Raw genomic sequence first — 288,358 nt, 5'->3', positions numbered from 1 at the left:
AACATTATGATGCCCTAAAATGGGAGGACTGTGTATAAAACATGCTGTAATTTCTACATAGTGAAACCAAAATGTATTTAAAAAAAAAAAAAAAAAAAAACCTTTAATAAAAGCTGTGAATCTGTTTGATTACAAATCTGAAATTGTGGAGTACAGAGCCAAAACATTTTTGTTAAATGTCCCAAACATGAAGCTCACTGTATACATGTGCATGTACATGCACATAAACATTTTAGAATATTTTCAAATGTGAATAGTTTTTGCAATACATATTTCCTGACAATATGTGTTCCTTTAAGCAGCTCCATGTTACAAAGGTCAGTTATTCCCCTTTATTAAAATGACAGGCGGCAGAAGAAATCTGTTAATGTTACTTCGAGAGATTCTTCAACCTTCAGTCATGACAAAATTCAACTTTTGTAATCTATTAATTTTTCTGCCTTATGGTGCATTTTTATACACAAACAACTCAAGACAACAAACTGGTAAGAACTTCTTGAAATGACCATGCACATTTAAATATTGGTGTGCATTTGACTAATTTGTCTTTAACATAGACTCACAATAAAAATCAAACAATGCAGTTTTTCTTCACTGACACAGTTTGCTCGTTGAGTTTTCACCAAAATGAAGTCATCATAGTGAAACAGTGAAGAATAAAAGAACACATTATTTTAAGTCAAAGTTAGGGTAAATCGTTGATTGATCCTAGCCTCTGTGGACAACAGTCCTGAAATTCGGAAAGTTAAAGGTGTGACTGAATGTGTTCAGCTCAAGCGACACCTTGTTCACTCAGAATGTGAGAACTGTGTCATTACACCACAGGGCCTTTAAGCTCTCTCAAACATCTGTCACTTAAAAAACCATTTCTGTTCAGTAAGCGATAGTGCAGATAGTGCAGATGGATCCGACGGAGTTCCCAAACTTTTTCAATCCATGACCCACTTGTGAATACATTTTTATTTAAAGGTCTGCATTTATCATTATAGTACAAGATTAAATGCAGCCCTTAAATGCATCACATCATAAGGAAATGTTGAAATCTATAATATTCCCCTGGTGTATCACATTATGGTGGGGCACTTATAAAAAGCCAAACATATGTGAATCTGGATTTTAAGTGGCTGTTCACAAGTGCCTTGTCTGCAACATAACATTTAAATAAAATTGAAGATGTAGTCACAAGGAAATTTGGGATTCTGCTATTTCCTTATAGTTTGATACATGTAGTGCTTGCATTCATCATATCAGTATCCAGTTTTCTGAACACTAAGGGAGCATTTGGAAATGATAATTGGAATTCATTTTACATTGAACAGCAGGGAAAATGTGAGATTGTCACAAGCCACATATTTATATACAGAGCCTGCCATGAAAGACGAGTCATCTTAAAGGAAATGAGAATGAAGGGAGTATTTCTCCCTTCCAAGCCCAACAGGCATACAACACGTATGCAGACACAAACACATACACACGCACACACACACACACACACACACACACACACCTGTCAGTAAAAGAGTCATATTCCCGTAGTTGGTGGTGGAGCCTTCAATAATTAGTGCATCTGTTGCAAGTGTCCTTATCAGTTTTTGTAAAGAGAAGCATGCATTGTGCAGATGTAATGTGGTGTGTATGTGTGTGTGTGTTGTGAGTATTGTGAAAGAGAGAGAGAGAGAGTATTGTGAGAAATACAGTATATTCAGCAAATTTATCATTATGAATAAATCATTGCCATTGTAATTTTCATTACAGAATGATATATTTGTACAAAAATGCATGCACTATGATCATTATACTATAATGTTGCTTGTAAAAAAGCATTTTTCTTGAAAAGCATTTTTGCAGAAAATAAAAATCTTACATACTGTATTTTTCACAGAAAAATACATTATGTTGTGCTATAAATAGAGAGAGTATAATCAAAGGGTTTTTTATTTTTAGAATAAAAAATAAAGTGCAATTAGGCTTATAAATTCTTAAACTGTCTGTCACAACCTATATTTTTGATATCTGTTTTAGTTTATGTTTTCAATTGGCCCAGACATTTTTTATGTGCACATATTTGTGTGTGTGTGTGTGTGTGTGTGTACATATTTAGAGACATTTTTGAAGACCTTCCAGCTTTACAGTGGCTGGTATAGGGGCATTTATGGTGACATGTAAAGAAAATACACTTAACTCCAAAGCAGCTTGTAGCGTGACATTTTTTGTATTACTTTTGTGAAAACGTGACCCATTGTTGAGATTTCCATCTGCATTGGGGATTTTCTCCAAGATGAACAAACGCTAAATAAATAAAATACATGAACGAAAGAATAAAAATACCAAATGATATTATTATGTCCGCCAAATGCAATGGAATCTTCCACAGCAGTTCAACACTGCATTATACCAGCACACCACTTGACAGTTCAAGACAGAACTTTAAGAAATGGCTGCCACAAAAGTCTGAGCTAGAGCAGGAAGTTGAACTTTTTTCTTTTTTTCTGACCTATATACAGCAGTTGTAGGGTTTGCTGACTTTATCTAGTTCACGCTTCACTTCGGAGTCCAAACCGCTTTATTCAAACATTATTCACGAGGCAGACTCACAATTGTTTTCCATGCTGTTATGTTACCTTTGGTGTACTCTTAAGGGACTTGAGGAAAGAAAATCATGCACCCCTCCCCCCATTCTGTCTTTGAAACACCTTCAAATTCCTCTGAGAAAATACTCTAGAATATTCTTATTCTCTCCTTGATCAAGTCAACCCCCTGCTTTGAAACACCTTTGACAGATACCTTATAATGGAGGTGACATATAAAAGTTACTGTGAAGCCATTATGTGAAAACTGCTAAATTATTCACTTTTCAACATATTTTCTGTTTCCGATGAAAAAAAATGACCCCATGCTGCATTGACTGCCATATGTACTTCATAGGTTTGAGACAGGGCAAACTGTCAGACAGTCATATGGCCTCCTTTATGGGAGCTAATGAACTGAGATGGCTGCTCAGGCCGGCACACAGAGCCCGATTCCTCCGTTCATCAGTCACACTGGTTTGCACGCTCCTTCTGTTTCAGCAGTCATTGTCTGCTGTAAATTCTGGGGCCTCATTTATAAAATGGACTTTAATTTTCAATTTTGATCTTAAGTATGACTTACGCATAAAACCACGTATAAGTAGTTATTTATAAAACCTTACTTTGACGTGAAAATGATCTTATCTCTAAGCAAAGTCTAGACTGGTTGTAAGTAATTTTCCTGCTGGTTATGTAGGGCTATTTTTTTCAGTTTAAGGTCAGACCATTTCTTTTTCAGATCAGCCACAGTTCTGTCTTGCTGCCCCATCTCGTTCACTGCAGTGGCGACACACTCCCAAGCTACCTGTTTGGCTTTGTTTGTCAACCCACTATTTAGTCCACTGAATAATACGCGTTGCCTGTCTTCAATCTCCTCTACCATCGCCGTGATCTCGTCTTCCAAAAAGTTTGCTTTTCTCTTTTGGTCCATGGTTATTCCTGACTAAACCCTCATTTGTGCTAGCATTATATAAGGGGAAATCGCTGATTGTAAGGCACGTTCAGGTGCCGTCAATTTTAAGTTAATTTGAGATTTATAGATCACAGGTGCGTAAGTTACAAATGGGCTTCTTAGAACCTGCGTAAGCAAGGTTTTTTATGCTCAGTATCTTTTATGAATCGAACGTAAGCACACCGTCGGAAATGATCTTAAGACTGAATTCAAGTATAAATCTAAGAACATTTTTATAAATGAGGCCCCTGGATCCCACCTCATCTTCCTTATCTTCCTTTCCTTCAGGTTTTTCAGTCCATCTCAGAAGGAGGTCAACATCTCATCTGTGTTCCCACAGATCATCAACGCAAGATTCTAGTTCTTCACCTGTGCCATAGACACTGGTCATTTCATGACTAAAATTTGTTGTTGGCCTGCATGGGGAAAAAACGCCTGCTAAAAATGGTAAGATGGTACTGTATGCAGATGAAGAAGACACAGTTTGAGGAAATTAATTTTTTGTTTCTCATTAAATGTATGCTTAATGCACTTAATGTACAATATGATAATTTCATCAAGAAAAGATGCCATGTTTAACTGGATAATAAGCATATTAAACCTCAGTCTGCCTGCATTTTAAAAATTATTATTGGTTAAGTGAAAAATGAAACATGAAAAATTATAGTATAACAAATGACACAATGCCTTTAAGAACACAATGTAACCAAAAAAGGACATGTTGCGAAGAAACATTTTATTTAGCATTTTATTAGCATTAATGTTATGCATTATGATTTTTAGAATGTTTATACAGCAAAGCTAATAGTGCTGCTGTGATACATTGTGATGTCATATCATTCAAAAAAGCCATTAAAGAAAAGAAACATGTTTGTAGGTGTGGTACAGTTAGTCACATTTGTACGAATTTTCAAGGATCTCACTTCTCCCAAGGGACTGCATAGAGATCTCTTGAGTGACAGATGTACAGTATGATGGTGCATTTCCAAAATGTGTGCCAGCTCTTTCTCTAACAGATTTGAGATGTTGTGAAAACCATGGCAGTAGCTAAATGTGAGATAACCTGTTGTCATTCATGTTGCACTGCAAGATGCGCTCCAATTCACATCACACATGAAACAGCATCTGCTTTCTGAGTGGAGGTAATGTTCATCAATCCATCAATTTACTGGTTGTTTCATTAGGGAGTGGGCTCTCAGCACCACAGTTCTGTGCCAAGACTCTCTGTGTCTTCTGTATTCTGTACAAACACACTTTAATGCTATAAACCACCACCCTGGTCAGCAGAACACATCAATAAAACAGGGTAAATGAGGCGTGAACATTTTACAACATTAGGAGATGTTATATTACTTTACATTCATTTAGCAGACGCATTCTTATCCAGAGTGAATTACAGTATAGGAGAAACATTAGTGTAGTCTGGGGGTGTTTTGACTCCTGTATGTCAGTGAAGCATGGGGGCACAGTGACTCCTGTATGAGTCAGTGCAGTGTGGGGAGACAATGTGTCCTGTATGAGTCAGTGCAGTGTAGGGACACAGTGTGTCCTGTATGAGTCAGTGCAGCGTGGGGACACAGTGTGTCCTGTATGAGTCAGTGCAGCGTAGGGACACAGTGACTCCTGTATGAGTCAGTGCAGCATAGGGAAACAGTGACTCCTGTATGAGCCAGTGCATCGTAGGGACACAGTGACTCCTGTATGAGTCAGTGCAGCATAGGGACACAGTGAGTCCTGTATGAGTCAGTGCAGTGTAGGGACACAGTGAGTCCTATATGAGTCAGTGCAACGTAGGGACAGAGTGTGTCCTGCATGAGTCAGTGCAGCGTGGGGACACAGTGTGTCCTGTATGAGTCAGTGCAGCATTGGAACATAGTGACTCCTGTATGAGTCAGTGCAGCGCAGGGACACAGTGAGTCCTGTATGAGTCAGTGCAGTGTAGGGACACAGTGAGTCCTATATGAGTCAGTGCAGCATGGGGACACAGTTAGTCCTATATGAGTCAATGCAGCGTGGGGACACAGTCAGTCCTGTATGAGTCAGTGCAGCGTAGGGACACAGTGTGTCCTGTATGAGTCAGTGCAGCGTGGGGACACAGTGAGTCCTGTATGAGTTGGTGCAGCGTGGGGACACAGTCCTGCATGAGTCAGTGCAGCGTAGGGACACAGTGAGTCCTGTATGAGTCAGTGCAGCGTAGGGACACAGTGTTTCCTGTATGAGTCAGTGAAGCGTAGGGACACAGTGTGCCCTGTATGAGTCAGTGCAGCGTAGGGACACAGTGACTCCTATATGAGTCAGTGCAGCGTAGGGACACAGTGAGTCCTTCATGACTCAGCACAGCCTGGTGGTGCAGTGACGCCTTTATGAGTCAATGCAGCGTGGGGGCATAGTGATTGCTTTATGAGTCAGTGCAGTGTACAGGCACAGTGACTGTTTTATGAGTCAGTGCTGCATGGAGGCGCTGTGACTCTTTTACGAGTCAGTGCAGCATGGGGGCGCTGTGTGTCCCATACGAGTCAGCGCAGCATGGGGGCGCTGTGACTCCTGTACAAGACTGTCAGCACAGTTGCTGACAGAGTCTGCCTCTCGGCACTCCGCCCACCCTGATACCCCAGTCGCGTTGATCACATTTCCCCTAATTAGCCAGCATCTGCTTTCCTGTGTTCAGTTCCACTGAACGGCATCTCCTGACAACTGGGTCCCTGACTCCCGGCCATCCCGGGGGGACATGCTATCTACTGCGACAAATCCACCCCCGCGCAGAGGGGAGAATTCGCTACGGTATGAACATGCGGCAGTAAACAAATCACATTTGATATTTTTCTGCAAGAGGAACAAAAAGCCTGGTGGCAAGGGAGGGGGGGTGGGGGCAGAAGTTTGTGTTGAGTTCACCGTAGGGACTCGTCCTAAAGATTGATGGCAAAGGATTGGGATGGCAACCAGCTAGCAAAAATCTCATGTGATTGTGTTTTTTTTTTTTTTTTTTTTTTTTTTTTTTTGTGGGGGGGGGGGGGGGGGGGCGGTGGAATCAAAACGCACCATGCCTCATGCTCTGTTATTTCCCTGGAGGCTCTTGATTTTCGCTTTTAATTTATGTGTTTGTATGTATGTATATGTGCCAGTGTGTGTGTGTGTTTGCAAGTGTGTGTAAAAATGTGTTTGTGTGGGGGTACATGTGTTTAATGAGGGTGTATGAGCAAAAGTATGCTAAAATATTTCTGTGTGCAAGTGTGGGTGCATGAGCATGTGTATTCATATGTATGCATGTGAGTGTGGCAGTGTTCTGAGACACGCCACTACAGCACCTGAAATATCACCAGATGGCAGATGCAAAGGTGTTCTCTGATTTAAAACGTGTCTAATGATACCAGCATTTCTAAATCTAAATCAAAATTTTCCATTGCATTTCTGCATTTTTTTTTTTTTTTTTTTAGTACGAAGAAACAGGATTGGAGAAGCTTGAAAAAAGGTAAACTGTGCTCACTTGGAGAATGGTATCTGCAGAGTTAATAATGATAAATGAACAAATAAACTGCAAACCTTAATAATGAAACTATGTAAATGTAAATACACTTCAGGAAATTATTGCTTTTGCTCAATGTGAGAATATTCAGTATGTGCATGTTCCCTCTATCAATGAGAGGATAGGGGTGCATCAGCATGGCATCAGCACAGGATGAGGTATACTTTTTCTTTTTTTTTACAGAATATGCCAAACATAAGGGTCTGTACTGTTTTCTTAACCAACAAAATGAACCCACTCACTTTCAGTGGCAAGAAGTAAATCCAAGAACACTTGTTCAATTTGTTTCACAGCCCAGGAAAAAGCAACTTGGTGGGGATTCAGATTCATTAAAACAGAATTAATATGCATCATTATGTAAATGAGGTTTCAGTTAATGAGTTTTTAAAAGAAGCCTTCCTTAATTAGTTCACTTTTAATGGCATCATCATTTATCTTTTTACTTTGAAGCAGAATGATGTGCAGAAATAGCCGTTCACCAAAGTGTCATTTCTCCCTCTTTTTATAGATTATTTGTATTTCACTGAATTTTACACAATTAATAATGGATTGGAACATTAAAAGTACACATTTATTTACATCTGAAATGTACATACTCCCCTGATTCATTTAAAAGAGGCTTTTAAATAAGTTTTTCCTAAGATGGAGGATGTTCATAAGAAGGAGGTCCTGCTTTGCATGGGCACTATCACCAGTTTCTCATTATTGTAATTTCTGTAGAACTTTGTGCCTTCTGAATAACATCACACACACAAAAAATCATTGACTTATTCCGTCTTTCTATGTGCATAGCCTATTTGCTATTGAGTAAAAATTATCAACAACTGTTTTTTTTTGTGTTCTTGCAGTTTTTTTCTCTTTTCCTAATGGCAGTTTTGAGGTGTTAACGGAGCTGTCAAGACTGTAGGAGTTTTCCCTCATATCTCTGAGAAATGCAAAACACATGTCCCACGCGTTTCCTTTGAGAGCCAGCATTTCATTTCCTCATTTGGAAACCTTTCAGCAGAACTTAAGAACCTTTTGCATTTTATGTTCCTGAGATGTGCCACTTACACACCTCTCCTGATATATCTGTCTCTCCCACATCTGTCTTACCTGTTTGTTTATTTCCATTTGAATCATCGATGCATCTGTTTCTTTCTATAAGGCACAGGCAGAATGTTTGAAGGAGGATTTTTAATTAAGGAACGATATCTCTGCAGGTAGCGCCACTATAATCACTATATATACTGTACATCATTCTTAGATAAGACACACACACAAGTGTTACTAAGATGAATTTAATTTCATTTTATTTATTTTGATTAAATGTCTCAGTATATTTTAGGTATTTCATCTCTATACCCCAGTGGAAATACATTTATTGAAATTTTTGTTAATTAAAAAGTGTTTTTGTTCTTGAATTGATACAGTATGTCTTGTGTTTACTTCCTTTTAAAGATGGTATCATTAGTTAATTAGCTATGAACTGAAGATTGCTTAAGAAATATTTTACATTTTACAGGCTACTCTGTTCTTTGACTAAAAGTTATTTTCTTTCATCAGTTTTTCCTCACAACATGAAACCAGCAAAGCAGTTAAATGCCATTTCTGCCATTTGACATTTTACCTTGATGAATAGAGAGGCGGTGTTCATGTGTGACTCTCACAATATCTCCTTCAAGGGTTCATCCACCCACAAAACATTAAAATGTATTACACACTCACAGTACATCCAGCACGGACAGTTAGAGCGGCCATATTCTACTTCTATGTCAGACAATTAGGGGGATTAGAGTGCAGAAATTCTTAGAATTTTCATTAATGACTGTTCCATTCTGTTCCTTACGACAGAAGTGAAGCACTAAATCAATATTCTCCATCATCTCCTTATATATGTACAATAGTTGGGAAGATGTGTGGCACAGTCCATAAGGTGGCTGATTCTTATATGAATTGGTTATCTTATGTGCTTTCTCCCTGTCTCCTAAACAGGGGACTGAATGTTTACAGCGCCAAATCTGTTATTTTGAATTATATCTTAGTTTCTTTATAATAACCAGCACAGTTCCTCTAAGAGTAGGTGTTTCTAAGAAAAGATACAGTGCTCTAGTAATGACATGCTAATGTGATGTTTCTCTCCTGTGGTTTTATTGTTGCTGACACTGGCATGCAATTATACATGTTACTCTTATAGATTTCATATTTGAGTTACATTTGCCTTTTGCCACTCATATGGAGTTCATCAAAAAATGGAAATAATGATAAGGTGAAAGTGTTAAGTGGATTAAAATGGTTTCACATTTAGCAGTTGAGCTTGCAAATACATCGTACAGACAAATAGGTCCATTTACTTTAGGTGTGACCATATTGTAAAATTTTGTGTTCCAGGGTATAACTGTCATCATTTGAATTTAACAGAAGGAGACACCTACACAATGTGTCATGTTAATTTCACAGTATATTCTTGCTGAAAAACATCTGTTTCAGTCAACGGAGCTTCCCATAACTTATATTAGTTGCAAGGTTCTTCCTTATAAAGCAATCACCAAGGTTTAGACAATCTATCACGCAGTGCATGGTGACATCAAAAATTAAATTAAGTGGACCACAAATTCTACACTTTTTCTATCAATCAAAATGACTTCAAAAATAATTCAATTACAGCATAATGAATATGTGGGCCATGATCACTTCTACAGTCAATAACATCCTCATAATTGGTTGCACACACAGGAAAGTGTTACAATATTCATGTAAATAGTTTCAAAGATCTTGAAAAGAGTTGTATGACAATGCACTGCATGTTTTGGCCTGGGAACATATTACATGTATTTGATTTCAAATTGCTGCAAATTATTTTCATACCCAATAAAAATAATCAAATGAAAAAGCAATCAATTTCAAAAATGTCAATGCTTACTTCAAGGAGTCTGGGGGGATGTTTTGCCAATGTATTTACAGTCGTGTATTTACAGTGGCACTTACATGTATGGCTACCACAGGTATGGTCTCACATGTCTTCATAGATGATATAACTGCTGATAGTTTTTCAACGCCAAGAACCTGAAAAATTCAAGACTGGCCAAGTCATTCACCCGATCTGAATCCAATTGAACATACGTTACGTAAGCTGAAGAGAAAACCGAAGGCAATCTAGCCCCCGAAACAAGCAGGAGTTGAAGATGGCTGCAGGACACGCCTGGCAGTGCATCACCAAAGAAGATACTCAGCACCTGTTTATGTCTATGGGTGACAGATTTCAAGCAGTCATTGCATGCAAAGTATATGCAACAACATGCGATAAACCATGACTGCTTTAATTTACATAACACTAATATTTGTATAAAAAGTGCTTTGTATAAAAAGTGCCATTATTTCTACATGGTGAAACCAAAATGTATTAAAATACCCAGTGGCATCAGTAGGTTTGTCCAGCATAACAGTGCCCAGCGATTTCATAAAGTAATTTCATAAAGAATACAAAACCATATGTTACAAAACTATTTTTTTTAAATAAAAGATGCAACTGAATCAATTTCAGCATTTGTATTTATTAATTATAGTGGGTTTGTTATAAAGGCTGAGGGAAAAATGTATCAAGGCATATTGCATGCACACTGGCAAAAGTGCTAAATTGTGCAAAATAAGAACACAAAATGGAAAAGGGAATTAAAGAAATACAGAGTGCATTTAAAAAAAAAGATATTTCAATTGTCATAACAAATTCAACACACATCTCCTGACCCCTGCTCCAGCTATTTGCAGTGCACTTTCACACACCATCTCTCTCCTCCTGCTCATCAGTTACACAGAGAACACACAGCTTTGGTGGCTTGTGTAAGCAGGACCCACACACAAGTCGGTTACATTCCATGAAGTTGTTGTGCAGTTTATTGAGTTTACTCATAGTCTTAGTTTCAGTGAAAAACGTTGGAGCCGTTAAACATTAGACACTATATGGATAAATCATTTCTATAACTACAACGCCCACACTAATTCATCCCCACCCTTTAGAAACTTCATCACGTGATTGCGATGAATGAATATTGCGTGATAATATGTGTGAAATTAGTTTCGATAGCAATTCTTATCAAAGTGTCGATCATTTGGTTGCTGAACAGCATGCCAGAGGTGAACATGACACAATCACACCAGCACTTGCTGCCTATAGTCTGGCTGGGAATTTTTGTGAAGAAAATGGCACAAACTGCGTGTATTTCTTTTTTGACATAACCCCCACACACCCAGGGCTTCAAACTTACATTGCCTGAACTGTACGACAGGCAGCAATGTGCAGCACTAGACATTTTAACTGTGATGTTCAATCTGCAACCAACAGTAGGATATCAGCATTGTGTATAACTTATGATTAAAATATCTAAGCCTTTGTTCACGCTAACCCACTCCCACCACCGGTACCAAACACTACCAAGCGAAGAAATTGCAGAAATCTTGTTCGAAATTTGAATCTCGTAGCAAAAAATGCAGGACCTACGGGGCGGTGCTAAAACTACCCCCATTCCTACCTGTCACATATTTTCCCACATTGAAACATCACTGTCCTGGTGACAACCTACTGAGGATCAATGACTATTGATGCCATGGCCAAGCTAGACGCCTTCTTACTTATCACACTGAGTCAATTTTTATTTTATCTTAAAAACATGGCTATTTTAAGCCCAAACATTTAGGAAAAGCCATGGAAGGCCATGAATAGTGTTGGAGTAATTTTGATTTTAAAGCCTAAATGCCCAATAGTATCGCCTCTGGCCTTTCTAATGTTAACAGGATGGGAAAATCCCATAAATTAAAGTTTTCAGCATGAAATTTTATGACTGTTCCTGGAGTAATCCTACCATTAGAAAAAGTTTAGCATTAACTTTTTTATATTTTATAAAAGTGGTACGCCATCAGGGTACAAAGATTGTCTCATGAGTCTTTTTAACCCTACAGTTATGAAATCAGATGTCCTACTTCCAAGTTAAGGGCCACACATATCTCACTGCAAAAAAAAAAATCAATAGTGATGTGTTTTGTAGTAAATATGAGTGGTGTAGACTGAATACAATTTTTCTGGACTGTGTAGTAGGAAAACAGTTATAAACATTATTCATTGGTGAGGGACAAGATGTTTCTACATAAATAATGCTGATATAGAGTTTTAAATTCAATGAAGAGGTTTTATAATAGGGGTCCTGCCAGTGTGGGTCATTTTTGACCCTGTGGACATGGGGTACATGCATACACTGTATTTTAGGTGCGAAAACCGTAAAAGCTCACAGAGTCATTTTTCCCAACAAAGAACTCTTGAATTAGCTTGGTTTCCTCTGCGGAGACACAGAAGAGCCTTTTGAAACCCTTTCTTTGGAATGTGTAATATGAGGACAAAATGTGGGTTAGGAAACTCAAAGCACATTTGTGGTTGGTGTGAACATGTCAATATGGTGTTGTTTAGTGCTTCTTGTGTGTTACATCAGACTGACTACGTCATTGATTGGCCTCAAAAGTTTCAGATTAACATGAGAAAATATAATCTTTCCTTTTTGAAACAGTTAAAAATGCAACAAAAATGACACAAAATACTATCAGTTAAAACATTCTAAACATACAATTTATGCCAATTGCAACAGCAGCTGACAGATGAAGTAATGCATGTCTACGCTCTGAGTAAGCTCTTAAATTCTACGTAATTTCAGAGAGAGAAATTAAGGCAGATGCACGTATGTGTCTCTTCACTAAGTGCCGGAACAGCATTACGTACCTTTTTCTTTTTCAAGCATTAAGGTTCTGCTGTATAAATAGGATTAATTCTTGCTTTTTGAAAACATAAATTATGGTTGTACAAGTATTTTGCATTAACAATTAGCAATACATCATCCCTACAATAGGTTTTGTGGATGCAAATAGGAGAGTAAAGACACTGATGTCATTGATGTGCACATGTACTGTAGAAACAGTAAGTTTGCATACAAGGTTGTTTGCTTTTTGTGTGAAGATTTTATCTGCATTTGAATGCAGTGATGGGAACTGATTTTACACTCGATAGAATTCACATAAAATATCCTGCCTTCTGACTGAAAAGTTCACATAAACCATAACAGGTTGTTTATTGTAAGGGAGTAAAATGTTAAAGTAAGATACAGTTAAAGGTTTCAGGAAACACACACACACACTCACATACTTTTTATTTATTTTATTATTGCTTCCTTAAATTTGCTGATAATCAGGAGTACTATTTAAAAATTCAAGTGAGATCTTGTGAGAATTATAAAATTGAATACATTTTAAAATTGTATCTGTGCAGACATTTAAATATGTTTTGCCCCATTTCATTGTCAGTGTTATTTCAGAGACTATTTTTACAAACTGGACACACAAAGAGAGAGAGAGAGAGAGAGAGAGAGAGAGAGAGAGAGATTAGGTACATGTGTTTATGTCCTTTCAGAATAATAGAATAAATACTAGCATGTATCACAGAATACTAAAATTAAAGATTTTTACAGATTTTGTAAATTACATTTTTTGATTTCATGGAAATAATTTATTAATTAATTTTGAATCTCTTGGTATGAAATAACTATTTTAGTTTTTGATACTTTTTAACAGAAAGGGTAAATGGTGGTGTAATAAATATAATAGCAGTTGTTTCTGTTGTGTTCGTGAGCCCTTTTCATTGCTAATATTATTATTGGCATGTTCATTGTTATTTGCAATTCTTAACTTTCTTAATTCAAGCATTGTTTTTGTTCATTATTTAGACATGCATTGCAATAGAATCAATTCTCATAGACGCATATAAATTATTTCTTAAGGAAATGGCACACAGCATAAATTATTCAAAACAAGGGGGAATACAATATGAGATCAAATCACAGGACACAAAGACTTCTCTCTGCTGGAGGCAGAACGTTCACATGCCGTCAGATCTTAGCTTGCTGCTAAATAAAGTGAGATCCACACAATCTGCTTATGCAAAAATAATTGGAAACTTACATGTGTAGTGCACTGTTATTCAAATCCAGCCTTTGTTGATTTTGTTTACAGATTATTAATTGGAACACTGTCATCCACACATTGGACTCCCAGTTTCCCAATTCACAGAAACATTATTTTTACCCAAACTATTTTCCCAGATTTTAGTAAAGTTATTAACTTTGTAAACTTAAAGTTTCAACCCATGCATGGAAAGCCCTGTAATAGATATATCCAACTGTGCTGTCATAACTTGCTTATTTTTAATTGTATTTTATTGAAGATTATTTGAATTCTTTCAAAATATCAAATATTTGAATTAATTTATCTGAAATATTGGTTGTTTCATTTTATGAGGTCATTTAAAATACTTTCCATAGTTTACCACAGTGTTGTCTATGTGAGGATTGTAAATGATATTGGGAAAATTGGTTTGAATCTATACTACAATATTATTTTAAATATTTTTATCTACAATAATGGGTGGGAGATGGGGTCTATTATTTAAAAATTGTTTTAATTGTCAAATCTTGTCTGACTACAGAAATGAAGCATTATCTATGATAAGGTTGTATTCAAACTATGAAAATGTTAAATGACTCATTTTTATCAATACTGTCTGAACTCACCCCTCAGCTATCAATTCTATATACTTCCCTCTTGTCTCCAAAATTGTGATATATTCATACCCATGGCTCTTATCCTTGTGAATTCAGAGACAGAGGTGAATATGACAATGACATTAATGTTCTCGGTTCACCTTGAATGAATTACAGGGGCTTTGTACAAAACATTTGACTTGATTTATGTCTAAGTTGGGTTATTCAGATTTTTTTCTGTTACATTAATACACATGCTCTTTTATTTATTTTAACTATCTCAACCATACCTAGAAGGCCACTGAACAGCCGTGTTAACTGGGTTAGGTATATCCACAGGATCAGTGCACAGTCATTGGTTTCTTTCGGCTTTGAGCATTGTATTGCTGTATCATGATTTTTTCACATTTTAGCAGGCAAATACAAAACAGCCTTCCAATGACAAACACTCCACACTGGTACACCCAATCAGGCTATTTATGTAGCTGTAGTAATTGCCTGATTAGTCCCAGGTGTGTTCAATTACCAGGCCTGCTATGCCATCCACTGACAGAGGGTGGAGCCCACAAAGTTGCAGACTCTAAAGAATGGGTTCAGAGTCAGACAATCAATACACATAGAAAAGAGGTAATGGCCAGTTTGGAGACAATTTCCTATTTCATGAAATATATTTAAATTGTCATTTGAAATATTATTGATAAAGTATTTGAAATAATTATACAGAACAATTTGAATATTTTAATTTTGTATCAATTTCCTTAAAATTATTTGAATAATTAAAAAATATATATATATTAAAATACTTTCATCTGAATAATTTAAATTATTTCAAATGAAAGTATTGGTTCTAATTACAAATTATATACAAATACCTTAAATAAAAGGAATTTGTTTTCTCTGGTTTATTTGCAAATAACTGAAATAGATATAACACATATTTTAAATGAAAATTATTTTATTAGTAGCAGTATTTGACACAGATCTGGTATATACATAAACAGTGCCTTCCATAATGTTTTTCTTGATTTGGCTCTGCACTCCGCAATCAAACAATGCACACATGATTAATGCAGATCCTCAGAATTTATTATACAGTACTGTTATAAATTTTGGTTTCACCATGTAGAAACTACATCACTATTATTCATAGCAACCCCATATCAGGGCACCATAATATGTGGGACAAATGGCTTCATAGGTGTTTCTGATTGGTCAGGTGTTTGGTTGCTTCTATAGTGCAGGTATAAGAGAGGTTTTAGCACGTAATCCTGATTCTAGGTTTTGATTGCCTTTTGGGCTTCTTAATGGCATTTGCCAATGAGAGTCAAAGAAGCCACTGTGAGGCTAAGAAATAATAAATAAATAAATAAATAAATAAAAAAAATAAATAAAAAAAAAAAAAAATAAATAAATAAATAAATAAAAACAGGTGGGGACAGGCTTATCAAAATCAACTGTTTTGGAACATCATTGAGAAGAAACAGAGCGCTGGTGGGCCTGGTAGGCCAAGAAAGACCTCTAAAGCTCATGACCAAAGAATACTCACCATAATGACGAAAAAACCACAAACACCTGTCTGACAGATCAAAAACACTCTTCAGGGGTGCAGGTGTGGATGTGTCAGTGACTAATGTCTGCAGACGGTTTCACAAATATATTCAGAGTGATGGCAAGTGCCAAAAGGAACTGCCCAAGATCCAAGGCATTCCAGCTCATTTGTGAAACATGGTGGTGTGGGTGTTATGGTTTGGGCATGTATGACTCCCACAGGTACTGGCTCACTTGTCTTCACTAACGATGTACTGGTTGATAGCAGAGGAATGAATTCTGAAGTTTACAGAAGCATCTTATCTGCTCAAGTTCAAGCAAATACCCCCAAACTCACTGGACAGTGTTTCACCATACAGAAAGACAATGATCTCAAACATACTGCTAAAACAACAAAGTTCAAAAAAGTTCAAAAAGTCAAAAACTGGAAAATTGTTGACTGGCCAAATGAATTGAGACTTAAGGCAACTAACCCCCAAAAAAGCAGGAGCTGAAGATGGCTGCGGTACAGATCTGGTAGAGCGTCAGCAGAGAAGATGCTCAGCATCTGGTGATGTTTATGGGTCACAGACTTCAAGCAATCATTACTTGCAAAGTACAGGTATATGCCGAACAGTACTAAACATGGCTTTTTCATTTACATAACATTAATGTGTCCCAAACAAACAAAAAAATGCTTTAATAAAAGCTACAAATATGCACTTTAACCACATGTAACTTGTATGACTGCATATCTAAAATTGTGTACAGAGTACAGAGCCAAATCAAGAAAAATATGTCTTTGTCCCCAGCATTATAGAGGGCACTGTTGTCAATATATTGTAGCATTTATAACACAATACAACCAGCTTTTATATCCTATGTTTCTTTAAAAGGATTTTAATTAAACCCTACCTGAAACTGCACTGAAAAACTGTTTAATAAGATAAATCTAAAATTTTTGCTTCAGTTTGTTATACTTATATTTAAGTATTTAAATGAATGAGAATTAAAATGAAAATGAATTTTAATGAACCTAAATACATTTTTGAATACAATACAGGCGGTATTTCAGTAAAACATTTGGTTTTGTGCAAGATTGCTGTTGAGTAATTATTTTGCAGTTTAACCCACTGATACCACTTTTTAACTCTGTGCTATTCTGGTGCTCTTGCCAATGTGCGCATAATGAACATTGAGCATACAGGGCCAACAAGCAATCGTGTAAGACTTTGAAAATGTTATGCAGGATCTTCAGGCTTGCTGTTGTCCTGTGTTTACAATAAAAAAAACTGTCCTCAACACTGCCCACTTACCTCTGTTTTTCTATTTTATATCCATTTTATACCATTTTGGTGGCACAGTGGTGCAGTGCACTGTTGCCTCACAGCAATAAGGTCCTGGGTTCAAATACTGGGCCTTTCTTCGTGGAGTTTGGATGTTCTCCCCATGTCCACATGGGTTTCCTGCATGTACTCCAGTTTCCTCCTACAGTCAAAATATATGCAGGTAGGCTAATTGACTCTAAATTCAATGCAATGGCAGGGCACACACAATTGGCAACCTGTCCAGGGTGTATTCCCGCCTCTCGCTCAATGCACGCTGGGATATGCTCTAGCACCTTCCACGAACCTGTCCAGAAGAAGTGGGTTCCAATACTGAATGTATGGATGGATTTATACCTTTTTTATTTTCACATCTCAACAGCAATTCAAAGGCTGACTCTGGTTTTGGAACGAGCCCTGTCAGTTTGCCATTTCACTTTGCTGTACTTGTGCTTCTTCACCTCCACTTTTACGGTAATTAGCTAGCTGCAAACGCTCTACTGCAATGTGATACCAACACACAGGCTCTGTAGCCACACCCACCCCTCCCCACATAGAAAACAGGGTCACACCCAGAAATGCCCTGAACACATTTTTGAAGAAGAAATACAGGCACAGGAGCACGGATTCAGACAGAGAATGCCAGTACAACATAGACATGACTGAGCATGGTTCTGAGCATGGTTATTTCATATTTTCAAGGTAAAAATCCTATGTAGTAAACTTTCTCTTTAAGAGAGACCATCATTACACGAGCCATAGGATATGTATTTGTTAAATAAATCATATGTATGTGAAATAGAACCACTAAGTCATAGAAATTAAGGTTTTTCTGAACTAATGTTTCTATGGTAACATGCCATTTTAAAGAATTCAAATATTTTCCTCATAATTGTCACTTTCATTACTGTTACTTTATTTCTAAATAAGCTATCCTTATTTTGTAGTCATAGACCTTCCAATAATCAAACTAGCTGTAATTGGGAGTTCATTAAACCATTTGTTTTAAACATTTTTCAAACATTCCAAAAATGTCATTGTAAAATCACACCTTCAATGCTTTAATATCTCAATAGCAATGCCAGTGATAATATAAGGTTAAAAATAATCCGTAACCATGCTAGATAGGTGCTGCTAATCAACGCTGCACCAATTTTGCAATAATACATAGTGATCAAATATTTTTGTTCTTTGAACATTTGGCTTTTTTTAATGCTTCTTGCAACATGCTTTATATGAAAACTTATTTTTCAAATGGTATTCTTTAGCAATAGAGCTGAGATACAGTCCCCTCCAAAAGTATTGGAACAGCAAGGCCAATTTTTTTGTTTTTGCAATACACTGAATACATTTGGGGTTGAGATGAAAAGATGAACATGAGACAAGAGTTCAGAATTTCAGCTTTTATTTCCTGGTATTTACACCTAGATGTGTTGAAGTACTTGGAACATAGCACCTTTTTGTATCAGACCACCCAATTTTTAGGTGAGCAAAAGTATTGGAACAGAGTTTGTCAGGACGTCTGCCTGAGTTTCCGTTGCGTTCCTTTTTTTTTGTTTTTTTGTATGTGTGCGCATGGTGTTTGGTTTTGTTCCAGGTTCCTGGTTCCCACCCACGCTCCGCCCCCATTCCTGCCTGTCCGCCTCAGCCGAATTATTCAATCAAGCCTCAGCCGAATTATTCAATCAAGCCTCAGCCGAATTATTCAATCAAGCCTCTGCCGCCGTCTCCACCTGAAACTCATCTTTTACTCATTTTCTCTAGCTATATATTCTGTTAGCTCGGTTAGTCTGTGCCAGATCGTGCCTTTGTGTAACTTAGTGCCGTTCAAGCCTTTTTCTATGCCTAGTAATACTTCCCGGTTTTTGACTTTTGCCCATGTTCGCCATTTATGCATTTATCCTGACTCCTGATTACTGTTGCTTCGGTTTTTTGAATTCTTGCCTGTCTTGCTGTTCTTGCCTCAGTACCAGTTGTGTGCCTTTGCCTGCCTGGAAATTTTTGACTGTTTTTGGATTTTTGACCTTCGCCTGGATTGTGGTTTCCGAGACTGTTCGCAGATTCTGTTGCTTCGTTGTTTGATAATAAACTGCCAAGTTTCTCAGATTTTTTGGGTCTGCCTTTGAGTCCCACCCTGGAGCCTGACAGTATTTAAGTAAATGAAAGTAAATAACACTTAATATTTGGTAGCATATCCCTTGCTTGCAATAACTGCATCAAGCCTGCGACCCATTGACATCACCAAACTGTTGCATTCTTCTTTTGTGATGCTTTTCCAGGCTTTTACTGCAGCCTCTTTCAGTTGTTGTTTGTTTCGGGGGGGTTTTCCCTTCAATCTCCTCTTCAGGAGGTGAAATGCATGCTCAATTGGGTTAAGGTCTGGTGATTGACTTGGCCAGTCTAAAACCTTCCACTTTTTCTCACTAATGAAGTCCTTTGTGTTGGCAGTGTGTTTTGGGTCATTGTCTTGCTGCATGATGAAGTTCCTCCCAATTAGTTTGGACGCATTTTCCGTAAGTTGGCAGACAGAATGTTTTTGTAGACTTCTCAATACATCCTGCTGCTACCATCATGAGTTACATCATCAATAAAGATTAGTGAGCCCACTCCGGAAGCAGCCGTGCAAGCCCAAGCCATGACACTTCCTCCACCGTGCTTCACAGATGAGCTTGTATGTTTTGGATCATGAGCAGATCCCTTCTTTCTTCACACTTTGGCCTTTCCATCACTTTGGTAGAGGTTAATCTTGGTCTCATCAGTCCATAAAACTTTGTTCCAGAACTGTGGCTCATCTCTGTACTTCTTTGCAAATTGTAATCTAGCCTTCCGATTCTTACTACTGAGTGGTTTGCATCTTGTGGTATAGCCTCTATTGCTGCTCTCTAAGTCTTCTTCGAACGGTTGATTGAGATACCTTCACCCCTGTCCTGTGGAGATTGCTTGTGATGCCACTGACTGATGTTTTGGGGTTTTTCTTCACCGCTTTCACAATGTTTGTCATCAACTGCTGTTTTCCTTGGTCAACCTGTTCAATGTCTGTTGCTCAGTACGCCAGCGGTTTCTTTCTTTTTCAGGACATTCCAAGTTGTTGTACAAGCTATCCTCAATGCTTGTGCAATGGCTCTGGTCGATTTCCCCTCTTTTCTAAGTTTCAAAATTGCTTGCTTTTCTCCCAAAGACAGTTCTCTGGTCTTCATGTTAGTTTATCTTTTATAACACAAATGCAGTCTTCACAGGCAAACCCCCAAGGCTAAAACCAAGAGTAGACATTCAGAACTATTTATTGTATAACCAATCAAACAGGACACATCTGGGCAACAAGAAACCCCTGTCAGTCACATGTTACAATAATTTTGCTCACCTAAAAATTGGGTTGTCTGACAGAACACATCACCTTTTCTAAGTTGTTTAATACATCTAGATAAAAATACCAGGAAATAAAAGCTGATATTAGAATCTGTCATCTCATGTACATCTTTTGACCTCAAACTCAATTGTCTTCAGTGTACAGCAAAAACAAAGGAATTGACCTTGCTGTTCCAATACTTTCAGAGGGGACTGTACACCTTTTTGTCAAAATTGATTTTTTAATCAATTGAAGTGATTAATTTCAGTTCACCAGTCTAATGCTTATGTATCAGTGTTATTAATACCAGCTTGATATTAATAAGGCATAACTGCATATACTAATTTGGTGTTCTTACAAAGTCAGTTGACTGGGATGAAGCTGTTGGCTCTGTTGGCTCCGCAAAACTCAAAAAGTACTAGCCTATATACAAGTTTTACTTCTATGAATTATAAAACAAAACAAAAAAGGCCAAATAATAAATCAATAAATCAATAGGCAGTGAATGTGAAGATACACAAACTAGACAACTAATGCATACCACTTCTTCCTGGGGCTTAGTTCCTCATTTGCGTGAGTAGACTTTTTTAGGTTCCATAAATCTCCCAGAAAGTGTATCAGACATGACAAAACTGCCGATTCACTATGGCCTTGATGTAACGGTTATAAAGGAAAAGGGAAGTGGCCAATCTGATTGGCCATAATGAAACCGGTAATGTCCATCCATCCATCCATTATCTATACTCTCTTATCCTGAGCAGGGTCACAGGGGGTGCTGGAGCCTATCCCAGCGTGCATTGGGCGAGAGGCAAGAATACATCCTGGACAGGCCGCCAATCTATCACAGGGCACACACACCATTCACTCGCACTCATACCTATGAGCAATTTAGGATCTCCAATCGGCCTACCTGCATGTCTTATGACTGTGGGAGGAAACTGGAGTACCCGGAGGACACCCACGTGGACAGGGGGAGAACATGCAAACTCCACACAAAAAGGCCCCAAGCCGAGATTCGAACGCACAACCTCCTTGCTGTGAGGCGACAGTGCTAGACATGCTCTGATATCTGGGGTTTCTGCTATAGTTTGACAGTTGCAGCTTGACTGGGAATAAAAGAGCCAATAGCTCCATCATGCACTTTTTTCAACAGATCCACAGATTTGTTAGACAGTTTCTCTGATACTGCAGCTCATTGCTTAATATGCATTCAAATATATTTGGGTTAATGAGTATAGCATTATGTAACAATTCAAAATCAAGTGAGTTTCCCAGGCAACCTGTGACCAGAGACACAAAGGTATGATTCATAAGGTGTAGTGTGGTTGGGGCTTTGAGAGTAAGGGAAGTAGAGACGATGTGTGGCTTTGTCTGTTGCTCCTTTGTGCCAGCTGTATGTAGGGCACTGTATGTGTGTGCATGTGTGTGTGACGGTGGTGCAGTGACTTCCTGACACCTCTGTGTACCCGTGGGCCTTATCGCCATGCAGGTGGGCACGCCCCTGCACCCCTCGGAGCGCGGGAGACGACAGGAGGGCAGGTAGGCGGGCAGGAAGCCACGCGGCGGCTCATGGGGTCACAGCTGAACACTTGCCTCCCACACAGCCATGGTGCACAATGCCACCAACAGCCAACCCCAGCACTGTGGCCCAATTAAGAACAGCTTCTGAAAGAGTGGTTGTGGGGTTGGGGAGGTTTACTGGAGCTTGAGGGGAATGGAGTGGGGGGCAGGGGGGTTGGTTACAGGGAGTGGCTCTGCTTAGTTGGCACCCATGCTGAGAGCTTTTCCCAGCATGCCCTCTGATATTGAACACCGAAGCACCCTGGGCACAGTCTGCCCTGCCCTCAAGAAACCACAAAGCCACCACTGCCTGCAGAAAGTACACATGCCTCAGATGGGACGGAACTCTTTTGTCTGCACATAAGACAAGAACTGCGTCGGCTTGTTTTATTTGTTTCACTTACTGCGTCTCTCTTACTTGTTTCACTTACTACCTCTCCCTCATCCTTCTCCATATATTTATTTAATACATGCCAAGTAACCTTGAGGTTATTTTTTCAAAATATGTGTCTCTTTCTCAAGGCTTCTGGGTAGCTCATTTGGTTAAGACACCGCACCATGGTTCATGGATAAGCCTCATAGTCTCAGGTCGAATCTGGACCATGCCATTGCCAACTGTGGCCAGTAGCTCCAGAGAGAGATGAGCACTAGCAGTTGCATCACCCAGGGCTGGTTCAGCATCTACATTTCATTGCTATCTGGGCACTCATGGAGTGCATACTAAAGCCACATGGTCTTCCTCCGAATCTGCTCTTTGCAAGCTTAGCTGTGGTCCTTGGTGCTAAAAATAAGCAGCTGGTGACACCACGTGTTTCAGAAGAGAACCGCGGATGTGTACACTCTCCTTAATTGACAGTGGGGTTCGCACATGAACACGGCTGCAGTTAAAGATAATTGGTCAATCAAAGTTAGGGTGAGAATAGGATATGGGTGCCATTTTTAAAAATAAAATAATATAAGTAATAATAAACCTAAAGTATGCATCTCTCTGTGTATGTATGCATGTGTATGTGTGTGTGTTTGAGAGAGAGATGTACAGTACGATAAATAATGTTATATTCACTGTTTCACCAATACATTTACACATGACATTACACAAGCTAACATACCCAAATACCACACACACACACACACACACACACACACATATGTTTATTCTGTTTTTTGTACTCATCCTCGGGCAATATATGTGTACATATACATATACATATATATATATATATATATGTATATATATATATGTATATATATACACATCATGCCAATAAAGCTCATTTGAATAATTTAAATCATTTGAGAGAGAGAGATTTTCATTGCCTGTTGCACCAAAGGATAATTTTCTATTAAATAATTTATTCCTACTGCATTTTTTTGCAGTCACCAAAAACACCGACATTTACAAGCATCCTTTGAACCCTATCATTATTGTCTTTTAAACACATTTATAATGAGAGAGCACAGCTAGTTCAGTACATGGTAGATTAGTTATTGTGTGTGACTGCTTGGAACATTACATTTTAATTAGTTAATTATAAAGTGCATAACTGTACATTTAAATTGCTGGATGCTTTTTTCCTCGACAATTAAATAGTCCATGTTTGTCAAAAAAGATGAAATTTAAATTTTGTATATATGATAAAATGCATGTTTTGGTTGTTGAATCTCCAAGTATTTAAACACTACATCATGAATATTGAATATGCATTTGGATTTCTCATTGTCAGTCTGCCAGTTCCTGTGAATCATCTGCCTCAGGTTTATCCCAGAACCTAAAAATATATGCAGATGTGCTCTACAATGTTATCACTCATACCAGAATACTAGTATCCAGCAAACATAATGACATTTTACATTTTAACATGTGCTTTGTTTATCAATTTCATTTAGTGATTTACTGCTTCACAAGCGAACACAGAAGCAACATCAGACAAAGTGGTGAGAGAAACCCAATAGTGGCCTGTTTTAAACAGGCAGGGCATAATGCTCATGCTCTCAGATATATTGGCATTGAGAAAGTGGACAGATCTGACAGAGGTGGTGATCATGAGAGTTTTGCTTCAGCGTGAAACATATTAGATCTACATCCATAACGCCATGTCTCCTAGGGGCCTCAATGAGGATTTCCACATCAAGCCTTGCCTTTGAATATCTGTAGTTTATTTCCATGTTTATTTCCTTGTTGGCTCCCCCTAATGTCCGGGCCAGATTTATACACATTGGTGATCATGCGTCTCTTCCTTCATTTATTAGACAATTCATACATGTGTGTCCATCGCACATACATAATACACCATTTACATGTTTTTGTTTCAATAAAAAATTTTCTTTGAACTAAGACCTACATTAAGGCCTAAATACTATTAAGTTTGTTGTGCTTAGGGTGTTAATGTATGCATACGTGTGTGTCTCTGTACCAGTCTGTGTCTGTGTATACTTCCCACTTCCTTCACGTGATTGTATGCCTGAAGAAGACCCCTTGAGTCGAAACGTTGCATTGTGAATAAAAAGGGAGCATTTGCTGGTGTGTAGGTATTCTTTATTTTCTCAATGTCCATTTCACTAGAATGTTATGTCCATTTTATGTTCAAAAACACAAATTGCATTTTTTAATGGTGCCAATTTGAAAATGTTATGATCATTAGAATAAGGGGTTATATGTTGCTGTAGTATTTTCCCTAGTATTTGCAATAGAAATCACCAGAAACTATAAATGTATGTGCTCTAACAACATTAGCATAGTCAATTAGCCCTGTCGGGCTTATCTCCATCTTTTGGTTGGTTTAATTGCTTAATTCACTTTCTAGTGGGATAAATGAGACATGGCTATGGTTCTATAGTAACTTATACAACTACTGCATCACATACCAAAGAAAGATGAAGGGGGAGGAGGCAGCGAAACAAATCATTAAAGCTTGCTCTGACATGGCTGAAACAATCCAATTACAAGGCTTATCAAACTTCACATGTCAAAGCCCCTAATTACACGACAGAGATTGACACTATAAAAGCAGCTGGGAACCACAACAGAAGAACAAACAAAAAAAACTGATCAAGGGGATGGAATACATCATCTCTGTGTCGTCATCTGCATTAAAACTGAAGTTTGATCATTAATTGGACCCATCGTTTTTTTTTTTTTCACACAGCAAGAATGACACAGTTTGGACACCCTGTTTAAAAACCACTGCTAATTAGACAAAAAATAGATTTAACGACACATTGAATTGTTTTGTTTCGTTTTCATGCGTAAGTTTTCGGAAAATAAAAGCTGAAGTCTGGACATTATGCTAATTGCATCTGCGGACAATGCAGGCTTGAGCAGCAGTTTTGTAGCACGTGCATATTGCCATTGAAATTTGCCCATTTTCCTGTAGAATTAGCACTTGAGACAGTGAATCCACTCTCTATGATGAAGTCTAAATTATCGGCTAATCACTGGATAAAGTCTCAAACTAAGATCAATCAGTCAATCAAAATGTATTCATGTAGCACATTTTGCAAATAATTTGTCACAATATGCTTTAGAGCATACCAAGGCCAACCCCCCCCCCCCCCCCCAAAAAAAAACAAGCCACAGCTGACAGTGCCAAGGGAAACTCCTTAGACAATATATAGGAAGAAACCAGATTAACCAGGCGCAGCCGGGGGTGTAGTTTCACAGGGACCAGCTTGGCAGGGAAGACCAAAGAATTTTAATGCTTTACCCATCATGTAAAGTCTTTGGACAATTAAACATAGTGAATATTGGGGCATCTAAAACCATCAGAAATTATTAATATTTTTCACACATTTTAACAAATAAAAGAGCTTGCGAACCAAATTGACTTCTTATAGCCTAAATAGGCACAGCACTGTCCTGCTGTTTAGTGTTATTATTTCATATCTTTGTTTTAGAAATGCCTGCTCTATGTGCTGGGCAGAACCAGCTTAGCTTAGAACATCAGCCTATTTTTACATTGATTCTCCTCTCTATCTGCATGTGTGTTTCAGAACTGGGTGTCAACAATCACCCTTTCATTTCCTGTGATTTCACTTTACCAGGGGGTGCTACTGAATCACTCCCCCTGCTGGCAGTTTTGGTCATCCCCAGGCCTTGTAAGGCATTGTAAAATGGTCATCCAGCAGGCCCGAAAATGATATTATTTCCCTCCATGTCCAGGTCACACGCTTCAAATGTTCTTAAAGGTCAATGCAATTTTGTCACTATTATAAATATGCTCACAACCAAAAAACTATTATCTGTTTATTACCTGTGTATAATCTCTTTATTAACCACTGGTTGATGGTAAATAAAGTATTTTCAAAAAGCATAAACAGGCCATTTAAAGCAATAATAGGGCAAGAAATTAGGTTTACACCTAGTCACACAGATTAGGCCAAACCTGGCTGAGAAACCAGTAGTAACAACTTCCATTTTTGTCTTAATGAAATATTGTTGTCATATTGTGGCAGGCTCATGTGGTCTATGACACTGTGGGAAATATGCCTCCTGTTTCTTGGCATGAGTGAGCAATCGTTTTGTACCCCACTCAGACATGCACAGTCAATTTTAAATGTCTGGCACAAACATTGTCAAGACTTACTATTCTGGCCCAGAGTCAAAGCTGTTGATATCTGTTTCTGGGGAGGTAAGAAATCATTCATATACAGATTGTACAGCACATTGAATGCATATTTGCAGGAGCAATATATTTGTAAAAGCATAATTCCCTGCATATATAATTGTTCCATTTATTTATATATATAATTTTCTCAGCATGAAGGTTTTTCTTTGAGCTTCTCATCATTTATTTTAATTAATAATTAGAAATGTATGTACTTCAGTCCTCCAAGGTGGAGCTTCTCTAACAGGATGGAGTCTTTAAACCATTTCAAACAATTGTTCAGCTGATTGTGATCATTTCAGTAAATCATTCAATTACCATGTCAGTCACACCAGAGGAATGACATTGTGATGTTTTTGTTTGTTGACATTCGTCAAATGTTGGACTCAAGAGTATTGCATTCGACAATGTGGCAACAAGTCCACCAGGAACATTTCAATTTGTTTTTCTTTGAGGAGCCGAAAATTTTGACTTAAAATGAGAAAACTGCTCAGAGAAAAAATAAGTAAAATAAAACAAGCTGTTCACAGCAGGGGCATGAAAATCAAAATGGGCAGCTGTTGCACCTTTTAGTGTGAGATGGTCCTGTGTTCTAAATTGTGTTGTGAAATCCAGTCATCATTGTGAGTTTTCTGTCTCCTCTTTCGTGTATCAACATGGTTCTGCGTAAATCTGACCACAAAAAGTTATACTTCTCTTGGTATTAACAGAATTGTTTAACAACTGACAAGTAGTACTTGGCCTTCCATGTTAACCTGGCAAATAGTTTTTAACTGTGTCCCATTGTCATGTTCCTGTAGATATGTTTCATCTGTCATTGGTATTTAAATCGTATTTTTGTCCATGTCTCACTCCCTTGCACTTATTTTAAATAATTTGTAATGAGGAAAACCTCATAATTATTATCTAATGGCTTAATTAGTCACATGTCTGTGCTGATTGTGAAAGGGCTGCTGAACTCACAATGCCTGTCACAAAGTCAGTTTGACAGCCCAGATGCCCTTGCACTCATTTTTTCTGGGTCCAAATTACATTTGATCTGCATCCTTCATCCTGTATACCCATTCAAGCTTTAACATTGTGTTCAGGTGCACAGCGGAATTAGCAAAATTCCCCATGTTGCACCTGTCGGACAAGCAAGGATTAATTAAGAGTATGTTTATCTTCTGAATCCAGCGGTTCCAACAGTCAATGCCCTTGCTAAAATGTTCAGCACTCTGAATACTGAACCAAGCGATATTGCATGCTAGAACCCCTCACTTAACCTACATGTAAAATATATTTTATTTGATTTAATTTAATAATTATGTTTAAAATTAGAATTATCAATTAAATCACCAAATTCATTGATAGGTCAGTCTACAGTGCACTGGTGGAATCAACCAACAAGTCAAAACAAGCTCTATACCAGGTTTTAAGATTAAATAATTGAATTCAATAAGAAGCAGTCAATTATATTAATTAATTGAAAACATACATTCTTTATTGAATGCAGGCACTCTACTTCTAAATTACACAACAGAAGACATATAGCTAAACATTAAACAACTAACCTAGAAATACCAGAAAATAGAGAGAGAGACAGATAGGAGAGAGAGACAGAGAAAAGGATCAGCCAGACCTTGCCAAAGTATCACCCACTTCCAGTATATGCGCCACAAGGAAACCAGCTAAAAGCACACAACCAAGGAACCACCACCAAAATAAAAAGAGGAAAACTTCTTCTTCAAGGCTCCGACACCAACACAACCCAACTTCCTGTGGCAATCTTAAATACCTTACCCAGCATGACTTGAGGGTGTTTGCCCTGATTGGGTGATGCTGGGTTAAGGTTTAGGAGAGAAGGGAAGGGGGGTCAGACGAATATATAGCAAGGACTGGCCTACCTAAAGATTGCATTCAAACTAAAAGTAATGGGAAAGGGAAATGTTAGGCATGTAGGGTCTCCGACCCCCGATATGGTGTGTCATCTAGTTTGTCTCTTCTGAGGAGCTGAGACCCATAGATTTTCAGCCTAGATTAGGGTATCAGTGGAATTTCAAATTGCCCCAATCACATTTGCTTTGATGCTTGTGATGGGGAGGCCAGGCCACATTCTTATTTACTGTTTCCCTCTCTAATGCCAACATCTAAACACTACATATCCTACACATTCAATTGGCAAATTTTCCTTCACAAATTGATGTTATAACAGTTTATACGGTGTGGCATAGTTTGATGTAATTTCTGGATTTGGGGGTCCTTCAGAGCTTAGAGCAGAGTGGCTGTGATCTTGATGAGGGCTTTTCTCAGCACTAAATGCCTGGCATCTTGCCACCTCCTTTGGGTTATTCTTCTGGCAGTCTAATAATGCCTCTTTCCAAAACTCAAAAATGTAATATCCGCTGTTTTAAATGAGGGAGACTTCAACCATTTACACAGGTTTCCATTTAAAACATCAGTTACACAGCATGAAGAGGTGTTTCAGGCACAGGTATGTGGAGATAATTCACTGTCTTCCTGACAAGGAACATCACAATGGGCATTTGATATGCAGATGTGCCACGGAACCTGTAGGATCCAATTAAATGTGCTGGATGCCAACACCATTTACATCACCTCTCTATTCCAATGTACCTGTTTAGTGTCAGCATTCCTGAGAGACGTACCCCTTACAAAAAAATTGCCTTTTCACGTCAAAATTGCGTTGTTTATAACTCATTAAAATATTCACATGTGAAAAGAAAATGATTGGTTTTTTTCACGTGAATTAAAATTTCCACACGCAAAAACAAAACATGGAATCGTGTGAAATTCCACATTTTGACATGTAACTGAATTTTTGAAATGTGAAGTGAAATCTTCACGTGTGTTTCACCGCAGAGAACGGTCTGGCTCAACCCATTATCATTCCGGTATAGGGGGGAAAAACGCTCTGGCTTGTTTGTATTTCTTTAAACCAATCACAATAGTCTTGGGCGGCGCTAAGACCAGGATGCAGCGACGGTGCCCTTGCAAAAACGGTAACACGCAGATAGTGGAAAGGGAGAAGAATTCCGACTGAAATAGTCGGCCAATGGCAGACTTATACCCACAGTCTATATCCTGTGAGCTGTAGAGCAACCGCCTCATAACAGAATTTCAACGCCAACCCAGAGATTGCTCCATCATGAGCGACATATTTTCAGTATGACCAAATTCTTGACACTCTTTGTGAATCTCCTTTTTCTTTGCCACAAATCCCTACATCAAAAGCAATTAATACAAGCACTTAACCATTCTCCACACAAAATGCAAACATTCCTGACATCAAATCCCCTTGAAAATTCCTTTATCAGTTCACACCTCACCAAAATTAAAAGCTCAAGAATGCCAGACCTTCACAATAAATTCTACATTCACATAGTCCATAGAAACACAGTACCACTAAGCAACCAAAACCAAGTAAATCACACAACTTTACACATAGCCACTCTCATGGCCAAACTTGCCAGGCTCAATCAGCTAAATAAAACAATTTACAGCACTACTGTATGGTGTGATTGATTATACCCTAACCTACTGCAAAATTACATATAGCCTATCATTTACAGCCTACCTAACAGTGGAGCTTTTTCAATCCGGAGTGTGTTAAAATGCTATGTTCTGACATGTTTAACCACATTACCACATGTTATTCTCTTGTTAATTTTCTAATAAAGCTATACAGATATTCATGTCTGTTCCCTGAATAAGGTGATCCAAGGATTTTATTGGGAAGGGGGTTCTGAATTTGTTATTAATAAACCTATATATGTGTATGTTGCCAGTCAGTAGGGGGCTGTAGTAGCTCATTCTATAACCACAGGTTCATCTGGAGGCATGTAGAAAGATTCACTTTGGCCCACATTCAGAAATGGGCACATTAAATTACTTAAATTCTACTAGTCCAAGATATTGGAGGTCCACCGAGATTGGATTTTGAGCAGTCTGTAGTAAACTATATCAATTGCACTATGCGGTTTGAAATTAAGTCTTGAAATATTAAGCTATAAACAGAAATGGATCAGTTGCAAAGGAGAGAAATGAGGGAGCTGCAAGCCTATGCTGCTGATTCCAAATTTAAAGGAGAGGATTGCCCTGAGTGTGTTGTTTTTAAGAGAAGGCAGGAGTCATTCTGTTTGGACTATCTAGGTCTCGTTAGTCAATAAATGACCTCAATAGGACACATTTTGGAATACTGTATTCCATTGCCATGGAGTGTAATTCACCTAGTAGATCAATATGTTTGTGTATTTTTGCTGTCAGACTGATGAATTACATAGGCACACACCCTTGGTCCCCATCGACTCCATTGGTCACCATGGACTCCATTGCATGCAAGTGCAAAAGTCAAGAGACCAGGATAGTCCCCTTTACTTCCCATGGGATTCTGGCTTTTAAATCGTGATGCATCTGTTTTACCAGTGGGGGTAAACATAGCTCAGGAGGTAAGACCAATTGTCTGGCAGTCGGAGGGTTGCCGGTTCAAACCCCGCCCTTGGCATGTTGAAGTGTCCTTGAGCAAGACACCTAACCCCTAACTGCTCTGGCGAAAGAGAGGCATCAATTGTAAAGCGCTTTGGATAAAAGCGCTATATAAATGCAGTCCATTTACCATTTACCATGACATCATCAATGCCATAAGAAAGGCCCATACGCACTCCCTAGGGGACAACAACCAGCCCAGAGAAACCTGTGCACCCCAGGAGGCAAAGTCAACCCCTGCAAACTAACCTACTCCCATAGCTTCAAGGAGCAGGTTTTATTTCCATCCCTACCCCTCTGCGCAGTGACTGTTGGAGTGGAGAGAGTGAGCTCAGAGGAGTTGACGAGCTGGGATATTGACAGGGACACTACCCCCGACAACACTGGTCCTCAACTGCATCTGGGAATCCGCACAGCAGGGCTCTGAGAGAGAGAAGGCTCTTGATAAAGCCTCACCCGCTGTGAGAATGTCAAAGGAGTCCCGACTGAGACAAAATAGGAAGCCAACTCCTGGCCATTTTATAACCCCATGGGCCCACACTCCCCCTGCCAGCATTTTCCCTGTCCTCCAAAGTAAGGTAAACAGAGCACAGTCTGAGCCCCAGATTTCCACACACTGGCCACCACACCCCCCAGTCACACCTCCAAACTTCACCCACGCATGTCTAAGGAATGTGGAAGAGCCATTTTCCAATGTGATGGGATAGTGACGGACTGGGTATCTTCCAGGAACCATCAGCTTCTCTGCCCGTTGAGTTAGCCAATGTTATTACAGGGTTTTACCTGGGACAGAGATAAGATGGGCATGGTTAATAGGAATTCATGTCCAGAAGAAGCAAGATGAGAGAACACCAGCTGTCACCTTTCAAGTCTGCTGATGTCTATCCCCCAACGCTGCCAAAGGACTGCCAGTAACCAAACTGGTGTTCTCAGAGGTAAAGTTGTCAGCTTTCCTCCATATCCTAACCACCACTTTTAAACATGGGACCATGCCCGGTAAAGTCCCTTTCTTTGAGTGTAGGTTCCCCTCCAAGGCTGTTACGTAAACCTACGGACATGTCTAGCATGTGGACTGACAGAAATTACCAGATGCATTGGCAACTACCCCCTTTTCGCATGTCACTGTTCTTCCATCTCCTGAAGGGCCCCCACCCACAGATGCAAGTGCCAATGGATCCATGCCCTACCACTGGGAGCTGGCATGCTGTCAGCAGTCACACCTGAGTGAAGGCCAGCTAAGAGATCTCAACCGTACCTTCTTACCTCTGGGTCATCTGGCTTCCTGTCACCAGAGACAGAGCCCTCGAGCACTGTGCAGGATTTAGCAGGGACATGGTAATGAGCTGCCTTTCAGTTCACGTAGGCATGAACTGAATATTGCAATATTAACCGGGAAAACACAGGGCATGTTATTCAAGGAAGTCCAAGGAACCTCTATTTCCTTGTCAGTCCACATATCATGACAGAGGAGAAGGAAATAACTGGTAACAGGGTGTCACAACCACAGCAACACAGAAGTGTGTCTTGGAGAAATGTTTTACGTTCCTCAACTATGCCTTATTATTCTGGGACTTAAATCAGAATGTCCATATATATTCTGGCTAGCAGGTCACAATGGGACTATTCAACTCAAACATGGACTGTATGTTTTTTTTAAAAATGGATGGTGAATTGTACAATTGTTTTGTTGCCATTTATCTGCACCACAAATGTTAAAATGCGTAGTTTTATTATAGCGATATCCTGAATGATATATCATATTTTTTTGTGGTGATGGAAAAAAAAGCTTTTAGCTGGTGCATTGTCTTTGGGGGAATGTTGGATATGAGGCTGCGTCCGAATAGTCAAAAAAAATTACGTCTTATGTCTTTTCCTAACCACTTTTCCTTGACCTCGATGGAAAATGTCATGAGGTTAAGGAAAGATGTGAAGGAGAATTCAAAAGGACTTAGGAAAAGACAACCGCGGTGCTAAGAGAATCCGACTACACTAGGCTACGTAATTATGCGATGGCGGATGCTATTGAGGTGGGTCTGCAGTGGTGAAACTACAATGTTCTGAAGATGGACTACTAAAAGCGTATCTTAGATACCTCCCCCCGTGCGTTCTTACCGTGTTGTTTCATGCAGGCTATATAAACATGGACAACCCGGTGAAAAATATTACTTAATTACCAAGGTTGTAATTGAAATACAAAAGGAATATAAGCTACCAGTCAGAAAAGTGGAACGAAATGGTTGTCACATTGAGAATGGTTGCTCACGCTCACCCTCCTGTCCACTCATATTTATCGACATGAATCCCAATTAGTATGATTGTATGACAATAATTCATTAAATTTAATGCAAGATAGGCATAACATGTTAGGACTACAAATTTACTACTGTACATATCATCATTCATAAGTTTCAAACATGTTGAATTAAAAACTTAATCTGGCTAAAAACATCTCATATCCCTTTTTCTTGAAAGACAGACTTCTGTGTTATGGTTAATATGCTGATTATGATCTGATTATAAGCCTAGGCATATAATATCTTAAGAACCACAACACAACTCAGTGCTGGTGCTTCGCTTTAAATGTTGCTGCTGTAAGGAATTGTGGGACGACATTATCTCCTTTCCTTTCGTAAAGGACGGTCCAGTGAGCCCTAGCTAAAGGAGATAAGATAGGAAGCATTGAAGCACCTTTCCTTAGCATTTAGAGAATTTGAACAGCTCGTATCATGGCTGCCACTTAGATACTTCCGGGTCATTTCACTCAGTTAGGAACCTTCCTAAGCAAAAAAGACTATTTGGATGCAGCCCTAGTTTTTAGATTACCCTCTTTGAGACTGGAAATATGATTTGACCTGGCGAACTTTCTCTATCTATCCATGATCCTCCCTCTACAAACATCAATGGAAACATCCTTGAGTCACGCTGATGGTCTGTTTTTCTCCACCTTCCCTGAACGTGCATAAATTCTTTTTGGTTTCTCCTTTCTCTGAGCATCTAACTACCCCATATGAAACACAAAACATAAAGCTATATATTGGGCCAGAGGCCCAGCGTGGCTGTGGAGAGCAAAAAGATCATGTTCCTTTTAATATTAATAGTTTTGAATCCAATCTGTAAGAGTCTAAAGACTCAAAATTGGTGGATTTCTGTCAAACTGTCAAAAATGAGCTCTGACCATCAAAAACCTGACTGGTTTAAATATGTGGAACACTGAAAACACATAATGGTTCAGAGTTCACAAAGCCTCATTCTACCATCACTGGTTCATGATGCACAATCTGAATCCAGGCAGTGTTTTCCTCTGATGGAACTGCAGTTCTGTAAAGAAAGGTGGTGTCAATGAACAATTTTTGGAGGTGGGATGTGCCAAAGATATACACTCTGGTCAGGAAAAGGACCGCCATCCCATTTGTACTCAGACAAGGAAATGCTACATCTTTTCAAAAAGATTATTTTCTACCATTCCCATTGGCATATAATCAGACTACTATGCATGATAATTCATTATTATAGATCACTCTACATATCTGTCTCTTCTCCCTCCCTATTTTTATCCAGTTTTTATTTGTGCTTAACTAGAAAAACAAAGCAGTGTTGCCAAAGCAGAGCTATCCTATTATTATTGGGTCCGATATTGTTGTTAAAAACACCTGCATCACTATATATAAAGAATATTATACTATAACTTTTTGTTTCCATGCCAATTGTTGCTACAAGTTCTCACACAGTGGAATGCTCTCTCTAAAGCATTGCAGTACTCAGACTTAAATTACGTCACTGTGAAGACCCTGGCATCGAGAACAATTTCTACTGCGCTAGCAATGCAAAGAGATGACTACTTTTTGTAACTATACAAACCACACCGGAGACTTATACGCTCAGAAGAACTACCAAGGTCATGGACAAGATCGAGAGTGGTCGGAGAAGACATCACCTCAACCCAGAACTATTACAAGGTGATGCATTTTTCTGTAATGGGCAAAACTATGGAAGAGATCCGCAGGCAGTTTCAAGAAAACAACATGGAAACCTTGATTTCCCTGAACAACATTCTTAGCTTCAGAGAGCATTCTGAAGAGGACTTAAATTTAATTAGCCTATGCTATGGAATCCTCAAAAATGATATTCAAGCTGAGTTGTCAGTCTTTCACGGTGATGTTACTGGATAAATAACCAGCTTCAGTCAACGGTTGGCAGTTTAACTATTCCTGATTCTTCCAATGAGTACTGTATCATTCTTGCTTGCACCATCTGAAGTCTACAGAATGACCAGTTATTTTGCAAAATAACCGCATGGCTGGTTATTCCACATAATGACCGATTTCTCACATTGATCGTGACATAATTCCTGGGACAAATGGATTCACAGGTGTTTTTGATTAGTCAGGGGTTTTCAATGGCTTCCTTTGTGCAGACATAAGACAGCTTTCAGCATCACATCTTGATTTTACTCCGTTTTATTGCCTGAGTCACTTATCAGCGTTTGTCAACATGCGGACCAGAGTTGTGCCAATGAAAGTCATGGAAGCCATTATCAGGTTGAGAAATAAGACAAAAACAATCAGAGGTATCGGCCAAACCTTAAGCTTACCAAAATCAACTGTTTGGAAAATCACTGAGAAGAAAGCACTGGTGAGCTCATTAATCAAGAGGTCCTGGTAGGCTAAGGAAGACCTCTACAGTTGATGACCAAAGAATTCTCACCATAATGATGTAGAAATCCAAACGCCTGTAAGATAGACCAGAAACACTCTTCAGGAGCCAGGCATGAATGTGACTACAGTCCCCAGAAGACTGTGAACAGAAATACAGAGGCTGCACTGCAAGATGTAGTGCAACCACTAGTCAGCTGCAAAAAAAGGATGGCCAGGTTACAGTTTAATAAGTACTTGAAAGACCCTGCAGAGTTCTGGAAAAAAGAGCTGGGAATAGATGAGACCAGGATTCACTTGTATCAAAGTGATGGCAAAAGCAAAGTGTGGAGGCCAAAAGGAACACCCCAAGATCCAAAGCATTCGTCTCATCTGTGAAACATGGTGGCAGGGGTGTTACAGTTTTGGCATGTGTGGCTGCGACATGTACTTGCTCACAGGTCTTCATTGATGATATAACTGTAACAGCAAAATGAATTCTGATGTGTACAAAAGCATCTTATCTGCTAATGTTCTAGCAAATGACTCCAAACTTATTGGATGGCGCATCATCCTACAGCAAGATTGTGATCCCAAACATACTGCTAAAGCAACAACTGAGTTTTTCAATGCCATAAACTGGGAAATCTTGACTGGCTAAGCCATTCACCTAATCTTAATCCAATGAGGTAGAGAAAATCTAAGGCAACTAGCCCCCAAAACAAGCAAGAGCTGAAGATGGCTGCACTACAGGCCTAGCAAAGCATCGCCAGAGAAGATACTCAGCACCTGTTGATATCTATGGGATTTCAAGCAGCCATTTCATGCAAAGGATATGCAACAAAGTACTAAACATGACTACTTTCATTTACATAACATTAACATTAATTGCAGGAGTACAGTGCCAAATTAAAGAAATTATGTATTTGTCCCAAGAATTATGGAGGATGTAAATCTAAAAAATGTATGTATCTATTACATTTAAGAGAAATTTAATGCAGCAGAGAGTAATTTTGTCTGAACCTTCAGGTTAGAAATATAAGCCGGTAGCAGGTAATCACTGAAATGTTGAGATGTTATTGTTGTGTATGCTCATTCCAACACAAGCCATTGAAAGACATCAACTGTCTTCAATTTGGGAGTGGTAAAACATTTCTGCATTCTGAACTGTTCCCAAGCTCTGAGATTCCTCCCAACCACAAAAGTTACACAAGCCTGACCTGGGGAACAGTTTAGACTGTGAACACTTGTGGAGTGTGGTATATGTCTGATTCTTTGAATAGGTCATGGGATCTATTGTGAAAAGCTAGAAGATTTTTTGTTTTGTATTTGTCTTAATCAAAAAGACTGATTTTCACTTTTTTGCGGTTTAGTCACCCAAATGATAAGATATTCTGTGCTGTGGAGGCAGAGGATGGATGTAGAAATTTTACACGCTTATTTGGTCGATTTTGGGGCTTCCAGTCAGTGTCTCTATTTTCAGACAGGATATAAGAGATTTAACTTGTGGAAGCAACTCCAGAAATAACCAATTTCCAATTAAGTGCTCTTAATTTAAGTAGTGGAGGAAGTGTGAGCACAAGAAAAGTTTAAGAAACGGAGTTCAGAAATAATCCACACAGACATCCTTGTAGAAATGACAGTGCAAGATTCAATGCGTGCAATACCAACTAGCTTACTGACAGGTTGGCTCTGTTGGAAACCTTTATATGTCAGATAGGAAGAGAGGAATTGCCCATCAGAACCTGTACTTTCAGTAAGGAAATTAACTAGTTTCATAGCAGCCAAAATTGTTTTCATGTTAATTATTTAGTTCGTCACAAACTAAATTTGCTTCTAAGATGAAAATTATTCATAACAAAATAGAAAGCAAAACTCATTAGGACCTTAATTAATGAAACCACAGAGGAAAGCAAGGACGGTTACTGCATCTTCAAAAAGCCCAAAGGAAGTAGTAACTAATTGACTAATAACTAATCAGCACAATCAAAGAAAGAAAGAGAGAGAGATTTTCTTTTCACATTTCTCAAATATGACTGATTTGATTTAAGCCACCAGAGCCCAAATAGTCATCCTATATGTAGCCACATTTCACCACCTGGGGGTGGGTGTTGTGGGGGGGGGCGTAGACATTGGAGAGTGCAAGGGAATCTGCAGCCAATTAGATGTAAAGGTGAAAATTATTCCATCTTTAATAACCACAGCGAATCATGGCCTTGGTCTTATTCCAAAAATTCTACTTTCTATAACACAGCTATTCAAACATAAACATCAGACTTGGACAAAATGAAAGTCATTGTTATTCATAAAAATAAATTTTCATACAGTAGTCAGATCAGATCCGTACAATAGTCAAGGGTCAGAGTTTCAGAGGTAAGCCTGAGGACCATTTTACATGAAGAAACTATACTGAAGAAATAAGCCAGTTAAGGGGCAAATTCCATCTGTACCATTGTACTGGTTTGGATGGAAATGATCAAGTGCCTCGTACTAGCCTGACAGAACCTCTTCTAGCTGCAACTTAGATTTGTAGGAATCTCCCACTCAAGTCCTAACAAAGCCCAGCTTATTTTAGAATATGAAACTATATATATATATATATATATATATATATATATATATATATATATAATATACCCTATACAGTGGGCTCCATAATGACACATATAATGCCATGTCTTACAGATATGGTATATAATACTTTTAATATGGGAGTCTATCCAAAAGTCTGCTATGAGCAGTTACATCATCAATGAATGCCATACATGTCCAAACAATACCCCTAATGGTATGTTTCACATAAAATTGGGGGTGCTTTGCATCTTGGGCAGTTCATTTTGTCATCCACACTTTTCTCTTGCCATCATTCTTATACAAGTGAATCTTAAGTCTCATCTGTCCACATGACCTTTTTCCAGTACTCTGCAGGCTCTTTTAGGCAGTTCTTAGCAACATGTAACCTGGTCATCCGGTTTCTGCAGCTGACTAGTGTCTTGTATCTTGCAATGTAGACTCCATAGCTCTGTTTGACAAGTCTTTTGCAGACAGTTGTCACTGGTACATCCACACCTGCCTCCTGAAGAGTATTTCTGATCTGTCAGACAGGTGTTTGGGGGTTTTTCATCATTATGGTGAGAATTTTCCAGTCAAAAATTGTAGAGGTCTTCCTTAGCTTAACAGATCATTTGTGTTTATTGAGCTCACCAGTGATCTATTTCTTCTTAATGATGTTCCAAACAGTTGATTTTAGTAAGCCTCATAATGGCTTTCTAAGACTTTCATTGGCACAACTCTGGTCCTCATTTTGAATAATAGACTCCAAAAGCAATCAAAAACCTAGAACCAAGACTATATAATGAAAGCTCTCTTATACCTGCACAAAGGAAGCCACTGAACACACCTGACTAAACAGAAACACTGATGAAGCCATCTGTCCCCAACATTATGGTGCACTGAAACAGGGAGACTATGTAGACAAAGTGCAGTAATTTCTATTAGGTGAAACCAAAATGTAATTTTGTAACTTTAACCACATGTGCATTGCTTGATTACAAATCTAGAATTTGTCCTTTCACGCAAGCCAAACAAACTATACACCACTGAAAATGTAATTTCTTAAGCTAAAATGCATTTCAGTTGCCACTATAATATCTTGCTGGCTGTGTACAGTAGATGTACAGTCCAGCTCTTTCTTTCTTTCTTATTTCTACAGTAGATGTACAGTCCAGCTCGAGTCGCTGCTGGTGCATGGTGGGTCTCTATGGAAAGCTGTTTTAGCTTTAATTCATTTCTAGAAGATATTGCAAACTAGTTAGAATGCACATTCTTGATATCAGAAATTCAATTGTAACTAGTTATAATTCAAGCGTTTTCCCCATTTATTTCAATGGGACCTTTCATTTTTGATATCAAGAATTAAATTTTAACTAGTTAAAATTGGACATTCTAATTATAACTAGTAACAATTCTATTCCTGATATCAAGAATTCTAATTTTAACTAGTTAAAATTGAATTCATGATATCAGAAATAGATAACTACTTCAAATTATATTGTTGATATCAGTAATTGATTTTATGATATCAGACATTGGCATTTTAACTAGATCAAATTCCAACTCCCATTGAAATGAATGAGAAAAACGTTTTCAATCTGACTAGTTAAAATAGAATTTCCGATATCAAGAATTGGCATTTTAACTAGTTAAAATTTAATTTCCGATATCAATAATATGCATTTTAACTAGTTAAAATCGAATTTCTGATATCAGAAATACACATTATAACTAGTTACAATTGAATTTCTGATATCAAGAATTTGCATTCTAACTAGTTAGAATTTGAATTTGCGATATCCTTTAGAAATGAATTAAAGCTAAAACAGCTTGCCATAGGTCCCATCGGCTGTACTGTGGGACTGCTTAGCCAGTCCTCGACAAATAAGCTTTTAGGTGGACTCATCTTGTTTCAGAGAGCCTAACCGAACCAGAGATAATAACAATCATATGCACACAATAATATCAGCATGTTTACAATGTTGAAATGGACAACAATACTTCCTCAGAATTACAATGTAAATAATGGACATTCTATCAATGCTTCTTTGACTTTACAGTGATTGATGTTGTCTGTGGATTTCCAAAATGCAAGGGGAACAAGCTTCAAAATAGTATGTTGTGTGACCAGACTAATAGAAAATTTAACCATAGAAAACATGAATGAATGCAAATGATGCTACCTAGGCCCAAAAAAAGAGCTAGTGTTACTTAAGGGGTTAAATTCAATGATAATTCATTATTTTCAACAGTATTACCATGCTGTGACATTAGGCTATAAATACCTTTAAGAAATAATCATAATAACTATGAACATTCTTCATTTACATGAAATACATGAAACTAATCCTCAATACACAGTCGACATAACCTTAGCTAGTACTGTCAATTTCAACCTTGTGTCGTTACTGTGCACCAGAACCAGCAACTGACCCCATGTAAATCAAGCAGGCTGTGCAAAAAATGGACAGTCACAGTTAGCATATAATGCTACTTTTAGCTTGTTGAGAAAGTACAGCTGAGACTGACAAAGGTATAGCTAAGACTGATAGAAGTATAGCTAAAGCTGATGGATGTTGAGCTAAGTCTGACAAGCTGAGGTTGACATTTCATCACAGATCCACCGAATGCTTGACTCTATTAGGGCTGGATGTTAGCACATCATAGTGATATTTCTGTACCAGATGTTCTCTGTAATAGCAGTGGAGGTTAGCTATTTCACTCCAACATGTTTTCTTCTGAAAAACGAAACTTGTCTTAAGCTGGTTTGGAGAAACGAGTGAGAGAGAGATTTTGATTTTCCAAAAAGTCCTACCCTGCATGCTGCCTGTTATCTGAGTACTGTAGAGAGGACAAGCGTGTTGAGCTAACACGAATTAAACATGCTGTATCTGCTACCCAAAGTTTCCTAAATTATTTAAAATAACTTGCCACTGTTTTTTTCTTATTACCATCTGAAGAGAATGTGGGCATTGAAAGCATATGTCTCACATGAAACTGTCAAATAGCAATCATTTATAGTGGGAATAATGTTTCTGAACAATTTCAGCAGTTTTACAGCATTTTATTTTTAATTTTGAAATGACTACACAATATGTTTGAAAAATTGTCTGCATCCAGTGCTTTGGGTGTATGAGAAGCACATGTTGAATTGTTTTGTTTAGAAAATTCTATTCAGAAATAAGATATTTTATTATTTTACATTGTAGAAGAAATTATACTATTGTATTTATTTGGCAAAACGTCATTTGAATATCTATAGTACATTACTGGGGCAAACATGTCTGGATAGGTTTGTAAGATTCAATATTTATACGTATGGATGTATGTATGTACAGTATTTAGAGTATTTTACAATCACAAATGTTGCTAATTTTGAAGAGATTGTAAATTTTGTAAAATTAACTTGACAAGCAAGTATAAACATACACATTCTGGTTGTGTAAGTATTCATCAAGTGTTTGAAACATTCATTTAAATATGTTCTTCCATGCGGCCATTTTTTATGTGATACTGTGATGTGACACAAAGTTTGAATGACCACAAGGTGTTCAGATGGTAAGAAGAAAAAGCACATGGCCAAGTTGAAATAATTTAGGAAACATTGGGTAGCAGTATTGCTTTGGAATACAGCCAGTGGAATGTCCAGACTTTTTTGACTGGGGTGGCCCAAGTGGGGCACTGGCTTATGCATGGGGTGGCATGAAGTACGAACACGCACGCATGCACACGTCAGAATAGTATTAATTTACCATTTTTGTCTCCACTACACACTACCCATATCTACTTTAATTACTAACATTACAGTGTCTTACATTACTGCGTTTAAAGTTTAATTTAAAAGATAAATAGACCTACCAATCACAACATAACACAACAGAGTGGCACCATACAAACGTCATATATAAAGCTTCCTTCAATACTTTATTTTTAAAGAAATTGTACCTCCAAAAGTAGGCTACATGCACATTGAAAAGTAGACACAGGATAAAAATGCAGTGTATAAAGTGCCAACAAAATGAAAATAAAATAAATAAAATTAAAATATTTACTTGACAAGTGCAAAACGTTGTGCAAAACTGTGCTGTACTGTTGTTTCAACCTGTCTTTTATATACATATACTGATATGGCACTATATTTAAAATATTCCTTACTTCTTATCTTGTGTAAAGAGGTGGATTATATTAATGTGAACATAAAAAAAAAAAAAACTATATAGTAAAACACAGACCCAGAGTACTCAAATGTTTCCTGGCCCCATGCTAATGCTTTTGCCAACGATAAAATTGGTAGGCTATACTTCTGAAAGTGATGTAAATGGTAGAGCCCGACCGATGTCAGATTTTTGGGTCCAATGCCGATCCAGATTTTGGAGAGTCCTAGCCCACCGATTACCGATGTTTTGACCGATATTTATATGAGAACATTTAACTTACAAGCAAACAAATAAATTAATATAAACACACAAATAACTTTTTGATAGATAAAAAAATGTAAAAGATGATATTAAATTAAATATATATATTAACACCATCTTCAAGTGGTGTGAATTCAAAATAACTCCACACGTTGCTTTTACTCCTTTCTTTTCCAGCCATTTATTAAAAAAAATTAATTAAAAAAAATCAGTTTTCCAGTTTCAAACATGTATTTTTATGAATATTATTATTATTGTTATTAATTTGTTATTATTATTTCTTAGTATCTATTCTCAGTAAATGAATTATATTTTCTTACTCTTTGAGATCATGTAGTAGGAATAGAATAAGACTTTATCGAGAGAGGTTCCCTGTCCATAAGAATTCGGTGGTGAAAAAAACTACAATGCGCTCTGACGCGTGACTAAATGACACACACTCACTTGCAATAAGGCATTAGCTGTTGACATAGCCTCATTATTTCTTATTATTTATTCTCAGTAAGTTAAATGAATTATATTTTCTTATTTTATTCCTACTACATGATCTCAAAGATTAAGACTTTATCTAGCGGAGCTAATGAGTGAATCAAGTGTAATGCTAGATGAAATTAAATTGACTGGATGAAATACGTGAAAAAAACTACAATGCACTTTCGTGCAGGTTACCCGCGTTAACTGTTGGTTGATTCACTTCTCCAACAGCAATCCTTCTCTCGTGTTATCACGACAAAGCTAGATAACATGGCTTAAAATGATCCGCATTAGAAGTGTTTTGTCGGCGTTTTTACTGTCTGGTTAGCTTGATACGATGACGCGTGACGAGATGAAACTCGCTTGCAATAACGCGTTGGCTATTGACACAGCATCATATAGTAGCTAATATCATTATCTCATCTATAAAAATTATCTTATCTATAAAAAAACAAATGTGTGATGCATTCAATCACCATTTTATTTTGGCTGGTTATTTATTTGAGCGATGTCCTCTGGAAATGTAGATCATACGCTGCTTATGTGCTCACTGCCACTTCATAAAGGCTTGCTACCCAGCTAGCTTGCTAAAGTGAACCAAATATGTTAGCTAGCTCGCTCGCTAATGGGGATTGATAAACACAGTGGTCGTATAAACGCATTTAATTAAAAACTTTCACTAAATATACATATGTATTGCGGCAATCGAATCTGTGCAGACAAGTCTTGCAGTGGAGAATAATGGATGAGGCACGAGTGACAAACGTCTTATTACGGAAGTAGCGTGTCAGCTGCTGCAGTTCACACTTGTATTAGAGCTCCCTCTACTGGATAATTCTAGTAAATAGCAATTACAACGTTCGAACAGACAAGTACAGATAAATAATCAATGTTTTTTTTTTTGTTTATTATACTTATGTAAAAATCGGGACACATCGGCTGCATAACTGCCGATCCCGATGTCGTCAAAAAAGTCAAATAATGGCCGATATGTCGGCTAAACCGATATATCGGTCGCGCTCTAGTAAATGGTGTGGTTGGACCCAACAACAGGTGGCACTGAGGCCAATCACACTGTGATTACAATATCTTTGTTGCAACTTGCCATCTCAGAATACTGTTTTGATAAAACAATGCTTCCAGCACTATTAAACTTCTGTCTTGATATGTACTCTGTTTGCTACAAAAAATACTAGCTGCCTCTTGCAACACAGCCCAGGATACATTTAAAACAGTATAATTTGCCTGTTCTTGTGTTGGCTTGCAAACACTTTTATAAAGTCATCCATGTTCAATGCCTGCTTGACTCAATGCTTAGCACACCTAAATGGCTTAGCCTGCTATCTACCATGGTTGTCCGCAAATGATCTTTAATGAGCTTTAGAGTTGAAAAGCTCCGCTCACAGGCAGCACTGCTGACTGGAAGGGCTACAACTATTTTGCACAGCCTGAAGAGCACATGAAACATGTCTTGGTACGGTTCTAAATACACAGTCAAGTCTAGAATGCTTGTCAATTGCGCCGCCCCACTCTCAGCCTTCCTTTTCAAAATTCTCCTAGCTTGGTGAAGCTCATGAGTAAGATCTTCATGATCGCAACCATACATTTCACCCAAGCAAAATACCTGGTCGTCCTGAAGGAACTTACTGCTTTTAGGGTTTAGGGCCTGAATACCTTTCATTAATGAACAGGTAAGTTTCGAGAAACTTCTTTCCATTTCACCCATTATGGAGTCAAGGATGGAGTAGTAGAGTAGTCTCTGTCTGAATGTATCTGTGTCACCATTACCCTTGTGCAGGCCTATAGTACGTTACATAAGACTCACCAAGTTTGGAGCTAACTTTTTCTTCTTTTCACCAGTCAACAGCTATATTGCACTGTTTGGCTGTCTCTACTATGTCATGCCACAGTTGATCACAAAATTTCTCAGTCTTGTACTCCTGAAATGTATCGTGAAGTGACTCCACCATGCCTACTGCCATAGCTAAATCAACTGAGGGTGACTGCAGCAGGTCAGAAAGCAGCTTTGTGTTTCCGAACAGTTTTCGGAAGGTTGCAAGGAGGCCTATGAAGGTGAGGTCAATCTGTGCAAGCAAACCTCGAGCATCAATGGATCTGTCTCTATGATTTTCTGTGTTTACATTTTGAAGAACACACAACACAGCTGGTAACTAGGGGTGTAACGATACGTTTTAACAGCGATACGATACGCATCACAATACATGGTTGGCGAACGATACAAGGACGATATTGGTTCATTTAGAGCGATACGATACAATGAATTGAAATCGATACAGTAACTTATTTAGCCAAAAATTCAATCTGTGTGAAATAAATACCTGGATAGTGCAGGATTCCTCCAAGTTTTTCTTATAAGGGATAAATTAATTATGGATACAAGTAAACAACGATTCAATGGCAAATATAGACATTTTATTTGACCACATATGGACAAACTCGCACCTGGTCTACTCAAAAAAAAAAAAAAAAAAAAAACCATTGTAAATGTAAATTGGACCAATTGTTACATTCCGTGCTTGGCAAGACCCAAAATTCAGGACTCAGATGGCAGAGTTATGGAATTCAGAAAGAGAAGTTTATTGATTACACAGCAGGGGGCGGTAGGAACCAGGGCAGACTTGAAACAGGGACCATGAGGGTTGGTGAGGAGGTGGTCTGGGATCCGGCTTGGCGTGGCGCTGGAAGGAATTCCTCTGGTTTCGGCGGCAGAGCTGGACTGGGGACTGGGAGGCCGGCGAAGGACAGGCTGGACCGGGAGGTTGGAGCTGGGGAGGTAAACCGGGGAGAAAGAGAGAACACAAAACGAGACGCGACGAGGACAAACACGTAGACTCGACAGACAGGGGAACACTGACATGGTGAGGAACACAAAAGCACAAGGAACATAAATAACAGGAACACGAGGAAATACAAATGACAACCGAAACACGAGGGCATAACACCAATTTTTTGTTGTTATTAAACATCCATTTGTTCAACATTTTTGTTTTCAGTTTTAACACAAAAGATACAATGAAAATATTTATAACAAATAATTAAGTGCAACTTCAGGTTGAACAGTGGTTTAGCTCGCTTCAGTTCTCAAAGGAAAAAATCAAGACTGGAGATAAGTGCATCCGCAAATTCAATCTCAAAATCACCTAAACAAAATTCATTGCTGACTCCTTCAGATTTTTTTGCAAAAAAATCAACTGGTCCACATGATCTGACCGCAGAACACTTCTCTGTTCTCTTCTCATTCAGTATGTCACCAGCAGTACTAAAAACTCGCTCTGATGGCACACTGGTGCCTGGGATGCACAGGCATCGTTTGGCTAGAGTTGAAAGTAGTGGTAGCTCTTTCTTGTTTGATCTCCACCAATTCATGGCGTTTTCAGTCAAAGGCAATGCATCTTTCGCTCGGTACCTCGTCACTTGTTCTCTGGCCGACTCCCTGGAGGACTTCCTTTGTCTTTGGATGAAGGAATCCCCAAACAGTGCATCCAAGGCTGTCTTTTTTGAAGGAGGTGACTCATATGGAGCTGCATTATTTGACAAGAAGTGTATTTCAATATTGTCATGTTTCTCAGTTCTGATTAACACAAAACAACGACCTTTTCTTCACACCACTTAATATTTATTTTAAAAGCACACCTGTGGTCTCTTCCTTGGTTCCTGACAACTCTGAACTTCCCTCTTCTGCCTCCTGCCTTTCCCCTGGCATCTATGTATATAAGAATGTGTAAACTCTGTTAGATGTCTGAAGTGTAACACTGCACACACAAATTGTAATACCAATAAACTGTTAAAAATAAATACTATCCCTTTCAGCTCAACGTGAAGGAAATAGGGTTCAACTTTAGTAGTGAATGTAGAGAACGCATTTTAATTACATTAAAATTACATATGCCACTTATCATTTTACAAATTAGCTCTCCATAGATAATGTTACCAGATATAAAATGAAAATGATAATCTAATAGGTGATATGGGGGGCTAAACTTGCCTCATTATTTATTACCGGCGGGCACTCTGCAGCCTCGAGAGCAAGTTTTGTGTATACACATTCTCGGTCCTCTTTTTCCAGGAAGGGCAGTTCTTTAAAACGCGGATCTAACGCGGATGCTGTTTAAAGAACAAGAGTATCGTATTCGTTATTAATCGTGTAATAACCTAAAACATTAACCAACACTGATTTTAACACACACACAAAATGATCAAATTAATGTTCAGAGCGTCACGGGTGCCAATGTAGCGTGCGGAGAGGTCATCGCTCATCACACTCTTCATCTCTGTAACCAGGGGCGAGTCGTCTTCGCATGCCTGTAAGTGTTTCAGCAGTTTTGCTTGAAGAGGAGCAATGACTGAGATGGTTGGCTGGTCTTCCTCGCACATCACCGTTGTTGCTATTTTGACAGGACCCATCAATTTAACAATGTCCTCCACACTGGTGATATCACTCTCGCTCAGCGTGTTTACATCCGTGGCCCCCTTTCGCAGATCCTTTGCCATCAGAGTTGCCATTATAGCTGCCTGTTGTTCCAAAAAACGGTCAAGCATCTCATATGAACTATTCCACCTGGTGATCACGTCTTGGGTCAATTTGTGTTGTGGCAAGTCCAACAGCTTTTGTTTATCCCGTAGGACATTACATGCTGTGGGGCTGCGGTGGAAAAATGATACAATTCTTTGCACTCTCCCCAACAACCGTGAAGCATTACTCACCCAAAACCATTATGTGAGGTTATGTTGAGAGTATGTGCGAAGCACGTAATGTGAGGAGTGAACTGAGCTTCTACACCGGCTATGATCATGTTCCTGGCGTTATCCGTGACGAGAGCAGGATTTTTGTCGGAGATGCTCCATTCTGAGCAGGCGTCACGCAGTAATGCGCCGATGTTTTTACCAGTATGCGCTTCGTTCAAAACTCTGGTTTGCAAAACAAAGCTTTCCATATTCCATTCCCGATCGATGTGATGGGAGGTAATTGTCACATACCCCTGTGTTGAGCATGACGTCCAGCCATCCGTCATGATCGCCACTCGTTCAGCTTGGGAAAGCAACAGCTGCACATCCATCTTCACCTTTTCGTACAATGCAGGAATGTATTTTTCGGAGAAGTTGCGAACGGCTAGGTAAGTTGTATCTTGGCTCTAAGGTTTGGATCATTTCATGGAATCCTGGATTTTCATCCACACTGTACGGTCGCATATCTTTACAGATAAATCTGGCAATGGATGCCGTGATGGCTTTAGCCCTAGGGGAGTTCTGGCCAAATTTCTGAATAAAAATGTTGGCGAGGCTTGAGGCTTGTTCGAAGCTGGCTGGCACTGCTGCTGCGGGAACGACGCTAGTGCTAGTTTTTTGCGTTCAGTGCTAGCAATACCATGGTGCCTTAATAGGTGCATGGAAAGATTGGTTGTGTTGCCGTTATATTTTATCTCGGCTTTGCATACTCTGCAAACAGCGAGCGATTTATCAAGGGCGTCTCCCTTTTTACAAAAGACAAAATGTGTCCACACTTTGGCCTTCAAAAGCAGCTTGAAAACGTTCTCTCTCTTCCCTGCTATCAGCCATTATCGTCTCGTCTTCGCTCTGAAATTGGCGCATGCATAGTAGAATGAACATCACGGAATGAGAGCATGAGATAGGGCCTAATGAACTGGAGTAAAGTTCACATTTTCTTTACCATTAGAAGTGCGAAAAATACATCCACATAACCAATGTTTGTCGTGCTAAATACAAGGCGCAATGTCTTAGTATCGATACAATCCATTCTTTGCATTGCAAACTGATTTTAGATCGATACAAGTCACACTAGAAGGATCAGTTGCTGTTTACATATCGATGTAGTTGGATCGTTGGAATTCAAATCGATGCATCGATGCAATAGATGAATCGTTACACCCCTACTGGTAACCTATCCATCAAGTTCCTGCAAGCCAACGCTCTACATGCCCATCTTGTGTCACTAAGTTTTTTTAACTCCCTAGGCTGGCCACCATACATCTCCTTTTGAACATCCAGCCATTTCTGGTGCACATGAGATCCTGACATGTACACATAGAGCTTTTCAAGCACTGAGAAGAAGCAATCAGCCTCAGGAACTGACTTCACAGTGTCAACTAAGATCGGGTTCAGACAGTGCGCATTACAGTGGACGTAAAACACATTTTTAGCCTCTGACTTAATTCTGGCTGCCACACCTGAGTGTTTGCCACTCATCACTGAGGCCCCATCATAACCTTGTCCAACAAGATTTGCTTTGTACTGAAGGCCATAGCTTTCTAAACACTGGATGATCATTTCGCCGAGCCCCTTTGCATCTAGATGTTGGGCATGTTGGAAATCAAGAAAGCTTTCATGCACAGCCCCGTTGTAGTAATACCTAACTACTAATGACAGCTGCTCCTTCTTTTGCAGTACTTTGCTTTCATCAGCAATAAGAGAGTATACCTCACTCTCCTTCACTTCCTTCACAATGGAATCACGCACCATACTTGCTAAGCACTGCAGAATTTCATTCTCTATGGTATTGCTTGTGTATTTTGCATTGCCTTGTACCTTCATTTTTTTGGCTACCATAGGATTGTGTTTAGCGATCATTTCTAGAATTTCTAAGAAATTCCCTTTGTTGTCAGATTCTTCAGATTCATGGTGACCTCTTTGTGCTATGTTCTGTGTTGCTGTCAAAAGAAGTACATTTGCAACTGTTTTAATGTAACTGCGATTCTCTTCAACTTTCTTTCTGTACTCTTTGTTAAGTATGTCTAATATAGAAGAATCTGTAAGCGCTACCCTCTTGTGCTCATTCCAAGTAAACATGGCATTAATGTGAGACTCAGATTCCTCATGCAAATTAAAGCCACCATCTTTGAACATTGCTTTTTTCCTATTTGAAAAGCCTGATTCTGAGGTGAAAACAGATCCTGAAGCATTAGGCAGGGAGAAGTGTCTGTATGCGTAACAGTAGGCTGAATCTTTTCTTTGGGAGTATTCAAGCCATGAACACTGGTTGTACCACAAATGGTTGAACAACCTCCTCTTCTCACCTTGGATGGTTTTTGGAAAGACCTTCAGGCGAGGTTGAGTGGGATCTGCTGCTTTTGACTGAAATATCTGAAAGTGACAAAAGCATGAGAATCAGATCCTGCATTAAGTGTCATGTAAGTCACAGATGTGACTGATTGGGACAGAAGTGCTTATTGGGGCATTAATACAGATGAAATAATTGAATGAAGTACAATATATTTCATATAAAAAATGAAATATAAAGGCATACCATGAGGTCCAGGTAGGGCAACAAGGGCTGCCACATCACCATCCCCCATAGCCTGCAGGTACTGCTGGATGGTACTGGACAGGTACTGCTGGATGGAGGGTTCTCTGAGAGTGGCTGACTTGACACACCTGAACCAATACAGTGATTTTAACAGTTGTATCAATTTATTTGTATGTCAAATTAGTCATATTTAGCTTTTTCACACTTGTATTGATAAAAATTGGGCTTTGCCATGAATGACAGTATAAGCCACTATATATAAGTATAGCAAAAGTGAAACATCCCCATCCTAAGTCAAATCAGATAAAGAAGGCAAATGCATACGTACCCTGATGTGCAGGTGAAGCTGAAAGGCCTTCATCGCCACTAGTATCCTTGTCTGAGTCTACAAAAACACATAAGTTGTCATTAGAATGATAATAAAATCAGCCTTTTTCTAAGTAGGCTAAGTGGTATGTTACCCACGACTATTGCACTTCTACACATATAATTGACAAGTTTCAACTTTAGTTTCAATGTCTGGCAATTAACCACAATGTCCTTGATATTATCAAGACAATCAAATAAGTGCTTACTAAAGAGAAATCCGGATCTATCAGGATTTTACAGTACATACCCATGTATACAGCTGAAGCTGGAGGCTCCTGCTGTACATCCCTGCTGTTAAGCTGGCTCTCATCCTCTGACTGTGACTGACTAGGAGGACTGCTGGCTGCTCTGTCCTCCTGCTCTGCAGTTTTTGATTTCCTTCGTTTGAAGAAATCCACAATGTCCAGATTTCTTTTCATACTGTAATAGTCACATGACGCATGTCACTTTATATTTTGCACAATACATTTAATTATGTATGCATGAATGAATGTGACATGCTCACATCAGGCCTACAGGCCTGCAAAGTTACACAAGATTTACATAGCTAGCATTAGCATTGTTGACAATAACCAAACAATGACGACAGGTTTGCTAACGTTAGCAACTAGCAAGCAGAGATGACGACAGACCTGCACCACATTATCACGTAGCACACATGTCGATAGGTTTACTGTCTTTCAGAGGCTGTAGCGGGCTTACCCAGAGGGATGTTTCTGGTGTCATATGAAACTAGATGACCTAAGGCATTCATTGGTACCAACCATGTCATGCTAGCTTGTAGGGAAGGGGGCTAAATAACGCTCCAAAGTTAGGCAAAATTTTGGCGAGGGTGCATTTGCCGAAAGTGAAAATCTCCCTCTTTTTCACAGCCTAATGTTGGCAGGTATATTATCATGAAACCCGAAAAAGACAGGGGAAACTCTTAGCTTACTACAGCTAAAACTTTTTTAACCACTGGCACAGTATGTGTATCAAAAAGTCTACTCACATCTTTCAGGAGCGACATGCGCCAAGTAGCGAGACAGCCGAGAATTCGACGAGGAGACTACTTCATGAGACACACACGTGTGTAATTGGCTGCTGCTCAGCTGTTGCTCCGCTCCAAAGCAATACAAGATCTTCTTCTCTGGGTTTTTGGCAGGCTAGACACTACTCTAACGCATTACTGCCTCTCAGGTTTAAGACTGAGTTGCGCCTATACACGGAAGTTTGGTTTACTTGTCAAACAGTTCAAATCAAGCGGCCAAAACCAGACTTCATTTTTTAAGCTCATTTCCTGGTGTTGTAGTTCCTGGTTGCTCACTAGCGCCACTACGGATGGCTCCAGTATAGGTGTTTTCATATCCGGTTTCCATGTAAGTCTACGGTACAAATGCGATCAAAATACAAAGCCAATAATTTTTTCTCACAAGAACAAATAGTCATAATAGGTGTATTTTATTCATCTTATGACTGTCCATGGGTAGATTTCATGATTTATTGCGTCATTTGGGCACAGTGCCAATATTTGTTCTGGACCAATGAGGTACAGCTTGCGTCACTTCCGGATTACTGCGGCGGACTGAGCTACAGTAGGGGCTACAGTCTATGGTCACTGGGGTGGGCGGTGGCGCCTCTTGGCCTTGACATTGTGGCTCTGGCCACGGTCCGCCTGTGCTAAGTCTGAAAATGCAGGCATCCCATTTCGTGGTGATTTCATTATGGCGTGTGCTATTTACAGCTGCACTAGACGACCATAAAATAATCCTCCTCTTAAGTTTTTCGGTAGCCGAGTCATTTTTACTATTTCCTTTAGTTTACTTAACCAGATAATTAGTTGGCAGAAAGCGTAATCAGCTTGCTATATTTCGTAGTCCAGTAGTAGCCTATGCTAAAACAGTTCGCAACTTCGGCTACCAAGCCATTTGACTAGCTAGCTAACCTTAACCGGCAAACATTCAATCTGTCAGACGTGTTTGACGGCTTGTCAGTCGTGTACATTCCGTAAATGTCTACCTGGGCCATGCTTCACGCATGTGACAAAGCTACTATAATCCCGATTTTGGGATAAACACTTTTTCAGTTTCACGAAGCGAATTAAGAGTCTCAAGGTTCATTTGCTGAATATACAACACACGATGAAATCACACACACAGAATTTAACGAAATTAACCATCTTGGCATTTAGAAAGGAACATGTTTTTAGCATTTAAGAGACCGACAAGCTAGGCATTTAAGACAGTGGTTCTCAGAATCGGTTCTGGGGGCTCCTTGCGTATATTGGCTTTTCTCCATTGGTTTTGATGATTTACAAGAAAAAAATAATAGCCTAATATAATAATAATTCGAAATTCAATGTAGGCTACATCATTTTTGTCTTCATGCACCAGGTGGAAAACTTGCTGTACAAAGTACGTTGTCATATTTACACGCCTGCAGATCAGTTATTAAAATACTTGGTAGATTTGTTAATCACCGCTGACAGTGTTAATTTTTATTCGGTAGAAAGTGATTTGCGAACGATCGGTCAGCTAGCGTCACCCAGCAAGTGAACACCACAAACGGCGATGGAGTAGCTAGTAGCAGTTACTGGCTCTTTAACTGACTGTGGCGAAAACCTACGACGATAACTTGCTCGGTTAACAGCAGATCAGTTATGCGAAAATTAGCCTAGTCAAATCACCAGTAGCCTACACATCTCTGATTGATTGACCTTCAGTGTAGTCAATGTTCTTCCCCTGTGGTTCATATTGCTAATGTGTGAGCTAACCACGGATAGCCTACCTAGCTCACTGGCAAGCTGATATGCTAGCTAAGCATATTCGTTTTGCTGAGAAACATAAATTGAACATAACGGAACATAGCCTAATTGTATTTTTAATGTCATACATATAACGGGATTACATGACACAGTACAATCACGGATGGAAATTAAACTCCGTAAACATCTGATAATATATTTTAAAACATAACGGCAGACAGTCAGCTAGCCTCGTTCAGGTTGATGGGCTTTTCCGCACCGGACTGTCAATCAAATTGTAAAAATCACAAGACCGCTTAACTCTATGGTTTTGGCTCCAAATCGAGAAAATGGCCCGCCATTGAACTTCAAAACGTGTTTTAGAGACCCACGGAGAGTCAATGGGTGACGTCACAGTAGCTTTGTCCATATTTTTTACAGTCTCTGGTTCAAACTAAGTCCTGCCTGACTGGGCAGATAGCCAATCATAGTTTAGGATAATGGGGTGGCACCTGGGGTGGCTAATCAGATTCCAGGGGTGGCCCGTGCTACCCCAGGCCACTCCCTGGACACGCCCCTGAATACAGCATGTTTAATTTGTGTTAGCTAAGACAGCCAATATTGTTTATTGTAACTTGGCCTAATTTTGATATCAGTGCTTTTAATGACGGGCCTAGATTTTTGCATGTCTTGATAGTGCTTTGTATGTGAGTAACTTTCAATTTTTATACATTGAAAATGTGTTTTCCTACAGAGGTCATTTCTTTGTGCTCTGTGTTTGTTATGAGAAACTGATAACAGTAATGCATATAAATGTATAGTATGAGAGGTATGCATACACATACATGAATGCAAACACACATATATCATAGCCAGTCCCGGATCTAGATTGTTGTGACTGGGAGGCAGACTGAGATTTGGGGGGTGCAAACTTTATCACATAATTTGTGATGAGGAGCACAGTGGACCTGGGTGTAAAAATGTGAACTAACCCTTTAAAAAATGCTTGTGGATTATGGTTATCATGTGAATTTTTGCAGTCTGATCAATGTTTACTGTTTAGCACTGGCGCTTTGCTATATATATAAAACAATTGTTGAGACAAATAGCACGGTGGTACCCCATACCAAAAAGAAATATATTGACATATATTTCCTTATATCCATAATATATGTCAGTATATGTTAATTCCTGTACAAATATATTTCTTATATTCAGAATATACAGAACATATATTTGAATATATGCTTAAAATATTGTCACAGTATATTTTTGTTAGAAATATATGGACAAGAATATATGCATATATATATATATATATATATATATATATATATATATATGTCACAGTACATTTTGGCTAAGAAATATATGGACAAAAAAATGCAAAGGTATACAATTAGCCTACACTCCTAGCTATGAAATGTACACTAAAATGAATGTATGTGGCATGTTTAGGCCAAGTACTTGTGCTTGAATAGCTATTGTCTATTTGATTCTGTGGGCCAAGGAAACCCCAGACATCCTTGTGGAAATTAGGTCCCCTGCAAATGAGGAATAGTTAAGTTTCACTAATTTATCGCAATGGCAGACAATTAAGAATCCATTCTAATCATAGGTTTCACTACCCACCTTCATACAGTTATAATCATATCTAATTAAAATTTCCCCTGGGACAAAATCCCAAGCCTTGACATGAAATATTTTTTTATGATCGATATACAACGTGGTTTAAAAAGAAATTCTATAAAGATTGTCTTCACAATCATTATAATAGTCAGAAAACATATATGGAAATATATTTAAACAAAATATATTTCATGTGCCAATTCTTAATATTTACATATACACTCACCGGCCACTTCATTAGGTACAACTGTTCAACTGCTCGTTAATGCAAATATCTAATCAGCCAATCACATGGCAGCAACTCAATGCATTTAGGCATGTAGACATGGTCAAGACGATCTGCTGAAGTTCAAACCAAGCATCAGAATGGGGAAGAAAGGTGATTTAAGTGACTTTGAATGTGGCATGGTTGTTGATGCCAGACGGGCTGATATGAGTATTTCAGAAACTGCTGATCTACTGGGATTTTCACGCACAACCATCTCTAGGGTTTACAGAGAATGGTCTGAAAAAGAGAAAATATCCAGTGAGTTGCAGTTCTCTGGGTGAAAATGCCTTGTCGATGGCAGAGGTCAGAGGAGAATGGCCAGACTGGTTCAAGCTGATAGAAAGGCAACAGTAACTCAAATAACTACTCGTTACAACCGAGGTATACAGAAGAGCATCTCTGAATACACAACACATCGAACCTTGAAGCAGATAGACTACAGTAGCAGAAGACCACACCCGGTACTAGTAAGTACCTACTGTAGTGGCCAGTGAGTGTATTGTTAAAATATATGTTAAAAATATATGTTACATATATTTCTTTTCAGTACGGGGCAATTGAAAATATAAAAGGCTGGTACCATCAGAAACCAAACAGAAATCTCTTTGAAAAAGCACCGTAGCCTATGTACTCAATGATTTGACAGGCATCCAATGATCTACAATATTATCACCAATCGCCTTGAATATCAGTTCCCGAGCTCGCAACTTATGTAGCCTTCTGTCCTGCTCCATTTATAAGTTTTAAGCTATAAGGCATTTTGATACACTTAGCTGTATTACATATTTCCCAGCAGTCTTTGCGTATCAGAGACAGTAGTACCAAAGAAATTACCACAGATAATTTTAATTGAATAGTTTAAACGTTTTCGGCAGAATGGGCATATGGGTTAAATTTCACATGATCACAGATTATTGTACAAAGAACATGTACTAACCATGACAGAGATAAGTTTGCTTATTGAATCATATATATAACATACAGCACCTAATATAAACTGTGTTTTGAGATGTGCAACGGGTGACTCCAATGTAGTTCTGAGCTAGTGCAGAAATTTCATTTTATCACGTAAATTACTGCTAGGTATGAAAGTGTTTATCATGTTTATAAATGCAAGTGTTTTACTGGGGTGTAGACATGTCAGATGTAATTGTTTGTACTGTATGTTGGTAGAGAATAGGGCTAGCAAACATGAATTTAGAAACCTGGCATTTGCGGGTATAACATTATAGCTGCAGTAACTGAAATACATAAGCAATAAATAATTAGTTAAGCTGTTAAGCAGCAGAAATGCCACAGTCAGCTCTTTTTAACTTTTGAAGAAAATCAATATGTCTTACGTCAATGTCAATATTGCATAAGGGAATGAAGTTATAAACACCTACTTAGTTAAATGGCCATGAACGGCTTTGCAATAAGATGTTCTTTAATTCCATCATTTTCTCATGCTTTTAAAGAAAGCAGCCCAGTAAGCACAATTCAGTTCCGGATTTATTCCATGTGGCCTGGCTATATCCTAGCCGGGTAGAAAACTAACCAAACCAAATGTAGCCGGTTAACCGAACGGCTAGATGGTATGTCATAATATATGTTCGATGAAAGACCGGCAAGATTTGGTCCATAAGGCTCCAGAAGAATTGTACAGTTGCAAAAGCAATATTTTAAAAGTAATAGTCAATTATTAGTTAGCAAATAAGCGTGCATAAGAAATAAAAGTTTGGCCTAAGCCTTAGGTGGTATTTCATCCTGAGCCTCTGCAGTCCCAAAGCAACGGCATTACCAGTGAGCCACCAACAAAATAGCCGTATTGGATGTGAATTTTCTTGGTGAGAAATATATATGCCCATTTTGCGTGTGATGTTTTGATTGGCTGGCATAGCTAAATGCCCAATGGGAAGACACATTGTTTGCGGGCTTGGAGCATTTGTGATGATGTAATCAGGCAGGAAAAAATAAGGAGGAGAAAATGTTAAATCCCCTAAGTTTGGGGCTTTATTGTGCGGACGAGGGGAGTTATTTGTGAATTCTGTCGAAATTGGGTCAGAAGGTAGAGAAATTAATATTTTTAATTAAGGGCTGAGAGTCTGTGGTCACTGTGGTTATTTCTGTGGGAAACCCTGAAAAGTGTCAAATTCTTGGTGCTGTATAGGTATGGGGTGTGCCGCCCCGCCAAGCCATAACTTGGCGGTATGGCATACCTGCCATCCCAATTATAGGTAAACAAAAGGGAACACAACAGAAAAACTACAATATTTACCTTGTGTTTAAAAATCCACCACTACATGTTATATTATGAAGCACAGAGGAAAATCCAGTCAGTTATTACATTATTATTTGTTATAGGGTGTTCAACTTTTCAACATTTAGCAGATGCTCTTATCCAGAGTAACTTTCCGAGATCACATTTCTTTTTTTAAACTTTCAACATTCATTTATTCAGCTTGATGCATTTTCTGAAGTACCTTGCTGATGGGTATACATGGCAGTGCCCCAGTTGAGAATAAAATTAATCAACATTTCTAAATTACAAACACCATTCTCTAACCATTGCATTTAAGGCTCCCTTCCATAACCATTATGCCGAAAGCTCACTTGCATATCCATTATGCTGTTCTGCTGGCTACAACTTGGTGCTGGCTGATTATTAGGGTCATTTGCAGAACTGACATCTTTTTCCAATTAGTGATGATAAAATAGCCATTGTCACAATGTTTACCATTCACTGATTTTTTGTAAAGTAAAGATGTGTTCAAGATCTACGTTTTTTTTTAAAAAAAGACAACAACAACAAAAGCTTTGTAAAAATATTCACACAACATTACTTTCTAATTTAGCAGATCAATAAGTACAATCAATCATCTCTCAGTCGGCCTGTCTTTTGGTTCAGTGTCTACCAGTTCTCACACAACTTACCTTCCCACCTGTTCACATAAAAATACAAGATATGTCAGATTTGAATGATATATTAAAATTCACTTAGGAATTGTGGGGGGTTCACTTTTTCTGTGAGGAAAAAACAATGCTTCATTCAGAATTCATGTAATCTTAGTGAAATACCTGCTCTTTCCTTTCCTCAACTAATCAGCAGAGTTCATTAGTTCATTCATAAGCACCCAGTTTGAAAGCCAGTCCTAAGAGATCCAAGCCAGTTAAACTGTTGGAATACACCCCAATCCGCTGCAAGCCCCATAGATTCTACCCTTTGCTTGTAGGGGAAAAGGCCCACTGTAAGGTGATTGTAATGCTGAGATTTATTTATTTATTTATTTTTAAAGAAAAGCTTGATCTGAAGCACTTACGTATGTCATTCACCTGATTCTAATTGTGTCTCTCTTTCTGAGCCTCTGCCAACTCATTTTGTACATTAATATTCGGTCAGGGATGAAAGGATTCCATTTTCATGGTTGGCAATGCAGAACCAGTGAGCGAACACAATTACAGGCCCTTGAGTAAACCCTTCGAATGTCAATGCTATGTCAATGATGATGCACCAACCATTCCCTCTGTTCATTCTGAGGTGTGTGTGTGTGTGTGTGTGTGTGAGTAAGTATTTATACAGCACAGTATTTGGAGTGCAGACACTTTTTGTTGTTTTGGCTCTTACTCCAGCACATTGCAATTGAAATGAAATAAAGAATATGAGGCTAAAGTGCAGACTGTCAGCTTAATATAAGGGTAGTTACGTCCATATCCAATGATCCAAATAGGAATCACAGCCCTTTTTAGACATTGTCTGCCCATTTTAGGGGACCCAAAGTAATTGGACAAATTTGCCTAATCTGAAATAAAGTCATCATATCTAGTACTTTGTTGCAAATCCTTTGCTTTCAGGGACTGCCTGAAGTCTGCAACCCGTAGACATCAACAGATGCTGGGTATGTTCCCTGGTGATGCTCTGCCAGGCCTATCCTGCAGCCATCTTCATTTCCTGTTTGTTTCAGGGGAGAATTTTTTGTCTTCAGCAAGTGAAACACATGTTAAATTGGATTCAGGAAAGGTGACTGACTTGACCAGTCATGAACATTCCACTTTTTGGCCCCGAAAAACTCCTTGGTTGCTTTAGCAATGTGTTTGGGTTCATCGTCCCGCTGGTGAAAGGTGAAGCGTCATTGAGATATTTGGTTGGATCTGAGAAGATAAGATCTGTCTGTACACTTTAGAATTAATCTTGCCTGTTGCTGTCAGCAGTCAAATCATCAGGAAAGACAAGTGAGCCAGTTCCAGTATTAGCCATACATGCCCAAGCCATAACACTACCTCCACCATGTTTCACAGATGAGGGGGATGTGTTGGATCATGAGCACTTCCTTCCTTTCACACTACTTTTCTCTTATCATTTTGGTACAGGTTAATACTCATCTGATCTTTCCAGAAGAGTTTGTTCCAGAACTCAACTTTGTTTTTTTGGATTACCAGTGGCTTGCATCTGGCAGTGAACCCACTGAGGTTATGCTGGTGTAGTATTCGCTTTATTGTAGTCTTTGACACATCTATACCTACATCCTGAAGAGTGTTCTTGATCTCTTTGACAGTTGAAAAAAAAATTTCTTCACTATTTAAAGTGTTCTTTGGTCACCACAGCCTTCCATGGTCTGCCAGGTTGTTTGCTATTATTGAGCTTACCTGAGCATTCCAGCTTGCCAACAATGTTCCATACAACATCAACAATGTATGCAGTTGATTCTGACACACCCAAGGATTTGAGTATGTCACTATTCATTTTATTCAGATTTTTCAGCCTCATAGTGGCCTGGTTTACTGCCATTGACATTTACTGCCATTTAGTTCTCATGACGACAGACAACAGCAACAGACTCTAAATCCAATTGCAACACCTGGAGTTAACTTTAGACCATTTGTTAGCTTTCTTGTGCATACAACAATATACATTTGGCCAGGAAACAGCTGAGCAGCCAACTGTGCAATTACTTTTTGTACTCTAAAATGGAGGGAAACTGTATTTAAAAAGGCTGTAATTCCTACATGGATTACCCAATATGGATGTGCAGTAAAAACCAATTATCAAATTAGAGTTGACAGACTGCACATTAACTTTATATTCATCGTTTCATTTCATTTATATATGTATGTATATCCCATAGGTGTTCAATTGGGTTGAGATCTGGTGACTGCAAAGGCCATAGCATATGATTCACATCATTTTAATACTCATAAAACCATTCAGTGACCCTCATGGTCTGTGGATGGGGGCATTGTCCTCCTGGAAGAAACCACTCCCATCAGGATAGAAATGTTTCATCATAGGATAAAGGTGAAGCTGTTCTGAGGGCTTGTGGTGGCACAACACCTTACTATGACTTACTTATATGTTGTTTTTCTTTTGATTGGTCATATATACTGTGAATATATATATACACTCACCGGCCACTTCATTAGGTACTTGCTAGTGCCGGGTGTGGTCTTCTGCTGCTGTAGCCCATCTGCTTCAAGGTTTGATGTGGTGTGCGTTCAGAGATGCTCTTCTGCATACCTTGATTGTAACGAGTGGTTATTTGAGTTACTGTTGCCTTTCTATCAGCTCAAACCAGTCTGGCCATTATCCTCTGACCTCTGCCATCAACAAGGCATTTGCACCCAGAGAACTGCAGCTCACTGGATATTTTCTCTTTTTCGGACCATTCTCTGTAAACCCTAGAGATGGTTGTGCGTGAAAATTCCAGTAGATCACCAGTTTCTGAAATACTCAAACCAGCCCGTCTGGCACCAACAACCATGCCACATTCAAAGTCAGTTAAATCAGCTTTCTCCCCCATTCTGATGCTTGGTTTGAACTTCAGCAGATCGTCTTAACCATGTCTACATGCCTAAATGCATTGAGTGGCTGCCACGTGATTGGCTGATTAGATATGTGTGTTAACGGGTGCAGTTTGCAGTTGAACAGGTGTACTTAATGAAGTGGCTGGTGAGTGTATATATATATGTGTGTGTGCGTGCATGTGCGTGTGTGTGTACAAACGTATGAATTTTTGTTGTGGTGCCACTTGCCTCCTGCCATTTAGACATCCCCCTGAATAAAATTAGACTTTTCGAGGATTCTCTCCTTACCGTTTTTGTCTAAGAGATGTATTGTCAAACTTAAGTCTCCATTCCAGAGTAGATTAGACTGAGTGGGATAAACCTTGAGTTTCCTTTTCATATAATCATTTAGTTTCATGGTTTCTTCTGTCTGTACTGAGCTTTTGGGATTTAAAGGATTTCTGTCATCAGTCTACTATGACTGACAAATCACAAGGATGGGACACAAATGGTTAGTAATAATGTAATAATGATTTTTCCTTTCCACTACTGTACTTCTCTCTGTATAAGAACATCTGCTAAGTGATTTTAATGTAATGTAATGCAATAATAATAGATTGCATTTATCATGCATTTCATCTCATGATTGCAAAGCACTTCCCAGTAAAGGGGGAAACTCACCACTACCAACAAGAAGGCCCACCTGGGTGATGTGTAGTGACAATTTTATGGCAAATCAGCCACAGTTTATTAGCTTTGGTGGAGAGGGAGAAAATATCTGTGCTAATTAAACTGCTGGATGATTAGGTGACCTGGTCGAGAATGACAGTTCAGGAAGTTAACTTGTTGCGATAAGTGCTATAAGAACTTCAATGATCACAGTGGGTCAGGATCTCAGTTTAACATCTTATCCAAATGCTGGCATCTTCCACAACATAGTGCCCCAGCTCTGCAGTGGGGCATTTGGAAAACCGCCTCCTACTGGCCTACTAACACCACTTCCAGCAGCAAATTGCCCAGATTGGCTCTGATCCGAGTACTCACCAAGCCCACACATTTTTAGCTTCAGCCATTTGGCAAGAGCAGCTACTGTATATGGTGGCAAGGCTCCTGACGGGTTATGACCAAACATGGTAGGGTGTGCTTTTTTGGCCAGGGTTCCGCAGGTTACTGCTGTACAGGGTTAGAGCTACTCCACAGGCACCTATGAGTCACAAATTATCAGTGAGTCAGCCAACTATACAATGCATGTCATGCATGAGCAGTATTTGCCTCTGACAATCATGCCCATGTAGTATGTGCCTCTGCCCATCACATGCATGTAGTATGTTCCTTTGACATCATACATGTGGAATTTTTCCCTCTGATACATGTGGAGTATTTGTCTCATGCCCATTTTCAGAAAATTGAGACAGCAACTGATGGGGCCAGTGCCACAATGTTCAGAAGGACCAGAAGATTAACCAGAAGTGGTTTCATCAGGAAGCAAACAAGACAAAAATAAAATCATAATTCATCATCACAGTCAGCCAGATTCAACCCGGCCCAGCCTCGCCCCTGTGAGAGACATCACACGGGAAAAACAAGAAGCCCAGCCTGCTGCCGCCGGGCCAAATTAACATGCAAATGTATGCGAGAAATTAAAAAGCAGAATTACACAGGCAAATGAGGTGGCTGCACTTGAATTGTTAGGATTATGAATAATTACCACAAATTTCCTGCTCCTAATATAACTTGTTGTTTTGATAAACAAAGACTTAATTACGGAGATGCGCGGTGCTCATTAATCTCGCGGAGGAAGCCCGCCCCCGGTGGCCGGCGGTAATGAGGAAAAGCGTGACCTGAATCAGGGGGAGCAGGGCTACCGGAGGTGGCGGAAACAGCAGACCACTGCGCTGCCATGTCTCGCTTGCCCATGCCTCAGAGCCTTAAAAAGACTTCAGCAAGATATCAAAGGGACTCCTGATGGCAGCTGAACTGTGATTCTGATATTACAGAACCCTCAAGGCGTGACACAGGAGGCGGTCCATTGACTGGCTGGCCCCCAAGGGGTTGCAGGAAAAAAGCATCCGCAAGGGTGCCACAGGGGTCTCCTGCTGAACCAGAGATGCGGGGAGATTCAGGGACACTTTTCAGCAGTACAGCCAAGATAAATAGGGACATAAGGTACAGATGGCCGTAATCAGAAGCCTGAAGCCTCCATTGTCTCTTACCTCACCTCACAATCTTTAAAATAAGACAGGACTGAGAAAGGAGACTGGCTTGCTCAAGCTCTGTAGAAAGCAAATTGAAGAAATACACAAAGTCAAAGGTTTCTTTTTCTGCAGATTGGCCATGTGACCTCTTCTTAGTGTGAATCCTGTGTTGGCCTGCGCGGCTGTTTCTGGGAATTCAGCTCCGCACTGAGTATCCAGGAGATTAGTGGAAGGGCTTTTGCCTACCAAAGGATTAGAGAGTGATTCCATATAGGACATGCAAGCCAAGATATAAAAAAGCAAACAAAAAAACAAATTAGTTCTACTGATATACTGATCAGAGAGGTCTTTGATGGCAGGCTCTATCATCCTTAAATTTAAGAGTTTATTATTTTGTGCGAGACTGCACAAAACTTCAAAAAGAAGAGCATACCATGCACAACTGGATGATACATTCACTGAGGACATGCTCAAAACAGACATGTCTGCTCCTGGGGGTCAGAGTTTTGGAGCTATGCTTCATGCGCTTGCACTTTGACATGATAAACATTATTAGTGATATTGTCTAAAAGGGGGTAATGTAAGTGATCAAATCTAGTTTGGACAATTTTCAGAAAATGTAATGAGACAATACTCAAGTGTACTGATGAACACACAGTCTAGGCTCCCAGAGGTTGACCCAAACCTTTGCGTATCTAAAAGGAGAAAGTTCAGCATTTTTGCTTAGTGCAATCAGAGCTCCTGCATTTCCCAACATGAGCCATGGCAAATCATGATGAAAAAGGCATTCAACTATGAGTTAGCCTTCAAATTGGATATCCCTTCCTATTAAGGGCAGAGGCGTAGACATGGTACGGTAGTGCTTCATATGTGTCTTTAGGGGAATTAAGTAATTATGTTTTAACCACCTCTTACTCGGTGCTCTGTGTGTGCATTTCCCTTAGTGATGTTTTTAATGTTGTAATGATTTGAATGTGTTGAGGGAGAAGGACTGAGGTAAGAACCATGAGAACCTGTCTGGAGAGACACACACCTTAGAAGTTTAACAATCTCATAATGAAAACAGATACACTTAATTCCTCAAAAATGCATTATCAGCTATTATTTGCCAGAAACATGTGGATATGTTTTCCAAAGCAATTCCAAATAGCAAAACCTACAAGAGTTCAAACTTAAATACATCTTTCACTATAGTTTTCAACTTTAAATGTAGTAGTCTGTGAGTGACTGACACAAGGTCATGAGGAGATAAATGTTCGCAGCAGTTACTTAAGGTATTCTTGCCAATGTAGACCTAACCTACTCCTGGCAGTACAAGGTTAACTGTTTAGCAGAATTCCATACTGGTCAGTTAATACTTACATGGACAAGGCTCAGACTTTGGATAAAGTACCCAGCCAGTGTTCATGATGAAAATTTCATGAATGTTTGATGTCTCCGTCTGTTTTAGGTAGAGCTCTGCCTTCTCTGATGCAACTGCAAGATGGGTCATGAAACCTTTGTCCTCCTTCCACCACTCCCTTGAAAAAATACCCTCTATGAGGCAAATTAGCAAAGAAAAGGCCCAATCTTAGGTGAAACCAGCACAACATGAGTTTTATGGTCAGCCACATTAAAGTGGGGTAAGAGGCACATTCCAATAAGTAAATCCAATGCATAAAAAAACCCAAAAAATGATAGTCGCAAGCCAAGCCAATATGTAAGATTTATTGTATCAAAAAACAAGAGATAATAATGTGTACGGAAGCCTTAAAACAGTCATCAATTGACATTCAAGCATAATTTACTGGCAAATGACAAAATATAAATTGTACATGCGCACACACGTACACACACACATACATAGTAGAAACCATGTTACCCTTTTTCCACTTGTATTCTCAGTAACAATATTTACATGCACACTCATTTTATGATGTTCAGACAAATATTCACCTATTCTGAATGTGACATGTGAATGTGACAGTGACTATGTTTGTATGCACATTCATTTTCTGATGTTAATATGAAAATGTGATTGTGAGTTGCATGAATGTGACTGTGACACAATGTTTACATGCACACAATTTTTCTGATGTTAAGACAAATATTCAACTACTATACTGTGACATGAGTGAAATAAACACGTATTGCCTACAAGGGAGTGAACTTACATTTCTACTGTGCATGGAATCGTTGACCATTTTCTAGATTTCCATCGTGGTTAATGCTTGATTTTTGTTACTGCAAGACACAATCCGGGCCTCATAGCTTTGAAAGAAATTCATATAATCTAATTACAGGATGGGTAAAAGCACCACATCAGTGTTTTTAAAAGAGGGACTGAAGAATTATTAAAACAATAATGCCATGCACTACAAAACTTGACCACATGGGGTTCCTTGGATGGAGTCTTGCTTTGTATAATAATTGCATCTGAATTTCAGTGGATCTATGAGTTTGTCTGAGGTCTGCAACACAAATTAATTTTCAGAGAACTTCTCACACAATGAAAATATGAAAATATGAACCAGCTAATGTACCCCCCACCCCGCCTTCACAAAAAAAAAGAACTTTATGAAACTGTAGAGACTGAAAAAGTTTAAGTGAAAAGTTTTGTGAAAAAATTAGCAATTAGCATAGTGTTAATGAATTACCTCTCATTATCTCTGAATCAACGGGCTTGTGCTAATTACAGAGAGCACTCTGGCTGCTCCGTGGTTCGGCACCTCTCAGATTAAAAGCGTGCCGGGCGGGTTTTCGCAGCTCTAAATTTGCAGGTGTTTTCCATGAGCCCCGCGTTCCTGGTGAATGCTGAGTGGCAGTCTTGCCTTGCAGTCCTAAACCCCTCCTATTCTGGAATTTGTCATTTTTATTCTGTGAAACATAATTCTGTCAACAAAATATTATTGCAGCCATTATCATATGTAAGGAAAAATGGGTGAAGAAGGTTATATATCCTGACAATTATCACTGCTAATTGGATGACTGGTAATTGGGTACAGGACTTACATAGACGGCATAGATGTAATTAAATGGACGTTATATAAAATGTAATTGGAAATGCATTGAAATAATTTTTTCCTCTGCACCAACACAAATTCAGCACACCTGTAATTTTTATTTATTTATTATTCTTAAAAAGTTAAATGCATTTCTCAGAACACATTAACAAAAGTAGCCCTCCCCCATTCCTCCATGCAATTTTCTCTAACACTGCCAAGATGGAGAGCATCAATGGAGACACATTTTCAGGTCATACCACAGAATTTAAACGGGGCTTACCTCCAAGCTTAGCCTTGTTCGTTGGAGAATATAGCAGAGAATATTCTTGTTTTTAAGCCATTCCTTTGTAGTTTTGTCATGTGCTTTGGGTCACTGTCCTTTTGGAACAGGAATCTTCAACCTAAATGCAAATCTTACTTGCGGACTCAAACAAGTTCTCCTTATGGATTTGCCTGCATTGGCTCCATCCATCTTGCCTTTGATGGCAGCAAGCTTTCAAGTCCCTCCTGCTGAAAAGTAATCCCATAGCATAATGCTGCCACCACTATGGCTGATAGTAGGGATGGTGTTACCTGGCTAATGGCCTGTGCTTGGTGCTTTGCTTTAGACCATAAAGCTCAACTGTAGTCTCATCAGGCCTCAAAATCTTCTTTCAGAAGGCCTCAGGGTCTCTCACATGACCTGCAAACACATGGTAATTACATGGTCATGCAGGCTACAGGCACAACTTGAAGGCCGGCCTTTCTCAGGCATAGCAGTTATGTAGCTACTCCCCAAAAAGGGCCAAATCCATACAGTACTGATAAAATTGCTGAATAATTTTAGAATGATATTAAAAATAAAATAATTCAAGTGATTGAATTGATATGTATCTGAACAAATGGATTGCTCACATACTTGTCAAATAACAATATAATTCTGAAGACATATGTTCTTTATTACATATTGACATTATAGAGTTATTTATATAGGAGTAGGAAAAACAATTAATATATATATAAATATATTTTAAAATTGTTTAAATATGTCACAATATATTTATATATTTAACTTTGCAACAGCAAAATAAGAAATATTCAATGGGATTTCACTGCAGTTTTGTAGGGCCATGTTGGATGCCGTGCTGCTCAAGCCTGGTCTTTGCTGGCCACAGTGCCTGCAGACATTTATATATTATACATTAACTTCACTTAAAAAAATGTTTTGCTTCCAAATTTTCTGAGTGTGCATGATTTCCAAAAACCAAAAGCCTACAAGCCCTCTGTTGCAAAAATCACTCTGTTAAACCCCAGTCTCACAATGACAGTTGCTGCCAGATGTAATGAGCCATGTGTTGCTACTCTAAACTCAAAAAGAGCTTCATGAATCTATGGTGTTATTTAACTGTAATTAAAAGTAACAACAAGAAAAAGCATTTCATTATTTACTCTGCGGAGTGGTTCAGTGTAACTAAAACAACAGTTTTGCAGAAAGTCAAGGTATGAACAGCTCATAATTTGTGCAAGGCAAATCTAATAAACCTTGGTGGCTCTCACTGCAATAACAATAGAAATCCACTGAGACAGACATCTCTGACTGGCTGCAAGTAAACCTGCTTGTGGGACAAATATTTACCAGCAACATTATATTTTAATGAATAAAACATAAAACGTCCTTCCTTAGCAATATATGCATTAATTGCTGAGGGAGATGAGCGTTTAATTTTTAATATATGGAAAGGAAAAAAAAAACTTGGCCGGGGGCCACCGCCACAGCCAGAGATGTGCCTGTATACATGATGGAGAAAAGGGTGCCTGAATTTAGAGTACTTTGAAGACTGGTCCAGATTCAGTCTGGTGGCAGTACAGACTAATTGCTCCCAACGAGCTGATTGGTACCTTGCATGGCAGCCTTTCACCATTGGTGTGTGAGTGTGTGTGTGTGAATGGGGGAATGAGAGGCATCAATTGCAAAGCGCTTTGGATAAAAGCGCTATATAAATGCAGTCCATTTACCATTTACCAAAATATGAACCGGAACGCGCCTACCCCATCAAATTCACTCCTGTTCCAGCAAAATTACTGCCCTATGTATAACTAATGTAGTTAGACTACTAAGCTAAGTGTTAACTATTGCTAATGACCTTATCACAAATGAAAGCTAGCACAAGTTTCCATCAATTGGTCATACAGCTGTCAGATGCCCAGTTTTGAATGTCTGGTTTTCCAATTATTTGTGCAGGTCTGGCTTGTGATCCCGACCAGACAATATAAATGTCCAGTCTGAATAATCAATTTAAATTTGATTTGTAGTTGTAATGAATTCCATTTTCCATTTCCACTGTTACTGTACACTTTTTTTTCCTCCTTGATTTTTTTTTCCAAATTTGATATGCGCTGATGATATATACTGCATATGATTTTATAGATGCCAGTTTTGAGAGTCTCATGTATTGTGGTGGTCAGATTATTTTTCAGAAATTTGAATGTTGACAGTAATCACATTAAATGTTTATATTATGTTACTGTGGCACTCCAATTGTTGCCTTGACTGATTATTACCAAAGGAAACCCTTAGTCATAGTAATAATTGCTATTGCATTTTGTTTCTAGTCTGACATACTGTTGGGTTACGTAGGTAACCTTAGTTCTATGAATAATGTAAACACGGCACTGTATCCTCGCCAAGAGCGTGAGCTACTAGAGTGAATAGAAAATTAATTACCACTATGGGGAAGACACAACATCACACAATAAGTATTACCACCTGTCCGCCCCTAATTCTTCCTCCATCAGTGATGGTTCCTTATCCTATGTCTATGTTCCCTCTGACTTTAAGATGGTTCATGTTACCTCACTGCTTTAGTAACCTACCATAGCTCCCTCTAATGTCGAGAACTATCAATTTGTATTGTTGTTGCCTTTTCTGTGCAAAACACTTGAAGGTCTTACTCATCTCTTGAATGAGCAGTGCTTGACTCATTTTCATCCTTTCTCCATCAGAACACCTGCTTGACCCTCTCCAGTGCAGCTTTCTAACTTGGCACTCTACTGAGACTGCTCTCCTAGCTGTAATGGCCTATCCCTCTCCTCTGTCCTGATCCTCCTAGACCTTTCTGCAGCATTTTACATTGTCAACCACCAACCACCAATCTCCACACTGGCAGAGATGGGCATTTCTGGGACTGCCCTCTCTTAGTTTGCTTCCTATCTAGCAGATAGGTACTACCAGGTCACCTGGATTGGGTCTGTCTCTGAACCTCATCCACTTCTTACAGAAGTCCCACAAGGATCTGTACTGGGGCCTCTGCTGTTCCCCATTTACACTAAATCTATTGGATCAGACATTATTTCACATGGCATCACGGCTGTGCTGATGACACACAACTCTTCTCTTTCCCTCCCTCTGACACAGAGGTTAATGAGAGAATATCTGCCTGCCTGGTTTACATCTCAACGAGGATGTCCTGGTAGAACCTGAATCTCAGCCTTGACAACACAGAGCTGTTCTTCATCCCTACTATGAGAACCGCCCTACTATGAGAGCTCTCTATCACTGTCAATGGTACTACAGTGGCTGCCCTGCCTTCCTGCCATCCTGGTGAATTGTTCTTACTCATCTCATCCATGGAGATTCTCCACCCTAGCTCCATAGAGGTGGAATGAACTCTACGTTCCTCAATGAACCACTGAGTCACTGCCCAATTTCTTTTGTGTGGCACTTTTACTATCATCTTGATGTTGTGGCTCTTTATCTCTTGTAATCATGCCTCACTTCTAGTTTGACCTGCCGTAAGTGTACTGACTTAGCCTACATTAACTGTGTGAACCAGACTTGATGTTCATGGCTATGGATAACTGATGCTTTACGATAATTCTGCCTTATCCGACCTGTGTTCGATAGTTGTTCCAATAACCTTCGGAATGCACTTATTGTATGTCACTTTGGATCTGCCAAATGAAATGTAATGTCTTTCATGGCATTGGGATGTAATGGCATTGGAATTCCTCACATGATCATGCCGAGTTGCATGTGGACCTTATTCAAAGAACCAAGGTTACGTACATAACCTTATGTTCCATTTCATTAGAGTCAATCTGCCATTGTATAGGTCAACAGAATAGCAAATCAGTCAGGCGAGAATGTAGTGGGGCAACGGAACACCACATGACAAAGAACGTACAAAACTGTCACAGAATATAAACCACTTTATTAGATGCTGTTCTTCACAAAAATCTAAAGTAAAGTGAAATAACATAAACATAACCACTGGGGGATAAAAACACCCAAAAGTTGTAACAAGTCTGCCATCCAGTTCCAATGGAGGTGAACCAGCAGAACTTGTGCCCTCAAGTGGGGGACGGGTGTAGCACAGTGGGTAAGGAACTGGGCTTGTAACCGAAAGGTCGCAGGTTCGATTCCCGGGTAAGGACACTGCCGTTGTATCCTTGAGCAAGGTACTTAACCTGCATTGCTTCAGTATATATCCAGCTGTATAAATGGACACAATGTAAAAAATGCTATGTAAAAAGTTGTGTAAGTCGCTCTGGATAAGAGCGTCTGCTAAATGCCTGTAATGTAATGTAAAGTGTCTCATCCTCGCTAAAACTACAGGAATGAGAGGAAAAGGGGGGAAACGCATAAATTGTCTCATGCTACAATCCCATCAAAATGGATCCTGTAGCATGAACCTAAGGTTCTGTGCACCAGGGGCACTGGGTACACAGGTTCCGTTGGGAAAGATGGAGAGGGGAGAAGAGAGGTGCCAAGGTGTCAACTGTCAGCGATGGGGCTGGTCATTGGGTGCTAGCTTGCTGAGGGGTTTTTGGGGATTGTTCTGCCCCCAAAAGAAATGGTGAGGCCCAGGCCCTGTAGAGCTGGATGAAGGCAGGTGGGGCTAAAAAAATGAAGATGCCCCGTAACCAGCACATCTTCCATACATACTGCATATTGGGGGCCTTGGGGTTGGAGGCTGCCTCACAGAACACAACAGCACCCTTGTCCTGCGAAGGCTGCTCTGGACTTCCCCAAACACTTCCCAGGAATGTGTGATTAATCACACAAAACAATGCAGCCTTGACACATAGAAATTAAATATCTCTTTATTAGAGGAAGAGGCTCTGTTATAATGTATAAGCGGTAAAACAATGAGTACAATATACTATATGTATATATTAAAAGAGAAAAATATCAGTAGTAAAACTACTATAATAAGAAAACTACTATAAGAAAATAGCAGCTGACTACTTTAAACAACCAGATGCGCAAACATGCGTTTTCAATCAGCAAATTAATCACAAAAAACAATGCAGTTTCGTGTGGGAGTGAAAACTGCCTTGGGTAGACTACTTCTTGTTAGAAGAGGCTTTTTTGCTAGATGGGAGTTTAGTGCAAGATTTTTATCCAGAGTACCTGTGACTCAGCAAAAAACAAAACAAAAATGCAAATAACAGCTACATTTGTACTTTAAATTACTATAAGAATGAATACAAATCTATTAAAACTGGCAGTATTCATTTCCTATTATATTTTTTTCCTTGTGATGACATGTCATTATCTTCTGCTTAAAATAATTAACTAATTATTCCTAGAAGTACTAATGACTAAATACTGCTTACACAATCAATACAAATACAGTATGCAAGAGCTGCTAATGATCTCTTTTAAACAGAGAAAACATAGGTGTAAGAAAGTTGAATGCATAATGAATCAGCTGCAAAAAATAGAAATACTCAGATTCAATCAAATCCTTAGCAATGCTTGCAAATTTAGAATTACAGTTTATTAGTTAACATTTACTGGTTTAGGCATTTGGAGATTTGATTGTCCTGAGAGGATATTATTTAAAGCATTCGCCACATCTGGGCTTTTTGTACCTTCAGACCTGTTTAAAAATAACAATTAAAAAAATACAATTAAAATACACAACCATCTATCTGATGACATCAACTTACAGAGCCACAAAATGTATATTTTAAATAATAATGTGAAAGTCATATGTTTGCAATCAATTTTTACATTACTATTGTGGAAATGTCAGTTAATATTATGTCAATTAATTACATTCTAGTGTAGTGGTGCATATGCATTTCTGAATGTGTGATATATTAATACTGCATCCTGCCAAATATATTCTGTAACATATTTGACTGGTCATGTCTAAATAAATAAGACCTAAGTCTTATGTTATAAATATTACAATTTATTACATTATAATTCCATATTGTTTATCATATATGAATATGTTGGCTTGTATATTTTATCAAATCTACTTTGAGATGCCTTGCAAATACTATTAGAAGAGTGATTCAGTTGTGGATATTACTTCATGACATTAAAATGACAAATTTTAGGAAATGTATGACTACTGAAGAGAACTTGAAGTCTCCAAGTGCATTTGAAAGAGTGTTCCAGACTGTTGCTTTTTTACCCCAGAATGTTACTGTATTGAAATACTGGTACTGATTTGTGGTATTTTATTTTCATCTAGATAAGAAAATCAAGGGATTTTCAATTAATGGGAACCTACAAAATCCACAAAAGCCATACTACCATAAACAGTGTTTGGGCAAAATATGAATTGTTTAATCATTCATTGTTGCATGCCATCAAAAATAAAATGCATATTTATACACTTTAAATGTCAAAGATGTGGTTATTGGAAAACAGTACTTGAGTGACTGCAAATTTGAAGCAGGCCTTGGACCATAGCAGAAGGCTTTTAAGGCCAACATTTTAAGTGCTTCAAAATTACTTGAACTCAAAACAACAACTTGACTGCACAAAATGAATAATGGAAAGTACCTGGTGGCAGCTATCCAAACAAAGTTAATGTAGTAATCTTTAAAAAATATAAACATACAAATTCAGTTGAAATAACAATATTTCCACAATAATAACAATTTACCACAAAATGTATTATATATATATATATATATATGAGTTAGCTATCCAAGAAAAGAGTAATCTATGATTTGAAATAATTATCAGTAATGTGCTATAAAGTTCATTTTTTCCTACAGTTTTCATAATTCTATGAATAATATTAAGTTTACATAAAATTCTCATAAATAATATATAGTGCATGTGGCATAATCGATACTTTTTCCTTGGAATGCCTTCTGTTTATCTGAAACCATGACAGCTGGACACAGAGAAAGCATGACAAAAGTGAGTTACAAATGTTGCATACTCTACCCATTTTTAATGATAAATGAAGTTACTTGTTTTGTCTGTGCTCTTTCTAGACACTGGCTGGTTTAATTGCTAATTGTTAACAGTGAATGAATACATTTGCATATTAATTAGCTCTCCATTTGCATTTTTAATTTGCTGCCTTCAAAGGGTGGGAGATAAAAGGTCGTGCTATTTTAAATAATTTATGCTTTATTGCTGAAAAGATTCTGGAAGGAAGTATGCAGCTGGTTTCAAACCCCTGAGAGCTTTGACTGTGTGAAGCATTCTGAAAATTATTTCCACAAATCTAATTAAATTGAAATATAGAATAAAAGAAAGAAAGAAAGTAGGAAAAAACCTCAGCCACCCTGAACTGAGGGTGCTCAAGAGAGCGTCACCAGGATTTGAGAAGAGGAGAGCATACTGTAGATTCTCCAGGGATGAGTTCTTTTGAAGTGAAATTTTCAGACTGCTTTTCTCTGTCTGAGAGAGGAAATCATTTCTTTTTTTAACACATATTTTTGTCCCATCAGACAATCAAAAAAAGTTGCCAGTTAGTCTTATAATTCTCCCAATTGTTGAGCTCAAAAGTTCTTTTGCCAAGTTCCACAAGTTCAGGACTTTAAGTCAAAACAGAACACTGCAGAAACTTAAAGGCCGATTTACTTAGAGATATGGCTCCAAATTACCCCTATGACAATTCAACTACAAAATTCTAACAAAAGGTTTTATTGAAGTTAATTCCATAATAAGGCTGCCACGAGACCTTAAGTGTGCCACCGAGGTTCATGCAGGTGACAGATGTGTCAGGCCCTTGTGACATCTGGCTTTAAGGCCCTTCCAGTGGAACAGCAGAGGAGATTAGCTTGGAAGATTTCAAATCCGTTTGCACGGCACTGTGAATACCCCAAATTCCCTTTATGAACACTTATGATAATCAACAATAAACCTCTATCATCCGGCTCAAATCTCAGAGTGATTTGGTTTCTTCCCAAGGCGGAATGGCAAGGGTTTAGTAGCAGGGAGAGAAGCTGTTATATTACAGGCAAACACTGTATGTCCAACCATGTCATTCAGAGTATTTTTCAGCTTTTTTTTTTTTTTTTGCTTTTTTTGCTGTTCTTTTTTTGCTAAAAGAACAGCAGGAGTCTGCCCTGGACTCAATCAGGTTTTGTCCTTAACTTTGAACTTCAAATAAATGTACATCTTTTATCTTCATAAAGACAACTATTTGGAAAGTTCATGCAAGCAGCGATCTTGAAGATCTCTGAAGTATGTTTGTTAAAAATAAAACACTAGGAATTGCATGCACTGTATTTCTCAAGTCAAGGTTAAGGAAACATGTTGATTAGGTCCAGGCCACTATCACTCACTCACAAATGTTTTACGGTTAGCTGATTACAACCAAGCCTCAGCCATAGAGACAATCCTTTCTCTGCAGGGAACTTGGCAGAAAAATGAGTGAAACTAATGAAAGTAAAGCAGAACAAAAGTGTGTCTCTCCAGACGCCGTGGCTGCCTCCTGATTAAGACAGCCCGTTTTGGCTGTGAACAAACAATCACAATCACCAAAACAATCTGACAGCTGCCTGCAGGTGACTGGGTGAATTTCTTTTTTCTCTGTGAGATTCTCAGAGATCAGTCAGGTCTGAATTTGCCAATCTCACTAGTGAAGTGTGTATTTGCATACACTCTCCCAAGTTGATGGACATTACAGTGATAGGACACGCCTATGATTGGTATGGGGCATTCCACATTAGAAGAACATAAAAAGCAATAAAAAGTATCCGTAAGATCAATGCAGCCATAGGGCTTGTTAAACAAAGCAACACAAAGAGATGGCTGACTTTGTAGTGGTAAGAAGATCAATAAAAATGGTATTATTATATGTGAAAATAAAATAATATCTGTCCATTTGAATAGCAAATTAAAGTGCACCGCTTAACAAAACTCTCTGTGAAAGTTTTTATTCCTCTGAGCAATTAATAATCACATTGGGAACAAACCCCCAACTATACAATTGATCTATAGGGGAAAGCAGCCGTGAAGGGGTGGAGACTAATTATAAAAACGGTTAGTGTTGTCAGCTGTTGTGGAAAAAGGGGTTCTAATTTTATAAAACTTGCTTTGCTTTGACCAGTGAGGGAAACTGCTTTATTTTAATGGACCCACCAAACCAAACCACCAAGTTATATGAATATCAAGTGACTAATAAGAAGTAGCGTCTCCTTTCCCTTCAGAACAGCTTCAATCCATCCATCCATTATCTACACACACTTATTCCTAGTCAGGGTCGCAGGGGGGTGCTGGAGTCTATCCTAGCATGCATTGGGAGAGGGGCAGGAACACACATTGGACAGGTTGCCAATCCATCGCAGGAACAGCTGCAATCCTTATTAGAATGCTGTCATACTTGTTCTGGATGGTGTGTAGTGGAATATTGGACCATTCTTGAAGAAGGAAAGCCTGCAGTTCTGAAGGATGAAGGAGGTGGAAATGTATGTCACTCTCTGCGCTCCAGAACGTCCAAAATAAATGTTTAATGATGTTTAAATCTGGTGATTGTGGAGACTATAGACATTTGACTTAATCCTTGTGTTTCTGAAGCCACTCTTGAAATTGTCTAGCAGTGTGTATGGAGGTATTACCAATGTGGAATATGGGGACATCATGTGGAAAGAGAATTGGAACCTTAGGCTGTACCTGGTCTTGTACAGTGGCTTCATATTCCTTAGCTATTTTATGACCATGCGAAGCCCGTACCATTATAGATCAACCACCATGTTTAACAGTTGGCAGCAGGCATTGTGAATTTAAGGCTTCCTTTGACTTTTCCTCAAACATAAACCTCCCCAATATAGGAAAAAAGTAAACTGACTCATAATCATATATTTTTTGCATTGTTTAGGGGTCCAGGTTCTGCGCTCCCTTTTCCAGGCTATTCATGTTTGTGCATTAGCCGTGGATACAAGACATTTCTGAATGGTGCCCCTGCCATAAATAGGCCTGGACATGGCCTTTTTTTTAGGCCATAATTTTGGAGTGCTGTCTTGTTAAGCGTCAGAGAGCTTGTGACCACAGTTCATCCTGATGCAGTTTGTTTGTATTTTGAATACTGTATATCGTAATAATTTTTGACAATGTTTTCCTTGAAAATTAAGTAATTCAGCAGATTTTGTGATGGTTGCACCAACAGTTTGGGCACCGACTATTAGGCCTCTTAAATTTAGTTTGTTTTGAAAATTCACAGATCAAAGTGTTGATTTTCAGACCTAATATATTGCTGACATCAGGGTCAGTTGCTGGCATAGGCGACATAGGCGGTTTCCTAGGGCACCATCAATTCGGACATTATTACATACTGATAATTTGCATTCAGCTTAATATGATAACCCAGAGTGGCTGCCTTTGTAATTGAGCTTTAGTTACTTCAAAGTTAAAGTCCTATATACACTGAACAAAAATTGATTTTTCAAAGATTTTATTGAGTTCAAAGGTAAAAAACCTAAATAAGTCTACTGAAATAGATTCATTAAGCACTTATCTATTGATTTCATGTGATTGGGGATACAGATATGCATTTGTTAGTCACAGATTCCCCAAAAAAGAAGATACCATGAAATGAACAGCATACCATATCAGTATCTTGTGTGACCACTATTTGCCTCATGCAAAGCAACACATCTCCTTCGCATTGAATTGATCAAATTGTTGATTGTAACCTGTGGAATATCGTCCCACTCCTCTTCAATAGCTGTGCAAAGTTGTTGGATGTTGGTGGGAACTGGAACATGCTGTCATAATGCACCTGTCCAGAGCATCCCAAACATGCTCAATGGGTGACATGTCTGGTGAGTATGCAGGCCATGGAAGAACTGGGACGTTTTTAGTTTCGAGGAATTGTGTACAGATCCTTGCAACATGGGGCCGTGCATTGTCATGCTGAAACATGAGGTGATGGCAGTGGATGAATGGCACAGCAATGGACCTCAGGATCTCATCACAATATCTCTGTGCATTCAAATTGCCATGGATAAAATGCACTTGAGTTCTCTGCTCATAGGATATGCCTGCCCATACCAACACCCCACCACCACCATGGGCCACTCTGTTCACAACGTTGACATCAGCAAACCGCTCACCCACCCGATAGCATACACGCTGCCTGCCATCTGCCCTGTACAGCTGAAACCGTGATTCATCAGTGAAGAGGACCGTTCTCCAGCATGTCAGTGGCCATTGAAGGTGAGCTCTTGCCCACTCACATTGAATGTGACGCCGAACTGCAGACAAATCAAGACCCCGGTGAGGACGTCGAGCACGCAGATACACCCTGAGGCGATTTTTGACAGTTTGTGCAAAAATTCTATGGTTGTGTAAACCTCCTGTTTCATCAGCTGTCCATGTGGCTAGCCTCAGATGATTCCGCAAGTGAAGAAGTCGGATGTGGCGGTCCTGGCCTAGCGTGGTTACACGTGGTCTGCGGTCGTAAGGCCCGTTGAACAAACTTCCAAAATCTCTGAAACGACGCTGGAGGCAGCTTATGGTGAAGAAATGAACAGCCATTACTCTGGCAACAGCTGTACAGGACATTCCTGCATTCAGCATGCCAATTGCATGATCTCTTAACTCTTGAGGTGTCAGGGATTCGGGGGGTTGGACCCAGGCGCAGAGTAAAAAAAAAGACTCCAAAAGGAAAATTCAAACAAAGACTTTACTTAATAAAAAAAACAGGAAACAAACAAAAGGCCACGAGAGGCAAAACCACAAACACAAAAAGATACTTAAGAACTGAAAAAAACAGAACAGAACACGGGCAGGGCGGAACACAGGCAGGACAGAATACGGGCAGGACAGAGGCATCTGTGACATGGTGTTGAACAACAAAAAACTCATAATTTTAGGGTGGTCTTTTTTTGACCTCATCGTAAGTAACACCTGTGTAGTGATCATGGCTTTTAATCAGCGTCTTGATATGCCACACCTGCGCAGAAGATGGATTATCATGACTAAGAAGAAATGCTAGCTAACAGTGATATAAACAAATTTGTGGGCAAAATTTGAGAGAAATAAGATCTTCGAGCACATAGAACAAATCTTTGAGGTATTATTTAAACGCATTCAAAATGGCTGCAAAAATAAAGTGTTGCATATATATATATATATTTGTTCAGTGTAATTTTTAAAGTGTTTTACTGTAATGTTTAATCGCAATTGTGGTTCTTAATTGACTCATTAGGGTCCAACAAGCAGAATGAAATGAAAAAACCACTGAGGTATTTTTTCAGGTTTTAATCAATCAGATAATCATACACAAGTAAAACATTTAGCTATAAAATTAATAGATAGGAATAAGCCAGTTATAGGCTACAGAAAATACAATTACAGTAATATACGGGCCGTATGCCCTCCTCGCACTACCCCCAGTTCAATATATTAAAACAGTACAACACATCGAAAATCTATATGTACTAGATCGGCCTACCAAAATGCCATATAGTCAACTAAAATTTTAAAAACCTGCCACCAACATAGGTCAAGCATAGATTGCTGCTAATCACATTAACCACTTTGTGTAAGCACCAAGTGGCCAGAACATCAGCATCCTGAAATTGCTCAACTCAGACATTCATTGCTCCTGCAACCAAACTATGAGTGGAAACAACAAGCACTGAATTCTAAATTTATTAGTAGATGATGCACGGCAACTATGCAATATACAGAGTTTCTAAGTGACACCATTGTTGCATAGGTATGCATCCAAGCAGTCCTCCCGGTAGTGTCATCTGCAACTACAATCCCCCCCTCCACCCCTCCCCTTGGATAATAGCGTCTATCAAGGAGTTCATAAAAACATGCTTTCACCACCATTTGTATTCTGTATAGCAACCCCAATATTGAATAATACTGATGAAAAGATGGTCATTGCCACTTGATATCATTGACCCCAATATTGATTAATGCTGATGAAAAGATGGTCATTCCCACTTGAAATAATTCAAAAGTGAGTTTCATGAGTCAAAACAGTTGATTTGTACTGAAATATATGATTATATGATTGCAACAATGCACAATTTAGACAATTTGGATATATTTAGAGACACAAAGCAACACCAGGGTACACTGCTAATTTTTGGCTTCACAGATTCATATTAGTTGTGAGTATAATCCTCAGAATTTGCACATTTGTGGTTTATGGGAGTTTAGGATCCAGGATCTAGTTTTATCTGTTTTATATACATGTGACCTCTCAGTATTTCATTTCAAACTAAAGGAGAATTTCATTTTTGCATTTCTTCCAAGATAATTAGATTTGTGAATCGAATTATTAATTATGAATATGTATAATATAAATTATGAATATACACAAATATGAGTTAGTATTGTAAAATGGTGTCTTACTTCATTTAAGCCATTTTCCAAGTCTCTTTGATGCTTATATCTGGAGTTATGAAGTCCTTAATAAAACACCCCCGAAATGGGTGAAAATTTGGCATCTGTGCGAAGGGGTTAACCACCTTGCCAATACTTCTTAAGTTAGTGTTTCAGATGGCTGATGTCTTGTGAAGTGCAAATCACATTCAAATTTTGTCAAATCACATTCAAAAATAGCTTTTTGCTTAACTTGCTATGTACTGTTCCATAAAATTTCCCCTATGGGCAATTTGATTAGGAATGATGTATAAAGAAATTAAGACATATCAATGACAGCATTATACACACTTCAGGGGGACTCTAGGGCAATAAACTTGACGAAAAGTGTGAAATGGAGTTTACTTTGACAAATCCTACTGGTATGTTTGGGGGCGTATTTGGAGGTGGGATTCCCCGTGGTTGTTGCTATCAACTTTGATTGCGAGACTTTGCCATCTACACAGCAGTCGCCAGGATCAATCGCAACAATTGGGGGCAATTTGCCCCTCTGCAGTGTGGGACAACAATGATGGTATTCCGGGTGCCACAGCAAGTCCTTATCAAATCTGCTCCATCGATCCACTGGAGACAAACGTGACTGGAGCAGTCTACAAAGCAATGGTTTTCACAGAACTTTTTCTTACAAATGCTGTAGCACCAATGTAGTATTGTTAATAGCAATTGGTGTAATTTCAGCTTATAATAATTCATCACCAACTTGCCATACATGTATAATTGTGTGAAAACACTCAACATTTGACTTCAATTTTAAACACTCAGCATTTGGCCCCAACATCAAGTCACCACACTGTGTTTGTGGCTAAAACATGTGTTTCATCCATGTATAATTTATTCCATAATTAAGGCCAAAGGGTTGATGGAATCCAGGTCAAACACAACGACTGTTTAATAGCTTTGAAAATTCAGATATGGGCTTATAAATAATTTTTCTTTTCTCGAGCTGCAAAAAGTTCTAAATACATGAAGACTGAAGTAGAGCACACAATGTTGACTCAGGCTTTACCACAATATGCTTTGTCTTTCACTCAGTTTTAAACTGCAATTGTTGCAGGGTTTCGATCCACTTATACAATTCAAGGTTGAGGTTGTTCTTTCTTTCTATGCTTAATCCAAAATCTTATAACATCCCTGCTCCGGTTTTCTTCTTTGTTCTAGCAATCTAAATCACACCACATGGGGCTTTGAGAGAAAATGGATATTCAGCTTCAGAACCAGCCCCTTCATTGTCGGCTTGGCGTTTCTGTCTTTGTGCCTGCGTTCTTAAATTACATACCGGCAATCCTCAGGACATGCCGAACAATGAGAGTGAAAGAGAAAGTGAGAGGGCACTCTGAAAATAGTCTGATGTGTCTTTGCAGGATATCTAAAAAAAATAATAACCCCCCCTCCAAATTCTAATAATATCCATCGTTCTTCCGCCTCTGATTGTCAGGGTAATCTACACCATCCGTTGTTTGAATGGAAATTGGAAATCAAAAGGATATAAATTAGCGTCCCACTCCCCATTTCTTCTGCTCTCATACATGATCCACCCAGGAAGGGAATGAAGGGATTTGTTCCATTCCCAAGTCACTTGAATAGGAAACCTTTGATTGAATAATAGATATGTGTTTAGAGGGTTTACCCCTGGAGTCTGTGTTTAAGAAGGCTAACCGGACTCCCCCTTGTCACTTTAATTATGCGATGGTTGGCCTTGTCCAATTTGACACGATAAAAAGGGTGCTATTAATGTTTCAGTTTTCTTTTTATAAATGCAAAAGAAAAATCAGAGTGGGTCCTTTGTCCAGAAATGGAACAACTCTGGTGGCAAAGGCATTCAACAAATTTCTAGGGATTTTCAGGTCGCAAAACAGTACAGTTGGAGTTGATTCAATCTTGTAATACACAGAGAAATGTGCCACTAAACCTGAAATACGTTTTTCTTTTAATGTTGTAAAACGTTGTTTTGATATCATGTTAATTTAATTTATTATGCTTGGCTAATCACTGTCTCCTTTAGCCTCTGGCATAACATTCTTGCATGCTGAGGAAGGAATTTATACTGAGGTTCAACCAGGCGATCACACCTGCTATAAGTCTGTATAAAAAATACAAACCCCATGTGTCTCTGTCATTAATGCTTCCATCTAATGACTTAAAGCAACAATTTATACTTTCTTAATTCAACACCTTTAAAAAAGTGTAAGTGTGAGTTTCATATTCAAAGTATAAGAACATTACAGTTGTACATCTAGATTAAGAAACCAATGTAGCATTTTGTGGTGGGGCTGCATCTCTAAAAAGTCTGTTGTTTTTTCTAGGCCTCACAAAGTCCTAACAGTAGAAAAATCTAACGCATATGGCAAAAGAAATATCAAATTTGTATTTATTTATTTATTTATTCATTCATTCATTCATTCAACCAAAAGTAACCAAAAATGCATAAGTGTTTTGTGAAATAGTAAGTGCGCCCCATGGTTCAATAGCAAAGTAGAACCCCCTTTAAGCATAAATAACGTAAAGCAATCATATTCTGTATGAGTTTATCAATATTGCATCAGCATGAAACTGGTTTTGTCAAGAACGGTGTGGAAGAACATTTCCATTCGAGCAGCTCTGTACTCTGCATGTTTAGATTTTGAATCAGACAATTGACATGTGAATAAAGTGTACATTCACAGCTTTTATTAAAGGGTATATTTATACACTTTGGTTTCACCATGTAGGCATTACAGCTCGTTTTATACCTAACCCCCCATTTCAGGGCACCATAATGTTTGGGACATATTAATGTTATGTAAATGAAAATAGTCATATTTAATACTTTGTCAAATATCCTTTCAATGCAATGACTGCTTGAAGTCTGTGACCTATAAACATTTAGAGGCGGCCATCTTCAGCTCCTGCTTATTTCAAGAGCTAGTTGCCTTAAGTTTTATCTTCATCATTATAAAATGCGTGTTCAACTGTATACAGATCAGGTGAAGGACTAGGCCAGTCAAGAATTTTCCAGTTCTTGGCTTTGAAAAACTCTTTTGTTACTTTGGCTGTATGTTTAGGATTATTGTCTTGATGTAGGATGGAGGCATCTGATTGAACTTGAGCAGATAAGATGCTTCTATACACTTCAGAATTCATTCTGCTGCTATCAGCTGTTACATCATCAACAAAGACACATGAGCCAATACCTGTGGCAGCCATACAAGCCAAAACTATAACACCCCCAACCACCATGTTTCCCAGATTTGGGGTGTGTGCTTTGGATCCTGGGCAGCTCCTTTTTATTTACATACTTTGCTCTTGCCATCACTCTGATATGAGTGAATCTTGGTCTCATCTGTCCGTAAGACCTTTTTACAGAACTCTACAGGCTTTTGGGTACTTCTTAACCAACTATAACCTGGCCATCCAGTTTTTGCAGCTAACTAGTGGATTTCATCTAGCAGAGCAACCTCTGTAGTTCAGATTGCAAAGTTGTTTGTGGACAGTCACTGACACATCCTCACCTGCCTCCAGAATAGTGTGTCTGATCTGTCGAACAGGTATTTTGGGGTTTTCTTCATTATGGTAAGAATTCTTCGTTCATCAACTGTAGAGGTCATCTTTGGCCTATCAGGCCCTTTGAGATTACTGAGCTCACAGTGGTCTTTCTTCTTAATGATGTTCCAAATAGTCCGTTTAGGTAAGCCTAACGTTTGGCCCATGTCTCCAATTGTTTTTTCTTATTTCTCAGTCTCATAATAACTTCCTTGGCTTTCATTTACACAACTGCAGTCCTCATGGTGAAAAATGCCTATAGCAGACTCCAAAGGCAATCAAAAGCCTTAAATCAAGACTGGATACTGAAAGTTCTGTCATGCCTGCACTATAGAAGCAATTGAACACAGCTGACTAATCAGAAACACCCGTGAAGCCATTTGTCCCAAACATAATGGTATGCCAGGCTGTTGCTATTGCTGAGCTCACTAGTGCATTCTTGCTTCTTAACCATGTGTCATGTAGTAGATTTTGACATGCACAATGTTATGGCCATGCCTCTGATTGATTAATGCAGATTTTTCCACCCCAAGATGTTCTGTGTGTGCTTACACAATTTCTGTATATGCGAGGTTCACCTCAGACCTGCTGGTTAATTTCACACTGACCGTATGACCATAAACTCTGTCTGATCACTAGATTAAAAATAAACATGCTGTAATGTGAATTTAATCCAAAAATGTTCCATACTTTAAAAAGTACCAAGATTCCTTTTGGACCTGTAAGGGATTATGAATTACCACCAAACGTCTGAAATCAAGCCGTATACCACAAAGTTCAGAGGGCTGCATGTCACTGAGAAGGTGTTCAGAACTTGAGATTGTTTGCAATGCTGAGACGGATGAGCTTTCTTCCCTGATTAAAATCCATGCCACCAGCTGTTTAAACAGTAGTGTTTAGTGTTGGATCAAATGCGATATGAGAGGGCTGAGAGCATTTGAATCTTCTTCAGCTCATATAAACTCTCTAAGTTTGTTATCAAACATATATTTCATATATTTCATGGGGGCTATTGAGTGGCGTGTCCTGCTAAAGTACTAGATCTTTGCTCCCAGCAAGAATGTATCTGAGAAAATGCAGTACAGCTAAAAAAAATTTTTTTTTTTTTTTTTTAAAAGCAAATAACAATACTTTACATAAAATTACAGATAATTAAACCACACAGGTTAATTTTTAATAGTGACTTAAAATTGGATATGGAACGGGCTGTCCGAGTACATTCTGGCAGGAACTCTGGGCCTAAACAACCAAGGCTAAGTTTGCCTTGGACACACATTGAAACCTTTTATGGCTTCAGAGGGATCTGTATAATATTAGGAGTCGGTAATGCAGTGAGGTACTCCTGAGCTAAGCCACAATGCTTTAAACGTAAGCAGTCATTTCAAATCCGCTCTGGCCACAACTGGCAACCAGTGCAGGGAATTAAAGGATGTGGTTTAAGTGAATGTGCAAATTAGTTCCTTGCAGGTACTTACAGGTTACCAGTTGCTATCAGAAAGTAGGCTTCTCCATCAATTAGCGCTAGCTAATATCCTGTAGTACTCTGTGGTTCATAGGGTGTGAAATAGTCACTGAATCACAGCGCGTCGGAGGAGTGCACACACTTTAGCAATAAACATACTGTGGGGTTCATGAGTGAAAAATCCAAATTAGAAAGAAAACCGAAATTGTTCAAATAGAAACAAATTAAAGTATAACATTTTAAGCAAGTAGAAGACAGTATCACAGTGTCATGGTACACAATTGGGTTTTGTCTAAGTATTGCGGAGGCCAGAGTGACAAACCATGAGGGTCATGACAATTATTTAGTTTTTTATTCTGAAATCTGAACATCAGGGGGCCAATCTCTGCTTGTGCTGAAATCCGCCTGAATTCCCTGTTGCCTGTTGGATGTATTCAAACAAAGCCACTGATCCCAGCGGAGCCCGGTTTGATCAAACACCCTGGAGTGCACTGAAGAACCTGAGTCAGAGCAATGTGCAGTCTGCCCCATAATCCCCTGCTTTGTTTTCCTGCCCGGGGCTGTGCAAGAACTAAAACTCACACACTAAAAATAAAGGTGTCACAAAGAGGCAAATTTCACTCCTCATACCTTACGCTGTTGTGTGGAAGGTATATGTTAACCTCTCAGCATCCAGGGGCCCTGTTGGATGTCACATGAAGACCATAAATAAAATATAACCACAAGCAGTAATTAGCGGGCTCCAAGCAGCATGCGGCAATTACGAATTTTAAGCTGTATGGGCATATATTGGATGAATGGTAAAAAAGATTTTTAGTTTCCTTCCCAAATTTTGATAAGGTATTCCCTAGCTTTGAGGCCAACATACAAACAAGTTTTATGATGATCAGCCATTGCTAAGCCTGTCACATGCCAACCAACAAGTGATTGGCTGATGGTGGTAATGTTTTTTCAGATATGACTTTATCATTGTACATTCAATGGCAGACTGACACAAATAGCATGCAAAGATTCATATTGACTGCTCAAATAATTGTTAAAGGCATTTTTATTTATTTTTCTCTTACAGTGCCAGCAAAATTAGCATCTGAGTCAAGCATTGTACATATATGCCACGTTTTGTGATGATTGGACGAAGCACTCACCCACAATTGTTTATTTGCATAGGGTGGCCATATTGTTTTGAAAGTTCAACATTTTTTTGATAATTATTCAATTTCAGACTCTTTCAGATTCTTTCAAGCCTAATATGGTGACACTCAGCTTAATGGTCTAGGACTAGCTTGCGAAGGTTAGTTTTGTAAAAAAACTATTCAAAATGGTTGCCGATGTTGTTTCTTGAGATAAAGTTGTTCGCTCATGAGGTCTGTCACAGAGATGTCCCTTACAAAATTCCAGCCTCATTGGCCAACCCATTGAGTTATAGGCATTTAAACCATTGGTTTTTATAGTGCCCCAATGCACCAATGATGATGATGGGCCAAACTGCCCCAGACTAGTTCACAAAAGTAGGTTTTGCTAAAACAAAATGGTTGCCGATGACAACCATTAAAATTGATTGATGTGTGGCGGCCATATTCTTTTGAAAAGTCAACATTTTTTGATAATTATTGAGGTTCAGCATCCACAGATTCTTTCTAGCCTAATTTGGCCATGATAGGCAAACTACCTCAGACTAGTTTACAAAAGTAGATTTTGCAAGAATGTTGGCTTATGCTAATTAAATCGGGTATATATATATTGTTCAGCATGAGCCAAATCAAAACATTTTGATTTGAATTTTGATAATACACCACACAATTCAGGAGTTATGGGCCAAAACGTAAATTGCTGCATTACAGCGTCACCATCTGGCCACTAGACATCACTGCGATAGCCTGTAGTAGTGGGGAGGCATAGGAACATACCTGCCGAGTTTCAAAGCTCTATGATTTACAGTTTTTGCTGCCTATTTCATTTTAGGGAATAATAATAATAATAATAATAATAATAATAATAATCAGAACAAAAACAATATGGTTTCTACAGCTTTGCTGCTTGGACATCTAATAACCATTGTTTGTGTGAATCAGGTTCCCACAAAATCAGATTTCCTGCCTATTATTATTATTGGTTACTTTTGTTTTCTTTTTCTTAAGACTGAAATAAGATTAAACTAGTCTAAATCTTCAGCTCTGTGATGGCAAAAGAGAACAAAGTGCTTGTGATTGGACAAAACATGGGTTTCTCCAGAGTAGACTTCGCTGTACCCACAGGATCAACTACAGGCACTCACTCAACTGTTTCCATTCAAATGAGCCCCCAAAGAGCTGGGGTCTCTCCACATTTAAAAGCTCTGCTGGTTACTATAATAGTGACGGGCAAATGACATGCTCATTAACTGCAGTCTGGATACACTTAAACCAAAAGCAGAGTGTGTTTTCTTTTATTTAAAGTTATTGTATTATTCTGTTCATACTTGTGCTCATTATATTTTTGTCATTTACTGGTGGTAAGCACATACATATATAAGCCGAAGGTATGCCTAAATGAGGACAGACAATGTAAGGTGTAACTGACTTCTGAAGATGTGCAGAAACTTTGTTGCAGAGTGAAAAAAGCTGGCTTTCAAACAAGCCCCCCCCCCCCCCCAATATAAATAAATAAATAAATACACGTTAATCTGACAAACAAGTCGTGAAGGTAATACAAACATTTCTATTTTTATTTAGAATGGGGTAGATCTTTTTATTTAAGTAATTTTCCTAAAGTTTTAGAAAATAGGCTGAAAAGGTAAAAGACTAAATCCAGTCACAAGTCAGTGTAAAAACAGTGACAATTCAAGCTAAACTGGCTTAGAAATAATCAGAAATATGTGAAATCTCACAAGACAAAAATGAGCACATTGATTGTGTAACATACTGTCTGGCTGTTTGTAGTCTTCAAACAATTCAAATGACAAATGCATTTATTTTAAAATCCCACTTTATTTGTAGGGCTGCAGTAGCTATAATAAGCCATACGCTTTCACAAGATCTAGATTGCTCAACTCAGACATTCATTGCTCCTGCAACCAAAGTATGAGTTTAAAACAGAAACTCTGTGTTCTAATTACATTAGTAGATGATACACGGAAACTATGCCAATAAGTTTCGCAGCACCACCATTGTCGTGCTGGCTGTTCATTTAACAACTAGAGAATAGTTGAGATTGCTATATACTTTAGCAGACAAATGCAGTCATATGGATAGAGTGCATGAACATCATCTATTGAGTAACTCAGTGAAATAATTTTTTTTTTTTAAAGAGAGAATGTCATTGCACACAAATATGATACAAGCAGAAGACATGACATAACTTTTTTTTTTTTTTTGCAGTATATACTGGAGCAAAATAACTATGCAAATAGAAGTAAACATGCAGTTTTTTTCAAGAAAAATCCAAGAGCTATTAATGTGAATTGTATTAAACGTGTGGATATAATAAAATAATTTTACGTTTCTTAAATAATAAATAATCCAGCATATTGAAAATCAGATCTTGCAATAAAGAGATGCAACAGGGCAAGAGGAATGTTTTTTTCAGTTTCATTGAAGTTGCTTTTTTACTTTTAGACATGGAACTTTTTTCATCAAGCCAATCTAGTTTCAGACCACGTATGTGCCAACAGAATAAAAGTATTAATAAATAAAATATTAATTAGAAAATTATCTTTAAATGATCCTTGCCTTATCCCTCATTTCTTGAGTCCCATTTAATTTCAAGGATGTATCATTCAGGGGTGCATTTGTAGGAAGGCTGGGACATTGAAATAAATCCCCTTATCAATATGCTTATAAAATTAAATATTAAATACGAAAACACATACTTGCTTATACTTGCAACTGGCACACAAAATGTTAAGTAATTTGCATGCATTAGCATATAAAGCATTTTGCACAGATGCCATAAAAACATTGAAAAAGATTAATTGTCATCCACAGGGCTTGGTGACATAGTTAAAAATGAGCTGCGTTTAAGAAGCCAATTATCAGAGATTTTTGAAATAGCCTTTTTCATCAGTGGCATAATTTGTAAATTCTCTCTATTCACACACGTGCACATGTGCGTGCACACACACACACACACACACATCACAAGGTTAGCATTGAAATACACCTGAAAACATAAAACACAATAAATCACATACACTTGTCCTTGTGTTGTGAAGACAACTGCATTTTCTTTTAGCTTGGTCAGCAATAAACAGCAGGAAAAAATGTTGATTACAGTGTGACTGTTAGGGTGTGTTTCCATTGCTTCAAAGACTGTGAATAACTCACTCATTTCATTTTTCTTTAAAATAAAGTTTGGGAGGATAAAGTATTTAACTAAATGGCCATTTCATTGGCCATTCCCTTCACAACATGATTCAATATGTACACATTCCACTACATGTACAGATATTGTTAATCTAAACTTCCCTGTTGTAGAGCAACTTACCATAGCACAGAGGGGTGTGTCTCTGCCCTGTGTCTCAGTTTAGCCAATTATAGTAACATGTATGAAATCATGAAATCATTCATTTACTAACGGGACATTGCAGACGTTAGTGAAAAATTCCTATTAAAAAAGTGCAATATATTCAGCAGCAAACATTAGCTTAAGAGAACACAAATACAACTAGGCCAATTTAATAACAAGTATCGGAGCATATAATTTCAAGAAAATGTGTGATCAAGAAGCTGTTGGTTTGTTATGCCGGATTTACACCAAAGTGTTCTGCCGAGCGTTGCTGGTACTGAAAATGACAGCATATGTTTGTGAGGTGTGTATTTCCTTCGGGTGTCATTTTCCTGTGTCAGTCATTTTCAGAATTGGAGGGGTCTCACTTCGTACAGCATGCAAGTGACAATTAAAAAAAAAAAATAATAATAATAAATAAATAATTTTAAACGTACCAACTGAAACCTTGCAGATAGTAACCTAAATACATCTGCAAGATGGCGTGTGTACATGTGTGTGTAGGCTATACAGAGAATGCTGTAATTATTGCCATTTAACTGGCTGTAGATCTAATAGACATCTTCACAACCTCTGCGGATGTAGTTAGAACAGTGCTATGAAATGACATTCTAAGCTACTAATTAGTTAACATGATGTTGAACCAGCAACCCAAATATCAAGTTAAGCAAGCCATCAGCTAAAAATGTGAACTGTTAGCTATAGAGTTGGGAAGGAACATAACTTATGCTATTCATAAAATCAGTGGGCATATTTTTTCTCTGCGCCCAAGGAGGGCAAATCACACCCATGGATGATTGATCATCTAAGGCATTGTCTTAATCACCTACCGAATACACAATTTTCCCACCCACTTAAGTAAAACTATAAACCTACTTTGATTCCCCAGACTTCCCCAAAAAAAATGTATGAAAACCTCTGGTAAAGAATGAATACCACAATAAGAATAGCAACCAGTCTAGGGACTTGGTCATTTGAAATTGGCCGAAACAGTGTCCTTTCCTTAAATATATATTTTTTAATTCTCTCTTCCCATGCACAATCAGAAGTCTACGCAGTCCGGTGTCCGTCTTGCACGTTCTGAGCAATGCAAGGGCTTCATCACCAACAGGGAGTGTCATGGGCACTTGGAGGATCTTCTGCCGTGGGTTGCATACAGGAGGTATGCCACAGGAGGCATGAACACCGGTTCCATGTTCCCTGACACAGACGCCCCCGCCCCCCCCTCCCCCCCATCCCCCCCCACCAGCACTCGGTCCCGCCAGAGATTCCGCTCTCCTGATGTTATCTGCATTGTGACATGTTGTGTGTCCTTTTGCGAGGCTGATGATGAAGGCAGATCCTGTCTTCTCCACAACAGTTCCCTTAGCCCGGCTCGACCTTCCACCAAAATTGTATGCGTAGACCGCATCGCCCGCATCAAACAACCTCCTTGTTGTACGTACATCATGCGACACCTTCTGATTCGTCTGAATTTGGTGGACCCTGTCTCCCCCATCTGGCTGCAGAAAATGCAGATGCGTTTTTGACTTCCTCCCCATGAACAACTCAGAGAGAGACGTGCCTGTCATAGAGTGGGGTGTGACTCTGTACTTGAAAAAGAAACCGAGCGACTTTGGTATCCACGTGTCCTTCTGTTTGTTTTCTCATGCTTTAAAGTCTGCATGGCCCTCTCAGCAAGAACTGGGATGATATGAAGCAGACGTTAAGTGAGTGATTCCATTAGCATGCATGAACTTTTGGAATTCCCAACTTGTAAAAGATGCCCCATTGTCTGCCACAAGGGTAGCTGGGAGGCCATGCGTCGCAAAAGCATTTCTCAACTTGCCTATCGTGGCCTCAGATGTGGACGACAACATTGGAAACACTTTTTAGTATGCATCCACCATAATCGAGAACACCTTCAACATGGGCCAGAATAATCAATGTGCACCTGTTCCCATGGGCAGGTGGGATACTCACAGCCACAAACTATGTCCTCAATGTTTTAGTTCAATTGAGGCCACCATACATAGTTCCGTGATAACATCTTCATTCGCACAATGCCCGGATGTGATAGATGTAGCATTTGCAGGACCCAAGATCTCCCTTAGGGGGACACCACCACCCTGCAGCCCCAGAGGACCACACCATCCTTTATACTCAGTTTGAGCCGGCGTGTGACAATGAATGAAAATCTGACCCAAGCCCCTGTGGTGGGCCCGAGGAGACCAGAGAGAGTACAGGGTCCTGTTCTGTCAACTTTCTAATTTGACCAGAGGTGACTGGAGATTAATCTAGGATTTTCATCAGTAGCACCGAGTCCATGGGCGCTGAAACTCTGAAACTGGGATTGGCAATCTGCTCAGTGCATCTGCATGATTGTGCCCACCTCTGTATTCAGGAAGAGATGGGATTCTCTTAGTTTCACAAAACAGAGCTTGCAATAGCTTATGGTTGCTAGTGATCTCAAAATGTCTTCCAAATAGCTATGAATGGAATCATTTTACTCCAAACACCACCGCCAAACTGTGAGTATTTTTTCTTGGGCAGGCGCCAAGGTCCACAAGGCGAAAGCAACTGGCTTTTCAGACCCATCTGGCATTCTATGGGAAAATCCTGCCCCTATCCCATAGGATTATGCATCACAGACCAGGAGAAGCTCTTTATTTGAGCCTGGAATGCCTTCTCTTGTGCATCACCCCAACTCCAGTTATGATTCTTAGTCAACAGTACATGCAAAAGTACCAAAATGGTAGAGAGGTGGGGTAGGAAATGGCCATAGTAATTAAGGACTCCCAAGTACGATTTCAGTTTGGTTACATCCCCATGTGATGGGGCTTGCTTTATGGCCGTGACCTTCTCTTCTAATGGATGCAGCTAGGTGGTGTCTCTTTTGTAGCCTAAATAGGATACCTCCTCCTATGTCTGGAAAACACATTTTTCCTGTTGCACTCACATACCAGCCTTAGCTAGGCGTGCTAGCACCCGGTCAAGGTTTCTCAAGTGTTCCTCCTCAGTTTCTTCTGTAATAAGGATATCGTCCAGGTAGATACAAACATGGGGAATGTTTTAAAGCCGACTACACATACACCTTTGAAAAATCGAAGGTGAGGAGCTAATAAATAATTGTAACAAAACAGATCTCTGTGAGTATTAAGTTGTATATTGCTTGGAACCTTTTTCCAACGGTAGCTGCAGTTATACGTTGCTCAGACCGAGCTTTGTGAAAGTTTTCCCCCCACTGAGAGTTGCATACAGGTCTTAATTTCGAAGAATGTGGTAAGTATCCCGTTTAGCCGCTTATTTAACCTCTTAGCGTAATCCCCCTAGTGGTCGGCACGCTGGCGTGCCTAGATTGCTCAACTCAGAAATTCATTGCTCCTGCAACCAAAGTATGAGTTTAAAACAGAAACTCTGTGTTCTAATTACATTAGTAGATGATACACAGAAACTATGCCAATAAGTTTCGCAGCACCACCATTGTCGCGCTGGCTGTTCATTTAACAAGCAATTGGGCCAGGCCCTCATTTTCAATGTAGCCGAGATTACAAAAATATTTAAGACACAATAATTATAATAAAAGATCACAGAATATAGCAACAGTAACCAACATAGTATATAATAATAATAACTAGAATAAAATAAAATATAATAAAAAAATAAAATAAAATCAAGCACAGATAAGATCAAAAACAGATACAATCAGAGACAGGAATGTTCAAAACCAGCAATCTAAACTGCCCATAAGTTGGTAGAGAACTGATTTTCAGCAATTGTTGAAGCTCATTCCAGGAGGATGGGGCACTAAAATAGAATGCTGACTTTCCAATTTCTGATCGAGCCCGAGGGACCTTAAGCATAAGCAAGCCATTTGACCGGGTTTGATAGGGTCCAGAGCGCCACTCTAACATCCTCGTAATATAAGGTGGAAGCATTCCGACAATGGCCTTAAAGATAAACAAATACCAGTGTTTATCACGCCTCTCTGCCAGAGAAGACAGACCCACCTTGGCATAGAGGACACAGTGGTGGGTACCATAACTATCGCCAGTGATAAATCTGAGGGCAGAGTGATAGACTGTGTCCAAGCGCTTAAGAGTAGAAGGAGCAGCAATTCTATAAATAATATCACCATAGTCCAACACTGAAAGGAAAACTGCTTCAACAATTCTTTTTCTACTGAACATAGGGAATCAAGATCTGTTTCTATAAAGGAAGCCATTTTTTTGTCTGAGTTTGCTGACAAGATCATCTATATGGAATTTAAACGAGAATTTCTCATCAAGCCAGATGCCAAGATATTTATATTCAGAATTCACCCATGACATAATGGACAATAGTGTCTATCTGGGCATTCATAGAAATATTCTTTCACCACTCAAAAATCGCATTCCGTCATAGCAACAAGATATGCCTATACAGCAGTGAAAACGCTGCTCACGGAATAACAAAATAAACAAGACAATTAAAAAATATATATACCATGCCATTCTACAGTAAATATCTGGGATTAAATATTGAATAAATATACAACCCTACCATTGATTTTACGCGTAGAGATGTCCCTTCTCAGACTGAGTGGTCATATATTGTCTTGGATAATCCGTTTGTGAAATATACACGCATTTGTGATGCTTGGGTACCTTCCAAAATAGCTGTGCATAATACCACACATGTTGTTTACTGTGTTGTCGCCCTTTTTAGTACAGTCTGGCTTGATCAACGATAAATTAATCAGTCCAATAGGTGACAGAATAAGCTTTCTAACGATGTACAGTATAACATGTCTAAGTTTGCTTTTGGAATAGCGTTTTATAGGTCAGCGTAACCGAAAGTTTTCTCATTATCGCATTCACTTACACATTCACTCTGTGGTAGCAGTAAGACACTGCATCCGACAAAACTTTATCAATGATTTTTGTAATTTCTTAGAAAATATTATTATTGAGGAATTCTGAGCCACATGTTTGCTGATAGACCTAGCTGACATCGTTTTCTGGAGTAAGACAGAACAGGAGAGAACGGCTGCACTGATTTACCATCTCTGTCTCCATCTACTTAACAAAGATAACATTTCAACATAGCTATGTAAGTATTACTGTTGAAAATATTTTGGTTATATACATTATTTTTTAAATTGAGTGTCTTTAAATAGGTTAGCATTAATTTAAAATGAGGATATTTCACACTGTAATGGAAGCACTCATTGGTAGTTCAGTAGTTTTTGTGATGCATGCAACAGTGATGACGTGAGAGTTGGAACATTGCCGAAACATGGTGGACGGTTGAAAATTGTTTGTTGTCCCATTCCCATAAAAGAAAACATACGAGAGTACAGAGTACAGAAATACATACGAAAGTTCATTATTACACATTTAGGTACTCTACCGCATTGTGTGACAATGTTTTTGCATTATTTTTTAATCTGATATCAATTTTTCATCTTAAACCTTCATAAGGGGCTCATTTATATCCTTTATAATGGACAAAAAACATTTTATTCATTTTTGGAGAGATTTTGGATATGTTTCTGGACCCCTAGATATTTAGACCACTGTACTGAAGGAAAGCTTGTAATTCCTACTTGAAAATGATGCAACAGTGAGTTTCTTGAGTCAAAACAGTTGATATGTAGTGAAATACGTGAATACGTTGTGATTTATTTGGAGACGTTGGGTACACTGCACAGTTTTTGATTCATAAATCTTTAGTAGTTCTACATATCCGCCCGTAAATTTTATGAACTTGAGGTCAATAGGTTTTTGATCCAGGACATGTATAGTTTAACCTGCTGTATATATTTGCAATCTCTCAATATTTAATTGCAAACTAATCAAGACCAAGTCAAAACCTAGTATATGGCTGGACCGGCCGACCAATGGTGTAACTTCATAACGCAGCCGACCAATGGTGCAACTTCATCACTCAGTCACAGACATTCACGTTTATAGGGCTGGCCCCACTGTTGCAGTCCAGCCAAAAAGAGCATTTTTGATTTTTTGCCTAGACAATTGCCTTTGTGGCACTTTATTTCTTCCAAAATTATGAATATAAACTAATCTAAGTTAGTATTGTAAATGGTACAAATGTCTTGCTTCATTTAAGCCATTTTTCAAGTATCTGTGGTGTTCACATCTGGAGTTATAAAGCTTTAAATAGGGTACCCCCTAAATGGGCAAGGATTGGCCAGATTTGGCATGGGCGATAAGGGGTTAATTGTCATTTTATAATCTCCATATATTCATATTTTGCCATTTCCCTTCAAAACAGGCACTACGGGTGCAGCCCAATCTGAAAACTCCACAGGTTCTATGATGCCAGCTTGTTGTAGCTAAATGACTCAACTCCCCCTCCACTTTCTCTCTCATGGCATATGGAACCGAGCACGGGCCACCACTGTGGCAAGTGAGTGCCACCCCTCCTGCCTTCCAACACACTCACGTGAGACAACCGTTTGGTTTTTTTAGCACTTCCGTGCTCTTTTATTAAAGCCCACGGCTTTTTTGGAAACAACGTAACACAGGGTTTTTCTTTTGTTTCTTTTAACACTGTGCACTTCTTTCTTCTCTCCGGCGTCCGCTCCCGAAGACTCCCGGTCTCCGCTTTTAAAAACCCCAGGCTCACTGTTGAAAACAATCAGAGGTAATCAGCGCAATTAAACAATTGATAATTATCGGCGCTGATTACCTCCACCTGACAGTTGTGACGAAGGATCCGAGAGCCGCTCCTCTCACTCTCTCTCTCTGCAGCCGACGCTCAAACCACGCCCACCCCACCACAGTATCCAACTAGCTAGCTAGTCTTAGCGAAATTAGCTATCTCTGTGTAATTCACTACTGCTAGCCAGCCAGTTAGTCAGTTAGCTGTCTTATCTACTAGCTCACAGTAGTGGTGTCATTCATGAGTGACTAATTCTTTTTGAACAAATCTTTTTGATGAACATAAGGAACTGCCTGACCTCCATGTAAAGATTTGTTCCTTTGGTCCAGCTCTCAGTAAATTGCAAACTTTCCATTCGCTGAAGCTGCAGCTACACCTATTTAAGAGTTTTCAGGATTGGGCTCTGCAGTAGCCATTAGCCAACAACAGCATTGATCTACTTGAACAGGGTGTGCCCTCCAAGCCCGTCCTGTCGCTGTGACCTGTTCCTCAATGTTTTAGTTAAGCGGCGGCAATGTTGAGGAATGGATTCTGGAAGGTACCGGGTTTGCAATGAGTTGCGCAGTCGCTGCAGCTCTACCACGCTCCACCCGCTTAATGTCTTCATATAGCAATGATGAACACTTGCTTAAACAAAACTACAAACAATTGTTTTACTGCATAGCTCAGCTCGTTGATTATGAGATATGATGTGGTCTAAACACAATGTGAATAAAAGAGTGGGCTATATGTGTTCAGTATGCATTTCCCAACAGATTTTGTACCAACAGCCTAAAGCTACACATTAATTAGAAATTCTCTCACACCGCTAAATATTGTGTTCTTTTAATAAAATAGCCTAAGGATACATTGTTTAGTTATAATCCTAAGCTATAAAATTGCAAATGTAATTTGCGCCACATATTTGCGAACTAAAGGTAAATCCTACATTAGTAAATTGCACAATCAAAACCTGCCTAGATATATTTATTTTTATATGTAAGCTAAATGTTGCAAAAACATTTGAAGAGCAGAACAACGGTGTATGCTACTGTAGAAATTCACCTGCAAAGGACAGTAGGTGTCATTTCTGAGCAGTTTTCACCTGAAAATTTGGGATATGAGGCTTGAGATTCATGAGGGAAATTTTCAGGCAGTCTTCCAAAGATTGGTTAGACAGTTGACTCCAATCGTGCCAAATAATGACATTCATAATTTAGAACAAGGACTGACATTTGTAGGTTGAGCCAAACATGGTGAGAACACAAGTTACCAGTGATTTAAGCATATGAAATTCATGAGGGCATGACATCTAAAAAGAAACCAGCAACTCCGCACTGAGGAATTCATCCTTGAGTTGACGGGAGGCCTCAATGTCTATGAGCTGAAGTCCCTGTTTCATCGAATGATGGCATCACTTCTTTTCTGTGAGTAGTGAATTCACCTCCTGGGATGACGGCAAATGGGCTATGCACAGACCCGAGGACATCTCTGGAAATAGAAAAGTTATCAAACCGGTGAGAGAAATTGTCTCTCAATTGAGTCAGAAGTTCCTTCATTGGCTCTGTGATTTTGTGATTGCCCAGTGTCTTCAGATTGCTGAAGTACAGCAACTTTCCTGACAAAAAGCAATTCTGGAAAGGTTCCAACTTATTTCTCCAAATGCATTCAGTTTTTCAACCATGTCCACCACAGTTTTTCTCATCCCTGAAGCTGCAGATTGAGCATATTAAAATGAGAAAATATGTCAGTCAAAAAAGCAACACTGGATTTCAATGTGTTGTTTTGCATCATGCTGAGATTTTCGGCTGCTGCTTTTGATCTACAGTGCTTTGCATCAGGAATTCTCTTGTTTGGTCTCACAGTTCCAAAAAGCATGGCAGGGCTTTCCCCTTGTTGAGCCAATGTAGGTCACATGCAGAAGGAGGTCCTCATGATTGGCAGGAGACTCAGCCACAATCTTGTGAAAAAGGTGGTGCGGCATGCTTGAAGTACTTCACATCAAGTTGATTATTTTCATTGTGTTGTCAATGACATCTTTTAAGTCCCCGCTAAGTCTGGCACACGGGACACTTTGATGAATGAGTTTTTCAACCATCGCTGGTGCTCCATCTGTGACAATGAGGTTGACTTTCTGAAAGAACAATCCATGCTTAAAGATCTCCTAATTTTCTGTGGATGACATTGCCAGTGGTATTACCTTCCAGTGGAATTAAAGCTTGCAATTCTTCTCTGAAATCTGTTCCTTCAAAATAGCGGTACCTTCAAAATAGTGAACATGTTGAAAAGGTGCAGCTGACAGAGGTACCAGTTTCACCAATTCAGTAACATGATCCACTAGGAAGCTACCTATAAATGCCTCTTTTAATACCTTCACATCAGTGAAGGGTTTATTGTGCCTAGCCAGTATCCAGGTGGCACTGGAAGGGAAGCACTTGTAACTCACTCTTCTTGGCTTAGCAAACCGGTTAATATTTTCTTGCTGTGATCATAGCTTACTTTCAAGGCCTCGATTTTTCTGCTTTGTGCCTCAGACTATGGTGGATACAATTTATTGAACGTGCTATGCTTCTGGAGATAATGGCGATAACATTGTTGGCTGAGCATTTCTGAACGATGCCATTGTAAAGACATCCTTTTAGGTCCATTCTTTATCGAAAACATGATCTCTGCATCAGTTTTCCTCTTGAGAGACTTCGACAGAGACATTTTAGCTATTTTTACCTTAGTAAAAGCGCAAGGGGGGTGAAAGCACTGTCTAGGATGTCAATCGGAAATGAAGAAAAAGTCTGGCTCAGCCTGGCCCAAAGAGTATTTGCTGTGTGAGAATTTGGCCCCAAGTTAAATCTATTTCATGACCCCTGAGCTAGATGCTATGTCCCCTAAAGTAAATAGGCTGATACAGATATGATACTTTTCGTCGATGTGCTACATAATCTATCAACAGTCTGTGCTCAGTAATATTACACACGTCTAAGTATTTGAAACCATTTTATTATGCACATGATAATAACACAATGGCAACTGCTGCTAGCTGGAGAACTATACTGTTGCCTAACATTTATTAGTTAGTGAGCAAGTTAGCTGTACATTATTTGCAAGCAAACTCATGTAGCTAGGTGCATTGGAGATTAAACTGAAGCTACAATTGAGCTAGGCCTCATCACATGATGAAGCTGTAAAGCTACTATAGTTAGCTCAACACCCTGTTACAAATCGATTTTGTTCTTGCCCTATCAGAAATCAGTCCACCTAGAAAACGCAATTGGACTAGTGATTTTTGATCATATTTTCTCTTTTCTGTTCGAACTAGAACATTTTTGGTAAAAATGCTAAATGTTTTTGCTTGCTTCTGTTGATGTGAACTTTTTCCACCTAATTCTCGCTGGAGTGAGTTCGATGAATTTGTACAACAGTTGGCACATGGAACCATGTGACCACATTTCCTTTCAAGTTCTTATACAGTTCAGTGGGCTTCACCCTTAGAATTGAATGACTTCCAGGCAGAGCGGCATCTGGCATTATGGCATCTGGCATTATGAAGAAACTCATGATGAGCCACTTTCTCAGAGCTGTGTGACACTGCATTTGGATTTGGCGCATTATTCTGAGTGCATTAATGCAGGTTTTAACATTATGTAGTTAATGATGATAATTCTTCTGCTTATTATTATTATTTGCTAAATGGTAACCCTTATCCTGTGGAACTTAAACAGCTTTAATACATTTCAGCATGTCTAGTATGCTGGACATTTATTCAGACTAATCCTTCCAGGGCCTGGCCTGCAACTTCAGAGAGCTACAATCTCCTTAAGCACTACATTATTATGCTGCCACCTACAGTATGATAGCTACATGGGTCTTCATTTACAATACTGTCTGAGGAAACTTGGAGCGAATAATAGAAATCTTTCAGTTTGAAAAAAGAAGGGATTATTAATGATTATTTTCTTTTTTGTGCTTTTTTATTCTAAATAACTTAATGACATAAGAGAGAAAAAAACACCATTCAAACGGTTTATTGTGTGTGGAGTAATCATTATAAGGAAAAAGCCATTTAGATAGCCCATTAATGGACTGACAGAAGCAAACGTATTTAAAAACAATCGCACGTAAATTATCTTTATCTGAAGGAGAGTCCATTGCTATTAGTTGGTTTTATGTGATGCCATTTCCTGTATTAGCCACCATTTCATTTCTTACAATGAAGACTCATGTGGTATCTGAAGTATACATTTGTACTTGTTAGTTGTCCAGGTTAACCACACTTGGCATTTGTGGGGGGGGGGGGTGTGATTGAAAACTCATCTGGATGAAGCGTTTGAATACAGAGCTAATTGATTTTGCAAGGACAGCTCCCCAGCAATCGTTCTACACATAAGATCTCTGTGCCATCTCAAGCTGAACGTTTAATGTCAGTCACAGACTCTCCAGCCCACCCCCCAGCTTGAGAGCAGCAGACCCTGTTTCTGCCTGTGTTTCCGGCAGCTTGTTTGTACACACTAATGACTTTATAATCCTGTGCCAGCGGGAGGCTGGCCTCAGCACCGCCAGATAAGCGGCCTGGCAAACAATGGAAGTCTGCGGCCATGGCGATGTGCCACGTCAGATCCCATTGGTCCATCTGTAGAGCTGTGCTGGAAGAGGGATCATGGGGGTGTGACTGTACCCCTTCCCCCAGTGGTATGGCACTCTATCCTCTAATTAGTATACACCTTAATCCCATCATAGACATGGCACTCTCGTACGCTTTCTGACAGCTAAATAAGATGAAAGTGAAACGAGAAGGAAGAATATAGCCACAAGTGGTGATTGGGTGGCCCTATAATTTTAAGTGTTATCATGCATTATGTTGTCATTATGAGGTTGGGCACAGTGTGCATAGCATGTTATTCTGTGTGGTTTTATAGTTGATGAGAGATATGTTGTAGGCGATAGTCTGCCTGATGTACAACAATATTGAATGAGGAATGAGGAAGTTAAAAATGTGAATAAAACCCTTGTTATCTTAGAATAGGATGAAAGAAATACTATTCAGTGGAAGTTGTTGAAATCTGATGGAATGCAATGGCTGTCATATGCAATGAATGGGAACACTGATAATGGATTTTGTATAAGGCAGTGGTTCTCAACCATGGTCCTGGGGGACCACTGTGGATGCTGGTTTTCGTTCCAACCACAATTTCAGTCCCAGAATTTTAACAAGCTGTTAATTTGTCTTAATTAAGGACTTTTCATGTTTAGAGGGATTATTGGTTAGGCACGTTTTTCTAATCTTCCACTACCTTTCAGAACAGTCTGCAACCGTCTGTCATATAATACTCAACAGAAGAGCATTGTCTTTTTTACTGGATTGTGAGCCAAACAGATTCAGGAGAAGCTAACTTATTCTTCTCTTATCAAACAGCAACTCCTGGATGTGTTCTTTGTGTGACTTTGTGTTAAAAAATAGCAAACATAGCCAAACAAATCAAAGGGCAAAGAGACCAAAACCAACATTGTCTTGCTATTCAAATTCCTATTGACATTTAAAGCTATTTGTCAGCTAACATTACGCAGTAGCATGCGATTTAAGCATGTGTTCAAAGTACAGTCAAATAAACATGTGGCCTAGTAGCTACAATTGTAGCAAAGTTAGTGGCCTAGTAGCTACGATTGTACAATCATAATTGAAGCATTAATCTACCAAGCATTCTCTGATGCAGTGTAATGTAAGGTGATCTTTTCAATTTACATGTCTGTACTTAAAATCCTGACTGAACTACAGAAATTCAGTTCCTATTGAACTCTTTGTAGCACAAGTTTAAAATGGTAGATGGAGCGCTTTTCGTTCATTTCACTTAACTGATATGGAACGGAAAAGGATGTAACCACTAGCTTCTGTTGCCAAAATTTCAGAAACAACTTTTTTTTTAATTAAAAAACAATGGCGTCCAGTGCATCGCACCACTCAATTTTCCCATTGCCTAGAATGGAGAAACCTTTTTCTACCAGACGAGGGGTTTACAGTCATAATTTAAACCCATTACATATAATAATAAGAACATTGTAAGCAATATTAACTGCCTGAAAGTGAGTGAACACAGTCCTCATTGCAATTAGTTATTTGAACACAATCTGTGTCAAAATTACCCCAAAAGGATTCAAACCCTTGGTTTTACAGGAAACTAATGGAGTTTGTGCCACAGTATTAGTTTCATCAGGCTTGTTCATAAATGATTAAAAAAATTAAAAGCATGTTATTCAGTACTTAGAATCAACGTCAACCATTCAATGGTTACCGAATATGTAAATCTTTATTGTGCTACCAAACCATTAGGATAAGAGACACAGTATTTCTATTGTAGAAATATAGTGTATCCCTTAATAATTAATTCCGACATGCCTAGAATACCATCTTAGAAACTTCAATCCCCCAACATATTGTGAGACACATATTGTAGTGGTGCCATTCCATAAAAGTGAGGGAAGACTTTATGATGCATTCCAGTGTGGCATCCGTAACTGTCTCACAGTCCTTTATGCTGTGAAATGATTATTTGATGACATCATAGAACGTGATCAAAACAAGATCCTTCCCTAAGGGCTTGAGTTTTACAGTATAAGCAGTAAGTCTGGTATACAGCCACTTTCAGGTGTGTGACCTCTAACCCAGGACCAGGGAGTAGAAGTAACCATCAGCATCACATGCCCCATTCCAGAACAAGGCAATCTGTGCCAGCGTCCGCTTGTCGTTCACTCTTTGCTGCGCTGGTGGCGGGGTTTCTGGCTGTGGAAGTCAGCTGTTTCCTGTGTCGCTCTCCAGGGAGTTTGTGCTGTCACTCTGTCTCTTGACAACTTGACAAGCCTTTTCACTGGTAATGTGGCGGCCTCAGATGGATCACGATGGGGAGCAGGCAAGGAGCTGGAGCATGAGGAGTTGGCAGGAGACCAGCGCTCAGGGACCTCCCCCATTGCTGACAGACTACAGCCCCTGGCTCCGGATCTTGTCTCTCAGGAGGTAACCAAACTGAGCCATTTCTGAGCCCCAATGTTCACGCCAGCCTCCCAGGAGGATGTAACCAATGCTAGTACTTTTTAGCATTTCGAATTTTAAAAAATATCTCTACGCTATTGTAAAACAGAAGTCAATAGAGCCAAATGCAGGGATTGGATATGCTGTGCGCGATCTTTAATTTACCAATGAGGAGGACCTTTAGGTCTAAGGTTACAGCCTCGGAGCTGGACTAACTTCAGAGCAGTGAACTTTCTTCACCCTTCTTCCTTCCTGATCCTCAATTCTCCATTTGCTCTGTGTCTTTCCTCATACAATTGATTTTAATCAATCTAAAAAGACCACACTCTGCTGATAGCAGGACACACAAACCTCAGAATGGACATAACACAGACTTCTCCTTCGGCACTACACAGCTTCCTACTGTCAGTTTCCTATTGGTCTTTCTCTGTGGGACATAATGGGATTTATGCAAACACCCCCCCCCCCCTCCCACCCACCCAATTTTGGTCAACATTCAACATTGAAAGGCACCAAACTGACCTCTTCAACAACCTGCTGTAATCTGCTAAAACCAAACAGTATGTACTGGCTGCTTATTAACAGCGTACTTTTCCTTCCTTTAAAATTTTTTTTTTGCATTTTTTAAAACCATGTTACAGTACCTCAGGATACTCATACTCCTTCTCAAACTGCAAGTAAACTCACTGCACAACTCAACTGGAAACAGAAACATTGTTTTTCTTCCCATGGATCCATCATATTTGTGTAGGGCATGGAGCATCATTTACAAAAAAAAGAAGGCATTTCTGCACGGAGATGAATTGGGATAAAATTTCAATATGGTGGTCGCTGAAATTCTGAAGAGCTCTGTGCCTTTGTTTTTGGTTCTTCACTGTTAAAAACCCAAATCATTAAAATAATGAAACTTGAAATGTCAAATGTACTGCATGCTTGAAAACTCACAATTGCTACTTCTCTTTATTATGAAAGTGATTTTAATTAAATTGAATGTAGTACAGATTAATTAAAAGCCACCTGGAGTTTGACCAGTTTTTTTTTTTTTTTTTTGTTCATATGAATACGGGGAGGACTAAATATCAGAGAAATAGTTCTTCCTTCTTCCCAGAGGGAGGGGATGTAATTATATTCACTATAAGACCCCCCATCAAGACAGACAGCAAAGTGTTCCTAAGCAACAAAATCCATTTTCTTTATTCAAATACATGCAAGACCCACACCCCCTGAGGTTGACAAGATGGGTGTAGCATAAACGTAGGAAATAGCTTCATGATTTTCAAAAGACTGTTGCAACCACCAATGTTATTAATGGACTCAACGTATATTCTCATGACCAGATGGTCCATGGCAGGACACAGGTCTTACACATGGTGTTTGCGAGACTGGAAATGTCTTTCTTTTTAGAAACGGCTGCATAGCTATGGTGAAGCTGCCACCTAGTGGGTGATTCTGGTATTAACAAATAACTCAATTCAGTGAGCAGATAAACTGCTCACAGCAGTCAACAAAATCAGGGGTTATATCACTACAATTTAAATACAATTAAAAACTACTAATTACCTCAGTGTAAGTGTTGTTTTTTTATTCAAAAATACAAGCAGGACTTTTCAGGATATCTGACCTTTATTTGTGAAAAAGCACAATACGGTGTTCTTACAAATAAGCCTTGAAATAAGAAAACAATACGTTTCAGAACTGAGAGAGCTGGGTAAGAATGAAGGACAACATCGACAAGACTTGTGAAGTAACTAGGGGAAAGCAAAACTCAAGATTTAAGTCTTCATCACAATACCAGGGTAGACCATTTTCCACTCCATCAACACAAAGAGAAAGACAAAGCTTTTTTCTTCTTCTTTTTTTCCATGTCACAACAAATATTGATCTGTGAAACAATGTCAGAATGTCCTAAAATAGCAAACAACTCTCATCTCTTCATGACACAATTTAACTTTTTTCTTCTGAATTTAAGAATGACCACACACTTTAAAAATACAAGTAATATGAATGTTCGTGTGAAATATAAAATACGTGAAGTCAGATAATTTGTTTCCCATATTTTGACTACATTGGAACAAAATTAAAAAAAAATTTAAAAAAACATGGTCACAACTGAACGTTTACAATCTGCACAAACATCTGCATCTATTCCTTTTTTATTTTTTTATACAACACACTCTTGAGGTATACTGTAAATATAACCAAACGGCCGGGTACAAGTCTGTATGGCTACGTTTCTCACGCAGCATTCTCCACTGTTGGGAGTACCCCTGAACATAGATGCTCCAGCAACAGCTCACATCTCCACCATTAATGTATAGGAATGATGGCATGCCAGCTCAACACATTTTTCCACAGACCAAGTTTTTGGTCACGTTACTAACTGTAACCTGGGCTGTTTCAATTATCACAATGCTGTCGAGGTCTGCTGCAACCTTAAGAAGAGCAACACTACACTACCACAACCTACAGGCACTGAACTGCTGAGTACCTCATGTTAACAATATATCTTCTTATTTATTTTTTTGTATGGCGCCAAGACCCATAGGAGTTGAACAGTGCTGACTTGTCGTTTTCAATTTGGATACTGTAGCAGTGCACCTAGTTGTAATTTACATTAAAAACAGTCATCTGATTCAAACGTTACCACCGTCAATACCTTTTCTCTGCACTTCTCAAACAGTAAAAAACACACACACACACATGCATACGCGCACGCACACACTTTTGTACAAGTCACATTTACAATTTGAGGGCATGACATTTACGTAGCTTGGCTTTCCTGTGAAACTGAGTGTGCCAGTAGAAACAGTGGCATCGCGGAGACTGCAGAAGACGGTAGCGGTGTCGCCCACTGGTGGACAAAGCCGGAACAGACACAGAGGGTCCCTTTGAAGCGATCCTTTGGGTGCTCTGGTGCCGGGGGTCGCCGACTCGATTGGGCATGGCCCGGCTGCGCCGTCACAGAGCGGTTTTGGCTTTCAGGGGCAAGGTGGGGGGTGTAGGGCCGCCCCCCTGGAGGAGGCCATCCCGTTGTGCAGTGCGACCCCTACCTGCTGAGCCGCAGCTTGATGGAGTTCTTGACCACTGAAATGGGGTTTGCCGGGAGGAGGGGCACGTCCGACAGGTCAGCGCTGGGGAGCCTCTAAAGCCGACGGCAAGACAGACAAGAAAAGATTAGAGTACACACGTTTGCATTAAAATTTCACAAGCTGCCTTTTGCTTTTGTTGACAGGTACAAATACCAGCACACGTCATCCAAATACATTTCCACCCACGCCACATTTCAATGAGGAATTTACTGAGCTTCTAATTCATTTTAAAATTTTGTTACTTGCATTTAATTAACTTTATGTGGGGAGAAGAGGGGTGATGATCCATTCAATATCTATGGCGTTTGTGTTGCGTTCATCTGATTTCTCAACTTTTTTGTTTCTTAAAGCAGTGTGTGTTACAGATATGCATAAAAGGACCTATATAAATAGTTACTATTGTTTTGGATAATAATAATAATCGCTGTCCTCATCATCACTTATAATCAGAAGATGCCGAGATGGAATATTAAAAAAAAAAAAATTTCTCTACCTTCCCTTCCACCTGTTTATTCTAGTGACAAAGGACTACCTATCACCAGCAAGTTATGGCCCAATCATTGCACTTCTCATTAATCTCTACTTTGGGATGTTAATGAATCTAGGCCCTTTATGAAGCTAGGCCTTTTTTATGTGCACTGTAAGTCGCCCGGGTACAAGAGCGTTAGCTAAATTCCTAAAATGTAAAATGTAGTAATTTATAATTAATAAATAACATTTCTGTGTTATAAGAGAAATTAAATTAAATTAGGGATAAGTGAGGAGGCGCTTGTCCAAACCTTAATTTCAGCCTCTGCCGTCACCTCACCATGAGATGCGCCGTCGCCCTCACCCATCTGCAGCAATCAAACATTCAAATCCATTTCCCATCCGCACAAATTTGACAAACAAAAATAAAGCTAGCAGTTAATTAACTGACATTGCTCTGGGTCTCACGACAATAACTGCGAGACTCAGTGTTGCATTTGATTTCACAAAACTAACAGCACATCAAACAATATAATCAAACGGGAAAAGTATACACCATGACGCGCAGGTTGAGAATGAGCAGATTACTAATGGCGTGAAAAAAAACGTATGCAAAAAATAAGAGGGAGGGAAGGAGGAAGGAGAACATATAAGGCCGAAAAAGGGGTAGGGAGGGAGCGAATGTACATAAAAGGGAGGATATTTCAGAGAGACAGAGATAAGCAGAGGTATGAAATGGGCGGGAGGGATGAGGGTTCCGGTTTAAACCTGCAGGGGCAGAGACGTACCTCTGTGACACTCACGCCATCTCCTGCCGACTCTTTTTCCAGGGATGGGTCCAGGGATGGAGCCAGGGATGGGTCCAGGGATGGAGCCAGGGATGGAGCCAGGGACGAATCCTGGGACGGATCCTGGGATGGGATGGAACGCCGAAGTGCATTAAGGTCACACACCCCTTATAACCTACTGACTGGACTGACACGTTCCATTATCTATTCTATTGGCTGCATTTGATTGTTGCTTTTGATTTTTATCCTTACTGTGCCATTTTATCTGTTCTGTTTATTTTACAGTTTGTTCATTTTGTTACATATTTACTTGTAAAGTGAACTACTGAACATAATTATGATTATTAAAATAATAATAATAATAATAATAATAATAATTATTATTATTATTATTATTATACTACACACTATCTGTAATATGAATGGGTCTTGTCTATCTAGGGCTCTCAAATTGTTACAGTTTTGACGCAAGTGTTACTTCCCCCTAAAACACTGTTGATTACTGGTATTACCAGCATCAGACAAGATTTAGAAAAAACAAGAGTTTTACTCAGCACAATTAGCGACAAATTGCAACAAAAAAAGGTTTAAATGACAAAATCTGTGAATGTCATGAATGTTCTGCAAGTGTGAATCCGGGGAACGAAGAACACATGTATCAACAATTTTTAATCATGTTGCCAAAATGTGCACAATTTTGCGATGCAAATAAAAATTACACTATGCGAAATAGTCTAATTGAGGAGAACTGGCTGTTCTGATGGTATTGAGTATTATGAGAATATAGTATGAGGTGCCTATATTCATTTAATAATTTTAACGTTATTTATTTTTCATTTTCATTTAATTTTTAAACTTTATCTTTGGCTTTTTCTGCAATGGTGTTGTCACTGGTGCCGGTCATGCAGGGCCTACCTCCTCCACCTTCAGTCTTTTGGCCCTCTCCTCCAGCAGGGGTGAACCCGCCCGTTTCGCTGCTGAGGGAGGGGGGACGGAGGCATGGACTTGGGCCGGGGCGGGTCTGTTAGGGGGCGTGCAGGAAGAGGGAGCAGATCCCTCATTGTCACCTGTGAGGGAGACAGGAAGGTCTGGCTTACCACAGCCGTGACCGTGAAGCTCGCGGCGAACAGCGGCGGGAATTGCGGCACTGACCTGCCGAGGCGGGGTGGCCTCCCGCGGCATCGGAGGGAGCCGTCAGGAGAATGGCGGGACTGGACCTGCAGAAGAGAGGGTAGGAGGAGCAACAACCATGTTATCAAATACATTAAAAGATACTATCATTACATCATTAAAGTATCCTATTATTCTAGCATGCAGTGCCTAGAGACGTCACTCCTATAATAAATCTGGGATGACTTCTGTGCCACACACGCACACACATACACACACAGCATCAGGAAAGATAAGCATGATTGCTTTGAGGATGAAGTTCACTGAATAAACACTTCATTTGCACTACACTATAATTACCCAAAATAAATTGTCATTAGCTTATCACTGATAGGGACCTTAAATCGAAACAATTCATGGATGAAAAATAGCATTGTGCTGCCAAATAATAAATGCTTGCCAAACCCAGACAGGCCTGTAGCTCATAAATTTCTAAAGAAGGGTGCCTTGTGTTCGATATTCATGCAACGTTTACCATCTCTCAACTGGAGAGATGTTTTCAATAAGTATTTTGCTTTAAAGACCCAGTGCAATCACTTTATGAAGTGTTCATTAAGCCACAAGATAAAAATATACACTCACTTTTTTCAAATTCATAAACGGGAAAGTAATAACATTTCTAAACACGAGAGCTGGAGAGTCTTGCAATGTAAGACTGTAAATCACAATGCTACTTGCATTACCAATATTGTGTCCAAACCATCAATACCATACCCTCCTGTAGTGGGTGGTATAACAACTTAAAAGCTATAAAAAACGGATTTCAGGATTTATATACATTGTGTTCTTTATGAGTTACTATTAAACAGCGTGATTTAAATTGTAAACAGTGTTGATTGAGTACTTTGATGAGGAGCCAGAAGAGGACTGTACAAGGACCGACAAGGACTGAACTTGTCAGAGCTTACCCCCGGGGGGTGGGGGCATGGCTCTGAATGGGTGCCCCGCTCCTGCCCGTGGCTGTGGGCGAAGGCACAGACATGCTGTTGTCACTGTCCTGGGACAGATCCAGACAGCCGTCTGTGGGAGGGCTTGGTCCCTCTGTGGAGTGCTGGAGGAAAGAGGATGAGAAAGAGAGTGTGTCAGGTGCCCAGGTTAGTTGAACAGAGAGGTGTCCAGCATTAATGCACTCCCTTTTGATGGAAACACTTCAGCCAATGGAGGAAAGTTATACACAGGAGTCTAATCAAACTCGCAACAACACAGATCAAGTGAAAACTAAAGCAAGCTGAAGAAGCTTCATAAATAAGCATGGTAATGGATACGCATTACACAGTTTGCGTTAATGGTTACAGTGTCATGTTTTTCAGGTAACCTTGTTCAGACCTTAAACCCTAGCCTTCTGTTTCAAACCAGCTGCTTTGCAACACGATGTGGACAGAGGTGGCTGGAACGAAGTAGCAACACACACATGAAGGAGTTGCCACAATTTAATTACGCTTGCGTCGCGCGGCACTGATGCAGAACCGCACGGGCAGCCGCGGCTAGGCCCCGTTTCCCCCACCTTCCTGCGCTTGTGGATGACGCGGTCGGGAAGAAGCTGCTGAAGCTGCTTCCTCTTCACGTGCATGGCCGTGATCTTCATGTCTGCTTCGAACATCTTGCTGCCGATGGCCTGCCTGTACACTGCAGCCACGCGGAGAGACCACAGCTCAGGGCACTCGTGCACATCCACACAGAATGCAGAATCCTACATCAATCACTAAACCTGCCTAGGATTGAAAACTAATGACTTAATGTACACTTTGAAAAACTGCAGCCATTTAAACTAAAGCAGTATTGAAGCTATGCTATTTCGTTGTATAACCTGTGTGGAAGCTATGCCATTACTGAATCGACACTGCAATGAAGCTATAAGGTGTTACTGTTCTTAGCTGAATGATACCGTGTTGAAGCTTTTGATACTGTATTGCTTTGCTGACACTGTAATTAATCCATCTGGATCTGGGATGCTGAGGTCGCATTGTGATGAACTCGCTCACCGGTGTCAGTGAAGGACTGGATGTCAAAGGTCAGGTCCACGTTGAGGTTTTCAGAGCCCTCCACTTTCTTAAAAACAATCCCGATCACCCACATTGTGCTGACCTCCTCTCTGTTCCAAACAAACAGGGAATCAAGGCCCAAACCACTAATGTGAATGTCATTTAGCAAGGATTCCAGCCACGCACACTTTGCTCAGCCCTGATGCACCATCACGGTCTGGCGCAAGCCAATGCCTCTTCAGGAAAACCCTTTTAAACCACATACTGGCACATATGAGTGATAGGCAACACGTTTTGGATGTAAACACACAGAACAACATGCAGTTTTAATGCAGTTTGGCCTTAAGAGTTACAGCAAGATTTTGTTTAAAATGACTTTGGGGCTAAGTAAGTGCATTACATATACTGTATTAATTTAGTTCAGAGCAAACAGTTACAACAAAATTAAAGAAAAGGTAGCGGAAAAGGTAAATAAAGGGGATAAATATAAGCGTTGGAGAAGAACTACACATGGCATTTTCACTGAGGTTTGAGGTTAAGACTATTACAGCAGAATTAAAAATGTGTTTTTATCAGGTTTAGGGCTACAGGTACGAAGTGTTAGAGCAGAAGTTAATATGCTTGTTTAAGGGGTCTAAGAACATTAGAGCTGTACTAAAGATGGCATTCGGACTGGAATTACAAGGCTCACTTCACATTGCCCTCCTTGGGTCCTGGGAATGACTGCGGGTTCACGTGAGCCAGCGTGATGAACTCGTTCTTCTCAAGGTTTCCCACCAAGATTCGGATCTTCGACTCCACCAAGCCGACCCTGCAGGAGGAACACTGCTCGATCAACACAGGGACTGTACCCCAACTCTACAGAACCGCAATGACACGTCAGTTCACACATTCATAAATACACAGAAAGTACTGACTCTCCCCCGAAAAAGGCTAAATCTATTACACTACATAGAGGGGAAGGGTCAGATGTGAACTGACATTGGTGCCGCAACTGGGGGGAGAAATTCAACCAAAATGCAAAGCTGTTTGGCCCATTTGTTTGAATAGCATATTTTAGCACAAATTTCCTTTTTGTTCCTTGCCATTGCAAAATTCTGAATTTTACTGTACCCAAAATGTTGCATAAACAAACCAAAAATATGGAGGAAATATGAATCACCAATTGCACTTCAACTGAATTCCGCCAAATATTTCAGAACTCGTTTTTGTTTGCAATATCACTTTTAACCCATATCAATGCAATTATTCACACCCACCACAATATCACTGATATTCTTATCCATTTTCGGTACTCACCATTCCAGATGCTGTTTCTCTGTCGGTGCACTCGCTAGCAACACAATATAATGCCTTGGAACATAAAAAAACAATGCCATTACACCCTTTAAAACAATGTGAACAGACACAAACTCCTGAAGGCTGCGCTCTCTTAACCAGAGGGAGTAGAGGCAGTCGTGGGCTGCAGAGCGGGGAGGAAGAACAGCCGTCTTGCTCTTTCTGAGGACCTCCCGTGTCCACTCATCAGCTCCTCTATAAGAGGAAAAAGTCACGCGCACCTGCGATGCTACAGCACATCAACATACGTAACCTTACTATAGCGGTTCACTGGGGCAAGTGGTGTAAACCACGCTCTGAACTGAAATACTTATAAGGGCAAAGGCTGACCAGCCGTTAGTTGTGGGTGATTTACCTGCCCAATAAGCATGCAGGAGCAATTTTTTCATTACAAGAGGGATGAGCTGGCAACTAGTCTTACTGCCTGCAATTAAAGGCAGTCTGTGCATAATTATCTCAGGTAAGGGCACAGCTGTCACCAGATGTGCATATGCCTGACTTACAGCTGGTAAGAGAGGCTGACTCCTGTGAAGAGAACGGTGAACCAATTAAGCCGTATCAGTTCATCTAAATGGGAGAGGAACTGCTTGAAACAGTGTGCTCAACAGCAGCCTTCACCCAAAGTGGAACTGACCATCTGTCACCTGGCATCTCCAAAGGGTGCCATCGCAATCCTCAGACTTTGTGGGCTGTAAAACAATTTTTTCCTGTTATTTGCAGGGGCTCTTGAATTCATATGAAATTAACAAAGTGCTTTGTGCAAGGAATATGGGGGGGGAAGTAAATAAATTACTTTTTAACAAAGGCCAAACCACAACGTATGAGGAATGACAGTCTTTTCCAAGTTAATATATATATATATATATATATATATATATATATATATATATATATATACATATACACGCTGACCAACGTCAAGTTACTGTTAATGCACCTAAAATAATTATTTTTTAAAGGCTTATTTCATTTGGAGGTTCAGAAAAATTTAAACCAGAAGCATCCAGTTGTCTGGTATATCAATAGGTCCAATTCAATAGCTAAAATTCTGTAGAAAAATACATTAAATAAAAAATAAACAATCAGACAATGGCGAGAAATTAAGAAAAACATTTACATGTCAATTTTTCCTCCAGATTGTATATTTTCAGCTGATTTAGACAATTAATCACAAACTCCAGAAGAGCCTTTCCATTTCACAACAGGTAATGGTTTCTACCCACTGTTTACTGTCATAATTGGTTTTTGAAAGCTGCTTCTATTGACTAGCAATTCAGAAACAACGGTGTCAATTCTGGTAAAAAAACACCCCATATAATGAAGGGAAGGGAAAACAAATGTTTAAATTCATCAGGGAACACCTGAAAAATAAAAAAAGACTGAGACAAGAATATATGATTCATTTATTCAGGAAAAAGAGTACATGTCAATGCAAGCCTAGAGTCTATGGAGGAAAATGTATTAATCTAACAATATCAAACGGGTACAAAGTGATGAGAAGTGATCAGCAGAAGCATGGAAGTATAGTGAGCAAAATAATAATCACAGGAAATTAAGTCAAGAGAGTAAAAATTTTAGAACACAGCAGATTCAACATTCCAACGTCCACCAACAGTGCATTCCCCAAGGCATTACCTATGTATTACTGCATAGGCTCATGTACCAGCTTTAGGCCAGTTTGTGGTCATCATAAAACCATTTAAATTCACTGCGGCTAGAGCCAGTGAAAGGTTTTAAGGGTGGTTCTGAAATGAGAGGATCATTTCTTACAACAGGTGATGTCCAGACAACTGAGGCAAAACCTTTTGCTAGAGAGAGGTCTTTTTCTGTCATTTTAGTAATGTCTGTATTGAAGCACTCTCTTCTTGAGGGATCTGAGCACATTCTATTCAGGATGCATTAAGTTTGCTTGTGCAGCCTCAACTACACACCTAATGACAATGTGTCGTGTGGTTACAAAACTAAAATATACTACCCTATGCGTAACTTTATGTTCCACATACATGTGGGGGAAAAGCCTGAGAACATTTTGAAACCATCTATGAATGGCAGAAGCGTGCAAAGTTTTTTTGAAATGAGGGTTAAATTTAAACATTTTGACCAAAGGAGCAACTCTCAGGGTAAAGCAAAGCCTTTCAACTTACAAGGGGAAATTCCTACATATAATCCACAATGATGGAAATACTGCTGGAGCATAGGAGGTTAGTTTACTTAATGGAAAACACCAATAAGCAGCTTCTGGTCTGCCTCTAGTAAGACATGAGTACTGGGAGCCTAATGCCTATCCCAAACAAATATAATGCAAGAAAAAGTGAAGTCCATTTAATGACTAGCCTACCTGTTTTACCCTTTCAAAAAATATGGGCACTACACAGGTACACAGCTGCTGAGAATGTCCTTCCATTTCTGACATTGAGCTTCTGAATTTGGACATATGCACATTATCCCGTGGAACTAGAAACGCAAATATGCAGTAATCTATATCAAAAATGTGATATTCCTGAGGCAGAAGAAATTTTATTCAACTTGACTTTTTCAAGGAAGAAAAGTACAGTATGGCAATGTAATTCCTTTGTGAACCGAGTCAATACAGAACAATTAAAGAACAGTCCTATCAGCAAGCCACAGCATTATTCTGCAGTGACTAATTACACTACAGCAATCTAACTTGCTCCACAAAGAACAGCAAAATGCAAGGCGAGCAGTTATAACTTTTAAGAGTCATAACTTCAGACAACATTAAATCATTAAAGATTTCCTGTAGTTTCTTGAAAAGCAAACATGAGTTTGAAGTAAAGTATACTACATGGCCAAAAGTATGTGGACATCCAACATCTCATCCAAAATTATGGGAATTAATATGGAGCTGATCCACCTCTGCTAAAACCACCAATCTTCTGGAAAGGCTTTATACTAGATATTGGAACATTGCTGCAGGGATTTGCTTCCATTCAGCCAGAAGAGCATTGATGAGGTCATGCACTGATTGGGCAATTAGGTCTGGTTCGCAGTTGGCTTTCCAATTGATCCCAAATGTGTTGGATGGGGTTGAGGTCAGGGCTCTGTGCAGGCCAGTCAAGTTCTTCCACGGCATTCTTGAAAAAACCCTATCTACATGGACCTCACTGTGTGCCTGGGTGCACTGTCATGCTGAAACAGGAAAGGGCCTTTCCCATACTGTTGGGAAGAACAGAATCTTCTAGAATGTGATTGTCTGCTGTAGCATTAAGATTTGCCTTCACTGGAACTAAGGAGCCTAGTCCAAACCATGAAAAACAGCCCCAGATCAAGGGGTGTCCAGATACTTTTGGTCATATAGTGTGTGTTGTTTTCCCCCTAATCAGATACAAAAATTACGAAAGTATATCTCATACATGAAGCTTTTCAAAATTGCTGCATCTGCTTTCTTCAATGCAAGCCCATGTTCCTTATAGTATTGAACGTCTTAACTGGCCTGCAAGCTTCAAACCATTTAAATTTCTTGTTATTTTATTATTAACTTTCTTCACGTTATGAGTCACACCGTTGTAATTGGATTAGCACATTTATGGAAAATAGCCACAAAAACCCTAAGTAAAACAGACTAACAAGAAATACATTGTGCAAATTGTGAACTAAAACCTTTTATTTGAATTTGCTGGGTACAGTTCAGTTTAATAAGGCACAAGAAAAGCAGGAGGAAAAATAAAATACAACTTCTGTACCTACCTTTGATAAGCAAAACCACAGGTACATGCATGACCAATTGTCTAAACGTTATCAGCTGATAAAAATAATCTATTGTGATAGTTTAATTTCTATAGAATTCAAACACATTTAAACGGCTATACTATAAGTCTTACTGCATGCCTGTGTCTTTATTTCATATCTACAATTGTTCACAACATCAAACAATGAAAGAATATTAGATACACTAGTGAAGTATTTACGTGCTTGTTTGAAAAATAAATCTTTATTGAAATTGTTAAGCCTCACCATGTGTGTCCAACAGGATAAGCAGTTTAATACATACTTGTATTTCTGAAAGAAGTTTGGTGCTTCAAACAGTTTGGACCAATCAGATTTATTCAGCAAGATTTCATCTGTGATGGCAAGACCTGGTAAGGAAACATAAAAAGTGGTTAGCTAAATGGAATGTTTGCTCTACGTCTGCCATTACATCACAATATGTCTGTGATGGACAAAATTCCATGTGGTCATCAAATCACCATCTCCCCGGGATTAAATCATTATTTGTCCTTTTTTGAATGTTGTCCTTTTTTTACATTTCAATCACTGTACAATGACTTTTGCAAACCTAGATATACATTTTACAAACTATTTTTTCAATCAGAAAAAAAATAGATTTTTTTCTTTTCATTGAACAAAGGCCTATGCATATTAAATATACAATAATTTCAGAATGTATTACTTTTTATAATTATGAGTAGCATTTTGTTCTCTACAACCACAATTTGCCTCTGATATGACCAAATGTATATGGAATAAATGAACCAAAACTTAAAGGTGAGTTTTTGTCCAGTTGAATGTGCCCAACTAACCCTGCTTGAACTCCTCCATCATGACACCACGGGTTGACACAGATACATTGTAGGTAGAGTTCTGCTGGGGGTATGCTGGTGTAATGATGGGCATTAGGTGGTACCTATCACTGGGGGTCACCTGAAATGACAAACATTTACACTATTACATGCCACTTTTCTCACAGGTTCAACATTGCGGTGTCTGTGTAGACAGCTCCACTGCATTAGCATGCTTACCCTACTGATATTTACAGCACTGTAGCCAAGATGAATGTTCAGTCCCATTTAAAAATCATTTATATAGGCATTGCTGCATTACATATAGAAGAGACATATTGAGTGTGAGAATAAGACATAGAAATAAGAGGAGAGGAAGAGAGAAAGAGAAAGGGAAAAGAACAAGGAAAAAGGGGCGTATTACCCTGGGGTCCCACACAGGCAAGTTGAGATTGCAGTCTTCAGGCTGCTTCAAAAGGACAGGGTTAGGCCATTCCCTAAACGAGACCACAGCTCGTCAGTCAGAGCAATCAGTCAGTCAGAAAAACAGTCAGTTGAAGCAATTTTCTCAGTTATTCTAATGGACGACAACTCAGTATACAAAAGGCTAACAAAACATTCCAGCATCAAACAGCATTGCTCCCACCCATTTTTCAACCTTACAAAAGTAATATCCTGTAGGGACTTTCTTGAAAGATTACCATTTCGAGAAGACGAGGAAGAACTTGTGCACCAGCGTCGAGGCCACAGCGTTGGGGTACAGCTGGCAGGTCCTGGCCACCAGCATGGCCCATGACACCCCGCCCAGGAAGCCCAAGATGTTGGAGTAGATGTTGTGACCTGCAGGAATGGCGCTACATTACTGGAATTCATCTACTGTGTGACTGCTTCCCTTGGCTTGGGACTTCAGGCCTTTGGCTCAGTGAGGAAATCGAATTTATTTCTGTGGAGTGCTGCCAGTGATGGGCACAGTACGATGCCTGCAATAGCTGACCACTACGTCTGCAGGCCATTTTTGTGCTTATGTAATCAAACAAGGTTTTTAATGAATGGGAAACAGAAACCAATTTGGAAATGCAATTCATTACAATTGCATTTCTGGCATTAGAAATCACTTTTGCCTATATAGTATGCGATGAATGTCAGATACTGCCTTGGCAAGTGTCTCAATGTTTTCTGTGCTTGTTCCTTTAAAGTAAACAAATAAAAATGTACAGCAAAATGAACGGTTCCGCAATGCATTGTGGGTTTTATACAAGGGTTGCAAAATGGTAAATTTAAAAAAAATAATTTCAAATGAGCTTGCGTTCTTTGTAATTAAAACAAATAAACAGCTTTCCAATTAGAGTATGTACTGTAATACTATAGTAAAGGTAGGAACATTAATTATGGTGGCTGTGTTTTGAGTATGTGAAAGTCCGCAGAAGGCAAAAATTTGACAAGGCAGTGATGAGTTACATTAGATTGACATTACGTATATTTGACAAGGCTTTTATCCACAGCTTTATATGAGAACACTCTCATTTATGGTTCCTGTCCCTTTGCCTGTCACACATTAAACAGAATATAGATAAAAAACAATGCAAAAACAAAGCTCAGAGTAAAAAGACTGATAAAAACAAGCTGTACGCACGTTTGGCCCACAGCTTTATGGCCCTCAAGGTCAGTCTAAAGTTTTCTATGTTGGGAACCAAGTGTAGTATTTCATCAGTCACCCGGCAACCTGGAGATGACAATCAATATCAATAAGTTACATACTGAGGTAGTAAGTATGAAAAGATATTTCAACACTTCAGAGTGAAAAGCATGGATAACACTTCCTATCATGAAAAAGCACTTGGGGACATTTTAATTCTTATGGAAAAGCATTACCATCCAGATGTCTAGGCACTACTATAAATCAGTTAATCAGTAGCATTGACAAGTGTGTTGCTCATTCCATATGTAAAGGTTTACAGCAGTCTTTCAATAGGCTCCATAGTAATAACTCGTTTCAGTTCAAAATTTGATAGTTACCATTAAGACTTCTTATACAGCGGATGTCCAAATTCCGTAGTAAGCTGTCATCTCGAAGGTCAAGATTTTCTGGGATGGTTTGAAGCGCTAATCGGGCGAACAGTATGTCAATCTAATAAAATAAAAATTAATTTTTTAAATTATTGTTATAAAAGCTGTCACGTAATAATGTTTTGTCAGTACCTGCAAGTAACTGGCCTAGAAAGGTATACTCATTGACTGAGCAGCTACTGTAATAATGACATTTCACCAACAGAGGGAGACACACTTTGAACAGTAAATATTCAATTCTCGCATTCAATGTGCTAACACAGCTAGTGATTGTAAATAGAACTTTTACATTTCATCCTACCATACATAAGGGCCTGATTTATTGTCAATTACCATGAGCCCATAAGCGGTACAGGACAATAAATTCAATAAATATTATTTTTCTACCCCCTCTGCTTAGACAAATTTACAATAACTCAGTACCTCAATGCCATCAAAGGACAATTTTATTACAGGAACAAAAGCCTCCTCCACTGCCTACGAGAGAGGAAAACCATGAGGAATACTTTTTCAAGAAAATTCAAACAAAATTACACCAACATATTTCCCAATAAAGAGCTTTAGATAGTGGTGATCACACGGGTAAATACTTTCACGTACCCTCAAGTCTTTAACTTCCTCTTGCTCCTTCAACTTCTCATAAAACGAGGAGAAAAAATCCGACCTCTCCACATGACGTGGAGAAACGCAGAGGGCATCGATATCCGCACCTTTGTGGGCACGGAAAACAAATTAATGGCCTGTGAAAACAGCAACCACATCAAACGCAAGCAAAAACAGGACAGCGCCTTCATATCCAAGCTGCAGTTTAAGCCAACATTCAGGTACACCGCGTAGACAAGATTATGCTCAAAACCATCAGGAGCCCAATTTCTACAACTTCCACAACTAATTTTTATAGTTGGAAATCAACTGAAGCTTTCAAGCTATGCATCTTGCTCAAGGGGTACAGGAGCAGTGTCCCACCAGGAATTTAACTTTGCAACCATACGTCTCTGAGTGCAGTTACAGGCTTAGTCCTGCTCTTTTTATAACCACCACTTTAAGGAAAAACTCTCGCATCAGATATAAGCATAAGTTGTAGCATTAGTCAGTGCCAGAATATTTTCTTCAAAGATAAATTGGTTACCTTTTGTGTGAACTCCTAACCTGTAGGAACCAAAGGTGAATATCTTCCCTCCAACATTGTCTACCACAGATGCAGGCAAATTCTGTTCAAGAACAATCAATTACTATAATACATTTGCATGAGCAAATAATTTGCAGTCAACAGGCATCTCACTAAAAATAAATAAAATAAAAACCAGGACATCCCATTCTCCTTCCCTCATTTAAATACCATTCACTAATAATCAAAACTGATGAAGACTTACCTTAGTTTCACTCATGTCTCTGATCCACTCTTTAACCAAAGTGTTCAATTTGCCCAAAACCAAAATCCTGTTCAAAATAAAACACATTAGAAAAATCCCAGGATTTTGGCAGATGATGAGTACAAAGCATAACAGGTGGGGTAACTTTACTTAACCAAAACAAGATTATTTTTTAATCAGGCTTTTTTTTTCTTCATTAAAATACACAAACACAACTACTTGATTCCACAGAACCTAGCCAGCCTGACACAAGTGCTCAATATGGGGGGGGAATTCTATCCATCTCTTTTGACACTGTTCATGTTACGCACAGAGAAAAAATATACACTTAACTGATTCTTTTCAACCATTTATCAATGTTAATTTGAAGGCACCGTAAGTGGCTGGATTCAGTTCCGATGCAGTACTGTTACTGCACTGATTTGAGCAGTGTTGTTATTCCAATATAGTGCAAGTTAAAGACAGCACTTGTTACCTGCGCTGTAACTCCAGTTCTTCCTCAAACACGCCGTAGGGCTTGAGCGCCTCCACCAGCTTCCGTGTGAGCATCAGGTCCGCCTCTTTCGGCGGGGCCAGGCTGATAGGCGACGTGATCCCAAAGTGCTTTGGCGCCGGTGGAGACGCCTGCACCTGGTTTGTAAGGGGTCTGTGGACAAAGAAAGCGCTTCATAGTACATTCTAATCTTCAGAGTACATTCAACACAAATTTTACTTTCTATGTCGTCGACATTGTCGTTATATTGAACTACTAACCAACGATCAACAGCGTTTTTCGTTTTGATGAACAGCATAGGGCTGGCAGTTACCTCCATTTCATCCTCAAAATTACTTGACAGAGAAAGTGCTCATGTATTCATAGATCATTACGGGTTATAATTGTACATACTTCCATGAAAATATCTGAAATATGCGCAGTAAGGTGATCACTTTACAATGGACTGAATGGGAAACGATCAAGGATTTGTTAGTTCCGTGCAAATACCCGAATTCTGCAATTATCCGTTTTTCAATTAAGTGGATTCTACAGTATTAATCATCAGCCTACACTGTTTTTGCCTATCTGCACAGATTAAACTGAGAGATAAAATTCCGAAAAGGCTTTTAGTAATTTCATCCTTCAGTTTAAATCTGCACAGATAAGCAAAAACAGTTCTTTAAGGAACAAGTAGCCTAACAACTAAAAGGATGGTGTAAGCATTCTTTGCATTAATGTATAAAATAAATTTAAATACAGTAAGCTGGCGTGTGGATTCATTAAGTTAAAAGGTCAATTAATATTGTACATTAGGTTTAGTGTGACAAAAATGAAATGCATTTCAAGACATGTTGCAATTCCAAATAGGCCTACCACTATTCCTGTAGAATGAACTCCAACATTGTGTAGCCTAAATCCTTCTGTATAGGCTATATTTCCCCCCAAATTCTGGCACTTACAATATATAACCCTTAAATAAATTGATAAATAAACAAATTTTACACTTCAGTCATGCGATTCCATTTTTCATATCCTCTCAATGCATTGTGGTGGTCTCTTGAAGACCAGAACTTTACAACCTTTTTTCTAAATGTAACTAAACATAGGGAGATGACGTGTTCACGGTGGCAGTAAAGCCGTACCGAATGCAGTCAGTCACACAAAGTCACCACCTAAGCCCTATTTTGAGCCAGGAAAAACCCTGAAGTTCGCATGAAATAGGCAACGGTGTAGGTAATGAAATGGTGATGGTGTTGAGCAGGGTTTTTCCTGGCTCTAAACAGGTCTTAGGCAGTGACTCCGCACAACAGTGACTGCAGCCTTTCCACTTTACTGCCACCATCAACTCAATGCGTTGTCTCCCTTTATTCAGCTACATGTAGAATGGAAAGTTCTTCAAATAGACCACCGCAATGCATGGAGGGTTTTATTTTGTAAGTGCCAGAATTGGGGGCAAAATATAGCCTATAGCTACTGGATTGTAAAGAGAGTCATTCTACAGGAAGTGGTAGGCTATTGGGAATTGCAATGTCTTGAAATGCATTTCATTTTTGTCACTCTAAACTTAAGGTACAATATTAACCTTTTAACTCAATGATTCCACACAAATTCCAATGCACTTAAATTAGGCTATTTTTATACATTCACTCAAAGAATGCTTGCACCATTCTTTTCACCAGTGGTGTTACCTGCACCTTACAATTAAAGGCAGAATTTCATTTCAGTTCAAACTGCACATACAGGCAAAACAGTGTAGGTTAATGGTAATACAGCAGAACCCATTTAATTGCATAAGGAATCACGGCATAATTCAGGTATTTGCATCGAACTGCCAAATCCGGAATCATTCCCCATTCATTCCATTATAAAGATATTGCAAGTCACATTCATTCAACTTAATGCGGCTGAAAACGAGCAAGCTACACACTCCTGTGGTGGAATAACTTCAGCTCTAGACAGAACTACGCTGCATCACTGGCTATACTAAGGGACAGTAATTTCTTCAAACAGGCCTAACAGTAAGCAATGCAATCTTCCATTCATACATCTTCAGTGAAATCTGACTTGTGGCAGAAACTTAAGGGCTCCTGCGTTTATTGTTTCACACCACGACAGCACGTCAAGTCATAACTTCACAGAAGTCATGGATCTTTAAACTATGCCAACTTTACCACAGAAACACCGACAGTTTGCGATTCATTGACAGCGCCGTTTATGCTAAGAACGATGTTTTGCTGTTCTGTGACAACTAAAGTTATCTTCAGTCTAATGGTTCAATTACTCGATTTCGGCTGGAGTTAACGTTATCCACTGCTGTCTTGGTAGATCCTGTGATATCATTAAAAGCACACCTTCATGACGAAATTTGAATTTAATTATGAGGTGTAACTAAGAACGTCTGTCAATAGCAGTGAACTAACGAATACTACGTGTTACCATAACTTTCATCTAGCAAAGCCGTCCAACGTCCAATTTCTCTTTTTTTCCTGAAAGGTGCAAGGCGACCGATTTTGTATCCATGAAGGTCGCAAACAACCGATGAACAACGCCGTAACGTTTGCTAGCTAAGCAAATTGGGAAAGATCAACAGCTAGCTGGATACTTTGTTTTCACGTCGTTTGCCTGCCATTCAAAGCTGATCATTCTCATAAAGATAGTTAGCCAACGAGTTAGCTCACCTAAGCCATGTTTTACCATACAGCATTATACCGAATTGGTTAAATACAAGCAATAACCCCAAGAACTACGAGCAAAAATGACGGATGCCCATGGTTTCCTCCATTTTCCCGCGAGCAAGCTACACTGTACCAATAAAGACTAGGTAGTTACCGTTACTCGCGTTAGCTAGTCTAATTGCTAGGCCCAATCTGTTTATGGTACATTTAACTAGACTCTGTAAACTATGTTCAAAACCCAGTATACTCACAACGGCATTATATCTCCAGTACTCAGATTAATAACCATAAAACTGCATGTTACTGCATTTTTTTCATATAAAAAAACATGTATAACTAGTGTGTTTATGGAAAGCTATGACGCTAACGTTGTTGACTTCTCGGTTCTTTTGTTTCTCCTCAACATGGCGTAACGTTAGCGTAGCGAGTTTATACGCAGCCTTGCGTATGCGTGGGGTCAAACACAAGCAACACAAGCTCTACAGAACAGGCACAGTTAAGGTACTGTGGTCCTTAATAAGAAAATCCCGGGTGAAATATACATACACGTCAATTTTTTTTTTTTTTTTTTTTTAGATCTAAACAAATATCAATAAAAACCACAAAGCAGTTATGTGATAACTGGGCACACTGTAACGTCGAGCGTTACCCGTTGGATTATGGGAAATGTAGTTTGACATACAAACTTATGTGGCGCTCAATTCATTAAAAAAAAAAAATCAATTAAGAAAGTTACCTTTTACTGTAAAGAAATTATACAGGAAATAGGGTGTTAACATTTTCCAAATGCTTTCCTGTAAGTACAAACATTTTAAGAGAACGCGACAGCTTGCACAAGTTTAATGTCAGATATACTGAGCCCTCTAAAAATATTCACGCCCTTCATGAACATGAGAAAAGAAGGCTAAAATAAATAATACAGGTAATATTACATAATTATTTTGTTTGTTCAAAAACAGAAAAAGAAAAATTATATTTGTTTATACCAATGTTACAGTTAATACTGGCATTTTTACATTTTTATCCTTGGCCTTTTGGAATATTTGTCTGTTGTGTTTTTTTAACTATGATCTTGGTTTGATTATGATAATCTTGCAAGAAACACTCTGTGGTTTGGTATTTTATTTCATTCATTTCTTTTGTGACTGTGCCTTGTCCATGTCTGTGACATTCATTGTTCGAGGTAGCTGAACCCTGTCTTTCGATTAGACGTTGAATACTCGTAACTTAATACTTGTAACCCTTCCTTTTAATCTGGTTGTGAGTTGTACAAGTTGATCCAACAGGTTTCTCTACTTATCAGCAAATTCAGCAATGTAATAGATAATTAATAACTTTGATAATAATTACCAAATTAAGCCAAATAAATATTTTAATTTGTTGTACAAGTGAGAAGTCTTAACTGTTGTTGCACTTGTGCTTGGAATTGATCTGTTACGACCCAAAAGGGCAGCAACACAAGAGTACCGCATTTAAAAATAAAGAACTTCACAAAAGAGCAGAGTGTAGGTCAGTAACCCAAACAGGGCTAGTGTTTATTTACACACAAAAAAGAAAATACTTGAAGAATTCATCAAAGGCATGGAAGACAGTTGGTAAGGAAAATCATAAAATTAACAAAAAGAGAGGGTCAGGCCCCACAGCAATTGGAGGTCGGACCTGGGGGACCTCTCACCTGACCGATGGAAATCTAGAAAAATAAATAACTAAAATAACAAAACGAAAGAGAAAAAAAAAGTCTGCACCAAAATCAAAGCATTTTCAAAGCATAAGGAATGGCAATGCAGCTTCTCCAGCCCGGCATGGCAAGTAATCGAGAGAGACAGTGGCTCAGGAGCTGTAGTCTTCTTATAGGCAGCAGGTGTACCCGATCACCAATTAAACTCAAATGGGCAAACTGAAACACACCCATAAAAAAAAGAACACAACCACCACATGGGGGAGACAAAGCAAAACAAAGCAAAACAAAACTTAAATACATAACAGTGCCGAACACAAAACAAAGGTTAGCGGTTAAAACTGCTGGATTGAGAATATAAACATATTTCACTCAGTTCAGTTATAGAGACACACACGCACTTCAGCCAGCTTCTTCAGTGCTCTCAGTAATAGACATACAGATCAGCAAAGACACTCTGGGTAACTTCACTTAAAAGGACTTACCCAGAGAAAGGCACTGGAAAAATATTTATTTCTATATTTATTTCTATAACCATATCTTTATGTTTCATGTGACCTTCTGTGGATTAACAGCATTGGATAATTGTACCTTCGCCTCTCCACCTATAGGAAACTCAGGTGAAGTCTAGGTGAGGCTATTTACCTGGTCCCTATCCAAGTCCCTGCTGTTTTGACTCTGATGAAGACGCAATAGTGTCGAAACGTTGGTCGTGTTTGCACATTAAATATTTAAAAGATATTTTAAACACACACACACATACAGTGAGCTCCATATGCATTGACACAAACAATCATAAAGACAAATTGCATATATTATAAAGGGAAAATGAATTGAATAGTTCACAAGTATATACATTTATATAACATTTTTTAAAATATTTTCTCCATGGTTGAGCCATTTTTGAGATTCAGTCAACAAGAGCACTGTTTCTCAGGAGATACTCCGCCTGAAAAGAAAATTGGGGGGGAAAGAAACAACTTAGATTTTCATTCAGAAAACATAAAATTTAAGAGCAAAATAGAGCACTGCATCATGCAGTAGAAAACATCAGACACTACATCGTTCTAAAATCATTCTCAATTCCTTACTTACAGCACACATTTCATAACCCATTTTATCTCAAAGGCATTTGTGTGTCCAGTACTGAAGTGTAAACATTACCAGAAAGTCGACTGGGTCATCTGGTTTGATTTTACAACATTCGATCAGTGCATGGGTGACGGTGGGCATCACATTCTTCATCAGATAGTTCCTTAAGGGGACGGAACGAGCCTCCAGAAACTCTTGCTCCTCTCTTTTTACCTCTCTCAGATTTTTACTCTTTGGAGGGACACACAAAAACACAACGGTACAGCTCAGTACTTTAAAATACAGCTAGTAGTTTACCACTTTACATGACTTACATAGGATAAAGACAGCACTGCAGTTTTTTTATTTAACCTTTATTTACCCAGGGTAAGTTTAACATTTGGTCCAACAAGACAAACAAATATCCCATGAAACTCTGCTCACCCATTCCTCCAACTGAACGGCCTGCCTAGCTGCCTTCTCTGCCTCCTTCCTCTCTCTCTCTTCCATCTCTGCTGCCAGCAGCTTCGCCCTCTCTTCGGCATTCTTCCGCTCCTCCTCCTCACGTTCCTCAGCTGAGGGGCCATAGTTTTTTGCTTTCCCTACAGCCTTAATGATTTTCTCAGTCGCAGCCAGGAATTCTGAATCCTCATCACCTGTAATTTCTAAAAAAATAACCAAGCAAAGACCATGTCAGCCAGTCAACATTTGTAAATTAAATACTTCACAGTTCTCTTTATAACATCATCATTAATCATCACTACCTCTTGTACCAAAACAACAATCATAAATTCTTGTGTTCTTAAAATGCTCAGGCTGAGCTGAGGACAACAGACACTTAGCTTTCCCTGGAACCAGTTGCTGGAGTTCTGGCACACACAACTAGCTTTTATGATGCTTCAAAGATATTTATTAACTTTTTAAATCATCCCATTTTGTGTGGTCCTTCATTGGGAACATCAGGAAACTCTTAACTCTTTTCAAAGAGGACAAGTATGTTTCTTTATTACCTATGTGTTCGGGATGAATCTCCAGCTCATCAAAGTAGTCGAGCACTGTTTCATCCTGGGAATTAAGGTCCCTGAATTCAGCCAGGTGGCGGAGGAACTGGTCCTGAGCATAGTGTGTACCCTCAACCACACACTCCGGAAGGTTCTGCACACGCACTTTCAGGAATTCGTCCGTGGCATCCAGAGAGAAAACATAGTCTGCAACAGAGAGATAGGGAACGAGAGACAACTGCCATGTAACTAAAACCAGAAAGCAATACCACTAAGTTAAACATTCAAGAATGATATGCACTGTGACCAGTCAGTAAATTGAAACTTATTAAAATAACAATATTGGTCATTAATAGCAATTTAACTTCAGATTTGTACTTGATCCTCATCAAATAAAACAAAATTGCACAAGTTATGGCAGAAAAATGCACAAATATATCACCACTGACTGACCTGGGATGATGTTTTGGTTGAACGGAGGCATTTTGGATCTGGTGTCATCTTCTGCTTCCTCTTCACCTAAAAACAAAATGAAAACTTGTGAAATGTACTGAATTTTGGATGGGCCAGGAGAACAGTGGTTGTTTTCCTCATCCTTCAACTACATGAAATGTGGGCCTTTATACAACTTTGTGAACTTAACATCAGAAAGTTAATATCTGCTGGGTAACATTTGTGTGTGGACACTGGGGATTGATATCTGCTGTTGGCATCTATGGAATCTGAACCGTGCATCTGGGCCTGGTGTTTCTTTGTGTTTAATGTGCACAGGGTTTGACATGCTTGGTCTCGCAGCTCATCTGGCATTTTTACATTTTTATCCCTGGATTTTTTGAACATTCACACCTCTCTTGTGGTTTTTGAACTTTGATATTTGTTTTGGGACGATCTTCGGACAAACGATCTGTGGTTTGGCATTTTTATTTCATTAATTTCCTTTGTGACTAATTTTTCCATGTCTGTAACATTTGTTTTTTAAGGTAGTTGAACGCTGTCTTTAGATTAGACATTGAATACTTGTAACTTAATCAATTTCTTCATTTTTTGGTTGTGAGTTGTACATTCTGATAAAGGTTGATTCAACAGGGTGCTTTGCCTATCAACACATTTGGCAGTTTAACTGGTAATTGATATCTTGGTAATAATGACCAAATCATTTTTTTTTTTTAATTGTTGTACAAGTCAGAAGTTTTAACTATAACAAAAATATATCACTCAATCCTCACTTATATTATTCAATATATTATATTGTCAGGGACACATGCGCGCACACACACGTACACACACACACACATATATATATATATATATATACACAAGCAATGATAAATAACTTTGTGCAGTTTAAAGACTGATGAAACCAAGACCCTTACCATAAAACAGCTCCTTTGCCTGATCATATGTCTTAGGATAGCCATCCAAAACAAACCCTTGATTTCTACATGGTTTTGAATTCAGCTTCTCTCTCAGAATTTGAAAAACAAGCTGGTCATCCAATGGACCTAAAAGAAAAGATGACTATATAAATATTTATGATAAATATTTATGCTCACACTCAAATATACACACATTCTGAATTAATTAGTTCTACCAACAAAGGGGAAGGAGGTCTGCTATAAAATTGCAGAACACTGCAATCACTTAACAGCAATTAAACCGGGTGCAAGATAAAGCCTTACTCAGTACAAAATACAAGCAAGACAAAATCCTCAACCTTTTTTCCCCATCAGCTTAGTTTGTACATTTAGTTTGAAAGTGGGCCTCTGCTGGTTCTTATCATGTATGAGCCCTACAGAATATCTCATCCAGTTATCCAAACATTTTACTGATTACACTAGTGCTGCAGTTTAGATGAGAAGCCTTTATCTGGATCTTTCATCAGGATGTAGACTGTTGCAAACACCAGCACCTACCTTATTTTCTACTTCATTTGGTCTGTGTGATACACTGATAACACTTGTCTCAGTACCTCCGTTCTGATTCATGTTGTCCTTCAGAGACTCCAAGAGTTCCTGTGCAGCCAAGGTATCGAAACTCTCATCTTCCTGATTATCCATCTGGACCACTTCCTCCTGGAGTAAGCCCAAAATTGAAATCACCTCTTGATGAACCACAAACAATTCATATCATAGCAAAAGCCTATGAACAGATTTTTTTAGATGTAAACATCAGGATGCAGACTGTTGCAAACACCAGATGGTATAGTTAGACTGCTACCTTGTAACCACATCACTGGATAGTTATCTCAGGATTACATGGCATTTCCACCATCTGTACATCTGCATACCTCAGCCAAGAATCACATGAACGAAAAAGTAACAGCATTGTTCAGTAAAATACTGCAGTTATAATTGTGGAAGTATTTAAACTTTCTTCAACTCTATTCCATGCTTATGTGATTAATTTAAAAGTTGGCAAATTCAAAAATTTCAATCTGTATATCAAACTAAGAACGGACAAAGGATTCTGGGTTTTCACTGACCAGCTGTGAAATCTTCTCAGCAATGACATCCTTGACTGTGACATGATGGACTTTGTAATGTTTGCAGATCTTTGTCGCCACTGTGGTTTTACCTACTGCGGGTGGTCCCAGGATGCAGATACGGACTGGCTATGGAAAAAACATGGACATAACATTTTATCTCTCTTTCCTTCTGTCATTTTTTCTCCTCAGTTCAGAATTCCCAACCGCAACTTGAATGCCGGATCCATTACTGCAATCTCCTCAATCGTTACCATGTCATTATTTATTATTAGTATTTATTACATCCCCAGGGCATGGCAAACACGGTTAATTTTGAAACTGAGAATACAAGCATCAGCACTTTGTTTCAAAACCTGTGTGTTAAATGTTGTCCATTATATGAATTTACCAGCAACTGTCTGTTTTGCCTGTACTCTTTCACCACATGGTCAATGCTTGCGACCATCCCCAACTCGCACACCCATTGGATATTAAAACGGTTCTTCAAAAAGACAGCTTCTGTGCGCAGGTTGATGGAGAGGGAATCGATGTCCCCTTGCTGTGGAGACAGCAGACACATAAGAATGTAATGCATAAGGATGACTACAGGCCATTAAGGCCATCTAGAATCGCTATTTACCAACAAACAACAAGCATAATCTCCTTTTACTAAACCTACAGAGATTGCGTCCCTTAAGTGTCTCCTTGTCATTTTTACATTTCACACCAAGAACAGGATACAGCTCTTTTAACCATGCATTTAATTCAGGATGATTAAATATCCAGTTAATAAGCAAAATGCGAGTATATGATCTAATTCACATCATCATGATAAACACCATACTACCGTCACACCAATGTCACATACAGTGAAATCTTTGATGAGGAACGCCTCTTCTTTTGGAACTTTTTCTATTTTTCCTGGACCAAGAGCATTGCTGACTGCCTGGGGAATATGAAAAGATAAGGCACTATGTCTTGCAAGGCAAAACATGAGTTAGCAGGAACATCTGTATCATATTATCAATTACCTTGACAATGTCTTCAAAGGTATTATTGGAGTCATCCACAGCCATTAAGTAGTGCGTCTTTGGCTTGTGGTCAATAATATTCTGGATCACGCTGATGAACAGCAAAAAATAAAATAAAAAGAGTGCAAAATATAAGGAAAAGACAAACACACAAAAATGAATAATAAAAAGTTATTTACTCCTTCATCCAGCTGAAAGGTCATGCAAGACCCATGTGGACAGAGGAGAGTGAGTACTGAATAATGAAACAGTTGACGCACCCTGCTAGGTCACTGACATGTATTGTTGGAATGACATTACTGCCTGGTCCAAAAACAGGAATATTGGAAACTTCTCCCAACCAAGAGGTCTAAAAACAAAACGAAACACAATATAATGCTTTGAAGTACAGAACCAGAAATGTGCAGCTACAAGAATAATTAAGCGATAACTCACAACAGGCAGTGGTAGGCCTACATTGTGATTATATCACAGCTAAAGGGTGTTGTCAACCCCCTTTGCTGTCATATAATCACAATACACTATGGCCTGGGGCGAGTTATTGCCTTTATAAAACGGTCACCAAATATGATAATATAGATAATTAAGAGTCCAATCCAATAAAGTGTTTTTCTAAACAATTTCACTACATAGTGCCAGCGGTTGCTATGCAACATTAGTAAACTTTCTTTTGTCCTTGTTAGCGAGCTAACAATAGTATATGTCTTATTGTTGTTTATTTGTAACTATGTTCCCATTGATTGTGCATGTTCTGAAAAACTGCCAAACATCAAAAGGATCATGTTGCGTAGGTATACTCATTTATTCAGCTAGGTGGACCCACATTACTTGGCGTGGCAAGGACGCTGCTCCACCTTCTCCGATTTCTCAAATTTCAGTCACCAATAACTTTGGTGAGAGCTCTCACACTTGTCCCCACTCACTGATGTAATCTCTCCCGCATCACAGTTTTAAATGTTTCCATTTTGTGACTGATGACGACTGTTACATGTAGACTAAGGTTTTGTTTTTTGTTTTTTAGACTAGAATGACTTAGCCGCAGAGAAATAGAACTGTAAAGAAGTAGACGTCAGTTATCCATCCTCCCCCTAATTAATATATTTTTTATTTTATTTATTTTTTTAAGTTTTTAAGTTAAATTGTTTACCCTGAAGAAGTAGTGAAATATGTTCTCTCCCATTCCATATTGAAGACCAGCAGCCACAACATAGGTAGAGAGTCTGGACTTTTTCTGGGAGAAAAAAAAAGTGTAAAACTGAAATGCTGCAAAAACATGTAATAGACAAAAAACAAACCAGTTCCAAGAATGAGATACAAATAACCAACTGCACTGTCTTCCCTCTGAAGTTTTTTCCTCCCCCTGCTTTATGCTTTTCTACTTGACTGTTGTTATTAAACGTGGGGGGGCAATATAAAATTGTTAATTCAAACAGTACTCTTTCCAAATTATATGTGATGCGAATTTGATCGCCTCATGCACAGACTCACGGTTTTGCCCATTTTAAGCACAAGTCTTTCCACACTAATGTGTTCTTTAAAGTTTGGATGGGGTCGCCGCCTTCTGTAATCTTCCTCAGTGAAAGGGACGTCCAGGTCATCCTGAGAAAAAATGCCAGCATTCTTGGCTGTCAGGAGAGTGCTTCTTCGCCTGGACTTGAGCCAACAAGCACGTACGTATCGCAAGCCCTCTTAACATTTACATTTTAGATATCTACAAATGCATTTTGACTAGTGATAATTACAATGTGACTAGTAAGCAAAGCGAAAGTGAAAAAAAGAGACTGGCTTGTGAGGCTAGTCAGAATGATAATTCAATTGATTAGTAAGAACGATACTTCAACATATCTGCAAATTTCTCGCACGGGCCACAGCATTGAAAACCCTGACATGGTGGTCACTGCGTTAGGAGCCCGTTTTTGATATCTGCAACTGCATTTTGACTAGTCAAAATGATAATTTTAAAAATGTATAAATGTATTACGACTAGTCAGAATGATATTTGATATCTCCAAAATACGATCGGTCTTGTTTCAGGATATCATAACTTATTTGTAAATATATTAAAAGGACTTTTGACTAGCAATACCTCAACTCCAGTTCAAGATATATACAATTGTATTTTTACTAGTAATATCTTAGTTTCAGATATCAAAAAAAGATCATTTAGATATCTTCAATAACAAGGAATTAAAGATATCTTTAATTAAAAGTATGACTAGTCAGAAATAAAGTGGAGATATATCGAATCTGATGACTAGTCATAATTTAAATAGATATCTTGAATTCACGTTTTAGATAGTCAAAACTGAATTGTAGATCTTTAATTGTAGTGCCATAGAACTTAATGGCGAAATATTTCTAATCAAAATCTAATTGGTATCTTAAATTACAGTTATCAAAAAAAAGATCATTTAGATATCTTCAATAACAAGGAATTAAAGATATCTTTAATTAAAAGTATGACTAGTCAGAAATAAAGTGGAGATATATCGAATCTGACGACTAGTCATAATTTAAATAGATATCTTGAATTCACGTTTTAGATAGTCAAAACTGAATTGTAGATCTTTAATTGTAGTGCCATAGAACTTAATGGCGAAATATTTCTAATAAAAATCTAATTGGTATCTTAAATTACAGTTTTGACTAGTCATAAATGAATTACAGATATCTGTAATGTGAATCCGGAGAGGCTATTAAATGTTAAAAGTGCTTGCCATACGTAGAATACAGGACATTTCACATGATTTCAAAAGTGTATACCAAAGCTGGAAATAGGCTACTTACTGGGTCAATCGGTTTGGTCAGGGCCCACGTCATCACGGTTGATATCAATATAAAAATCTTCGGACCACCGAAATGATTTATTTCACTATGCAGCGCTGAAATGCAATACCAAGATAAGCAATGATTAAAAATAGCTATTTGTGTCTGAAACCCAGGCTACGAATCCACGATGAAGAATTATATCAATTCAATTTGTGGTAATTACATATCAAAGCGAGGCAGGTATAATCGAATGGCCTGCAGTCCATACCAGATATCGCCCAAGACGCCTCATCCAACTGCTCAGACATTTCGCTGATGTTGTAAACGATAACATCGCATTCCATTAGACGTTGCAGGAGTTCTTCACGGCCAAGTTCCTATAAGTTCATCGTTAGTTTATGGACTTGAAATGCGATGTAAACTAGTTCATGTATTTGATAAGATGTTATTTCACTCACACAATACTCTTCTGATGAAAAACGAGACCCCCGTTTATCCGTCCTTGTCTCGACGGTCCCCACTATCTGGAAAGTTACTTCATTTTCTTCCTCGACCTCGGCTTCCTCCAAAGACGCTCCAGGAATACAGGTACACAGGCACTGTCGTATTTGCAGGAAAAACAAGCATTTGCAAAATCGATGTTTCACCGCATCAACTCTGCTTTAATTGTAGCCTATGTCTAAACTGCCCAAAGCCTTACCTTTCCGATGCATTCAGAAGAATATGAGTCGATGAGGTTTATAAAAATCTTTTTAGTTCGAGGGCTGGTTGCTTTCTGTTCATCCGCCATTCTTTCAGCAGTGTTGAGTTTGCTTGTGCTAAGCAACCAAGAACGCGATCCGAGCGCGCCGCGAAGAGCACAACCCACTGGCGTTCACTGACGTACCGTTGACTGACTGCACTGAAATTCATCAAACCGTAGCCTAGCCAACAAACTGTATCGAATCATTCAAAATTATCACGTAAGTCTATTGATAGAAAAGCTGAAAACGGGAGTTTTATGTGAAATTACATTATTTAGGCTACACTACACTTGCAGACGTACGTATCCAGACTCACTAAAAAGTGGGAAAACAGAAATACAAAATTGCTGTATCACCAAGGCATACAAGTGTAATGTTAGCGCAACAAGCCAGCAATCAATATTGTAAGCATAATTACTTAGCACTATTACCTATACAGCCAAGCTCCATACAGATAACCTAACTACCCCATAATAAAATTCAAGAAGAAAGACGGTAAGAGTGTAAAGGGAGCCTCAAACCACCGTGCTGCTGCCAGATATTGCAGGAGAAACAATGCTTGTAGTATCTACTGCATATCTGGCAGCAGCACGGTGGTTTGAGGCTCATTAGATACCTTGGACCCTTGAAGACTTAAAGCCATTTAGCCAACAAAAATGTGTTCCATACTGTACCAGCATAATTTACAGCTGAATCTAGTCCCACCCCCCAATTCCCACAGAGATCCATTCAAATGCAAAGAGTTGTTTGTATTGCTTGTAGGACAACCTGAAAATAAGATATCCAGACTGATGATGTTGATAGGTCACAGACATCAGGAAGTCATGGCATGCAAATGATATGCAACCAAATACAAAACATGACTCTTTAATTTGACATTATGTTAATTTGTCTAAGTGAATTTCCCTGTTTCTAGCTTTTTCCCCAAACAGTTCACTGGAGCAAAATTAAATGAGCAAATGGTGGCACAGGAGGTCTTGAGTGCATTTGTTAATTCTTGCTAATTTTCTGACCAATGATTTGTTGTAAAGACCATTAAAAGCTTAATATTTTGCCAATTTGGGCATGGCCCATTTTTGCCCAGGAGTGTAGTTGAGACTGGGGTAGATCAGAGGAACAGCAGCATTCTGAATACTAAAGGAGTATGTCTGCTGTGCTACCAACATTATGAAATGAGGTGATGGTTTAGCGTTGGATGCTTTTTTTAAATTTATTTTGTCAATTATCACACTGTTGCTTGCAAAATCAGTTGTATTATCACATTCAGGAAGTTAACATTTCACTTTCAACCTGTAAACTGTTGATTGTATTTTTACACGAAACTCAGTGTAGAAAAGTCAACTGCATGGCATTGTGGAGTATTCAAATTATTTCAAAGTGCATAACGTGTTCAAAGTAATTTAAAAAAAAATACATTAGCCCTTTGGTAATCCTTTGACAAATTACAAAGCAGAAGTAATGCAAGTTTCTTCACAAAAACATCACCCCTTTTCTAACACATTCAGAAATTACATGTAAGGCAGCACTTAAAGACAAACACAACTGTGGAATTCATTTGAAGAAAAAAAGGAGGCACAGAATAATTATTTTAAATGTATAGTACGAGCACATGTATCAATGTCATCACTGTTTACCATTTTATAACTTTTAAAACTATATTGGTGGTCTTTCAGGTAATTGGTTTGCGAAGTAATTTTAGTCTGATAAACAACTTAAGAAAAATGTATCTACTTCAGACAGAGAAATGCCTCAAGACAATCTTTGGTTAAAAAGCCACACCACCTACACCAAATGAATAGTATTATGTCCATAAAGATATTTAAGAAACAAGGGTGAAAAAAATTAAGTGCAGACAAAGGTCATGAGGCCTCAAATATGCCCAGAGATTTAACAGTTCCATGATAGCCTTCAATCATTCTGCCTCTATTACAAAATTATCAAACTGAGCCAGTTCAAATGATTGGGTGCCAATGGCCGCCCAGCCATGCGGAGGTCCTAAGATGACTGCATTCTTCCACAAGGGATATCCGTCCAGCATCCCAGAGGCATACTGGCCCTACCAAACAGGAGAACAGAAACGGTTAAACAGGTTTCAATCATTATGTGCATGAGATATGATCTTTATATTGCCAAACAGATAGATTTCTGGACCAACCTTAATGGTGAGAGTTAATGTGTGCCAGACACCTGCTCTTGTTCCAGACAAGCCTTCTGCCAGCACAATTTGGCCACCTATTCATAGAAAAAGAAAAAAAGAGGGGAGAATGGTTAATCACTACCTCCAGGCAATTGGGAGCTGCAGTCAGGAACTACTGAACTGAGAATGTCCTATGCTGTAGGGCACTTACTGATGTCACTGGTAACCTTGTAGGTGCCGTTTGCGTACACCCAGTAAAAGACTCCCTTGGCATTCCTAACAGACTCTCCTCCTTTATCCACTCGTGCAGCAATGAAGACGCCTCCAATCTTCTCTGTTTCAATGTAAATATCACAGGTCACCGTCAGGTTCTGCCTGTACCAAAAAAAAAGAAAAACAGATCCTCAATATTCACCACCAGGAAGAAGCATTTCTATTCAAGCCTATAATTAGACACCCTGGGGAGAAATTGCATGTTCTACCCATCGGTGGTGAACGTAAAACCTTCCAGTCTACTGTGGACACATGGCAGAGAGTGAGATGCATCTGATGACTAGTTCTGGTCTCTACGACACAGAAAGGAAAGTTCCATGGTGCCTACGGAGCCAGGCTGTGGGCGGTTCATGTTGTGACGTACCAGCTGTGGTCACCGATGATGCTGATGGTCTGGTCGGCGTCAGAGGCCCAGGTGACGGGCCGCTGCGTGACCACTTGGCGCAGCGTGAACACGTGTGGCCCTGGGTCCGTTAGGTTGATAAAGTACTCAAACACGCCTGTCTGGTCAGCAAAGTCAGGTGCCTCTGTGAAATGGGGGTTACCTGCAGAGATGAGGTGGAACGGTGTGAGGGAATAGTCAGAGCCTGGAACATTGGACCACAGGGATCTGGGTTCCAAAGTTCAGTGGCACAAGAGGAGTGTTCTCTTCAGCTACTTCGTCTGCTGTGCCTAATTCTAGAAAGTAATCTTCAATTAAATTGGCTTTCATTCGCAGTGTCAACAAAGCATACTGTATATCACAGAGTGCATTTTATAGAAGAAATACAAGTCATAGAATGCATACCTTCAAAAGGTGTGACAACTGACAAAGGAAAATAAATCACCTAAACTTATGTTGGTAAAAAAATGAGATGTGTTCAATCTACGCTTGATTTAAGACAGAGGTCACAATGAAAAACCTCAATAGTTGTGTATGAACGGTGATTGAGATCAGGGGAATTTTTTTTTTTTTTTTTTAAATGTGCAAGTTATAAAAGTTTTAGTCCCCTTTACATGACTGTATACCAAGAAAAGTGCAATAGAGTAACAAATGTAGATCAAGGACACACGTGGGTGGCAGGATTGAGCTTTGGGGGAGGGGGGTGGGGCATCAAAATAGGTGAGGTGACTTTCAACTATTGCCATGGAAACCCAGACTCAAGCATATGGCACATGGGTCCTTTGTTATAAAACAGCGGCATGTTACATAGCAATGATACAATTCTGCAATTCACAGCCTTCAAAATTATTTCCAAATCCATTTACTCTAAATTAGCCTGGATTTTGAGGGCCAAGTAGCTGGCCAGTGTAATAAATTTCAATTTCAGGTTCAGTAAATCAATATCCATGTACAGCAAATCGCAGACATTGACAAACACAAAACAATTCATGATAGCGCCCCCTTTTGGCCAGACACCTACGGACATTGAAGTCATCCTTGTATGTTTTAGGGAAGGGGGTGGAATCCGGTGGTGCTGGATGGCTTCCTTTTTGGCCTGTAGTTATGGTAGTTAATGTGTAAACCTCATCAGGTTCCAGGTTCAAGTTGAAGGTCCCATCAGAAATCTATAAAAAAAACATGAAGTACACAGGTGCACCAAAAAGCTATTAAACTTAAAATGGAAACAGAATTAAGGTGAATGCATTCAACAAGTACTGGAGCTTTCTTTTTGAAACAGAAACACGACCATAGCATAGCACGACCATTATGAACTAGCTCATTTTATGTGGCTATATGTGGAAGTCAGATATATTACGAAACAAAATAAAAACGACTGCAGACTTCACATTTACTCTTAACAGATTTTCATCTGAGTAAAATCTTGCATTCTACAAGGAATTAGCAGTATCTCAATCCAAGAGAGACATACCTTCAAAGGACTGAGTTGCTTGAACAAAATGGAATTTTTAGTTTTGAAATCAAACTTGGACTGCCACACTTGGAGCTCAGAGAGAGATCCCTGGAACACAAACAGTGGAAAAAGTCACTGACATTCTGGTTTTCAGTAATGTGCGGCTGAGCCATCAATATACTGCAGAACAGTGTCAGGATTTTTACAGTACGTACAAAGGATCCCTTCAGCTGGAATGTTGCATTCTGGGAAGAGACATTGAAGTGTGGCAAAGGAGGTCTTACACAGATTGAGTGATCATGCATCTAGGAGGAAATAAAAACAATAAAAGATTTACAATGACAGTTTAACGTTCATGTGACTACAGTGATTATACGGCATTTTGATGATTATTATCATGGGGCTGATGTACTACAGTACAACTAGGTTGAGGCAGAAAACTCCCTTGTATTTGAGTTACCCTAACATTTTTTTGGTTCTGAACACATCAAGGATTGCCCATTATGCACTGCCTGCCAGGAACCTGTAGCTAGGAGGCTGTTGTAGGAATACAGTCCTTATTCACCGTACTTTGCCTTACTTTTTTTTATTTTTAATTCAGGGTTAAAAAAAGGGTTTTTTTTAGAGGGGGTTTGACTCCAAAAGAATAACCGAAAAGAGTACGCTGAACATTTAGACCCCTCAACAGAATTCAAAATGTTTGAATAAAAATAATAATAAAAACACGTACCATGGTTTCTATGACGACTGTGAGGTTTCCTTTTCCATCTGTAAGGGCGACGTAGCTTCCGCCATGGGACAGGTGCCCTACAGTCTGTAGATAGGTCCACCCAGGCTTGCAAAACTGGGTGGTGTGTGCTACAGATGAAAAACAAGACAATGTTATAATGTTATAATATAATTATACATTTGTTTTTCTAATACTAAGAATACATCAAAGGCTAGTACACATAGAGGACAGAAAGAGGATACTATGTGCATACACACTACCTACAGGAATCTGAAAGCAGAGGACAGCAGTATCCCACCAATTCAAACAGCATCTTCTTTACAGTATTTTATACTGTAGACTTACTGTCACATTAGCATGTTAATGGCAGTTTTGAGGGGGAAAAAAACACCTCGACATGAGATCTGAGTTCAGCATGGTTCAGAAGGGGTCAGATGAGGCTGGTTCTACCCATATTGTACCATTCTCAGCATTTCCTAATCTGGTATGGATACTCTGAGAAAAGCACACAATGTTCAGAACACCCAGTCCTCCTATGGGACCCAGTAAGGAAGCAAATCTGTTTAAAGGAAATGCTTATGGGCAGATTCCTTCTGCTGTGGCCTGATCATGGCCCTGTAATTCACAGTTTTATTCATAAAGCGCAATGCAAAACCCAGCCATGTTGAAGGGGCATGTATGTGCTAATAATACAGCAACAAAGTCTAATTGAAGCAGCATGGTACAAACAACAGACCTTGCACACCCAGGGTTTCTTTTCATTTGAGCAATTGCAAAGCCTGGTGTAATTTCTAGCCAGTTTGACACCTGCCGATTTCAGTCTAGTGAGGACATCATATCAATGCAGATAAATCTATGAACGCACAATAGAATCACTTCTGCCATGGAATCAATGTGACATTTTCAGCCTCCCTGAATTAAGTGTTGCCATCAAACTTTGTTTCAGGAGACAAATACACAAGTGTGGAAGACTGAAAATGACTTATAAGCGCATCCTCTAATCCTCAACATAACATCTAAGTTTCTGTTAATTTTAAAGAAAACAGTTCCAAAAGTTGATCTTCCTAAAAGCTAAATATAAAGTCCTTGTGCTTCCTGAAGGTTACTGGAATGGTATCAAGTTACCATCCATCAAGTTACGGGGTTCCACGACATACCACATCTATACAGCACTAATATTTGCCACTTTTCGGGGTTTCCCATAGAATGGTATTATTAATTGTAATCGTGGTTAATACCAGCAATCCATATTGGAGATTCAACCACATAGTTCCCACTCCAGGGTTCCTCAGCTGTCATAAGCCCATTTCTTCCAAATGAAAGTTGCTCATAGTAACTGGCAATCAGGTTCCAGGATATGGTGCTAAATCACAAAACAAAAATGGTCCATTAACAGCAAGACAAAAAGTAGACACAAATACACAGTGAAGGATAAACCTGAATGTACTGTGCTAGTTTTCTTTGAATAAGAACATATCATTTAATCTGACTGCTGCTTTGCAGAGCTGTTTTTTCAGGTTTTTCAATTTTTCACTTCAACATTATATTAACTTGTGGGGAGATATTAAAATATGGATTTTTAAATATTATACAGTGCCGTGAAAAAGTATTTGCCCCTTTCTTAGAATTCTTCTATTATTGCATATTTCTCACACTGAACGGTTTCAGATCTTTAGACAAAATTATATATTAGACAAAGGGAAACAGAGTAAACACAAATACATTTTTTAAATAAACTTTTTCATTAAATGCTATTGAACATCCATACCCACCCCCCCCCCCCATGTGAAAAAGTAATTGCCCCCTTAGTTATGAAAATGAACCACCAAACCAGTGAGAGCCATTATTTCAACACTTGGAACAGTGCTGAATCTTTCCAGGAGTGGTTGGCATGCCATTTTCTCCAAGGGTGCAGCGACAACTCATCCGGGAAGTCACGAAAGAACTTCCAAAGAACTGCAAACCTCTCCAGCATCAGCTAAGGTAAGTTTTCCTTACTCGATAAGAGACCGGGATTCATGGGTGAGTAGCAAGGCGGAAACCACTGCTAACCAAGATAAACATCAATATGCATCTCACATTTACACAAAAGCACCTGAATGATCCCCAAGCCTTTTTGGATAATATTCTATGAGTCTAAAGTGGAACATGGGTCCCATTATGGCTGGTGTAAAACAAATACAGCATTTCACAGTAAGGACATCATACCAACAGACAAACATGGTGCAGGTAGTGTGATGATGTGGAGATGCATCGCTACCTCGGGGCTTGGACAACTTGCCATTACTGAAAGAACCACAAATTCCGCTCAGTACCAGGAAATTCTTAAGGAGAATGTCCGGATATCTGTCCATGAGGTGAAGCTGAAGTGTAATTGCTGCTAAAGGTAGTGAAAACAGTTTTAAGTTTAAGGGGGCAATTACTGTACTTTTTCACATGGGTGATATGGGTGTTTGATAACTTATTAAATAAATGACATTATAATTTTAAACTTTGTGTTTACTCAGGTTCCCTTGGTCTAATATTACATTTTGTCTAAAAATCTGAGAAACTCTTCAGTGTGACAAATATGCAAAAAGAGAGGAAATCAGGAAGGGGGCAAACAGTTTCATGGCACTGTAGGTGACTGATACTATTCCTGTAATTTCTTAGGAATGGTCATTCAAGGAGTTTTGAAGGTATATAGTACAGGATTGTCAGTATGCCCTCCTATAACTTTTAAAAACTGTAAATTTTTTCAGAGGAAACTGGACCCATACGCTGTCATCCGGCCATTGACATAGTTCTGGTTGAGAATGCGGGCCCAGCAGCCCCCACCAACGTCATTATTGTAAGTGCTGTAGTCCTCCGAAGACCAAAGCTTTTTCTCAGTCTTCAATGCATCCGCCACTGTGTTGGTCCCTGGATAATGTGCCCTGCAATACCGTTAAATACAGGTAATCTTAAAACATCACTTCCTGTCATACTTCTTCACTTCCTGCAATGGTTTCTTTCTATCAGGCTTCATCCCTGGTCATCTCAGAGCGCATCCTACTGTGCAAAATTCAGCACATATTCCCTGACAATACAATAATTTGGATATTTTGGTGATTTCCTGCCTCATATCAACCATTTCACATAACAGTTATTCTGTGTAGAGCTTTACAGAGTATGACCACCCAAATAGGACCCCTTAATTTCATTCTCCATCTCACACTGTCAAGTTTAATCAAGGGCTGATATGTTTCTTCCGCAGAAGCAGCAAATCTATTTCCATACATTTTAGAGCACACTAGCCGTTTCCCCAGAATAGCATTTCCTCTAATTTTTCATAAGATAGCTGTGAAACCCCATTCAGCAAAACATACTGCTTTGCACTGCCTTTCATGGACACTTTGTTCCCCCACAGTCTCCCTGAGAAGCTTCCTTTCAGCAACCATTAGAAATCATTCACCCACTTAAAAGCAACAGTGGCAGATGGCACAAAAAAGCATACCCAATAACTTCAACTGCATTTCGAAGTTCTGGATCGAGTAGGATGAAAACGGATATGGGCTGCCACAGGTTATCGCTGGCTATGATTTTAACCCTTTCCAAACCACTCTTATCCAAGGTGTATCGCAGGAGCTTCCCATTGATAGCAGGAAAAAAGAAAGGACAGTTGACAAAGATATGTCTCAGTGATAATTATTTCAAACAGTGTTACACATGCAATGCAGTTACATGCATGCATATGTGCCTCCTCATTGCCACAAATATCACTTCAGTGTATTGTAATGAAAACCCAGAAAAAAAACAGCCACCAACATTTAGTGTCAGGAGTCTAATCACAGAAAAACTAAATTTGAATTGAAATGCTAGCAAGGATCAGGCCTGCATCCTAATTAGCAAAATCTGGGTTAAAACAAAAAATAAAATAGTTAGCATTCCTCTGCTTGGAGAATAGCAGCTTGTCGCAGCCGTGATACAAATATAGCTGTAATAGATTTATCCGTCTGAATCATTCTGTTTGCAACAAATGTTAGTAGGTTACGGTTAGTTAGTAAGGGATAACGGTTAAACATTGCACCATGGGGAAACAAAGTGTCACAGCAGCAGGTAAGTCCTGGCCTCTCACTTCTGCTTAGTGTCTGTAAAATCCCTACACTCCTTTACTTACCCTATCACTTCAACAGCATCATTGAGATAAGGATCTAGGGCCATGGCACTGGAGATGCTCCAGTCACCATCTGCTGCGATGATGCCAACATCGGTTAAACCAACTTTATCCAACGCGCCTCGAAGGACCTTATCAACAGACAGCAAATATAAGGTAGAGCACCACCAGTGAAGGGGGGGGGGTTCCACAAAATCTTCAGAGATTTAATTTAAAGTTAGTGCTTTTACGCTGACAGCGATTATTAGGATTTCTTACTTCGGATAACATATCCTATGCTAAAAAATGCCTAACAAAAGTGCAAGACTTCTTTATGTGGAAATTGGATAAAACACTTGAAACTAAATGTTGGCAGCTGCTTGATTTTTTATTAATTTATTTTTTTTGTCATTTATAGCTCTTTCAATGCAGTGTCAAATAAAAGTTAACGATTTTCATTAGATATTTTTGGTTTGGCAATAGATTTCAGCACAGAACTTACCTTTTCATTTGTGAATGTAGATGATATTCTGCACAAATGAAATTCTGAAACACTAAATTTCAGGCTATTAATTTATATTTAAAATTACAAGCAAGACAAACAGTCATTACCTTTATGTATGTGCTGTCAAATTTCCTTTCATTCCATATCTATAAAGGGGAAAAGAATAGTTGCTCACCATCAATTTATGCCATTCGTGCAAAAAATGTCATATATAAACTTCAATTTGCATGATAAATTAATTTAAGCACCAAATGATAGGCATTTAAAATGGAACCAATACCCCAATATAATCGATGTCCAGGTCATGGTACTGTTTAGCCCCAATGATCCAAGATACAACATAATAGACTGTGATATCTGGGAAATCATATGGCCAGTTCTTCCCATGTCCGACCCAACCAGGAAAAGCCCAGGGCAAACCTTAAAGCAACACAGGTGGTTTATTACTTTAAAGCGTGTATGAAATGAATGTGGTTTTTTGCAACACAGCAGTACTTCCCTTAATAGGAAACTTTATAAGCTATTCATTTATTTTAGTGGATGCATGTCTATCTCACCAATAAGTGTGATGTTCGGGTTCCTTTGCTTGGCTTCTTTCATGAGCCACCATTCGTAGCCGCGGAAGTAGTTCTCATCATTCTCGTAGTGCATATGAGAAGGTTCTGTACCATCTGGCAAAAATAACCGAATTTAGTAAACCTGCGTTATGTTTGTTCAGTGTTATGCAACATCAGATTAATTAAGATATTAAAATATATCGAAATCATTACCGCTGAAGTGACGTTGTTGTAAAATTTCTTCTTACGGTGAAGAATACCTGACTTGTTTATTTAGGCTACATTCTGGACAGATGTGACTAGGAGGTAAATCTACCGGTGTTTCCGTCGCAGCACTTTCCACAGCAATATTGTAAGCGCTGTCCTAAAACTTCCTTTAATCGTGAAGACTGACCTTAGAGTATGAGTGACTGACCCGCAGGCGTAGACATGCGTTACCACGTTGGCACAATTAGGCCTATATCGAGAAATGCCACCTTTGAAAAAAGGCCATATAGCGCGACACTGCCTTACAAGAAAAGGAAAAAGAAAAGAAACCGTAGACTACATGTGAAAAATTCAGGGGAGAATCCTTAGTTAGTGCTTAAGAAATACTGAAGTAAGCCTCAGCCATGTTTGTGGGTTAATGAATCCAACAGCACAGGCAAAGGTGTTTTTGTATTGAGAAACCACTGAAAATACATAATAGGACAGCGCTTTGTTCCTCATCTCCCCTCGGTGCCAGAACAACACCATACACAAAAATACATCCCAGTTCAAGCAAGCTTCATGTATTCAAGTCACTTTGTATATGAAGTTACCAATATTTCATTGTGCACACCTAAATCTTTTGGAACTGCTAAGGTGTCTGAACCATTTGTACTGGTTGGGATGGATCTTGTGAGGAAACTGACAGCAACTCCTAGAGGCCATATGTACTGTACATATGCTTCATGATCGACTACAAAAAGAGGGCAGAGGCATATCCACTATTCTACGCACGCTGAGGATGTGCCATAATGCATTGTGGAATTTTTCTATCGGATCAGGCTCCTCAACAAATTCTCACTGACTGAGGAGGGGAATTCAGGAATAAGGTGTTGTCCTATCATGCATCTTCGCCTGTGCAGTTTCATTAACTCAAAAACATGGCTGTAGCTCACTTAAGTTCTTCTGTACCAACTACAGATTCTCCCCTGAATTCTATGATGAAGTGGTGCCAAGATGTCTTTCATTATCATATAGTAGGCCTACTAGTGGAATAAACAGTTTTAGGCTGAAGGGAACTTTTACAAGGTGGACTCTACAAAGTATTATAAGCACACTAATATAGCATACTTTCTTAAAATAAGAAAGTGTACTTGGTTCACTATTGAACTATTACACACATCAGGAAAATTCAACTTTTAATACATCAAGTGTAGTCAGGTAGGCTGCAGAAATGACACAAAAATACTGGAACTAGTAGTACGCCACTAGTGCTCACTGGATGTTGAAGTTACTGTCCTGTCTTGGGAGGAAGATGCGGCAGTTCTGGGGAATACTGTTGGTTGCTGCATGAGAAAGCGCACACCCAAGCAAACACGATGTGAAATTTACCCTCACAGGCTCCGGGCGAAAACAACAAACTAAAATAAGAAAGACAAAAGAAAGTAAAACAGAGCGACTACTTTCCAGTGCGCCGCTCGTAGCTGGCCCGGTTTCCACCAGCTTCTTAGTCTTTTAGTGCGCATGAAATACGATCCAAAATAAAAGGAAAATCAGAAATGCGCTCCCTGTCTTGGCCCTGAACTGTGGAGAGAAACACACCTTTAAGCACCTGGGGTGATTAGTAAACTCAACCCAGGTGTTTGAGCTCTCTCCACCAGCTGGCATTGCCGATACCAATCCGCTCCTCAGGCGGAGAGAATGCTTCAGTTACTTTTGAGTTTTATTAACTAAAAAACGAAGTCAGACTAGTGGGTCTACATTTAAAGTGCATGTGTAGTTTCAAGTTTCTCTCTCTCTTTTTTTTGGGTAAGGGGTGGTCTGTGCTACGATGGCATTATAAACTGACTGAGTGGGTGATTGACAAGTGTTTTATACATGCCAGGTTTAACTAATGGCGGCGAAAGCCAAAGTGGCATTTCTCTATAGGCCTATAATTGTGTCGCTTTGGCTACGCTTGTGGACCAGGCACTCTTCACTGTAAGGAGAAATTTTAGGACAGCGATTATGATATTGCTTGTGTCGAAAGTGCTGCAACGCAAACAGATAGATTTACTTTTCCGTCACATCTATCCACAATTTAATCTAAATAGCTAAGTCCTGCATTCTTCACGGTAAGGAGAAATTTTAGGACAACGTCAGTCATTTACCTGTTGTCTGTGCATCACCTCCAATTTCCACCTTCAGAATTTGTAACGATGCTCCAAAGTTCGGCTGAAAATTATTGGGGAAAAAAAAAATAAAAATAGCACCAAAACTGTGATCACTACACATGAGGTGTGATCAAAGTGTTTCAACACGAAGGACTGTTTCTACATGCATCGAGGTGGGAAGTTAAATCCGAATTCCAAAACTACAAAACTGCAACGTTTTTTAAAATGTACGTTTTGTATTATACTTTCAGGTCTGTAATATAATTGTGAAAATAATTAACACAATATATCGCACCCGGTGTTTACTGAGCAAATCAAAGTTTGTAAATGTCAAGCTCTCAGCTGACACACCTTAACAAGGATGCATACTTAAGATACGTGAATAATGTTCTCAGCAATTTTTAGTTACTTTTACACAACGTCCATCTCGATATGAGGCTAAACGTAGCTGGCCAGAGATAGGCTATACAACCAATCATACCTTGAATAGGTAGTCCAATATTTGGCTTCTATACGGCTCTGCGTAATTTACAAGAAGTCGAGAAGTTGCCTAAAAGGAAAATATGAAATTAGCATAATTTTGTATAAGCGTATAGGTTTACACGGAACATAGCAAAATGAACAAGGAAGTAGGTTAACCATACTAGATAGCTGTACTCACCCCACCGCCGCTTAGCCCACCGATGCCATCGAATTGTCTTCCCAATCCAATTTTATCGTCCAATACATAGCTCTCGGTGTAACAACACCAGACATACGATAATACCCATGCAATTCTAGAGAATAAAGTAATCATTGTAGTCGCCCTCACGGCACAATCTCTACATGTCCAATGGTTTGACTTCGCAGCTTGAAGTTCGCTGTGGTCATATGAGCTCGTCTGTCAGTCATGTGATTTGACTCACTTCCTTATGAGCAGTGTGAAGCTGCAGTTGTCCCAGAAGCACAGGATCGGCGGCAAGCGAGTTGTGTACTTTGCAGCTTGTCTGCCAGTGTATGACAAGCCGTTTTAGCTTTAATTGAGAGGGCATCACAAATTCAATAACTAGTTAGAATGCAAATTCTTGATATCAGAAATTCAACTGTAACTAGTTATAACGTGTAGTCTATTTCTGACATCAGAAATTCGATTTTAACTAGTTAAAATGCCAATTCTTGATATCGAAAATTCTATCTTAACACGTGAGATTTGAAACGTTTTTCTCATTCATTTCAATGGGAGCTGGAATTTCACCTTGTGAAAATGCACATTTCTGATATCATAAAATCAATTAGGCTATTGATATCAACAATATAATTTCAACTAGCTAAAATACCAATTATTGATATCAGGAATTCAATTTTAAGTCATTAAAATTGGAATTCTTGATATTAATAATAGAATTTTAACTAGTTTTAATTAGAATGTTACATTTTAACTAGTTAAAATACAATTCTTGATATCAAGAATATGATATGCTATAAATTGAGGGAGAACTACCAGAGAGGATTTATTTAGATTACGTTAGTTACAGGGTGAGGGCATATGAGAGGGTTCCACTGAGGTGTTATTGGTGTCAGGACTATGGACACGTGGCAGCAGTTTGTAGGAAAAGGGATCACAGGTGTAGAAGGTGTGGGAAAGATGGGTGTTCGGATGACGATTGTACAATGTCTAAAGACCAGGCAATGTTTTCACTGTGGGGGAAATCATGAAGTGGGGGCAAAATAGTCTGAAAAAAGAAGAGGGAAAGTGAGATAGAAAGAAAATAACATATGCAGAAGCAACAAAGAGAGTGAGGGCAGAAATGGGAACGGTGAGGAAGGAACAGAATAGAACTGAAACAGAGAGAAAAGACCAAGTGAAATGTGACAGAGAAATGATGTATATGGATAGAAGAAGGTTTTTGGCATTTACAGCGTTGGTGATCAATTGTGCTAGCGAGATAGAGACAAAATCAGAGAAGATCAGGATGACAAATGGTTTGGAGGGAGTCAACGCCAGGGATATAGGGAAATAGTAAAGAATCACGAGTCAGATATAGGAGGGTTGGGCTGTTGTTTTATTTCTTTTTTGAGAGAACCAAACCAGATAGCAATGCATACAGTAGGTGGCGGTAATGCACTAATTTTAGTTTTCCAACCGCCATTAAAACCAAAGAAGAAGACGAAGAAGGAGTGGGTAGAGCTCTGGGAGTAGTAGGAAGGCTTGATACGAGAGTGCGAGATTCGAAATATAGTGCGAAGTGGTGGAAGGAGGAAATAAGAAAAGGGAAAAAGGAATTGAAAACAAAGATAAGGATGAGAAATATGTAGTTGGAATGAAGGTGGATGTGAAGCCCTGGTCTGGATGGAAAGCAAATGGCATTTTTAACGACGTCCATGAAATAGGGAGACTTGTGAAGAAGAAGATTGGGGAAGTTAGAGCAGTGAGGGTAACTGGGGGGGATTATAATCGTGGAGTGTCAGTCGAAGAAACTGAGGGATAAAGCACTTAAAATGTTGGATGTTGATTGTTTCCTGGAGGTGGAGGGAGTTTTCGGGGCAAGGCAAATGATAAGCTATAGGGAGGGTAATTAACAGGAAAGTGGTTCAGTACTGCTGGAATTTGAGGGAGAACTAGCAGAGAGGATATATTTGGATTATGTTTGTTACAGGGTGAGGGAATATGAGAGGGCTCCATTGAGGTGTTATTGGTGTCAGGACTATGGACACCTGATAGCAGTGTGTAGAACGGATCACAGGTGTAGAAGGTGTAGATCAGGACTGCATGGTGTCTAAAGATCAGGCAATATGTTTGCACTGTGGGGGAAATCATGAAGTGGGAGCAAAGCAAGGTGAAAGAAGGAAGAGGGAAAGTGAGGTGGAAAGAACACGAGTGCAGAATAAAATAACATATGCAGAAGCAACAAGGAGAGTGAGGGCAGAACCAGGAACTGTGAGGAAAGAACAGAATAGAACTGAAACAGAGGGAAAAGATCAAGTGAGATATGACAGAGAAATCATGCATATGGATAGAAGAAGGTTCTTGGCATTTATTGCGATGGTGATAAACTGTGCTAGTGAGATAGAGATAAAATCAGAGAGGATCAGGATGGTGGTGGATGCCGCAAAAGAGATTTTGGGTATAATGGATGTGAAGGGGGATGAAATACAGGGGATTTTGGCAAAAGGGTTTGGAGGGAGTCAGACGCCAGAAATATAGGGAAATAATAAAGAATCATGGTTCAGGTATGGGAGGGTTGGGTTGTTGTTGAAAACTAAAATTAGAAGACAATACATACAGTAGGCGGCGGTAAAGCACTAGTTTGCTAACCGCCATTAAAAACCTGAGAAGAAGAAGAAGAAGGAGAAGAAGAAGAAGAGTTGACCCAGAATGTATCAAAATAAATGCCCTACAAACGTAGGCAAATTATGTAAAAACAACTATTTAAGATTAAACACAAAGCAAAGGGAATGCAAATAGCATACTGGCGACAAATTGCGATCTCTTTAGTGCATCTACTTTTGATAAAGCCATAGATCTTGAGATTAAACAGGCGTTTGTGATAAACATGACATCAGGCATGATTAGGCCAAACCCATTGCTTAATGATAAAATGAGCAAGATAGTTAAAGGTATTATAATTTGTTATCTGTCTATGTCTACAAAAATTTTTAATTGCTTCCTAACCCAAATAATAGTACCTTTTCTTTTCTTTAAAAATTATATGTAGGCCATGTAATATGTTGATGCGTTTAGAACCTTATACTTTGCTGTTTTACCTATGATCTACACAACTGGATATTTTCAAACCTTTTCTGTGTAATGTTCTAGCTAAATAACAAATAACCTAGTATTTTAATGAATGAATTAAACATTTAATTTATATAGCGCTTTTCCAAACACTCAAAGTGCTTTTTTTAACAGCTGTGAAGGGAAACTCGCCTCACTCAATGTGTAGCACCTGGGTGATGCACTGCAGCCATTTTTGCGCCATAAGGTTACCCACACATTAGCAGAGTTGTTGTTTTCAAAAGATTATTTTCCAAATGGTTTGCAAGAGTTGTATATGCGAACGTATTTTAACATAGCCTATATTAAAAATATCTGGATTGGATAAGATTGATTAAATATTGGAAATTGTATGATTGAAATTGCATTCAGATCGCATTATGTTGTTTACTTATATCCCTGAATTAGTTAGTAGCTTGTTCAACACTCACAGTTTGGGAACAGGTTCATGAGGTGATTCATCAGCGTAAAAATGTTAAGCCATTAGGTTACAGCCCGTATCAATATATTACAATCTCACCATATAAGATGAACACCATATGAAAATGAAATATTTAAGCCTAGGCTATGAAATATACATTGAACAAAAATATAAATGCAACACTTATCAATTTAGAAGATTTTATTGAGATCAAAGGTAATAAACGTAAATCAGTCAACTGAAATAGATTCATATTAAGCACTTATCTATTGATTTCATGTGATTGGGGATACAGATATGCATTTGTTAGTCACAGATTCCCCAAAAAAGAAGTACCATGAAATGAACAGAATACCTATCAGTATCTTGTGTGACCACCATTTGCCTCATGCAATGCAACACATCTCCTTCACATTCAATTGATCTAATTGTTGATTGTAGCCTGTGGAATATTGTCCCACTCCTCTTCAATAGCTGTACGAAGTTGTTGGATGTTGGTGGGACCTTGAACACGCTGTCATACGCGCCGGTCCAGAGCCTTCCAAACATGCTCAATGGGTGACATGTCTGGTGAGTATGCAGGCCATGGAAGAACTGGGACATTTTCAGCTTTGAGGAATTGTGTACAGATCCTTGCAACATGGGGCCGTGCATTGTCATGCTGAAACATAAGGTGATGGCGGATGAATGGCACAGCAATGGGCCTCAGGTTCTCATCACGATATCTCTGCATTCAGATTGCCATGGATAAAATGCACTTGAGTTCTCTGCCCATAGGATATGCCTGCCCATACCAACACCCTACCACCATGGACCACTCTGTTCACAACGTTGACATCAGCAAACCGCTCACCCACCCGACGCCATACACGCCGCCTGCCATCTGCCCTGTGCAGCTGAAACCGTGATTCATCAGTGAAGAGGACCATTCTCCAGCATACCAGTGGCCATCGAAGGTGAGCTCTTGCCCACTCACATCGATTGCGATGCCGAACTGCAGACAAATCAAGATCCCGGTGAGGACGTCGAGCATGTAGATGAGCTTCCCTGAGGTGATTTCTGACAGTTTGTGCAGAAATTATACAGTTGTGTAAACCAACTGTTTCATCAGCTGTCCGTGTGGCTAGCCTCAGACGATCCCGCAGGTGAAGAAGTCAGATGTGGCTGTCCTGGGCTGGCGTGGTTACACGTGGTCTGCGATTTTGAGGCCTGTTTGGACGAACTTCCAAAATCTCAGAAACGACGCTGGAGGCGGCTTATGGTGGAGAAATGAAAACCCATTACTCTGGAAACAGCTCTACAGGACATTCCTGCAATCAGCATGCCAAATGCATGATCTCTTAACTCTGGAGGCATCTGTGACATGGTGTTGAACAACAATAAAACTCAACATTTTAGGGCGGTCTTTTATTGACCCCATCATAAGGAACACCTGTGCAGGAGATGGATTATTTTGACAAAAGAGAAATTCTAGCTAACAGTGACATAAACAAATTTGTGGGCAAAATTTGAGAGAAATAAGATCTTTGTGCACATAGAACAAATCTTGAGGTATTATTTAAACACATTAAAAATGGCCGCAAAAATAAAAGTGTTGTGTTTATATTTTTGTTCAGTATACTAAGACATAGGGCCATTTTGCTGCATCCTTGCTAACTGATCTGTTCTGCCTTTGTGAAAATGTGGGCAGTTGTGGGAAGACTTCATAATTTAGAGATAAGTTCACAACTGTGCCGAATGATGCCAAATATTCTAAAATCAAATGCTTTTGAAAAGAGAAGAGCATATTTTTTTAATGAATCAGGAATTTTTATCAAGTATGAGTCAATTATTCAGTCATTTAACTATCTTCCACTTTTTAATTCAATCAAGATCCTCTGATGATACACTATATGACCAAAAGTATCTGGACCCCCCTTGGTCTGGGCCTGTTTTCCATGTTTAGGGCTATGTCCATTAGTTTTAGTGAAGGCAAATCTTAATCCTACAGCTTTACAATCACATTCTAGATAATTCTGTGCTTCCACAACAGTTTGGGGAAGGCCCTTTCCTGTTTGAGTATGACAATGACCCCGGGCACTCATTGAGGTTCATATCATAATGGTTTTGTCAAGAACGATGTGGAAAAATTTGCCTGGCCTGCACAGAGCCCTGACCTCAACCTCATCCAACACCTTTGGGATCAATTGGAAGGCCTAATTGCCAAATCAGTGCCTGATCTCACTAATGCTCATCTGGCTGAATGGAAGCAAATCCCCGTAGCAATGCTCCAACATCTATTATAAAGCCTTCCTAAAAGAGGGGTGGCTGTTATAGCAGCAGAGGGTGGACCAACTCCACATTAATGGCCATAATTTTGGACAAGATGTTGGATGTCAGGTGTCCACATACCTTTGGCCATGTATGTTTTTCTGCCAATAAGAAACAAGGAACAGAGCATTTGAGTTGTAGAGTATATAGTGTTGGTGTGTGTGCTGAGAAAAGTCGGTTAAATTTGGGTATAAATTGACCTATATTTAATCTTGGAAAAGCTTGTGTGGTTTTGGTAAATGACAGGAATGCAGTAACAGAAGAGAAATGTCAACAGTGCTCAAGAAGAAGTAGCATCTGGTTGTTGGTCTGCAAGAAAGCAGTCATATGTACAAGAATCATTTCTGGAAATCTTCAATTTAATTTGATCTATGTAACTCATATTTAAGTATACAAGTCAAAAAATATATTTATCTGGTACAAATCACCGTGCTTTTATTTCCTTCTTACACAAAGAGCTGTAAATCTTTACTGAACACTGTTTACAAAAAACATTTTATTTGAATTTGGTTGAGATGTGAGGTGAGGAACTGCGGTAGCAATGATTGTGGTGTCCTGTATTTGCAGCGTATGATTCCCAAAGACTCACACAAATCACAGCATAGAGCAAACTTCCCACCATTACCGTCATCCAAAAATAGCATGGCTGCATATGGTGATAGTGTATCAGAAACCTGTAGAGATTTAAATTAAAAAAGGATTATTAAGGATTTTATGGTTACACTCTGACTATAATACAGCTGAAATCAGTGTCTTTTAGAACCAGCACTGCATGCAAGTACAGCATGTGTGTATTGGTGGAAGGTTTTCAGCTACAGTGTATGCATGCCTCGAGGTTGACAGCATGTGTTTTTTTGTGGAGAATGTGTAACCACAGTGTATCACTGGACTGTCTATAACTACAGTATAGTCAGTGTGAAACTGCTTTTTGTTTGTCTCTGTTGACTATTACTGGTCACTTATGGAGGGATGAAAGTTGTACTTACCTGAAGAGCAGATGGGAGAGGTTATGGTGATTCCATACAGGTGAGACTTCTGATCAGGCAGGTACTCATCTGTAACCCAATGGCCATCCTCACTCAGGACCAAGACTGCCTCTCTATAAAAATAACTGTGATCAACTGCAGTCACACTGAAGCAAGTAGCTCTTCAGCTTGTGAGAGCCTTGACAGATAAAATCTACAAATGAACCTTAACTGAGGTTACATTGATACTGAGATTTGAATAAAGAATGAATGTGGATGATGCGTTTGACAGCTATGATAGGTGTGACTTCTCACAGTTTTTATTTCACGTACATATGAATAGAACAAACAAACGAAGAATAAACAAAGGCACATTAATAAATCAGAGTCTGAGTAAGGAATGATGTGGGAAGTAATGCAAAAATGTCCATGGAGTGAAGGTAGAAACAGAAAGAATGAAATAAGGAACTAACACAATAGGATAATTGCTGAAGATCAAAGTAAGAGCATCAGGATTTATCACCTTGTCCAGTCTGAATAGAAGAAATAGTTGTCATGGGACACCAGGCTGAAGGGGTAGCTCAGACCTTTCTGGATCTCACGTCTCCCTGTCCCATCGGGGAATATGCACTCGAGCCGTTTGGTGCCTGATCGTCATTGGGGAACCCAGTTATTATGGTGCCTGATTCCAATGTATTTTTTAATGCAATTTTTCCTCCCCTGGTCTCCCAGTTGTGGATTCCCAAGGCGTGCACATGCTGCAACACTAATTAATAGCCTTCGTCTTTAATTTGGGAGGGCCAAAGACAAGCATGTGTTCTCCTGCAGAGCATGTAATGTTGCCACTTTTTTTCCCGTTGCCGTTGACAAGTCAGGCTTGCACAGAGATAAGTGGGAGCATGGCACTTCATGTGCAGCTCAACAGGCACCTGATTAGCTATCCGAGGTCACTGGTGCACAATTAGGTGCTTTCATGCTGGGCAAGGTTTGGTACAGGCATGGTTGATTCAAATTCATTTAACAGATTTATTTAACTTGCATATAGATACGAGATAAGATCATTAACACATTATTGATGATTAAAGAATGCACTATCTACGATATATGAACATCCATCCATTTTCTATACCCGCTCATTCCTGGCCACGAGAGGTGCTGGAGCCTATCCTAGCATTCATTGGACAAGAGGTAGGAATATACCTAGGACAGTTTGCCAGTCCATCTCAGGGTATGCACACCATTCACTCACACACTCATACCTAGGGGCAATTCAGACTCTCCAATGAACTTAACCTGCATGTCTTTGGACTATGGGAGGAAACTGGAGTACCTGGAGGAAACCCACACAGACACAGGGAGAGTATGCAAACTCCACACAGAAAGGCCTCGGCCAGGATTTGAACCAAGGACCTTCTTGCTGCACCCCAAAGACACTACCATGCCGCCCACATATGAACATGAACTTACAAATTTGTAAAAACAAAAAATCACACAGATTATGGTTTCAAGGGAGGTGTTAAACCTGCATCGGCCCAGCACAGGTGTTTCATGGAGGGGTCAAAGGTCAAGGCATTGGGAAGCCTAATTCCATCTTGCACCAGCACCCTCCTGTTGTGGCCGTCCACTTTGGAACTTTCTATTTTTGGAGAGTCTCGGTTCCAGTCTGTCCAGTACAGGGTTCTGCAGAATGGGACACAAGCTCACAGTCACCAATGGGAGAATCTTTATCTATGGAATTTTGCTTATAATAAGAACAACTGTCAGATTAGATTTGAAGAACATTTTATTGTCCATAAGTGATTAAATCTGCCTTTGGCTTCAACCATGCATTACTGCCCTATAGTTTTGCCTTCAAATGTAGGCACTGTAGTGTTTTGGGCTGGTTTTAGTTTTTTCCAGAAATCCTATGTTCTGTGTCAGTGACTTGCAACTCTTTCTTTCTTTCAGCAATCATCTCATCCTGCCTGAATGACATCTTGAGCTGGATGGAAAATTACCACATAAAGCTCAGTCTTGCAAAGAATGAGATGCTCTAAATCCCTGCCATGTCTTCCCCCGTGTGACCGCTTTTAGAACCTTCAGGTAGATTTGTCGTTTGTTCGTTGTCAATTGAGTATGCACTTACATTTGCTTTCTCTCTCTTGGGACTACTCTTTCCTCCTTTAGGGAATTACTGCACTTCAATCCCTGATTTCTGCACTTGAGATTGCAGTGTATGTTGCTAAATGCGAGTAAAGATCGAAAGGTGAGCTTTAATCTAGAGAAAAGACATACCCACTGGAAGAGTCCACAGCAATGGCTCGTGGGTTCAGCAGATCAGTGTTGAAAAGAACTCTTCGGGCACTGCCATCCAGACCAGATGTTTCGATTCTGTCCGTCCCACTGTCTACCCAGAAAAGTGTCCTGTGTAACGTGTCTACAGCTAGGCCCTCAGGACTAGTCAACCCTGTAAAATACATTGCAGTATTTATATGCCTGGCAGATGTCCTTAGTCAAAACGTGTACGTTTCATGTCACTCAATTATATTGCTAAATAAAATCTGGTTGAATCTGGCATAAAATGGTGCGGGAGGATACATACACTGTGGATTACCCATGTCGTGTGTTGTATTTGTGTACCTGAGCTGACAACGGTCTCGGGTTCCCCCCATGGGTCAAGTCTTGCTCTGCTGATTGTCTGGGTGCCAAGGTCTGTCCAGTACACCACCTTCTCCCGACAGTCGTAGTCAATCCCAACAACAATGGATCCCTGTGTGTTCAGCACAGCGACTGAGCGTGAAATTATGAACAGCACTGGGCCATGAACATGTTGCTGTTGATACGTTTTATTCACACTGTTACCTGCAGTGTTTGTAGGATTGAGGCTTTCTCCTTGTCCATGTGAGCCCCATTCAGAGGCAATGCCCCAATCTGCTGCCCCTGAGCATATAGGAGCATGGGGCCTGAAAAGGGCGGTGCAACATTGGGCCGAGGTGGCAGCTGTATTGTGGGAGGAGCCACAGTCGGAATGCCTGACAGTCACAGACAAGAGCTATATGTTTGTTGTGTTTCTTTTTTCATTTTCATTTTTTATTTTATTTTATGATTTTGATAGGCACTGATGCACCTAGGGACGGACTTACAGGCAGGCTTCACGGCATCATGCGAGCGCGTTCCAATCATCTCCCTCCCATCGCGGTCCACACACCAGCAGTAGGTGCTGTCTCCATAGCACTGCACAGGTTCAAACTGGCCCACGACATCACACTGGGGTATGTAGTCCTTGGAGACTGGCTGGCCTCCATAGTGATCCAATAGGGTATACCTCCAGCGCTCGCATACTGTCTCAGGGCGTGGTATGGATGGGGCTAGAGGGTGTGTATCATCATAAATCTGACACCCTGTAACACCTTTTGTAACACTTCACTTGCACCTTTCAACATAAGGTTGACATAACACTGTCATACACATATCAGAAGATGTCATAACATATGATGTCAGTTTATATCAAATTACATAAAACTGTCATCACTTTTATCAGTAAACAGTATGACAGTAACATCTTTCATAACATTTACATATAAAACTAGGACAGTTTTATGTAATTTGATATTAATTTACATAATCTGCCATGCCATTTTGTGACGTTACGTCATTTGTTACGTCATGTGTATGACAGTATATTCTCAGCATTATGTTGAAAGGTTCAAGTAGTGTTACCAACCTTCCTCTGTAATTATTTTTTAAAAATGGGAACAACACACATTGTTGTAATATAACAACAATATACATCTTGAACCCTGTGAGTCCCTGAGTTTGTTTCTCAGGCAATGATTAAACAAGTTGACATGAAATTCATTCAATTCAAGCTTATAGGATTAGTAGTGTAACATTCATTCTAATCAGGCACTAGAGAGGACAGGGGGGAACTGGCTCTCTACTGGACTAGTCTGCTAACAGCATTCTGTTTATGCCGTGAGAATGTCTGTAGATCTTTTTGATGTATGTGGTCGTAACATTGTCCTTGCTCTGTTATTGTAGAATTTCGTAAGTGAGGGTTTTTGAACTACTGATTATAGCCCTGCTCTCTCCGACTGGACAATTATCTCAAATATAGACTTGGCCCTGCTTGCTCTGTACAAATAAAGATCTACACATCTCTGAGCCTATACAACATTTAAAAGGAATGGTTCCAAAAGGACATAGGAATGTATTTGTGACTTCCATTGGACATCTCAGTGGAATCTCCATGCTTGGGCCAGTGATTGGGTGAGTGCTGTTTCGGGTGTTTCTACCTGCTGGATAAAGTTTTTGGGCAGGAATTCAGGTGATTTTACCTGGTTGGTTGCAGTTGGAGGGTGGGGTACCTGGGAATGTCCTGGTCCCAGCTTGCTCCTGGCCCCTGCTGTCCACACACCAGCAGTGTCCTGTAGAGCCATGGCACTGCAGGGGTCTGTACCCACCATCCTCATCACACTGGGGCACAAAGGCCCCCTGCATGACAGACCGTGCTCCCCAAGGCCCCAGACTCTCTAGCAGAGTGTCTCTGTGCTGCTCGCATTGGGTCAAAGGGTGCTGAGAGTGCACTGTGGAACAATGCGCAGGATTTTTAGTCCATCTGAACTACAACATTTATGTAAAGGAAGTACTATTCCGTTTTGAATGGGAGTCATTGGGATATATCCATACTGTATCACAGATTAGCTATTTTGTTTTAGACTAAACAAGTTATTTTTTAAAATAACTGATTATTAATATTTTGGTGAACATCTTGCTGACCAATATACAATCTTTTGATGAAAATGCATATGTGACAATAAGACAGTTCTTTGAAAAATAATTTTATGTCACACAAATACTGTGTTACACAGTCCTTCCTCATGCATATGTATAAAGTAGCTCTGACTGTTGTTTAGTTGATTCACTTAATGCATTTTGGTTATTAAACACAACCTACAAAGATAGCTATCTAGCTAGCTGGCTTCCTAATTGGCTGTCAAGATCCCTGCTTTTTAATCAGCATGTTTAAATATTCCTGTAAATGGAATATTTAAAATTTAAATGGATTACTCTCAACCCATGTCCAGTAAATTCACAAACAGAAAAAAATCTGACTAGAGCTTGCAGCTACTGGTCTCAACTGCATTTTAACATGTGTATTTGGTTAATTCCTCCATCATCTTTGGACAGATAAAGTCAGCTACTGTAGTTATTATAGGTTTAAGCCTAGATTTACTCATCAAATCAAACTATACCATGAAGGATTTTTTAGCCTTGCTGAGGTGCTGTGTTTATACTCAAAGAAGACTCCTTCTCCCTCTTCAACTCCGGTCACTTACACCATGTACCTGAATTCAGCCATTTAGCAACCTAACATAGACAGCTGGATAGCAAGAGGTAATGTTACTTACAGGTCTAACAGAAAACACACCAACTCCGCATTGCCAGTGAATCATAGATATGACAAGAGACTGCATTGGCATGGATTGCAAAGCCTTGCTGCAGTATGGTGCTTACCACTAGGGGGCAGACACTGGAACCCATCTCCCTGGAACCCGAGCCAGCATCGGCACTGGAAGGAGCCTGGGAAGTTGGTGCAAGAGGCGTGGAGATGGCACAGCTGGGACAGGCACTCATCAATATCTGTCACATTAAGAGAACCTCACAGTCACCAACACCCATTAGACATTCCATATTTGTGCCAAAAAGGCCACTCACACTACACTGTTAACCAGATATCAATATTTGTATCAATAACTGGGAAACCCGGGAAATGTTTAGACTATATCCCTTCAGTGATATTTCATTTTTTAAAGAATGCTGTTTCAAATAAAGTTGAATTAGAAAATTGCTCTCATCAGTGCTGATCATTCATTTCCAAATATTTTTAGCCAGGGATGCTTGCACTAACCACAGCTATCAGTGTACATCCCTGGTCTACGATATTTACCTCATACAGTGCTGCACTCCATTGATGGCCCTATCTTTTCAAACCCCAGCATTAAAGAACTGCACATCTACAGCGATGAATTAAGGCTGTTTGCTCATTTAAAATCAAATGCTCCTCGGCTAGCTTCATGTGATGTCCTTTCAAAATATAATTGCAAACATCTTTGATTTAGAGTGTTTTTAGCAGACAGACTGCCCTTATTTTGTATTTTGGCTTTATTCAGAAAGGGAGAAAGCACAGAGGGTAACAGATGGTGATGGAATCCCATCTCAGAAGATGCTATTGCTGGGGATCTGACCAAGCCACAGCCATGTGAGGGGACTCGTACATGGCTTGAGAGTCAGCCACCTTACGGACTGTGGACCACAATACCATGCAGCCTTTGTGTCCCCCCAGGTGGAGCTCACCTACGCAGGTCCATCCATCTAAGTCCGTCTGGTAGCCACTGTGACACAGGCAGTGATAGCTGCCTGGAACATTCACACACTGAGAGAGAAAACCACAGGTACTGAGGCCTTCGGTACACTCATCAACATCTGAGAGGGATTGGAGAAGAGTGAAGAAAGGGGGACAGGCAGGAACGGCAAAAAGAAGAGAAAAAGGTTCTTGAAAAAGAAAGGATGGCAACTGAGAGTTATATTAATGTGACATTGATTATTTTTCCTTAGATAGCAATTCAATTGGTGTTCTTCCATATTATGTTATTTAAAGTATTACCAAATAAATACTAGTATGGTCAATACTTAATAGCATTAAAAACTTGATATTTGGTAAGAATTACAAAATAAAATGAGAAAAAGTTGTGTAGGTCACTCTGGATAAGAGCGTCTGCTAAATGCCTGTAATGTAATGTAAACTGTACTGGAAATGAAGTTATACTTTTATATAACGTATTATATTAATATTTGCAATTTGATTAATAATATATTATGAGATTCTAATGTACTGCATCATTATTTATGCAATAAATATCTTCACATGAACATATACATGTAGTCATGTACCCCATCTCATATGGCCTTTTTCCATTTCTGTAGCATACTGCACTGTACCGTAGCACAAACTCCACCATTGCTGTACCCAGTCTCTTACCATGACAGCTGCGGCCATTGCCCCAGTATCCCAGAGCACACTGGCAGTGGAACATGGAACCTTCACCAGGCAGGCATAGGGCAGTAATGTGGCAGTCGTGGGTGCCATCATAGCAGGGATTCACTGAAGAAGGCTCTGCTAGGTTCACCAGGGGAGAAGGGTCATAGTTCAGAGCTATGTTATAGACACAACTCCGCTTCTTTACAGCACAGACAAATCTCCATAAAAAGTGCTCAGCTCCCATGCAGCAAAGACAAGCCCTCACAGAAAAAGCTCAGCTTCTCTACTCTAAATACACATCTCCATACAAAGCACTCAGCTTCTGTACAGTACAGACAAGCCCTCAGGGATGGAGCTAGGCTCATCTACAGTACAGACAAATCTCCATACAAAGCACTCAGCTCCCATACAGTACAGACAAGCCCTCACAGAAGGAGCTCACCTTTTCTACCGTAAATACACATCTCCATACAAAGCACTCAGCTTCTGTACAGTACAGACAAGCCCTCAAGGATGGAGCTAGGCTCCTTTACAGTACAGACAAATCTCCATACAAAGCGCTCAGCTCCCATACAGTACAGACAAGCCCTCACAGAAAGAGCTCAGCTCTACAACACACACACATCTCCAAGCAGGCAGCTTAGCTGCGCTCCAGCACTGACATCCCCACACAGAGATCAGTTCCCCTCCAGTACAGACACATCTCTATACAGAGATCTCACCTCTGACAGGCCCTATGGTGTTAGCAGAAGCATATCTGAGGCTCTGCTCCTCTGTCTCGTACATGACGGTGACGCGCTCCACGCTCAGCTGCTGGGTGTCAGGGCTGGCTGGCGGGCCATGCGGACAGTGCCTATACGTCACATTCTGATGCAGAAGGAAGGAGAAGGTCTCCAAGCTGCCATCCGCTGATACCACAGTGTACTTGCGCACCGACGTGGCTGTCACCACTGACACCCGGGAGGAACAGGAGACTACATCATCCAGAATGCACTATGGATATGCCAAACATGACAGCCATGCTACTACATGCAAGCAGGATCAAAACTCTATGGGCCACACGTTTTTTGATTAGTTTAGGGTCAAGGTCAAGATAAGGGTCATCATAGATGGCTTACCAGTATGGACAGTGAATAGCATCATTTTGTAGTTATTGGCATAGTCATGGTTATTATTGCCAATGGATACAGACTGTAAGGGTTAGTGATAAGTTAACCTGATGGATAGTACTGGAAAATCTCCTTGTAAGGCTCGATCTGCACTGTGGCACCAGGAGCTATGAAGGGCAAGTCTCCATGGATACGGGTGTCCACGCCCAGGTAATTGTGGTAGTCCAGGCCCCTGGCTTCATGAACGATGGACACACGCTGGTTTCCTGGCCTGAATATCATCTCCGTGTGGCATGTAAATTCAGTACCTGAGACAAACAGTGAAAAGACACCTTTGAGCTGTTTTCTGTCTTTGTTTTAATTATTTTTAATACCTTTTTTTCCTTCTCTAAATCTCTTGAATACTCATCTGAAATTCATTACCGCAATGTCCTCTGCACCTTAGCTTTAGGGCATGATCTGTCCTCTGTTGAGTGTATTGCCAGCAATCACTTCTTTTCATTCCACATTCGAGCAGCTGAGCTGCAAAAATGTCAGGGGAGTACACCTCATGTGCTGCTGGCGCAGGCAGAATGCAGGTGCCTCAACCAGAGCTGCTGCTCTTGTACAATAGGACAGAGGTCACATACCGCTAGGTAATCCCTGATGAATCTGCAAATTCACCTGAAATCACCCAGACAGCTCATCCTGTCCATTGTGTCGATCCATACTGACATGAAGATTAGTCAATCAGAGCAGATTTGTCTTAAATCACAGCTAGTAGAACATGACCAAAGAAAACTCTGCCATTTGCAACCGTTCCTCCTTGAGCAGCATTATGGGCACCACTGCATGGCAGCGAGCCAAAGCCGTCACTGGCAAGGATTCGATACCAGGCAGTGGGGCAAATAAACTATTCAGTCAAAACCCAGGGTCCTACCAAGGACAAGCTATGCACCCCAGCATTCTTTCTGCTCTTCAAATGAATCAGGAGTTTAAAACTGACAAAATTAAGCCTTACCGGTGATGCTGAAACCATTTTGGTGGTTTGGCATCTCCAGGGCAAACAGCCAACCAAACAAGCCTCCGATGGGGGTGAGGGGCATCAGTGCCGCGCCAGCGTGCTCGGGGACTCGGCTGAGGGTGGCGAAGGCTCGTCCGTCCCCCACCACCATATAGGCGTGCAGATCCACATCGGCCAGCTCCACCAGGCTGTTCCCCACCGCCACTACACCCCGCACCTTTCCACTCACACGCTGGGGGACACCTGGAGCATAGGGCCACACACCTTACAGCATTGTGATGATTGCGAGGCCTGAATTTGAACTAGACCTTTCAAAAGTGAAAATGTGCAAAAATGGCTGGGACTAGAGGAACCAGAACAGGAAGAGGAAGGCCATGGTCAAAGATGGGACAACCTGTCCTGCATAGAGGGTTTGCAACAGGGAGGATGAACAAATATGGGAAAGTATAAAAATAAGGAGTCGAAAGGCTGCCTGCAAGGGTAGAAAGAGGAAGAGAAATGGCTTGATGAAGCAAGGACAGGTCAAAAGGTCAGAAAATTAATGAATCAACAACACAATTGAAAATAAATGGGGGAGTGTCTAAAGTATATGAGGGGAATGGATTTGATATGCTCAATGTTAATGCAGTTCATTCTGATGTCACAGAGGAAATGTGTGAGTGGCTGGAAAGAAGGCGTCAGAGAAAAAATATAAAAGGCTAAGAGTATTATAATGAAGGTACAGCAACGATGGTGATGATGACAACAAGGATGGAGAGATGGCCTTAACCAAATACAAAGAAAACAATACATTAATTTACGGATAGCGAAAAACTACAGCCTTTTCTCTGAGTAAGGGCTCTCCTTCAGTGAGACCACAGGAAGGTGAGATACTGGGAGTTTTTATTTTTTTAGCATGTGATTAATCTTGCTTTTATATAATTAAATTCTTAGTAGTGTGCTTAGCTAAAGGCCTGATCTGTGGGCTCGGGATACCTATGTACCATGAAGATGCAGGAAGCTGCATCTTACCTACTTAGCTGAGAATGTGTGATATGTCCTCAAATAAACTTTACTCAAATTTCTATTCATGAACTGGAAAGGTGTCAATTCCTTTGACCCTTCAAACATGCATAGATCTCACAATAACTCATAAACTGAAGACCTGAACTATTTACTATGGTAGACTCAAATACTTATACTGGTTATTCAGGTCTTCAGTTTGAAGGGTCAAAGGAATTGACACCTTTCCAGTTCATGAATAGAAATTTGAGTAAAGTTTATTTGAGGACATATCACACATGGGTCCCAGATGGGGACTGGTGAGTCAGCTTTGGGAGCAGTCTTCAGTTTCTAGCATGATTTAGGGGGGGGGGGGGGGTGTCTTCGGTGTCTTAACTATTTAACCTCTTTTGGGCCGTATATTCATTCTTGGAAAAAGTAGCAACACAAAAGCTGAACACCATTCTAACCCAATGAACTTCTTACAGCCCTATTTCGATAACAGTGTATCAACTCTGATATGGTGATGCCCACACCCACAATGACAGGCTAAGACTCACACTCACTCTAATAGGCTAACACTCACACCCACTCTAACTGGCTAAAGCTCACACCTACAATGACAGGCTAGCACGCACACCTACAATGACAGGCTAACACTCACACCCACTCTTAGGCTAAAACTCACACCCACAATGACAGGCTAACACTCATGCCCACTATAATTGGCTAAAACTCACACCCACAATGACAGGCTAACACTCACACCCACTCTTAGGCTAAAACTCACACCCACAATGACTGGCTAAGACTCACAGCCACTCTTAGGCTACAAATCACACCCACAATGACAGGCTAACACTCACACCCACTCTTAGACTAAAATTCATACCCACAATGACAGGCTAACACTCAAGCCCACTATAATTGGCTAAAACTCACACCCACAATGACAGGCTAACACTCACACCCACTCTTAGGCTAAAACTCACACCCACAATGACAGGCTAACACTCACAGCCACTCTTAGGCTAAAACTCACACCCACAATGACAGACTAACACTCACAGCCACTCTTAGGCTAAAACTCACACCCACAATGACAGGCTAACACTCACACCCACTCTAGGTGGCTAAAACTCATACCTACATGGACAGGCTCACACTCACACTCACTCTAATAGGCTAAAACTCTCATCCAGTCTGGCCCATTGACACTCACATCTAATAGGCTAGCACTCAGATTCACTCAAACTCACACTCCCATCGAGTCTGACACACTGCATACACTGCATTGTTTGCAAACTTAGTTGAACACAGCAGCTAGTAGAACTTGACAAAAAAAAAACCTTCCATATTACCACTTATCAACATCTGACATTGCAAATAAGTTGAGTATTCATCAATTCCAATGCTTCATACAATATTTCCCTGATGAGAATTCTCCAGAAAATGCACTTCAATGTCTTTCCTGTCAGCCCTAGATTGCCCCAATGTGAGACTGATATCTGTTACTTACCTGAAATGCTGATGACATCCATGACATCATCACCTAAAACTCACCTTCAGGCAGGCATTGCCACCCATTTCCATAGTAGCTAGAGCGGCAGTGGCAGCAGAAGCCTAACAAGTAGTCAGTGCAGTAACTGTCCTGGGAACACTCCTGATGGAACATGGCACAAGACTCCTCAAAATCGCCACTGGACTGCACCACTACAAAGAACAGAGGTGGAGAAATGGGAGATATTATCCACAAAGGACTATATGACCACAAATAAGAGTGAGGGCAATAGATGGAAGTAGTCATGCATGTATGACTGTACCACTACATGGAGAGGGAAAAGGGAGAGGTCATCCACATTGGACTGTATCACTACAACAGAGAGGGGAAAAAGCGAAACGGCTATCCACAGTGAACAATATAACTAGGAAGAAAAAGTTAAGAACAGACTCTGACACAGCTACAGTTAAGCGGAGGTTAAAGAGAGGACAAAAGCCAGACAGATTTGAGGGACGCACCTCCACTGCCGAAGTCAAGGTAGTCTGCATTCCTCTCTTGGGGTGATGAGGACTCCTGTCTGTCCATCAGAGGGAAGCTCTTAAGCTTCGGTGATGAAAGGGGAGCAGGGTCTGGGGGTTCAGAGGTCAGTGGGGGGAGGGCTGGGCTAGAATGAGTCTCACTGATGGAGAGAGGTGCCTGAAGAGAACAGGAACAGAGGTAAAAGTGTTAGTTTGAGGGATATTTATATTATTAGTCTCAGCATTAACATGTTCCACTGCTGTTGGAATCATATTCTGCTTGATACACCAGAGCACGAAAAAATGAAATATTCCTCCTATGTCTTCAGTTACTTAATTAACAAAATATGAACAACAGATTTTGAAATGAAATGCCAAAAAATGTACTTATTTTTTATTTTTCTATGTGACTATTTTGTCTGCGCTGCTAATTCAAGTAAAATAAATCAAATAATAAAACACAAAAATGTACAGTTATATTATTATTATTTCATATTTTGCCACAACATATTTTACAGTATTATTAGTTGGTCACCAGCAGTATCCATAAAGTATGACACAATAGATCCACGACAACAATACCCCAAAATTATGTAGAGCTATGCTTGACTTTGCACATATCCATTCACTAGATTTTATACATTGTCAATACATAAATAAATAGAACGTTTATACAGTGCTACTCTGACTCCCAAAGTGTTCACCTGGATCCATGCATAATAAAGTGGACCCAAAGATGGCAGAGAGGGAGTCAAACCAACACCATGCACAGGAAACTAAACTACAAGTAAGATTTTAGCTTCTCTATAGCTTGAAACCAGGAAGATATCCAAATTAGAGTGATGCATTCTAGTTTTTGATAATTCCATATTGGCTATATCAGTGAATGTTAAAAGCCATTCTTTCATTAAGAAACAGTGCAGAGGTTTCCATCTGCATGCAAGCATCCTTTTAGATATTGTCAGGCTAGCCAGCCACAGGAACTTTTCTTTAATTGAAAGGTCCATGTTTGAGCTTTCATTCTATAATAGTAATAAATGAGAATATGGAATATTATTAGAAATTATAACAGAGAGTATGCATGGTACGTTTATAAAATATCAACTACTTCCAGGCATTGCCACATCATGTGCATAAAAGCAATTAGGCAATGGTTGGATTTTAATGTGGAATAGTATAATAAGCTTGATGTGTAAATTTAAAATGGATCATCTGATGCTTAGGGTTTCTAGATGAGAAAAGGACATTATTCCAAGTAGTATCCCAATTTAGGTCAGACAGAGATGGCATTACATTACAATACATTACATTACATTTATTTAGCAGACGCTTTTATCCAGCGTGACGTACAATAGTGCATTTCATGGTCATGGACAACTACAAAACACAGGCTCAATAAGGCACGATACTCATTTCGTACAGCTATTTATAGCACAGAACACAGTTCAGTTCACACAGTGAACGCTATTCTGACCTAACTTATGCCAAGCCAAACTAGGGAGAAGAACAAGCTACAATATTAGGACAAATACAAATTACCAAAAGTGCTGGAATGGGGGTACATGTAACAGCCCTTTGTCCCATCCATCCATTATCTATACCTGCTTATCCCTAGTCAGGGTCACAGATGTGCTGGAGCCTATCCCAGCGTGTACTGGGGGAGAGGCAGGGAAACGCCCTAGACAGGTCAGACACAGGGAGAATATGTAAACTCCATACAGAAAGGCCCAGGCCAGGACTGCAGGGCTTTCTTTCTGTGAGGCAACAGTGATACCCACAGCACCACCCTGCAGCACCCTGTCAGTCCTTTTCCCATAATTTGTAAATCGATAGATATTTATATAATATTTTAAGAAAATAGAATTCAGTTAAAAAACCATGCCTCTTTTTTAACAGAACCTTATAGAATGGATTATTATCCAGTTTAATATCCCAGGGAACACAGTAGGTTGGCATGACTGCACATGTTTGTAAATGTGCAACAGTTCCAGGGAAATCATATTCTTCTCTAATGTCTTGGAATGTACGAACTCTTTCACCACACACACGATCAGTAAATCTGTGTATGGCATTACTACACCATTTGGGGAATGAAACAAGAGTGCCTGAAGTGTATACTTTAGTTTGATGTTGAAGGTTTCTTCCCATGATGGGAAAAATTAAGAAACACTTACTTGCGTTAAAATCAGCTTCTCCGATGCGTCAAAAGTTAGACGGCTTCAACAGAAAGTATGCAATAACACAATGGCTTTATACTTACTAATGTGATGTATACCCGTTTTTCTCAACTCCGGGCAGTATTTTGATATTAGAACGTCATTACATTTAAAGCTCGCAATAACTACTTTTTTGAGTGAAGACACTCGGCTGACTCACGCGTAATTCACCGATCGGCGCTCCATATACTTTCATTGGTTTCTTCAGTTCCCCCACTTCGGTCGACTTGTCTCGCTCTGCTATAATTAAATAGTCGTCGACTTTTCCATATGCTGTTGCAATGCAGATTTTCAGAAAGAGCAGTACGATTGTATCCTTCATATTGTGTGATCTCTGTGAGAGAGTAGCAGCTTTAGAAAAGGGAGCGAGGGATTCGCGTTAAGTTCGCTGGTGCAGTTATTTTTATATCTTGAGCGATTGCAGACGCATTTTATTGTTGCTTACAACTCAAATGCAATGACAACCTTGCTTATGGGGATTTGACAGAAAAGAACGCGATGATTGGCTTTTACATTCTTTGACTAGCGAGAGATACTGGACACCTATAGGAAAGTCTGGTCGAGCGAACAGATTTGGGGAGATGCCTCTTTAGCCAATACAATTACTCTCACTTCCTCTGTGTAGATGTAGATGCTACACCCCATAAAATTATTTAGACCCAGCTCTTCATCGAGTGAAGTGTTAAGAGTGAATGGAGAAGATGAAATGGGCTGCTGCTGTATGTGCTTCGGCATACTCAAAAGGAAAGAACATAAGCATTTGCAGAAACCTCTCTATTCAAACCATTACATTTTTAGGTAGGTTTGACAACTTGTTCATCAACTCAGTCCCCCGTCCTAATCTGATAGGACTCTGAGGTGTATCTGTCTGTCTCTATAATTGAGAAGTTTGTGTTAAACGAACATGGCGCAATGTTTCCATGTTTCTTTATAAACAAGTCTCAGCACTGTAATTATTAAGTTTATAAAGTTGACAATTATTATTATTATTATTATAACCCTTTTACTACAGAAAAAAATAAGATGGCAAGGCCAAGGACAAGAAGTCGTTATCATTTGTTTCCACACGGCGGCACACTCTTCAAGCGTATTCCTCTAAGTGCCCATGCAAATACATTATAACCATTATACGCAATAATATATCGGGAGATTAAATGGAAGGATGTTTGATCAGCATATATAAATATTTGATCTTTGCACTCCATTTGTCAGGTTTACAACACGGCTGTGTATCTGGATCATTCATCAAAATCTGTTTGTTCTCCTGCCTAGAATGTGTAATCTAATGAAAAACATGTTTTCATCACACAAAACTGGCAAGTTATTCGCACACACAAGGCACTGTTTGAATGAACACACTGTTTTCAGAGGGTAAGATTAAAAAACACAGGGCCAAGTTACTTGAAACAATTTAGGAAACATTGGGTAGCATTGTTTTGGAATACAGCTGGTTTAATTTGTGTGAGCTAAGATAGTCAATATTGTTTCTTGTAACTTGGCGTAATTTTGATATCAATACTTTTAATGCCATTTCTGTAGTTGATAATGGTATTTCATGTAAATGTAGGCTGTGAGAGACATGCATACACATAAATACATGCAAACACACATTGGCTACATTCTAGCAAAAAGAAACCCATTGGCATGGATTCAATAATTTTTCTTTTACCACAAATGACAAATAAATGAAAGCGTATGTCATATTTTTAAATGAAAATGTTTTCAATTAATATTTTGTTTTTTTAATTTTTATCTTACCTTTATTAATTACTGGATTCGTATGTTCCTTAGTTTACCATTTCATTGTACTTTTATTGTCTTTTAGTATCTTCTTTTCATATGTGTTTTTTTTTTTTTTGTGCGTGTTCAGTACATTGTGTTGCAAATTTGTATGAAATGTTCTCTATAAATAAAGCCTGAGTGATTGGTTGATTGATTGATTGATTGATTTAGTGGGCTATTGTACACAACAGACCTAGTAATTGTTTGTATGTCGGCAGAGGGCTAGCTAACATTCATTTAGAAATGTGGTGTTACAGGGTAGCTACAGTAGCTTAGTTAAAAAGTAGTTACCAGTACAGACACAGTGGTTAATGTGACCATTTTTACTTAAAATCAGTGTACCTGCCACAAAGAAGTCGTTATCTTGCTCCTCTTTTTATACGACTGGTAACGTTACCTACCGGACCTAGGTGCAGCACAGATTTTGGTTCTTTATTCTGTACTAACGTTATACACTCAGTCTGTCATCTCGTTAGCAATGTAGCTAACATTAAATGGCATGGTCAAAATGGCAAAAGTGGAACTGTCTAAAGTGTGGGTGTATTTTATTTGGATTTCAGAAATCTAAATGACCTTCCTGCAAAAATTATACAGATGCAAAAGTGGTCTAAATTTTTTGTTTGTAGTTACAGAGCAAGCTAGTATAATGAGTTAGAATTTGAATCCGGGATTTGATTAGATTAGAGTGATTTTAATCCGGTTCTGTCACTCCTCCAAAAGCCCCATATGTTATGGTTATGCCTTTTATGGTCACCAGAGGGCGACATTTCTTTTCATCTTGTGTTCGTTTTTCTTACGGTTTTCACCTGTGTTTAATCAGTCATTGTATTCACATGTGTCTTGTTACCCTCAGTGTATTTAAGTCATGTTTCCCTGTCACGAGTCTTTCTAGTGTTTTTGAGTTCCTCTGTGTGTTTTTCTGTTTCAAGCATTTTTGAGTTTTTGGATTGGCCCGTCGTGACCTCTTTGTTTGTTCTAAGTAAAGTCTTTGTTTAAAACCTACCTTTTAGGCTTCCTGTGTTTTTTTACTCTGCACTTGGGTCCTAACACAACAAACCCTGACACCATAGGCAAGTTAGCTACCCAGTGAGTAACTGTTCTTTTAAATGAGTGCACTTCCATTATGTCCATTTTGAGTGTGTATCCAATGTTATTATTGGCTGATGTACCTAAATATCCAATGGGGAGGCACATTCTTTGTGGGCCTGGAGCATTTGTGATGATGTAATTGGCAGGAAAAAGAAGAAGAACTTGGTGGGATGGCATACCAACCATCCCAATCTGCATAGGCCTGATTTCGCAATCTTGCACATACCGTATCAATATTGATGAATCGGGACTTTCCTGCTAATTTGTTTTGAGGCTTAACCTGAAATACCACTAGGTACATTGGAAGAAGAGGTTTGATGACTTAAATATTAATGGCTTTCAAAGGCTTGGAGCCTATAAGGTGGAGAGGTTAGAGGTTTCTGGTTTTTGTCAAGGAAGTTAAGAGTTGTAACAATTTCTGTACAAGCTGTAGAAGTGTGCATCTCGTATATGTGATGTCGATGATACGTCACCACACGAGTTACATGAGGCAGTTCCATAGAAGAAATTACGTGTTGTGCATACTGAATGTCGATTCCCTCAATACAGATAGTGAATAGAATGATAGTAAGTAAAGAATTACAGCAAGAATTCTATTTGACAGTTTCCATGCCAACTTCTTGCCTTAATTGCTTAACATTTACGCCATCTGATGTTTTAGCTAAATTTCTTGATTAGCGCATGAAAGATAGCTGAAGACTGTTCTTACATTTTACTGTGATCTAATCCACGAGGGAACCAATACATCCAGTTACTTAATTTAACTGGTAATTGGTGGAAATGACAACGTGCGTACACACCAGCCCTACAGTACCAGAATTGCCGCAACCTTTGCTGTTGGCTACTGTATGGGAAAGAATGAGCTATCAAGGGAAAAGAACTATATGAGAACAAAAGTTGATATGTGCTAGGTAAGACATGGCTAATACAGCCCGGAAGTCACTTCTGAAACTAACCCCAGAAGGTAACTTTGCAATGATTTACCATATAACTACTTGTAGATTTTGCAGAAATGCACCATGGCAAAGTAATTGCATGTAACCACAATAACTTATACATGATAACAAACCTGAAATAAGACCCTTACAACCTATGACATTGGCCTGATAGCAGGTTACAGGTTTAACACCAAGGTGGGCTATTCAATTACATGGCACTCAAATCTCTGTTATATCCTGTAAAATCACACATTGCATTTTTCATTTTCATTGAACATATCTTTCAAGATCAGTTCTTTGACTGGTCATTTATTCATTATATTCTACTTGATTACAAATTACACTCCTGTATAACATTCCTTTGTCAGGCTCACGTGTTAGTTTTCAGTCATATATGGACTGGAGAATCGATTTATGTGGTGATCAAAACAATCAAAGCATGTTTTTAAGTCAATGTTAATTTTTGTGTCACATCATGACCCTACAGTATGTACAAGGCTAACAATTGATTTGAGTGTCAGTGCAAAAATTATGCAACTGGCACGGTTAAGACAAATGAAAAAACTCTATTGGTTTCTTCTACATTATGCAACCATCTGTCAATTATGAGTAGTATAAAAAAGCCTACAAACAATTTACTCTCATGGAGTAATATGTGGATGTTCAGACTATCCGCAAAGTTCATGTTGGAGTTCATGCAATTTTAGCTGAGTACAATAAACAATTTAAAAACTGGATTATGTAAGATTATGTAAACAAACAATGATAATAAAAGTCCAAACAATAACACAGGCTCCCTGATCCTAGGGACTGGACACTTTTAAAGGCACAACTATATTAAAAGGTAATAAAGAATAAGTCAGTATGGTTGCTCTTCACTGCAGTAGCTGAAAAACAGACAGTGTATTTTTACCATTTATTTCTCATATACAATTAGAAAAACCTTCTGATTTCTCCTTTGTCTTTATGGATAGCTGAACAGCTAGCCTACTGACTGGTCCACTGGAGTACATTCTGTCACATCTTGAAATTGGTGGATTTGTGAAGCAGCAACCATTACCCTTAGCCAACAGCCTTGGGCTAACTTTAAATGCGGGGGATAGAAACTTCCGGGGAATGACGCAGTTACAGTAGAGAGGGGGAGAGGCATTAGGCTTTTGTGAGACTTTTACTTGTTTAAACGCAAGAATACTGCATTTCAAAAGAATGTGATCATGTCAAGTCTTCTGTATAAAAATAACTTCAATAATTTCAACAGGAAATAGCCATAGCTCCCATCACTACCATTTGAATCCTGGCGGAATATTGAGCCATCTGACCTCACTGAACATGTTTTAAACATTTAGACAGCCTGCTATTTTTTTTTTCAGCAAAAAGGTTGTATCATCAGTTCAGTGACGTGACAGCGTCCACCAGCACCAGTAGTCTTCGTGTGGCTCTCTTATTCAACAGGGCAACAACTTTCTGCTCATGAGACCACCCACGAGAAAAGAAGATCCAGCGTTCCCATATCCCGGCAGCGCCTAAATTCCATTCAGCATACAGGAAATTTAAATAGTTGAGATTCATTTTCTGAGCGAATCAGTCTCATGTCTACGGACTTTTTACGTATTCGGTGATAGTTCCATTCTGTATTATGCAGTACTTTTTGGACACCGATTCAAATGTCATGGATCACTAAGAAAATAATCAAGCCTTTACGTTTGAAGAAGGTGTTCAAATGTTCAACATCTACCTTCGAACAGACTACAGTAAATAGAAACTTGATTGGTAAAGAAAAAGGAGGACATTAAAAAAAAAAAATAATAATAATTTATAAGTTAATTGCGGAACTTTGGCAACACTTTTTCATGGAATCAAATGCCACAAAATCAAAGGGAGACGCATGTCAGCACAGTGAATTCAATGAACCATCCAAACCTACCACCGCATTGCTGATGTTCTTGGCGGGCGTAATTGGGAATGTGATTGCTTTAGTGCTTTTGGAGACCCGCCGTAGGATGGAGCGCAGCCGCGATCGTCAGTCTCTGTTCCGCGTTTTGGTGACCGGGCTTGTGGTCACAGATCTTATGGGAACATGCGCCGTGAGCCCTGTCGTTCTGGCTTCTTATGCGAATAATAAGACGATGATTGCCCTGGGTGGCAATGGAGTCGTGTGCAAGTATTTTGGATTCAGTATGACCTTTTTCAGTCTGGCCACTTTGTCCATCCTCTTCGCAATGGCTTTGGAGCGCTGCTTCTCAATAGGATACCCGTACGTTTACGAAAGACATTTCGGTAGGCGATGTGGGTACATCTCCGTGCCATCAATTTATGTGGTATGTGTCATTTTCTGCCTCTTGCCTTTTCTGGGCATGGGGGATTACGTTCAGTACTGCCCAGGCACGTGGTGTTTCATTGACATGAAACCAATGGAGCTGGAAGACAGGGTTTACACCAATTTGTATGCAACTGTAATGCTCCTACTCATCTCCTCTACGGTTGTTTGCAACGTGTTTGTCATCTGTCACCTAGTCCTCATGCACCGACGGCGCAAAGGCACAGAGGGGTCCTTTGTTAGAGGTAGCAGGAGACACCGGTCCTTCTCCATGACAGAAGAAGTAGAACATCTTCTCTTCCTTGTTTTTATGACCGTGGCGTTCGTAATTTGTTCGCTTCCACTAATGGTAAGACTTTTTTCCCAACTGTTCCACATTCGTTTTAATCATAGTCTACATCTCTTAATTGAACTTATTCAACTGTTTGTTCTTTCGCAAATGTAAAACCTATCTACTTTTATTTTCAATATTCACTGCAATTGGCTATAGTGTCACCAAGGGCACCTTTGAGTTAAAGAGCTATAGGTCATGTGAAAGCCCTGATGCTCAGTGACCAACTAAAGCCGCGTTTCCACCGCAGGAACTTTACCCCGGAACTAGGAACCTTTTGAGGAACTCAGTGCGTTTCCACCGGAACTAGGGTCTAAATTTAGTTCCGGGGGCTTTACCCCCCAAAAAGTTCCTGCTCGGGGGTAGTACTTTCCGAAAGTACAGGAACCTTTTGGGTGGAGCTTGCAGCGCTGAACATTTCTGATTGGTCGAGTACTCGCAGCATTTTTTTGTGTTTGTTTTCAGCCACCATGTTTAAAAATATTCAGCCGCAAACCAATTTATTTTCATTATAAAAAGCATTCGTGCTGGGACAGCATATTACGTACCAAAACATTCAAACGGATTAATTCGGTTGCTGAATATTTTCTTCCGGATTTTCTTTGTTAGCCCGTTGTAATAGACTCAAAACGTTTGATACAGTTATGTGAGGTATGCGGTAGTTCTGCGTAATTTACATTGGTGATACAGTAAAAGCAAACTGGAAATCACCACTTTTTCTGCACTTTTTGTCAGGGTAAAATAACAGGTTAATTCTAGTAATCGTCCCATTAGCTTTTTCAGACTGCCGTAATTTTACTCTGCCATTCTTCAATTCCACAAAAAGACCAGGAAGACTATGGACTAATTTATGGTGCATGGTTCGCATCTGGAGGGCACACTTCGCTGCCCGGCTAGCAGTAACTTCGAAGGAAAGCAAACGGTGGCTGTACCACTACTAATTTAAATTTCCATGCAAGTCCGAGTTTTCGTTCTATTCTTGTCATTTTGCGATTTGCGATATGGAATTGATGATGAGAAAGTAATCAAACAGCAAATTGTTTACAACATGTGCATGTTTTCTGCTGTTGTTGCCAGTTATACATATAAATGTGAATGCATTCGGTCACTTCGGATGTCAAGACATGAAAGTGAATGTTCGCATAAAAACATAATGAATGTGTTTGAGAGGATATATAAAACAGTTACAATCTGACTATTGGCCTGTTATATCATATTTGTTGCATAACAATGGTCCAAGTTCAACTACCAACGACAGTTTTGCTTGACAACGGTAAAATAAGCCCAAACGGCTGCAGAAGAATATTTCAATTCCAGGTGATTAAATCGATAAAAAAAATGTAAAAAAATACAAAAGTAACCGTATATAATCATTGTTGGTAACCCCTTTGTATATAAGTGGAATAAACCCCTCTGGGCTGTCCCGGTTATTAGAAAATAATGGAGGCTACTTCGGTGGTAGTATGGGGTTACAGAAGAAATCATAGGACAGATGGACCGACGACAACGTCGTTTTTTCATACGTCAGTGGGCTAATTTGCCTAATCTTCGCGGGACTTTAGACCGCGGTGGAAACGCAGACAACCATGGGCTGAAGGAACCTTTTAGTTCCTTGAAAAGTAGTTCCTGGGACTAAAAATTCCGGGTAATTTTGGTGGAAATGTGGCTAAAAAAGTGAATGTCACCTGTGTCCTGGCACATGTCTGTTGCTTAGCCATTTTTCACATTTGTCTGTGAATGCATATTAAAAGATCAATGAAACTACAGCATGCACTACATCATTATAAAGTCATTGCTAGAGGGAAACATTCTAGAAAGGAAGGCATAACAAGAGACTGGACATCCCTGGTTTAATCTAAACCTGTCCAATCCTGTCCAAAAAGGGTTGATGTGGCTGCAGATCTTTGTTTTAGTACAGCACTTTGATACCTGATTAAACTTTTAAACTAATCATCTTCAATCAAAACCTTGATAAGTTGTATCAGGTGTCTTAGTGCTAGGCTTGAACAAAAACTTGCACCCATGCAAGCCCTTTTCAGCTAAGATTGGACACCACTGACTTACAAATTAATTAAACTCATTGGTAAATTTGCTGACTTTAAGAATCAGGATTAATATGTTGAGTTTCTTTCCAGACCTATGGGACCACTTAGCAACATTCCAGGATGTTTGTCTCATGACTTGATGTGTGGAACTACACTCTCTCAATCTCTGTAGATCAATGTGTACATCCATGCCATTGGCCAGAGGAATGAGAGTTTGATGACTGACCTCGTCACCCTACGCTTTCTGTCTGTCAACTCCATCATCGATCCATGGGTCTTCATTATACTCGGTCCGTCAGTGCTGCGCTTCCTGAGGGGGGCACTGTGCAGGAGGTGCACGTCCCAGCAACCTGCCTTGCAAACAGATGCACTTGCCCAAATTGAGCTCTGCCACAGGAGCCTCCCGACAGAGCTGAGAACACCCCTGAGTCCAGACTAGACATACTGAGCACGAGGACAGGAAACAGGAAGTGGTCACTCAGGAAGTTACCAAGTTGATGCATCTGTTCTTGTTTTTGATGTTTTTTTTTTGCTTGAACTACATTTTATTCACAATTTGTCTTTCCCTCTTCCAATTTGTAATTGCAATCGTATGCCTGTCCCATCATCTGAAAATGAGAGCAGCCAGCAGCTACTTCTTTGCTCTGTAATCCACTGGCTGAGTCAGATGAGTACCCTTTATACACTGTGTTTGCATGTACTGGTCAATCAAAGGAGTTGTTTTTGAACAAAGAAGCATGGAGACCAAGTCTTTACATCACTACATTCACTATCAGTCACATTGCATTGCAAATAGACTACATAGATGAAAAATGTATTTGTGCGTGTTGCTATTTGTTGTCTACTGTTTTCTGTCCTATATTTCTGAGCTGTACCAGATGTTGCCCAATATTAACCATACTGAACCATTAGACCCTAAGTAGTAACTATGACCATACTCCAGCAAGAGAAAAGGCCCAGCCTTTATTCATTTTTGACTAAGTTGCCACTGTTAGTCCTCCTGAAAACTGATCATATTACTGAACCATTAAATGACTGCCAATTTTAACCTGGAGGTTCACAGGGCAGTTTTTACATGATATGTTTTGTTTCTTACATGTTAAATGTTTAATTGATCTTTAGAGAAACAGGTTTAGGGGACTTCACATGTACTGAATGTAGCTTGTTATGAATGAATATGTAGCCACCTTAGAAAAAAAAGGTATCCACTTGGCTCCTGGAATTAATTTTACAACAGAAAAAACATGTATTTTAATTCTCATTAAAATGCCTTTTCTCTACATTGAAGTAGTTACTGAGTACAATTTTTGTCTGAAAGGCTTAGGTGAAGATGTCAGATGATTCTTCATTTGGCTCTCACACAAATCACCTTCTAAATCGGTTCCCTATTTTTTCCCCCCTATTTTCCCACACTTATGATACATTCCTATCTAATTAATCACTGACACAGGGCATTTCACCATGCAAGCTGCATATGTAATTCATTATTAGAAATAGTAGAATTGAGCATTGTTGTCCCTACCACATACAAAAATAATTTAAGTAGTACAGTTATTACTTTGCACTAATACAAGCACTAACAATCACATGGTCTGATACTGTTATGCACAGTCGAGCAGGTGCATATCACATTTACACCCAACTGTCATCTCATTGCAGTGCATCCAGCATTACACCATGGCTCCTGCTGGAAGGCGGTTTGTCTGGGTTTATTTACAGGGTTTTGTGAAAGTAAAACTGGGGAATTAGCTGCTTCATGGAACAAAAATGCATGGAAGTATGAGAAGAGAAGTGAAAATGTTGAAATTTACATTCTAAAACAGGGGTCTCCAAACCTATTTCTAAGAAACTACATGGACTGGTTGAGTTAGCAATGTAATAGACAATTTTAATTGATAAATCAAGGGCTGTGCAACAACACACACCAGAACCAGGGCTGGGGACTTCTAAAGTTCAATGACTCCAATTCCTATTACACACACACACACACACATACGCACGCATGCACACACAGACACTTCAGCTTCTAGTGACTGTTATCCATTAAGATACATTTCTTGAAGGCTTACAATACTGATGGAACTAATCAAGGCATAATGTAACACTCAGATGCACTGGTTCCTGTACCAAAGATCAGTGTACCGTACCAAGAATTTATTCATAAAAATCTAAGAGTAGCAGAGCCCCTGTCCATATTCCAACCTTATCCAATGTGAACCAAAAAGCAAAACTGATCCTGCATCAGCACTCCGGTACTATTCCATGAACATTCATAGAACTCACAGGCTCAGGAAAGAGAGACTGCTCACAACCATTTGTGCTATCAGATTTACACATTCTGCATAAGCAAGACTCATTTCAAGGAGTTTATTCTTCATTTACATTATTTTTTAATGTTAAGATCTCAAAGTCATAACTCATACTGTCTTTGTAGCTCACCAGCTGAGCATTGACTACATATAGCAATGATTCCAGTAGTAATAGGTGATTAAATTACATGGCTGAGAATATATTTTAATGCCTGTGCAAGCTTGTTATCAGCTGTTACATAAACCTACAAAAGAAATAGCAATATAGTGGCTGACCCGAGCTAAGGAGAGGAGGACCATACCCACACTCAGCTGGGAGTGATAAAACCAAGCCTCAAACTTTCCCAAAGACAGCTCTCAACAGCCCCCTGGAAAGGCTTCCTGAAGGTTGTAAACCCCATGTAAATATGGGCATGCTTACAGCTCCATGTCTGCAAAGACAAGCCTGGCGATCCCGATCTAATTCAGCCTTGGACCTAGGCATGCGCGAGCTTAGAGCACTTTAAAGGTATCAGTTATTATCAAAAAACTTGTCATCTTGTACACTGCACTACTACTCTAATTAAGCAACACAAGCCTCTTAATGTATTCATTATTCCGTTCAGGCACACACTATTCTGTCACAATGCACGCATAGCGTCCACTGCACTGCCACAGGCATTAACTACTGTCTTTGTATTTCCTTTGTTGATAGTGAGAAAGACAATGGTCTGATTCAGCTCAACAAATGAGAAAGATTTATGAGACCTGAAGGACTTAGAAGTAACAGCTCCCTACTGCCTTCTGTCACCCATCATCCTTCACAGCAGATTTTTCCCAGAATGCACCTTCCACTCAATCAATCTTTATGTTCGTATAGTGCCGTTTAGAAACAGGGTGTCAAAGAATGCTTCACCATGGACATTTTCCAGAGGGAATGAAAAAGCCTTAAAAAAAAAAAACAACAAAAGTCGGTGAAAATTATTCACAGACTCCATACATGACAATCAAGCCAGTTTCCTTTAAAATGGTGTGATGCAGAAAAGAACAGCTCTATAAACACACATATAGGGAAAAAAAGACAGCACTTTAATGCGGGACAGCTGTGACTCTGTTACAGCCAGCTCTACACGTTACTGCAAGAATCATGCATAAGAAGGCTATGCAGTCTATTTAGGGATCTGATGAGATTCCTGGCAGAGTCTCCAAGACTCTTAAAACTTCAAGAGGACATTATGCCACACCAGTGCAGATACATGCCACAGACTTTACAAATGACTGACTTCCTGATCCTTCACTACAATATCCTCAGAGGCCAATATAATGTACTTTCAATTTCTCCCTAAAGATTGCAAACTGTATGAGAAGATAGGCACTTGCAGGAGGTTGGTGTTCCTTAGAAAGTAAATAAAATTGACATAATGGATTCCAGCTGAGCCAACTCCACTGGGAGTCTTGTGCTCTCCTTGTTCCCAGGGTTTAAGGACGCATCTCCAATAATGGAAGCAAAATTTGTCGCATGCGGCAGATGAGTGCTCCCTGACTGTGAGGGCAAAGGTCTGCAATGGGCCCTGTCAGAGCTGTTTACAATTTTCTGTGATCCCATACAGCCGGTGCTCTGAATGAAGCCTCACCAAACTAGCCTGAAAAGCTTATTCACTTCTGAGGTCTTCTTCCACCCCTTTGTAACACATACAAAAATTGAAAGATTAAAATTTTTAATGTGTTTACCGGCCAGAGGCAACATATTACACAGCATACTGTATAAAATAAAGTGAAAATTATCCTGCAAATACCCCCAGTCTAACCTACCCAGGATACACCTTGAATATCAACCACCCAGCATAATAATGTAGTCTAAACTATGCAGTAGGAGTGTGCAGTATTTGTATCTGTTCAAACAATAAAATCTATATGGGTTTGTTTGGATAGAAACACAGTACTGGTCATATTCAAAGTTGTATAAACATTAGAAATAGCATTTTCAAGCCTAAATATACATTATGCTGAACAACTATCATGGTTTGTTGTTTACACACCTTCCGGAGTATGCGATGTCCACTTTCATGCAACCTAAGTTCGTTTTCATACACCCAAGATAGGTTCAACTGCCCACCACATACCCTTGTAAACACCATTTTTTACAAATCCAACATTGTATAAAAACTCTAAGAGACACCCCACAATCTAAACCCTGTGCCATACACCCACAGTCTAAACCAAACCATTTATTTTATTTATTTTATTGTTTATTTTTACAGGTACAGTGCAGAATTAAAAAAGTAATTGCACCAGAGTTAGCTAGCAGCTAATTTACATCTGTTGTCCTTGTGCAGGTATACAAATGACAACCACAAAACAGCAAATACACTACATAAAACAGCATAATACATAAAAGTCCATCAATGTGAGATAGTTAAAATCAGTATGATATATATGACAAAAACAGTATGATATGTATGATAAAAACAAGGCAATCATTAGTGGTGGCACATTTGTTCTGACTTTAGCCAAAGCTTGAGGCTGGTTTTAAACACTGCAAAGTTTCCGGAGTTTCTAATGTCGGTGGGTATGGAATTCCACTTCCTCACTACTTTAATCGAGAAAGCAGATTGACCAAAGGCTGTCTTTCTGAACTGCGGCACCCAGTCACCCCTAGTAGATGCTCTAGTCCTACCGGCACTACCACTGCCGGGATAGACCAGGCATCCTCTAAGAGGAGGGTGTGAGAGATTATGAATAATTTTAAACATCAATTAAGGAAATTATACCATAAAATCATTAAACTATCCCACAGTATAAAACAGGGATCCCCAATCTTACCTGAGATGGGCTGCAGTGGGTACAGGTTTCTGTTCTAGACCACCACTAAAACAGCTGATTAAACTAATCAAGGTCCAACTGAAAATCAGGACTTAATAATTAAAAAGCTTGGTAGAATTTTACTGCTGAGCGAGAAGAAATGGCCGCACCCAGAGTGGTCCTTCTTGGGTAAGTTTGGGGAGCCCTGACACAATCCTACATTATGCTGTGAATTTCATAGACTGTGCATTCAGCTGAGGTCACAATCTAGGTGTTTAAAAACAACACATTTCATGACAAAACAGCTGAAGAAAACAGTTGAACTTTTATCCTCAATATTATTTTTGCCATTTTTCCTGAATAACATTTATTCTGCCTCCAAAGTCATATTCACTGCACAGGATCGTCCATCTCACCATGGCCAGTTACTCATATTGCATTGCATAATATTATCAATCGGAGATATGAGATCAAAAATATTTTTTGCTTATGGTTACTTAGTCACCAGAGCAATTACTTATAATTTTTTAGGAAGAAATCCTATATAGATCCACAGTGAAACATTTGTGAAATAAATGTAATTATGTTCCATGACATGAAAACAGTCTACCAACAGAGGTCAGCACTCCCGTGGGAAACAAAAATGTGAAAGCATGCACCTAGTGTCAACACACAAAACTTTTCTTTCACATGCATGACTTGGGAGTATTATTGTTTCAAAAATAAATAGATAAATAAATAGTATGAACATTCCACAAATAAAATGGGATACTAAAGGGGTAGTATAATTCTAAGATGATGTGGTTTCACTTTGGTTCTAGGTTTAAAGGCTGTTGATCAAAGAGAAAGCTATTATAGCAATCTTCCCCACTAAGTGGTTGTCTTGTCGCTACGGAACAGAACCCTGAAGTGTGCACATATACGTACTGCAATTGGTCAGAGTACTGTGAGCCCCAACTGTGAAGCATGGGGGTGGCAGTATCATGTTGTGGGGGTGTTTTACAGGAAAAGGGACTGGTGCACTTCAGAAAATAGATGGAATCATGAGGAAGAAAAACAGAAATACTGAAGCAACGCCAGAATAATTCAGCTAGAAAGTTAAAACTTGGTCCCAACTGGGTCTTCGAGTAGGACAATGATCCTAAGCATACCTCCAAAGTTTTAACAAAATAGCTTAAAGACAACAAAGTAAAAGTATTAGAGTGGTCATCACAAAGCCCTGACCTGAATCCCATAGAAAATTTGTGGACTGAACTGAAAAAGCGTCTCCAAGCAAAGAGGCCCACAAACCTGATTGAGTTCCAGTTCTGTCTGGAGGAATGGGCAAAAATTCCGGCATAGTATTGTGAGACGCTTGTGGAAGGCTACCCCAAGCATTTGATTTAAGTTAAGCAATTATAAGGCAATGCCGCCAAATACTAACAAAGTGTATGTAAACTTTTGCTGAAAATCTGACATAGTACATAAAAGCTGAAATAAATCTGTCTCTTAGCTATTATTTTGAAATTGCTTATGGAAATAAAGTAGACACACTAACTGGCTTAACATAGGAAATGTATGGTAACATGAAATGCGTGGAGGTGTGAAAAATTGAGTTTGAATGTCATTAGCCTAGCTGTATTTAAACTTTTGGCCTCAACTGTAAAGGTATTCGTGATGCGATATTTTTTGTTTAGGCTCTGAGCTCTAACACGTTGAATATAACAATGAATATAAAGTGAAAACTATCAGCTTCCATTTGACAATATATTGGGTGAGCGTTTTTGGAATTACAGCCCTTTTTATAGTCCCCCATTTTAGGGGAGCAAAAGTAATTTGGACAATCGACTGCTCAGCCGTTTCTTAGCCGGAGATGTGATTAGTTGTGCATGAACTAATGTGTATGTATAATGTACATAAGCGTATGTGTGTGTGTGTATATATATATATATATATATATATATGCGAGTGAGTGTGTGTGTGTGTACGTATATTTTGTTTCCTGTCACATTTTTAGGACTGCATGACATTGTTTCATTGTTGCGTACGTGCAGCATTTATAACTATAATTTCCCCAAGGGGACAAATAAACTTATCAATCAATCAATCCTTACAATGAGACAATACTAATACAGGTTAATCAAAAAAGGAAAGCTAACTTCATGCAGTGTGTTCAAGGAACAATGATAACCATTCTTGAAAAAGAAAAAGTAATCTACGTTTACCACTGTGTGATAAATTTATCGCTATTCATTTTAAAGAGCATTATTGGGAAAACTAGCTACTAAGATAAATGAAGACTTTCTTCTTGTATAAATTCCCATTTATAAAAATTAACAGTTGACCTGGGTTGCTGCTGTAATAAGTAGCATGCACAAGTGCGCGCAGAAGCATGCACAGACACAGACACACACATACCATTGCACAGGTTGATTGTTGGATTGTATATTTGATTTCAAATATTTCACCAGCACGTAGAAAGCAAATAAATTAAGTATTGCTCTGTCACCTAAATATTGATATATACATATCCACACATATTTCACAGACTCATAGGTAGTTTCCCATCCAAAGCTGTTAAAACTATTCACAAAATATACTACAAAGTATATACAAGAACTGTGTGAGACAGAATTTATACATGTGCAAAACCGGGTTTATGTCAACAACTGTGTGTGTGACGGAGTTTAAGTCTGCATCAGACAGCATTCGTACTTGCAAGAAACCGCATTTCTAAATGTGCGTGACTGACTTCCTGTCTGCGTCGGATTAAGTTCATACACATACGTGCGACACTGGGATTTGTGGGCATTTTGTGAATGATGTTCAGTAGAGAAAGCGGTCTCAATCCCCACTTCAAACTTCACACACTTTTCACATATGCCTGTGGATGTCAGGACAGCCAGAAATCAACTTATTCCTTCTGCACTGGGTTGAAAGCAACTGTCCTAATGCAAAAGAGGGTTGATGTTACTATGCCGGATTGAATAACTTACTTAATTCACTCCAGCTGTCACGCATTCTGGCATAACCAACAAGTAGACTGGTTGCACCCGTATGACTTTGAATATGAATGCAAAGATTTAAAGTATATTTAAAATTGGTTGATGTCAGAGCATGTCCAAGACCTCCAACAGACTAAAATCTGACTACGACTTGTAAGCCAACATTTCAGCCTAGTCATATACTCCACTATCTTCGTGCTGAACTGCTTATGGTAAGACCTGTACGGGCTTAAACACCCATACATTAGGAGTGTTATTTCTAGCCCTGCATAGCCTTTGTGAGCTAACCTCACACTGGGCATAAACTGTGTCCGTGTTCCAGTCTGAGGGACCGGACCTCCTGCTTGTAGTCTGAGAGGCTACACAGCCGTATCCAGACAGCGGCCTTTATTCGTCCTCCTCTTCCTCGCCAGCAGGGAGCTGCTGAGACAGGGCAAAGGACTCGAGGACGAAGGCCCGGCACATGGGGCAGTGCTGGAACCGGGCCACACAGCCTTCGCACAGGCAGGTGTGCCTGCAGGGCAGGAGGACGCGGTTCACCGGGGCATTCTGGCACACCACACAGTCCCTGCCCACCCCCGGGGTCCCCTCCCCCTCCGCCTCAGACTCTGCCGTTGGCTCCATCCCCTCAGCGCCAGGCTCCTCCTCCTCCTCCTCCATGGCAGGGGTGGGGCCTGAGAGATCGACCTGCCCACCCTCTTCTGCAGACATGAAAAGCGGCTGTAGGGGAAACAACATGGGGCTTTGAGACACTCAATACTGACAGACACACAGCAGTTTGACATACGGACAGCACACAAAGCAGACACTCAGCACAAGTTACTGATGTCCTCTCAGAAACGGCCCTGGCACACAAACCTATGAAAGCATAACACTAAGATAACGGCAACAGGTTCTGCTTACCAAACAATCGTGACTAAGAAAACTATTCTTAGTTACCTTTAGCTCAAACATATTTCCTTGTGCAGTGAGAAGGTACTGGAACAGGATCCGGGCAGACATTCTGTACTTGTCGTCTGGAACATGGACAACAGTCACGTTTGCCACCTGAAAGTTCAAATTCAAGAGCACCATCAGACAGTTTCTTCCTGTGAGTCTGTATCACTCCCCATGAAACTGATATTTCGGGTTGAGTACCACAGCCCCCCTGTGACTTACGATGTCATACACATCTCTGGCTTCTTCATCTGCCAGGGTCAGCAGGGCCACCAGCGGATAGCATGAACGAGGCATCAATCCGAAATCCACGGCCCCCAAATCTGCTGGCATTTGACTGATACATTCCTCCAAGTCCCCTTTCGCAACGCTGGAGGTTTGGTCAAAGAAGCAAACATCTCGGTGGTATCCTGGACTGAAGCACTTTGGGGTCCAGAGCAAGTATTATTAAGTACAATATAATTCACAGTATAAGGGTGAGCAGTTTCCCAGGTCGGTTAGGAGTTCTGGTCAATGTCAGCCCTCCCACCGACACTAAATAAGAGTTTTCCCCACTGCAGCCAAACTACAGGAAATCCAAAGCCCTGTCAGTCTTCTGCACCCTGTTCTCTATACTTCTACTGGTTTAGTCAGTCATTTAAGTTACTGCTGAAATTTGGCGTAACAGAAACTTGCTGAAGTTGACTGAGCTCAGGAAATAGGATAGGACACAGTCTGGCTTTGATCCACTATGATGCCATGTGCCTAATCACCAGATTTTTTTTCTGTGTATGCCACGGTAATTCATTGATGACACTTAAAACCTGCAGGAAATGTGGGATAAAGGGTTTTTGGCTTAAATGCAGGACATCTTGGGTAATAGAGGACTGTTGGTAACCCTACAGCAGGTCTCTGGGAACAGGGCTGGGGACCCCTGCCATACAAACTGAGACTACCGGCCACCTGGGAGGACATGAGAAGGATACTGGAAAGTCTGACAGTGCTGGTATTGGGAGTGCAGGGCCTCCTGGAAGACCTGAGGGGTGCTGAGGATCAGGCCATGCTGGTGGGTGTGGAGGGCTGCCTGCAAAGCCTGCACACTGCATCCCCAGTAGCAGCTAAGAACACACCTCTCCAAACAGCCAGGACGCAGAGCCATCCCCTCTGAGACAAGACTGCAGCATTACCACCACTATTCTTTCTCGCCACTAGTCTGATGATAGGAATTAATTAATGACAAAAAGGCAATTATTGGTGATGTGTCCATGGTGAATACCAGTAGTTGGATGACTCTCACCTGCAACAGAGGAAGGGGTTATGCCTATCTGGAGGGAAAATGGATTGGTCTTCTGCACCATCCTCTTCTCCGGAATATTCCACGAGGAGTCCGCGTCGTCAGAGCTCCGCAGAATCACAGGCACGTCGAAACCGAACCTTTCAGAGGCGGCGGAAGAACACTGACGTTAAATGACAAGCGCGTTTTGGGGTTCAAATGACCACAAGACTGTATAGACTTAATATATTAATATATAGAATGCACTTATTATACGCCGCTTTGGATAAAAGCGTCTTCCAAATAAACGTAATGTGATGTAGTAAATGTACACAGCACAGTAACAACAGCTGTTGACAAGCGACATTAAACGCATAATTCCATTAAGTTCATGTTAGTGAAGTTCTGACTACTAAGATTTAGCAAGTGATATACAAGCACCCACTAGATCGATATGCAGAGATTCGAGTTCACTATAATGGTACAGCGAGTTAACATGAGTTCCTTCTGTGCTTTAAACTGTGCATCTGCAACACTGCCAGCACCACATAACAATTTTCTATTAGCTACATATGATCAGTCAGTTAACGTTATCGTGCTTGCACTTGGCTATGTAAATCATTTAGCTTGCATGGTAAACACTATATATACATACTAGCTACAGAATATAGTACAGAGCGACAGCTAACAATTTGATAGCTAACTAACGTTTTTTAGTTAACGAGGCAAGCTTGGCTAACTTCCTCTTTGCTACCTTCCCAAGTTGTCTCTGTTATAAAACTAGCACGTTAATATTAATCAGTGTTTCAAGATTTTCTGGAGAACGTACCAACCCAGCACCATAGCAGCCGTAATGACAAAACATAAAGACACGACACTGATATAAAAAAGAGGAGAATATTCGTACAGCATTACTAAAAACACAGCGGCCATGTCAAAGCGGAACGAACGAAATGACGCAACACCTCCGTCATAGTACGTGCATGCCAATCGTAACTTACGTAGTGGTGAGGAGCGCGCTGTCGTTCAGAGACAGCTAGGTTCTCAGTTGTGTTGCTTGAGTGAGCAGTTGTTGAGATGGTAAATCTGAGAGGGTACAGAATTGAGATCATGTGGGCTAATTGCACCATTAACTAGAGTTAAAACCACAAGGCCAGACCGCTACCGAAATTAACCGTATGAAAACTCGATACGTCGTTAAGTGCACCTGTTCGCAAACTTTCGGAAACAAGCCATTTAATTGAAGGATGTGGCTATATGTTCCTCCTTAAATTTTAGCCGAACACGTCCTATGGAGTTACATGTTTAATTTATTTAAAACAACTGCTTGTACGCTGTAACACTGAACGTACGCTATCTCGCAACTACTGTAATACAGCCTAGCATGTGTCTACAGTACAGCCCACCACGCCATGATAGGAAGGTAGGCTATTCAGTTACCACAGCCGCATTGGAATGCTGGTTAACAAGTGTTGAGTCAAGTCAGAGATTAGTGACACACCTTTTTTTTTATCAGCCAAGCAGTATCACAAGTTGATCCCTTTTCGTAGCCTGTACCTAAGTCATCGTACACTAAGTTATTTTTTGCCGGTCTGAAGTGTCCGGTTAGTCTGAAACTGGTCACCTCAAGTGATGAGGGCAGGACCCACTGATACACTGTGCCTTCAGTGACAGACAAACGGGAATTATCCAGGACATCTTGTGACGGCCTCGGAACACCTCTCCAGGTATTCCCCATGTTGTTATGTGTGACGCCACTTATCAGACAACGAAACGGAGTGCCGCACTTAACTCTTGGAGAACATCAGAGACAGAGCAGCGCTTTACATTACAGAAGTGTAGCATGACCGGGGTGGTGAAAGCTAAATTCATAACAGTAGTTGACCTAGGTGAGGCAGCAGCTGCTATCGAAGCACTTCAGTTGACTGAAAACGAACCTGAATCAGTTGAGCGTCCTATCGAAATTTCCAGGATTTACCGAATTGCACAGAAACCATGGTGACAACATATGAGTGACCCCATTCATCGAAATTTTCTCATGTAAGTGGGCCCTTCCAGTTACAATAAACAAATTAATGGCTGTTTAGTAGGAAGATTACGGAAAATAGTATTAGCTAAAATTCCGATCGTAGTCTTTCAGTGTAAAACACTAATTTGGTTGTAAGAACATTTTATAGGCACGTTTCAACATTATAGGCTGTCAGTGTTTAGTGCTGTCAATGTTATTGGGGCTGCGGGGTACAGCAGCATGAGAAAGGTTCGTCAAAATAAAGTATTCGCTTAAGCACAATTTAGTCCCAATCAGGACACATGGCACTGCGTACATTTCTGGTTCTGTCAACAATCCAGTTGGATTGCTAATTTTTGGATGATTCTGATTGTAGAGTTGAGTTTGGGGCTACAATACATTTTAGTAGCCTATACCGTGTAATAATGCGCGCTGAACTAATATATACATAAATGTATTTGTTCGTCGTTCATCTGGACAACGATTTCATAGAAAAATACGCGTGTATAGGTCTACGTCGTATGTAAAGCCCCCACGTGATTAGAAGTAAGAGCTTTGAAATGCACAAACGATCTCGTTCTCCCACACCGGGCTGAATGCAAAGAGAGCACGTCTGTTGTCAGACGTTGAACGGATTTTTAATAGCGAAATGTTTATATCTCGCTTCAGTAACTAACCGGATCAAATGGACTCAAGGAAACAAACGAGCTGACAAAAAACCGGTCAAAATCCAAGGCATTCCACGTGGGAAATTCACTAGACCAGCGCGCAATTTATCGGGGTATTGGAAACAGGTTGGTTTTGGTGGACTTCGAAGAGTTTCACTTAAGGGTTTCGTTTACCTACCACTATCTGATCGAGTTAATGCAACTTTTTAAGCTGGTCTTCAGCGCGTCTGTTAACTTCAATATAGGTATGTCGTATTGTTCATAGGCTACTTGGTAAATATTATAGCCTACCTATTGCTAGTGACGTTTGCGAAGTCACATAACTTCAGTAGCGAATAGGCTAATTCCTTTCAGTGGCGTTTGGTGTGGTTTCTTGCTGGAGTGCCTCCTGTCTGCCTGTTTTCCCCCTAGCTAAAGTAGGCTACTGGAAAGTAGGCTACTACATTTGTTCAATTGTATGCAATTCCGTCCCTTAATGTTATTATTATCATTGTTATAGTAGTAGTAATAATACAATAATAATTAGAATTAGAATTATTATTAGTGGAAACATCTGACTTTGTTAAATTGACTTGAGTCCGATTTTCTGACCGTAAAGTAAGCCATAATGGGTACAACTAGATTGTGACCGTAAAACGTTTGTGCAAAGCCTACAAAGGCGTGCTTCAATCTAAATAGAATCCATGTTCAGAAAGTTTCCAAAACGCCGCCCCTTTCCTGGTAATAACATTAAGTGCTGCATTTCCGAAATCATAGCTTGTAATCTTGTTTTGCAGCTCTCGCAGGTAGAATGCGTTTCGATATTGTTTTTGTATGATTAGGTGTGATTCCAGTGCTAGTTTGTACTTGGTAGGATTCTTGCTTGCTGAACAAGCTTACTCTACAGGGTTGGAGTCCTGATCGATGTGGTCACTTCTGGCACTACGATCCTTACTTCACTCTAGTGTTTCTTTTGCGCCTCTACATCATGAAACCTATGCACTTGTTGTACGTCGCTCTGGATAAGAGCGTCTGCTAAATGCCTATAATGTAATATAATGTAATATACCCGTTTGTCCAGCTAGGAAGGATTGATGACTCAAAAAAGTAGACTTGCGTTGAAACCAATCAGGATATTTGCATTGGGATGGCACCACAGGTGGTGGATATGGTACTAGAATGGTTGCGCAAACATCGACTTTCAACTCGACCTTTCCATGTGTAGGGTACTGTTGGCGTTTCTGCAAAGAAGTTAAAGGTTTATGATTGCTTAGAGAGAAAACAAAGTTGCACTCCTCTATGTCAGTGGTTCTCAGACTCGGTCCCAGGGAACACCTGTGTATTCTGTTTTTTTTCCACACTGGAAAGAAAGCTTTCTTTTAACAAGCTTTACTTTTTTTTTTTGAATATTGCTTTAATTTGTTTATAGAGGATATTTACCGTAGCCATATTATGTCAGAAATAGCTATGCATGCCTTGAAAGTCCAATATTCACATTGTATTATATTGCAAACAGTTACAACGAGAGAGTTTTTAAAAAAAAATGTTTTTAACAAGTTAAAGACTGGGTGAAGCAATTGGCTCCTAACTGGTGAGCGTGTGGACACACAGCCAACTAACGATATGGCAGACAATATAGAATTCAAAGACAAATTAAATGATAAACCTGCATTGTGTTAATGTTTAATGAATTAAATTCTGAAAAAAAAAAAAAAAATGTGTGTTCAGCAACTTATTTCGTAGCCTATTTATTCTCCTCAATCTATTTTGATAAGTTAAAGTTATCTTTAGGCAGTTGTTTACAAAATAGTACAGTAAGCACAATGTGAACATGAAACTTTTACTCTTACGGGCATTTACAGCTGTGTCTGAAATAATGTGGCTTAAGAGGGTAAATAATCCCTCTGAACATGAAAAGCACCGTAATGAACAAATTCACAATTTTGCAATTGTGGTTCGAACAAGAACCCTCATACACAGGGGTCCCCCAGAACTGAATTTTAGAACCACTGCTCTGTGCATATTAACAATTTCTATACAACCAAGGCAGAGACCATTTTCAAAGAGCAGTGCACCCTAGATGACAACAACACCAATGACTATTGTACTGAGTTATAGTGGCAGCCGTTGGTCAGGGGCACAACTGTGCAAAGAAGGCTGTGAATGTGTGAAAGAAGCCAGGAGTGGTGAAGACGTTCCTCTGTGTTCATTGGCAAGTGCTCCAGTGCTGGGCATCATCTCTTCAACACAGCCCAGCCACCAGTTATCATATGCAACCTTTGGTGCTTGCAAAGTCACCTGATGTCTGATGTGAGCACACCCCTTCAATCCAATTTTCTGAGTTTTAAAAATAATTGCTAATTAGAGTGTAGGGAAGAGGGATGACCTTGCAAGATGACATTAGTGCCAAAAGGTTTGGTTGAATAAGCTTGAACTGTCCCTACCACTGTTGCCAGCTTTGTGGCTTTGTCACTAGATTTTGCGAATTTTCAGACCCCTTTAGCGACTTTTTGAGCAGACATCAGCTTATTTGAAAAACAGTTGCTACCACCGCTTGATGGGTCTGCAGATTTTCCAGCGCTTGCTATTGCTCTACAGCTCACATAACACAGCGGCTGGTTAGTGAGTGCAGACCGAAACAGTCAACCATCAACCAGTGAGGTGCACGTTTTCACATGCAAATTAGTATGTGGTCATAAATTTGTAAATTAGCATATGATGTCATTTAGCGACTTCTAGCGTTTTGAACTTGCAACATTTTTGTGATATAAATTCAAATATTATGTGAAGCTATTTTCAAAGCAAACAATACCATTATACTTGTTTCTACAAAGTGTGAATGCATCAAGCTGCAGGACCAGTGCTGCCAACCTTTTCAAACCCATGTTCTAACTAGCTGGTCATCTAGTCATTAGCTGCAAGTCTGTGTAGCTAACTTTATATTGGTAACATTAGCTAGCTAGTGAGCTTACTAGCTGGCTTAATTACCTCTGGCTAAACTATCGTTACCTAATTATGTCATTCTTACATTCAAGCAGTGATTGGTCAAGTTGGTCAATGTTTGTAAGTGTAGTACCCCATTGGCATTGGTTAGGATACTATAATTATCCCAGCTGTTACCATGGTAAAGTTTCTGGGCTGGTGTTCTGCTGTAAGCTGAGTGTTCCACCAATATTAAGGCAGTGGAAGCTGTTTTCAAAAGCTTTATAATTTAAAAACTATAAATAGTATTGCTTATGGAGGAAGAAACCTAATAGCTATGTGGAAGTTTGATGGCCACTTTTCAGTTTTTAGTACTTAATTATTATTATTATTATTATTATTAATATTATTATTATTATTATTATATAATATTTGATTTAAATGTATTCATAAATTCAGCTTGTATTGCAAAAACACAGTACATCCAAGGAATGTATTGTTTACTGTCTTTATGCAATGAAAGATAAATTAAGGTATTGTTGTATTTATTAATATTATGTTTTTAATTCCCGGGTGTCTTATTTTTTATATTGACCACATGACATTTAACGATGACCGCCTAAAAAATAGAAGGGGAGCAATTTGGCTTCCTCTAAATGAATCCTGGATCAAATGCTGCAGTTGTAGCCACAAATTTGATTACAGATGGATTTTCATGCCTTGTGTAAATGGGGCCTAAGTGTATGCATTTTGCCCCTGGTAAGCCGGTTCACTGGATGCGAGGCGAGAGATGACAGCATAGAATACCTTATCTGAAACAAACATCTTTTTCTTAAAGCTGGACCCTGTTTCCCAAAGCAACGGAAAGACGGACTTGATTGCATGCCAATTCATTTCTTGTGTTGAAGACAGAGACAATATATAGCATGAAAGTTGTGCGCAATGTAAAATTTATTACAGCAGTATTAGTTGGAAATGTTATCTTGCTCATTGTAGATATAATCAGTTTCCCCAGAACAGGAAATGTTTTCCAAGTAATTCTGGATATATTGGATGTTTTACCTTTATACTCAGTCCAATTTGGAGTGAAAAGGTTTTTGAAACCTTGTGGAGCTCTTCTCAATGCCTGTTTTTAGTGCCGTGTTGCACACTTGGCCACAGTCTAGCATTCCATCTTGAGTGCAGCAGTGAGGTGTTTTTTCCACCGGGGATTGTGAAGACACGTATTCATTTGATTTGGCTGAGGAAACGGGCTTAATAAATTCTGTGAACTGAGGAGAGAAACGACAAAACCAAGCTGGTCCTTCCAGCTGTTTGTGTCATGGCCCTGTCAGCACAGTTTCTGGCAGGAACCCTTACCTCTTGCTGATTTGCTGTTTGAATGGTCTTTTTTTAAATCTGTGTTTAGTCATTTACATGCCTACACACAAACCCCCCACCCCCGTATGGCCCCTTAGATCCTCACCAGAACACGTCTTCACTGTTCCAGCCACATACGTCTAAACAAGAGGGGACAAGGCATAGGCTACACTTCTAGGGCTAGACTTTTTTTAATAATTAACTTGATTTTGTTAAAGACCCTGTGTCATCTTGTTTGAAGACCTATTTTTAAATTTCTTATAAACATATGTAACTATATTATTATATTAACTATAGCCGCGTTTCCACCGCAGGAACTTTACCCCGGAACTAGGAACCTTTTGAGGAACTCAGTGCGTTTCCACCGTAGGAACTAGGGTCTAAATTTAGTTCCTGGGGCTTTATTTTACCCCCCAAAAGTTTCCTGCTCGGGGGTAGGCTAGTACTTTCCGAAAGTTCAGGAACCTTTTGGGTGGAGCTTGCAGCGCTGAACATTTCTGATTGGTCGAGTACTCGCAGCATTTTTTTTGTATTTATTTTCCGCCATTACCCGCCATGTTTGAAAATATGCAGCCGCAAACCAATTTATTTTCATAATAACTTCAAATCAAACTTGTATGTTATGCGGCGCAGTAGCCTAGTTTTGGTTATAGCCTGCCAACGTCTTGGAATTATAACGTGTGCTCTTCTGTTCTTTTCTTGCTTTAGTATTCGTTTTATAAAATGCTAAGCATTCGTGCTGGGACAGCATATTACGTAGGCTACCAAAACATTCAAACGGATTAATTCCGTTGCTGAATATTTTCTTCCGGATTTTCTTTCTGCCGTAATTTTACTCAATTTTACTGCCATTTTTCAATTCCACGAAAAGACCAGGAAGACTATGGACTAATTTATGGTGCATGGTTCGCATCTGGAGGGCACACTTCGCTGCTCGGCTAGCAGTAACTTAACCACTACTAATTTAAATTTTCACGCAAGTTTGAGTTTTCGTTCTATTCTTGTCATTTTGCGATTAGCCTATATGGAATTGACGATGAGAAAGTAATCAAACAGCAAATTGTTTACAACGTGTGCATGTTTTCTGCTGTTGTTGCCAGTTATACATCTAAATGTGAATGCATTCTGTCGCTTCGGATGTCAAGACATGAAAGCGAATGTTCTCATAAAAACATAATGAATGTGTTTCAGAGGATAGGCTATATGAAAATCAATAAATATAAAAGTAACCATATATAGTCAGTGTTGGTAACCCGTTGTATATAAGTGGAATAAACCCCTCCGGGCTGTCCCGGTTATTAGAAAATAATGTAGGCTACTTCGGTGGTAGTATGGGGTTACAGAAGAAATCATATGACAGATGGACCGACGACAACGTCGCTTTTTCATACGTCAGTGGGCTAATTTGCCTAATCTTCGCGGGACTTTAGACCGCGGTGGAAATGCAGACAACCATGGGCTGAAGGAACCTTTTAGTTCCTGGCAAAGTAGTTCCTGGGACTAAAAGTTCCGGGTAAATTTGGTGGAAACGCGGCTTAAGTGGTTATTTTATGTAGGCTATACTTTTATGGTGTGAAGAGTCTTGTGCACCATGCAAGAAAAGCACTCTACATTTATTCACTTTCTTAAAGTGCAAGCAGCACCACATAATGGCATGTTAGACTAATTCATTTTAGTTGAGAGGTTTTTCATTAATTTAAGCTGAAATTGTTGTTAGTTGTTGGCTACGATTTTGACAAATTGATATATAGACTGTGGGTATAAGCCTGAAATTGGCTGACTATTCCGGTCGGAATTCTCCTCCCCTTCCTCTGTCTGTGTGTTACCATTTTTGCAAAGGCACCGCCACTGCATCCTGGGCTTAGCGCCACCCAAGATGATTGTGATTGGTGTAAAGAAATACAAACAAGCCAGAGCATTTTTTTCCCTATACCGGAATGATAATGGGTTGAGCCAGACCTTTCTCCAGCACTGGCACAGCGCTGAAACGAAGTGTGGAGATAGGTCTGGCTATGCAAGACTAATCCTGACATAAAAACTTTAAGTCACCCCGGAAAATAACTTCTGTGATGTGTGACGCATAAGTGGAAGATATAAAGCTCTGCTATTATACCTTTAGGTTGAAAAGATGACAGAAATGGACAGCATGTGGTTGAATAGATGATGGAAATTGACAGCATTGAAATATTTGATTCTGAATCAAAGGACATCATCAGTGACTCAGGTGACTCTGACTCTGATTCTGTTGAAGACATAATCGCAGATCCTGACTACCACAATATAGCCTTTCAGGTTTGAACCAGAGGTGATTGGAGTTGGTGGAATCTTCCCAAAGCCAACAACCATAGCACTTTTTGAGAAATTCGCTGTTTAGCTGTCTTACTCAGATTCATACGAGAAGACTTTTCCCTATTGTATGCATCCTTGTGTGTTCACGGCAAGGGTAGGCAATACGGACTGCATGCTAACCTAGTTAGCCCTGTCAATGGCTGCAGAAGGACAACGCTAGGTGATTAGCTCCCAGTTCAGGATCGACTGTAATCTGCCTCCAGTGATGGAATTTGTCTAGCATCATAACTCATGTTCTTTTAGCAATAACTTTCTTATGCACATCAAGTTTTAGCGATATAGGCTAATTCTTTAATTTAAAAAGGGCTAGCTAAATCTCAGTTACCCACTCTATCACATGGTAAAACATGACATGGGTGATCATTCTGAAAATTGAAAAATGGAGGCAGGGCAAGTGATTTGATCTTTTAGGAACTTGTTTCTTGCCTTTATTTCCCTAAAATAATGTTTATTAACATTGTGAATCATTAAATAGGACAAGTGCTTCCAATTGGTGTATTTAATTTTAAAAAATGATATGTGGCGTTTACTCTTTAAGTCAGCAGTGCACCACTAAATGCACTCTAATAGCAGTGCTGCTGTTGGACTGCACTGGCTTGTTGCACTGGCATGGCTGGCCTCTGGCTTGTTAACGCAGGGGCTGCTTTCAAACGCTTTAAAAACGCATTCTTCCTTTCCTTCTTGTCCTTCACTGAATCTCTGTGTTACCCATGAGGGGGGTCACTGCCAGCCATGCCACGGAATGTTTGAATTGTTTGATAAACAAAGGAAGATCTGTTCTTTTTCACCTTTTTTTGACGAAATATATAATGATGGATCATTTGCTGATGCAATTTGGGCTAGGTCCTTCAACACTTTATTTAATTGAAAGTGTCAGAAAAGGTGATATATAAGTGTAACCAGGGAGGAATGCAATGTAGGATACATTTTGTAAATGTATTCAGGGCTGGACAACAAGGAGTGCTTGCTGGCCTGGGGCCACTATGACATTCGTTTGGGCCAGTTGGTTGATCTGCCACTTGCCCAGTTGGGCCAGTACTCTAAATGTTATCCGGGTCAAGAAAGTGATGTTTTTACTATCCTGGAATCTGTGCTACAACATGATTTCTGTGCAGACACTTGCTCATAAACAACGAATGTCGGCTTGATCATTAATTCAAATTTGTACCAATGCTTTCTTATAAATAACTGCCTTTACAGCTGTCATTGTTGTACTGAAACTTACTTTTCAATGACAAACATTACAGTTGTATCATTCATTTATTTTTGTAACAATGCTTGCTTACCAATGACTATCCCAAGCCTTACCGCTTGATAATTTGTTAATAATTGTAGGCTGCCAACTAAGGGCTCAATTGGTCTGATATTTGCTTGTAAGATAAAGCAGCTATTTACTGAAGTAGCATTAAAACAATAATGATAGCTATCTAGTCAACTTATCTACCTTTATTTATCGCTAGCGAGCTAAGAGACTAAACGCTGGTTTATAGTACAGCGACGTGTCGCTCGGCTTAAATCTCAGTACGTTCATGAACATTCTGTTCTCGCCCAACATTGACTGTGGTTGTTGTCGTTAGCAAAAAGGACAGTGGAGCAAGAAGCAGCTTTAATACATGTAATTTTTTTTGTTAATCCTCAAAAGGAGAAAGCAAACACGGGGGGCATATTTAATCGATGTAGCCTAAATACATGGCAGCACTTGTGGGAGTATGATTATTAAGTTAGAGAAAATGTTTGAGGTTCCTGGATGTGGAATATTTTACTGGTTATATCAGAATGCCACCAAGCTTATTTAATTACATGCTTTCACTTGTTGCGCCAATCTGCAACACAGGTTAACGCATTAGCCAACATCGCCCACTGAAAGACTAAAGAAGACCAACCTATAACCCTATATGGTCATGTAGGTGACAGTTTAATAGGCAAATGACTTGGGAGAGAACTCTTAAGTTGCTGTTAAAGCAAATACCTTAAAAGCATAAATGCTTGCTATCAGCTGACTAGCCACAATTGTGTCATTGTAACTGTTCACAATACAGATTATTAACATTAGTAACTCATAACATTGGAAGCCGTGGCTGCAGCTGGTTCCCATGTTGTAGTAGGCCTAACTGGTTCTCTACACAGTGGTGAAGCTGAAATTACATTGTTATTAATGATAATAATTGAAAATTGTGCTAATGTATAATGTAGGAAAGTTATCTAAACAGCTAGTCTGCTAACTTGTTAGCCAAACAAAGACATTCATTCAAGATGGGTATGTAACGTTAATTTATAAAGAAATGTTTAATTGGCAGAAATCTGTGACCAGGCATTCCGTTGCTTAAGAGAATCCTTGTAGACAGTGCAGTTATAGGCTATGCATATATAGCCCTATATGGGTAGGCTCCCCCATGACCACTCTTAGATGTTTTTTCCACAGTAGTCTGTCCATTGTAATAGGCAGCTAATGTGCTAGCTAGCTGCAACCAGCAACATCCATTGCACATCAATCGCAGTGACATTCTGTCGCTGGAATACAAACCAGCCTTAAGAGAACAAACTAACTGATTATATTATTACTGCTTTACTTGTTTTAGCCTTGGATAAACTACAAACATCTCGCTTCAAAATCCGCTGGCAAAGAAGGCTGCATCCATGATTTCCAAAATTTTGCATTTGTGATCAGTCAAACCATTTAGAAAGGTGAAACTTGTCCACAATTTGGTGGCGGCGTTTGGCAGATTTTGATATTTAATAAAGGGCTACATTGTTTTTTTTTTTTTGTATTAGCACTGTAAATTTTGCGTTTGACAGCTTTTAATGTAAAGTGCCTGTATAATCTCCTTTTAAAAGTGATTATTTATTTTGGTAGCTGGGCCAGTGGAATTGTACCTGGGCCAAGTAGAACACTGACCACCAATAGAAAAAAATAACTTAACGTCGAGCCTTGGTATTTCAGTCGCAATGAAACAAAGTGTATGTAAATCACAGTGGCCACAAAAAATCTACAGTAATGTGTAGTGACATTTAAGAATAGGACTTTGAAATGGTAAATAGTAAATATTGGTTGGTGAGTGTGTCACATTTTAAATTTCTGCACTACCAGTTTCTTTTCTGCATTAGCTGAGATTTCCTCAGTGTGCATAGTGACCTTGCCGAAGGCCTGGCACCGCTGTGATATTTGCATAAGAATGCAGTGGATCTCAGTCTTTCTGGCATCTCTTTATAATATTACAATGGCATTGGTACAGTGTAAACTCGTACTCGGGTATATTTTTGAGAAAACTGGTGTGAATCTTTTGAATTGATGCAAACTGAATAACAGATCCTGAATCGGCCGTAGATTAGAGTGCATCTGATTCAGTACTTGCTGTCCAGCTTTCTGCTGGTATATATTTTTTTGCAGTGCCAGTGTTAGGTTGTCCAGGGGATGTGTGCGGAGGGGGAGGGGAGTCGTTTCTGTTGTTGGGGATAGTGGGAAAAACGGTGGTCTGTAGTGAGGTAGAATGGTGTGTTCATGCCTGTTTGGTGGACCAGCAAGATTGCCCTGTGTATTTTGCTGTGGCTGTGTTATTCATCGCAAGATTTGCAAGATTTCGCATCTATTACTTAAATAATTATATTTAAATAGTTCAAATGTTGAACTATTATGCCAAATTAATTTAATTATACGACAAACTGTTTAGTGTGTAACTTTATAAAATGTAAAATTTAGAAGGTGCCAAATTTTTCAAGTGGCCTACCCCCACACTGACATTTAGCAAAAATGAAATCTTGTTGCAGCAAAGAAAAACTGAAGCCATGAATCATGAACATAAAAAAAACGAATAGGGAACACACGTGATGCAGTCCGTGATGCAGCTGACTCTCAAGCTATGGACGATTCCCCCTGCGCTATTGGGGGTTTGATCCCCTGCCCACAGCGCCTTCTGAGCTGGGATCCCTTCTGTTATCCTCTCTGCTTTCTACCTCTCTGAATAAAGCAATAACAATAACAATTATTATTATTATTATTAAAAATATATTGCATGTATTAATGTAATATAACATGGACATATTGCATAAAACAGTGGGTCTTGTTACTTAATGCTGTTCATGAAATAACTTTTTTATTAACTTTAGTCTTAAAGATTACTGCCCCTTTAAAGCATAAATAAGTTGAAGAACATAGTTGAAAAGTTCAAAAGCATTTTTTTCATTTATGGCACAGCTGTCAAACTCCAGTCCTGGAGGGCCGCAGTGTCTGCTGGTTTTCTAGGTGTTTTTGGCAGCAGTGGTTCATTTTAAGTCATTGGTTGACTAAGGAATCCACACACACTTTTGTTCTCAAGGCCTTAATTGGGAGCTGACTGAAAGGAAACCACAAAAACCCACTGCAGCCCCCTTGGGATTTAGTTTGACACCCCTGATTTATGGCAGTTTGAAAATGTTTTGTACATTGTATTGAATGTTTAATGGTTAAATAGTTTTCTCCTCGGGTTCATTAAAAAAAGAAAAAGAAAAGAGGTCCTATCTAGATTTTTGTACTTATCCATTATTTCTGAGGAAAAAACAAAGGAAAGTACAAAAGATGAAAACACAGGTACTTAATAGAATAGAATAGCTTTATTTTCAGGAAGATAGCTGGCTCTTCACCATCTATCTATCCCCATCATAGCACCATGACCACGTTACTAATTGAAAATTATTTAAATAAGTGCTTATTAAAATAATTGAAAATACAGCTGAAGCACATTACTTGTCTCTTGTACTTTATTCCTATTAGAGCTGTGTAAATGGGAGTCCAGTCTCGTCGCACACATTTATTATGCATTTATTTTGTATTTTGAATAGTTTTGGTCTGTATTATAAAGTGAATTCTAAATGAACAAGTGTGGCGTATTTTGAACAGAGGAACATTTGTTCTTGTCAGTCTGACAGTGCAGGTCATATGAGCGCAAAACAATGGAGAAATACAACTGGGTGTTTGTTTGAAATCCTTTCAGAATGTAAACGGCCGACGGCATTATGAAACGGTTTTACTTTCCATTAACGAGTCTGTCCGTATTGAGGAAAATGTGAGTTGGATGTAAATGTGAAAGGAACTTTGCAGTGGGAACATTCCTTAGTGAGAAAATAGGTGGGGGCGGACCCAGAAAGCCCAGCAGGTCTGTGGTCATTAGGCCTGTGCCTAGAGATGTTTCGGCAGGGCGTGGCTCAGCCAAGCTGAAAGATATCTTGTGCATTTTCATTCATACTTGATGTGGTTATCCTGGCGGGTGGTGAAGAATATACAAGTCTGCAGTCTATTAAATGTAATATGTCAGTAGTTGCATGTTGAAAATTTGAATAATGTCGGGAAGTAAGAATTTTCTTTCTGCAAACTAATTTTGTCATTATGATTTGCATTCTTCTGCCTCTTCAGATAACAGTCTGAGGTGTGCGCTGTGCAATGAGTGCCAAATCAGCCATCAGCAAGGAGATATTTGCTCCACGGGACGAGAAGATGCTTTCTGCTGCACAGGTGAAGAGGCGAACAAAGAAAAAGATCCCCTTTCTGGCCACTGGTGGTGTGGGAGCCTACAGCACCTTCATCTGCCTGTCAGGTAAGCATATCATTTTTTGTGTTTGAACTGATGCCGAGACTATAGTACACATTACATTTGTGTGCATTTAATAGTGTGTGTATGTCTGCATGTCAGTGCATATGACAGAACACATGCTTATGTATGTGTCTTATTGGTTGAGATTCAGGTGGTACCTAAGAAACCTCAGTTATCTGCTCTGGTATGTAAAGAATGCAGCCTCTTTCAATAAGGGAGGTATTTCAATAAGGGAGGAATGAGAAGTACTAGAGATTTACACTGCCACCAACTCCCTCCACACCTCTTCGAAGCAGTATTGTAGACCCCCTCCCCCATCAACCGTACCACCTCAGGCTTTATTTAAAGATCTGTGAAACTGGATTCAAATTGTGGTTATATTCCAGATAAGTGGCAATTGATTGTCATCTTAATACTACTTTCAAGTTTCTAAACGGATTATAATCATTACATTTTAATAAACACTATTAGATTATGGTGACATTTTCAGCAGACAAGGACAGGGAGGGCATGTATTCTGTGCTCATTTACATTCATATCCATAACACACATCATGTAAACCATTTCTTATCGCTAGCTAGGTTAGAGCCGGTTAGAGCAGATTGTCCCATATAATAACCTTACACTACCAGACAAAACGAAAGAAAGCAACATAGACTAGGCTGTACCATCGTATAGTTAAACCTGAAGATCATTCAGTGTGTGATAACATTGTAACACTGAGCTACTGTATGCTAACATTAGACTCTAACAGTCTCAAACTCCAGATGTTACATTCTAATAGATAGAGTCTTTTATTTCATGTCTAAACTTTGTCAGCAAGATTAGGATTATGTGAAATATGTTTTTTTTTTCTGAACCCAGCCGTTTCAACCGTTAAAGTCTGACACTCTGAATTTTATTTGGTAATTATTATCAAAAATATGTATTATCATTTAAATCGGCAAATTCTTTGATAGGCAAAGCAAACTGTTGGATCAACCTTTATCAAAATGTAGAACTCACACCCAGATTAAAGTGAAGAAATGTAAGAAGTTGCAACAAATATTCATGTCAAATTTAAAGACGAGGTTCAACTATCTTACAACAATTAACAAATGTTACAGACATCTGTCACACAAGAAATGAATGAAAGAAGGTACCCAACCACAGCTTATTTGTCCCTAAGTAATCCAAAATGCCAAAACAAAAAAACAGCAGAATATTCCAAAAGAACCGAGATTAAATATAGAATGCTAGATCTAGATGCAGGACTCTGATGCCCACTTCCATCCAGCTATTACAAACAACTTCTCAGGTTGCCCAAACTGACTGACTGCTGAAAGAAAGCTGCATATTTTATCTAGTGAAAGAGATAGACACCCCCTCTGACATTCTCTCTCTCTTACACACACACACACACAGACCCCCACACACACGGACAAACACATTCACACCTCAAATGACAACCTCCCCAGTTCCTGCTTCTTATCGCCAGGCTGTGCTAGCCAAGCACTTCGAAGCTTCCTATGGCTGAGAATGGCCAACTGGTGAATTAGATGTCTGAAAGCTCGAAAGCTATTTATTTGTTGCTAGCTGATGGTAGGTCTACTTTCCGAACTACTACGCTCTGCAACAAGTTCCTGGCGAAAATGGGCACTGCAAATACTAACTGTACCGGTTATTGTAATATTGTAGTTCCAGTGGGCTCCAGAAATAAAACTCATTTCTTGTAGGTCTTCATTTTTGGATAAAGAAGAAGCATATTGCTTTCTCTGCATCCAGAAAAGGGGCAATGATTAGGCATTTTCAACTTTAGCTTGCCTTACCTGCACTAAAGTGGCAAGAGCATCATTTTCATATTACTTGTAGAAAGGATTTCACTGGACTTAGTCTGATGCAAATTTGAAATACTGTATCATTATTTGTTTTTAAATGGTTTTAAAATGTATTTTTTTTTTTTTTTTTTTAATCATAAAAATGTATACTATTTGGACATCACAAAAATGTTACTATCATGTTACTATGGAGGTAACATGATAGTGGCGGGGTCGAGGGTGTCCTCCTTGCGTTTTGAGTGACAGCTAGTGGGCGGACCGTCTGAGGCTGAGACTACAGCTAGAGTGACCGCCGGTTTTTCCCACGGCTCGCAGAAAAATACTTAGTAGACAGCTGAAGTCAGCATTCCCTCCCAGTAGGCTAGTACAATGAACTCGGGCGAATTCAAATTACAATGGCGGGAAAAAAAAAAGTACGGATAGTGGGAAAATGTTGACTGTGACAGCCATCAAGATAAAATAATAGGGTGACAGGCTACATTTCAGTAAATAGGTAAAGCAGGGTTTTCCCTAGGTTTTTGGAACTGGGTTTTGGGATTGAAATTGTAGTTGGTACGAAAACCAGCATATACAGTGGTCCCACAGGACCGAGTTTGAGAACCAGTGAATTAGGGCATCTAGTTTGTTTACATCAGAGGTCATTTTAAAACAATCGAGCGATTTATTTCAGCTTTAATTGACTATATCAGAATTCCAGTGGGTCAAAAGTTTACATACACCAAGTTGACTGTCTCTTTAAACAGTCTGGAAGATTGCAGAAATTGACTTAATTACTTTTTTGAAGCTTCTGATTAGCTAATTGTCACAATTGGGGGTTAATTGGCACCTGTGGCTGTATTTAAGGGCCTGCCTTTAGAGCCACTGCCTTTTTGCCCTTGATACCATGGGAAAATCCAAGCAACTCAGCCAAGACCTCAGAAGAAAAAACAATTGTGGACCTCCACAAGTCCGGTTCCTCCTTAGGAGCAATGTCGGATCAACTGAAGTTACCACGAGCATCTGTACAAACGGTTGTATGCAAATATAAAAATCTTTGGACCACACCACACTGACACTTCATCGTTCAGGAAGGAGGCACAAATTATCTCCCAGGGCTGAACGAACTATGGTCCAAAAGGTTGAACCCCAAGACAACAACAAAGGAACTGGTGAAGGAGTTGGAGGCATCAGGTACCAAAGTATCTACATCCACCATTAAGAGAATTCTGCATCGCCATAGCCTGAAAGGCTTTCGCGCAAGGAAGAAGCCCCTACTCCAAGACCGGCAAAAAAAAGACAATGAAGTTTGCAGGTGATCACCAGGATGAAGACCTAGCTTTTTGGAGGAGCGTTCTCTGGTCAGATTAAACAAAAATTGAACTGTTTGGCCATAATGATCAGCGCTATGTATGGAGGAGAAAGGGTGAGGCTTTTAATCCGAAGAACACCATCCCAACTGTGACGCATGGGGCTGGCAGCATCATGTTGTGGGGGTGTTTGCTGGAAAAGGGACTGGTGCACTTCAGAAAATAGATGGCATCACAAGGAAGAAGAATTATCTAGAAATACTTAAGCAAAACCTCAAGACATCTGCTAGTAAGTTAAAACATCTGCTAGTAAGTTAAATGATCCTAAGCATACCGCCAAAGTTTTAACAAAAAGGCTTAAAGACAATGAAGTGAAAGTATTGGAGTGGCCATCACAAAGCCCTGACATGCATACCATAGAAAATTTGTGAACTGAACTGAAAATCTGCGTGTTCAAGCAAGGAGGCCCACAAACCTGACTGAGTTACACCAGTTCTGTCAGGAAAAATTGGCAAAAAAAGTATTGTGTGAAGCATGTCAAAGGCTGCCCCAAGCATTTGATTCAAGTTAAGCAATTAAAAGGCAATGCCACCAAATACTAACAGTGTATGTAAACTTTTGACCCACTGAAAATCTGATGTAGTACATAAAAGCTCAAATAAATCTCTCTTAGCTATTATTATTGAAATGACCTCTTATGGAAACAAAGTAGATTGACTTAACACAGCAAATGTATGGTAACATGAAATGTGTGGATTTGTGAAAAATTGAGTGAATGTCTTTAGCCTAGGTATATGTAAACCTTTGGCCTCAACTGTAGCTACCTTGTTGACTAGTTTACCTAGCATTCAGAGGTATTTTACTCATATTTTATTTGGCTATCTTTCTGTCCAAACAATTTATTTTTAGTTTGGCAAATGAGGTCAAAAGTTCCTTGGTTTAATTCTTGTATCGTGGCAAACCCTTCAGATAGGACTCCTGTTCCTTAAATCTCCTGTATGCCATCTAGACGACTGTAAATGGTGTCATTTTTGTAATTGGAATACTTTTGAGATCAATAATTTTGAACAAAGAGTTGCTGAAGATATTGTGGTCTTTATGATCAATCTTGGACAGTTTTTAAAGACAACTAAATGGGCTCAAGTTCCCAGCATGAAATTTCCATGAAGTTGGGTGTCAATGGAGACGATTTTGGCAAAGTATCTCTGGTGTCAATGATAATCTTGAAGCATCTGCAGAGAATCTTGGAAAAATATGTGTGACAATTTTGTAGACACCTCAGTGGCATTGAGTGACATAAAACAAAGTTAGTTTTGCATATGCTGACCACAGTGTTCAGTGGCGTGTTTGCCAGTGGATTGTTTATAAGTTTGCACGTTGTTTGCAGTATACTGCCTACTTAAAGCTAAGTGTGAGCTTGTTTAATACTTGGATGGAAGACCTCCTGGGACAATCTACTTCCAACTGGAAGTGCTGTGGATGAGCCAATAGGGAGTAATCTTCTCTGGTCAGTTAAACCCCAATGCCCCAGTGTAGTGATGGAGACACTGCTGTGGAGGACGTTTTCAGATGAGACGTTAAAAGACGAATGCATTTCTACTGGCAACTGTGACTGCATTCTGCCAAAAATGAGGTGGATGGATTCCCAATGCCCCAACTGCCTTCTCTTCCCCCACAAAGTTCAACTGTAGCAGGCACATGCTACACACCTCCCCCACCCATCGCCATGCCTTCCTTTGAGAAGTAGACTGCTACTGGACCCCCCATTTCCCTCCTCCACAGCTATACATCTCCACCAGAGCTCTGCTTTACACTCCCACTGCTGCCCACGCCGGACCTCCAGAGAGTGTGGGAGCTGGCCGGTTAAACCTGTGGGGAAGGGCAACCTGTATTTCAGTCCTTACTTTACCATTCCACTTAAACATTTTATTCAAAGCCTGGGTTGCTATACATGGGTAAAATGCAATACTAACCTTGTTAAATTCTATGGGTCTCTCCCGAATTTGTGGGCTGCAGTGCCCACTAAGTTGTGATGTTTAGGTTCACTATCCCAGGGTTATAGGCCCTGTTCAGACCTGGCATTAAAATGCGTCTTGGGAGATCCGAACACAAGTGGACAGCTCTAACTACAGGTGTGAATGCACCAAGACGCATTGAGGATGCATTGAGGTCCGATCACTCAGACCACATTCGGAGGTGGGCTGGGTCGCATATGGCCACATTCTTTTAGCAGTGTGTACACGAATGCGTCCTGGGCCACGTTGAAGGACCGCCTACTCAACTGACGTCCTCTGCGTAAGCGGAAGTACATACTCATTTGCGCGCCAGCGGTGTCATATTAAAGTGCGAAACAACAAGAAGAAGCCACAACAGCAGGCAAAATGGATTCTCGTGGATGGAGTACACACGAAACACGCTGTCTGATTTGATTTCCATTTGGACCACCGGTTAAACAACAACGCATTTGGTCTTTGCAAACGGAAATGATGTACATGTTTATTTGCATATTGAGCGGGGAAGTGGGATCCGATCACAAGTGGTCACTCGAGACGCATGTGGAGATGCATTCTGATGCCAGGTGTGAACTGACATCCGTCTCGACTGAATCTAGACACAATCTGGATATATCTGGATACAAAGTACAGGTCTGAACCGGGCCATAGAGACAGAGACAGGCCGATTGAAGACAAGCCTGTGAATGGCCAGCCGGCTTATTGCAGTAGAGGTCTGTAATTCTGTCAGGCTTGTGTTATGAAATGTGTTATTTCTGGTGCACCCTTTCTCTCTGTGTTCCAGACAGCAGGTGTTGGGAGGTAACGCTTTGGCTTGAAATAGCATTTTTGGGAATTAAATCTGTTTATTTCACATTATTCCCCTCCCATCTGCTTTTTCAAAACTTTTGGCGGAGTAAAAACAAAATTTATTGTAGGATATAAATTAAGAATATATTCTTCCCTCTTCTCCTGTGCCCCCTCCCTCTCTTCAAAGTTTTGATTCCATTGTGAATCAGAAACTAAATGTGTGCATATGTATCTGTCTCATTATTATTTTTTAATAAGCTACTCTCATTTTGTAGATAGAAACCTTTACATTAGCCGTTTGTCACTAATATTTATACTTTTGAGAATTCTACATAAAGTAGGCCTATGTATTTTGGGACACCAACATGCCTCTGTCCATGCTCTTCCTGGTGTGGGAGGCATCAGGATGGGGGTGAGGCCAGACTGGTGACATGGGATGTTTTGCAGGGCATGTGAGGGTTGTGTTTTGTGAGGATTTTTCTACCTGATGCATGTAACCTTCAGTTTCACTTTACAGAAATGGTGTGGCACATCACATTTTCACTTGTGACTTTAAAATTTTTAATTAAATTAAATTAAATCTTAACCGTGCTGTTGTTCTCCTCTTCATTTGTGGAGGGGAGTGTAGGGCAAGTCCAGGGCAAGGACATTGAGCTCTGGGGTGAGCGCATTGGGATTTGAGCTTGGTATTTTATAACCTCCTGGTTATGTGTAAGATGAGGGTAGTGTGTACACTCTGCTAGAAGTCCTCCTCTCCCACCCCACCCCCCCACAGAAGGAACACAATGGTTCCGTTTTCCTGTTTCTCCAGCCAGAGATTAAACTCCTGTTTATTCAATTCACAGTACAGCATCAGCCCTAACAGGATGATTCAGAGAAAATGATTCAGTGACAATGTTTACCAAAAATGTATCTGTCAGAATTATGCATACCCTTAATAATTATTACATTAAAATGATCATTTTTTAAGTTTGTCAATTTTAGGGAATTGACGGGGCTTGCTGTTTCTCTGGTGTATAAAAATGAGGTAACACCTGTTAACTAAAATATGAACATACCATTAGAATTGCCTGTATCTGTTGTTGACAACTGAAAAATACTGTATTTTGTGCTCTCAAAAATGAAAAGATTACAAACTGTAAGTAGGAATATCAAAATGTAACCATATGTGTGTGTCTATTTCAGAGAGCCGGAGAGCCATTAACCAGTGAAAATGCTAGGTAGATGGATATAGTGACCAGACTGAGTATATAGCCTACCTAGTGTCGGGGAAGTAAGGAGTAAGTAAAATGTAACAATTTCTGAATCCAGAAGTTTTAACAGCTACCACTTATTTATATTGTCTGGCACCCTGGATACCGAACACAAGTATGTGAACAGCTAAAGCCCCTTGCTTATCCAGCATGTGTCAGAAACCCTGCAGATACACCAAACAGCTGAGGTATCTAAATGGCAAAGGGAACAGGTGTAGTCTTAGCTGGTGCTACTGGAATGAGATTAATTTAATGTTATCTCTGTTACCCGACTCCCAAAATTCAACCTTTCCTCTGTGCTAACATTTGAGCATAGAAGGAGACTACAAGTGATCTGCCAGTAGTGTGGCTCTATGCGGTTCGCTGCCTATCATGATAGATGCGGATAGTGCTGCGTTTTTGTTAGGACCCTGAAATTGTTAGGTGTGCAGTAGTAACAGTCCAAAAGGAAAACAGGCTAAAGTTAATGCAGTTTATTTTACAGTATGTTCAATGAGGGTAATATACACGATTGTGTGTGTAGTGAGATGGCTATACAAGAATGGTGCGTAGGAGCGGAGGTGTGCCCTACACATGTAAAATAAATGTATTTGATTTAATTTGTTCATTATTATCATAGATTTCAGTTATGATTTAAATTGGCAAATGTGTTGGCAGAGCAACCTGTTGGATCAGCCTTTATCAAAATGTACAGCTCACAACCAGATTAAAATTGAGATTTATTAAATTACAGCGTATTACTGCTGTTTTTGCTGCTCCTTCAGAAACTTATGTGGAAATGGACTGCTGCATGCATGAATTATGGACTGGGAGGTTTATTTTGCTTGTCTATGCTACTTCAGGGTTCATACCTGGGATGATGAAATAGGCATGGGATGTTGGTGTCATCACCATAAAACATTCTCAGGTTAACATAACATAGTGATGAGTACATGCCATTCAGCCCAGCAATGCTCAAAATTTTCCTACCACTAAAGTGTGCCTAGTGCTTGGTTTACCTGTGACTAGATAGTATCTAGCACTGTGTGAAGCCTGGTCTTCAAAACCCTCTCTACTAATTTCAGACTCCACTACCCGACAAGCTGTTCCACACACCAACTACTCTGTGTGGGGAAAAAATACTAAGCTATTCCACACACTGACTACTCTGTGGAAAAAGTACTTCCGAACGTCTGTGCGGAATTTACCTTTTGCTCATTTCCATTTATGCCCCCTCGTTCTAGTAACAGAACCTGAATAACCTCTTGTAATTCATTTTGTTAATCCCTTTTATTTTATATTACCACCTTTTGAATAAAAACCAGAGTGGAGCTCCACCAATTATGTAGTACGAAGGTGATTGGATTCTTGTTTCAGATGAGCCTGCAGGGTAAGTTGACATCACGTCTGTCTTATCCGTTCTCCATTGTCCCTGGTTTATGCAGTGTTTAGGTGACGATTTAGTTTGTAACTGGTTCATCTCTCTGTGATTTTAATGTGCTGTTTTTATATATTTGTGTGTACATATATGTGCCATCTTGACCCTAGCCCCTGTACTTCTTAATTCTAGACTATGAATAATAATCATCCTGTTAAGGCTGATGCTGTACTGTGAATTGGAGTTTAATCTCTGGCTGGAGAAACAGGAAAACGGAACCATTGTGTTCCTTCTGTGGGGGTGGGGTGGGAGAAGAGGACTTCTAGCAGAGTGTAGACACCACCACTTCACCCTGCACATCACCAGGAGGTTATACAATACCAAGCTCAAATCCCAATTCACTCACCCCAGAGCTCAATGTCCTTGCCCTGATCTTCCCCTAGGCTCTTCCACAACCATGTCAGATTTGGGCACCACGAACCTCTCTGTTTCTAACACACTAAATGCTCACAGAATCCACTCTGCTGCACTTGGGACATTAACTCTGACTGTTTCAGGCAAGTAGAATTTAGAAATTCAGAATGAAACTAATACTTTTTCTCTAAATGGATCTCAATATACTACACACTCACCCCTCATAGAATGCCTTATATCCACACTCCGAGAGAGACTGCTGTTAAAGAACGCATTATGCTTTCATTTTTAGTAGAGTATATGCTAGCGGCAATAATAGAACAATATTTGGTTACAAGAACCTATACTATGCACTGTTTTCAGAATATCCAGGTGAGTGGAACGAGTCTCGCCAGTTCTCCCAGTAATGCTATGATGTTTTTAACAATGCATGTGAGCACGAGATGCCAACTGTTGATAACTGAGCCGACACTGTTTCTTTTGGCCGTGCCCCCAGGGTCTTTTCACCCTGTAGGACCTCAAATGGTGAGCCATTGTCACTGAAAGCCGTTCACATAGTCAGTCAGTGAGGGACACAGCCAGTCACAGACATTCAATGCTAAACTGATTTCCCCCCTGCTGTGCGAATGAAAGCAATAATGGATTCTTTTGTAACTGGACAACGGGAAGGAAAGATATGACCTGCGCCGTCTACTTTCAGTTTACGCTCATTTTGCGAAGGGAAATGAAACAACCACCCTGTTTTTTTTATGGGGTGATGTGGCTTGGGGTGGAATGACCACAAGGTCGGTTAGTAACATGCTGCATGTAACCGTCCGTTTACAGGAATGGTGTGGCACATCATATTTGGCCTTTTCATTTTGAGAATGAACACCTGTAGGGAACAACAGTTCAAACTGGAAATGAGTGGAAATCTTAATAGAGCTGTACTCCTCTTCCTCCCTTCCTGTTTATTTAAGTTGAAACTTGCCAATGACAGAATCAGGTGCCTATGTACACAGTGGCCAAAGAGCACATCAGAGTTTAACAAGGTATGAATGTGGTTGTCAGGTGTTTCTCGGTGGTTGATATTTTGCAATTAAACCGCAGTTTAATTTAGCCAAATAGCAGAACGATATGATACTCTCTAACGTATATCTCCCCTAAAACAAGTCGGTCTATTGAACCAGTTCTGAGAAATAGCCTACCAGAACTTTACTGTTGTGAGCCCAGAAATGTTTTCTTTTTCCTGTTATGTTTGTGTAATTGTTGAACTAGATTGTTTTCATTAACTTTTAAATAGTTCATTTGTGTGTACTGAGCATTTAAATTCAAGTATGGTAGTTGTAGTTATGTTTGAGCATGTGTGTTTTCTCAGGACATTGAGTTTGCATTGAGCGGCCAGTGCTCTTAGGCAAATGGCTGTCTGTTTGCAGCAAAATCTTGGCAGGTTTTATGCAGCGTGTCCTTCATGAGGTGCGATAAGAGCCAGGAAGCAAGGCAAGGGGTGAAGTGTCAAAGGCTGCCCTGCTCCATGATAGACACTGTGGTGGAGAAAATGACAGGGAAGGGAGGAATGTGAAGAGGAACATGACATGACACGGACAGAGGAACATCTCTGAAAAACCGCCTGAAAAAACAAGCAAGCTCTCATTCCCAAACTGGAGGCTAATTGGCTAATATTTACCCTGGACGAGGGGGTGACTCCGGCCAGGAGAGCAGACACTGATTTTTCTATACAGTTTGAATAAACTCTTGGCAGTTGATATTTACATAGACTTAAGTAAACTCATGGCAACTGAGACTAATGATACTTCATTTCAAGGACTACTGATATCTCACACGGATGATATTTACGCCAAGTGTGATGAAGTTTTTATATGAGGGATTACTGATTCCCATGTAGCCTGATGTCTAATGTGTAATTATACCCTTGGTTAGACCTGATGTCTACACTGGAACTAAAATAGAAACCAGCTTTGAAAAAATGTAATCGTTAAGTTTAATGAAAATAAACATCCCTGCCTAAGGAACTGAAACTAGACCGTTTCCCTCTTGAAGCCTTAAAGACAAAAAAGCCACTGATCTTTAAGTGTGTGAGTGCTTGTGAGAGTATTTTAACTGAGTTTTTCTGTGCACGCGCACACACACAGTTAAAGGTCGGAGGCTTTTTGTTCTGCCTGTCGGATCAACGCTAGCTATCATGGTGGCACACGCACCAAAGCCCATTGTCGGGCTAAACAGATAGCTCATCCTGGGATTACTTTGAATACCATCTCGATGGTGTACTGTGTTCCGGTGTCTATTCAGATTCAGCCCATCTGGGTGTCTGTGTGCAAGTGTGCATGCATGCATATGTTCATGATGTGTGCATCTGTCACCATGCAGTTACAGTTTAGCAGTTACTGAAATACTCAAACCAGCCCGTCTGGCACCAACAACCATTCTGATGCTTGGTTTGAAATTCAGAAGATCATCTTGACCATGTCTACATGCCTAAATGCATTGAGTTGCTGCCACATGATTGGCTGATTAGATATTTGTTGAATTAATGAGCAGTTGAACAGGTGTACCTAATAAAGTGGCCGGTGTATATTATTTAACAGTTTAAAGAACTTCATTTCTCAGAGAATTTCTCGAAGTATTTTTGGCTGGACCACAACAGCGGGGCCAGCCCTACAAACACAAATGTCTGTGACTGACTGAGTGAGTGATGAAGTCACACCATTGGTCGGCCGGTCCAGCCATATACTAGGTTTTGACCTGGTCTTGTTTAACCGAAAGACATGCATCGCAATTTTTCATGTGCATAAATAATAAATTCGCATTAACATGCTGCTTCTAAAGGGATTGGTCATTTCTTGTTCATCTTTATGAAGAGTATGACTAGTTTTGGAGGATACTCTGTATATTATCAGCTTAAAATTCTGGGATCTTCTGGTTCAGTGTCTTGTAGCTGTTAATGTTGTTGCCCACCTTGGTTTCCACCCCCAACAAACATAATGGAATCAGCTTCCAAGTTGCGCTTGCTGCTTTCAGCATGTGAGACCTGCTCGCTGATTTTGACTGTCCCAGAATTTCAGTGTTTCCTTTCAGCACCACTTATAATGAGATTTTTATTCCATTCAGTGAAAGTTAGTGATTTAATATTTAAATGTTAATGTGAACGTTTTTCGCATTTGCAGTGTAATAATATTTCCTTAGTAAGCAACTGTGGTCAAGTGGTTTCCCCTCATGTGCATGTATCTTCTCAGTTGTGCAGAAATTATGTAAAACCCCCCCCCCCCCCCCCATTTTCTGTTCCCTCTTCCTGCAGTGACCAATAAGAAGCCCCAGCAACTCTACCTTACCAAGGTAAAACAATTTGAAGGCTCCTCCTCCTTTGAAAAGAGGTCTCAATGGACAGTGGAACAGCTACGTCAGGTCAACGGCATTGACCCTAAGCAAGTGAGTCCCTCTGTGTCCCATAATGCAACTCCTGTATACTTTAAATACTCTGAGGGATAGGGTCTGTTCCACTTCAGTTTAGGAAATCAATTGAAATTCTATTAAAAACTGCCATCGTTTTCTATGAGAATCTTTTTTTTGCAATGCCCTAAATTGACTGACCATAAATAGAATTGACCACACCTCATGCACTTGTTTTTGTGTACCTGCCATGAATGCACGTTGCCAAATATGCAAATAGGTACAGAAAAATGTATGTGCATCTGGAATACAATTTCCCATCAAGACTGGCTTGATATTTTGGAAATATCTTGAGTAACATTTCTTGCCACATAAGTGGACCGAACGCATTTGTTGACTGATAACATTTGTATAAAAATACTGTGCTCACTGCTGTCTTTTCCTTTGGAATTTGTAAGTAGTGCCACTTATCAAGGACTAGTGTCACATGGTTACAAGTATGTGTGAAGTACACATAAATGCATACTACAAATGAGTGTGTCCTCATGTGATACATTTACCACAATGCTTCTGCACATTGTACATAAAGTGCAAGTATGCATTTTGGGACACAGTCTCTGTCCATGCGGTCTGTGGTTTGGGAGGCGTGGGGGTGGGGCTAGGGTGGTCACATGGAATGTTTGTCAGGTTGTGTGTTGGGGGTTGGAGTTTGTGAAGACTGTGTTAAATCTGTGATCTGTTCTGGCTGAGACTGTCTGCTCGTTCAACCTTGTGCCGCATAATTTAAGCCCAATTCTAGCCTCGTCAAGTAATTCTCTGTGTTCTATGTGTTTACATTTCACTAAGTAATTACAGGTCACGACCTGTAAGTATGGAGCCATATCCTAGTGCAAGCTGATCTTACCATCTCCTGGTTTTTTATTGCAATAAATGGGGAGTTACAAAACCCAGTGAGTTAAAGCTGTGTTTACTGTATCTCTCTGATTATGTTGACCTCCAGGGAACACAGAGAATATGGCATTGAGCTTTCTGATGCACAGGTTGTGCATGAAGACAGTTTCATCATTTTAGAAAAATCTCCCCCCACCCTCTCGCTCCCCCTGCTCCCTCAGGACTGTCCGGAGTTTGACCTGGTGTTTGACGGCGGCTCGGACCAGTGGCAGGCGTCTTCTTCGACAGAGAAGAGCATGTTCATCCAGATCCTCCATCACTACTGTCAGAGATACTGCACCGTCCGCAAGCCCGACTTCATCAACTGCCCGTCTAGACTGGTGGGAGGTGAGCAGGCAGGACCAGAGCCTTCCCCCCTTTCCCCTCCCCCTCCTGCGGCAGGCCATGCAGTGGTCCCTGCGTCCCGGGCAACCCCCGGCCCCAGCTTGCACCGCCCTCTCCATCTTCCCAACCGCCATTCACCCTTCTTACCCCCTCTAAGCCTCAGGCTGGTTTTTCTTTAAAATGTCCTGTTGTCCATCTGCTCTGAGGTTAAGAAGGTTGAAAATCTCTTCCTAATCTAGATGTTAATTTTATAAACAGAAATAATTTTATGAGCCGTTGGGTGAGATCACTCTGGTGAAAACTCTTCACCCAACCATTTGGGAACCTGCCCTGTTTTGTGATTGTACTGTTACAAGGTTTTACCCTCTCTTTTTGACACAAAAAAAAAAAAAACCTCCCATTGACTGTTTGGAATCCCTGACTCTTATTTCTGTTAATTCCCACCTAAAGATAGAGGGAGCTCTCAGACAATGGCCCTGGTCAGTTGCACCACTCTTCTGCAATGAAGGTTGCAGGTGAGAAGCAGCCCTAAACCTGTTCCAGGATCAGTTCCCCAAAGGTAGCCGCCAGGGTGAGACCGGCTGTATCGGTTCCCACAGGGTCAGGGACCAGTTGCTTTAGTGAGTCTTGCTTTACAATGGGCCGAATGCCAAGCAACATAATGTGTTTCCCCCTTCCTGGAAAGAGAGTGACCTAAGTGTGAGGTTACAGCGGACTAAAAACAGGAGATTTGAAAAACCAGGCCTCTGGAGAACTAACCTTCATCACATTGCCTGTTGATGCGCACACTTGGCCTTCTGGGAGGATGTTGATTTGGTTTAAACACTTGCACGAGGAGGGAATTGCGCTGTATTCTCGCATGAAATTGAGAACTGATATAAATGAGAAATATATAAATGAGAACACTCATTAAATTCTAGCCAGTAATACTGTAGGTGTTGTTAAATAATTGCTGGTGAAGAGGGTAGAGTGCTCAAAGACTTGTCCTTGGAATTCTGGTTGGGCAGTAATGCAGGCGTGGTTCTGGTTCTGGTTTTGCTCCTGGTTCATATTAGCCTCCATGTCACAGGCAGAGATGAGTATTTCTTCGTTGTACTCTGAGTCAAGTGGCTCATTTGAGTCTACAACTCCAGTTTTATCACAAATTATTCTTTCTGGAAAGGTGCCATTGTAGATGGCTAGTCCCCCAATTTGGCAGAATACCACACGCAGGACCTGTGTATTGAGTTGCAAATTTAATACTGTTTTTATTTTGGGCGGGGTAGGTTAGGTTCATGAGGATTTTAAATGGGCCCTCTTGAGTCTTCAATTCCTTATTCTATGTAGGACATTTTTAGGAGTGGACCGGCCTGCCTTCCAGTCAGGGTTTAATCAATGGCTTGTTTCACTGTGTTTATTGGCTTAGAAGAGACTTTGTGCCCTATAAGTCAAAGTGAAATTTGAAATATGCCAGTGTAATTAGCTACTTGTTGGGCTGTTGCCCTGAGATGGGCCAAAGTTTGAAAGAACTTGCTGAGCATGTGTTGCACCACAGCAAGTTAATGCCAGCAGGGACAGGAGAGGGTGCAAATGAGTCCTAAAAGTTTGTAGTGTCTAAAATTTTTGTGAAAAGGAAGCCTCTTTTATGCCAGTTTCATTTTGGAAATGGAAAGGGTTAGGCGGAGTGCCCAGTCAGTTGACTGCTTATAAGTTGATTTATCAAACTCCCATAGTCCAGCATGAGATTTTCAAATGCACACAGAATGTGGATTCTGGTTCTGATTCATGCTAAATTTCGATACCAGTTGTAGAGATGTTCTGATCCGCTCTGAATGTGTACAGCAATAGGAGAGGTTCTGATTCCCACTGAATGTGGATACAGTAGGGGAGAGATTCTAATGTGCACTGAATTTGGACACAGTAGGAGAGAGGGTCTGTGCGTACTGAATGCGGACACCAGTAGCAGAGAGGGTCTGTGCATGCTGAATGTGGACACCAGTAGCAGAGAGGGTCTGTGCATGCTGAATGTTGTCACCAGCATGAAAGAGGTTCTGATTTGTGCTGAAGGTGCATACAATTATTAGAGAGTTTCTGATCTGCACTGAATGTGTACACCATCAGGAAAATGGTTCTGATTCATGCTGATTATGGATCCCAGTAGGAGAGGTATTCGTAATCACACTGAATATGGACACTATTAGAAGAGAGGTTCTGATCTGCACTAAATGTGAATGTCATTAGGAGAGGTGTTCTGATGCTGTCTGAATGTGAACACCAGTAGGAAAGAGGTTTTTATTTACACTGAATGTGGACACCAGGACAGAGGTTTTTATTTACACTGAATGTGGACACCAGTAGGAGAGAGGTTTTTATTTACACTGAATGTGGACACCAGTAGGAGAGAGGTTCTTACTCACACTGAATGCGGACACCAGTAGGAGAGAGGTTCTGATCCATACTGAATATGAACACCAGTAGGAGAGAAGTTCTGATACATGCTGAAACTGTAGGTCAGCAGGAGCATAGTCCAAATGGGCACTGAATGTGAATGACCTCAGGAGAGGATTAAGTGCTACTGGTATCAGGTTATCACTGGGTTTCTGTGGTGTGTTTTTGATACCTTTTTGTTGGAGTGTGTTTTTGTACACACTGTATGGGAAGTGTCACAGAGGTAAAATTTGTCACTTGTAAATAACTGCACACCACCTCCTTCACAGTGATGTCCTTACTAACTCTCCTAATCAGTCCTGAATGGAAACTAAGTTCAGAATATTTATTTATTTTCCTGAAAGTGTCCATTTTATCATAAAATGTCTTCTATAAGAGACAGCTGAATGAACATTATTATTCCAAACTAGGCCGTAGACTTGAACTTTGTTTTCAGTGTGTTTCAACTTTGTAGTTCATCTTTTGAATCTGCCTTCTTATTGTGGTAGACCACATAAGCAGAGAGCCGGTGTGAACTGTAACACATATTTTTTTAATTGTTGTTTTTCTTGTCGCCGAAGGTCAGTCAGTTTGTTCAGTCGTTTTCCATTGCAAGATCTTTTTGAACAGATTGAGGAATGTGATGGTTTCAAACCAAGGTCGCCATCACTTCAAAGGTAAGCGAGAAAAACACAATTTCATCTTAATTGTAAAATGGAAACCGAACCCTTGAACCCTCTGACCAGTTTAGTTCCTCAGAAACCACACCCTCAGCACTACGTAAAAAATGTGTGATTTCACGTAAAAATGTCTATGTAAGGCATCCTGCCAACAAGTATATTTTGCATATAATGTATGCATTGAGCGCTCGAATTACATGGGATAGGATATCACATTAGACAAAGCAGAACAGTGTGATTTGGTGAGTCACATTCTGTTTTGCAAGTTTGCTCAATTTTGTAAAATTTCTCTTGTCTACTCCTTGGTCTGACATATTGAGATGGCAACATAATTTCAGTTATTTGTTTGCATATGTGTGTGGAGGAAGTGTAGTCCTTCCAGACAAACCGGCAAGTGAACTGCTCAACATTAGAAGTTCTGTAAATTTCTTTAAAGTTCTTAAGGAGATCATACTGGATTTTGCAGCGGAGGTTGGTTGCTGTTAGTAAGTGTCTGTGCTGGTGTTAACTCCAGTGTTTCTTCTGGCCTGTTTTTATCTAGTTGCAAACTATTGAGAATTCACTGGGTTGCATGTTTCTCTTCATATTGCATGTTTTCTCTTTCTTGCCCCTAATCCGTTCCCTTGCTTCTTTCTGTTTTGACCTTGATTGTCTCTTTGATGGTCATTTTCAGCATGTTATCTGAATGTGAATGAAATGGACATAGTCTTGAGGGATGTGGTGTCATAGAACAACCCTCTGTTGGCCGTGGAGGCTGAGCCTTGGAGTCTTTCATACTGGGGTAAAATGTCACATTTATTTTGATTTGTAAAATAAAGCATAATATGACACAATATAAAGTATGTCATTGATGCAAAGGTTTCTATCCGAACTGAATTGTGCTTCAGTCAACCCAGCCATGTTCAGGATGAACAGCACTTAAGGAAATCTGCCACTGACAGTTTGGACAGTAGCTACATTGTCATCTTTGTTCCTGAGCCATTGTAGTGAACAAGTTAGTTGTTTTTTTTTTTTCTGAAAAGACATGGATGTGACTTTCATTCATAAAAAAAACTCTCTTGTAGAGGACCAGACCCCACCCCTCAAATTGCTTTCTATTCCACAGCTGCTGTTTTCACTGAAGGAAGGAATTCATCCCCTCGTTTTTCTATGCTTGTCTCCTTTTTAATAACAGCGAAAGCTTTGTCTGCTTTTCTCAGGTCCCCAGGGTCTGAGAGTTTCCAGACTGCATTTCCTCATTAGAACAACAGTAATATTGAGTGAAAAAGAACGACTGTCTCACTGGGTCATAAGTTCATGTTGGAAACTGAAGGATGCATGGGGGCATATGATGCACTGGTCCAAGGGGCCCCCTGGAAGATCCTGGGGGCCCAGTGTTTGCGCTGGGGCCCTTTCCTGTCAGTGTTTGACTCAGGGGTAATGCAGGCTCTCCTTGTCTCACTGCCCTGCAGGTCCACCACTCTGTCCTCTGCATTCTGTCCACTATTCTGTTAATGCAGTAATAATAACATTATTATTATTAGTGGTGGTGGTAGTAGTGGTGGTAGTGGTTGTGCCCTGACTACCTCCTGTGAGATGTCATTATCTCCTTTCTTCTGTTAGTATTTCCTTTAGGCCTGTGGCTCGGGAAGCCAAATGCTGTTGCAGGCTATGAGAAGCAGGCTTTGTTGGTTGGCGCGGTGTTGGACAGTCAGCTTTCAGTTTGTTTATTGTGATTTTGGAGAACATTCGGGCGGGTGGAGAATGCAGGCCTCAGAACTCTCAGGGTGCAGAACAGACCCTTTGTTTCCACAGAAAGTAGGTGGGCTGCGGGAACAATGGGAGGCGTTCAAAAGCCCAAAAGGGTGTTTGTGTGCAGCGGGGTGGTGCCCCGCTGAATTGCGCGCAGGAGGATGTCGGCGCTGCGCAGGCCCACTGATGTCACGGACGTCTTGTCTCAACAGGCTGACGGCGGGCACGGTTGAGGAGACCGGTCCACACGTTTACGAGGACGACCCGTTGCTGCTTTAACTGATACGTCAGTGTTAAAGTGATGTCGCGAGAGTGCTGCGGAGGGAGAGTGGCGGAAACTGCCCAGATTTGGGGTGTGGTTGTGAAAGCGTGGTCTATAGGGGATATCGTGTGTGCGTGCGCGTGTGTGTGTGTGTTGATGTACGTGTTTTAGAGCATCATACTCCTAAGGCCCTACCTGCTGTTTGGAATTGAAATAGATGAATCCATGCTGTATGACTGCAAAAATAGGGTACCTCATAAAAAGCACTGCAGCTGTGTAAATGAAATTTTATTGGGGGATGTTGTATAATGGTTTGGGAACTGGAGTTGTAACCTAAACGTTAGACACTTGATTCCCAGGTAGGTGCTGATGTGCCACTGAACAAGGTGCTTAATCCAAATTGCTTCAATATATATCCAGCTCTATAAAATGGATACTATGTAAAAATGGAAAAGGTAGTGCAAGTCGCTCTGGATAAGGTTGTCTGCTAATCGCCTGTAACGTAATGGGTTAGGGCCAGACATTGACGTCCTCCACATTCATTTCCAGCCTACCCCCCAAGGTCCCCTGCTGTCCTGGCTGAAATGTATGGACAGGAATGAAAACGGAAACCAGGACCAGGGTTGAGCCCCCCCCTGGTCTAGGGCGTTGGGCTGTGGTGTAGTTGCCGTGTAAATGGACTGCATTTATATAGCGCTTTTACCCAAAGCGCTTTACAATTGATGCCTCTCATTCGCCAGAGCAGTTAGGGGCTAGGTGTCTTGCTCAAGGACACTTCGACACGCCCAGGGCGGGGTTCAAACCGGCAACCCTTCGACTGCCAGACAAACGCTCTTACCTCCTGAGCTATGTCGAGCTGTGTTGCTACGGCATTTTGACCGCCTCTCCTCTTGTCTCCGCCCTCGCGTCGGCCGCAGGTACGAGAGCGGCGCAGGCCTCGGTGAACGACGCGGGCAGCGCGGCGCAGAAGGCCAGACAGGCGCTGAGCGAGCGCGGGGACCGCCTCGCGCGGACGGAGGAGAAGACCGAGGAGATGATGAACAGCGCCCAGCAGCTCTCCGACACGGCGCACAAGGTGAGGGAAGAGGACGGGCGGGGCCCACATCTATTAGCGCGTCGTCATGCGTCTTGTCTGAATCTCTGTGCCATCTGTCCCTGAAATATGTGTCTATATGTAGGTCTGTCACGGCTCTATGCTAACATTTACTTCCAAGGAGCACATGCTCCCAAGTTGAAAAATTCAGAAGCACACTTATTGCATGTATATTAGCAGATGTGCTCCTAAATTATGTTTCCAGTTAGCATGCATTAATACATTCAGGAGTGCAAATGCTCATAAAATAGCACTGTAGAGTCCTGTCTGTCCATCTCTGAGATGTTCATATGCTTTCTAAACATTTTGTGACATTTTCTCAATGTCTGAGTTCCGTAGTGACTCTTCATGGTGATTCCAGTGTGGTTGTGTTCTTGTCTGTGCTTCTTGGTACACTTTGGCATCCCTCCATGGTTACGTAATTCAACAAAGCACCTCCTCTCTGTGAGCTGGGAGAGTTACAGACTAGAATTCCTCTCTCATAGTACTGATAGCTCATTTGTGACATTGGTTTCTTCTTCAGCTCCGCTTCAGTTCAGTATGTAAAGCCTGATAGCACAATTCACAGGCTTCCTCTTAAAATGTAAAATGACCCGGCTTTTGTCACACCCGATGGCAGGATGATTAAAAGCAATAGGAATAAACTCCACATATCTCCATAAGATCCAGTAATAATAACGTGAACAGTAATCTGGATGATGGCAGATGGTTTGAACATGGTTTAAGATTAGTTGGTGGTCTTTCACTACTCAATTAATTTAAGATGTGTGTTCTTTCAGTGTAGTTGAATCTGTCATTCATCATTCAGTTTTTGACTGTTCTGTTTGCTGGCAGCAATGTGATGTTTTTCTGCCCTCTGTTGATTAAAATGTGAATTGCAGCACAGGCACTGCTGTGCATTCCATTATGTGGAATAACCTCTGTCTCTCGCTCTCTTCCTCCCTATCCCTCCATCCCGTTTTTTTTTCAGCTTGCCATGAAATACAAGAACTAATGACTTCTGGATCTGCTGTAACATTCAGGGACCTTTTCCAGATTTAATACCTTTTTTAAAAAAAACAAACATTTTTAAACAAAATTATTATTTTGGTTAATATGAATAACAATTTCCTGTAATGTGTTAGTGGAGGTTGGTCTCCTAACAGCTCTAGCTGCAGTCCTCACTCAGAGCTCGCCCCTACACCTCACACCACAGGACAGTGAGTCGCGACAGGGCCCATTGCTTTAATACAGAACCCAGTGCCCGAACACCTCCACCACAGAATGTGAGTGTTGTCCAAATCCAGGTCTCCATTGACAGACCTGGCTGAGAAAATCGGGGGGGAAGATGCTTCACCTCTTGTGCATTTATTTGGCTTGGCTGAACTCTGAATTCTTTCTCCTGACCAATATGGAGATAAAAAATGACAGGAAGCAGGACTGTTCCTACTGTCACTCAAACAAGCATGAGCATCTATGGCCCTGAAACATCTAGATTTCAGTTGTTAGTACTAACACAGTGCATTGTGAGTGGGCTGTGGGTTTGCTCATCAGTACCCCAACTGCTACCTCAGCTTGAAGCTGTAAGGCTCTGCTGCCTTGGGGGTCCTCAAACAACTGCCAGAAACATGCAGCGTACATTACATTTACGCTCTGCGCTTGTGAAAATAACCACAGCGTGTACAATTGGTTTCGGTGCCCTGATCCGGCCCAAAGAAAATCTGGCTGTCGGGGCCCTGTGTGCGGCTTCGTCTGAGGGCCCAACAAACGGCGGCTGTTTCAGCTTGTTAGCAGCGGTGCGGAACCCGCCAGTCAATTCCGTTCAATTCAGAGTGGCTTGATTGGCGTGACTCGGCAGAACTGTCGCCTGCTCTCGGTGTCACGGGAACCGCAGGCAGCAGAGTCCTGCTCCCGCAGCTTCTGCGGCTGCCGTTTGGCCCGTGTTACTGTGGCGACGGAGGAGAGACACAGTTGCTCTACTGTGCTTTAGAGAGCCATCTGGCAACTGGATTGACCATATTTGTCAGTGGTTTATTAGAAGGGGTTGATGTGACCACGTTGGTTAGGTGATTGTGAGTAACAGTTGGTTGGACTGCGTTCGTCCAGGTATTTGTGTTGCGGTTGCTTTGACTGACTTGGTTAGTTTGTTGGGGGTGGTTTGCACTTGTTAGTCACACAGTCAGTTTGCAGTGTGTTTTGCACCATAAGGATGTATTTGGTGTTTTTTTTTTCCTCACTTTTTATTGAGATAACCATGTTGGCTATCTCTGGACTGGTTCACTATTTCCTGTGGTTAACACTTATCTGTTTAGAGTTTCTTTTTCCATCTGCAGTCTCATGTAACAGAAGCCTGTGAACCGATCATCTGAATTCCTCCATGTTTACTTCAACCTGTATCATTACCATTTCTTTGTTATTATACGGTGATTTATGACATGTATGATATTATTTTGATATTGACTTTTTATGTTTTCATTTTTTGCTGACATACCCCTTTTGGTGTGTTCATTTTTTAACAGAAGTTTTGCTGTACACGGCTTCATACTGATGAAGTGTAGGCTAAATGTGCTGTTCTTCACTCGAGGCAGCTTTTTAATTTTTTAAATTTATGTTTGTCTTCTTTTTTTTGCTCATAAATCCCTCCAAACATCTAATTGTTAATTGTTTCCCAGATTATTTCTCATATCTTTGTGTGTGTGTGGTTTGTTATGCGTGCTGTTGTATGTGAATGTGAGTGGGACAGGGGGGTGGGGGCGGGGCGCTTGTGTTTTGTATATCCTTTGGCCATACTCGTCAGTGGACTGGAGGATGATGTTGCTGATGATTGTGGACTGCATGTATGTGACACATACCCTGCATCTCAAGTCTTAACCACCACTAATGTATCACTAAAACCATCACTAATGTACCTGGGCGATGTACATAAGTCTTTTTTCCCCCAGAACACTCGTTACATGTAAATGAGACTTGAGGTTATCTTATTCGGCCTGCCTAGACTCTATCAGAGGTTTCTCTGATGACCTACGGCCGCTGTCCTATGTTGAATCTCAAGCTAAAATCTTTGGTGAGATCTTTCATTCAGCCCTCAAATTTGATAAACAAATTATCTTCGTTGGAAAAGCCAGTTTTTTTCAATTCAGAGCCATAGTCAAAGCCAAGCCCTTTCTGTCATTTTATGACCTGGAAATAGTCCTCCATGCCTCATGTCATCCCAACTATTGTATCTTCCTGTAGATAGGTCTCAGTCAGTCATTCCTCTTCCACCTGCAGCTAGTATAACATTCCACTGCGAGACAGGAATGAAAGAGACCACATCACACCTATTCTGGTGTCCCTGCTCTTCCTCCTGGTTACTTTTAGAGTTCATTTTGTTGGTTTTAAAAGCACCTAATGGTTTGTCCACTTCCTTTTGTTTCAGCAATGTTCTAACAATGTTGACACTACACCCCAGACTACTGGTGTGCTTTTGTTGAGACTACACAGTTGGCATACTTCAGTAGAAAGTAGTTGTCAATGAAACGGTGCACAGTGAGGTCTATGGACGTTCATGAGTAACCATGTAATTACATTTGAAAATAGACATTGCTGTTAAGTTTTTCAAATGTTGATTTGAAACATCGGCACCATTGAGGTCTGCTGTATTGGAGTGAGTTGCAGCGGTTATCTAGAAAACTCATCAGATCTTTGCAAAACTATCTAGATGATAGATTGTGCTCCAGGTAAGTGGAATTATATATTTATTTTATTATTGGGTGAACTGCCCCTTTAAAAGGACATTCAGTCTTCCAGCACTCCAGTCTTCCGTCCTGAGTGGCACCTCTGTGGATTTGGCCCAGCTGACTGAGTAGCCTAATACTTTTGAAAATGTTCATTACATTGAAGACGTCTGGCAGGGGTGCTTATTGGATTTTTGGATATTTTTGTGAATATGATCTGCATATAAACTTATTTTATGGGATGAATCTATGGTTTGTGATCTGATGATGTTATTGTGTTGGCTAATGGCACCGGCCAGGGGTTCTATATGGCAAATAATGATGCAGAGTGGACAACCCTTTCTTCTGTCACAGTGCTGCGTGAAACATTGCAACGTAAGACCGTTACTGATGACGGATGCTGCGGGTGAGTTATACATTGAATGAATGGCTTTCAAAACCCTAATTCTTCAATATAGCAAATACAAAGTTCCTGTTGACTCTCAAATGCGTTTTCATCACAGTGATGCAATGATTGTTTTCAGCTTGTTTCTTTTGGACATACTCATTCGAATAGGCGGTACATGTTAGGGGAGTGTCTGCCTCAGAAAAAGCCTGTTTGGTCTGGGTGAATTAGATGTGTGAGTACTGCTTCCATTCTATTGGCTAGTGCTTTACTAATGATTTTTTGTCACTATTAATCAAACGTATGGGGCAATAATTGTAACAGAGGGTTGGACTGTTGTTGGGCTTGAGAAAAACCAAAATGAGATCAGTATTTGTATGTGGTGCAATGATTGCGAGGGGTCATTATGATGAGGTGCTGTGAATTGCCAAAAGTTTCAAATTCAGCAGGGTAATTGTCTGATCAGGGTGATGTGTTGTTGGACATTTAAAAGAACTTTGTAAATTCTTTTGTTGTCGATTGATCTAGTGCATTCACCCGTTCGTCAGATAGTTTGAGAAGGACAGTAGTGAGTTGCAGATATCGAATGGATTGAGTTGATTATCTGATTTATATACGTTACTATGAAAGGTTCTGAATGTGTCATGTCCTCTGGGTTTTGTATAATATTGCCCTATATCTAATCGATGGCGAGGATGATCGGTTTTTCTTTGTCCCTTTTTTGTTGGTTATTGTCCAGTTTTATCTGCATTCAAAATAGTCATGTCTCGTTCTTTGTATGAGGAATTGTTGGATAATTCTTGTCCAAGAATTGATCTGCACTTACAGATGTTTGTTTGGCTCATTAAGTTGCTCTTTAGACATTGTTTAACAGCATTTTCATTGTTATATTTAGATATTTCTAAACTGTAATACATGTATTGTAATTAAAGCTACTCTGCGCCCACTATATTATTGCTTTTTTTCCTGTGAAATATTTCATGTGTAGTGACATATTTGCCCTGCAAGTCTCTGTGAATTGAAGCATCTGCTCAGGAAAGAACCATATAATGGTTATTCAGAGTTCTTGTTCTCTGCTCTGCTAATACAAGAATTCAGAGTTCATCTGGACAGGCACTAAAGGAAGGGTAGGGAGAGGTGAACTCTATATAAAGTATAATGACAGCCGCGGTCTGCTAATGGTTCCCACTTGTAAGATTTAGGATTTGACACAGTAATGGTGGCGGCAGCCTAGGCACCGTTTGAGATTTATAGGGGTATTGATAGATTGCTTTGGCCACTGCTCCTAGATGTAGTATTGATATTGCGTCGTTTGGCCATCAGTAGCCCTGATTGATTACACTTTAACATTCGCGCCCACACTTGCAGTATCAGGATTTTACGTTTTGGACGCCGGAGATTTATGTTCCGATGGCTAAACGAGGTGTATCAGCAGGAAATCGGCACCGTGACACCACGGCTCTGAAGCTGCAATTAAACGAGATCAATCTCGTTGCTAATCGCGGACCCGCGAGGCAGCGTCGTGACCTTGATTTAAAGTCGGGCGAGAACCAGGTGTTTAACCAATAAGATTATTTCCTATCTGTTTACTTAGTTTAAGGTCTTATTATTAAAGTTAATCATCCGATTTATTCTGCCAGGTGCGTTGCTCTTACCACACATCCCCGCGCTACACTTCTGCCGCCGCTAGGTGTCACTGTTGTAGAATATTTGCCACTTGTCAAGCACGTGTGATAGCCGCTCGATCTGGGCTCAGCAGTTGAAGTTTCAGTCCTCGCATGTGCAATGTGTGTGCGATTTCTTGTGCTTTGCGTGTCTAAACATTGTTTCCCAACCCGAGGCCCAATGAAAAAAATTAAGTCAGGTAACCGCTGTTCAGTGGTTTATTTTATTTTTAATTTTTTTTTTTTTTTTTTAATAGCAGACCTTTTATATATAATTCCTGCACTTTGTACAAATACCCTCATCTTGAATGCAGCTGTTGAAATAGCTTTATCAGAGCAGTTTGCCTTGTCAACGTGCTTGAGTTAGTGTGATTTATCAGCAGCACGTGGAATAGCCTACATTCATATTAACATACACAAAAAATGTTTTAAAAATGTATTTATTTGCATTATTACACATAATTTGTGTTGTTCACAAATGTAGCGCTCCCACATTAGAAGCAATCGAAAGGGAGTCAGCTGCTAATGGGTGAGGTAGCACTTAATTTCATTTAATTACAGTTACTCATTGCATACTCTTATTTCCACTTTCTTTTCACATTTTGCTCACATGAGTCTGTTTTCCATGTATTAATGTAGCTATCATGAAGATTCTGGAATACTTCCTTTAACCTACTTGGTTATGCCTGCTTTTCAAAGACTATATTTAGTTTTAATTTTTTTTGGGGTCTTGTTGTCAATGAAAATGCAGCATTGGGGGAACATACAGCACAAACATACAGCGCAGTTTGTTTCCAGTTCCAGTTCACTTTGCTTCAAATGACTATTGGACAAAAACCTAATTTCTGTATGTGGGAAATGATGCTGCTGGCTATGGGGTTAGGGAAAGTGTACAAGGGTATGTCTATAATGGAAGGAGTAATGTGAATGTATTTTCTTGAAGGATCAGTGCGTGTGTGTCTGTACAGGGTGGATGAGAGAGGATGTGTCTGTACTGGGAGGATCAGTGGAGGTGTATGCGTAATGTTACTGAAAGGAGTGATGAGTCTGTACTGGGAGGATCAGTGGAGGTGTATGCGTAATGTTACTGAAAGGAGTGATGAGTCTGTGCTGGGAGGATCAGTGGAGGTGTATGTGTAATGTTACTGAAAGGAGTGATGTGTCTGTGCTGGGGGGATCAGTGGAGGTATATGCGTAATGTTACTGAAAGGAGTGATGTGTCTGTACTGGGAGGATCAGTGGAGGTATATGCGTAATGTTACTGAAAGGAGTGATGTGTCTGTACTGGGAGGATCAGTGGAGGTATATGCGTAATGTTACTGAAAGGAGTGATGTGTTTGTACTGGGGGATCAGTGGAGGTATATGCGTAATGTTACTGAAATGAGTGATGCGTCTGTGCTGGGGGGATGAGCAAGGGTGAGTCTGTAATGGAAGGATCAGTGAGGGTGTGTCTGTACTTCGAGGAACAGTGTTGATATGTCTACTGAAAGGGAACAATTTAGGAGTTTCTGTACTTGGAAGATGAATCCAGGTGTGTCTGTAGTCATAGTATTAAAATGCATGATTGTGTGACTCACTTTTGGGAAAATAAATTCTTGGTATTTAAAATCTGCTCAGTCACTTCTACACAGCAGGTGGACACATTCTTCCACAATATAAATAATGGTTTAATTTGACTTTACCTTGTATACAAATATTTTAAACATAATAAAACATGCCCGCTGTGTGATTTTAAATGTGTGTGTTTGCTTGAGTTTTAATTCAATGATGTTCTGTGGCACTGAGGAGCTGGGATTTAACATAAAAATATAAAGGCAATTCGCTGCACAAGCAACTATTTTCAATACGTTGTAGAGCTGCATTCATATTTTACTTAAAGTATATGCATTGCATCTTTATTGGACTACAAAATCCTAATAAAGTATGTACTGCATTTCTGTGAAACTTACTGTTCATAAGTATCTCGAAAAACTTCAATTTGCAGATGCAAAGTGTGACTGTACTGTTGTTGCATCATGTACTAAAGTGAGTACAGTATAGTGGCACCAAAGTTATGATTTTAAGGAGCATTCCATCACCAGTTAGTCCGTCAATCCCTCAAACATGAGAATCATTGCTTGATGACATCATAGCACAAGATCAAATTGGGGGTTTATGGGGAACCTTTGGAATGCAAACTACAATAGCCATTCCCAGTTCTCATGTTTCCAGTCTCTGAACCAGGCAGTGTCCCATGTAGGTAATGGGACAGTAAATGGCCCCCAGAAATACCTCTAGCGACCATGTCCCTCACAGAGTTGGGGTAACGATCATGTGATCATTCACACTGTCAGCTCTACAGCCATACAGGTGGCCTGATTGCTCACACACTGCCTTCACGCTAATGAGGTGATCAATAACAGAAACATGGTGGCGTGCACTCCTTCATTGCTTTTTGGGGAAGTTCAACATTAGCAAGAGCTGATGTGACCTTAAATGAACCAGGTGGCTGGCTCTTTTGCGGGAGATCAAAGGCCCGGTCTCAGGTGTGACGCTTGCATAACGGTTCCTTTCATCTGTGGTGCTGCATCGCTAAGCACCCACGTCTGACCTGCTCGACTGAACTGAATGTAATGACGCTGCTGCAGCTGCACGGTTACAGCAAAACAGCAGCGTGATGTCATCAGGGGTTGTGTATTTGGCGGTCCATCAAATAAACCTGGCGCTGGGCATGCTTCCTGTACCTCCTCCCTCTTCTGCCATGGACCCGGTAGTAGGGGGCGGCAAAAGGCCTTGTAAGGACAAGAACCGGCAGTCCCAGTGAAATCGGAACCCCCTCCATATCTAGAGACCTGTCCCAGGGACGCAGTAGCTTCCTCAATCGATTGCCAGAAAAGCATTTCTGCTGCTCGGCCCGATCAATGGGCGGATCAAACTGTTCCCAGCAGCCAACTACGATCTCTTCACCCTTCCCAGAATGCAAAGAGCTTTAAAGTATACCGGCTCTGTCCTGACTCCTGCAGATGCAGCAATGTGTGCCCAGTTGATTTATTTATTTATTTAATTTATCTTCTTCCTCTGTTCCATGACCATCTGTGTCAGATCCAGCGAACATGATCTTTTGGCACGATGAGCATTAATTAAACCAAGGTTATGAGGTCAGCAGTGGCTCTGACAGGCTTGGACCTAATTTCTGCCATGCTCTTAGAGATCATCCCAATAATTCTTCAGTAACTTTGCAGAGCATGCCCCAAATCCCTTACCAATGTTTTCTAATCTAAGAGTTGGTGGAGGAAGTGGGCACAGGGCACAGTGAAGTTGTTCAGTGTCGTAAGATTGGGTGCATCCCTTCCAAAGGGGTATTATGGTGATTGTATATTTCCCCTTTTCCCCTATAGGGTGTCAGAGTGATTGAACAATTCCCCTGGTCCCAATATGGTAGCAGTATGTTTGTGTATGCCCTCATACAGCCTAGATACGTAAATCTGGTCCAGTGGCACTGGAGATTTTCTTTTGAACTTGATCTACTGATTAGCTAGGGATTCCACTCACCTGGTGTCTCAGGTCTAAATCAACCTTCGATTAGAAGGCAAGAATGAAAACTAGAAGTACTACTAGAAGTGTCCCTGCCCTAATAGGGTCATACCCTCGTCTGACTGGGCTATTTTTGAGCCCCCAATGTAAAGGCTGAATTTACAGTTTCATTATTTCTGAGCAAACAGTCAGTCTCGAGTGTTCATTTGGCATGGAGGCATTCAGTTCACTCAACAGCACCAGGAGCAGTCCATTAGCGTGCATGCGAAAGTTGATCACGTTGGATATGCACTCACGCTAAACCCCCCCGCGGGACATCAAGAACATGGTGTCTGTTGGCCTTGGTGATGCTGGAATTTAATATTAATCCCTCTGCCCTGTAACTGGGTTGCTGTGTAAGTCATTCCAATGTCACATCCACTATGGGATAAACAGAGATACTTTGTGGTTTTAATGCTTCAGTGTAACAGAGTCTAAGCCACAGTCCCGCCTAATTCTCAGTCCTAATTCTTAATTTTAAATCCTCTTTTAATACTGAATAAAATAGGACCCAGCTATCTTCCCCTATTTCCATCTCCCAAAAATGGATTTAATAGTGATCTGACCCCCAGTGACTGGCTTGGGACAGGGATGAGGACAGGTACTAGATGGGACAGGGGTGGCTGGCAGGGTTCTAGCCCAGGGCAGAAGTGCCTGCTGTGCAATCATGTAAAGGCCATTGATATCCTTAAATTCTTACCAGATCAATACACATCTGCAACTGTGTCCACAGTATGGAGATATAATGTTACAGGAGTTCTAATCTCTTTGTTAAGATGAAAATTCTGTCTTCTGGGCCAGCAAGCATTTCTTTTCAAGTGCGCGCACACACATACACACATACACATATACACTCATCTGAACTGATACAAAAACACACACACTTGTACACATACCTTCCCTTGTATCAAACACACACTTAGATACATACCCACAAATGCGCAAAACACACCAGTGGCATAGCCAGGAATTCATTTTAGAGAGGCTTCGAAATTCAAAATTGATGGTGGGGGTGGGACTGGCGGTTGGTTATTTGCCATCAACTTCCATATACAGTACTGGAAAAAATACAATTTGATTGTTGAACGCTTCATAAGTGAAGGCATTGTTATTTATGGGTATAAATTTGTTAGTTTGCATGTACTGTATAACAACACTGTATTTTTTATATTTTGACCAGTCATCATTTTCAGCAAATAAATCTTCAATAATGACAATATTTTTGTTTGGAATTAAAATCAAATGTGGACAATACTTCATGAAAGAATATGAAAAGTTAGATTTTAACAGACACATATCTATAAACGAATGAAACTGAAAATCTGGTCTCTTAATTTTTTTCAGAGCCGTTTTTACAAAGTATTTCTCTGGAATTTTAAAGGGGGGGGGGCATTAAACAAATTGCCACCCACCCCCCTGGCTACATCTCTGACATACACACACTCACATACACTCACCCACACAATACACATACACACAAACACATACACATCCCGACACTCACACATGACAAATACCCCCATACACATGAGCATGCACACACATTCACACAAACGCACACATTAGCCTGGAACATGTTTAAGAGGATGGTGCCGACTAGATATGGCGCCCTACCCAGGACTCTGTATAATCCGCCAACAGCCATCACGGCTGATCCTGGAGCTGCGGAACCAGTGCAGCGTGCTGTCTGTGTGTGGCCTGTGTCATCACGCCATGTTCAAACCGCATCACAAACTGCCTTTCAGACTCACCGAGAACCCCATCTGTTCACTGTGACTTTCTGTGTCCTTCAGTCTGACACGGCTCACGATAAACAGACTGGCCTCTGAGTCCGTCTGGAATCTGTCTGGAAGCCTGACCTCTGTATGAGCTGGCCTGACAGCCTTTCCATGCAATATACAGTGTGTCCTAAAGATTTAGAAGTGCTTCCAAAGCCTTCCACTGAATAGCTTCGAGGGGCAGCCATGAGAGCGCTGGCTAATCACATCCATCAGTCATATTGTTGGACATGAGCAGCAGCTAGCAGGAAAGGCTTGGACTTTAATAATGAAACTTGTTCACTGGAAGAAATGCTAATGTTGAGGACGATATAGCAGTGCTTTCTTTTCTCCAGGCACAAGCACAATCTTCCCTCCCATCCTGATGAAGCTGATTTATTGGAGGATGCTGCAACTCTTTTCTTTTCTTTTCTTTTTATAGCATTCAGCGCTTACGTTGTCATCTTCCCGTGTGCTCGTTAAGAGGAGAAGTTATGCACTCACGGGGAAAACCACAAATCTGTGCTTGAGCCGCCTCACATTGATAAATGAACATTGACCACAGACTCCCTGTGAATTCCCTATGCAACAGTTCAGCGAGACAGCACCGCAACCATTTTATTGTTAGTGCAGCACGCCGACTGTAGATTAATTGGCCGGAGAGCAGCTTCCAGTCATGACTGCGGTGGTAATGCTATGAATGTGAAAGTGCGGGTTCGTGATCATCTATCTATCTATCTATCTATCTATCTACCTATCTACCTACCTACCTACCTACCTATCTATCTATCTATCTATCTATCAAGCCCTTCTGTGTAATCTACCCCTTTATTTGTCATCACTCCTGGACTGGAAAAATGGAAATCACTGCACTTGCTCTCCGGACTGGCTAACACTCCACGTTCCTCGAACTAACTCGGAACTAGGAAAGATTGCAGATTTTAAATTCTGTGCCCCTCACACTTGGAAGGAACTGCCAAAAAGACTTAAATTGAATTCCATTGTATCACTGGGCCATTTTAGATCTCTGATCTCAGATTTGATCACTTTTGATAGTAACAAGCATCAATTAAAACAGTTACAATCTCTTTTATGCTCTTTTATTTCTTTTATTTCTTATACCTCTTGTCATCTCGGTGCATTGAGAAAGAGGGTTCCTACCCTCAATTGTCACCGCGAATCTTAAATAAATAAAGGTTGAGTGAATATAGAGAGGGTTCGGAGTGTGTGAACGAGCCAGTACTGACAGGGACGAGTCCAGAGCTGCCACTCTTCTCATATTTTATTCACCTCTGCCAGAGTAAACATTTATCAGCACATTCTTGCATTTCCCCACGCGCAGCGTTTTTCCCCTGCTGGCGGCTGCAGTAACGCATTCGCAGCGATCCTGCTGCGCTTCCCTCAGAAAGGTAATGCGCGCGGGCAGAGACTGTGTGCTGCGAGCAGGCCCAGTCGTCCTCGCAGGAGAGAGGCGCACCAGAGAAAGGCTTCTTTTCAGCTCCTGGCTGTCCAGCGTCAAGGCAAAAAAAAGGCTTTACTCTGTCTACTCACCTATGAGCTAATTAGGCATGGAAGGGTTCTAGTGGGAAACCGGCAGGCCCATACTGACCCTCTCTAGTCGCTTCCTTGGACTCACTGGAAATTGTTATTAGGTCTCATCCAAGGTTTGCCAAAATGCAGATACTGTATATGCTAATTCTGTTCTAAGGTGATCTCCCAGCCACCTTCACATCACTGTTGGTGTAAGGATTACCATCTGGCAAGCCAGTAGATCATATTTTAAGTATCCAGAGCAAACTTCACCGAAGATCAGGTCTGAGGTCGTGCAGTGCTTTGATCCGCAAAGAGGGCTTGTCATGTCTCCATGGAAACAGAACGGGGACTAGCCCTGCCACCCAGACTGTGCAAGACAGTTGGTGGCTCCTGAGTGTGAGACAAATCTGGAGTTTTGCCTTCCAAACAAGCTGTTTTGTCTTAGCTTGTCCTTGTTGATTTCTCAGTGAAGGATCCCTGGTCTGGGTCAGATCCTGCAAAGGAGGGTGACATAATTGCAATGTATTTCGGGGTCACAGCCTGGATTCACTCAGCACTGAGATGCCAGATCATCCCTTAATTCACTCAGTGTGACTGATTCCTGATTTGCACGTTCCCCCAACCACTGGCTGACTTCCACAGAAAACAATGAGAGGAAGAAACAACCGCTAATCCCATAATCCACGTAGTTCTCGCATGGTATGATTACAATCCCAGTCTCCATTTGAAATAATACAAACTTTAAATGCTGTAAATGGACTCGCATAAAAATTACTGGAACAAAATATTCCAGTGCCCTTTTTTTATGCAGTCCAAGAGGAAAAATAAAATGAAAGGAAATAAAATTAAAAATAAAACAGGTTGTGACATTTAATAGTTGTTTAATAGTACAAGGTAAAGACAAAATTTTGTCATTATTATTTCTGTGCGATTGATTGACACACCTGGGTAATTTACTGAAGCAATTCAGTGCCTTTCTAATGTGTACAATGGCAGCACCCCATCTGAGAATCAAACCCACAATTTTGGAGTTACAAGTTCAGTATCCTAACCATTATACTGCACTGTCACCCCCTTCATGTGCTGTCTACACCCATATTTAATTTTATGGATCTTTACAGCATACTGCTATGCATCAGCATTCCATGATTTCCATTAAACCTTACAAGAAAACTGGTTTGTAATACCATCTCCATTTTTTGCATTCCTAACCAAGGTCATCTAAGCTTAGGTACAGAAGTTAATGACGCTGCAATGTAAATATAATGTGGACCATCCATCCATCCCTATCCCAGCGTGCATTGGGTGAAAGGAAGGACTATACCCTGGACAGGCTGCCAATGTTCCTATTCTGTAACCAAGTTTTATTTTCAATTTCCAGTGGTATCTCTAATGAGAAGCAACAGTTATAATTCACTTACATTTTAGTGCCTTTCAATGTTTGTGGCAAGCTCTATATCCATTGAATGTATATGTGTTGCATTAATAAAACTCGTTCCTATGTTATTCTTTTCTTATAGAGTGTTACATTGAAGATGTCTTTTTGTGGGCCAATCCGGACGTTTCTTCCGCCATGGGTTTCCTGGTAGATTTCCAATGCTTTTTTCCCATAGGGATTTCATTTTCTGCCGAAAATAAGGTCTGTGGCTAACCTATGCATAAGTCAGTATCACGTTTTGTTCTATGAGATACATTACACCCATTAATATCCCAACCATGAATTCTGAAGCCGTGATGTGCTTAAAAAAGTTAGTTGCTAACAAGTTGCTGTACTGAAACTACAACGGTTGTTGCATGCAGGCGGGCTAGTATGGGAAAAAAAGTGGCGGGTGTCAGATTGCAACTGTTGTTGTAGTTTCAATATAGTAACTTCTTAACAACGTACTGTTGTTTGGCTTTTGAACAGGCTGAGATCATGCATGCATTGCATAGGAAAATCGTGAAATTAGCAATCCGCCCTACACTGGGTTGTGACTAACGCTGTAGTCCTGGTCCGAACTGGCGGGTAGCAAGGTTACACACTGCAGATCAGACAAACTGGAAAATTGCAATGAGCTGCAGAATTGCAGTCCACTGTTGGATCTTGACTGAGACATCCCCAGCAGCAACTCTCTTCCCACATCAGCACACGAGTCAGGAAATTACGAAACAGCTCAGTCGTGTCAAAATCCATGACAGCAATACCACTTTGCAAGTACGGTGGCTTGCAACTCGCCATGTGCTAGCCAGAAAATAGAGCCCTATGTATCAGGCCCCAGCCTCCTAACTACTGTGTCTACAAAGTATGTGCTGACTACAAAGCATACTGCATACTGTTTAGTGCATATGTTTTAGGACGTGATGGCCTGTATGTGAAAAATGTCCTCTATACTATTTTCCAGACCTACTGTGGGAGTGCCATGAGACATTCCACCCTTGAACCAAGCTCATGCATCTTTGTTGTTTTTGTTGTTGAAGGCAATGCTAGCAAAGCTGTGCATCTCGTTTTAAAGTGAAGCTACATGTCATATTTATAGGACCAAAATGATGGTTTACTTCCTGAAGTATATGCTCCGGACTATACTCAGAGAAGCCCCGAAAATAAGTTGTGAGTATATCATTCTAGGATTGTAAGTACACAACATTTAGAGATAATTTTGCATACTTATCTTTCTAATCTAGTGTACTCAACAGCTATACTCAATAGTAGGTAAGTACACTGTTTCGATCACGGCTCAAGTGAAGAGACCAACATATTAGCCAAGTTTCACAATGATCGGCCATTGCTAAGCCTTTCAAATGGCTGCTGATATCTGATTTTCTGATGGAAACAGGGTTTTTAAGATACCATCATTGCAAATACTTTTGTGTGATCTTGGACATAGGTGAAGGATACAGAATTATTAATAGCATTACACTTGAGTACCATAACTAGAATTCTGTGCAACACTAAATTCCTAGGCCTTGCAGCAGGGCCCCTCCATCTCCAGGCACCAAACCTCCCAAGGACAACAACACGTTTGAAATATAGCCTATAAGCCTATAGCCTATAAGTGTGTCTATGCGTGTGTGTGTTTCTTTTCTCTCTGTCTCATGTGCATTTCTGTAAGTCCAAACTGGTGAGGTTGGCCTTCCTCCTTATCCTATAACTGGTTATGACGCCATGCTGAAAGCAACAGATAGATTAAAGACTAAACAATTATTTCTGATTTAAAACCTGTTTGGACAAAGCATCCACCAGGTGCTTACGTAGTATTTCATACTAGACATAACCAATCGTTTACCTTGTTATATGAATGGACAAAGCCAATCGTTTTCTTTGCTAAATTCTTACTTTATGGTTATGTATTAACCATGTACCAATCAGATATAGAACATGTGTGTTATTGTTAAAACACTTTTTGCTTATAAAACCAGGGACCGCCCCTGCTTTCTTCAGTTCAGCCTTATCCACCTTGTTGTGTGTAGGTACCGGAGGTCACACCCACAAAATTTTATGGATGTGTGGTGGCCACATTTTTTTGGAAGATCAACATTTTTTTCTGATTACTGAGGTTCCGACTCCCAAAAATTATTTCAAGTCTGATTTGGTGATGATGAGTCAAATGGCACTAGACTAGTTTGCAAAAGTAGGTTTTGCGAAAAAAATCAAAATGGTGGAAAAGCACCCCTGCAAAGTTCCATAGCTCTATGGTTTAATGCTCCCCATTCAGTTTTAGGTAATGATAATAATAATAATAATAATAATAATAAGAAGAAGAAGAAGAAGAAGAAGAAGAAGAAGAATAAACTGCTTGGACCCCTAATAAAAATAATCAGAACAATCTCAATGGGATTTCAGCAGCTTTTCAGCTTGGACCCCTAATAATAATGATAATGATAGTGAATAATGATAATAATAATCATTATAATATGACCACCACCAATAAGGTGCACTCTCCTGGGTAGTGCAAGATAGCCATTATGAAATTATGATACACACAATGTCCATGCAGTCTGGAAGGAGGGAAGGCTTCTCACTGGACTCAGCTTGAGATTTGGTGCTAAAACAGAATTAACAACAGAAATCCAAGCTGTAATTAACTGAGGCTGGCTGGGTTTGCAGCACGAAATGACCTTCTGTGTCATTTGCTAGCTCTGTGTGGTCCCATGGGGACAAAGTGAGTCACTGACCTTTCACGTGCCCAGTTTGGTCCCACAGAAATGGCCAGAGGTTCTGCTTTGACAGACCCTCGGTTGGCAAGATGAGTAAGATTTGAGAGGGTCCCAAAGAATGGGGTCCATGGAGCTAGCCCCGGATTTAAAATCAGAGTGCTTAACATTGCAGCATCGCAGTCTACAGCAACTTGGGAACTAATCAGAGCGATATTCAGACACAAGCAATAGAAAATTCTGAATCCCACGAGAACCAATCAAATTGTAGCATTCATGGGAATGAAAAACAAATACTCATTCTTGACCTCATTTCAGTCAGTCATTTGGCATTGGCACAACTGGGACATTGGCTGTTCTTAAAATAACCTCAATATACAGAATTATATCCTTAGGAAATAGCATGCTCTAAGCCCGAGGTGGGCAATTCTGGTCCTGGAGGGCCGGTGTGTATGCAGGTTTTTGTTTCCATCAACTACCCTGACTGAATGAGCTAAATGTCTGCATACATGAACAGTGGGTCACTCATAGATTATATCACCATAAAATGTTTCATATTGGGACCCAAATTATTTGTCTTAGGTTGTTGGACTTATCAAGAAATGTAGCTGACATGTTAGATGGCATGAATTAGCATTATGGCTAACTAAGTAATTAAGGCCAGTAGTTTGTGTGAAAATCAGAAACAGATACGGGTACTCATTTATCCACCTCTGCTCTATGCAGTTTCTTCCCTACAGACTCAATGGAGATGCATTTTTTCACGTGACCACTATTTAGTAATGTTGTGAATGCTTCCTTTCAGCAGTGTGAGCCATTTTCCTCGATAGCCAGATCTGTGACTAACGACATGAACTCATGAATAATCCTGCAGACAGGGCCTGCTGACATGCCATCATCGCCCTCTAGCCCCAATGTGTGCCAGCAACAAATATTTCTGTGCACTGAAAAGAATACACAATGTACTCCCAGAGGATGGCTGTTGAGTTGAGTACCTGAACACTGCAGTGAGAAAATGAATAAATGCTTTGAGATGAGCAATACAGGTGACAGACAGCCCAAAATGGCAAAACGGATTTCTGGGAGCCACGGGGGGTCCATTTCAACGAGCTTAGCTGTTTCAGTTCTAATGCAGTTCTATGGTCTGGTTTAATTTTCAGCAAAACACATTGCAATTGACCCAGGGGCTGCATTTCAAGGAGTCTTTTGAGAGACTCGTTTTGGTGGACCATAGGCTAGGAGAGAAAAACTCCTGGTGGAGCGAGGGTCGCGTAAATGGGTGAACCTCAATATATTACCATAAGTACTTGAGAAAACTTTTCTGCATGCAAACTGACATTTCCCCAACAGACAATCTTTTGCTGAAATTCAGCGCCTAGTAAGAAATTTGGAACATAGAACTTCAAGAGACACAAATCAATCTTCTCCATCCAGCAGAAAGGAAATGTTTGGTTCACTTAACAGAGAAAGGTCACACAGAGGGTAAATGTTCTCAGAATCAATAAAGGATTGTACTTCTTACAATCCAATTTGTTTTTCTCTTTCGTAGATAGCAAATATCCACAATCCTTTTACTCTAAGCCTGCTTTGCTATTGCCTATTGCTGGTGGACATCACAAAGCTATATCTGGCACTAACAATCACTCACACACTACTTCAGTGTCATTATTCAGTGGATTAAAGAAAGATTTTGATTATAAAAAAATACAAACCCAAAGCTGTTATTTTAAGGTAGATTGAGTCTTCAAAGCAAACAAACTCACACATCTGTGGGTACTGGATTCTGTTGTGGGCTGGGCTTTTGCCACTCCAGCTGGTATTTTCACCTTATTGATGTGTAATGGGCTGTAGCCTAGCAATCACTATGAGCCTGGGCTGGCGGGCTAATTGTACGGAAGTGAATGAGGCTCATTAGAGCAGCAGACTGATGCAGCAGAACAGTGCTGGATGAGCAAGTCTCCTTATGCAGAATGCTTCAGTCCCAAAACAGTCAATTTGGTATTACTCTTGTCCTCGTGGTAACGGGTGATGCTCTGCTGCGCTTATGTTTGTCTTTAAATTTGTGTGTTGGACAAACTGTAAGGGGGTGGCTGATGAGTAAGAAGTGGGGGGCACTATTAAGCTACATTTAAACTGATTGTTCATGAATACAGACCACACCAAACCAGTTGATATAATTTTTACTGTAGAACACAATAGTAGAAATAAAACCAAGCTGAATTGGGGGTCAGAAGGGTTGTTCACACTGGTGGTAAAACCCCCAACTAGTGGAACATGAATATGAAGGAAAATAGGAGATGGGGTGGAAGAGGGATGCAAATTTTACAGCACAAGGAAGAGAGGTCACTGATTCCATTAAATTCTTGTTTGATAATAGGGGGAGCTGTTGTCTTCCTTCATTGGTTAAATTATAAACAAAACGTATCCAGAACCTGCTTTTGATCATTTTACAAGGCATCACAACCATGACAACTGATTCCCTAATCAGAAGCTTGGTCCCTTTTTTGCTAAAGTATGTAACAAACTGATATCCCTAGTGTTTAGAAAAAATAACTCAACATTTCTCTTTGTGTCTTTATGAAAGTACATTCTCTGCTCTCCTTATTTGTAGCTTTCCAGCGACTGCTGTTTTGGAGAGTCGTCTTCTGGTCCGAAGGGGGGACGGGCCCATAGCCCCAGACATGGTGTGGCAGTGTCTTCTGTCCCAAGCCCCCCACCTAGTTCAATGATGAATGCACACTGACAAAGGCCCTTATCCTCAGAGTACCCCCCCCCCCCAACCCACCCCCAGACAGAGCGAGCACCAGGTGAATGTTGCTGTCAGTCTCGCAGTCACAGTGCTGTATTTCTGCTGCGGAAGGGATCCGATTGCACTGAAACGCCCCTGGCATGATGCCGCTACACAACGTGCAGCTTATGTGCTAATTGCTTTGTTTTTATTTATTCAACAGGCCACAAGACTTGGTCTTCAATCAAGATGTGACTCATTAACGGCTAAAAGAAGCCCATTGGCTCTTGTCCATCTTTCCTCACTCCGTACAAGTGTTCCCCCTTCTATAAAATGAAGAAGTGCGTGCGCAGTTAAGGTACCACGTAAATCAGGTCCTTTTTTCACTTACTTCTATTTTATGTTTCCAGAATACTCCAAGCATGAGTATTTCAGTTTTTCTGCCTAAAAAAACAGATGATTGATGTTTTTTTACTTGAATGAAAATAAAATAATCATATTCACAGGCCTTTTGCTTTTGCTATTGCTTATCAAGCACAATAATGCACCATACTCACAAAAAAGTGTTGTCAGGTGGAAGTTCACATGATATTGCTATTCTCCAATCAACTATTTTGATGTCAGTTAGTGGGGCAGAAGTGAATGTTTTTGAAATTGGTTATTCAATGGATGCAAAACACTGATGTTGTAAGTTATAAGTGTTAAATGTGGTTGCATCATGACTGTCGATCAGCCTTGTAGCCATGACGCAGGTTGAGAAATTATTTAGTGGCAGTGATGTGATTTCACATGAAAATTCTGTATTGTTGCCTTATGTTTGTGTTATAATTAATATTACTTTCCAGTTGGCATCTTTAATGTTACACTGCACTGCTTTTTCATTTGTAAAATTTGTGTTCTGATGCAATCTTGTTTCTGAAGCATTCAAAGCTGAATTTCAGCAAAAGATCTCCACTGTACAATTGGGTTGTAAAACATGGCCTTGCCATGCAGGTCTGACCAATGTTTAATTTGCCCCATTCTGCTTTCCTGACCACAGCTATACACAGCTGTTGTCTTTTTGTTTTTTACTTATGGTGACAGTAATGAAGCATTGCTGTGGGATGAACTAGGAGAATACACAAGGCTCTAACAATACTCATCAAAACCTACAGAAGGTGATTAATTGTGAGTTTTGAAAACAACACTAAACTGTCAGCAGATATACTCTGTAGATCTGCACCAACAGACAGAGGAGCGAGTTCATTATCTGTTTACCACCTGCAAAGATCACACCTGTTATTTCTCTATGTCTCTCTCTCTTGGGAAACAGCTCTCCCAAAGTCTGACACAACATCCTCACAGTGCTTGCAGTTTAACCATGAGGGTCTATGTCTCTTAAAGAGAAACTGCAAACCGTCAAAATGAGCAAAGAATCATGGACGTAATGTCTAATTGTTTCAGGAGTATCACACTTTCACAAGCATGCATCTAAGTAGTTACTAAGTGCAAGTGGTCCAATAGTGTTGCCCCTTATATTTAGTGGTTCCACGTATTTCAGGAGTGTGACTGAACTTTTCAGCATTCCATATGTGTAGCTCCCTGTTTTAAGATTAAAGATTATCACTCTGATTTCAGGAGGATAGCCTGGAATGTGTTAGAATTGTCACTTTCGGTCTAAGGAGTGTGAGTGCTTTAGGGGAATGATCCTGTGAATAACAGGGGTGTGGCTTTCAGCATTTGGCCAAACCCCTGTGAAAGAACAGGAGAAGAGGAGCAGTAAGTAGGCAGAAATGTACCCCCACCTCCTGTTCTTTCTCGGGAGGAGAGGGGGAGTATGGGTTACAGGCATTTTACACAACAGGCATGCACTAATGTGCCCCCTTCCTGTGAAGAACATCTTTTGTGCAATGTTGCTTTAAGGTTGTGTAAGGCTATGGTTTGATTTGAGTGAATAACAATTGTATTATAAACATTTTTATAATATTTTTTTACCATGTTTTTTCTTTTTATATTGTTTTCAGATTTCTAAAATCTAAATGATTTTGGATGTAAAGGTTATTTTTCTAGCTGGATTCACAGTTAAATACTTGCTATATCACACTGGCTTCCAATAGTTTGGATGCTCATTATTACATGCTTACCCAGTATAGGTAGAGAACATAGATTATGTGCTCTGATTATATAAATTATAAATGCTGATTTTACGATTGCATTTTTTATTTTTTGGCAACAGACCATGGAAGTGTATAATTCTGTGTTGTTTGAACTTAATTGCTCTTTATAGTATTGCATTGTTTGGTTATGCAGCAACCAAAAAGATTGTATGTACATGTGACCATCTTCAAAAAAAAAAAAAGAAAGAAATAAAAATTCAAACACGTAGCTTTGTGCTCTTTGTTCTGATCAAATTCTGTTTAACTTTTTGAGAGGATGAGGATTGAGGTGGATTTGTTTTTGTTCTTCTTGAGTACAGCTATGTAAGAGGACAAGGATTGAGATGGATTTTGTTTTGTTCTTGAGTCTAGCTGTGTATGAAGACAGAGTGAGATGGATTTTGTTTTGTTCTTGAGTATACCTGTGTAAGAAGACAAAGAGTGAGATGGATTTTGTCTTGTTCTTGAGTATAGCTGTGTATGAAAACAAAGAGTGAGATGGACTTTGTTTTGTTCTTGAGTATACCTGTGTAAGAAGACAAAGAGTGAGATGGATTTTGTCTTGTTCTTGAGAATACCTGTGTAAGAAGACAAAGAGTGAGATGGATTTTGTCTTGTTCTTGAGTATAGCTGTGTATGAAAACAAAGAGTGAGATGGACTTTGTTTTGTTCTTGAGTATACCTGTGTAAGAAGACAAAGCGTGAGATTGATTTTATTTTGTTCTTGAGTATACCTGTGTAAGAAGACAAAGCGTGAGATTGATTTTATTTTGTTCTTGAGTATACCTGTGTAAGAAGACAAAGTGTGAGATTGTTTTATTTTGTTCTTAGAATACCTGTAAGAAGACAAAGAGTTGAATGGATTTTGTCTTGTTCTTGATATATCTGTTTTATGAAAAAAAGAGTGAGATGGACTTTGTTTTGTTCTTGAGTATACCTGTGTAAGAAGACAAAGAGTGAGATGGATTTTGTCTTGTTCTTGAGAATAGCTGTGTAAGAAGATAAAGCATGAGATGGATTTTGTCTTGTTCTTGAGAATAGCTGTGTAAGAAGAGAAAGCGTGAGATGGATTTTGTTTTGTTCTTCAGTATACCTTTGTAAGAAGACAAAGGGTGAGATGGATTTGTTTTGTTCTTGAGTATACCTGTGTAAGAAGACAAAGCGTGAGATTGATTTTATTTTGTTCTTGAGTATACCTGTGTAAGAAGACAAAGCGTGAGATTGATTTTATTTTGTTCTTGAGTATACCTGTGTAAGAAGACAAAGTGTGAGATTGATTTTATTTTGTTCTTGAGTATACCTGTGTAAGAAGACAAAGCGTGAGATGGATTTTGTTTTGTTCTTGAGTATACCTGTGTAAGAAGACAAAGAGTGAGATGGATTTGTTTTGTTCTTGAGTGTAGCCATGTAAGAGGACAAGGATTGAGATGTATTTTTTTTGTTCTGATTGAGTTCGACTGTGTTAAGAGAGTGTGAAGGGAACTCTGTTTCCGCTACGCGCCCACGGAGCACTCAGAGTCAGTAAAGACATACGGTTAATTGGCTGCCAAATGGCGTGGAACGTGATGGTTTATTTGGAAGGGGACTCGATCGGTGAGGCCTCTTCCTCTAGCTGGCGGGCAGGGGTGGTGACAGTCCTCTGTTAATGTTTGGGTTGTCCGCTATTGTACAAATGATTATGGTTTTCTCTCCATAACTCTCCCCGTAGAGTACTGTGCAGCCCTATATGATTCTGTTGTGCCCTGCACAGCCCTGGGTGGCAGTCCATGAACTACTGCAGGGGTCTGCAGAAGTTCCAGCAGAAGTTCCCTAGATGTACGCATAGCTCTACTGAGAAAATATATTTCCAGCTTCATTTTACAACTTTTGTGATGGCATTAGTATACTAACAGTAATTAAACTAAAGCTAAATTACCCACTTTGCAAATTGCAGCCAGTGATTTAAGGCTCTACCTGTCATCCACTATCTCCACCTGAATAGAACAACTATCTGCCTCTCCGTGGGGCCATTCCTCTCACTGATTTATGTCTAATTCATGATGTTAGTTTTATATCCACTTGTAACACCATTATGAGGTCTTTACAACAATTAATATAAACACAGTGCTAAAAAGTGCTATAAAACAAGTGGTGGTTTGAACCTCTGTCCAGGTATGGGTCCTTGGACTGGAAAAGGACCTATATGGCCGTGTATGACCCTACACAGCCCTGTGCCGTCATGTATAGTCCTGTACGGATGGAGACAAGGACAGGTTATCAGAGGGACAGGTGGTGGGAACGTGTTGTCAGGGGTCAGGTTGTGACAGGGATAGGTTTTCTGGTTGTGATGGGGCAAGTTGTCAGGGAGACTAGTTGCGGTTCCAGTGGTATCTGAGGACAGGAGGAGTGTATTAATCAGGCAGAGCTCTGGGCCTCACGTTGGGGAAGATTTTTGGATCCAGCAGCACACAGGAACCTGACTGTGTCAAACTCACTTACAGTCTGTCTAGCCAGTGAGACTAGCTTTTCCACTGATAATGCTGTAGTGTTAAAGTATTCATGCACATCCTCTCTGAAATAAAGTGAGCACTGAACTTAAAGGATCTCTTCCTGTATAACACAGTACATTCAAAACTAACCTGACCCATTTTGCACACTCTAAAAAATGTGAAATAAATACTTTTCTCCTGAGACAACCCTCTGACTGTCTGGGTGCATTGTAGGGGCTGGACTTCAGGGCTTGTGTGTGTCTGGAGTGTAAGTACATGAATCTGGGATTTATCGCCCCATCATTGGCAACATACAGAATACACCATACACACAAGATTGAAGTGAGCCCCTGACTAGCAGAGGGTGACCTTTTGCTCTATTTAGTCATGGTTTCTGTAAATACATACAAGCAGGAGCAATTCTCCCAGTTTGTGAACTTAATGCAGAAGGAGAGACAAATATACCTATAGTGTGGCGTATAGTGATGCCTCCTTCTTTGTCGTATGGTTTAAAATTCAGGCTAGCTCACTGAAAATAAACCCATACAATTTCAGCATTCAGAAGAGGCTACTTTAAATACAGATTTTGACCAGCGGGAAGAACTGTTCCACAAGCATGGGGATTAGGGATGTAGGTCTGGCACATAATATATGCTGTAATTTCAACAGTAAGATCACAGGCTTTATCTGAAAGCTAAAATGCACAAGCTACATGGAAATGGATAGAAAGATACATACATAGATTGATAAATACAGTAGGTAGATAGAGAGACAGATAGATAGATAGATAGATAGATAGATGGAGAGCAAGAGCATGAGAGAGACAGCAATCTACACCATGCCATAAGGACAAGTAAACAGGTTGTGTTTTTTATTGTTGCTGCATTTGAGAGGAATTTCAGGCCCCAGCTGAATTTGAGAGTGATCTGTTAAAGCTTGCTTGCTTCGATTTTTCTGCGCAGAGTTGCAGAGTCATCTTGCCAGCTGAGAGGGATCCTGGATGGTCAGCTAGAAGCTGCTCTCCTGGGTGAGGCCACACCACTCAGCAGTTTTTCACAGACCTTCATGAAGTGTGGACCCCACCCCTGCTGCACCCCATCTCCTGCTCTGAGCCCCAATCTATACCCCGACCCTCTCCACCAGCACTGTGTCCCATCCTCCTTTAGAAGTAAGGGGAAAAGAGAGGGGGTGGTCCCAAAAACGTGACCAGTGTAGGTCGGCACTCCTGCCACATGGCCGCCATGTCCCAAGTGTGCCAAATGTGTGCCTTGTATGTGCCATAGAGATGCTGGTGACTGCTCTGTTTCTTCGACAATGTGGAAACCCAATAATAACCTAATTTATTCATTTTTTAAATCAGATTTATTCCAACCTGATGTAGTAAAAAAAGAGGTAGCATATTGGTACAAGGTCTGCTGTAAGTATTGCACACAGAAATATGTAGCACATTCAGATAACACCCATTTTCACAAACATATGTTTCAGCAAAATTAGACAGTTAACAGATTTTCTAGGTGTGATTCTGAAGCTAGGTGTGATTTTGCAGCCTTGAACATGAGGAATAGCAGTCAGGAATGTTCATTACTCTAGGAGCTGTAGATCTGCAAGTGGGCATATATTCACTTGTGATTCCATTGCAGACCCAGAAAACACTACCGGAAATTGTTAGAGGATTGTCACTACAAGTGACTGTGGCTCCAACTGACTGTGACAGACTAATTATTACTATCCACTGTAAACAAAAAGCAAAGTACTGCTCACACCTTTATTGTACATCAATTCTATGTTTATTTTTGGAAGAATTCTTTTTATTATTTTTTTCTTGTTGTTTCTTTTCATTGTCAGTTTGAACCATTGCCGTGAAAAACAGTAGCACCAGAGCAGGTACATTATTGCCCTTGATTCAACTGATTCAAATGTGAAATTGTTGAAATTGCTGTACTATTATTCATTTAGATCTCTAGTGATCGTGAATTAATATTTACGTATATACAAAGACAAGGACGTTATGCAAAGGATAGGATGGAGAAAGGGCGAGCTCTGCTTGTCATTTTCATTGAATTAAAAATTAAGAAATTGGAAGGGTGGTATTTTCCATAATTCAAGCATGAAATATAGCTTAGAATGACAAAGATTATTATCTATATGAAACGGATATATATATATATATATATATATATATATATATATATATATATATATATTCTGTATTTTTATCTTTTCAATTTTTTGTAACTGCTTTGATCCTAGTGCTGAATGTAAAGAACTTTAAGCTACATTTTATGTATGAAAGGTGCTATATAAATAAAGCTTATATACATATATATATATATGTATATATATATATATATATATATATGTATTATATATATATATATATATATACATGTATATGTGTATGGCACTTGATTACACAAAAGAAAAAAATCACTTCACAAACGAAAGCGGTGTACGCTTTGGTCTATAAAAGAATTAAGAAAGTCACAGACTTTAGCATTTGCAGCTAATCCGCCCGACAGTGTTTTTCAATTCTGCTTTAAAACAAAACAAAATGATTACTTGCGTTAAGGTCAGTGGTGCAAATACAGGCAACAGCAACAACGACGACAAAACGTATAATGCTAATGTATATAATTTAAATATCATTATTCAGAGTTGTCTGAAACAGAACCAAATGCTTGTGCATTTTGTCGCTATGTATGTGTTTAAAGGAGGTGGCAATAATCAGAACACCATCACATACCGTATGCTTTTGGCTCCACGGCTTAGTGCAAATTATATTTTATCTCTTCAAGTTCTGTAGGTTGAGTTGTGTGTATAAACATACGTGTATAAACGTAAATGTGTGAACACATGACGGTTTTTGTCTAGAACTTACAAAGTATAAATTTTACTAAAAAGTAACCCCAGTACATTTTAATAAATACGAGCAACAAACGTACTACTTCGTTTGTCAATTTTGTCTAATAAAGACAAATAAAATCCATCCACCCATCTAGTTCACGATTGTAACTGAGAAGCGTAATTTCCATCGAATTATTTTTGCATTTTACTGTTTACACATAACAGTCAATTATCCTTCAAGTGCTAAACATAAGCGGAGTCACTTGACTGAGTACGGCCGAAATTTGGCATACTCATTCGGGGCAAATCCTTATTCCTGATTTCGTAGATGGACTTCCTCCTGGCTTGCACACCCCTCACGGCAGTTTTGATTTTCCTCCATCCAAGGTGATTGAGTTCTGCTAAATTCAGGACTACGCAAATCCCACTCACGGCAAACATAAAGACTAGGAAGACAGTCTTCTCCGTTGGTCTCGAGACGTAGCATTCTACATCTTTAATGCACGGGTATCGATCGCACTCGTACACAGCTGGGACGTTGAATCCGTAAAGGAAATATTGACCTACGAGAAATCCAATCTCAAGCGCGTTTCTGAAAACGACTTGGATAATGTAGAATCTTGAGATACCTTCTTGCCTCCTCAATTTCGACTTGGTAGGTCTCATAGCCGAGGTGGGAATGTCTTTTACTTCTAAGCAGTCTGGCTCGGCCGCTTTCGTTGAGTTTTCTGTATTCTGAAGTACTCCATTAACAATTGTGTTTTTAATCTTTTTACTGTTATCACGTTTGTTCGAATCCGAGTCCTTGTCTAACGACAGATAGACAGTGGAGTATTTGCGATCCTTTGGTTTGGCAGTCTGGTGCACAGAGTAAGTAATGAAACACAGACTCGGAGTACAGACCATAATGATTTGGAACACCCAATATCTGATGTGCGAAATTGGGAATGCTTTGTCGTAGCATGCCTGGTTGCAGCCCGGTTGTAAGGTATTGCACACAAACATGGTTTGCTCGTCGTCATAGACTGTTTCTCCGACTATTGCTACGATCAGAATCCGGAAGATCACCACCACTGTTAATAGGATCCTAAAAATAAGCAAACAAACAAACAAGTAATAAATAAACGTATACTGAGCGCATGGTTTAAAAATAAAAGCAATCCTATTCAAACATAATGAGAGTTTGCCATCATTGAGTCCTAAACGCGCTGGTACTAGGGAACTGTCCAGTGCTGAAACGGCGTGGATGGCTATATCCACAATGTTCCCTTTTGCGCGGCGTTCAAGCACTTTCCTCTGGAATACATGTTGCCAAAACCAAAAACTGCCTTACCTTCCTATCATAGTGGAGTGTTGCTGTACAGCCGCCTCCAGGAGCCGCTCCAAGATGGTCCATTCCCCCATGTCTGTTCATTCGGAGACGCGAGAACACAGCACACTGCGCGAGTTCCTGCCGAAAGGATTCTTTCCTGAATTAGTCTCCGGAGGGTCTGATTTTATCTGGCGAATGCATTGATCACACGCCACCGCGGCCCTCCTTCTCTTCCCTGTCTCTGTTGAAGGCTCACTTGAGGAGCCAACACTTGCCTGTTGGAGTTAGAATGTTGGAATGAAACCGGTCCTCAAAATAGAGGCAATGGAGTCCTGCATTGTCTGACTGAAGAGAGGTTGGATTTAACGTATTGCCCGCACTAATCCCGCTTTAAGTAGTTTCCTCTTGCGTCACGTGAGGGCAGGTTGGTGGAAAGCGCCCGAATCATCAGGATTTCTCTGTTTCATTATTATCTGAATATCAGGACCCAGATTCGTCTGAAATTAAAATGACTGTTCACAGTCTCGCAGCACCAAAGTATGTTTGGGCGGGAGAAAATAGTACCGGCCGCAGATTAAAAGTACTTGAGAATGGTGGAGGAAACTCGCGTGCAGAATCTTTCTGACCGCGCGCGTGCGTGTGTGTATGCGTGTTCTTATGTGTGTGACGGGGAGACGCGATGATGTGCGCGCGTAATGTGAAAATGTGGTCTATGTAGCCCGCATCAGGAAAGGTATGAAGCCCTGATTTTGTATTTATTTATTAGATATGATTTTTCTTTTCCTGCTGCTCAAGCTCTAGCGACTTAATGAAGCTCGTGTTTGTGGAACGTTCACAGACAAGGCCTTAGATAAACTTGAACAAGTGGAAGTGTTATCCCGAAAGATTAATTACTTTATGGAGTTCAGGTCGAGCGTTTTAAAATAGGCACAACTCACCATAGGAGACTCAGCAGTGCATTTTGCCTTCTTAGAGTAGACGCAATGTAGAACAATGTTTCTGTAACTAGTTTACAACACTTACGGATGGACGATTTTACGGTAAATTTACATAATCTAGCAATATTAAACATATTGCTAGATTATGTAAAACATAATTTCAGGTTTGCTGGATTAGTTGGAATTTACCTGGGAACAGATTATTGTCAGCCCGTATTTGCTTTTTCACTTTTTTCCCGCAACTGTATTAAATATGCAATGAATACAGTGTCTACACTTGCTTTAGTAATTTAATGTAACTGACTGCTGTTTTTAATTTGACTATTTCAATCCTCCAAAATTCACGTAAATGTATATTCGCGTATGAGGTCGTAGAATTAAGTTCCGCTGAGATGCTCATGTGTGATTTTCCAGTGCTGCCCCAACTTGCCTCCTCTATGTACTTATAAAACGTTACTCAATGTTTCGTCTATGTTGTTTAATGTAGGTGTGGTATTGCCCTGACAGCGCAGCATCAGCGGTATTTGATATTATAATGAATGGGCTAACTACAACATTCTTGAATAAACTCCTTAAATAATGTCCAATTACATGTCATGTCCGAACATAAACCTCACATAAAATGAACGCACATAGTTGCTTACTGGATAGTTCTGCAACTTCACTGGTCGTTTTGACTAGCTAATCGTGTAGCCTATTTTGTTTTATGAAGACAGAAGTATTTCCACTTTCCTTGAGTTCTATATTGTATGGAAAGCTCTATTTTTCTAACATATTTTCCTTGCTAATATCATCTGAAAATTGAAATAGCACGAAAATAATTCCGTGTTTCAACTTAAATAGAATTATCGTTCTCCGGGGCTCATGCAGCCTACGTAATTTTAAGAAAACTTTTATCATAAACTTGTCCAGGGAAATTAAAATGGCTTCCTATTGCGGAATGTTAATTGTCACGCTCATGTCAGAGTGTATTACTCAATTGACGCAGCTCAAACAATCGGAGTTTAACATTTTCTCAGGAGACTATTTCTGTTGGTACATGGATTGACTCCATTGTTGCAGTGTGCAGCACGAGTGCGTTTGATTAATGAAAAGCAAAACGTGAAGGCAAGTAAAACTCTCACAGATTAAGCAAGGTGCTGACGAACACTTAAACACGACTAATTCACAAACATTTATTAGCGCAATGAATTCGGTACAGGTAGCACAATGGCTTTGTGGAAATTTGTCACACGTTTGAATCATACACAGAAAAGTGATACATTTTAATTCAACCCATACCCTGCATGAGTACACGATCAAAATTATAATCCTTCTTAGAAATTGGGGTATTACCAATTTAATTCAGTCGTCTACCTCAAAGTGCACATTGGACAGAATCTGTTACAGACGGTACCATTTTTCCTACCAAAATATTACGCCGATACCAAATAAAGTGGTTGATAAATTGGGACATTAATTGACAACCGGAGACGGTACTGATAACAAAGTGCTTAACTTTCAATCTGGTTTAAATAATATCCACATATTTATTGCACTTAGGGGTGTAAACAAACTACACAAATGCCATTATGCTGGAGTCTGTAGTCGTAACTTTTTTAACCGTGGTGTATCATCCAGTTTAAGATGAAGGAAGAAGTCTTTAATTTTCTAAGGACATACAGTATGTGAAGCTGTCGTGTACATAAACTGGTATTTGTAAGGGGAAGGCATTTTATGCTGGTATCCATAGGTGATAGTGTATTTCTGGCTTCAGAAGCACTTGTCTTTTACACATCGGCTGGAATGTAGGCTATATTGTGATGCCAAGATAGACCCACCAGTCCAGGCTGAGTACTTCTGTCACGGTTTTCGGGGAAATGGGCCCAAACGCAGAGTGGGAAAAAGTCACGAAACTCCAAAGGGGTAAATCTGAACAAAGAATTGAATACAAAAAAACTCAGGAACAAAGGGGCCACGAGGGGCAAAACCACAAACTCAAAAACAGAACAGAACACAGGCAGGGCGGAACACAGACAGGTCAGAATACAAACAGGCGGAACACACACAAGCAGAACAAAAGCAGGCAGATACATACAGTCAAAAACACAAGTGGGAATGCAGGCAGAAACACACAGTCAAAAACACAAGCGGGAATGCAGGCAGAAACACACAGTCAAAAACACAAGCGGGAATGCAGGCAGAAACACACAGTCAAAAACAAAAGTGGGAATAAAGGCAGAAACATAAGGAACCAGCACCCGAGTCAGGCAAACCAAGAACTTAAATAGACAGGGCTAACAAAACACAGGAGAACAGGAGGCAGGTGGGAACAATGATTAAATAACGAGACAGAAAATAATTGAATAATGAGACATACACAGGCAAACCAAACCAAGGGACGTGAGACAGGACAAAAACTATGGGGAGGCGGGAACAGGCGGGAACAGAGGAGGCAAGACCATGACAACTTCCGTTCAGGTGGTGTGATGATCTGAAAACAAAGCAGGCATAACCATCTTTTTTTTTTTTTTTTTTTTTACTTATAGAAGTCTGGCGATCACAGCGCATAATTTAACAATGCATTCACACGTGTGAATAAAGGCCTAAGCGTCGACATTCGTGGAAGAGGAATGGTCAGCTGCTTACCTTTATCTTCACAGTGCAGAGAGCCAGGGCAGTGATCTCTTTCTGCATGCTATCAGCAATGCCGGGCTATGTGGTGGAACCCCTCCCCCCAGACAAGATGCTGTTAGCATCGAGATCCTTGCGAATGTCCATGTCTCACTCCATGATGCAGTTGTAGGTCGCAGAGCCGTAGATACCTATCTACACCTCTGGTAGGTAGTTTCATGAATCTCGGCGGATTCCATTCCCGTGTCAAATGACCAATATATTGCTAAATCAGCTCTCTCTCTGAAAAAAGAAATATGAGTAAACTATTGTGGATGAAGGCCATGTGCAGCAGGTGCTAAACAGTTTCTGAAATAGACAGTCCCACGATAGCTGCTTACATAAAACAGCAGTATTTTCCTACTGTACTGGCAGATTCATGGAGATCCCTAATATTACAGTATGACAACCATGCACAATTATTCATCATATTAGTTTAAATTTCAATGTTGTATTTAAATCAGTTTGTTCTCCGTAAGAATGTATTGTTTCCAATATCCAGAGTACTTTTATACTGGGTTAGAGGTATGTTATATAATGTAATATTAGGGATGCATGGGTCATGGAACTGAGTCATGGAACTACAGCATCAGCTCTACACCTGGGGAAGCCCTCATAGATGGCAACATTGTGTGTCACACTGTCACCAGAGTCCAGTACAATCCCTAAACACAGTGTATGAATCAGTGTCCTGGTCTGGTGGCACATCTGATCTTTTGAAGCGGGTCATCTGAAGTATTTAGGCTACTGTCTTCATACCAGTCCTACCTGCGGTACGACCAGAAGCATATAGCGAAAAAAACTGCCTGGATAGCCATGTACATGGCAGGAAGGCAAAGGCCTCAAACTAGATCTGGGTCATCTTTGCACGGTTGGCTTTTGGGACTGAGCGGGGTCTCAGTCAGAAGGGTGGGGTGTTCTTTGGAGGCCACATGTAGCTCGCTGTAGAAGGTGCCCATTTTTTTCCATATTGCCCCAGTTGGTGATGATGCTGTGGGATACTTTGACAGGATACTTCAGTGTGAGAATACCTCGCTTGGTCTGCCCCTCATTGGTAACATAAACATCCTTCTGGCCCATGTCCATCATCACACCCATAGAGGCAAAAAGTGTGTAAAGACCGCGCAACTATATCAGAAATCTTTGCCTTCTAGCTCACACAATATTCTGTTAACAGTGGTTTGTTCCAATGGGTATTGTGCATGCAGGCATAGGAGCAGTACATGTTGGAGAAAAGGTTAATTTTATGGGGTTTATTTAAAGCCTTTGTGACAAAGCTGTTACCCGGGCGTTAGCCTAGATTTGTTAGAAAAGGATGCTAGTGATTTCCTGGAAATGAAAATAGGCTAGTTTATGAATTCGTGATTTAAAAAAGCAAATCACGCTATTGCTATGCTATTATGAAAAGATAGCCTATATGGCTGGATTGTGAGCACGTTTGGCATGGAGGGAAGGGATTCGTGATTCACCGTTCCACATAGTAGCCTATGCACATAGGTAGCATTTTAGAAATAAAGAGATTAAGAGAGGAATTTTCTCTTCCTGGCTTTCTCCGGACATCAAGACACAACCACTGTGTCACATTACCTGCAATGCAGGGAATGTAGACCTAACCTCTGACAAGAAAATAATAAAGGCTCTTCTTCGCATATAGGCTATATCGCGACATTTAGGCAGGTAGCCTAATTAAACTCTTTCTGATTAGGAAAAGAGACATGATTCTTAAACACACTTCAATAAACGACGTTGCTTCATTTTATGTCGTACAATCATTTAGCTACATGCAGTTTTTTAGAACACATTCAAGGGCTGAATCACATGGCTACATTTAAAATTATAATTAGCAATTATAGCGATTAGTGTCTTTCACGGTGTCCAAAGATTCCATCTCACGATCTCTCTCACGCATAATAATAATAATTATTATAATAATAATAATAATAATAATAGTCGTGCAATTGTGTACTGTTTTTATGTATTCAATAATACAACATGAATACGTTACTTGTATATTTTATTAGTGTTAATTGTAAGTGCATCCTGTATTATGGTAACACACTATGCACTGAAATTTAACATTAAATGTATTTCTCACACCACATACATGCAGTGTACTTGTGTACTTTTCATGCAATTCCATTATTATTATTATTATTATTATTAGTAGTATTACACAATTCTTCAAAACCACCTCAACAGAGATTACACTGCTTGTGTTTTATGCGTATGTTATCGGGTATGGAGCTTCCTAGGCGTGTGCTAGAATGGGGTGTAATCTGAGCAGGAATATCCCCTCTCATGGTGCTACCGCCGCTGCATTATAATGAGAAAAACCTGACACAATCAATCCGGCGGCCAAATGGGACAAGAGAGTCTGATGATTCAGAAAAAAAGCCCTACTTTATGGAAAACTGGGAAGGCCCTGATGCCTAAATGTACGAGAGAATTTAGTGCAATTCAATAGCTTTCCACACTTTGAAATTAAAATGAAATATTAATTAATTCACATTCATATATCTTAACCTGCAAATGCTTGGCTTTGGTTAGGGGTATAGGTTTATGTATTCATGGATTATTTTGGAATTCCACTTTGAGGATTTGGAAGCGCTTCATTCTCATGCACTGGGCTTGACTAGTGATAGATCTAAATAGTGTCAGTAAGAGGTAATGCACGATTAATTGCAGTTGTTTTGCGTGCTCACAACTGCGACTGTAAATAATTGCAAGTGCTGAGTCATGATGCATGCCCTGCTGTAACCTGCGGGTGAAGACGATCTCAGCCTACCGTTCTACAATGGCAGTTTTATTAATGTTCATGTTCTGTCTTTCAGCCTCTGTTTTTGGCTGGACCGCAACAGCGGGGCCAGCCCTATAAACGCAAATGAGTGACTGAGTGATGAAGTTACACCATTGGTCGGCCGGTTCGGTCAAGCCATATACTAGGTTTTGACCTGGTCTTGTTCAGTCGTTTCAATGATTGCTACGTTTATTTCTGGAAATCGGCTCACCCTCTAACACCAATATGAGGGACAGACTGTTCATTCCGTCAGCATTTGAGTTTAGAATTTGCTACTGAACGGCAACATTTCCAGTAAACTGAAATTTGGTGGTTTTAGATTGGGTTTGTAGATTGGTGATTTTAGATTGGGTTTTTAGTTTTCGATTGTGTTATCTTAGTCAGATAACACAATCAAAAACATTCTAAAACAACTCATGTTGTTATTTTGTCCCAAACTTCACTTGACAGTGTGTTGAAAATGTCAGAATATGAGTTGTTTTAACACGTACCAGCATTTCTAAGAGTAGTAGCCTAGTTTGTATTCCCAGCTTTCTTTTCTACCCTATTTAGAATCCCTAATAATAACATTAGGCCCGTCCTGTTGCTGCAACATCTTCTGTGAATTCAGGAGGGTGTACACTAGCATGTCCTTCTTCTGTAATTACATTACAGGCATTTAGCAGACACTCTTATCCAGAGCGATTTACACAACTTTTTACATAGCATTTACATTGCATCCATTTGCTCAAGGGTGCAACAACAGTGTCTAATCTGGGAATCGAACCTGCAACAAGACCAGCTCCTTACCTATTATACTACACTGCCGCCCCAGTAATGTCGCCCCTGCAATCCACTGACTGTGTACTTGACACATCTGGCACAGGCAGAATGGAAGCACCCTATCGACCGGAGGAGCCAGTGCAGCAGAATTGGGCAGGAAAGATGCCCCATGAAACTCCCATCAGTGCTGTCATGGTCAGGATTTGATTGAGACATTGGAGTGTATCACACTATTACAAATCATGTACCAAAGGGCCCTCTTACTTTTGGGTGTCCTAAAGGGCCTAAGTCAAATTATGACATATTTCATTCAAGTACACTGTATTGACTCATCCAGTCACCCAAGACAGAGTACCGAGAGAGCAGTCATTGATGACTTATGCTCCAAGATGGATGGAAAGGCCTCTCCTGGGGCATAGGTCCTACCATAAGCCACACCGCAGTCAAGATGTATTTTGAATATTTTGGTAATACAGAAAGGATTCTTTCTGCAGCAGCCTTTCATGTACAAATTATTACACATTAAGAGTTTTCTAAATTCATAAAATACAAATGACACTGGGTAATTTCAATCTAGGCCAGGAATGGTAGGTAGTTTATTCAAGAATAGGCTATCTACAGCAGAACACCATAGTTGTGTCGCACTGCGCAAATCACTCCAGATCTAGCAAGCACACGGGAATCTCGAGCAGTGGATAAATGTGATATAGTCGGATGAATCATCCTTTACCATATGTTTGACAAATAGGTGAGTGCACATGTGACTGACACCTAAAGAAGCCTACAGGCTCAAGTGCTTGGTTCCAGAATTGAAGAAAATTCTGTAAAAGGGTGGGGTGCATTTCTTGACACACTTTGAGTGCCCTTAGAAGGTAAGGTGAAATACTCTTGTCAACTTAATGATTCTAAGTGACCACTTTCATCCAATAGGTTTCTTTCCTACCTGGGAGAGGTGTCTTCCAGGATGACAATGCACCATCCACACAACAAGTGTGGTCACTCAATGATGAGTATGACATCAGCGTTGTTCATAATCCATGTTCTTCTCAGACACCAAATCTGAACCCACCTCCATAAACAAAACATGAGCCCATGCCTCTCTTCAGATTGGCTGTTGGTGTTTCCACCTCATTGGGCACTTCATGCATAAATGTGTGTGTGTGTGTGTATGCTTGTGTAAGCTTGTGTGTATGTGTACATGCATGCATGTATGTGAGGACTGTTGGCAGAGGCAAAGGATAGTGGACTGTAAAATGTGGAACTTCTTGATTATATACTGTATATGCATACTTTTTATATTGTGTGTATTTTGGAACAGATATAGCTAATTAATACCAACCACTGTACTTACAGGAAATGTATATGTGTGTGTGCGACTGAAGTGTGACACACACACACTTCAGTCAGACATCAGTCATCTTTAACAAATTAAGTCAGTTAAGGGAGTGGGTCCTATATTAGTGGATAAGATTTTTTTAAATGGGTATTTAATTAATATTTAGGTGTTCACAGGCAATTAAAGTACATTTCACTCTGGTTGGCTGGCTTGCAAGAATAATCAGATGCAGAATATTGAGTGCTGTGCTCAAGAGTAACGTTGTTAACACTGGTAATGTTATTTTAGAAGCTGGTTGGGCCTCCAATGCAGGGAAGGCAGTAATTCACATACAAAATTACTGCAGATACAACCTGCTTCTTACACAATGCAAAGTCACTCTGCCTGTGATGCTAAAATAATGTCTAATCCCCATGTTGCACTTGTACATTCTTGGCAACAGGCCTCAGTGTTTCATGTAGAACACCAGCAGGGGGGACAGCCTGCTGTCAGAGTTAATTGGACAGGTGCAGCAGTGAAATCTTCCTGTTGTTTAGATAGGCCTGGGGGGTGGTTTCACAGAGAAGCCAAAATCTCATGCTGAAGAAAAATAAGTCTGGGTCATTGGTATCAAGTATCAAGAATTCCATAGCAGTGTAACCGATTAACAAATTTTCTCATTTGGGGAATCAGTTCTGTACAGCATTGTGTGTGTATTTGTTCAGTTAGGGCTGTGCAGTAGTTTTGTTGTGTGTTTATGAATGTGTATGTGCATGCTGTTGTGTGCCTGTGTGGGCATGTGTATATCTGTATGCGTGTCCTCTTAGGGCTGTGCAGTCCTGCTGCATGTATGTGTATGCAGTATGTGGGAGGACTGATGAGCCACTGGGTGCCTAGCTGACCACATCTTCCCAGAAAAGGGAACTGGAGATAGTGGGGGACTCACTTATTAGAGAATTAAAATGCATAGTGTGTTTGCATGAAAAGGAATCCTGTACGGTGTGTTTTCGCCAGGTGCCCAAATAGGATATCTTCTGGAGCATGGACAAGCTCCTGACCAGAGGAGGGGGGATCCATTGGTTATTGTTCTCGTAGGAACCAATGACCTAGCTAAGGGTAGGTTTGAGTTTTCTGCAGGACAAATTTGTGGAGCTAGCAGAAAGGATTAGAAGCAGAACCTTCATGGCATTTTGTTCTGGAATTCTACCAAGACCACATGCAAGCAGAGGGAAGCAAAGTTTTGTTTGGAGGTTTAATACATGACGACAAACCTGGGGCACTGGGACTCCTTCTGGGACAGGGGTGAACTGTGCAAGCATGATGGGCTGCACCTGAACTGGAGGGGTACTGCTGCACTGGGTCAACATATGCCTGGGGTAGCACCAGATAATGTAAACTAGGGACCACTTTGAGTTTGTGATGTAATTATCAAATCAGACTGACTCAGCTCTGGTTCTGTTGAGCCAAAGGGCCTGCAGGACTCTTCACCCCTGATTCTGGTGGGCCACAGTGCCTGCATGACAATTTGGACATAGTCCTGGAGGGCCCCTGTGTCCACATGGCTATCCAGCCCTGGCTGGGGGGATGCCGTGTCTGTTGGATTTGCAACCAGGCACTGAACCACCTGATTCAACAAATTTCCATAGTAATGGGTTCTGTTCCAAAAATGTTGATGTTTCGAAAGGAGCTAGCTTACCTACTTGATTGTGGTCCTCATGGAACGGCAAAGAAGCAGTCCTGGTGTACCTGGTGAGTAAAGAAGGTGTGGGTAGGGGACAGAGTGCCACAGAAATGAAACGTTTGCAGGCTAAGGATGTTTACGTGGGACTGGAGAGGGACACATCTGTCTATGCTGCTAAGTGCTGTCACCAGGGCTAATTGCATGGCTAAACAAACCTATTAGACCTAATGGTCAGACAGGAGGGAGAACAGTAAATGTGAGAACACCAGCAGGCAACAGATCAAGAAATCACACTCTCAGCAAAACATCAAACTTCTTATCCAGAGAGAGAACAAAACAATATGTTTCCATGCCCTGTTTCTGAAGGTTTTCATTTTTCAGCCTCAGTGGTCAATCATATGATCCCAATCAATGATGACAGCCAAGAGGCTTTCCCTGATAGCAGCTCTGTTTCTATGTCTTGCACTTATTATGTGTCAGTAAATCAACAGGCAAATCAATGGGAAATATGCCAGATGAGCACTACTGAACATCAGAAACACTATGACTGGAGTTTCAGATTCACCTATCGTTTCGCCTGAGGACATTCTCGCAGAGAACAGTACATTTGATACCTGACTTTCTGGAGGGACAATCTGGGGAAAGGAGTGCAGCATGGCAATGCCCTCTCCAGATTCAAGCGGTATCCCTACTGACCCTGACTCCTGGCCCTGCTACTGTCAAATGTCTGAGCCCTTCGTAAACAAAACTGATGAAACACCTACCTTTTGCTCCAAACAAATCAAGTACAGTAACCTGTACCAAAGTGATGGAAACACTTTCCAGAATGTTGACATAGATGTGTCAAAGACTCATAAAGAGAAGACAACACCAGCATAACCTTAGAGGGCTCTGCCATCTGTCTGTCTGAAACTTGACTCTGTGGTGAACTAACCCCATGTTAGGATTGGTTATATTTTAAAAGTGTATAACTGCTAGTAGAGTCGCGGGTAAACACTGCATTGTGATTGGTAAAGAAACTATCAGATAAATAAGGGACAATGTCGTTTCTGTGGAGAGAGTGTGGAGCAGCAGACGCTGCACGGTTCATGTGTTAGGCTGTTAATGAAATAAAACATCCACCATCGAGCGGTTTTGCTTTATGTGCCAGAGTCTGCAAGTTTGTTTCTAAAGTTCTATATCCTGGCTGTTTGTCTGTCTGCACTTCCTTTTTCATTTTAAAACCTGTATGTCCTAAGCAGGGACATGACAGACTGGATGACACAGTGCCAGACCCAGCTGTAACTCAGCCTGGATTCACTCTCCACCATGCAGACGGGTAAGCTAAGGTCTCACAAAGATCCAAAGGTGGTAGCATTTGCTTCATAATTGCCGGTGTATCAGCTCCACTGTGGTGTAACACTTCTGCTCCCCACATCTAGAATATCTGTGTTAAATGCAAACCAACCTGCCTCCCCAGAGAGTTTACCTCAGTATGCCTGATTAGTGCATGCATACCACTGTTTGCAAATGCCACCACCACAATAGGTCAACTAGCAAATCATATCTACTTTGTGCAGTGAACTCACCCCAATGTGGTAATAATTGTGTTGGGTGATTACAACCACCCCAACTTGTAAACTAAGCAGCAGGGGAGACATTACATGGGACCACTGCCACATCTCAATCAGTGATAATTACTGTGATACAGTGATAGGGACTGGCTGGGTAAGTCAATGCTGCTCCTCATCCCCCAAATACAAACGGAAACTCAAGTCCAATAAATGTAGTGCCATCAAATCCTGGAGGACAGATGCCATTGACAAATGGAGAGGCTGGCTCATGTGTAGTAATTGGGAAATATTCAGTTCAGCTTGTGACAGTTTTGACACACTCATTGAGGTAGTGATGTCATACATAACATTTTATGAGGAATTGTGTATCCCCAATAAAACAGTGAGCCCCAGTTCATCAAAGAAATTCCAACTAAAATGAATTCAGCCTATATAAAACAGTGATAGAGAACAGTACTCATCTGCCAAATGTAAACTAAAGACTGTGATAAGGAAAGCTAAATATAACTATATCAAAAGACTAGAGCCAGAAATAACATCCAAGGATCAAAGATCCATTGATTACATTATTATCACCAGCCATGCCCTTTCTAAAAAAAATATATGAATAAAATTGGATTCACAATTCCACATCAACTGTAGAAACAGGATATTCACTGTAAAAAATACAGACCAGGTCATCTGGTTAGTCTGTTAAATCTATGCCACAGTAATCTCATCAGAGACAAAGGAATGAGAGAAAAAGAAATAACCCATGTGAAATGTAATCCTTTTAGAACTCATTTATTAACACATATATGAGCATATTTAAGAAGCAGTGTTCAAAGTACATAAACGTCTTAGTGAGGATCTGTAATAGTATAAGATGTAAACACTGTGACATGTTCCTTCGAACCAATAAGAAGGTAGTGTGGTATCTCCGCAGGCTAATTAAATGATAGCACAGCAGTTCTTTTGACCAAGGAAAAAACAGTGTGTTTGTCCTTTGACCAATGACAGGACGATGATACTGCTGACGAAAGAAATGATTGGCTCTTTTGACCCAGAAGTCTGTTGTGGCTTACACAGAGACATAAATCATTGACAACATACCTACTAAAGCCCAAAATATTAGCGAATGGAGACGCTCCTTAAATGTTTTACAGTGCTGGCTTTCTCAGTCTGGAAGCATAATTCTGACAGACCATACAGGCTGGCAGGGAGAATGTTTGGGAATATTTACCCGGCTCTTTTCCTGAGTCCTCTTATGGAGGTCCATATAAATTATTTAGTGAAATATAGCCAAATGACTGCTAGTTTCAGTCCAGAAATAGTGTAACATCAGACAGGTTTCCTTGTATGCTGTTAGACCAATTCTCACAGGTCTTTGACACTTCTGGGATTTTTCTGCAAACACAGCATATATTCTCTCACTACAGACACAATAGTTGCACCTTATTTGACCTGAATCTGTCTATCTGTCATTCTCAGTGTCCTTAATCTCAGTATGTCTTCGGTGTGTTTCAAGCCAGACAAGGTAACACATCAGTTATTGTTGTTTTGAGAGGATTAACCCTTATATAGCACCCCTTTTGAGGTGTAAAATGCTATATTGTATACTATGTGCTCATGGAAGAAGTGTGCTGAAATGAGCTCCCTTTCCTTTTGCCCCGCTCTCCCCTTCTGACTTCACCATGCTTCTTGTCATCTGTGGATTTCCAAAATGGTGAGAACCCCTCAACCCTGTTTTGCCTCCCCACATTACAAAATAAGGAACTATTGTTGCTTAAACATTGGCATCGTGAAACAGGTAATAGAGATAGAACCTTGAGTTTAACACTTTCAAATACTATAATTGAGTGACCAGATTGATAGAAAATCCCATAGTAAAAAACAGAGTGAATGCAAATAAACCCATTTCGAATACAGGCAGATGTGATGTAAGCAGTTAATCACTGTCTACCCCTCCATACAAAAAAGTATTTAAAATACTTAGATAAAATATGCTTTAATAGACCTTACAACTGACAACAAATAGACCTTCGAACTAGAGAAATATGGAAAAATCATAAAAACTGGTTCCTTTGCATTTTACAAAGATTTTGGTGAATATACTGCCAAATGTACAATAATTATTACATTAAAACACATATATATACATTATGATATATGTGTGAATATTTCAGTCACTCCTTGGAGGGCAACTTAGCCAAGATGGAATCATTACATTACATTACAGGCATTTATCAGATGCTCTTATCCAGAGCTACTTACACAACTTTTTTCTTTTTTTACATAGCATTTACATTACATACATTTATACAGCTGGATACTGAAACAATACAGGCTAAGTACCTTGCTCAAGGATACAACAGAAGTGTTCTACCCAGGAACTGAACCTGCAACTTTTAGGTTACAAGACCAGATCCTAACCCATTATACCCATTCACCCACTTCCGAATCCGTGTAAACAAGTTATCTCTGTAAAGTTTAGACTGAGTCATAAGGCTCAGAATTTTCAACATGACATTTTCCAGAAGCAATGGAAAATGTTTTATCAACAGTTCGTAAAACTTCCAGAATCTGGAATTGCAAATTATTCAAATTAATTACAGATATTCAACAGCACCAGAGGAAAATTATAGGCTAAATGAAAGAGGTCTGCCTGCTTGTCCAATCAGAACCCGCTCTCTTCTTTGGATGGGGCAAACTCCTTGACAGGTACATTTGATAATCTAACCTTCTGCCCTGGGAGCAGTAGTGACAGCCACCACAGATGGACACAAGTGCTCATCTTTTAGGAGTGACGCAAATGTGGTCTGTGTCACTCCCTTTACAATTATCAAAGTATTATCACCTAGGACATCAGGTCTCTATGGTGTGGTGTATGTGTTTCTCCTCTCAGGACTGTTCAGTTGTGTGTGTGTTTTATGTGTGTATGTGGGGGGGGGGGGGATTTCTCTCCCTCTTACTGGTCATTTCTACTCTTCTCTTTCCCCTGTCTCTGATCCCTCTCTCCGTCTCTCTTTTCCCTCAGGTTTCAGGCCTCTCTACACTTAATGGCCCTGAAACCTGAGGGAAAAGAGAGACGGAGAGGGGGATCAGAGAGTCTGAATGGAATGTTTTGTTGTGTATTTAGTCTCTCTGTGTGGCAAAGTGTCAGACACAAGAAATGACACAATAAAACAAATCTTCCAGCAGTGGCAGAGATGTTAGAGTTTAAGCAGGTCAAGAGGGGTCCTGTAGGGCCCCCTGCTTGTAGAAGGGAACAGTCACAACTACCAGCAACCAGAATTTGAGGTGCAAACCTTCCTATTTCTCCTTCCACCTCTCCTAGCATCACACCCTGTCACTGAAAAACTATACACTAAACACTTAGTCCCCCATAATGGTCATCTGTAATAGATAACTATAGGTATACTTCACATCACACCTCCCACATCACGCTGTGCAGCAAACTGTTAAGGTAGATTTTCCAGCAACATGTTACCTGGGTCTTCATAATGCCTTTATCAGCTGTAAGTAATGGACATAACCCATGTCTTAAGCCTGCATATGCATGACAATCAGCTTTGACATGAAGATCATATAAAATGATATGTTGCTCATCCAATGAAAACCAGTCACCATATAAGCCTGTTGCAATAATTATGTATGCTTATGACAGTGGTTAGGCTGCATTATGTATGTACTTTTTCTTGAATTGGCTCTGTACAATTTTCAAATTGTAATCGAATGATTCACATAAAGTTAAAGTGCACATTCTCAGCTTTCATGTAAGGCTTGTGGCACTGCGCACCTAAACTTCGCCTCTCCCTGTTTCTCTGGCCTTGCCAGAATAACAGGAACAGCAGCCATGGCAGTAAGCCAGGAACAACAGCCGTGGCAGTAAGCTAACAAGCTTGTTGTGGCCGCAATAATTCAATCAGGGGCAACAATCATTCAACCAGGGGCAACCAGCCGTTCCTTGTTACCCGCTCGAAGCACAACCTAAAAGCAGCCGATGTCTGGTGGCTTCCAACTCACACTAACCCAAATGTGATTTCCCTACAGAGACCGCCAATGAATCCACATGCCAACGACTTGGCTGAAGCTTCGTTTCTCGCGTGCTTTTGTGAAACAGTTCTCACCTGCCTCGCACTTCGTTTAATAACCCTCGCTGCTTGAATTACTCAGTTTCCACGTCTGTTCCGCCTAGCGTCATTACAGCTACGGTACGTTTTAAACAGAGACCCCTCCCCTTGTTTCAGGGCAGTCAAACATTATGGAGCTCACTGTATGATCTGTTTCAATGAAAGCGTCACTGGCATTTCTTTGCAAAGCAGCTAACCAGGAATCCTTGCAGCTTTCAAGCTCTGGATCACGTGGATGTTGGTTCCTCTGCTGTTTTGAAATGAGAAAATCTATCTGGGAGGAGAGGGATTGATTTGGACCTCGGCTCTTAATGTCCACTTAGAGGCCTCCTCTGTATGCCGCTCTTGTGAGTACAAAGAAGGTGAGATTGATAGAGTCCTATTTGAGGAACCTGAATCAATAGCCCCTGAATTCCTGCAGAACTGTGTAATAAGGCGTATTGGAGCCCTGTGTGTACTGCTGCTAGTGTGTTTCAGTTGGGTTGTTGCTTCACAAGTTAGGACATTTCTTTTACGTGAAAGAGAAGGGGGGCGACATAGCTGTCTGGCAGTCGGAGGGTTGTCGGTTCGATCCCCCCCCCCGCCCTCGAAGTGTCCCTGAGCAAGACGCCTAACCACTAATTGCTCCCAGCGAGCTGATTGGTACCTTGCATGGTAGCCTTTCACCATTGGTGTGTGAGTGTGTGTGTGAATGGGTGAATGAGAGGCATCAATTGTAAAGCGCTTTGGATAAAAGCGCTATATAAATGCAGTCCATTTACCTGAAGAATTGCTTTCAGCTGAAAGGACTAATTCCATGCCATGTGCAGCATCAATGAATGCTGAAGTATCTCTTGTTAGTGCTTTGGTTTGAGTAAATATTACTTTAGATCACTCGGCCTCCCTTGATTTCCTTTGAGGAAGTCAGATGTGTAATCAGGTAGCTTTGCTGTTAGAAAGCACTGGACTATAATCATCAAAATAACTTGACTAACCAATATTGGTCAAACCAAATTTGCTGTAATAACCCACTGCCACAGAACCAGCCTTATTAGCTACAGTATATTAACTTACTGGAGCTGACAGGTTCTGACAATGTGCTTAAATAAAGGTGTGGTAATTTACATTGGAGGTATGATGTAAAAGGTGTGAAATTTCACATCTGAACTAGGTATGAACAATTGAGGAAATATAACACAAAAATCTTGCAGGCAGGCCACACCACATCGGTTGTTGCTGTTGCTCTGAGATTTAAACATTGCCTACCTACAGAGCTACTGACCTCCCGATACAAAAACAAAGTATGTAATATATTGCTCAGATAAAATATCTGGACAAGGCATAAAGTGGAAATATGTGTGACAGTACATAAATCAATAAAGACAAGAAATAGTTCTTTTTCCAAATACAAAAAAGGTCTTAAAAATAATATTTTATTTTATGTGTTTGCCATATAATGAATATATATTTGTGGGGGCTGTTTATTCATCTCTCTTTAAAATGATGCATAGATGAAATTACATGTTAATAAAATTACCTACCGCGTCCGCTTCCAAACAATCAAGACAATCAACAATATTTTTCTTTCAGTGCCTGTCTATATAAACGACTGTTCCTCCTGAGTTTTTTTTCTTCAGATTTTTGATTGGTTGAGCGAGTAACTGGCTAGAAGGATCTGGACTGGAGCACACGAAAAATGGACTGGATTGTCATAGTTATTTGTAAAACTGCCGGTCAAAATTATTTATTTACGCTGTCCACCTGCGTCCACCCCTAATTTAACCGCTGGCTATTGCACATTAATAGGCACCACAGTCAGTAATTTTTCAACCAAAACACCCCAAGGAGGCAGAAATTAATCAGAAATATTTAACCTGAAGCCACATCTCATAATCTGTACTGCCCTGGAATGTTTTAGTCTTAAAATATTTTTTGTGAAAACTGAAAAAAATTATGATAAATTAATTTATTAATTAAAAAAGCAGAATAAAACACATTTGGCTTTCATTCTTATGCAGCTATTGCAGGAGGATTTCCAGCCTATCTGTATATTCATTAATTAAAGCATGCAGATACATTTGCGTATCAGATTGAACTAATGACTGTTTTATTGCTCTTTGTGGCTTTTGGCTGCCTAATTTAAATACATATTGTTGCATTGTAGATACAGTGTCTGTGGAATGCCAAACCTGTGATCTTAAATTACAACTAATGCAAATTTATACAATACATTTTACAAAGCGTTTGTCACGTAATGGTTCTGACAGTATACTCTGGTCCACACAAGTTTGATATATTTTAACCAGAAGATCAACCTTTGGATTTGCAGGTGATAGTAAGATTTGGCTTTTTATCTCCGTGGATAAAGGTTGGTTGTCTGGTTTCTGCTGTACTACAGACCCAGATATCAAACACCATGGGACAATGGCAGCGCAATAGGGTGTGGTAGAGACTGGAGTCTTGCCTTCAACACACACAGCACCATATTTGTTAGGTTCAATGCCATTCACCCCAGGCACTCCATTCACTGACAGATCACCAGGAGGCTCGGAGAGATCAACTGTTCACCGATCATGTCTTCTGTACACACCTGCACACATTTGTCGATTCATGTATAACTCTCAATTGAGATTCGATCCACTGCAGACAGAGTGCCTCATCTAACAAAATGACTAAAGCTGCTGCGTATTCCAACATATTAACCCTTTAAGTTGCACGCCCTTTTTAACGCAAGCCTGAAAATGACATACCAAAAATAAAAAGGTTACTATTCTTGAACCCTTAACTACACGCATAATCTGATGGGTAACCCTTTGGTGTTTGTTTTTCAAGAGTCATAATTACTCCAAATATGACTGAAACAAAGTATTTGAAGCTTAAACATAGTGGAAGTGGTTTGTGGCTGTGCTTGGTGGACTTTAAACACAATGCAGACACAGCCACAACACTGGACAAATGCTGGTTCAAATTTGATGATAATGCCACCATAAAAGAACATTCTGCTATGTCTAGGCAGGTTTCCAAATAGGTCATTTGGAAACTCCAAAAGGACACTTGGTAACCAAATGATATTATGGCTCTTTAGAGGTGTAAAATTCTATATACAGTATGGTATACCATATGCTTGTGTAAGACATATGCTTAAAAGTAGATTGCTTTTCCACTGCATGTCCTTTTCTTTGCCCCTCTCCACCTCCCTCTCCTTGCAACCTCTGGCAGCTGTCAATCTGCTGTGGATTCACTGTCCTCAGAAATATTCACTCAGACAGGTTGTTTCTTCCAAGGTCTCCAAATGAGTCTTCTTTTTATACTTAGCCATTGTAAAATAATTTTTTGTTGAAAAACAACCTTTGTAGGCGTAACGTCTCAAGGTTGTTGACACTCTTGCGCAATGTTTTCTGCATGTGCACTGAAAAAGTTACAGTATAGTTTGTTTACGCAGGAGAATCAACGTGTGTCCTTTTATGCAAGCTGATTAATCGATACACCCTTAAAAACATAATTTAATTATCTACTTCTTATCTACTTCTTCTCAGTTATCACTATAATAGCTTGCCCCTGGCTGGCAGTGTACTGAGCAGAAGTTACACTGTCCATGTTTTGTCTTTGCAGGTCCCATTGGCTATATTGAGATACTGCATGGCCAGTACTGGTCAAAGAAATTTAAAGATGGGCTTGTTTTGTTCCAGAGAATCTATACAATATATTCAATAGAATCTATATTCTACACAATACTTTCACTGTGTATGCAATGACTAAACTGACAACAATGATAATTCCTTTGAAGATTTTTTAAGTTAACACTCTAACTACATTCTATTGAGGTTTCTCCGAGTTAGCTTAGTTAGTTTGCTAGCTAGTTTTTGGGACTAAAATGACTATGAATTTTGTTTGCTTGATTCTGACCGTGACAAGCATACCGACTGTATCATGATTTGTGTCGTCTGTGGAGTTCCAAAATGCAAAGAAATGGAAGCTTGTTCTGCCACCCCACGTTACAAAACATTGGCATAATAAAATAGTATAGAGTTATAGTGCTATTTTAACACTTTCAAATGATGTATTGTGTGACCAGACTGATTTAATATTTTAACAAAAAAATTAAAAGGAATGAATGGAAATAAGCCCACTCCAGCCCAAATACAGGCCTGTGCGACTTAAATATGTATTCCTAAGAAAATTAATTTGAACTACTGAGAAGAAAAACTTGCATATTAACTTTGATCATGACAGAAATATAAAACCTTATACACCAGCTCTACTGTAGTACTTTGTGACTTATGGAGCATCTATATAAAGAGCTGACGACATTAATGAGACAGGGCAAGACAAAAAGAACACAGATTAAAGCTAAATTCAAAAGCACACCAGATTTAGGGTCTGCTGGGTGGTTGGCATGGTAACAGCCAGACAGCTGTGAGGGCTCCACAAGCAGTGCTGTAATTCTGACAGACAGTTAGTGCTTGACATCCCCAGCAGGTCTGCGCAGCGCCTATGCTGACTGACAGCTAACATTCTTTCTCAGAGTCATGGCCTTGTACATTTCTGTCTCTTTGACGCCTCAGTTTGTCTTATTTTTCTGTCCACTGTGCTTAAATGGATATGCATGCTGCATATGAATCAGTTTCTTCTCATATTGGACTTACAGTCCGCCACAGGAATGACTTTTTTATTAAATGCTATTTTCCCCTTTTCTCCCCGATTTGGAATGCTCAATCATGTATAAGTATGTATGTCAGCACTCTTTGCTGGAACCTCTGCGATTGATGTGGGAGAATGCAGATAAGCAGGAAGACATCTTGAAGAACCTGCAGGTAAAACATTCACAATACCTGCATAGATTCACCTTTAACCTTTGATGAAACACATTTAATTTATATTTTACAGGTAGAATACTTTGGTACAGGAAAAAAAACTCTGTTTATCTGATACGGGTAGAACATTCACTGTATCTGGTACAGGTAGAGCTCTCACTGTATCTGGTACAGGTAGATCTTTCACTGTATCTGATACAGGTAGAGCTCTCACTGTATCTGGTACAGATAGAGCACTCACAGTGCAGACAGAACATCAATTGTACCGCGTACAAGTAAGACACACTGTATTATAGTTTGGCAACTCATTGTAGCTGATATAGGGAGAATTTTCACTTTATATGGTAAAGATAAAACACTTACTGTTTCTGATATAGGTAGATCACTCAACACACCTGGCACAGGGTACAACATTCACCTTATATGGTACAAGTAGAAAACCCATGGCACCTGGTGCTGGTAGCAAATTCACTCTGCTGAAGATATACTATTACAGTACTTAGTGGCAGTAGAAATATCTGGGTGTTTCATTAGATGTATTCAATGCGATAGCTCAACTCACCTACAGACAGGTGTGTTTTGTCCCCCTCTACCCTGAGGTGTACAGTATAAACTTGCTGACAGATATCATGTTCCCCACCGGCAAATGTATATGGAGTGCACAGAGGTCCTTAAAATACATAAGCCATGTTGTATTCCTGGAAACTGGCCCACTGTAAGGCTGTTCACGGATGTTGTGATCCACCAGTAAGACCTCTTTCCAAAATACGATTGATTGAATAACATCACCTGACCCACTTTGAGCTTTCAAAAGCGAGTCTGAAATGAGAGACAGTGTCCCTCCTGTTGGCTGCGTTGAGAAGGGCGGAGAATGGGGACAGGGTCTCAAACTGTGATCTGACATCAAAGAAAAAGATCCATGCTCTCCTTTTCAACAGCATTCATATATCATATGATGGCATTCAGCATTTGGATGGAAAATAACTGATGCACATTTATACCAAGGCCAGTGCTCAGTCAGTGATATAACACTGTGATGAAGGTCAGTGGTTCAGTGCAAGCATGGTAACGTGTCATGATCACGTCTTTAGCTCCTCTTTACTCCTCTGGACTAAGCATATGGCAAAATCTAACACCATAATCTGATGGTCAGGCAGTTAACAAATGTTTTTGGTGTCCATACACACTTCCAAAGTGGAGAATCATCTTTATTTGCCCCAGGAGCGAGTTTAGACCAAAGAACCCAGGTGATGTCAGGTAAGGGTATAATCACAGGGCTGCTGAGTGGTTCATCATGTTAAAGCCGTATTGTAGTGCATGCATGGGCCCCAAGATCTGGCACTGAATCTGTTGGCATCCCTGCAGGGTGACAAACAATTAGCTGTAGCGTCACCCTTGGAAAGGCAGGGTTTTAGTCCCCTGTTAGTTGATTGGTCACCTACAAGTCCTCTGTTGAGTTACATATGTGTCTTCCACTGACTCATGTCTGTGCAAGCCCAACTACAGTGTAATAAGAAGCAGCTGCTGACATCATGAGCTACAGAGGAGAACACGTGGTTGTCTGCTCTCTCTCAAATTGACAGCTGAGTTTGGGAAGAGTATTGCATCTTGAGCATGATTGAACATTCAAAATTAGGAAGAAAAAAGGAAAAATTACAACATTTGAAAAGTGTGATATCAACCACTGTAATTGATCACTTAAGTGCGGAATCACACCCTTGCCTATGCCTATGACATGAGCCTGTCTTTGACATGAAATGCAAACAGTCCTGGATATTTCTACAGCTCCAGGAAGGTATGGATGCAGCCTGGAGGAAACGCTGACTCTGGAACCGTTGCTTTGCAGTGTGATTTATGGCTTTGCTGACATAGTATCCTCCATGAATAACACCTTGCTTTCATAGCGAGAGACTAGTCACCAATCCAGCTCTCCAAAGTTCTCCAGAGCTCACAATCCTCCCACTTCATCTCAGGCATCTCTTTCAACAAAATGTTGGGGGAGCATGACAATGTGCACCATGCTGTGAGCATATTCCCTAGAATCATGGATGCACTTATGTGTGGGGTATACTTGAGACAGGTAGGGCCTTAGGTGGGTCTGCAGACTGTCTGTGGGACTGTCCATCTGGACATCTCTTTACTCCACTTCCCTTGTGGGTCAGTGTGTTATTGAAGTGGATTGTTACTTTGATTCTCTTTTCCACAACTATTCCATTTAAGCTGCTGCAGTCATTCACATTTTGAAATGGACTTTCAATCACTTGCAGTCACCAACTTGTAATGATCAAATTTGCTTACACAGGTCCACACTATCTTAACCAGAATTGTAATGACAGATATATTAAGATGATCATTTTTAATTTAGTGGGATTACTCCATTATTGGGATTTTTGAGATCATGAAATTAAAGATGTGTGTAAATGCAAGCCATTATTATTATAGTCATTACTCGCTGTAGTGTAGTATAAATAAAGCTAAACATCTACACCAATTAGACAGAACAGTGATCTGGTAAGCATTCATAAATTGGCTGAAATTACTATGATAGCTATTAATTGGTTATTTCTGTTTTGAATTTTTACTGGACAAAAAAAAAACACAATATAAGAAGTATGCATATCCAGTATATAACTGACCGTGTCGATACATTGTGAGGGTGATCTTGAAATTGGACAGACTGCTGCGCCAAAGAGGGGAGAATCCCAGGAAAGTCGTTCCAAAAGTGTCTTGGCCCTCCCTCTCTAAATTTAAATATTAATCCTGGCCTTGGGAGCGTGACTCATACCTCTGACCACACCTGACCCTCTGCCTTTTATAAGAAAGTGCACCTTTTCCTCCCCAGCTCCTCCACACAGGCCCTGTCACCACTGGTTCAATGAGGTAACCTCCTCACGCTGCTAATTTGCAGAATGTCCCACAGTGACACTATGAAATCAGTCACATCTGCCCTTTTTCATCCTGTAAAATGCAATTTCTAACATAAATAACTTTTGAAAATGAACATTAGCCATACAAAGTAAAAAAGGTTTTAGCCAATATAAAATCATTGGAAATGTGCAACATTGCAATCCAATAAGCATGTTAGCACATTTTTCACACAAGTGGGTCCTGGGCTCAAAAAGTAAAGTGTGTTTGATGTATTAATAAGCTGTAAATGTCAAAGGTTAGCCTCGGTATAATCCCTATTGCTCTAATGTAGTGTTTTTTTTGTTTGTTTTTTTTTAAGTAGCATTTTTCTACCAACAAGATAAAACTACCTATACTGTAAGGTATGGAGCATTGGAACAAGGTCACAGTGGCAGGTGTTATTTATGTGAGACCATGCTTGCTTCTCAAGCATTCCTCTACAAAGTTCCGTCAACAAGCTGTTGGACTAAACTTGGAACATGTAAACCGTGCCCTCTATTGTTGGATGGAACTGAATGAACACACGCATAAGCTACTGCTGTCAGAGGGTATCTCTCGGGTCAAAGGAACACATAGAAGCATGTCTTTTACAGAAACCCAACTGCTGGGTCTAATAAACATGTGTAAATCAAGGACATGCTAATGCAAACTGTGAAACTAAAATCTACAGAAATATTCTAATTGTAAACAGTGGCCTCACACACATGCATACATGCAAACACACGCACATACGCACACACACAGATCTTTTACAGGGCCGTTTCTTGACCACAGCAGGAAAATTTCTTTCAGATAAAGGAAAGAATGTGATGCCCACAACTCAACTATAATGTGGCTGCTACCTGCTGGGAAATGCCTTATGTCCAAACTTCAGATGCACTCCGGGCGACTGTTCGAGCACCATACTCTCCCCTCCACCTCATCCCCTACAGTGACATTACTCTGCAGCCCCTCACCCCCACCCCACCCCATGCTCAACAGTTCATAGACACATGCTCCCACTCTTCATGTGATGTCATTCTGTAAGTGCCTGAGGTAGAAGCTCATTGCTTGAGGGCTAGAGGCAATGTTCAAAATATGAGCTCTGATCATGGCAAGTTAAACCTTGTGAAAGGAGGGGACAGCCTCAAGCTCAAACCAATGGATGTTATAGACAACGCAGTCCTAGTTATTAAACTAGGGCTTAGTGTGTGCACATCCTTGGTAAGCTAATGCTCAGGGGAGTCCTACCTCTCTCTCTCTCTCTCTCATTCTATCTCTCTTTCTCTTTCTTTCGCACACACACACACACACCTACTCAACCTCCCTCTTCCCCAAACCCCTGGTAAAAAAGAGTCCTTCAGCCACCCTGGACCTCACAGCTTCACCACGAATACCCTGCACTGTTCCACTCCTGTGGAAACACACCCCAATGCTGCCACCTGCTGGACAGTTTCTGGGACTGCCACTTGATAATATCCACACAATCAGCATTGGTCCACTGACTATGCAGGTTCATTTCTGAGCAACAAGACCTAGGGCCTGTATCACAAAGCAGGATTACTGAGTTAACTGGATAACTGCAGTGATAAAACCCAGAACAGCTCTTTTTACTTTAGTCCATGTTCCAGATTTGGGAGGTTTCCAGGTTCTACTCAGTCCAGTTATCCAGCTAACTCTGCTTTGTGAAACAGGCCTCTGGTGTTCAAAAAAAAAAATCACAACGGAAAACATGCTCTGAATGTCTGCTAATACTCCAGCCAGAACCAGGACGGGTTTTAGGGTGCAGATGGAGCAGGGCAGTGCATCATATTCAAATCCTCTGTAAAGTGAAGTATTCCTAAATTATGTTTGTGTAGACATAAATGAAAAATTATAAATAGTTTATTTTTAACACCTTTTCAATCCCTATAGCATATAAACAACTTTGATACAGGGAGGCAAAAAGTAAACGTGCTCAGTTAAGCACCCAAAAAAAAAGAAAAATAAAAGACTCACACACTCACTTGATGCACCAAAAAACAAATAATTGTATTTATTTAGCCATTAGAATGGTTAAAATTTCGACCACAGCCTACATCAGAACACTGATTACTTTGCACACGTATCATTTTAAAACCTGAGGTGCGTTCCTCTGTACGTGAACTTTTTATTTCATTGGGAAACATACATGCTTGTGTCAATTCAACCAACTGATGAAAAAGGTTGAATATCAATATCAGACTGTTCATTTTGTGACACATAATCTCCCTGTTTTTAGACTTGGATATTGGCACCTATAAAAAAATGTCATCCCACATGTGGGGGAGGGGGGGTATAGACAACACGCTTCTCCTAAAGGAGTGTTTTTGGATATATTTATATATATATATATATATATATATATATATATATATATATATATGGATATATACTTTAACCCCGTGTGGACTTAATGATGAATTTGATATTTAACCTTTTTTTGTGAGTTGCCTGCAATATTATGCTTACATTGTGGCTGGTCTCTAAAGTCTGTAAAAAATAGATGTTTGTGAATAAGGTTTTACGTATGCCATGAAAACCATATATAAAACTGACTATGTTAACTAGTCTAATTTATCTGTCACAAAATATCAGTAATCCAGTAAATGCAGCTATGATTTCCGACATGAACATGCTAGTATAAACACTACCACAAAGCAATAAATGCTGTCAGTTAGTTCATACCATTTATTGTCTACAAAGCATAATTGTTCACAAAATAAAAATTTTGAAGTGCTGTTTCAATATTTGAATAGGTTTTAGCTATCCATAAATAAATGCTTATCTACTGATTTCTCCATTCACATTATCAGGCATTCTGTAGAAGACAACTTTTTAGCAAACTGTGGCTAAAACATCAGCTAGCTAGGCTGCTGCTGCCTTCAAGTGAGCTAGAAGCTAGGAGGCGCCCCCTAAGGCTACCGAAGAATACTTGAGCAAGGAAACAGGAGTATGTGCATCCTTTGTGACAGCATATTTCGGAACATGTGATTTAGAATGAACAACCTGTGGATCTACCTCTGCCCCATCTGTAATTGATGTGGCTTCAAACTGACACTTGAAAGAGCAAGGACGTTCTTTTTTCTTTTTTTTAACATACAATTTAAATTCCCAATGCAAGTCAGGAACATTTACATTGCATTCACATTTCAAAAACAGAAAAAATAATAAAATAAATATAAGGGGGTATATACTCGACAGAAGGCAAAAGATGTTTTGAAATGAAATAAGGCAATATTAATACGATAAGACCTCAAGCTGGAAGCAAGGTATAATAGACAATGACACCTGAGACTGATATATCTTTAATTCTAACCAGTTTTTAGATTTCATTAATTTAAGAGAGTAAAAATAATTCTTAAAATCATTCATAAAGAAAGAGAACGAAGGCCCGATGCGTCACGATTTACACACACAAATATGATATTTACGTATGAGAATAATTAAATGTATCATATCAGATATATCATTTCGTAAATTGTCCATATAATAATGTATGTGTGTAGAATCATAAACAGGCAAACTGTCTACCCTCAAAGATAAGCAGCTATGTATATCATTCCAAAATTTCACCGATTTTTGGGATTAAAAATAAGCGCTCAATTGTCTCTGCCTCAGCAGAACAGAAAGCGAGTTCAGCGACAGTTTAAATACCTGTGATAACTTTATAATGTTTTTCTTCAACTTTGGGTGGTATTGGCCATCTTATGTACTTGGAATATGCATTCATTATGACTAATCTTTCTTTTCTTTCTAAACCTTTAATACTAGAACATCTCTGATAATCCCTAATAAGACTGTTTTCAGCTCCATCACTTATCAGCTTGTTATTACACCTTTTGTCTATCAGCCTTATATCTTTTATTTTAGTATTAGTTAGTGTGGCTTGAATTTCAGTTCTTCATGAGTTGTAACAGTGTTTTGTGGTGCTCATAGTTTATTGTATTCACTGAAGAAGCAACTAATATATTTTTTTTCTTCTATAAAATCATTATGTTGTAAAAGGCAGCCATCTCAATCCATTAAGTGAACTAGAAAATCAATATGTTTTTCATGCGATTCAAATTTATGTTTTTCTGTTGCTTGCAATTACCCTGTTGTTCCACAAGGTAGAGCAGTGAGGTAAATATGCTCTTCTAATACAGTAAGGCTTGTTTGCAATCATCTGACACCTTTATAGGAAGGTTTGAAATTTCAGTAGTATTTCACTAGAAAATCCAGCCCTCCGACCTCCTTAAACAGTTTCCTGGGAATCTGAAGCCACATTGAGTAAGGATAGGTTAAACAAGCCCTTATCCAGTTCAATTTTAAAGTTCCCACTAATGACTCCAATGCCAATGTTTTTATGCCTCTGTTATCGTAATCTTTTATCAGTTGTGATCTTTTGATATAATGAAATTTTCTTCTCCAATAGAAATGAAAAATAATTGAATTTTCAGATTTCATAGTTTTACGGGAAATGTATGGAGAATGACATGGGTTAATTAATTTAGATATTCCTTTTATTTTTGACAGTAAAACACAGCCATCTTTTAATAGCCAATATAGATTTTAAGAGCAAGTCTTTTCAATCGCCTTATTCGTGTTGTTCTATAATTCAGGCAAACTGGCAACGCCCACATGCCCTCACGGCCCCACTCTTTCCCAGGCCGGATGAATAACACTGTGCTTTATTCCATGATGGCAACAAGAGGCAACGTTAGGAAAACTCAGCCCTATATGTATTGACAGCAAAATAAGAAAAATAAGTGTACCGAACTATTGTCAATTTCAAGCTCATTTTTGGGAAATACAGTACTGTGCAAAAGTCTTAGGCACCCTAGATTGTTAAATATAATATATAGTATATATTTTGTCTTAGATCTTTATTTTTTGTTTTCTGCATTAGTGTGTCAGTAGAAAAGAGAAAATCTGAGATTTCCAAACATGGCTTTTCCAAAGAATGAAATTTTACGGATACATTTTTGTATTTTGTTAAATAAAGTAATATTTTAAGTAATAGATTACTTTATCAAGCGTCTCTTGGATTACCTGGAGAGCCAGAAGCCAGCGAAACAGCCAAAATCTGCAGAAGAACTGTGGCAAGTTCTCCAAAATGCTTGGAACAACCTACCAGCCAATTTTCTTATAAAACTGCAGGACAATGTACCTAAGAGAATTCATTTTGGTGTGACCATAAGGGTGGTCACACCAAACATTGATTTTATTTAGTTTTTAACTATTTACTGCTCTTTATATAATTTTTTTTTTTCGATATTTATAACCTTTCATTTCATTATTTTTGAAAGCATTTTAGCTGTACAGTATTTTTTTACGGGTGCCTAAGAATTTTTCACAGTACTGTATTTCAAGTTGTTTGATCAAAGTGCAAGGGTGCCTCTACTGTATTTGAGCGCAGATGAGTGGGAATATTTTTGTGTAAGCTTGTCTGTGTGTATGTGTGCCACAGACAGACTGACAGACAGACATTGTGTCTTATAGACCTCTATTAACCTGACAGCTAGGCATTTACTTTATAGTCAACTAACCTTACACGTCCTGGTACTTTACAGGCATCACCTCTGGGATCCAGATTTGCACTCCAATATGGACTACAAAAGTCTACCTGCCTTCCTTATCTGATGTGGGATTGATGAACATGATATTTTTCTGTAACTTTGTGTATTTGCTTTGACAGTTTGAGTACTTGTTCATGGGTGGGCATCCAATTCTTTTTGATACCTTAATAATACCCTTTCTTTAATTCCAAACATCAGTTTTCATTCCATAGCCCTCCGTTTCTCACAAAGTTTGTCTTTTAAATGTTTCCCTCCTATTGTGGTTTTAGGATGCAGCTGTGGGCAGCATGGTGGTGCAGTGGGTAGCACTGTCGCCTCACAGCAAAGAGGTTATGGGTTTGAATCTCGGCTTGGAGCCTTTCTGTGTGGAGTTTGCATGTTCTCCCCGTGTCTGCATGGGTTTCCTCCGGGTACTACGGTTGCCTCCCACAATCCAAAGATATGCAATTGGAGAGTCTAAATTGCCCATAAGTGTGAGTGAATGGTGTGTGTGCCCTGCGATAGATTGGCGGCCTGTCCAGGGTGTATTCCTGCCTCTCGCCCAATGCAGGCTGGGATAGGCTCCAGCACTTCTGTGACCCTACTCAGGATAAGCGAGTATAGATAATGGATGGATGGAAGGATGCAGCCGTTTAGCAGTTACATTTCAATGAAATCTTATCCTGCCTAATTTGTGCACACTTGTGAAAAAACAGTCAGATATGCACCAAATATGTCCCATTATGTACATGCACCTTAGCCATCTATGCTGTAACTAGAAGAAAAAGAAAAGTAAACAAAGAAAAGTAGACAAAGTAGTGTGTTTGTGCATCAAAATTCATTATAGGTCAAAGTAAAGAGAGTAATACTAGAATGCCATAACCCACAGTCTGTCTTTTCATTGCTCTGGTAGTCTGCAGGCCACAGAAGGGCGGAATCAGCTTGTGTAATGATTTATTGTCACAGCCTCCTGATGTCCACACTGTTTGTCAGAGTAGTTCTTTCAGAAAACACTTTGCACATCAAAGAGATTTCTCTGGAGCCTGTAAACTGTGTGAAAATGGACAGGGAGAGTCCCTCTGTGTAAGTTTACATCTGCCTGGCCAGTGATTTCAGTGATTTAAAAAATAATTATTATAAAAACAAAAGCACTGTTTGCCCCTCAGTCCTTCACAAATAACCTCTACTTCAAAACAGTTTGGTTCAAGAATGTGTGGAACTGACTAAGTGTTTCCAAGATCAGTCCTGTAAACACACACACACACACACATCCACTCTGCATCACTGTAGAGGATGTGTACTGAACCTTTGAGGAACGATGATGCGGTACAAATTGCTATGTTTATTTTTGTGAGAAATTACCACTGGCTGTGCCAGCAGAGGCAGAACTAATTTCCCAGTTGAAATTCCCAAATTCTTGGCCAGAACCTGACACACAACAGTGGGGGATTCTTTTTAGAGGTGTGAAATTAATTTCGCATACAGCTCTAGGAGTAGGTCCACTGCCCAGCAAAAAATAAATAAGTAAACAAAAAATAAAAATTAACAAACAAAACAAAACAAAAAAAAAACTGGGGTAGAGGGATTCAAAGCTTGTCATAAGCTGAAGCTGTGTATAGGAAGTAGCTACATTACATGCATAAAATGTACTTGCATCAGACATACTACCGTCAGAACAGCCCCAGGTCATTTTTAGCTCAAAACAGCAAGTAAAACTCAAGAAAGTAAAAGAGAGTCAAACGTATATCTTTGGAAGGCTGTATTTTCAAAATAGAACATACAAACTCCTATAGGAGTATAGCTATACTTTATAGTATAGGTAGACCTATACCTTTAATGAATATCTTTGCTGAAACTACAAATACGAGCCCAATGAGTTAAAAGGGAATTAAATGACCCTACAGGCATTTAGCAGACTATGCTCTTATACAGAGTGATGTGTTCAACTGTTACATTGCATCCATTGATATAGCTGGATGAATACATAAGCAGATGCAGGTTAAGTACCTTGCTCAAGGGTACAACAGTAGGGTGCTACTCGGGAATTGAACCTGTGGCCTTCAGGTTACAAGACCAGTTCCTTACCCTGCCGCCCTGATAGTGGGAGTGGGAGGGTAACAGTGAACATTCACATTCCTTATCAGTGTTTTCTCCACCTTTCTGTTTCTCCTCCATATGCTTTGACATCCTGTGCTTGCAACCCCACAGTGCACAGGAAAGTAGTATTTCCCTAGAATTCCATGTTCGTCTTCCATACAGAGACTGCAGGACTACTCCCTAGAAGTAAGTCTAAACAACTGAGTGCATTCATTGGTTACAGTCTGTTGAAAAATAAATGTAAGAATTTCACACTAAACAAAATATCAATCTGTAAAAAAGCAGGGGATGGACGGGGATATGCTGACATTTCTTTTTAAGAGCAGGAAAGTATTCAAATACGCCAGAACAAACGACTTTCCCCCATTCATTCATGTTAATTTGACAATCATTTCATTCAAATGCGCTGTGGCGGTATAGGTATATGTGAGTATAATAGGAAACTACAGTCTTTCGTTTTTACTCTGTGAACTAGTTCAGTTCTAATTAGGGAATTTTCACCATAAAAGTACGTTGTGAGTTTCCCTCGTTACCATTCAGCTATCTATATAAGCCGCGGAAATCCCCTAGGCCAAAACTCCTCCCCCACCAGTACATTTAACACCCCACTGCGTTGCCAGCGTTTCACTCTGTGGCTCAGCACTGCGACAAACGAACTCAGAATGGATGTCCATCGAGTGTACAACACCAACCAAATGGATTATGATATTAATCATGCGAATTCCAAACATGATAAAATGTTGCCCTGCAACGAAGACCGCGTCGATAGCGGATTGGACTCCCTAAAAGAAGAGGAATATAACAGTATTGTGAAACATATGGAAAGTATGAATATGGAAACGAGAACTGCAAACGACATCGACGACGAACCATGGAAAAAAGAAGTTACAGAGGACGGAGACACGTAAGTTTAATTGTAGCTTACTTTTCTGCAATAAATATCAGTCGTTTCCTACTCCTTGAAGGATCCAATGTTGTTACAAAATAAGCGAGTTAGTTGGTAATAACTTCACTTCTGGATATCATGGATTGGCTAGCATTATACATTTAACAGTGTATTTTGCAGTCAGTTTATTAAGATAGGCCATGTCTGCTTGAACAATTACATAATTACTTTTGCAAAACCGCTTGGACATGCTATTAGTATTACATATAAATCATAAAAGTGTTCAAAAGTACCCATGGTGCAAGTATAAACTTGCATAATTTATTTGCATGTCTTTTAATTATCAAAAGAGGAGAAGAAAATTTAGTTTGTATCTGCAAAAAAAAAAAGGGAAAGAAAAAAAAGACAATGGATTTTAAAAGGGGGTTTACGTAAACAAAAGACTTTACAACAGAACGGAATGTACTCTGGCACAACACGAGTCTGGGCGGGCGCTCAGTACACGGAGGCTGGAAAGTCCCTGGCGCGTTGCCAGGAGCCTGAGTCTGATAACACATCAGTCGTGCAAACCACAGCCCGTGGAAATAACCTGAAAAAACCCAGTCTTGCGAAACACCATTATTGCTCACGCGTTGTTCTTTTTTTGATCAGTCCCCTGCGATTATTTTTGTAACGTGTGGTTTTAAACGAGCTTTTTTTCATGTTTTCTTTTTTTCTTTTTTTAATCTCTGCAGGTTTCTCCATCTGGCCATTATTCACGAAGCTACTGAGGAGACGATTCAGATGATTAATCAGTCACGCGGGGACCCGTTCCTCAACATACAGAACAATCAGAGACAGGTAATTGAAGATCATTTTTAGAAGGTTTATTTTAGATTATTTAGATTATTTTAAAAAGTTTTTTTTTAAATCTATATTTTTAAAATAATTTATTTACTGGCAGTGAAACAGAAGCATGTCGCTAACCATGTCACTTTTGGTCACTACCAGACCGCCCTGCATTTGGCAGTGATCATGGAACAGCCCCAAGTGGTGGAGAGGCTACTAAAGGCTGGCTGTGATCCTCGGCTGGTGGATGACTCAGGAAACACCGCACTTCACATCGCCTGCAAGAGTGGGTCTCTGTCTTCCTTTGGCGTGCTGACCCAAGTCTGTCCCACTTACTTGCCTTCTATCCTCACAACTCCAAATTACAGTGGTAAGTTTCCATCCTCGCATCCACCACAGCCATTCCCCTTTAAACCTGTCTTGGGACTGAAGTGAATGTTGCCCTTCTCTAACCTTCTTTCCCTCCCACTCTTCGTTTCAGGTCTCAACTGCCTCCACCTAGCCTGCATCCATAGCTTCCTCTCATTGGTGGAAAGCCTCCTTAGCCTTGGAGCAGAAATTGATGCACAGGTAAGTGTTGAATCATGAAGATCAAACTGAACTTCCACAGTGATGAGGGAAGTGGGGTATGGTGTTGTTTCTCTCCACTGAGGGGCTAATGCCATTTGTGTTCTTTTCAGGAGCAGTGCAATGGACGCACCGCCCTCCATCTGGCTGTGGACCTCCAGAACCTTGAGTTAGTTCGGCTGCTGGTCGCCAAGGGTGCCGACGTGAACAGCCTGACCTATGGCGGGTACTCACCATACCACCTGACCTATGGACGGCAGAATACTGAGATCCAGCTGCAGCTGTATGCCCTGACTTCTCAGGACCTGCGGGACCTGCCCGAGAGCGAATCAGAAGATAGCGATTGGGAAGTTCAGTCTGAGGACGATCAGGTAAGCTGGCATCTTTTTAAATGGGGGTGGAGTTAAGAAGCGTGGTCAACTGTTAGTGGCAGACTTGATTCTTGAATTGAACTTTGAACTTTAACCCCAAACACAAACGAGAGACCCTTCTGTTGGATTTTCAGCATCTTGATTTCATATACTCATGATCTTTGTTTTCTTCCCTACAGATGTATGATGACATTCGGGTGGTGGGACACAAATAGGGTCGTCACATGAGCCGTGCCCCCCCAACTTCCTCTAGTAAGCACAGTGGTACAGAACAATAGAGGCTGCTATTACAGACGGGCCTAGTTACCAGTGCCAGGACAAAGAAGGCCAAAGATGGGCACAACCAAAGCTGAAGGCGGTGAAGAAAAAAATGAAGATTGCTTTGGAAGCTTTGGAAGAATGATGGAATTGATGAAGAACAAAATCCAGAATGAGTCAGAACAGTGAACCAGAAAGATTCTAAAAGGCATAACTCAAAGGAAAACCCATATTTACAAAATACAAACTGGATATGATGTACTATATTGTATATACAGAGAGAGATTATATTTTTATACTTGTAAACATTTCACAATTGTGTATGACACTAGTGTAAGTATTCATTTAGCTCTAATGTAGATGACTGAAAACACCTAAATTAAAAATATAAATCAAAATATGTTAATGTTTGTCTTCATTTTGTGGTTGCTTTCTTTGAAAGCTTTGGTACATTTGGAGCTGGAAAAGTCATGCAGAAGAATCCATGTAACTAAAAGCCCTATGAAGGTTTGATTTAAAAATAGTAGGTAAATGGTTTTAACCCATATGTTTACTTTCCATTATTTTTAATAACCCATTAAAATGACAATTATGTGCCCTGAATAGTTCCCTGTTAATTCAAATGAGAAAATATAAGGCCTAATTCTCATTCCCTCCATTAGATGGTGAGATACTGATCTGGGGTTAGTGACTGGGGGAGGGCACATTTCATCCACACAATTCTTCCCTGTTGTGCTCCGTATGCAGTAAATAATGGAAACTGCTCTGTCAGACCAAAGTGTGATTACTGGGAATTCCCTGTCATGTGCCGAGCCAGTACTTCCTGCAGGAGTGTGGGGGGAGGGGGTTAACTTCCCAAATATCTGGGTGTAGCTTCCCATGGCATGGTTCCCAGGAAGCGACGGCAGGGATGTTCACAGACTGATATTCAGTCAATCATGGGCTTCTGTGGATTCCAGAATTATGAATTTCTGGGTTTTCCTGTGAGTAAAAAAATGACGTGGTGTGAATGTGCAGGCATATGAATGCTCTGAAATCAGTGATTTCCAGTCATCAGCTCATCAGCTAACTTGACAATGATAGATGAAAATAATGATAGCTTTGGCCTATTTCTCCCTAGCGATCTCAGACAAATAAATCTAATTCAAAATCTTAATTGAGATCATTTTCATTTTAAAGCCTTCTTATTAACATTAGGTAATGAAGCAAACAAGACTGGAAATTAGTGGAGACATCAAACAAGCTTTATTTTAAAATGAAATACTCAATTTTTGTAGACCCTCCGTCTGGAAATATAATTCCTGTTGGTGTGTTATTTCCTGAACTGGTGTGCAGGTACTTACAGATTATGTTCTGAAAAGGTGGATTTTATTCAGTTCTTCACACTACATTTTCAACCCCTCATTCCACCAGCTTAACTCTTTTTGATCAGTATCAAAGGTAACTATTTGTACTGGCTGGGACACAGAGAGTGGCGTAGACAGAGCTGGTGTGACCCTCTCAGTGGCCAAAATGTGACCTGAGGTACACATCCAATATAGAAAAAAATTAGTTTCATAAAAACAAATGGTTGACAAACAGTAATTTAAGTGCTGAGTAATGAGTAATTATGAAAAATTGCAGACCCTGCAGCTTTTTGGACGAGAGCATGGTTCTTTACCTGTGGGAGTGCCCATGGCCGATTTCGGTTGTGTAGTGCCCTCCCACACTTTGCAGTGTGTATCAGACTTACTCACTGGAACAAAACCACCATGAAACACTGTCCACAAGAACCACCGTGTGGTTTCATTTACTCTCATCTTAAGACTTCATATAACCTTAACTCAAGAATACTGCAGGTGAGCTAGCCCCTGTATGGTTCCATTCTGTAGAATGCAAATGCTGAGAAAAAAAAAAATATTTGAAGCACTCAAGCACAATTACATGCAATAAGGTTTATCACATAGGAGCTCTTCTCGACTCTGGAAAGGAAAGGTCTGAACACTGGAAAGATGATACAGATATAGCGCAGCTCTAGAACCCAGAAATGTAGAAGTTATCAAAAAAAATAAATAAATAAATAAATAAATAAATAAATAAATAAAAATAAAAATATATTAAGAGCTAGTGATATTTAAAGGTACTGACACACTGCCCTGTCAACCCTTTGATAACTACTCAAACTGCTCTGCTCCATAGATCACGTGTATGTTACCAAAGCCACAACAGGAAACAGGCTGATACAACTCTTTTCTGCTATGATAGTTTGGTTCTCAGAATTTCTCAAAACTCGACACGCTAACATGAGAACAAAGCCGTCATAGGCGTACAACACAGGAAGCAGACTGCTTTCCTGGAAGGAAGAGGGGATCAGTCACATTTACGGTGGTAAGGAAATGGAAAGGGGGATTGTTAAAATGAACAATCCCCCTTTCCATTTCCTAACATACACCTGTAATAAAATTGGACAGAATTTCCACTCTTGTGATGATTCTTTAAGCCGTCTGGGAGAAGTTTAGTTCTTCAAACATTCTATCATGAGTGTCTGATTACTGTCACTTTAAGCATCTTTTCTACCCTGTTATCTCCCTATTTGGAGCATTTAGCTGTAGGAATGTTCACCTGCTGGAACATTCTCCATTACTTCAGGAGTGCAGATTAGTATGCATGTTTTCTAAAGCCGTGGCATAAGCATATAAATATTTTGGAATTATAAACACAGAAAAACTAAAAACAGCATTCTGTGCATGTAGTTCTGCTTCACACTCTGTGTATAATGCAATTGTGAGGAGTAAAACTATTGCTGCATTTGAATTCTTCTTAAGAGGAGTAAAAAGTCAATATGGCATGAAAGTGTGTATGTGACAGTGGTCATAAGATGGCCATTTGCCACTGCATTCACCAAAATAACTGGGAAAGTTGTAGTTTTATTTATTTTGTACTGCATTCAGTAACTACAAGGTAACATTTCTGCCTGCTTAGCATGTAACTAGCTACCTCCATTTATATATATATATATATATATTTGCCCTAAGTTTAACGGTATACAATAGCTAAGTTGGGTGATTTAATAGTGAGAAAGGTATATGAAAAATCAAAATTAAAAATATTAACATGGTCTGTATTGCATGCCACTCAACATTATTTGTTTCGGCTCATCCATAGAAAGTGATGAGATGCCATATGAACTAATAAGAGGTGACATTTTATTTAGACTCATCAGTCAGTTGTTGCTATGTAGATTACTACATTGACAACAGTGCACTTTCATGGTGTACTTCTGTAAGGAGTATAATTTGGTCCCTGGGAGGAAAATAACTTGGCCCTCTGGGCAAAACTGAAGTTTCTGTGAGGAATGCAACTCGTACCCTTTTCACACAGAAGAAAAAAGGAGTTTTCGAGACGGCTTCGATACCGCACTCATGTCTGTGTGAACACGTTGCGACGGCTTTTAAAATAGCGCAACGAAAACGCCTCCCCCGGTGTTTTCGAGGCGCATCGACTACCGCATTTCTCCTGTGGGAACGGAAAGCAGCATCGACGACTGCTTTCTGGGCGGCCTTCAAATTACGTTACAGATCTGCGTTCACGCGCAGCTATCTCTCAACCGAAAAAATGGCAGAGGAAATACCTGTACCCACTGAGAACGCGAAAACTAATAACATAAAAAATGCGACCACTTGCACTTCAAAATGTAACGTTTGATTGTTTTGCCGGAAATTACAAGAATAATGCAACAAAAATAAATAAGTAACGTTATAGCTTTGGGCCTACATCAAGTGTGTTACTATGGTAACGAAACGCAAACAATTCATTCACGAGAGTTGAGTTCTACTGTGTGTGGAAGGTAAAGATGGCTCGAATACCGCATTACAAATTCTGTGGGAAAGGGAACCTGTTACCGCATCAGAGGAGGCTCAGATGCGGCATTAGCTGTGTGAAAGGGGTATCAGTGAGGCACTCGGCAGAAAGAAATCTTGCCTAAAGCATGAGTACAGACTGAACAAAATCTGGGGAAAGATGGGGGGGGGGGGGGGGGGGAAGGAAGAAAAAAAGCTTTATTTTTCTCCAAAATGTCATCTTTAATGGAACAGGGTAAATATACAGGAATGATGCTCGCTCCATTCTCCTTCTGCAGTCTAATATCTGAAGCAGCCCTTCCATGGGAAATCAGTCTCTCTCTGCAAGGGACACCAGGTGTGAGTCGACCTCTGACTCTGAAAGAATCCTGGGAGGGAGGGGCAGACAGATACATTTACATAACAGGTACAATACTCATTATGTAACAGATACATGTCACAGAATCAGAATTAAACTGGGAAACTACGGTTATCGTTTTAAAT

General features: G+C 39.9%; 10 protein-coding genes across 21 annotated transcripts in view; 3 read left to right on the top strand and 7 right to left on the bottom strand.

Annotated features, from left to right (window-relative positions):
• Positions 1–105,015: 105,015 nt before the first annotated feature.
• On the bottom strand, positions 105,016–123,779 carry LOC135256997 (poly(A) polymerase type 3-like). 3 transcript variants are annotated; one of them, XM_064339322.1, is made up of 22 exons: positions 123,608–123,779; positions 120,682–120,852; positions 120,207–120,273; positions 119,963–120,044; positions 119,434–119,543; positions 119,257–119,310; positions 118,783–118,894; positions 118,400–118,489; positions 117,468–117,606; positions 117,191–117,263; positions 116,788–116,908; positions 116,259–116,343; positions 112,208–112,261; positions 111,600–111,719; positions 110,909–111,018; positions 110,431–110,552; positions 109,835–109,977; positions 108,909–108,973; positions 108,672–108,823; positions 107,757–107,879; positions 107,280–107,336; positions 105,016–106,553 (listed from the first exon to the last, which is right to left on the bottom strand). In XM_064339322.1, exons 1-22 carry the CDS (start codon positions 123,643–123,645, stop codon positions 106,458–106,460), a joined length of 2,184 nt encoding a protein of 727 aa, XP_064195392.1. In that variant the 5' UTR covers positions 123,646–123,779; the 3' UTR covers positions 105,016–106,457. The 3 variants fall into 3 exon arrangements, with proteins under 3 accessions (XP_064195392.1, XP_064195393.1, XP_064195394.1); XM_064339323.1 differs by having other exon boundaries at positions 107,757–107,867; XM_064339324.1 differs by lacking the exons at positions 105,016–106,553; positions 107,280–107,336; positions 107,757–107,879; ... (8 more) ...; positions 116,788–116,908; positions 117,191–117,263 and having other exon boundaries at positions 117,464–117,606; positions 123,608–123,777.
• A 1,081-nt stretch (positions 123,780–124,860) lies between these two features.
• Positions 124,861–134,505, bottom strand: LOC135256996 (adenylate kinase 7-like). The gene is made up of 18 exons (XM_064339321.1): positions 134,071–134,505; positions 133,829–133,969; positions 133,639–133,747; positions 133,389–133,483; positions 132,090–132,200; positions 131,749–131,832; positions 130,862–130,950; positions 130,602–130,692; positions 130,439–130,516; positions 129,980–130,129; positions 129,589–129,717; positions 129,076–129,178; positions 128,480–128,608; positions 127,560–127,625; positions 127,116–127,313; positions 126,550–126,770; positions 126,199–126,357; positions 124,861–125,983 (listed from the first exon to the last, which is right to left on the bottom strand). The coding sequence occupies exons 1-18, from the start codon at positions 134,158–134,160 to the stop codon at positions 125,945–125,947; spliced, it is 2,082 nt and encodes a 693-aa protein (XP_064195391.1). The 5' UTR covers positions 134,161–134,505; the 3' UTR covers positions 124,861–125,944.
• Positions 134,506–135,309: 804 nt separating this feature from the next.
• Positions 135,310–147,506, bottom strand: LOC135256995 (galactocerebrosidase-like). 2 transcript variants are annotated; one of them, XM_064339320.1, is made up of 17 exons: positions 147,265–147,506; positions 147,085–147,153; positions 146,601–146,664; positions 144,265–144,378; positions 143,988–144,127; positions 143,815–143,853; positions 143,227–143,354; positions 141,848–142,003; positions 140,327–140,451; positions 139,089–139,216; positions 138,574–138,663; positions 138,377–138,466; positions 137,927–138,071; positions 136,888–137,068; positions 136,462–136,625; positions 136,269–136,345; positions 135,310–136,169 (listed from the first exon to the last, which is right to left on the bottom strand). In XM_064339320.1, the coding sequence occupies exons 1-17, from the start codon at positions 147,397–147,399 to the stop codon at positions 136,026–136,028; spliced, it is 1,989 nt and encodes a 662-aa protein (XP_064195390.1). In that variant the 5' UTR covers positions 147,400–147,506; the 3' UTR covers positions 135,310–136,025. The 2 variants fall into 2 exon arrangements, with proteins under 2 accessions (XP_064195390.1, XP_064195389.1); XM_064339319.1 differs by lacking the exon at positions 143,227–143,354 and adding an exon at positions 142,564–142,694.
• A 5,920-nt stretch (positions 147,507–153,426) lies between these two features.
• Positions 153,427–168,975, bottom strand: LOC135256994 (nidogen-2-like). Of its 2 annotated transcripts, none has more exons than XM_064339317.1 (18): positions 168,563–168,975; positions 166,187–166,364; positions 165,731–165,880; positions 163,184–163,429; positions 162,291–162,491; positions 161,797–162,024; positions 161,075–161,212; positions 160,390–160,518; positions 159,550–159,675; positions 158,370–158,618; positions 157,176–157,400; positions 156,895–157,064; positions 156,673–156,802; positions 156,328–156,499; positions 155,576–155,733; positions 154,577–154,700; positions 154,075–154,187; positions 153,427–153,762 (listed from the first exon to the last, which is right to left on the bottom strand). In XM_064339317.1, the coding sequence occupies exons 1-18, from the start codon at positions 168,722–168,724 to the stop codon at positions 153,755–153,757; spliced, it is 2,907 nt and encodes a 968-aa protein (XP_064195387.1). In that variant the 5' UTR covers positions 168,725–168,975; the 3' UTR covers positions 153,427–153,754. The 2 variants fall into 2 exon arrangements, with proteins under 2 accessions (XP_064195387.1, XP_064195388.1); XM_064339318.1 differs by having other exon boundaries at positions 161,075–161,209; positions 168,563–168,974.
• A 4,424-nt stretch (positions 168,976–173,399) lies between these two features.
• LOC135256993 (prostaglandin E2 receptor EP2 subtype-like) lies at positions 173,400–178,187 on the top strand. The gene is made up of 2 exons (XM_064339316.1): positions 173,400–174,877; positions 177,077–178,187. Exons 1-2 carry the CDS (start codon positions 174,062–174,064, stop codon positions 177,341–177,343), a joined length of 1,083 nt encoding a protein of 360 aa, XP_064195386.1. The 5' UTR covers positions 173,400–174,061; the 3' UTR covers positions 177,344–178,187.
• Positions 178,188–184,402: 6,215 nt separating this feature from the next.
• cgrrf1 (cell growth regulator with ring finger domain 1) lies at positions 184,403–188,305 on the bottom strand. 4 transcript variants are annotated; one of them, XM_064339308.1, is made up of 6 exons: positions 188,168–188,305; positions 187,191–187,327; positions 186,880–187,057; positions 186,137–186,284; positions 185,918–186,025; positions 184,403–185,698 (listed from the first exon to the last, which is right to left on the bottom strand). In XM_064339308.1, the coding sequence occupies exons 2-6, from the start codon at positions 187,249–187,251 to the stop codon at positions 185,366–185,368; spliced, it is 828 nt and encodes a 275-aa protein (XP_064195378.1). In that variant the 5' UTR covers positions 187,252–187,327; positions 188,168–188,305; the 3' UTR covers positions 184,403–185,365. The 4 variants fall into 4 exon arrangements, with proteins under 4 accessions (XP_064195378.1, XP_064195376.1, XP_064195377.1 ...); XM_064339306.1 differs by lacking the exon at positions 188,168–188,305 and adding an exon at positions 187,996–188,150; XM_064339307.1 differs by lacking the exon at positions 188,168–188,305 and adding an exon at positions 188,074–188,150.
• Positions 188,306–188,572: 267 nt separating this feature from the next.
• LOC135256992 (syntaxin-binding protein 6-like) lies at positions 188,573–224,410 on the top strand. Of its 5 annotated transcripts, none has more exons than XM_064339313.1 (7): positions 188,573–188,893; positions 201,838–202,018; positions 214,239–214,369; positions 215,443–215,608; positions 218,593–218,688; positions 221,602–221,759; positions 222,748–224,410. In XM_064339313.1, exons 2-7 carry the CDS (start codon positions 201,865–201,867, stop codon positions 222,769–222,771), a joined length of 729 nt encoding a protein of 242 aa, XP_064195383.1. In that variant the 5' UTR covers positions 188,573–188,893; positions 201,838–201,864; the 3' UTR covers positions 222,772–224,410. The 5 variants fall into 5 exon arrangements, with proteins under 5 accessions (XP_064195383.1, XP_064195381.1, XP_064195380.1 ...); XM_064339311.1 differs by lacking the exon at positions 188,573–188,893 and adding an exon at positions 188,923–189,206; XM_064339310.1 differs by lacking the exon at positions 188,573–188,893 and adding an exon at positions 189,719–189,968.
• A 23,809-nt stretch (positions 224,411–248,219) lies between these two features.
• On the bottom strand, positions 248,220–250,573 carry LOC135256990 (gap junction delta-2 protein-like). The gene is made up of 2 exons (XM_064339304.1): positions 250,004–250,573; positions 248,220–249,757 (listed from the first exon to the last, which is right to left on the bottom strand). The coding sequence occupies exons 1-2, from the start codon at positions 250,072–250,074 to the stop codon at positions 248,914–248,916; spliced, it is 915 nt and encodes a 304-aa protein (XP_064195374.1). The 5' UTR covers positions 250,075–250,573; the 3' UTR covers positions 248,220–248,913.
• A 31,162-nt stretch (positions 250,574–281,735) lies between these two features.
• LOC135256989 (NF-kappa-B inhibitor alpha-like) lies at positions 281,736–284,436 on the top strand. Its single transcript, XM_064339303.1, has 6 exons — positions 281,736–282,030; positions 282,747–282,852; positions 283,003–283,210; positions 283,322–283,410; positions 283,521–283,778; positions 283,958–284,436. The coding sequence occupies exons 1-6, from the start codon at positions 281,789–281,791 to the stop codon at positions 283,991–283,993; spliced, it is 939 nt and encodes a 312-aa protein (XP_064195373.1). The 5' UTR covers positions 281,736–281,788; the 3' UTR covers positions 283,994–284,436.
• A 3,636-nt stretch (positions 284,437–288,072) lies between these two features.
• The window catches only part of LOC135256988 (proteasome subunit alpha type-6), a 6,826-nt gene continuing 6,540 nt past the window's right edge, over positions 288,073–288,358 (bottom strand). Inside the window, exon 7 of the mRNA XM_064339302.1 lies at positions 288,073–288,243. Within this exon, the coding sequence (XP_064195372.1) occupies positions 288,186–288,243 (58 nt within the window). The 3' untranslated portion in view covers positions 288,073–288,185. The remainder of the gene's footprint in view (positions 288,244–288,358) is intronic.

Source organism: Anguilla rostrata, chromosome 6 (assembly GCF_018555375.3).
Source record: "Anguilla rostrata isolate EN2019 chromosome 6, ASM1855537v3, whole genome shotgun sequence".
NCBI lineage: Eukaryota > Metazoa > Chordata > Actinopteri > Anguilliformes > Anguillidae > Anguilla > Anguilla rostrata.
This window is presented reverse-complemented; position numbering and strand designations above follow the sequence as displayed.

Excerpts from the sequence above, each read along its gene's own strand:
- LOC135256997 (XM_064339322.1), bottom strand. The coding sequence starts at position 123,645 with ATGGTTATTAATCTGAGTACTGGAGATATAATGCCGTT. Across the intron at positions 112,262-116,258 it reads AACTTCTTTCAGAAATACAA|GCATTATATTGTGTTGCTAG; the intron begins GTATGTATTAAA and ends TTATGTTCCAAG. Across the intron at positions 107,337-107,756 it reads ATGGCGTGAGTGTCACAGAG|ATGGGTGAGGGCGACGGCGC; the intron begins GTACGTCTCTGC and ends TGATTGCTGCAG.
- LOC135256996 (XM_064339321.1), bottom strand. The coding sequence starts at position 134,160 with ATGGCGGATGAACAGAAAGCAACCAGCCCTCGAACTAAAAAGATTTTT. Across the intron at positions 133,970-134,070 it reads CTTCTGAATGCATCGGAAAG|TGCCTGTGTACCTGTATTCC; the intron begins GTAAGGCTTTGG and ends CAAATACGACAG. Across the intron at positions 127,314-127,559 it reads CAACCAAAACATCATCCCAG|ACTATGTTTTCTCTCTGGAT; the intron begins GTCAGTCAGTGG and ends TCTCTGTTGCAG.
- LOC135256995 (XM_064339319.1), bottom strand. The coding sequence starts at position 147,399 with ATGATTACTTTATTCTCTAGAATTGCATGGGTATTATCGTATGTCTGG. Across the intron at positions 147,154-147,264 it reads GTGGGCTAAGCGGCGGTGGG|GCAACTTCTCGACTTCTTGT; the intron begins GTGAGTACAGCT and ends TTTTCCTTTTAG. Across the intron at positions 143,854-143,987 it reads TGGACATCGATTATATTGGG|ATATGGAATGAAAGGAAATT; the intron begins GTATTGGTTCCA and ends TCCCCTTTATAG.
- LOC135256994 (XM_064339317.1), bottom strand. The coding sequence starts at position 168,724 with ATGAAGGATACAATCGTACTGCTCTTTCTGAAAATCTGCATTGCAACA. Across the intron at positions 157,401-158,369 it reads CTCCAACTGCAACCAACCAG|CCCCATCCATACCACGCCCT; the intron begins GTAAAATCACCT and ends CACACCCTCTAG. Across the intron at positions 156,500-156,672 it reads CGAGACCGTTGTCAGCTCAG|GGTTGACTAGTCCTGAGGGC; the intron begins GTACACAAATAC and ends TGTATTTTACAG.
- LOC135256993 (XM_064339316.1), top strand. The coding sequence starts at position 174,062 with ATGGAATCAAATGCCACAAAATCAAAGGGAGACGCATGTCAGCACAGT. Across the intron at positions 174,878-177,076 it reads TTTGTTCGCTTCCACTAATG|ATCAATGTGTACATCCATGC; the intron begins GTAAGACTTTTT and ends CAATCTCTGTAG.
- cgrrf1 (XM_064339306.1), bottom strand. The coding sequence starts at position 188,099 with ATGGCCGCTGTGTTTTTAGTAATGCTGTACGAATATTCTCCTCTTTTT. Across the intron at positions 187,058-187,190 it reads AACCCCTTCCTCTGTTGCAG|AGGGGATGGCTCTGCGTCCT; the intron begins GTGAGAGTCATC and ends GTCTTGTCTCAG. Across the intron at positions 186,285-186,879 it reads CAGCACTGTCAGACTTTCCA|CGTTGCGAAAGGGGACTTGG; the intron begins GTATCCTTCTCA and ends CCAAACCTCCAG.
- LOC135256992 (XM_064339313.1), top strand. The coding sequence starts at position 201,865 with ATGAGTGCCAAATCAGCCATCAGCAAGGAGATATTTGCTCCACGGGAC. Across the intron at positions 202,019-214,238 it reads CACCTTCATCTGCCTGTCAG|TGACCAATAAGAAGCCCCAG; the intron begins GTAAGCATATCA and ends CTCTTCCTGCAG. Across the intron at positions 218,689-221,601 it reads AGGTCGCCATCACTTCAAAG|GTACGAGAGCGGCGCAGGCC; the intron begins GTAAGCGAGAAA and ends CGTCGGCCGCAG.
- LOC135256990 (XM_064339304.1), bottom strand. The coding sequence starts at position 250,074 with ATGGGGGAATGGACCATCTTGGAGCGGCTCCTGGAGGCGGCTGTACAG. Across the intron at positions 249,758-250,003 it reads CACTCCACTATGATAGGAAG|GATCCTATTAACAGTGGTGG; the intron begins GTAAGGCAGTTT and ends GCTTATTTTTAG.
- LOC135256989 (XM_064339303.1), top strand. The coding sequence starts at position 281,789 with ATGGATGTCCATCGAGTGTACAACACCAACCAAATGGATTATGATATT. Across the intron at positions 282,853-283,002 it reads TACAGAACAATCAGAGACAG|ACCGCCCTGCATTTGGCAGT; the intron begins GTAATTGAAGAT and ends GGTCACTACCAG. Across the intron at positions 283,211-283,321 it reads CACAACTCCAAATTACAGTG|GTCTCAACTGCCTCCACCTA; the intron begins GTAAGTTTCCAT and ends TCTTCGTTTCAG.